The sequence below is a fragment of the Candoia aspera genome, chromosome 16, assembly GCF_035149785.1.
Source record: "Candoia aspera isolate rCanAsp1 chromosome 16, rCanAsp1.hap2, whole genome shotgun sequence".
Lineage (NCBI taxonomy): Eukaryota > Metazoa > Chordata > Lepidosauria > Squamata > Boidae > Candoia > Candoia aspera.
Window position 1 is genome coordinate 4,939,012 of NC_086168.1, and position 284,670 is coordinate 5,223,681.

General features: G+C 45.0%; 5 protein-coding genes across 8 annotated transcripts; 4 read left to right on the forward strand and 1 right to left on the reverse strand.

Moving 5' to 3' along the window:
- The first annotated feature begins 42,789 nt into the window (after positions 1–42,789).
- NTNG2 (netrin G2) lies at positions 42,790–114,470 on the forward strand. 2 transcript variants are annotated; one of them, XM_063315991.1, is made up of 8 exons: positions 42,790–43,471; positions 72,500–73,143; positions 89,891–90,063; positions 91,997–92,017; positions 110,683–110,757; positions 112,104–112,271; positions 113,462–113,599; positions 113,878–114,470. In XM_063315991.1, exons 1-8 carry the CDS (start codon positions 43,259–43,261, stop codon positions 114,099–114,101), a joined length of 1,656 nt encoding a protein of 551 aa, XP_063172061.1. In that variant the 5' UTR covers positions 42,790–43,258; the 3' UTR covers positions 114,102–114,470. The 2 variants fall into 2 exon arrangements, with proteins under 2 accessions (XP_063172061.1, XP_063172060.1); XM_063315990.1 differs by lacking the exon at positions 110,683–110,757.
- A 4,559-nt stretch (positions 114,471–119,029) lies between these two features.
- Positions 119,030–167,368, reverse strand: SETX (senataxin). The gene is made up of 25 exons (XM_063316327.1): positions 167,275–167,368; positions 156,907–157,087; positions 154,619–154,826; positions 152,050–152,159; positions 149,725–149,944; positions 149,315–149,431; positions 148,842–149,013; positions 148,191–148,281; positions 143,109–147,059; positions 141,649–141,751; positions 140,716–140,889; positions 139,711–139,937; positions 138,928–139,095; positions 138,138–138,288; positions 136,914–137,015; positions 135,638–135,753; positions 133,009–133,080; positions 131,469–131,618; positions 129,840–129,947; positions 128,790–128,977; positions 127,710–127,802; positions 125,962–126,126; positions 125,372–125,470; positions 121,561–121,648; positions 119,030–120,827 (listed from the first exon to the last, which is right to left on the reverse strand). Exons 2-25 carry the CDS (start codon positions 157,084–157,086, stop codon positions 120,096–120,098), a joined length of 7,785 nt encoding a protein of 2,594 aa, XP_063172397.1. The 5' UTR covers position 157,087; positions 167,275–167,368; the 3' UTR covers positions 119,030–120,095.
- Positions 167,369–169,989: 2,621 nt separating this feature from the next.
- On the forward strand, positions 169,990–183,728 carry TTF1 (transcription termination factor 1). 3 transcript variants are annotated; one of them, XR_010068785.1, is made up of 10 exons: positions 169,990–170,778; positions 172,451–172,701; positions 174,185–174,370; positions 174,937–175,015; positions 176,205–176,335; positions 178,160–178,382; positions 179,010–179,096; positions 180,299–180,715; positions 181,826–182,051; positions 183,385–183,445. XR_010068785.1 is itself a non-coding variant. In XM_063316328.1 (10 exons), the coding sequence occupies exons 1-10, from the start codon at positions 169,991–169,993 to the stop codon at positions 183,591–183,593; spliced, it is 2,106 nt and encodes a 701-aa protein (XP_063172398.1). In that variant the 5' UTR covers position 169,990; the 3' UTR covers positions 183,594–183,728. The 3 variants fall into 3 exon arrangements, 1 of the variants encoding a protein (XP_063172398.1); XM_063316328.1 differs by having other exon boundaries at positions 180,299–180,364; positions 181,966–182,051; positions 183,385–183,728; XR_010068786.1 differs by lacking the exon at positions 183,385–183,445 and having other exon boundaries at positions 180,299–180,546; positions 181,966–182,041.
- A 5,162-nt stretch (positions 183,729–188,890) lies between these two features.
- Positions 188,891–248,661, forward strand: CFAP77 (cilia and flagella associated protein 77). Its single transcript, XM_063316444.1, has 6 exons — positions 188,891–189,070; positions 224,700–224,799; positions 225,416–225,644; positions 238,458–238,563; positions 240,227–240,328; positions 248,528–248,661. The coding sequence occupies exons 1-6, from the start codon at positions 188,891–188,893 to the stop codon at positions 248,651–248,653; spliced, it is 843 nt and encodes a 280-aa protein (XP_063172514.1). The 3' UTR covers positions 248,654–248,661.
- An 8,207-nt stretch (positions 248,662–256,868) lies between these two features.
- On the forward strand, positions 256,869–273,428 carry BARHL1 (BarH like homeobox 1). The gene is made up of 3 exons (XM_063316320.1): positions 256,869–257,328; positions 265,608–265,830; positions 273,134–273,428. The coding sequence occupies exons 1-3, from the start codon at positions 256,869–256,871 to the stop codon at positions 273,426–273,428; spliced, it is 978 nt and encodes a 325-aa protein (XP_063172390.1).
- Positions 273,429–284,670: the final 11,242 nt, after the last annotated feature.

Consider the following 284,670-nt stretch of genomic DNA (forward strand, 5'->3'; position numbering starts at 1 on the left):
GGGTTGGTGCTCTCATTTGTTTTTCACAGGCTGCCTTTGTTATTGGCCTGATTTATTGCTGGAGTGCCACATTTGCTTTTAACTGGTGCCTCCCCTTAGCAAGGGCCAGTACTGGATCAACTTTGACCTTGGAAACTAAGCAGGATTAAGCCTGCTTAGGCTGGGGAATTGAAAAATTATCCCACGAGACAGGAATAACGCTCCTTCTGAAAGGCTGATGAGAAAGCTGCATTGACTTAATGCCTGTATTTGCTTTTTATTTTACAGCTTGCTTTCCTACCTCTGATTTTATTTTCTTATTTGGCTTAATGCATTTGCACTTTGGCATTTGCTATTTCATTTGCTGTGCCTGCATTGGCCCCTTTAGTTGCATTTCTCCATTTTGTTTTCTTGGTGCGTTGACTTTTTTTTTTAACCCATCATAGCATTTACTGCTTCATCTTATTTTTATCACTTCCAGTAATTATTTTACCTCTTGGGCATTCTGTTTGATTACTTCCAAATAAAGCAGCGCGTTGATCTTTATTTAGGTTTAACTTGTCACATTTGTATTTGCTATTTTATTTTTCAGTTTGCTACTTCATTTGCTTCTGCTCGGTGCATTTGTGCTTGGCATTTTATTTAGATAACCAGCCCTTCTTTGTTACAGCAGCTCCCAAAAGAAGATGCAGATGAATTCAGCTGACTTTCAACAAACACAAATAAAACCATCTTAATCACACCCATTTTTTCAAAACGCCCAGAGCAGCTTAAAAATCCACAGTAGAGAATGGAACCACCATAAAAAGAAAGGGCAGCAGAGTTAAGCTAGGTATTTGTTGGGCACTAAAGGTTTGGAGAGGATTAAAACGAGGGGGGAATTACACAATTTGTGGTACTTCTATTGTAAACTGCCCAGAGTCCCTTTTGGGAGATGGGCGGTGATCAATTTGATTGATTTTTGATTAATAAATAAATAAATACCCTCTTTTGGAGCCATTCAGAGCAAAGCTGACACTTTCAAGAGAGCGTAACTCTCATTCAGAAGCTCCAAATAGGCTATAATACTACCATCTCATCCATAAATCTATGAGGCATTACACGGAGATGCATGAGGACTGGGCTGACACAAGGCACTTATCCTAGCTTTGAATTAGCCTCTTTTCTTGATTGACCCAATCTGTTGAACCAGATACTAACCCAGTGGGTGGTGCTTGCATAGCTTCTGAGTCCCAAAGAAAACTACACCAAGCCAGGGAGGCTGCAGATGGCTGGAGAAAAGATTATTGCCCCCCCCATCTCCCCTTCTCCATTTGAAAAAGCCCCCTGGGAGGGGTTCATCCTTGGAATAGAAGGGAAGGTGGGAAGCAAGGAAGTTTGCAAGCAGCTGAAAAGAGGACCATTTCTTCCCTACTGCTCTATCCCTCTGCAGCCTCCCTGGCTGCTCCCATTTCTCCATCTGTAAAATTCCCAAAGAAAGATGCTTCCTCTGGAGGTCTCCCTTGGGATTGACGGAAGAGTGGGAAGCCAGGGAGGATGGTCAGTTCCCCATCAATCCCTCCGCAGCCTTCCTGGCCACCCCCGCCTCTCCATCTGAAAAATCTCACTGGCAAGTTCTCTTTAGAGGCCATTACAGCAACTCCAATTTGTAGGATTTTAGGCTTTTCACAGAAGGTGTACAAGTTATTTGGTGTTTTAGCCAAAAAAAAACCCACCCACAAACGTTTTGCCAGCATTCTGCAGATACACAAGGTCTTCTGTTAAAGCTTTTACCCTTAGATTAATTTTGTCCCCCTAATATTCACACCCTATTTATTTTTAGACCTTTTCCCCAGAGAATCGCGCGCTCCTCTGTGTTCCTTGGCAGAAAACATAACATGCCGTGTGGGTATACCACAATGAGTCCTCTCATCTGCTCTGCATAATACTCCCGGGAACCTTTATTCCATCTGTTGTCATTCAACGCAAGACTTCTTACTCTTAAAACTCAGTGCGTTCAGATGTGCCTCTGTGGCAGCTTTATTAAGATGCAGGAATCAGTTGACATCAATCCTAGGTTTTCCTAGAGCTTGGAAATTAGACATTTTCATGGAAGTCAGAAATCAGATTGCTTAATTACTTGATCTTGCTTATATAATACTCTTGCAGGCTCATGAATTCCCTACTCAAGTTCCAATATGCAGCTGTTAATCTGTTTTGGAGCGTTCCTATAAAAAGTATTCCACACTTCCAACTCCCAGTCTGAATTCTTCATATCCAGAGGACATAAAATGAACATAAACGTCTCCAAAATCAAAATATACTCATTCTACCGCACAGAATCGAAGATGCTTATAGAACTGAAGTGTCACAAAACTTGAAGGGTTATTTTATTTGTATAAAATTTGCTGCAGCAGCCAGTCACAAAAGAACCATTAGCCCAAAGGTAACCTTTGCGATATTCCCCTACTTCAAACATTTCTTTTGAAATCTCAACTCAGTTTTCATCCCAAGCTGATATGGGCACTTTTTTTCCAAGTCTGTTGTTAGCCCCAATAAACATTACTCATGAATTGCATTGCAAAAACTAGCCATGCAAATTTCAATTCAGTTTGGCTCCCGTGTGAAATGGGTGGCATTTCTGTCCAGTTTCCAAGCAGGCAATCTCTACCACATAAAATTCTTGGAGGTATGATGGACCCCTCTGAATTGGATATGGATAGCCATTGGAGACTGAAAACTGGCAGGATTAGAACCGGGAAGGTAGAGGATCTCAGCCCACTTTCTAATGTTGCTATGATTTAATCAAATCTGTATGCTGCTCAACTCCTAGTGACTCTGGGTGGCTTTACACTGAAAGGACACCACTCCTTTTTCCTTCCAGAATAGCCTTAAAGGTGAAATCTCTTTTCCTTGACCGCAGCAAGAAATGGAAGCATTAAATAGTATATAAATGGAAGTTTATACTTACATCCATACAATCATTGCCATTTTCATTGGATTTCATTTACACACTTGCTGTTCACATGTATCAGCATTAATTCCTATGTACTGCAATCCCTGTATCACAAAGAACGCTCCACAGATTGGTTATGTACAAGAAATAAAGTCGTTCTCCAGTTCAGCTCAACGTCCAGCAAGTTTCATTTTATTTTCATGAATACAGAATTGTTTCCATTCTTTCCTTTAAAAAATACAACTTCCCAGTCTATATGTCACCCTCGGATTGTCTAGCGCAGGTAGTCCTCGCTTAACCACAATTGGACTGGAATTTTGGTTGCTAAGTAAAATGGCCATTAAGCAAATCTGACCCAATTTTACCACCTTTTTGTGGTGGTCTGAGCGAATCACTGCATCCGCTAAGCAAACCATGTGGCTGTTAAGCAAATCACACAGGTCATTGATTTCTTTTACCAGAAACCGGCCAGGAAAGTAAAAACATGGTGATCATGTGACCACAGGATGTTGGGGTGGTGATAAATGTGAACTGGTTGCCAAACACCCGAATCGTGATCACATGACTGCGGGGACACTGTGATGGTCATAAGTGTGAGAATCAGTCATTAGTTTTTTTCAACACCGTTGTAAGTCTGAACCATCACTAATCAAATCGTTGTTAAGTGAGGACCACCTATGGTCTCCCATCCATGTACTAGCTGTCTCTGTCCCTGCTTAGCTTCCCCCCCACAATGTCAGCCAAGGTTGCAGCTCTCTATACTTCAAAAACGGTAGATTAAACGCAAAGCCATGTTTAAGACTTTAACTGGCTTAGTCCTCTTTTGGCACTGTTTCCTTTCACAACCTCACACAGCATTTCAAAACATAAGCACTAGCCAGAAAATTGGGCTAAACCAAATGATTTGTGGGCATTTATTTCCAGGCAGCCCTCAACACAGGGAACCCAGACCCATCGAGGTCCTCCTTAAGTAAAAGCTTGGTCCTTTCAGGGGCTACACCTTGTAAACTTTGGAAACAGAAGATGGATGCTTGCCATCTGCAGTTGCTGCAAGAGCTTTGCACCTTTATCCACACAATCTGACACTCGCATGAGAGATGGGTGAGTTAAAAATAGCAAAACTTTCGAAGAAATTTGTCATGCTGTTTGGGTAGGCAACCCTCAGTCCCCAAATATTCATCCGTTTTTATCTGGAGAAATAATTGTCATCACACTCAGACTGCAGCGCAATACAAAATGCCCCAGGATTTGCAAAAAAAAAAGCAAATTGTTCCAGGATGGAACAAAGCTGTAGTGCCCCTCTGTAAGAGTGAACTATATTATTATTGAGGTGGAATAATTGCTTGAAAATAGAGCTGCGAAGACGTTCAGAGGAGGAGGGGAGGAAAACAAACAAACAGAACTCAGATGGTTTGGAAATAAATCCCAATTGCAGTCAATCCACTTAGCTTCCCCCTAAAAAGTGGAGGAATTTTGCTTCTCTGCCTGTCCCCCCAAAGGCAGCTTGCTCTGAAGCATATGCACTTTTCGTTCAACCAAGATGTGGCTTTGAGTCATCTTCTGCCCCTCTGCTGTTTGTGCACCGCTCGCCTTGAAAAATCTGCACTCGTGCATTTTATTTTTAAAATATATAAAAATACATATTTACATTTTGTAAAAAAAAGAGAAGGAGGTGGAAAGGGGTTCTTTTTGGAGCAGCTTCAGAAGCAGTTGCTGGGAGTAGGTTTGACCCATATCAGGGAGGGGGAAAATGAGAATGAGAACAAAGTTCTGTGTTTTCAAGAGCTACCACCCAGCAAAATAAAACCTCCAGTTTCAAAGGCAGTGTACCTTAAACGTGAGGTAGCGGCAACAAAAAGGGGCCTTCTTGCCCTTACAAGCCAGGCCAAGAATCAAGGCAAGTCTAATTTAAACCAGGGGTGCAGCTTCATTAAACTTAATTTTTAAAAAAGGTGCAATTTTTTTTTTATTTTTTTGCAAATTGAATCACATTGCTCACCTCACACCGAAAAGGTGGACCGCTCCAGAATCGGGAGATAATTGAGCTCCAACGCCCACATTTTCATCTGCTGAAAGGTTTCAGGGTTACAATTGGTATTCAAGCAGCAAATGTTTTAAAGCGCCGCCTTTGTAGCCGTAGCAATGGGAAAGACGGGCGCTCCAGATTTATTCGCCTTTCCATCAATTGCAAAACGGCAGCCCTGCCAAGAACAAATGAAATCCAAAAGGCAACATATTTGGGGAGAAGGGTAGGGAGAGAGAAGCAGCATCAGATAGAACTTTTTGGCACTCATGCTTTTCCAAATTCTCTGACATACTCAAGACTCCGCATGTTACAATAGCAATTTGTTTTTTCCCACTCCTTTGGCTTCCAAGAAGTTCTCAGCATACCAAGATTTCACAAATTACGATGACAAGTTATTTAGACACTGCTCTACCTCCAGAGGAGCCCAGAGAACTGAAGAAATAATAGGAAAAACATAGCTCTTAAATATTAACCAGTTCAGCAGATAACTGTTTTGATCTCTCTAGCCCAGTGTTTCTCAACCTTGGCAGCTTTAAGAAGTGTGGACTTCAACTCCCAGAATTCCCCAGCCAGCATGCCATCTTTTTTCATCCTCCTCCTCCCGTTTATTACAGCCCTAAGGCCAGCCACAATAAAACTATACAATGGCAACAATCTTACATTAATACATACATACATATAAACAAAAGCAATTTATATACTACAATCCAAAATTAAGAATGAAAATACTAAAATGAATTGAAATAAAACGCTATGTTAAGAAATTCAAAATCTAAGCGACGGTGTGGTGTATTGTGCAGATGGTAGGACAATACTGGGCAACCTGGGAGGATATTTTTGGGGCCTTGTCCGAAAGGAGTAACATGAGATAGAAGCCACGCTCCCTGCCTGGAAATTTCTTCAATAATGGATTTATAAGGATCTGTCTAGAATCCTTATATAGGGAACAATATAACAGCATATGGCTTAGGGTTTCTATTGAGCCATCACCGCATGCGCAGGAGCACCCTTGAAACGTCCAAAAAGGACTGCTGAGGGTGGTGCATCCAGCCTGGCTGAAGTGAAAGCTTTACAAAATTTCAGAATTGCGATAGATGATCGATAAGCTGGAATGAACCCTTCCGGAAGAAAATGACAGATATTGGGGTGTAGCACCTTAAATTTGTCTGGAGATCTACATCCCAGATTCGTTGTTTCAGGGCGGTTCTAGCATTATCAAATCCTAATGAGCACAGACTTTCCATAGAGAAGCCCAACGATTTAATTTTGTCTGAGGCTTTTTTCAGCCAAGATGACTTAAAACTATCTCTAAATATTCATGGGGCTAGACCCATAGGCAACTGAATTAACTTTAGCCAGAAGGTAAGAAGGACATTACTGTCTTTTTTCAATGCTTAGCTGACCAAGCCCACTGAGCAGTAGGCAGGGGGCTGTGATATTTTCCCAGAGGAAGAATTCTCTATCGGAGGAGCCACCACCAATACGGCCATGCTGCAGGTCAACCGCATGTGGCTAGACCCATTGATGGGACCACCAGTGGAAGCAGCTCAGCCATCTGCATTCCTGTAAGCTGATGAGATCAATATTAAAGGACATCTTCCAGCTGCCCAATCTGACAATCGATATTCTGAATCCCAAAGGTCTTAGCAGGCCAATTTCATGAGCTTTCAACTGGGAGCATTTCTGCAGCACTCACCTTGAAGCAGCAAGGATGGTTATATATAATTTCCACTTGTCCTTCTATGTTTTCTAGCTTTGCTCAACCTTCACTGGCAAGTTTTGCGGGAGAAAGAGGAAAGCTAAGAGCCACTTTAGCTGATTTGTTTAAACTTGCCTTTTGTCCTTCTGCAAAACTCTAAGCAGGTTGGACTTTGACGCTTGGATGGGACACCACCAGGAGATCCCAGGGCTGCAGCTGGAGGGGGAAAGCAGCAGTGGCCAACCACTTCCATATTTTTGCCAGGAAAAAAAAGAATTAGATTGATTTGTCCAAGAAGTCACATGAAGATCCATTTATCACACTGAGCCACTCACTGACTGTCCAGCAAGCTTTGGCTATTGGGCAGTTTAAAATTAATAAATTAAATAAACCTCCATTTGTATGTTTGCGTTCCCTAAAAGCAATCAGGGTTCAGCTTCATTCTCCAAACCAGAAGGCAATTCTCTGTATGTTAAGGAGGTAAGTTCAAAGGTTTTCCCCTTGATGGATTGAACTGGAAGTCACAAGCAAACAATAATAATTAGAATTGGAAAATAAAGCAGTCTGGGACTCTTGATTACTGCCTGGTGGCTGTGTTCACACAACATGCTTAAGACCCAGATGCATTCACACCTGTAAAGCTTGCTTGACTTTAATTTTGGTTAAGCATTTTTTAAAGCTAAGCTTGCATTTATTCAGGTCTGTGGCTCAACTTAACTGGGTGAACCCAGAAAGTATGTTAACTTGGTAATAGCTTATCCATATTGGATGGACACAACCATCCAGTAATAAACTTCAGGGGATATCCTGGAATACGATTTGAAAACTCTGTATCCATGCTACCATTGGCACTTACTTCTCTCCCTTTCATTTCCTACTGCTTCTTTCACTTCCCACTTCTCATTTCCTGCCTAGCCCCTCCAATTAGCATTTCTGTCCCCCCAGTTTTGGGGCTTTCTGTCAAAAAGAAAAAAAGCCTTTCATTGCTTGCACCCACCACCTCTGTTTTCCACTGTTGTCCTTTAAGAGGGTACCACCTTCTAAAATTAAAAAATACAGAACTATTTATTTTTCTTGGAAGGATGCCCTAATCAGATTAATTCCAAATTTAATAAAGTAGCATCTTCTCCTTTTGCAAGAATCCAGATTTTTATCTGCCAGGATGAGAACCAAGCTTCATTTGAATTTGGATGGAAAGAAAAGCTCATAACTATCCCTGGCATTCGGTATGTCTGATGTTTCACCATTTCCATTTCATAAGTACTTTCCTCGGTGAGCGCAGCATACACACACACAGAAATGCACCAGCTGAACAAGAACCTGGAAAATTGTTGAAAAAAAACAACAACAAAAGGACACAACAGCCTCTACAGATGGCTTGAAGGAAAGAAAATTATCAGATGGTGTGGAAAAAAAAAAGGGGAAAATAGGATGGAAGTTTTGCAGGAGGCAGGTGGAAGAGAAAGGCTACTTTGCAACGTTTTTCTAGAGTGTTCCAAAACAGGTTCCATTATTTCAGCACCAGGAATTGGACATGTTTTCACAGACTAGCATCAAGTCTGGGTCCCAGGCTGAAGGCTATACTTATAAAGCTAACCTCAAATCCAATTTAAACTCAGGCTAAACGAAATGAGAGCGCCAGCTTGGTGGAGTGGTTAAGGCACCGGGCTAGAAACTGGGAGGCTGTGAGTTCTAGTTCTGACTTGGACACAAAGCCAGCTGGGTGACCTTGGGCCAGTCACCCTCTCTCAGCCCTGGGAAGCAGGCAATGGCAAACCACTTCTGAAAAACCTTGCCAAGAAAACTGCAGGGACTTGTCCAGGCAGTCTCTGAGAACTGGACGCAATTGAACAGATAAAAAAAAGATAAATGAAATGAATATGTTAATCTGTTTGCCTTATAGTTCGTGGCTTCTCTCTCTCACGTTCCTAAAAATTTAGGGGCCAATTCTGGTGAATATTGTTTCTGGAACCATATAGAAACATTGCACAGGCAATCATAACATGAAGAAATTAAGATTGCATGCCTTCAAGAACTGCTTGAAGGACATGATATAACGCAAGTAACATTTAGAGCTTAATAAACAGCATTTACTGCTTAATAAGGTTTTTTTTTTATTAAAAAAGGAGTATCTTTCTTACAGAAAACATATGATTATGCAACCCAAAGGGATATTGCAGTATAACTGAGCGTTGAGCTACAAAATCATAGCTTCTAACATCACAGATCGAGACTTTGCTATCCAATAACATACTTGGCATGCTTGTGAACTGGGTTATATCATTTAAAGAAACAAAACTTTCCAAAGATTACAGAGAAATGGAAACAGATTATGAACACACCAGCAACAGTAAGAAAAGTTTGTGAAGCTGTAAAAAAGACTAAAACAGAGAGGTACCTGGACCAGATGGGTTACTGGCTTACTATAAATGTTTTAGGGATGAACTTTTAAAACCTTTGCAAAATATGATGAATTCTATTTCACAGAGGGAAAAGATGCCAGAGAACTGGAAAGAAGCTAATATAGCATTAATATCCAAGGAGGGACAAGATTTCACTTTAATAAGAAACTATTGGTCCATATCTTTATTGAATAATGACTAAGTTTTTTATAACATTTTGGCTGAGAGGTTGAAAATAATTTTGCAAGAATTCATTCACAAGGATCAATGTGGATTTTTATGTAAAAGACAGTTAAAGGATAATATAAGAAATGTGTTGGCCATTTTGGAATACTTAGAGCAACATAATGAAAAACAAGCTGCATTGATTTTCTAAGATGCAGAGAAGACCTTTGACAGTTTGACCTGGGCTTTCCTGTTTGAAATTTTGGAAGATATGAATCTCAGAATTTTATTCAATGGGTAAGATCGATTTACACTTCACAGAAAGCACAAATAATTGTTAATGGAGATTTAACAAAACCCTGAGAGATACAAAAAGGGACAAGACAAGGATGTCTGTGGTCCTGTTTATTTTAGTTCTTGAAATATTGAATAGCGATATAAAACAGGATGAGAAAATTGTGGGAGTAAAGATTAAAAAAGAAACGTAATACATTAGGGGCATTTGCTGATGACTTGGTGTTGGTTTTGGAGGATCCACTAAAGGGGATAGAAACAATTAAAAATTAATTGTTTTTAAAAATTAAACAAATTTGGTGCATTAGCAGGTTTAAGAACAAATAGAAGGCAAGGTGTTAAAAACATGAAAATAGAAGATCAAACAGAATTGATGAATGAAATGGGTTTTAAGATTCAGAGGAAAGTAAAATATTTGGGTATCACTGACAAATAAGAATTGCATGCTGTTTCAAAATAATTATGTTAAGAGATGGAATGAAGCTAAAAAATATATGTTAAGATGGGAGAAACTACAGCTGTCATCATTGGGGAGAATTCCTGTGATAAATGTCCTGCCTAGAATGATGTTTTTGTTTCAGACAACAGCTGTTTTGGCAACTGATGTACCACTTAAGCAGTGGCAAAAAGGTACACCTGAGTTTTTATGGCAAGGGAAAAGCCACCGCTTTTCTATTTTTCTGCTCCTATTTCTTTTTACTCCTATAGTTTTTCATTCATTTCCCCCCCCCTTTTTTTTCTCTATTTGTATTAGTCTTACTCCTGTGTTTAAAATTTTCAATAAAATTATATATGTGAAAAAAAGAAAACTGGGTTATATCAAGTGAGGCAGTCTTAAGTAGTCTTCGCCACAAATTGGTCCCCCCCCCCCCCCCCAGATGTATAGCCCAGGAAGGCCAGACTTGTTGAATATCTTGGTTTGAGCAAATGAAAACCTGGATTATGCAATTGGTCACAAAGAGATACCGCTGTCCAGGGTCCTGAAATGAGATTTTCTTCTGTGGTGCCCGAGGACCCAGGATTTGAACCCACAATTTCCCACATGCATACATATTGTCATTCCACTGAGCTATAACAAGATGGAGAAATTATCAGGAACCTGGAGAAAATCTCAGAATTCCTGCTGGTTGGAACAGGCAATGGATTAAATCCTAATGCAGATTACAAGGTGTGCTTGGTTTATGAAACCCTGCTACATCTTGCCCACAAGATTGTTCAAGAAACCAACATGGGGAAAACCAAGCCAACTAGAGTGGGCCAAGAATGATCCAGCTGGCTGGCAATTATAGGAGCTATTATACCCCCAGCAGACTAGAAAAACACCAGATTGGGATTAACTGCATAGCATGGCACTCAGATTAATTTGCTGGCCTAAAGAATTTTATCCCTTACTGGCAATCCCAGTAATGCCACTCCATTCCAACCAACCGAGCAGCATGCAACATAAATAGAAAGCTAAAAACAATTTAAAAAAAGACTGGAGTATCACATCCATGCCAACCTCCTCCAGGGATTAAGATAGAAGCAATCCCTCCTTCTGGGCCCTGCATTTTCTCTCAGTGCAAAAGGGTAAGGCCATGTTTAAAAGCCAAACTCTGCCTCCCTGGAGAAGTTCAGTTTTACAACTCTCCTACTGTCAATTTAAAAGAATAAATGGGATGTAGGCAACAGCCAGCAAACCGAACTCCATCTGTTAACATCTGTGTGTGAGGGAATGTTAAAGAGGTATACTTTGTTTTACTGGTTGCATTTCAACAAGGAAAACCAATCTTGTTTGCTTGGAAGATGAGCAGGATCAGGCCTACTTAGTTCTTGAATGGGAGACCAGAAAAAAAAAACCCACTCATAGCTGTGCTGTAGAGCAAAGACAACTGGGGCCTTGTGGGCACCAGGAGCTGGGTTTGACTCAAGGCAGACTTTGCCACTTCCTTTCATTTATTAAAAAAATCCATGTTACACAACGTGTTTTCAGAATAATTTAGCCTCAGGTTTCCATCACCCCTTTACAGTGAGAACAACCAACCCTTCTAAAACCATTAGCAATCCATTATTTACTGTAAAACAACAAAGCACTTTTTGCATTGAACTCTGAGCTTTTTCCATTGGGGTTGAGCGAGAAATACAATGTTCAAGTAACAGGAAAGACATGTTCTCCAGCTACAAATAGTCACTTCTTTAAGATCATATGTGAGCCTTTGAGTTTTCAGAGCCAATGTTATTGCAGTCTTCTGGCAGAAAAAAATGAAAATAAAAAAATAAGGACTTAAAAAAAAAAAAGCTTGAAGTACCTATATAAGTATCAGTTCCTCCCTTATCAAGATAGCTCTCCAATTAAAAAAAAGCCCACCCTTAATTTCCCTACACAAATAACTTCCTAAGAGGAGAAACTGGAACTCAGGATCTGAAGAGGTGAGTTTTCCTTTCCCTGAATGCGTTCAAGCATAGGTTGGACACCTGTCCACCAGAGAGATTTTAGTCTGGATTCCCACACAGCACAGCAGGGTGGATTCAATCACCTCAGCTGTCCCTTTCCAATTCTGCTTATATGCAAAAAGAAAATTCAGGAGCAAAGCAAGGGCAAATGGTGAAGTGGGGTGATGGCAGGAGAGAAATGGGAGTATCAAAAAAAAGAAAATCATGATTTTAATGGTTGTTTTCAGGCTGGTCTGTCTTGTTTTGTCTGTTTTTAGTATATCTTCGAAGCCACTCAGTCTGCTGAGTGGCTAGCTATATTAAATTTAATAAACAGAAAGATCCATTACTTGAGGTTCTACTTGGTTAAACCCAACCTTCACCAGACCATTTCCAAGGGAGGTTGCACATCTTTGTTCCCTTAGATGACAATCTGCATTTGGCCGAAACAAGGGAAGAAAGTAGCAGTTTGCTTTTACTAATTCATATGCATTGGTTTAAACTTAGATACAGTTGCTATGATTGAAACAAAAATATGAGGCACTCATCCTAGCTGCTCTTATAAACAACCAGTTAGGTAAGATGTGCAGCTGGCAGCTCTTAACCATTGATGCGATAACACCAAAGTCAGTTCCCCTCCTTCCAATTCTTTAGATTTTGAACAATGTTTTGAAGATGCCTTCATATAGCACCTCCAACTTCACTTGATGTATTTTTGTCTTTAGAACAGCACAGCTGTTATGAGGAATAAATGCATTCCTTTCCTAAATTATGGGGTTTCAGATGTGAACTAACTCCAGGAAGCTGGGTCAAAGGAGAGAAACATTCTGATAGGAAGTCAAGCCACAGGTCCCTCTTAACCTCAGCCGTTTCCAACATGATGTCCTCCAACAGTATTGTACTTCAGTTCCCAGAATCCTTGTGTTCCTTAGGGATTCTGGGAATTGAAATCCAGCACATACAGAAGACACCAGGTTGGTGGTTACTGATCTGCATCAACTAAAAATAACTTACCTGGGTTTGAAGCTGAAGTTCAAATGCTTGAGATTCAAACTCATATCTGCAGCATGCAAACTGGTTGCTCTTAGCTATGGACCTCTCGCTTTCTCATTTTTGAGTACAATGAATACCTATGACATTCTCAGAGATATATTAAAAAAATGACATTCTTGAGGGCCAGTTTGGTGTAGTGGTTCAGGCACCAGGCTAGAAACCAGGAGGCTGTGAGGTCTAGTCCCACCTTGGGCACAAAGCCAACTAGGTGACCTTGGGCCAGTCTCTCTCTCAGCCCTAGGAAGGAGGCAATGGCAGACCACTTCTGAAAACCTTACCAAGAAAACTTCCAGGCAGTCTCCAAGAATTGGACACAATGGAACAGATTAAAAAAAGATGTTCTTTGTCTGCAATAGCAGTCATTTGAATTTTTGCTACTGTGATGCTCTTTGACATCATTGGCAACACAACGGCATGCTTATCTGCAGAGAGTAAGGATGACCTTGACAGGAAGACCCAGGTGCGGTGGCCTAGCAAAAGGGGCTAAAGCATTTTTAAATCAGGAACATGTAGATAACTTTCAGAAGCAGTTCAGACACCTCCCTAATTTACTGAACTGTAAGGGAGGAGGAGAAACAGCATAATCAGATTTGCAGGATTCTGTTGTTACAGCCACAGGGGTTTTAGACTTCCTGTGGAATTTATTGGTCTGGTCTCCATGGTGCGGCTGAGATCATTACACTATTCTTTTGTCAGAGAAGCAAGACATAGGACAGAAGTACAAAATAGTAAGCTAATAAAAACAAAGACATGAGATTAAAAGAGCTAAAATTAGTTCACACGCATTATACTTCATCATACCTCCATCCCAGGTGAGGTAAGTGATGCTGTGACTGCCCTCTCGGTTCCTGGGGGCTGTAGGGGTCTGGATGGGGAACAGGCTTCGGCTGAACCCTGGTAAGACGGAGTAGCTGTGGGTTAAGGGTTCCTCCGTATCCGGGACTTTGTCATCTTCAGTTCTGGATGGGGTTGCACTGCCCCAGACAGACCCAGTGCATAACCTGGGGGTCCTCATGGACTCACGGCTCCTGCTCAAAGAGCAGGTGGCAGCCGTGGCCGGAAGGGCCTTTGCACAGCTTCATGTTGTGCACCAGTTGCACCCTTTCCTGGATCAGGAAGCCCTTTGGACGGTCACTCATGCCCTTGTTATCTCCCACATAGACTACTGCAATGCGCTCTACATGGGGCTACCCTTGAAGAGTATCCGGAAGCTTCAGCTGGTCCAGAATGCAGCCGCACAAGCTGTTTTTGGTGCCCCCAGAAGGGCGCACATAACACCTTTGCTACGTGAGCTGCATTGGATACCAGTTTGCTTCCGGGTCCAATTCAAGGTGTTGGTTATCACCTTTAAAGCCCTACATGGCATGGGATCGGGTTACCTGAGGGACCGCCTCTTCCCCGTATCATCAGCCTGTCCCACCTGTTCACACAGAGAGGGCATGCTACGGACCCCGTCCATAAGAGAATTCCATCTGGCGGGGTCCAGGAGGCGGGCCTCCTCAGCAGTAGCGCCCGCCCTTTGGAACATCTTGCCCCCAGAGGTAAGATTAGCCCCATTGCTTTTAGCCTTCCAGAGGAAGTTGAAGACCTGGCTCTGCCACCAGGCTTGGGGCAGGGAGGAGAATCGACATTCTTGGGGTTGGCTGGTGCCTTGAAGTGCCCCTCCTACATGATGGTTGAAGAGATCATAGCCATCTGGATTTTATGAGCTGGGGTAGTTAAGAGGTTGTTTTGGTTTTTAATGGGATTTTATTGGAATTTTACTGTGTTTTTATTTGAGTTTTTATTGTATATTTATTCTGTGTTGTAAACTGCCCAGAGTCCCTCCAGTCTGAGGAGATGGGAGGTGAAAAATTTGACAAATAAATAAATACCTTCCCATTCATAATATGTTCAATACGCTGCCACAGACCAGGCAAGCCGCCATTACATTCACAGGCCATCTGAGGTCCAGCACAAATCTATTTTGACTGGAAAAAAGCAGGACCACAGAGGTGTTTTGAGAAATGCAGCAGACTAAATCCCACTCAGGTTGAATCGTTTTCCTGTTAAGGGAAGAACAAGCCCCTTTTATTCCACTGAGCAGAAAACATTCATCTGCAATCAGCCAGGAAGCATTTCTCTGCAGGTTTACAATCCAAACTGCACAGCATAAAAGGAAAAAAATGGTGAGGGGAAAGGAAATCAACACACAGAGCAATTGGTGCCTAGTTGTTACATTATTCCTTTTGGGGTAAGCAGCAGCCTTCAGAGAGAAGGAATAACTGGTAGAAAGCCAAAGAAATTAAGGGCTTAAGATAAAAAGAGTTAAGATAAATATCGTTTGCATAAATGTTCCCCACTCTGAGAATGTCATGGGAAGCTAGAACACATTGGCTAGATTCACACAACATGCTTACTGAAACACCACTGCTGGTTCGGCTAGGCAGGGAATTAAAGTCCTACACAGCAGCCTGTTATGAACTTAGAGGTGGCATTCACACACCAGACCAAAGCTGGTTAAAGTTATCTCAGTCCACTTTTGGTTAATTGTCTATATCCAGCAGACTTTGGCTGTCCTGTTTGCTGATGATGCAATGTAGGGGGTGAATCCAGAAAAAGAGTCAATTAACTAGCTAGGTTAAGCAAGTGATATGAACACAAACATATGGAGGACATGAGATTTAGGAAAGATGGGTTATGATAGAACAATTTTTTTCTTCCTCAGCCAACCGAGCTTCTAATAGAAAAGAGAAGAAACCATAATAAATCAAATCCACTTACTGTCTTACTTGGTTGTGAAGTCACAGATGAGTGCTCCACCTTCCAGCAGAACCACAAGGCCTGAGGGACCAGCAATGGTCAAGTCCATCCAACAGTCAAGGATGAGACCGTTGAAACGGTTGGATTCAGTTCATAGATCAAGAAAGTCACATAGGCAGGAACAGGGCCCACAGCTTCAAGAGAAGGCTGTTCCCAGAAGTGCTCCAGGAAAGGATCAGTCTTCTGAGTCAGCCTTAAATACTCAACTCTTCTCCAGCCTCTACCCAGGGGCAGCTGAAACTAAGCAGCCTTGATTTGCTAGGTCTGATTCTGCAAAGCTTCAACTATCACCAGGGTCATACCTTGCCAGTGGCAACTCCTTCACCTGGCTAACTTCTGCCTTTCCATCAGTGGTCACCTGCATACCTGAGAAGAAGACCCTTGCTATCAGTTCCAGATCAGAACCCTCTCTATCGGGATCAAGAATGATAAGATCTCCTACTGGTCTTTCAGCAGGGCTACCAAATCTGAGTTGCAAACTCCAGATGATCACTGGATGGCAGCAGAGAGAGACAGAAGATTCCTTGTTGTTCTCTAGAGGTCGTCTGCATTTCTGCAGCCCAGATCTGTAGCCTTACTTTCAGCGCTGGTTCAAGGAGCTTTGTTCCTCAGCACTGGAATTGCCAAGTTCATCAACATGGTCTCTTTTGAAGAAGAGGACCTTATATTTCAGACAGAGCCCAGCTGGACTCTGTCTGTTTTATTCCAATGGTATATAAACCATGACCTAGTGCTTGTGTGAACTCAACCAGTAATGGATTATTCAACAAACAACTGGTGCAAAATGCAATCACCAGAAGAACCATCAGGGATCTGGGAACACCATCCTTGAGAAGCTGCACTGGTTATGTGTTTGTTACCGGGCCAAATCCTAGCTGCTATTTCAACCTTCAACACTCCCCCACCCCTAAGTCTTAGAATCTGGTTATCTGAAGAAATATTTATTGATGTGTAAGCCTGCCTGTGCACTTTACTAGAATTTAAATGTTCTATAATGTCACATTTTCAGGCCTTGGGGGACATTAAAATGGTATTTGGGCCCCACTCTGCCAGGAAAATAAAAACGTGGGGAGGAGGGGCCTGGACAGGGCTGGCAACTATCCACAAATGCCGGGTGCTGGCACCAAGCTTGTGTATATCCTCGAGGGCAGTGGACGCTGGAAAGTGATTATTTACCATAGAAGTTTCTTTCTGGGGGTTCTTGCAAACATAGCCAGTCAGAGAGACATTTGCATCAACATCTTCTGCCAACCCAGCAACAGAACAAAAATCGCCTCGTTTTGCCCCAAATGTCAGGGTTGCCCTTTGGCCTTCTGGATGGGCAAGGGACAGGGGGTGGCAATCTTCACTCCCCACAATTAACAGCCGGATCTCAAGAATTTGCCCGTTTGCAGTGCTATATTTTAAACTCTTGACGTTTCAGCGTTATGTCTGCTGAATATTAACAAGACTGCAAAGATCCCAGCGCTGTGGCTGGCGGGGGGGGGGGGCTCGTTTTCTTGCAGTGTTTTACTGTATTTTGTTGGAACGAAGCAGTCCTCGTTTCTGGCTGTTTTCAGCTGCAGGAGAACAAGGGATGAGTCAGGGAACTAGGCAAAGCCCCAAGGTCTTCTGGGAGGTGGAGAAGAAAGGGGCATCCTCAGCACAGCGGGGGACATCGCTTCGAGCAATGTTTGCTTAATGGTGGTTTGTTGAACAAACCATGACTAGGTGGCTTCACAGCCATAAATCCGTGCTGAGGGGCCATAATTTGCTACATGGAAGGTAGTTTGCTTCAGCAAGGGGTGCAGTAGAGCAGTGATCTCAGACTGTTTCTGGGTATAGGAGAAGTGGACACAGTTATGGCTTCCACAGTAGTCCTCACTTAACAACCATTCGTTTACCGATGGTTCAGACTTACAACAGTGCTGGAAAAATCGACTTGCGACTGGTCCTCGCACTTACGACTGTTGCAGTGTCCCCGCGGTCATGTGATCATGATTTGGGCTTGGCAACTAGTTCGCATTTATGACCATTGCAGCATCCCGTGGTTGCATGATTGCCATTTTCGACCTTCCTGGCTGGCAAGCAAAATCAATGGGGAACTGTGTGATTCTCCTAATGACCATGTGGTTCGCTTAACTCCCATGGTGATTCACTTAACAACTGCTGCAATAAAATCAGGTTGGATTCGCTTAATGACCACTTCACTTAGCAACTGAAATCACAGCCCCAATTATGGTCGTTAAGTGAGGACTACCTGTACAATGAAGCTGTTGCTCAATTAAGGGATATTTAGTCAATCAGCCTTCTCCAGCCTGGCCCTGGAGGTGGACTACAGCTTCCACCATTCCCCCCGAAATACTGATGGGACTTGTAGTTCATATCTGGGGCAGGGGAGGAACTAGAAAAAGTTGGCTTACATCTCCTGCTAATTTGGTTTAGAGTAACTGAAATGCTTCCTCCCTCTCTGTTTTGATGAAAGAATTGAGTACCGATCCAACGGGTGAGACCTCCCTCTTTTGAAAAATTCTTTTTTAAAAACGTTTTCGTTTTTAGCCCCTCTTCTTTTACATCAGGCCGGAAATAAACTAGCCATAAAACCTTGCATTCTTCTCTCTTGATTCACAGCAAATATTGCAGCATTAATCCAATTTCTGGGCTCTACCATAATTCCAGGAAGCTACAAAGAAATAACACAGGGTTATTTTTTTTTCTGGGGTTATCAGCTGAGCCACCAAATAATGAAGGAGCTCCTGGGTTAGCCGTATTCCTTACACATAGCCTTTATTACGTATGTCGTGATATGCATCATAACTGTGAAATAATTGGTACCCAAATCAACCACGTTTATGGTGGGTACCAATAATGGATGCCCAGATCAGCGGCTTTGACTGAACGCTCAACCACAATTCACAGAATGGGCAGCCCAAACAAAGGAGCTTCATTTCAACAAAACACACTGAAATGGCTGAGCATGGCACACCATGCTTTTAGATCATCATACCGCACAAATTGCTTTTAATTCAGCTAATACAGATGAAGAATGAAGGAACCCAGGAAAACAGGAACCAAGTCCTAGGCTGAACTGCATCTCTTTAGCTCCATTTCCCCCAATGTGATATTCCCCAGCTGTGGCTGGGCCAAGATGACATTAGCCAGGAATCCTGGCTCACAAGAAGTGCCCATTAACGAAGGCTGGTCTATGTATCAACTCACCTCCTAGGATTTTCTGTTGTTTTCCAGCTAAATGAACAGCTAGCAAATGCTTTGGATCAATGCCAGACTTTGGATTGGGGTTAATGAAAAACCAGACAGGCAATTGCATTCAGGTTATCAAGCAGCATCTTCCATATTTTGAAACTGGTGTGTTTATTTTATAAATCTGGCAACCTATAAAGTTTTTTTTTCTAGACTTCACATATGCCAAACTCATGTTTGTGTGTTAGCCTCATTTTTCCACCTAGTTGTGTTATTTTCCATGGCACTCAAAATGGGTCCAGTTATAGATTGAAAGTTTGGGGGAAGGTGACTCTCCAAACCTAATCATTCTTTCCAAAAAATTGGTCCTAATGGTGACATCTTGATTATCAACAATAGTAGCAGTAATGTTTATTCTTCCAATGACCAGCAAAAACAATGAGGTGAAGCAAATTGAAATCATAATGACAAAAAGGACAGGGAATGGAGGATGTCCACCCAGATTATGGATCCCAACCTAACCATGAGGAACTCATCCAAAACAGGATCTCATGGAGATGTCTAAGAAAAGAGGACTTACTGTTCACAGTAAAGCAGACTAGATGGTGCCGTTTCCTAGACATTGCAGCCAGATGTAACTTTAAAGCCTTTTGTGATCATGTCCCACCACAGATTGGATTCACACAACATGCTAAGCCAGAAACTAGGAGGCTGAATTCCACAGCCTGCGAAGCCTTAACCAAACAAATCATGATGTTGTGGCTTAGCGTGATGGGGGACTCTGCCCAGGATACTGTCTCCAAATTGGACCAGATGTAGGGTACAAACCTGGGTTCTCTCATCACACTTAACCCTACATTTGAGTTAAGAAAACACAACAGAGAACATGCCCCCCCAATAAACCATGGTAGTCTGGCTTACACAACATGCCAATGACATCATGGTGCCCAGGATGTCACTGTGGCTTGTCCCAGATGATTCTGTGTGTGCACAGCTTGTGCATCATAGGAAAAGCAACTCCTTTTCACAGCTGGTCTAACACATTTGAAACTTAAGAAGCCAAGAGGGAGGGGGAACTCCAGATGCAACCTGAGGCATCTTTGATCCAGCAGTTTGGATGCCCAGGACTGTCCTGGTTACCAGTCTGAGTTCCAGGTGGGTTCCAGAGTCAGGTCAAGGGTCTGGTTGTCCCCTTGAAAGCCCTCCATGGTTGATCTGGATATATTCAAGACTCCCTTCTGCCTTTAGTATCAGTCCACCCAGGATGATCTGGAAGGTGGAGCTCCTTCCGTGTCCCTAAGGAGTAGGGGCTTTTCCATCCCTGCTCCCCTCCTCTGGACAGCTTCCCCCCAGAGATCAGGTGACCCCCAACTCTATCAGGTTTTCAAAAATCAATGAAGACCTGGCTTGTTCAGAGGTCTTGGTGCGGGAGGGGGCTCTGATCTGAGTTGACTGTTTCCTGCAGTGGGAATGTCTGCTTTTTACTGGTTGTTATTCCTGGGTGCTTTGACATAATTGCTGTTATATATTTTTCATTGTTTTAATCTCGCTCCTGGATGGAGAGCGACACACAACTGGTGTGCTGCTCAATGCCTCACACAACTGGAACAGCAGAGAAGCCCTCATCCACAAACCAGCCACCAGCAAAAGATGGTCTAAGAAAAGGCAAGACCCAAGCTGAATCCCAACATTTTGCAAAACCGTAAGATGGTTTGCACGTTGACTGTGAACAGCTGCTGTGGCTTCTGAATCATATTCCATGACTTAGCATGATGCATGAACCTAGCCAGGAATGGTTTATTGAATAAATTATGGTCATACAAGCCAGCACAAGGTACTGCGTGACGTGGAATCTGATTTTGCCTGAGGACAATATATGAATGCAACCCCTAACCAGGATTTATGGCCTAATGTGTTTAACAAGCCATGGCTAAAGCAAACACTGGCTTAACCTGATGCATGAACCCAGCTCAAGCTAAGCAAGCCAAATTATGGTTTAATGCCATAAAGATGTGTTCACACAACAAGCTGTACCAGGTCACTAGTACTGGTGCATGTCCATAATGTTAAGCTCATTTATTTTCAGCCTTGGTTAGGTGGTATGTTTGTTTGTGGTTTAGCAGATTGGGTGAATGCAATCTGGTTGGGGCATCAGCCCATGTGCAACACCCCCTTCTCAACGTCTTAATTCAAGAATCAGATTAAATGTGTTGTGCAGAGACAGTATATATGATACCTGTTGACCTAGTCCAGCATCTGGCCCTTCTCTTTTCAAAAGAAATCACATAATTTGACTGAATTTCAGGCTGAATTTGCTTTATTCTTTACCCATTTATTCCCAATCTCAATCTTCTTTTCTCCTCCTCCATCATCCTTCCTCCATTATTCCTTCTCCTTCTCTTCCTTCATCATCATCTCTCCTCCTCCTCCTCCATCAACATCATCCCTTCTCCTTCTCCTTCTCCATCATCATCATCATCATCATCATCATCAACATCAACATCAACATCATCATCATCATCATCCCTTCTACTTCTTCTTTCTTTTTTCTTCTTCTCCTTCTCCATCATCATCATCATCATCATCATCATCATCATCCCTTCTCCTTCTTCTTTCTTCTTCTTCTTCTTCTTCTTCTCCTTCCCCATCATCATCATCATCATCATCCCTTCTCCTTCTCCATCAGGACCACCATCACCATCACACCTTCTTCTCTTCCTCTCTCCTCCTCCTCTTCCATCATCATCCCTTCTCCTTCTCCATCATCAACATCAACATCATCATCATCATCCCTTCCCCTTGCCCTTGCCCTTTTCCTTCATCATCATCCCTTCTCCTCCTCCTCCTCCTCCTCCTCCTCCTTCTCCTTCTCCCTGTTTTTCCTCAGTGCACAAAAATTGCAAATCAGTATGCCTTTTTGGTCAAAATACAGATTGCATTTTGGCATGTGTTTTCTCTCAAAATAAGCATTTTAAAATGTATCTCGGCCCTTTTCCTCCCCTTTGGGTGCCAAGAACTGCATCTGAACATATGGGAAGTGAGGAGGCTGGCCTCAAACTCGGCTTCAATTCACACTTTGCTCTGGGAGGGAAGGATTGGTTCAGCGTGTGGAAGAATTCACAGCAACTGAAGCTTAAGATACTCGAACATAAGCAGTTTCCAAATCAGATGAAGTCATAGACCATCTTCCCCCAACTGACTGGTGGTGTCTTCATAGCATCACCTGCCCATCACTGAAGTGATGGAAAGTCTGTCCTCATTACTGATCCAAGATGGTTGGATGACTCTAGAAGATGCTCTGAGTTAGAGACTTACAGAGTTTGCATAAATCACTCCATGGGGTAATTACCACCATTATTAGATTTTTATTCAAGTATGGGGTTCTGTCCTAGGCCCCACACTTTAGAAGGGTTCAGAGAAATTGGAATAGATTCAGAGATAATAAAAATGATCAGAGGATGGCCAATTCTTACAAAGAGAGAATGAAGAAACTTAGATGCTTAGCCAAGAGAAGAGAAAAGAAGTACCTGAAGGCTCCTTCACACTGAAGACCAAGACCTGTTCTCCATCATCCCAAAGTCCAGGACATGGAAAAGTTACAAGAAAGAAGATTTCAGCTAAAAGTTAGGAGAACTTTTATAACAGTAAGAGGAAACAATGATGGAAGGAGCCGCTGGGCTCCCCTTTGCTAGATGTTTTCATGCAGGGGTTGAGCAACCTAGGGATGCTTTGATTTGGATTAATTTGGGAGGATTGCAAGCAGACATCTGATTGGTGTCTCCAGCTGGAGCCCCAGTAATATTTTGTGTGGGTCTGTTATCCACAATCACATGGTATGATATGATGTAGTCACATGGTGTAATGGACCTTGGGAGACTGGGTCTTTCCACTTTCCACTTTATCTGACCATTCCCAAGAGTCACTGCCAAGGGAATGGTCAGATAAAAGGCAGCTTAGCCCACAGCTGGATAGTGGGTGAGGCAAGAGGCTCAGGAGGGACCCTCCCTAAGTTATAGGGCTGTAAAGGAGATGGGGGGGGGGAAGATTGTACTTTCAGATTTGCAAGATTCTCTTAATGTAGCCTTACAATAAAGTAGAATTAGCTCATATTTTGTCTGAAAGAATTTTATTATTTTTTCAAGATATAGTTAAGATAGAAACAAAAGAAAACATAGAGCAGATAGAAAACAGAACTAAAGAAAAAAGAACAAACTATAAAAGTGTCAGTAGAGAGAAAACAAAAAAGGAAAGCGACTTCTGACTTTCTCCAAAACAGATGTAGATAAGTTTACAAATCTAGTTTCTTACAATTAACTAACCTATCTTAACATTATTTCCATTAAAGCAGACCATTTAATCTCTAAAACCCAAAATCAAAACCTCATTTTGTTCTGTTACAAGCAAGTAGTCCAAAAGTGGTTGCCAAGTTAATATAAAGGCAGAAACAGGATGATCTCTTATGAAAGTGGTTAGTTTAGCCATTTGAGCCAAGAATCCAATCTTCAACCGTAGGTGTTTGTGGGTCTTTCCATCATTGTGCCTATAACAATCTTGCATCTCTGGTGGACTTGTGAGAAGGCTAAAAAGTTCTGGGATCAAATATGTATTATTATTCAAAAGATTCTTAAAGTAAATATACAAAGAAAACCAGGTTCTTTTCTTTTGGGATGGATGGAAAAGGAACTAGAGAAACAACATGGAGTGGTGCTGTTATATGTGATCATGAATTAGCTCATCTTTTCGTGATTCCGGTCTGGTTTAGCCGGCAAGAGGAACACATGGAGGTCCTTGGCGCAACAGAGCTGAACTAAAAGCAGGATTAGTTTGTGAGCAAGGAACTATTTGGTTACACAAACTGCATTTCCTTGGCTCGAGGTGAGAGATGGTTCTGAGTGCAAAGCATTCTCTTTATAGCTGCTATAACTATAGCTGATTGACTGTTTAGGTGCACCATCAGTTGTCTTTTATAGCAAATGCCAGGAAATCTTAGAGGTATCGCTTTTTTAAAGAGTTGAATTGCAGGGGGTGGGGGGGAGAGAATGTCTGGAAAATTCCATTGCTTGCTGGGAAATCGCTAGGCAACAGAAGGCCTTCTTTAAATGATCAAATTGAAAACTGGTCCCAGTCATTCCCCGGTAAAGGTCACTACTTAGGAAATGCTATGTGACTTCTTTGTTAATCCAGCCTCACGGCAGCGACAAGGCCCAGATCTCATCGCACATAAGAAGTGAAGAACCTGGTCTGGACACTGTGAGTCCCTTCCACTTCCTTGCCTAGGATCCAAGAAGGAGAAAACAGCCATCACCCACAGAACCTTTGCTTCGTAGGCAGAAGGAACACGCCAGGTTTAGTATGTGGTATCCCTGTTTAAGAAGGACCATGGTCAAGAGGAGCAGAAGGCTGATCTTTGCCTGAAACCATGAGAAAGCTAGAATCTCCTGGAGTTGAAAGTGGGTTAGGTTCATCTCACCTTTGTTGATGTGGGCAAAGAATTGAACATGGACCGCAATGAATGTTTTCCTAAGCACGTATCTTCGTGGGTGTGGGTGTGTGCGCACACACATGCGCCTTTGACGCCTGGTGACTGCCTGGACGAGTCCCTGCAGTTTTCTTGGCAAGATTTCAGAAGTGGTTTGCCATTGCCTCCTTCCTAGGGCTGAGAGAGAGGGACTGGCCCAAGGTCACCCAGCTGGCTTTGTGCCTAAGGCGGAACTAGAACTCACGGTCTCCCAGTTTCTAGCCTGATGCTGTAATAGTATGTACGAATGACCTTGGGAGATGAGGCAAAGAGATGCTGCCAAGAGAACAGTCAGATAAGAGGCAGCTGAGCCCACAGCTGCACAATGGGTGGAGAAAGAGGCTCAGAAGGGACCCTCCCTAGTTTCTCAGGCTGTAAAGGAGACAGCAGGAAATACATATTTTCAGACTTGCAGGATTCTGTTAACATAGCCTTACAATAAAGTAGAATTAGCTTATCTGGTCGTGTTTCCTGTCTGGTCCACCTGATAAAGCTGACAGATGCCTTAACCACTGGCTCTCAGTAAATACCTTCTTAGCCAACTAATTCAAATGTCGTTTGTAAAATCCCACGTAACCACCCAAGTAAGTGCAAAGGCCTCTCAGAATAACTTCACTGAGATTCTCTTGTCCTTTGCAAGAAATCCTGAAAGAAAATCCTTTTTTTCTAAATCAGCTCACCTGGGAATGAATAGGAATCAAACAGAGCTTTTTTCTACATTGCATTGGGTAATATTCCAGCAAGAGGTTTCCCCTCCTTCCCTAACTGGTTAAAGACATGGTAGTGTTTGCTGTCAGAAAGGAAAGGATGTCATTAGTATATTGGGTACAAAAGAGTAGATTTGATTGCAAGTCAAAACTAGTGTGATAGAAAGAGCTGAGCAGAGTGCCAGAGAATGTGCAAATTACATTGCTTTGCAATGCCCTCAGTTCATCTTCAATTTCCCTGCCACAGATGTGAGCAAACTCCCTTTGCCTCCAGACTTTTTCTTTTACCAGATCTTTACTCTACATTGTCTTCATTTAATTTCTGCAGCCATAAATGTGTTAATTCGGTTATTTCTTGCAAAACCAAAGGATATTCTCCAGAATGGCGCCTGGTAGAATGCCACCATCCTGGGAAGTTTTTGGGAAACGGCTGGCGCAAAATTAAAGATCCAGAAGGAAGAACGGGGGTGATGGTGTTGGATTCACAGATCTGAACTGAAAGAGTTTCGATCAAATTGAATCCAGCAAAGCAAACTGAATTGCTAAATCAAATCAATTTAGGCAACCTCTGTGTAGGTGCTGAAACACTCTCCAGATGGATTAGAAACAGATTTGACTCAACACGTTATTTAGGTATCCGAGTCAAGTTGTATCAATTTTCCAAACTGATTTGGAGGAACCAATACAGGTAGTTCTCAACTTACCACCATTCATTTAGCAACTGTTCAAAGTTACAACGGTGCTAGAAAAAGTGACTTATGACTGGTCCTCACACTTACAACTGTCGCAGAATCCCTACAGTCACATGATCAAACTTCAGCTTGGCAATTGATTTGTATTTATGATGGTTGCAGCATCCCAGGGCCATGTGATCTCCATTTGCCACCTTCCCAGCTGGCTTCCAACATGCAAAGTCAATGGGGGAAGCCAGATTCACTTAATGACCACGTGATTCATTAATGACAATTTATTTAATTTATTGTTGATCAAATTTAGCCATCACCCATCTCCCCCCAAAGGGCAAATGACTGTGGCAAAAAAACTGTGAAATTGGACATGACTCACTTAATGACTGCCTCACTTAGTGAAGGAAGTTCCAGTCCCAATTGTGGTTGTAAGTCGAGGACCACCTATATACAGTAGAGAATAGCTACTAAATATAAACACCCAATAAACACTGATGATGTCACCTAGCCTGATCATGAAACGTCTGCAGGAAAACAACCAAACTTAGAGAACACCAAGAACACAACCAAATAGAAGCAAGTCCAGCCTAGATTGGAATCCAAATCAAAGGAGGATTTGGATTAAATTCTGCATGAGTTGCCCACTGCTTGGAAATAATGCTTAGGAGGAGAATTAACGATGGAAAGGATTTGAATAATTCCGAAGACAGCGGGGGAAATGTATGATGCCAGGGAAGGTAGAAAGAAATCCAAGCACAAATAGGTGTTGAGGTTTCCAAGACCTGGTGTCCCTCCAGAAGTCCTCCCTTGGCATTGAATGGGACGGGGTTTCCTGGAAACCACTGAAGTCGCAGATCACTGGGGAAGGATTGTATAGAGAAAGAGAGGACATTTACCCATGATCCCATCCAGACATCGTTCCCACTCACGCGGGCGTCGCCAATGTTCTCCTTTCCTTTCAAATGATGCTTGGTGGACTCCATGAGCGTTCTTTCTGACACTGGAGTTTTGACTCGCTCCTTTCGGTTGGAAGTTGCAGCTAAACCACCCGCACTGGAGAGGCCCTTATTCTCCCCTTCTCCTACGTGGGGCTCCTCAAGGCACACAGGTCCAAAGGGGAATGGTCTGGTCCCTTTCCTGATGATTTGAAAGATCAAGTTCAGAAAGGACAATTGCAAGGCTGCTATCTTTGAGGTTGTATTGCCAGAAGCTTTCTCAAATGGATGCCTAGATGACTGGCGTGGCCACTGATCAACTGATCATCTCGGTGGACATGGCACTTATTTTCCAGAAGACAAATTTATGAGTTTGTTCCTGCCACTCTTTTGAGTTCCCCACTTTGACCTTCTTGCCACTTGACTTTCTCCTTCTTGCGTTGTCTGTGCAGGTGGGTGCCCTTTAAAACAAAGCTGTGAGTCGCAACCCCCCGTCGTTTTTTATTTCAGCAAAGGCCCACGGGGTCTAGACATGGCCTTGGGCTATTCTTGGGCATACAGATGATGCTAAAAGCTGATGTTTTGCTTTGCAGCAGAGCAGCTTTCCATGCATTATGTTCTTTAATTAAAATATTCCTTAAAAGAAATTAAAGAAAGTCAGCTGGGAGTGTGAATCTGTTGGGTGTAAAGAGAGAGATCTGTGGGGAACATTATCTGTTCCAAGCTTCAGAATTTGGGAACTCTAGATTACTAAACCCCCCACCCCCCTCCCTTTGCCTATCCTTAAAACTCAACCGTGTTGAGCTTACATCAGCCCTGCTCCATCTTGGCATGAATAATAATTATGCAAATATGGGGATAGACTTTAATAGTGGGCCCATCTGCTGCAGTCTTTTATTATAGAGAAGTGTGAACGCAGTTGCCATGCAATACGCTCTGGTACATGGAATGAAAGCAAGTTACAAGGGAAGAGGAAGACAGAGATTTTATTGGTGTTTTGCATTCAGCTTTTCCTTCCCTCCCCCCACCCCACCGCCCCAGTATTTCTGCTGGGAAAAAAAGTTTCAATCATCTCCTAAAAATAAAAATTGTGTAATTAAAGGACCCATCCACCAATAAGGGACAAATGTTTTTCCTTGTTTCCTCAGGAATACCAAACGAAGAAGCTGGATCCCTTCACTTTATAGGATTTTAAGATGATGTAGCATGAGGCATGGAGTGTCCCTTAAGAGCACATCTGTAGGAGGTGCCCTGAATATCTAGTTGACCACACCTGTATTCCAGATTCACAAGTACCTTGAACAAAGCACTCTGCAGAACGACTCTGAAAAGCCATAAAATGGTCCCAGACTAGCCAAAGCAAGTCAGGTTTCCATCCTCCACCTCTGCTCTATTGGCTCTTGAGTTGCACATCACCAAAAAGAGAGGGGGTAATTAGCTTTACCAACTAGGAGGAGAAAAGAGTGCACAGATCTACCCAGAATTGATAGGTGCATCCATTGCAATAATTAGAAATCATTATTTGCATTTCTTGAGCAACACCATCCATCAGAAGTTAGCATGGATGAGGTGGGATCCTGGTGGAATTGTGGGCCAGTTGCTCACCAGGCTTCAGGTGTGGTCATTCCATCACCCTGCCTCTGATGATGCTTCTATGAATTTTTCAGCCTACAAAAAGTGGACCCTGCACCTGCAGGAAAATGAGAAGAGGAAGAGGAAGAAGAAGAGGAAGAGGAAGAGGAAGAAAAAGAGGAAGAAGAAGAGGAAGAAAAAGAAGAATCTTTTGCCATTGTTCCCAGCTCTGTTTCAGGGATCTGTGATCCAGTACTGCCATTCTCATATTCCATGGGATTAGTTTCCACAAGAAATGGTGATGGCCGCTATCTTGGATGGCTTTCAAAATGAGTTGGATCAGTGCATGGAAGACTACCAAGGACTATCAGTCTTAAAGACTCCATGATACGTTTGGGTCAGGAGCAGCTGCCTCTAAATACGAGTTGCAAGTGGAAGAAGGGAACGTCTCCATCTCCTGCATTGTTTATTTATTTTATTCAGTTTGGTGCTGCCCAATTCCAAACCAATCTAGGTCTCTCCCAACACACCACACAATATGAAAAGAACATGGTAAGAAACAACAAAAATAACTAGAACAGAAGAAAAAGAAACAACAAGATGATGAACTCAGCAGACACCCCCAAACATCCCATAATTTCTCACCCAGTGGTGGGGGTTCCAGCTATCCTAACCCAAGGTCTGGGAGAACAGCTAGTTCTTTATGGCCCTCAGAAATGGCAACAGGGTGGGAACCATCTGGATCTCAGGAGGAACCTCATTGCTGGTGAACACCCCAGAGATACAGTATCCAGTTGACCAGTGAGAGTAACAAAATTTTGGACTAGGATGGACCTTGCTTTGATCCAGCAGGACTCTTCTTACATTCTTCTGGATTCCAAAAGAACTGGATTCTGAATCCCAAAATAACTTGTTGCTGAGTGGACTTTGAAGACTTCTCCTTCTCCTTCCACTTCTAAACTTCTCTTTTAAATGTGGCAAGAATCAGATCAGCACCAATACGCCATTCCATTGGGTTCCCCCAAATGAGAAGGTTCGCTCATTTAATTTATCCGCTTCTTGATTATCTTTTCCAAAGGGCTGGAATTGGATGGATATTCTCAATTGTGCCCATTATTTCAGAACTGGCGCATGCCTGAAAGGAAATTGTAAGTCCGTGCATCTGTTATGATCAGCACTTCCTCTAGATCATTTGCTCAATAAAGTTGAAGTGTTTATTCTGGTGTAAGAAAAGGGAGGGAAAGAAACAGGCAGGGAAAGAGAGAAGGGATGGGAAGATATACATCTTCCCCTTCTCAGGTGAGCTGATGATGCATTTTCCACATCAAATTGTCAGCATTTATTCATTTACTTCACCCTTTTCAAGCACGTTCTTCAATCACTAACCTGAAAAACCTTCTACAATCCTTTGTTGGAACAGATGCACACCTGGGTTCAGATACTGTCATTTTTAATAAGCATATATACGAAGGAGTATGTGAGGAGTACAGCACAGACATGTGCAGACACACATATCTATCTGTATACTACTAAAACTCCGTGTTTGCTTGTTTGTAACCTTTAACTGGGCAAAACGGTGCATCGTAGGGCAACCATTTTTGAACCAAGGTAGCTCAAATGGGCTAACTTACAGAATGCGCCCAAAATCCAGGACCCATGGCTCCTGTGGAATTGAAATTTGGCAGTTTTTATAAAACATTTTATGACATAAAGCAAAATGTCATAAAACATTTCCTGTGGTCAGCTCCTGATGTTCGACTGTGCCATATAGTTCGGTATGACTGAATGGGCTATTTTTGAGGCAGATCCATCCCTAAATATCTCTGAGTTTTTAAGAACTTGTCCAGTGAAGGCAGGACATTAGAAGTTCTGCCTCTTTTGAAGGCATTGAGGAACCTGGTAAGGAAATATCTCTGAAACGATGACCCAATGGGTCATGGGTTCTCTAGTATATACCCAAATAGGTACTATGCAAAAAAATTACCCCCTTTTTTTCCTATGCAGCCTGAGGAAAAGCAATTTGCTTACAAAATGTGTTTCCATGCAGGAGGTATCAGCCTTGTGAGGTAGTCCAGACAAGAAGCACACCCAGAAGTACTAGCTCTACTTTATTCTAAGGTTACTTTAACAGAATCTTGCAAGTCTGAAAGTACATCTCTCCCCCGTCTCCTTTACAGCCCAAGAAACTAGGGAGGGTCCCTTCTGAGATGCTTCCCACACCCCTTTTCCTTCTGTGGGCTCAGCTGACTGTTGCCTAATCTGTGGCTCTTCCTCCTGTCTCCCAAGGTCAGTCCCACCTATCATTACAGGAAGGATTTGAGAGAGCCTTTTCACATTTTGCACACTGAGTGGCACAGTGACCAAAGGGTGTGGGTTATAGGTGTGTCCTGCATTGCTTTTCATTGCACTATCTACTCTGGTGGTTTGCAGGTATCTCCCCACGCTTCCTTTCAGTCTCTAGAGAAGACATCTGAAGTGAGTGATCCTGATCTAAAAATTAGGGCTGGGCAGAAGTTCAGATTTGATCTCCAAAAGGTGATTTGGCAGGTGGGGAAGTAGAAATGGAGTACCATCTGCATTGCCTTAAAGCAGTTGCAACTTACTCAACTACATGGTCCTATGAAACATGAGGAGAAGAACACACCATCAGCAGTTGCTTCTGACTGCTCCTTGTAGCAATAAAACAGGTCCTGGTTCCAGCTAACATTTATGATCTTACCTGATTTTTATTCAGCATGTTTTCTTATCTTACTGTACTGGATCTGTGTTGGAACAAAATAAGCAAGAAGATTGGTTAGGCTAAGGTTGGCTGAAGAGGACAGCTAAAAAAGAAAATAGCTAGTAAATAAAAGAGTAAAAGAGATGTGTAACCAAAGAGATATGATTTTGGAACACTGAAGGACATGTGCTCAAAGATAATGGAAGGATACATATATTTAAGGAAAAGAGAGTCAACTACAATGTCCCAGTATCTTCCTCAGTTGGATGCACAGCCTGCTTTTTGGAACATTTATGGCTAGACGAATAGCTGGGCTGGAAGAATGGAAAGTGAACAGCTCACTGGCTAAATTTTAGAAGCAGTCCCCCCAAAATAAGCTTAGATGCAAAGAACATGAAATTGCGATGAAGAGACATCAGCAGTGGGCTTCAGAAGTAGAGATGAGGACTTCAAGGAGCATCTGGCAAACGCTGAGTTTAGAGCTACAATACGTCCCAGCAGGACAGAGCCCACACAGCTGGGGTCAGTGCAAGAAAAAAGGCTGGCCAGATATCTCAATTCCAGAGGGCACGGCATATTCGGGACCCAGCTGCAAACTCAGCCCAAGCAGAGTTGATTTCATCCTGCACCCAAGCTGCCCAGGTCACGCTGTTGTTCCTTCCTTTGAAAGAGGTGAGGGTCATGACTGATGCATTGCAGATCAAAGATCGTTGGCCAGTATATCCACCCTGGTTTACAGGGCAGGTCAGACATAAAAAATAGTGGAATAAGAATCACCAGCATTCCATCGGGAGGCCAGAAATTCCCCCACAGCAAGCAAACAACTCTACTCTCAAAGCAAATGCCTCCATTTTTGATAAGCAGGAAGATAAATTCCATAGCCCATAGCCTGCTAATTATTCAGCTTTTGAAATGCCCTCCTTCCTTGTTCATGAGTTATGTTTTTCCCACTGTTGGGAAAACTAAGCCTGGGTTCATCCCCCTCTTCTGTCCCTTTCCTTAACAATCAAATGGAAATTTAAAATATTCCATTGGCTTGGCTGCTCTTGAGGTAGGAATCTTCAGATGGTGGGGATGCAAGCATTGTACTTCCCAAGGTCGTGCCAAAAGAACTTCTGTCTGTGCCATCTTCAGTCTTCCTCAACAGCATGGAATTTCTACACAGACACGAAGGAGACTAAATTATGATTTGGTTTTCTTTTGTTGTCCTGCTGGCGCCCTTAATTTTTGCTTTGCTTCCCTTTGCTCCAGTTGCAGAGCTCCAGCAGAATGCTGACGGATGCCTCGTTTTCCATTTTCCTAGATAAATGCCCCTTCTCTATTTGAGCATGCTTTCCTTCCTGCACCATCTCCAAATTCAAAATTGCCACTGCCTCCGTTCTAGGCCAGGCATCTTTCACTGGGGCAGACCAATAGGAGGAACCGGCCATGCTGACACGTGCCGAGCCTAACCCACCTCTTAAAATTTCTTACAGCGCTTGTGATGTAGAGTTTGCCTTTCTTCATCCAAACTGCCACAGGAAAAGGTCTGAAAAAAGGTAAGGTAAAGGTAAAGGTTTCCCTTGACATTAAGTCCAGCCGTGTCCGACTCTAGGGGGCGGTGCTCATCTCCGTTTCAAAGCCGAAGAGCTGGCATTTGTCCGTAGACACTTCCTCCGTGGTCATGTGGCCAGCATGACTACACGGAACACCGTTACCTGCCCACTGAAGTGGTACCTATTAATCTGCTCACATTGGCATGTTTTCGAACTGCTAGGTTGGCAGGAGCTGGGACTAGCAGCGGGAGCTCACCCCGTCACGCGGATTCGAACTGCCGACCTTCCGATCGGCAAGCTCAGCAGCTCAGCGGTTTAACCCGCAGCGCCACCGGATCCCTTCCTCTGAAAAAAGGTACATGATTAGAAATTGCATGCAGACAGCATGTGTGTGTGTGTGTGTGTGTGTGAATGAACAGCTTACATTTATATTTATTTATTTATTTCAATTTACATGATTGCCCATCTCAGGTTCATGACTCTTGGAAGCCAGCAGTGTTAAAATAAAATTTAAAAGCTTTTTTTAAAAAAAAAAACAGGAAAACAACACACATAAAACAGCACCCAGGGTAAAAACAGACCCATCCCTCGTAACATAATCAATGCATGTGTTCAGCCTCAGCTCCTGACTCCCAGGCTTGGTTACACAATAAGAAGTTGTGTGTGTGTATTCTGTTCAATCATGTCCAGTTCCTGGAGACTGCCTGGACAAGTCCCTGCAGTTTTCTTGGCAAGGTTTTCAGAAGTGGTTTGCCATTGCCTGCTTCCTAGGGCTGAGGGAAAGTGACTGGCCCAAGGTCACCCAGCTGGCTTTGTGCCTAAGGTGGGACTAGAACTCACAGTCTCCCAGTGTCTAGCCCAGTGCCTTAACCACTGAAAATTGGGTAAAATAATTAAAGCAGAGTGATTTGCATTTTTTAAAAAGTTTGTGAGTAACTCAAGTTAACACCCAACTCAAGTTAACACTTTCCTTGATTGTGGAAAGTTTTATAATCTTGTAGGGGGGAAAGAGTCAAGCTAGAATCTTTCCCACCATGGGCTATAAAGTGAGAAGTATCAAACAATACATTCACATATTGCCTTATCAGGCAAACTCAGTTTGTCCTTCAAACATGGCTTGCTGCCAAGAGAAACAGGAGCTAGTTAGATGCCATGAAGTGGGCTGAACTTCACGTGACTACCATGGGCATCATATAGTCATAATGTGTCATCAGATGATGGCACATGCTTCAAAAAGTCATAGCTTACCTCCCACCACTTACACACTTGCTTCTGACATCATGATGCAATTTACATCAATGCTTCATTTGCCCAGTGATATAATGGAACACGTTATGATTTTTGACAGCATCGTGGCTTGTTACATATGCCACTAATGCATGGACAAGGGTTTGCCAACTGGCTTTGTAGGACTGTTTCACCAACACTGCAAGCCATGATGTGGCCGGCGCTTAGTTTATTGAATTAATACAGCTACCGCAGCTTGCAAACCAGGGTTTATGGTTCTGTAGTGTTACAAGAACTCAGCCAGTTGTGGTGTATTGGCTAAATTGTGGTTCTACCAACCAGAGATTAGCAGAGCTTTGCCTCATCACAAACCTCTTAGGGCCTCTTGTTCATCCCAGAGAGCAAAAAAGAACTCGGTGATTCTCACAATAGATCTCATTTAAGCATGAATAAATAATTTCCTGCAAAAAACACCAGAGAGAGATTTCCTGAGGTTGTGTTAGATGACTGGAGCTGGACTTTGCCTTTCCAAGAGTAAATTGTATCAACCACCTACTTAGCATTCAGCCTAGGTGCAAAGGAAGGTCACTCTTCATCATCCTGAGTTGGCACATCGACTGGGTCTCAATCTGTCCAGGAGCCACCTCCAAACAGTTGCTGGGTAAGCAATATTGGATACCTCTCCCCCAAGGAATTGCTAAGAATTCCATCTATTCCAGCACTTTGTGGAAAGGGGAGGAAAGAGGAGAAGGCAGTCTTCTTCAAAGCTCTCTTTAGATGTAGTCAAACCACACCTCTCATCAACTCCAGCCGTGACCCACAGACAAAGGTGGTAGAAACCACAGGAGGACACCAGATGGCAGAAGGTTGATTGGACCAGACTGGAAGCAGCTCTCCTGGTTCAATGGTAAGGGTCTCCTGGGTTTCAGAAATGAATCCTGCTCAGTCCAACCCAGAGAAGAGAAGGACCCCAGAGATGGAAGCCAGGGCTTTCCACATGCTGGACAGTTCCATTCACACCTCTGGCAGAAGTCATCTGAGAATAGGAATGGGGTTACCAGGAAGACGGTGAAAAAGAAGCTCCACCTGCCACTTTGCTCTTTGTCTCCACCCTGTTTGCTTCAGCCCATCCCACACATTTCTCCTGGGCAGAAAAAAGGATGCCCACCCCAGCTTTCAAAAATCTTGCAGTACAGTTAGAGGTATGTCAGCCTTCCCAGGTGGACCAGACAGGAAACACCACCGGATGAGCTAAGCCTAGTTTATTGTAAGGCTACATTAACAGAACCCTGCAAACCTGAAAGTACAATTCTCCCACTGTCTCCTTTACAGCCTGAAAAACTAGGGAGGGTCCCTTCTGAGTCTCCACCCATTATGCAACTGTTGGCTATGCCCTCCCTTGTCTGACCCTTCTTTTGGCAGCATCTCTTTGCCCCAATCTCCCAAGGTCTTTCCCACATACCATTATCTCACCCTCCCCTTCAGATTCATCCCCCTCGTCTCCTTTGCAGCCCGAGAAACTAGGGAGGGTCCCTCCTGAGCCTCTTTCTCCACCCATTATGCAGCTGTGGGCTCTGCCCTCTCTTATCTGACTGTTCCCTAGGCAGTGTCTCTGGCCCCAGTCTCCCAAGGTCTTTCCCACATACCATTACAATGTAAGAGCAGCTCATCAGATGCCCACTTTTAACATCCTAGTGGTATTGGGCAAAATCTTTTCACATCATTTCAAGCACTTGATATTTATGGTTGGTATTATTAGCTGGAGACCCATATTATTGTACTACAAATCCCAGCAGCCCCAAACAGGAGGGATGCTGGGAGTTGTAATTCAGCAGCTCTGCCTCTAATTTGACGCTCTTCTGTTATTTTATCAATTTTAGCCAAATGGTATTGGCTGCCGCTCTCAGTGGGTGATATGGCAATTTAATTGCAAAGTGATTGCATTTTATAGTCAGTGCTGGTGCTGGATTTTAATGTGAGAATACTTTATGGCATTATTTCATGGTTTTATTCCTCAGCCTTGTTTTAAATTGATGGACGTTGCCAAGAAGAATCTGTGGGGAGAATAAGAATGATAACAACCACTATACTATGACTGAATCATGTATGGGTCATAGCAGAGACATTAACAATAAAATTGTGCAGTTTAATCAATAAAACTGAATCCTGCCTCCCACCTTGACAAATATTTTCAGATTTAGTTGATCGGTAAGCAATTGATGCATCAGTTTCAGATTTCTTTTAAGTAGCCTATAGATGCCTTTGACTTACTTATTATATAGTTAAGCTACCTAGTCACTGAAATTCTTACTTGAGATATAGCCCACATAACATTAAAAAGATTCACAGGATGCACAATTATGTTGAGGAAATCCTTGCTACAAAGTACAGGTAGTCCTCACTTAATAACCATTCCTAGTGATGGTTCAGACTTACGACAGTGCTGAAAAAAACAACTTACAGCTGGTGCTCACACTTATGACCGTCGCAGCATCCCTGCGGTCATGTGACCACGATTTGGGCACTTGGCAACTGGTTCACATTTATGACCATCACAGCATCCTGTGGTCAAGCGATTGCCATTTTCAACCTTCTTGGCCAGTTTCCGGCAAGCAAAACCAACCAGAATCAATGGGGAACAGCATGATTCGCTTAGCAACCATGTGGTTTGCTTATCAGCTGCAGCGATTCGCTTAATGACCACTTTGTTTAGCAACCAAAATTTGAGTCTCAGTTGTGGTTATTAAGCAAGGACCACCTGTAAGGTGATTCAGATCTTCAGGAGGAAAAGCTGTTTTAATGAACAATTGAAGCATCCATGTGCAGGGGCAGTTCATCAGGAAGCATCAGTTGCACTGGAGGAGGGAATAAGCCTTTAATTTTTAAAAATTTAATATTACTGGATTATGCCCATCGAATTTAGAGCCAATTCACCGGAGTCACCATGACTTGTTCAATCAATTTCAAGCTGGGTGAAATCAGAGTAAACTACCGCATGATAGATTTTCTTTTTTCTACTATACTCCCGGATAGTATATAGTGCTTGGGGACCTTCACATGGACAAGCAAACAGGTATTTCCCATAACATGATAAACTAGCCAAGATCCCTTCGGGGGGGGGGTCTAGAACCACATAACCATCCAGAGTCCCCCCAAGTGGGGTCAAGAATGACAGAAAGAGTCCATCTGAAGAAACAAACCACAGATCTGCTTAAGCACAAAGGCCAGAAGTAGAAAGCACTGGAAGTCCAAAGGCCACAGATGTCCCAGGAGTGCAGCCATGCCAACCTTGGCATTTTGCTGTGGTGGCATCCCAATCTCACCGCCTCCGCGCTTCGCTCACCAAACATTACATTTGGAAGTCTGGGCTGACAGACCTCGCCCAGACTACCTGGGTGGGGGCGATGGGGAGTTGTCGTTTGCCTTTTGTGTGGGCATCCGGTGGAGGAAAACCAGTCCTCTAAGAAATCATCTAAAAAAAAAAAATTGGATGCTTCTCCTGGCTGGGCAACTGGAAGACGGTCTAGCAATAGTGGGCAACTCTGGCGAACCTCTCTGGCCGAACTAGCCCTAATTACACAGCAGCAGGAACCTGGAGCAGCAGCATTGTTTCCAGCCTGGAGATACACATGGGAAGTGGTGTTAAGGAAGGAAGGAAGGAAGGAAGGAAGGAAGGAAGGAAGGAAGGAAGGAAGGAAGGAAGGAAGGAAGGAAGGAAGGAAGGAAGGAAGGAAGGAAGGAAGGGGGAGAGAAATGGAGAGGGAGAAGGGGAGGGGAGGGAGGGAAGGAGGAAAGGAGGGAGAGAAAGAGAAAAAAAGAGAGAAAGGGAAGGAGGGAGGGAGGGAAGAAAGAAAGAAAAAAGGAGGTAAGGAAGGAGAGAAAGAAAGGGAGGGAGGGAGGGAGGGAGGGGAAGGAAAAGAAAGAGGCAGGGAAGGAAGGAAGGAGAGAAAAAGAGAGAAAAAGAGGGAGGGAGGGAAGGAGAGCCGGAGAAGGAGAGGGAGGGAGGGAGGGAGGGAGGGAAGGAAAGAAAGCGAGCAAGAGAGAAAGCAAGATCCCAAATGTATCCCAAATCCTGAGATCCCCCTTCCCGGGAATCCTGCCTCTCCTCCCATGCTCGGTTATTTCTCTCCCGCCCCAACCCCACCCCCACCCCACCCCACCTCACCCCACCTCACCTTCAGCCCCTCGCACCCCCCCCAAAGACTCCGGGCCCCTCCCGGCCTTGAAGCGGCTGCCTCGGACGCCCCGCCCGTCCGCTCCGCCTTGCGCGGCCGGCGCTGCCTCCGCGCTGCTCCTTTAAGAGCGCCCGGGCCGCGGGATGGCCGCTGCCGGGCTGCGCCTGAAGCCCGCGGAGGAACTTGCGCAGCCCGGGCCGGGCGCGGCGGCGGCGGCGGCGGCGGGGTGATGGCCGGCGGGCTCGGGGCGGCCGGGACCCGCGGCGGCGCCTGAACTTGGGGAGGACCGCCGGCCGTCGCCCCCGCGGCGCCGCCGCCCTTGAGCAGCCCGCCGCCCTGCCGGCCCGCAGGCAGAGCCACGCTCTGGGCAGGGGAGGGGGCGCCGGGCGGGGCGGGGCGGGGCGGGGCGGGGCGGGGCGGGGGGATGCGGACCGGCGGGATCCTCCCGCGGGGCGTTTCCTTCGAGGAGGAAAAGTTGCCCGCCGCGCTCCGCGCCTGCCCCGCTGCCCCCTCCCCGCAGACCTCTGCCCCCTCCCCTCCCCCCTTTTTATACTTTTGGAAGGCGGAGGGAAAGTAAGGAAGGAGGAGGAAGGGAGAGGGAGAAGGAGGAGTGGGAGGAAGAAGGGAGGGTAAGAAGGAAAGAAAGTAAGAAAGTAGGAAAGGAAGGAAGGAGAGAAGGAAGGAAGGAAAGGAGGGAAAGGAGGAAGGAAGGAGGAAAGAGAAGGAAGGAAGGGGAAGGGAGGGGAAGAAGAAAAGAAGGAGGAAGAAGGAATGAGAGAGAGGCGGCGGCGGAAGAGGAAAAGCCTTCTTTCCTTTCCAGTTCCCCACCGCTTCTTCTCTTCTCCCCTCCCCATCTTCCCCGGCGCTTTTCCTCCTTCCACGACTTCGCGGTGGGGCAGGAACGGGAAGGCCCACTGCCCGGAGGTGGCGGGCGGGCGGGCGCGCGAGGGGGGGACGTGCAGCCAGCTTCTGCGGCGCCCCCTCTCTTTCTGGCACCCGTCCCGCCGCCCGTCCGGCCCCCTCCCCGCGCGCTCCTCCGGGGCTCCTCCGGGGTCTCCCTCCCGTTCGCGAGGCGTCTGGACCGAGGACCTGCCCGCCGCCGGTGAGTAGCGCAGAGGTTCCCCGGGGCCCCCCTCTCTCCCCAGCGGCGGGCGGAAAAGTCCGCAGGCGCCCCCGCGCCGGGAGCCGGTCCTTCCAGCTGTGCCTGCGGCGGCTGGTTGGCGGGGAGGAGAAGGCTGGAAAAGTTGCAAACAACCCACTCTCTCGAATGGAGATGCCGGGGCGGGCGGGGGGGACGGTGAGTGTGTTGTCGGTGTGCGCGTGTGAGTATCTACACCTGCACCAATATATGTGTGTGGGGGGGGAAGGTTTTTAGGGCTGTCATTGCAACAAACGTTCCAGATGTTTACTGTTTATTTGTGCATCATCCACACCCTCCTCCTCTTTCTGAAGCTTGTCTTGTCCCCCTCCGGGCGAAACACTACAGCCCTCCAAAAAATGTGTATTAACCCCAGATTTCTTCCCCCCCCCCCCCGCCCGTTTCTTCCTCCTGCTCTGTCCTCCAAACCCTTTTAATGGCATCTTTCTCTTCCCAAACACGCTTCGGCTTCACTTTGCCCTTTAGAAGGAAGAAGAAGAGAAACCCAAACATTAATCTGATTTTAATATTATGATTATTAAGCGGGGGGGGGGGAATGAGAGATATCTCCTAACAGGAAATGAATAACAACCCCAGAGATTTCTTTCTGTGCACTTGGCATCCTGCATGTTTTTTTTTCCTCCCCTCTCTCTCTCTCTGTATGTGACTAAAATGTACTTGGCTGAATCACTTTCCCCCTTTTTTTGGTACTGATCTGCTAGCAGCGGATTAGATCATTCGCTCGTTGTATCCATTTGGATTCCTCTCCCCGCTGCCTAAAGTTAGAGGGCTGAAATGCCTCCTTTCTATGGCTATTTACTCGGGAGTAAACTCCATTGAATAGGTATTGGGTTGGGGAGTGATTTGCAAAATCACAAGGCCACCGAGAGAGAGCAGAGCGAGGTAAATCTGCTTGACAATGAAACAACAAGGAGGTCATATTAATCACGATTGCCTGGCACCCAACTTTCTGAAATTCCATGCCTGGGCATTTTGCAGTGCCTGCAGCTTCTTCCTCCCCTCCAAAACTTTCAAGGAGACATTCTCTCGCCCCCAGCCCCATTTCACCGCTCTCCTGCCTTGATTTTCAGATTACTTTTATATGCATATTTTCTCCTCTACAGCTTCGACCTTATTAAGATCCTTCTTAGGCACATCTCTCGCAATCCTCCACTCCCTTCTCCCAGCAAGTGCTTCACCCCATCTGATTCTGGGATTCACCCCGCCCCCCCCCCCGGAAAAATAATAAAGTTGGTGGGAAGCTAGAGTTTTGTTGCTTTGCATCCGGTCTTTCTTGTCTAGCCAGAAATACCTTTTCAAAAATGGGAATAGGACGGTGGATTTGAAAGGAGGATGCAGGTTAAACCAGACCTATCTCCGGTGTTTTGAGCCTGTGACTGGTTTTCTGGAGCATGCAGTTCCTTTTCTAAGCCGTTTAAGGTTTTCTTGCAGCTTGTGTGTTTTGTCCATGCAGAAAAATTTCTACTCTATCTCAACTTCAGCAACCAATAAAACAAAAGGGAAGAAAACAAGACCATTCATTTGGATGGTCAAACCTCCAGGAATGATCTTTTCCTTTCCAAACACCAAACCAATATTCCTGTACAATCCCTTTTCGGTCCAAATTTACTCTCCCCCTCTTTTTTTTTCTGTGTGTGTGTGTGTTTTTTTCTGGGAAAGATTGCATTTAATTGCCAAGTGCACAGTCAAGTTGACTTCTTAATTCCCCAGTAGGGCATTGTAACCACTGGCTTTCCCCTTTATTTCAAAGGCATGCTAATCCAATAAAAGAGAACATGAAAGCTCAGTCCAGATACCCAGATAAAATCTAATTTTGTGAGGCCAGCTACTAGTCTCAGATGACTGCGCTGGACTCTTAAAAGAAAATCAAGGCATTGATTCCACGTGTTCCTGGGAAGCGGAGTTTCTTAATAATAAAGATTTATCCTTGTGTGGTAAGAGAAGGGGTCTAACCGTTGCCGCACATTTGTTGCATAATAATAATAATAATAATATTTTGAGAACAGGGGCAAGTAATTTCTCTGAAATACCCATGAGGTTCAGATATTGAACGGGCAGATTTAAGGGGAATATTTTGTCCTGCGTATTTGCTTCCCTTAACAAATGCCACCAGCTCACAAATGACATGACAGATGTTTCCCCAAAGCCAGTGTGGGTTTACTATGGCAGAGCCTTTGCGTCTTTGTGCTTATTAACTTCAGAATTACCACCGGGTGACAAATCTGACGTGGTGAAGAAGGAACTGAAGGGGAGAACGTGTTATGGAAAATGTTGGATCTGATGTAGGAAGGGGCATAGAGTAATGTCTGCATCGCTGTGTTCCTCCACTTCTGGGCTTCCTCCCTGCCTCCCCCTGCTTAATCTTGACTTCAAAAATAGTAACCAGGTCTTGCCTTTCTTTGAAAGATTATTTTCAGCTGGAGGAGCAGGAAGAGAGTTCTCTAATGAGCTGGAACACAAAGGGCGCTGGCAGATCTTGACCAGGTTAGCCTTTCACCTTTTTATTTCCTTTAAAGAGCAGACACAGTTGAATCTCCTGGAGAGATGGGTCTTGGCAAGGTGGGGATGTTGAAGCAGCTGAAGAGCTGCTCGGCTCTCCTGAACACAGGGTGGCACTTTGCAGAATCGGGCGAGGAGATTCTTTCCAGCTCGGCCAAGGAAGTGGGTTGCCTTTGGGTCCCGTGCCTCCTGATTTGGGGTGGAGGGGCGTGTCGGGGTCCCCGTCGGTTTGATGACAGCAGAATTTGGAAATGGAGCAAACAGGACTGTCAGAATTGGGACCCCCGTCTCGGAAATGCCCAGAAAAAGTCACAGCATAAGTTTTGGGAACCGCCATGAATCTTTCAAGATGCTGCTCTTTCGTTGTCCAGATGGATCATCTTGGCAGAAGCTGGGCTGAATTTTCAGTTGTTGGATACATTCTTTATCTGGTTTGGCTTCCCCGGGCTTATGTTCAGCCCCTTCGTAGATCCCTGCTTATCCAAGCACTAGTCCTTTTTCTCCTTTTATTCTTAAGGCACCACCTCTGGTTCTGTCATAATTCTCTTGACCGCAGTGTGACCCGGATCTAACAGTAGGGAGAGAGAGAGAAAAATACGTTTTGTACACCGGTCCTTCAGTGTAACACTAGAAGGCTCTTTCTGAGAAGATGCTCTCCTTTAATGCATTCTCTGGGGATCTCTTTCTCTCTCTTTTGCTGATACAAAACTTTATTTTTTTCCCCCCACCCACCAGCTAATCTGGCTTCTTCTTTAAAAAAAAAAATTTATGTTGCAGGCTGCAGTGCCAAAGGGATGAGCTGCTTTCCCTTGATCATCCTGGAGAAGCTGGACACGTGGTCCTCGCTGGGAGCTTTAGATGCTGATGCGCCGAAGGCCGTGAGACCAGCAGCCGCTTCCTACCAGCATCTCCATTTCCTGCAAAGAAGGGGAAAAGGCACCAAATCCATTAATTATTTTTTTTAAATCATCATAGCCGAAATTGTCCCCTCGAACTTTATTGGCAAAGGAACTGTCTTCGTGAAGATTTGAGGCGTGCCTTCTATTTTTTTCCCCCTCTCTCTCTCTTTTAGCCTGAAGTCGTCTTTTCCTGAAACAAAGTGAAAGACCGTGTTTGGCAGCTTTGAAAGCCCTTTGCTGGGTAGCAGTTAGCCCAGGGCAGGACAGAAAACTTAATTATACTCAACCACATAACTTTTTAGCTCTTCTTCATACACACACACAGATGTCCTACCACCACTGCCCTCAACTGGTCAAATTTCATCACAAAATGAGAATTTGATAGCTCTGTTGATTGATCAAAGAGAGTCACCTCTAGCTATCTTCACATCCAGACTGCTTAGCCGACAGGAGAAGGGAATGAAGTCGAATAAGACTTGATTGCTGATCAGTTGGTGCCCATCGTAAAGCTCTTCCCCATGGCTAAAACAGGGAGATAAAGAACGGTCACCACCATCAGCTGGACCTCTTCAGGGGTTGTCTTCAAGGTGATGTTTCCATGCTGATCCGGAGAACCTCCCCAAAGCCGGTCTCTGACTTGCTCAAGATTCCAGGATCCCTTCTGCTTGGTTTCATCTGCCATGCTTCACCACACAGCATTCTTATTGCACTGTCTTCCCCTGGTCATGGGACAGTATGATATCTGCAAATCCTGGGTAACCACAGACAATGGGCCCATGTGGGAGTTTTACGCTTGCCAACCCAAAGCCGTGGCCATGAAGGACTTTGCCACCGTCAGGGTGGAACCATCCGGCATCACCTGTGGGAATCCGCCCGAGCGCTTTTGCACACATGTAAGTAGACACCTATGTCTGTTTAATTGCATCCTGTTTCACTCAGCCCGGGAGTACGATTTGCATTTCTCCCAAAGCCTTGGTTGCCCTTTTTGCATGCAACAGCAACCGTCCTTCATGAGACGGAAGCTAACAATATGTGACTTTTGTCAAGTTTTGACGTCAACCTAGTCCAGTTTTCGTTTTGATCCGGACCCCGCCTTTTCGTCAAATGCCAGGGGTGTCCTTTGGCCCAGGAAATACTGGTTGTCTGCAACTCTTAGAGATAGTGACGCCAGTGAAGGTGAGACCAATCAGAGAGATGAATGTTCAGAACAGAAGAGTCATATGTTGAGAATGTGGGGGTAAGGACAGTGGGAAGGAAGAGCAGCGATTCAGTCTGAGTTTGGTCCTTGCCATCTCTAGTTTTTTTTTTTTTATATTCTGTATGTAGAAAGCCCTGCTTTTATTCAAAGATTTGCAAATCAAGCTCTTTTCAGAACAAACTCTGAAGTATGAGGATCTGTCTTTGCTTCCTTGTCCTTGACAGAGAGCCTGGGTTAAATGTGAAAAGATACAGGTTGGATCCTGTATTAAACTGGGAGTGAATCTTCCTTATGAACCAAGAGAGTTGCAATCAGCAGGATGCTAGGGGACTTAACATGAAGAAACTTTACTTTGTGTCTGGGGGACTGGAATCTTGTTCTTTAGCTGAAGGTCAAGGATTCATTGCTCAAGAGATGGCTTTACAGGTGGAGCCGGGCTGGGGAGGGTTCCTAAGAGGTCAGTGAGCTGGCAATATTGACTGGGTAGACAATTGAGTTGAGTTGGCTTAAAGCAGGTTTACTGATGCTTTTCAAGGATCAATACCTGGGTTGGATTCCTGAATTTAAACATGGCCATGACAGGAATAGTCAGGGTCTCCTTGCTGCCTCATTAAAAATTATTGTCTAAACATGGAAATAAACCTGGAAATTTAAGTGGGGGGTGAGTATGTGTCTGCACATGGATTGTTTAATGGATGCATTAGATTAGGAGTTACTGTCTTGTGCAAACTCATATGGTTGGGGTCCATATTTCAAGTCCATTTAAGTGTGAAGTTGGGGATTGAGTGTGAAGTTGGAGAGCCTCAAAGCTCCCCAGATGTGTTGGACATCAATTCCCATCATCCCCACTGAGAACAGCCTGCTGGGAAGGATCTTGTAAGAATTGTCATCAGAAGACATTCTTCTTTCAGGGTTGCCCTTGAGCGGAATCATTGACTGTAATTTCCACCCGGCGAGGATTATTTTGAATTCCTGGGCTGAGTCAGCATAAAATTGCAAATTCAGGTGGCAAGGCAGGCCAAACTTGAGTTGGGATAGTTGTGATTCAGCATCTTGTGTGAACCTCACAGGTCACGAGCACGAAGGCTGGATGTGTTCCTTGGAGAAACCTATATTACATCAGTACGGCAATTGTGATTCCTTCCTTGGGTTTAAGATTTACTATATTGTGTGAATTTGGCTTCAAGGGTACAGTAATGGACGGAGAGTGCTGGTTCGCAGAACACGCTGAAATACAGGCTACCCCAGCTGGTCCGGTATGTTGTGTGAACCAGCCAAAATGTCCTCTGGCATTTGTGTGAGAAGTGCCCATTGAGAGGGGGGGGGGAGTAACAATCCTTGTGCGGTGCCAGTAATAATGATAATAATAGTGCTTTCATAAAGAATTAATAATAATGAGAAACTTTCAAAAGTGGCTGAAAACAATGCTTCCGTGTTGACCTCATTGTCTAGAATATAACTGTGGGAAGTTGTCCAAAAATCTGGTTTTCTTTGCATTCTTAATTTACTGGAATCATCCCTCATGACTTGCCCCATCACCATTGATTGAATGAAGGATAGTTGGTGAGATGTTGTTGGTTTTTTTATCTAAAGCATGGCTTTATTTTTAATCAGCTTTATTATTTTTGAACAAAACAATATTTAATCTTAAAGAAAAAAGAAATTTAAGAAAGCAATTAAAAGTACAAGCTAAAAATGCAAGCTAAGAAGAAAAAAAGGGAAAAATAAATATATGTTTTATACTAATCAGTGGTCACTGGTTTACCAGTTAATTTACTACTGGACAGTTGGTGAGTTTGCCCAACATGTAAAGCCAACAACCATGGTTTTATGAACTGCAAAAGCTGGTTTGCATGCTGTGCAAACCGGGTGAGTTTGCCCAACATGTAAAGCCAACAACCATGGTTTTATGAACTGCAAAAGCTGGTTTGCATGCTGTGCAAACCGGGTGAGTTTGCCCAACATGTAAAGCCAACAACCATGGTTTTATGAACTGCAAAAGCTGGTTTGCATGCTGTGCAAACCGGGTGAGTTTGCCCAACATGTAAAGCCAACAACCATGGTTTTATGAACTGCAAAAGCTGGTTTGCATGCTGTGCAAACCAGGTTTGTTGAGGGAGGTTCCACACGGTAACTGTAACTCACAACCAACATAGGATGAACAGTAAGAGAACATCTACAAATCCACAGAACTGAAGGGTGTGTGTGTACTTGAGCGTGAAAATGTTTCTTTTGCTTTACCTCCTCTTTGAAGTAGGAAAGCTAATCAGCTCAGATGGAACCTTTTTAATTAAAAATAATCCCGCTGTTTTGTCAACTACTTTATAAATCACTGCAGAACAGTCTTCATGGAGCTTTTGATTTCACTAGTGCCTTGCAAATAGATCTATAAAAGTTACAAGCTGGGGTGGGGGGGAAGGATCATTAACTGGATGGTCTGGACTTCCCCAACTGTGATGTAACAGTTAAGGGGTCCAAGTAAGAGCAGGGAAATCTTAAGTCCGTCCTCAGCCCCAGAAGCTCATAGGGTGAATTTTGGACCAATCATTCTCTCTTCCCAACCAACACTGCAGGGGCATTGTTGTGGAGAGGAAATGAGCCAAGGGAATTTAACGTATGCTGCCTTGAAATCCTGGAGGAGAGGCCACAAAGAGAAATCGAATACATAAAAATACTTATTTCTGATGAACTGGTCCAAATGACAGACTTCTCCAGTCATGTCCTAGGGAGTTGGTATGTACAGTAAGCCACAGGGATGTCAAAATGGTAAGTGTGCCCCAATGTCATTGTGCAAATGGTACACTTCTGAAATGGAATTGCGACATTCAAAGTTCAGGTTGCCACGTGGATGGATGCTTGATCCTGGGCGTGCCCGTACAATTTGGGGGTTAGCCCCTGAAGGAAAGAAAGAAGGAAAATGTGTTTTTCTTCTCTGTTACAAAATTTTCTCTGCCTAGAAGAAAACCTTTCTTGCTACACCCTTCTTAGTGACCTGTCTCTTTTTATAGATATAGATATAGATAAAGGTAAAGGTAAAGGTATAGATAGATATAGATACAGATATGTATGTATTAAAACTTTTAAAAAGGAAGGTAAAAACTAATACAAACTAATATACAGTGAGGAAGAAAAAAGAAGAAAGAAATCAAAGAGAAAGCTAAAAGTGCAAGAAGGGGGGGGGGAGGAAAAGAAAAATAGAAAAGAAAGAAAAAAGATACGAAGACGTGGCTCCTGATATCCTTCGCAGCGGTTATAAGCACAATTTATATTTGAACCTCTCTCTAAAGTTATATCATGACTCTCTTCTTTCTGTAATCTATCCTGTCTCATGGTCAAAGCCATAAATCACAAGGACTTTTTTTTTTTTTCATTTTTAGGCAAAAAGCCCATAAGGGGTTTCCAGTCACCAATAAATGTAGACAGTGTCTTTTCTCTAATCAAAGAAGGTAATTTATCCATCTCAGCAAGACTGGTCAGTTTCACTAACCAGTCCTCCATAGTAGATACTCTAGAGGTGAATCTTTCCCTCTTTGTGTATATCATAAGCTCATTGCAGTAACTCAGTGGCCCGTCTCGAAGGCTGATCTGTCAGGGCCTGCACTGTGGGTGGGGCTAAAGCAAGTTTTGGGTGGGGCTAGAGCAAAAAAAGAAAATGGTAGGGAGAAATTAGAGGTGGGATTGTTATGTATTCCTTCTTAAGTTCCTGGGAGCTTATAAATGCATGGAATGAACAAAGAGAGAAAGAGGAGACGAATCTGGATTTTCAAATTTGGATTTTCCTTGTCTCCCAGCGTCAAAATGTCACAAGTCAGCCTGGGCTCTCCCCCAAATGATACAGCCACAGCGAAGCAGAGCTGAGGGCAAGATATTGCCTTGCATAACAAGGCAGGGAGCTAATGATGTTTTTTAGATCAAAGGTAAAACTCAGGAGGGGGAAAAAACCCTAAAGGTCGGTTTTAGATCTCATTATTGGTGTGGAGATGCTGAATAATGGATGGAAAGGAGCATTAAGGGCATATATTTTCTCTTCCTCGCTCTCTCTTTCCCCCTTTTTATTTTAAAAAAGGAAAAAAGTATCCATAAAAACTCCTAACTAGTTCCCTGTCTTTGTTTCTAAATTTTAAGAAGCAGGGATCCTTAAAATTTTAAGAAGCAAGGCATCAGCATATATTGGATATCATTAATGGGTGAAGGAAGAAATGAACAAAAGCAGAGATCCATTTTTTAGCCCCCCCAAAACATGTTTTAATGTTGTGTTCCAGCTCTGGAGGAGTGATGGCCATTGCAACATGTTTAGTTTTTATGGCTAGCAGGTTGTGCAAACCTTGACATTGTGAGTTGCAAACCATGGTCTCAACTGTTGAGGGAACCCAACTAAATGTGGATTGGTCAACCAAACCATGGTGAATCAAACTATGGCTTAGCACAAGGAGAGAATAAGGCTTTTGTAATGGTATCTGGGAAAGACCTTGGGAGGCAGGGTGGAGAGATGCTGCTAAGGGAATGGTCAGATAAGAGAGGACATAGCCCACAGCTGGATAGTGGGTGGGGCAAGAGACTCAGAAGGGACCCTCCCTAGTTTCTTGGATTGTAAAGGAGATGTGGGGGGGAGAGAGAATTGTACCTTCAGACTTGCAAGATTGATGTCAGCCTTGCGGGATAAACCAGATAGGAATCAGTTTGGTCTAGTGGTTAAGGTGCTGGGCTAGAAACCAGGAGTCTGTGAGTTCTAGTCCCACCTTAGGCATGAAAGCCAGCTGGGTGACCTTGGGCAAGTCCCTCTTTCTCAGCCCAACTCACCTCACAGGGTGGTGGTTGTGGGGAAAATAGGAGGAAGGAGTAATAGGTATGTTCACTGCCTTGAGTTATTTATAAAAATAATAAAGGTGGGATAAAAATTAAATAAATAATCACGACCAGATGAGCTAATTCTACTTTATTGTAAAGCTACATTGATAGCATCTTGTAAGTCTGAAAGTACAATCCTCCCCCGGCATCTCTTTTACAGCCTAAGAAACTAGGGAGGGTCCCTTCTGAGCCTCTTGCCCTGCCTGCTATCCAGCTGTGGGCTATGCTTCCTCTTATCTGACCATTCCCCAGGCAGCATCTCTTTGCCCAGTCTCCCAAGGTCTTTCCCACATACCATGACAACTGTTATTTCAACCTTGGTACAAGGATCATAAGCAGAGGCCAACCCATGTGCTTCTTGAATGGATTGGACAGAGTTAGAGCTTTATAAACCACGGTTCATTAGAAGGGCCAAACGTGTATGAATCAACTGAACCAAGAGCTGGGGAACCTCCATCAAGACCCATCAGAAGAAATGCTAATATGGAGTCATAACGTGAGTGGGCCACACTGAAAAGTGGAGAAGACCCTGCCCCAAATATCTAAAACACAAATATATGATGCACCCCTCCCCCTTCTTTTTCAATGATGCTTAATGCATTTCAAGCTTGAATAACTTTCACGATCTCTCTTCATGGCCTGAAAGACATAAGATGCCCCAAACTGGCCCTCTCTGTATCGGGCACTCAAAAGACATTGAAAGTGTCACTTCCACCCTCCCTACATTTTGTGTAACGGTTGATTTCCTCACCTATAAAGATCCAGAAGACTGTAATGTAAACAGCCAGTGGTAAACCTCCCTGTAATCATTGAAGAGACTCACTTCTCACCAGTTCATAGGAAATCAGATAGGAAATCAGAAGGTTTCCACCTTCAAATACATCAGTTCTAAATGGGAAATACTTCACTTGCTGAAGTTCTTGAAATTCCATCCCTTTCATCTCAGTAGATCTTGCTAATGAACACTCTGTGAGAGTCTGGCTGGAAAAGAATAATTTTATTTCATTTTCGGCAGCTGCCAGAGAACCTGACATTTCCCTTTCTTTCTTTCTTTCTCTTTTGCAACTGACCATGAACATTCTGTGCTTCCTTGGAGTTCTTGGGGAATGAATTACATTGGAGGAAAGTCCCTTTTTTGGTGGTGCAGCTCTAGTAGAGCTTTTGTGTAGTTTACACAGCTGAGGTTCCCTCAGTTTAGCTCACTTTCCATTGCCACACCTCACCTAAGTATATATCTGTGTAAAGATGTATCTGTCTGGTGTAGGGTTGGAGAGCTGAGCCAATTTAAATCACACAAAATTGTTGTTGTGGCTGCTATCTTTTGAAATACTGTCTGGAGTGCTGCAGAAATCCATTCTTCCAGTGGGAATCACTTTTGCCTCCTCTCTTCCCCCAGATGCTGAGCTACAGGTCCTTTAAGGGACAGGTGACTTGACGGTTTTGCAGTTCACCCTCGGTAGCTCAATAGGTGACTAGGGGTGAAATGAGCAGAAAAGGAAACAATATACAATGTACAAACATCAGGTAGTTTACTTTTATTTTATTTTCCTTCTTTTCTTTTGTATGGCACTGAGAAATTAGAGGCAGGGAGTGGAACCTTCTGCAGTTTGGGGTGCTTGGCATTTCTGAGTAAAGCTGATCACAGATTCCTTTTTTAGATTTTTAAATGTTTTATTATTGAGAACTTTTTCACCATATATAGTTACCATTTCCTTGCTGCTGTTGATGGTTGGGCAGTTTAGAAGGGATCTCAGTTTGCCGTTCACCGGAGGAATCAAACTCCAGTTTTCAAGGTGACTTTTCTCAGCAATGCGCAATTCACAGTGTTCAAGGTCACGTAGAATTGGGATCTCCTCCCCATTAAACACTGAGATTTAGAAAGTAGCTTGAGCTACAAGCCAATGCTTGAGAGAAAAAACAAAAATACTCCTTGGAGTACCAATGCTCCAAATTTGGAAGCCGGTTTCAGTTATACCTAGCTGTTTTTTTCCACTCTGTGGTGCGTAACGTTGCAAGTCTGGGAGAAAGGAGTTGTTTTGTTGGTTCTGTTTTTGTGGTTTGTTTGCCCAGTTCCTCAACCTCCAGTTGTTCCTGTCAATGCCCTTCACGAAGGAAATATCATAAAAATGAATTGCAAATTCCCCGTCAGGTTGAGAAGGAAGGAAAGAAGGAAGGAGGGAGGGAGGGGCAGCCAACAGGCCCAAATGCTTTTGTGATTGAAAAGGGAAGGGAAGCATTGAAAATGTCTTCTGTTGAGCCAGTCTCCTGCAGCTGAAAAGTGAGAAATTATGCAGAGGGGACTGAGCCAAGTTGTAGAACTGTAGGCTTTCCACAAAATTCTATTTTACATGGACCAAAATGCTAATTAATTTAATTTGGGGTGGAGGGGACCTATAGGGTGATTTTTTTTTCCTTGTCAGTGTCTGTCTGACTCTCTCTCCCTCCTTTGCCCCAAAGATGCTTTTTGCTTTTCAAACGCACTGGGGAGACAGAAAAACATTTTTGATGAAGATCTCCTGCTTTGCTTCAGCAGAAAACAGAGCTTGTTCATCCGGGCCCCAGCCTGAAAGAAGGACTGTAAATGAGAAAAAAAAAATGTTGCTTATTTATTTCTCGTTATGTCATGGGAAGGCAAAGTTTTCATAGCCCAAGGCCACCCTTTTGCAAAATATCTTTTTCAGATGGCAGGGAATGATGAAATACTTCACAGCAGAGACACGCTAACAGCTAACATTTCCCTCTGCATTACTTCAGTGGGTGGAAGGCTATTTTCTTTTTCTTCTTTTAATTAAAACCGTCTCTGTTTTGCCCGGCAGATTTCACAGCCTTAGAACTCTTGCCGGTCCAGTCCCAGGCTGATGTATGGGAAGGTACCGCTGCGGAAAACAGACTAGGAAGCCAATGACTATTTTATGAATGGGACAAGAAAGATTCAGCCCTTTGAGGCAGTTTAGACAAAAAGCTATGAGCACTAACACTCCCTTTATGGTAAGGTTACAATAACAGAATCTTGCAAGTCTGAAAATACTTCCCCCTTCCATTGCCTTCACTTTCCAGAGAACGAGGGAAGGTCCCTTCTGAGAGGCTTTCTCCACCACCATTCCTGCTGAGATGTCTCTTATCTGACCATTGTCCTCCAAAGTTATTCTCATAGCTCATTACAGAAATCATCCAGAGCAGGACTCCGAAATCCATAATTAAATCTATTCCAGTTCTATCCATCCAACTTCCCATCTAACCCTCCATGCCTCTGCAGTACACACCTTTTTTGTTTGTTTGTTTGTTTATTCGTTCAGTCGCTTCCGACTCTTCGTGACTTCGTGGACCAGCCCACGCCAGAGCTTCCTGTTGGTCATCAACACCCCCAGCTCCTCCAGGGATGAGTCCGTCACCTCTAGAATGTCATCCATCCACCTTGCCCTTGGTCGGCCCCTCTTCCTTTTGCCCTCCACTCTCCCTAGCATCAGCATCTTCTCCAGGGTGTCCTGTCTTCTCATTATGTGGCCAAAGTGTTTCAGTTTTGCCTTTAATATCGTTCCCTCAAGTGAGCAGTCTGGCTTAATTTCCTAGAGGATGGACTGGTTTGATCTTCTTGCAGTCCAAGGCACTCTCAGAATTTTCCTCCAACACCACAGTTCAAAAGCATCGATCTTCCTTCGCTCAGCCTTCCTTATGGTCCAGCTCTCGCAGCCATATGTTCCTACGGGGAACACCATTGCTTTAACTATGCGGGCCTTTGTTGTCAGTGCGATGTCTCTGCTCTTAACTATTTTATCGAGATTGGTCATTGCTCTTCTCCCAAGGATTAAGCGTCTTCTGATTTCCTGACTGCAGTCAGCACCTGCAGTAATCTTCGCACCTAGAAATACAAAGTCTTTCACTGCTTCTACATTTTCTCCCTCTATTTGCCAGTTATCAATCAAGGTACACACCTTAGGAAGGGTATATATTCTGCATGTCATACAGACAGTCCCTGGGTAGCACACACCCAAACTGACCACAGACAGACTTTTGGAATTCCTGAGAAATGGGGATGGACAATTTCTCCCAATTTCTTGATGGGGAAGGGAAATTCTTTGACAAGTTTCAAGAGCAGGAAATCCCCTTTGGGTTGCCAGTAACCTCATAACAAATATCTCCCATGCATTCATTCCATTCCAATAGACTGACTAATTTTGTTTTGATTGTGTATTGATGAGTCAAACAACCACATCAAGTAAAATAGGATAAAATAATCCAGCATATTGAAATATTCAAAAATATTAAATGAAGTAATCGGATAGGATCATCCCCTTGGCGGTTGTCCCCAGTCTGATCTCAGTAGGAAATTCTCCATTGGAACAGACTGAATAGAAGCACAGGGAAGCTGCAGGCTGCTGAAGAATGGATTGTGCAAGAGACAACTTACACACACCCACAAACACACACCCATCTCAGTCCTTCTGAGCCATTCGGAGTTTCTGATTTGAGAACCCTGAAACCTCTAAAACCAGGTGTAGATCTTAAATTAGCTCCTCCTTTGGACTATTTCATCTCCATTCATTGTGCACTGGCAACCCCTTATAGACTTTTTGCATGCAAAAGAAAAAAAACGAACTTGTGATTTATGGTTTTGATGATTAGACAGGATAGATTATGGGGGGGGAAATTGAGTTATGCTATAACCATGGAGCAAGAGGTAAATTTATAATTGTACTTAGAACTGCAGTAAAGAAAATTGGAAGCTACTGATTTGTATGTTGTTTCTTTTCTGCTTTTGCACCGTTAGCTTTCCTTCCTTCCTTCCTTCCTTCCTTCCCTCCTTCCTTCCTTCCTTCCTTCCCTCCCTCCTTCCTTCCTTCCTTCCTTCCTTCCCTCCCTCCCTCCTTCCCTCCTTCCTTCCTTCCTTCCTTCCCTTTCAGTCTTCCATATTTTCCCTTCCCTCCCTCCCTCCCTCCTTAATCTTTCAGTCTTCCATATTTTTCCTTCCTTCCTTCCTTCCTTCCTTCCCTCCCTCCCTCCCTCCCTCCTTCCTTCCTTCCTTCCTTCCTTCCTTCCTTCCTTCCTTCCTTCCTTCTGTTAGTTTCTATTAGTTTCTATTAGTTTCTTATCTTCTTTTTTAAAAGTTTCCATAAGATTAATTTTTTTTAAAAGGACTGTTTGATTTCCTGTAGCAGCTTTGCTTTAAAAGAGTTGGATGAACTATTTTGCAACTCTTCATAGAGAGAAGGGTAGTGAATAAAGAAATCTTCTAAAGCCGCAGTCTGCTCCCTCTTTGAGATCTCCGGCATGTCAAAGCTGTTGAAAACACTACTAGCAGTATATATTCTTCTGCGCAAAAATTCATGTTTGGGGCAGAAGTGGAGGTGAGCTAGGAAGACAGAACAAGCGACTGAGGGGCCCATGGACTGGATCTCAAAATTGCACCAGCTGATATCTGCAACTGATGTATTTACATTGATCAGAAAACTTCATCTGGAATGTTTAATTTCACTTAAGAACTTCAGGGAGGCTGGCACGTAAAACTCAGGACTATCCTAGCAAAAATTTTGTGTTTGATGGGACAAGAAATGGCTGCTGCAGAACTTGGTAAATCACTGTATTTTCAACGTGAAAACTGGGAGGAATTATATATTATTTTCAAGGGGGACCCCATAAACCAGCTCAGCAAATAATTGCCGTCTGATTTACTGGGAAGTAGCATTGCTATTTTTACCTGTGCAAAGGTATACCTGGCAGTTTACTCACTCTGTTGCTGAAAAGAAGCTTTTTAGACATTTGCTTGGGGTTCCTCTAAATGGGAATAAATGCTGCACATCTTTCCAGCATGTTAATCGGCTGTGAACAAATGTATGGAAGCACGGTGTTTTAATTGAGGCTGAATGCAGCTGTTGGATTACGAGGGGATAAGCTGAGATCACAAACAGAAGCTAGTAACACAAATAAAGGTGTTTTTTTTTATCTGTCTGTTTGGGAAAGGCAATCTGGTGCCCTGTGGATATTTGGAAGGCCAGCTCCCATCAGCATCAGCCACTGGGGCTCATGCCAAGGGATTGTGGGTGCTGTAGTCCCAAATGTTGAGAGGTTACTAGGTTGCCTTAATTGATTCTATTAGTACCCAAATCACAGGCCCAGATAAATAATATTTAACATTTGGACAGCATTTCTGAATATGTGTAAGGGTTTTCCAGTTCCAATCCTTACAACAATCCTGTTGGAGTATTATCCCCACGTTGAGGATTATGAGTCATCAAACCAGTGTCAACTGGACGGGCAAACTGGAGCTGAAAAATTAAATTCATGCATCATCCCTAAGCCATGTTGGATGGGATTTAGCATGTTGTATAAAGCTAGCCATTGTTGTTTGCCAACCATGATTTAGGGTTTTCCCCCAGATCAGCCATTGGTGGTTTGTCAACTAGCTACAATGTAGTGCAAGACAGTGAGAGAAACTTGCCTGAGTTCAGATCTCAGATCCTGAAGTTAAATTTGCTGCAGGGTAGTAACAGAACTGGGAACTTTGAGTTTTTGGCCAGTCTCTTAGTTCTTTAGAAAGAATTGAACTGGATCAATGTACCAGAGGGTGCTGTCTAGCTCAGCTTTGGCAAAAAGACCTTGACTGTCAGTTGAAAATGGAACTAATTGGCTAGAGAGGTGCTGGATTCTTCAAGGGTGGATGAGTAAATCCACAAGGACAAAGAAAAGGAGGTCAAGAGGTCCCTGGGTTATACTGAGTCTTGGGTAGGATGTCTTCACATCATCCCAACTCAGCGTGGGTTTTCAGAAGGTGATCAGAACAGCATTGGTGGTAGCCCAAAGGTAGGTTAGATGGCACTCAGATCATGTCAGGGAAATACATCACATTTGAACAATGTGCTAACCTTCATTTGTTTGCGGAGGTTTTCTGGGTGGCTTAGTATTTCTACAAGTATTCAAGCTAAGGCTTGGCTAGGCCTATAGCCTCCAATGGGGAGCCTTTGGGTCTGCCTTAAGAAGAGGGTCAGTGAGATGATCTTCAGGATACCACCACTAACAACAACTTACTATTTTTCCAATGCTAGGCGTTTCTGAATACAATCTTTTTTTCCTCCTGCATCATAATAAATTTGAGCCGTCTGCCCATTGGGATGTGGGGGTAAATGAAGCATCACCCAAACACTGTTGTGTATGCATGCATGAGTTCAGAAATCCAGGTCAAAGGAAAAACTTCATTTGCCAAAATCTCTCTAGCTGCACCTGGATTAATGTAAGTCTACCCCTTACATTCTTGTTCTCTTCCTCTCTTTCTATTTTTGGGAAGAAAAGGGTAGGTGGAAAGAAAAGGATGGGTGAAATCAAGGAGATTCCAGTCCACTTTGATGCTCCATTCATTGATCCAAATTTTTCCAATTTGCTATAGATGAATTGGTCTCAGGGCAGGATGCAGTCGCTAAAAACAGGAAAAATAGCAATGCACAATAAAGACAAAATTGTAAAGCAAGCTAATGTTGCTGAGATCAGTGTGAACACCCAGGTTTTCACTTGCACTGATAGGAAATCAATGTTGGTACATGCCTGCTGAGCCCATCCCATAATGGGAGTCCCATAATCGAAAAGTCTCTGTGTTGTATCTCTGTAAAATGTCCTGCTCCCAATTATGGGATGCAGAGGAAACCTTCTTCAGACACAGATGACAATATCCAATTCCTCACAAATGGATTACTTCCCACTGCCCCAAAGTTTGGCCCTCAACTCACCCAAGTTTTTCAAATACTGGCAAGTAGTTGTGGGCTGGAAGATCTAAATACAAATTCATTTGTTTTATAGGACAAATATGTTCCAATCTCTATGCCTTGATTTCCTCAATGGTAAGACTGAAACAGTAGCCAGCCTCTGCAGATTTCCTCCAGTGCAAACATCAGCTCAATCCAGACCATTGATTCAAGGTGACACTTCAAATCAAGCTGGGAAAACTGAGTCAATTTTAACAAGGTGGCACTGTGATCTAACATTTATGGGGAGGTCTGCAACCAAAATCTTGGGCGCTGTTTCTGGATCATGACCCCAAGGAAAAAAGATCAGGAGGTGGTTCAGATTTCTGTTACTAGAAGAGGAAAATCTTACTCCAAATTACTTTTCAAGTTGAGTCAAAAACCAGATTTGTGGGGGAAGGAAAATCCACATGGTAGTAAACTACCATGTAAGGGATCAGCAAGCAGATGCAATGTGGTGTGTATCAGTAGGACTTAGCCAATCTAGGTTGTGCCTGTAAATGTGGAAATTTGAAAAACTATATGGTTTACCTTGCTGTTCTTCCTTCACTATCCCTTCATCATGACTTGTTGTTTATTCATTTAGTCGCTTCCGACTCTTCGTGACTTCATGGACCAGCCCACGCCAGAGCTTCCTGTTGGTCGTCAACACCCCCAGCTCCCCCAGGGACGAGTCCATCACCTCTAGAATATCATCCATCCATCTTGCCCTTGGTCGGCCCCTCTTCCTTTTGCCTTCCACTCTCCCTCATCATGACTGGCTCCCCCAAAACATCCCATTACCCATATTTCCATCCCATGCAAAGCTTGGTTAGTTTTAACCAGGGTTACTTTTTGAGGCTTTGCACAATATTGGAACCGTCTCTATTCCGTTCAGTTGGGCAACCCCAGGAAATGGGTTTATTCAGTAACTAGCTTAACTGTGTTTAGAAAACCCAGCTAGTGATCCTATGAAAGCTAGGAAGCTAACAGACATCACAGGTAATGGGTAGAGGTGTTCATTCAGGCCAGACTTCTGAAATATATCTTTGTTTCTGTCATGGCAGATTCCAATTTGGTGGATTGATTTTCATTGGAAAATAAAATGCATGTAAAGATTGGGAATATTACACACACCAAAAAGCAGGTACAAGGAATAACTGCATATAAAAATGTGCATTTAACGGGAGCAATTCAGGAACGTTGCCCAAACATGCATATATAAGGGAAAATTAAATCTTGACAAGAAATGTAAGGTTTTTTGTGTGTGTGTTTAAAAGCAATGTCCAGAAGACCAGGGAGAATGCTGCTGATGCAGACTGATTTAGGCTAATTCAACCATAATGCCAAGCATAATGCTGATGCTGCAGTGAAATGAAGGAAGACATTGGCCCTGCCAATTAAAAAAGGTAAAGTCTCCTTCAGGTCAAGTCCAAGTGACTTCATGGACATGTCCATGTAGTTTTCTTGGCAACAATATGGAATCATTTGTCATTATCTTGGTCTAAGTTTTTTTTTTAATTTTTTGAGTCTACCCTCATGATGATTGGGTCAAGGGAATTGTCAGTCAAAGAACTTCAAACCAGGGTCCCTCCTCTCAGCTGGATTCTGAGTCTAGCCTCATGATGATTGGGCCAAGGGAACATCACTCAAAGAATTTAAAATCTGGTCCCTCCTTTCAGTTGCATTTCAAGTCTAGCCTCATGGTGACTGGGTCAACGGAATTGTCAGTCAAAGAGTTTTAAACCAGGGTCCCTCCTCTCAGCTGGATTCCTTAGGGAGGGGGCATGGAATAGAGAGGGACATGGGAGGGTTAGGTGAAAGGATGCGTCAGAGGGACCTCTGGTTCTTGAGCCTAATATAGCCATTTATTCATCACTTATGCTTCTATGCCACTTTAATCATATGTACATCTGAGTGGCTTCCAACTCCGTAACAGGATCAAAAAGTGAAAATGGACCAAAATAACCCCATCCCCATATTAAATATACCACCAAGGAACAACAGACTACCATCCAAAGAACAGATGCCTGCAGGCAGGATCTACGTTCCTATCAGCCTTCGAAGGTCTTCTGGAACAATCGGGTCTGAATGGCCTTCCAAAACTCTAGCCAGGTCAGGGACAATCTGGTAGCTTCCAGTGGTCTGAAGGACAGGGTAAAATAACAAACTTCATCTAAAGAAGTCAAAAGCAAGAAGGTTAAGGTTAAAAGCAAGGGGTTAGCTTGGCTAGGGGAATAACTTCCACAAATGAACTTAAACTGTCACCATGAACAAATCTGATCTCAGAGATTTTCCCCAATCCAGGTCTGAGGATCTTCTGTTAGATGATCTGGTTAAGACCCTTCTAAAGAGTAAAAGTCTCTACCGAGTTGACAGATGGTTTTTATCAACAGCCAGCTTGTTATTTTATTCCATCTGGAGAAATGCAAACTCCAGATGACCTTTTTAAGTTGAGCCATAAACATGACAGTGTCCTTCTTTCTGAACATTAAACCACCGGTGAAGCCTATTGCTATTCTCCCCACGTCCCCCTGAGTCACGTGACTAAAATAAACAGAAGAGTCCCAAACCAGGAAAAGATTTAGTTCTCCAGAAGGAAACCTTACATAACTCCTGAGAGGAACGTAATTCTCATTATTTTGTAAGGAAACCCAATCAACCTATCAGTTAATGACAAATGTCCAGGACTAGGAGTTCCTTCCATCCAAGAAGATCACCCAATGTTGTTTATGGATGTCATAGAGAGGTGGTCTCCTCTACTGCAAGGTGGCACAGTCTGGTGTTGGCATGCCTCAACCAACTTGCCTTTCCAGATTGGCTAGTGTCCTCTCCCTGCAAGAGACCGAAGAAGGCTGGTATGATCCACACAACCCTTGCTTCAGTTGGATTGCGAGCCTGTCTGGAAGTGAGCGTAAATTCCCCCTAATTCTTGTGCCAGTCAAGCGCCCGATCGTTGCTAATTCAAATCAAGTAGCTGCAGCCTCAGGGGAAATGTAGACTAATTTACTATCTCTAAGGCAGGCATAAGCTCCAATTTGTACTTACGATAAAGACTTGGGGACCATGAAGACTTGAGGACCCCATTCTGAACCTCAGAAATGTCTGCTCCAAGAATGTCTCTCAGGGTGTGCATGCCCACATGTATTTGTGCACACAAATATACCAAGCATGACCTTTGATTTCCCCTTTCCTTTCAAGGGCTCAAGTTAATACTAGCTAAGTTTAGTATGTTGTGAGAATTCAGCTACTCTAACTTGGCTAAAAGTGATGTGTGAACACAGCCAATTGCTGTATCCATCTGGCAGGCAATACTCAAACAAATATAAACCATCTTCTGGCTTAATATCATGCCCTAATTCACAAAACTTGCAAAGAGAAGAGCTGAGTTTTCACCCCACATTGAGCAAAGACTCAACTCTATTTTAGCCTACCTGATCTCCAGATTCTTATAGGGAGTCCTTGACTTACGACCATTCATTCAGCAGCTGTTTGAAGTTACGACAGCACTGAAAGAAGTGACTTTTGACCAGTCTTTACACTTATGACCGTTGCAGCATCCCTGCGGTCACGTGATCAAATTTCAGACACTTGGTGACTGGCTCACACTTATGATGGTTGCAGTGTTCCAGGGTCACCTGATTGTCATTTGCAACCTTCCCAGCCAGCTTCCAATGAGCAAAGTCAATGGAGGAAGCCAGATTCGCTTAACGACCACGGTGACTTGCTTATCGACTGCAGTGATTAACTTAATGTCTGCGACAAAAAAGGTCATAAAATTGGGTGTGACTTACTTAACAACTGCCTTGCTTAGCAACAGAAGTTCCAGTCCCAACTGTGGTCGTAAGTCAAGGACTACCTGTACTTAGATGTTCCTCATGATGGAGAATCTTGCCTTTTAGCGTTTTGGGGGAAAGGTGGTTGGGAGGCCCCTCTCAGTGGCCAGATGGGGCCTGAACCTCAAGTGGTGGGGCTAGAAAAGACGTGCCTCCATCTCCTCTCTTCGCACACACCAATACACCCACGTTAACGCACAACAAAACTGTCCCACAGTCCCTCTTCCCCCTGCTTTGATTGTGTGTTTGCAAATATGTCCTCAGCCGTCAAGAGGCAGGCAGGCCTTGGCTCAGGGCAAACGCTGGCGTCAGAGGCCACGTGAGCCCAACCTCCCAATGTCCCATGAAGACTTCCGCTGGTCGTCGTCTTGGCTGGAATCCTCAACCTGCTTTTCAGAAAGTTGCTGCATGTTCTTGGTTGGCCTCCTATGCCCTGTTCTCGCTCTCTCCCTCCGCCCCACCCCATCCTCTGCTGTTTCTCAATCCTGCCCTGTGCTTGAATTAGCCAGACCCCCCCACCCTTAAAAACGTTAATAAAATATTTATGGTTCTGCAAAGGCTGCAACTCAGCCGGCACAACGGCTTTTAAAGAGCAGGGCTCTTTTCCAGTGTCCTAAGCATTTTTTTCCCTTTTCTTCTCCCGCCTGAATCGATAATGCACTTTGCTCTGTCATAGCTAGAAGCTGCGGCGTTTCTGCTTTTTTCTTGGATGCGGTGCTTGCTTGGGACAGATGCAGGCCTTTTCTGGATGCCTTCCTTGTTCAGGGAAGCGATGGGAATCAATCTGGGAAAGATGGCTTAGAAAAGAAGGGAAACACGGGCCCCCGAGTTCCTATCATCATGGCAGTGCTCGAAGTTGATATTTACCCCTTTAGGCCTTTTAACTTCCTCTGTCCTCCACATTGCTTTTTCCCTGTATGCCATGCTTATGCAATGTGGAGCTCATCTCTTCTAATGTCTGGACCATGGTCAGACAATATTAGATGTGTTTAATAATAGCACATTTTCTGGGCCTGTTAAAACATTTGGTTGGCCAAGAGGCTAAGGGAAGGAAGGAAGGAAGGAAGGAAGGAAGGAAGGAAGGAAGGAAGGAAGGAAGGAAGGGGAAGGAAAATACAGGAGACTGAAAGAGAAAGATTATGAAAGTGAATGAGAGAAAGAAGAAGGAAGGAAGGAAATACAGGAGACTGAAAGAGAAAGATTATGAAAGTGAATGAGAGAAAGAAGAAGGAAGGAAGGAAATACAGGAGACTGAAAGAGAAAGATTATGAAAGTGAATGAGGAAGGAAGGAAGGAAGGAAGGAAGGAAGGAAGGAGAAAGATTATGAAAGTGAATGAGAGAAAGAATGATGAAGGAAGGAAGGAAGGAAGGAAGGAAGGAAGGAAGGAAATACAGGAGACTGAAAGAGAAAGATTATGAAAGTGAATGAGAGAAAGAATGATGAAGGAAGGAAGGAAGGAAGGAAGGAAATACAGGAGACTGAAAGAGAAAGATTATGAAAGTGAATGAGAGAAGGAAGGAAGGAAGGAAAAATTGGAGGGAGGGAGTAAGATGGAAGGAAGGAAGGCCAACACTTTCAGCCTACTTGGAGTGCCATAGTCATAGAAAACCTGAACGTTTTCCTCCCCAAAATTCCCCCTAAGTCTTCACCGTTCTGTTCCATCTGCTGGGTGACCCCTCCTGCATAATTACCCAGGTCTTGATTCACATCTGTGGATTTCATAATCAGGATTCCTTCGATTGGCAGCGTTGAGGGCTGCATGTCGTCTCTTCCGTAGCTAAAATGGCACCTCCTTCAAACCTGTGGCTTGAGGGAAGCCAAGGGTTGGCAGAAGGTCAGCAAATCTTTAGGGAAACCCAGCCCCTTAAAAGTTAACTCCACATTTTAAGCATTACCTGCTTAATAGTAAATCCAGTAAGACAGGCCAGTAAAGGTGTGCTTTGGGGAGAAGAATCTAAAAATACGTTCCCCAACCTAGGGAAATGTGGACCAACTCCCAGAATTCTCAGAAAGGGCCATGCTGACTAAGGAATTCTGGGAGTTGAAGTCCACACATTTGGAAGCTGTCAAAGTTGGAGTAACTCTGGTCTAAGACCAACCAATGATTTTGTAACGGCTGTAGGATATTTGAACCACACACTTGCCATCTTTTAGCATTTTCATCCGCACGGCCAACCTTGCGCTTGGATTGCCCCATATCAAATTGGGGATGAGGCCCCAACACAAACTTCTTTTCAGTTGTTCCACATTAAAATGGTTTGATGTATTGTGAGGAGCCAGAAAATGGTTTAATTCACTACCTAAGAGATCTGTGTTGTGATTGCAGCCAAAAAGTTGTGTTTTTTTTTTTGAGGGGTGGCTGGGCAATACTTTGGTGTTAATTTGGAAGACAGTTGCATGATGCTAGGAGGTGGGATTGCTTTAATGAATGAACAGGTTTAATGAACAGCTTCTGTACTCTCACTTCTGTGTATTTTGTTGTGGCTCAGACTTGGCTCCCCTAAAGCACCCAAATCATTGAAGATTCAACATAATTTTATTTGCAGGCATACAAGCAATAATACTGGACCTCCAGCAAAGCTTTGATGCTTTGCTGAGCGGCCATGAGCAAAGGATTTATGTACCTTTGGCAAATATACATTGCAAAGCAAGGCAAGGCAGTGTCAAAATGAAGAAAAAGGCAGACATGGTGGAAATGACAGCATGATGTCGGAAAATTTGGATAAACCCATTCGTAGGACCTTACTGTCATTTATCCCTTCCTACTAGGTCAATATGCTAGCTATATTAGCTCTGAGGTATGGTTGGTGCATAGAAATAATTTGCTTTGCTAACTGTGTCTTTTTCCTGTTGCCACTCAGGGTCAATTCCCCTTTACTGTGAATATTTTCTTACAAGGGCACTTTCAGCAGTTCATATGTATGGGGGTGGGGAATCTCATAGGTTGGGTATTGGGTGTGTTTACATGCGTATGGGGGGTGCCTTTTATCACCACAATTTTAAAAAAATTGGAAGCATCCCTGTGCATCAGATCTTTCACTGGAAATCTATTTTCCAACGTTGAGGAAGAGTTTTGCAAAATAAGGCTGTTCCCACCCACCCGTCCGCCCCCAGTCTGGGCATCCTAACACGGACCTAATTTTGCTTTCCTCGGGTGCCAACCTTGATCATTTGCCTGCGGATTTGGAAGTGAGCCTCCTGATATTCAGAAGCAGTTGCTTCAGAATAAGCGTGGCTAGCTTAGGCCTTCCTCATCATATTCAATATCAGCAGATTGGGGGCAGTTCTTTATTTGAAATTCTCATCCCTCCTAAGAGGATCAACTCTTTCAAAGGCAGGTAAGAGGTGAAGTGAGGTTATCACCAGGGACTCAGGAACACAACTGAAACCTACATCAGCTGCTCATGCAATTACAACGTTGGTATGAAGGAGCTTCTAAAATAATGAGTCTCTGGAAGCTGGTCCCTGAGCAAATCAAGCTTAGATGTGTCCAGCCCTGTATAAAGAGAGAGATAATCTTCTTAGGGGCACAATTCCAGCTTAGAAATATTAACCCCTCCAAGTCTGTCCTATAATCTGCGTCCATGCGGGGAATTTGGATGCCAGGGAAGAAAGGCAGCCCCAATATTTCCCTTTTTCTTTTTCATTGCAGACACGCACATTTACAATGTAAATTTCCTGGTAAAGTGGTGCATTGATCACCCTGACGCTTCACCTTTCCCCTAAATCACCATTTCTGGTCACAAGGAAAAGAGAAATGCGTGAGTTCCTAATTGTTTTGCCTCTTTGCCCTTTGTTCCAGGAGAAAGTCTTGGAAGTAATTTTAAAATTAAAAATCTGATGCCCAAATTCATACAACACGCCTAAGAGGGAAACACTTCCACGGTGTCAGATTGCTTAGAATTAACCTTGGTTGGGATTTTTAAAAAAATCTTAACGTGTTCTGGGAATCCAGATCCCTCAATTAGTTTATAGGTCATTTTCTGTGGACCTAAAAAATGAGGTGATGACCTGCAAACCCAGCTGCTTAAAAAAAAAAATGCTATCAAACTTTTTGCCATAAATAAGCAAAATGTAATGTGGTTTCAACATTTAGAAGAGAGATCTTTGTAAAATGATGGATTTTAATTTAGGTTTAGCCAGCTGGCCTTATTGTCTGGTATAAGTACCTACAGAATGCATTTTCCCAGATCAATATGTAGATCATTCATTCTTCAGAAAGTGTACATTTTGGACTTTTGAACAACTTCTACAAAAATCCATAATGAAGTATACATACTTATAAGCAAAATGCCCATCTCTGTGAACAACACGTACAGACAAATGGTGCAGAATTTTAGAAAACGGCTTGCGAAATGTGGATCTGAAGCAAGATTGCGTATGAATGAATGAACACTCTTTAATCAACCAGACAGATGAAAAACTGCATCCGAAAAGCTTGTTTACTGGGGGAAAGATGTATAAAAACGCACAGCGATTTTTATGGGGATTTTATTTCTATTTAAAATAGCTACACATTCATGCAGAAAGAAGCTAATATGAACTTAAAAGGGGGGGGCAGGGAGTGAGAGAGAGAAGCTAAAATTAATAGACTTGTGTAAACTCCTTGCTAGTTTCCAATGTGTCACTGTGGTGTCTAAAAAAGTGTGTTTGGGAAAGGGTCCGGTAGAATAGCCTGATACTCAATTACTGCTTCTTACCAAATAAAAACCTCTTTGAAAACCACCAGAAAGTCTAACATATGGTGGATGAGAACATATTACTGAGTGTTAAAACCTCTGATCAACAGTTGGTTTGCCATAGATCCATTGTTAACAACACAGCGCACAAGGGTCAAGAGACCAACGCATTGTCCTCCCTGTGGCTTTGCCAGATCGCGTCTTGCCACATAAACTTCTCCTCCTTATTGCCCCGGCCCCCTCCCCCTGCTGGGCTTGGCAACCAGAGTGGGAAGGAGACAGATGGCTCTGAGGATCCGCCAGCTGCTGGCTCCTGTGCGAAGCCCTTCCCGTTTTTCCTTTCTTTTTTTCCTTTTTTGCTTCGGTTGCTTCCCTTGGCTCTTAATGCAATAATCTCATAATAACAAGAATTCCAGAACTGCTGCTCGGTTAAGAATCCAGAAGATCAAGGAAGGAGAGAGAGAGGGGGGAAAGGAAAGGATGGAGGGGGGGGGGAGGAAAGGAAAGGAAAGGAAATGGAGAAGGTGAGGGAGGAAAGGGGGGGCAGGGAAGGAGGAAAGGAGAGGAAAGGAAGAGAGAGGAAGGAAGGAAGGAAGGAAGGCAAGGAGTAAGTTAACAAATAAATAAGACTCTAAGGCCCAACCAAAATCCATCCATCCTTCCTTCCTTCCCATGCAAGCACTCAAACCAGCTCACCAAAGTTTCAAGTGTGAACTGAATGCACAGCTTAAAATGAACGAGGAGGTGAAGGCTGACCATCATCTTGCATCCAATTACCCAAAATACGACCAATCTTGGACAGCCATAACCCTCCCTCCCTCCCTCCCTGTTAAGGGAGGCCCCCAGGAAAAGGGTGAGCTTAAGTGATGCTCCAGAACGTCAGCCTGCTTCCCTCTGAGCCAGAGAAAAACGAACCAGGCGGAAGCGGGATGGAAGAAGATGCCCCGGTCTCCAGCGACTGGTCGGGCCCTCTGGCTGGCTCAGGTTTCAGCATCTCTTTCTGCTGATTCATGGCAACCCAAGCAATCCATCGCTTGCCAGCAAGTTGCCACAGATGATTTTGGACTCAAGCAGCCTTTCTGTTGGGAAGCAATCAAGAGGGAAAGAAAAAACCAGAATTGAGGTCTGCTAAAGAGCAGCCGATCGATAGCCTCTAGCCAGGAGGTACAGAGAGAGGCAGAAATTCAGAAAATTGAAACCTCCCTCGATTAGGGCTCCGGTTTCTTAATTTATCTCGGCGGGGTCTTTGCAGCGCCACCTCTATTTCCTTTTGCGTCCTCCAAGGGGACGGGTGCAATCAGGCGAAGGGCACCAGAGAAGGAACGCCTGTTCCATGCAGGACATTGGAGTGAGGACAAAATCCCCGAGAATCAGCTGAGTGAGTTGAAGACCCCAACATCTGCGGACATGACCAGGAAATCAACTCCACAGGGAGGCTAACGTTATTTTTACTGAAATTGGCTCTAATAACCGAATCTTGCAAGTCTGTCTGTGCTGGACCTCCTCCCCCTTCTTATGCTCCAGTGGATTAGGGAGGTGTCTATCTGAGCCACTTCCGAATGTTATTGCATTTCTCAGGACTTAATAAAAGTTTTACCCTTTTTTGCCTAGGGAATGGTTCCTGCATATTTCTGTCAAGGTTATCTTCCTTACTCTCTACACCAGCTTAGCTGGCAGCCACAGACTGACCTTGGCTGATCATTCAAATATATGACTAAACTGTGAATTTTGGGGGACACTGTTGGTGCTGCAAGAGAACAGCCCATGTGACGTTTCAAATGCACTCAGGTCTAATACTAATAATTTGAGTCATACTGAGGTCCAGGAAGTCTTTGGTTCCTCATTCTCAGAGCTGAGACGTCAGCCCCACTGGGGCAGACCCAGACCAGGAAATCGGTTCCACAGGAAGGCTAAAACTAAAGGTGGGGGGGGGGGGAGAGAGGTACTTTCAGAATTGTGAGAGAGTGTTAATGTATTACAGTAAAGTTAGAGCTAGTACTTCTGGGTGTGCTTCTTGCCTGGACTACCTCGCAAGGCTGACATCAATCTTGCAAGGCTGAAAGTACATCTCTCCCCCCCCCCCCGCTTTACAGCCCAAGAAACTAGGGAGGGTCCCTTCTAAGATGCTTCCCACCCCTTTTCTTTCTGTGGGCTCAGCTGCCTCTTATCTGACTGTTGCCTAGTCTTCAACTCTTCCTCCTGTCTCCCCAGGTCATTCCCACATACCATTACAGATGCATACAAAGATTGCTCCCTATGAATAATTTCCCCCTTCTCTTCCATAAAAGATTGTGGGGTGGGGGGAGGAGCTTTGAAGAGAAGGGTGGGCTTGCCCATAACTTTCAGTGTCTTAACTGAGCAGCCTTCATAAGACTGAATTTTGGAAAGTGCTATTGGTGCTGCAAGAGAGCAGCCCATGTGATGTTTCAAATGCACTCAGGTCTAATATTGATAATTTGGGTCATACTGAGGTCCAAGAAATCTTTGATTCCTCATTCTCAGAGGTGAGGCATCATCCCCACTGGGTAGACCAGACCATGAATTCAACCTTACAGGAAGGCTAAAATCACTTTGATTGAGGTAGGCTCTAATAATCGAATCTTGCAAGTATGATCGTGCTGGAGTTCTGCCCTTCTTATCCTCATGTGAATTGGGGGGGTGTCTATCTGAGCCACTTCTGAATGTCATCTTGTAGATCTGGACTTAAAAAATGTTTCATCCCCTTTTGCTTAGTGAACGGTTCCTGCGTCACTCCACCAAGGTCACAACTTCGCAGTGTTCCATCCTGGATTTTCTTGCTGAAGTGCGATCCGTTGGGTTTTTCACAGCGCCCCGTCCAGGAACTGCCTTGTTCAAGGGGAAGTCAACCCACCTCTTTATGGTTGGATCTCAATCTATCTCTTTAACCACTATACCACACCGTTTCTTACATTTTTCAGCCATTTTTGCAGCTTGTTCTGGGCAAGGTTATTTCTGAAATCTATTTAAAAACTATCACTAGCAAAAAAAAAAAGGGGGGGGGGCTGTTGCTTATAGGGACAGGAGAAGGAACCCATTTGGTAAACCTCCACCCCGTTCCTTTTTTAACCCTGGAAATGCTGGTGCATATTTATCCACTTTTCTCATTCTCCTCTTGCCCTGCTATTTGATAGCCTCTGTGCTCATGTTTTACCACTTACTAGCTATTAGTGATAATCACTCTAAATTAATTAAGGCATCTCCCATCCTCTAAATCTGTGAATGGAATTGAAATTAATTGTCGGCAAATATCTTCGGTTCAGTAGGAATTCTGGCCTGATCTTTTGTCGCGTTATCAATTTATGCCCCAGAGCAAGACATTTAATTATCTTCAAATGTTATATATATATTTTTGGTGCTGGGTGTCAGCCTGCTTTTACTCAAATTCAACTGAATAGAAAGATTCAGGAAGTGGGGGGATATCCCTTCTGCTTCCTTTAATCCCATTTTCCCCCTTTTACATTAAAAATTAGGATTATGAAACATGCACCCTGCGAGAAGCAGGTCTTCAGAGATAAAATTCTGGGGCTGCAAGCAAAATGTGGTTGTGCCAAAGCTGAAAATACGTTCCTTATTTTTACCCATTGCCATTCTACTCTTCTTCCCTTTCTTCAGCTTACAGGTAGTCCTCGCTTAATGGCCACAATTGGGACTGGAATTTTGGTTGCTAAGCAAAGCGGTCATTAATCTGACCCAATTTTATGACCTTTTTTGTGGCAGTTGTTAAGTGAATCACTGTGGGCGTTAAGCGAGTCACATGGTTCCCCGTTGATTTTGCTTGCCAGAAGCCAGCTGGGAAGGTGGAATATGGCAATCACGTGACCATGAGATGCTGTGACGGTCATAAATGTGAACCAGTTGCCAAGCACCCAAATTGTGGTCATGTGACTGCGGGGATGCTGTGACGGTCATAAGTGTGTGGACCGGTTGTAAGTCTTTTTTTCAGCACTGTCGTAAGTCCGAACCATCACTAAATGAATGGTTGTTAAGTGAGGACTACCTGTAGTGTCCAGCTGGGCAGGTCAGTTGAACCTGGTCAACCATGGAAAGACCCACAGCATCACTGAGCTGGCTAGAGCCTTTGTTGATTATCGCTGCTGTTTATGAGAAATAAAATCTTTCCCCAGGTGAGTAAGACAGGATAAATACACAGGCTGGTTCATTAATGCTCCCAGCCATCTGCTCCGGGGAGTGGGGCTCAGCTTTTGATCCACAGGTTGGAAGAGAAACCTTGCAGGAGATAGACAGGGGAGGATGGCGTGCAGGTTAGCTGCAACAAGGTTCCAGATTGGCACAAGGTTCCAGATTGGCACATCAGTTGGATGTTGGAGGCTGCTATGTGGAGATGTATCAGAGCACTGGAAGGCAGGGGGAACAGGGTGAAGCAGCTGTGCCATTCTCAACCAGCTCTGGATTCATTCTGCCCATTGGCTCTTCTTGTTCTGAGGGCCACCATGGGAAGTGGAAGAATATGATCAACCCAGACGCTAGTGAAAATTCACTTCTGCTCAGCCATGGTTGGCAGGACACTGGATGAGCTTCTGTCCAACATTTATGCACTTGCTGTTGCTCTTGCGCAACTAATTGGGTAATGAAGCCAGAAGATAATTGTAGGATCTTAGAATACCTGGGATTGTGCAATGGTATGTGGGAATGACCTTGGGAGACGGGGAAGATCCATAGCCAGAAGACTGGTCAGATAAGAGGCAGCTGAGCCCACAGAAGGAATGTGGCATGGCAAGCACCTCAGAAGGGACCCTCCCTAGTTTCTTGGGCTGTAAAGGTGTTTTTTTTTAATCGTATGGCATAGCAGTTGGGTGTTCGTGCTGCTTTTTCTTGCTGGGAAATCCTTGTGAGGTCCAGCAGCCAGATGTGTAGGCTATTTAGCCGTGACAAGTCATGTTGCCCAGGGTGCACCACAAGGAGGCTAGCCTGCATTGCACTGAGCTGGGCTGAGAGAGAGTGACTGGCCCAAGGTCACCCAGCCAGTTTTCAGGCCTAAGGCGGGACTAGAACTCTCCTACCATGCCTGATTGGCCTTTGGGCTGAGAGAGAGGGACTGGCCCACGGTCACCCAGCCAGCTTTCAGGCCTAAGGCGGGACTAAAACTCTCCTACCACACCTGATTGGCCCTTGGGCTGAGAGAGAGGGACTGGCCCACGGTCACCCAGCCGGCTTTCAGGCCTAAGGCGGGACTAGAACTCTCAGACTCCTGGTTTCTAGCCCAGCACCTTAACTGCTAGACCAAACTGGCTCTCAGCTGTAAAGGTGACAGGGGAGAAACGTACGTTCAGACTTGCAAGATTCTGTCAATGTAACCTTACAATAAAGTAGAATTAGTTCATCTGGGCATGCTTCCTGTCTGGATTATCCTGCAAGGCTGACAGATTGCTAAAATGTTGCTGTCAAGGCCAGGGCAGATTTCTTGAAGTTTCCATGCAAAGAATCAAAGCAAGGCAAGGCAACTTCATAGCTGATGGGGGGCTGTGGGGGAGGGATAACAGCTTGAGTTGACCTTGGGTTAACTGGCAGGATTTGGCAAGGTGGCTGGGGTGCTTCCTTATGGACCCCCGCTTCCAAGAGAGAGCACAACCCTGTGACATTCTCCCTCTGAGACATGATTTGGTGGGCATGACCTGATGAAGATTTCCCCAAAAATCTCTCTCTAAAGGCAAAACAGGCACATTGCTTTACCTGGGACACAGGTGTACTTAAAATAAGGAATTGACCCTGCTAAACAGAACACGGGCTGGGGGGGTCACACAGGTGCTAAACTAGGTTTATTTTAAGTTGGGCATTGTAGCTTGTGGGAACATGTGTTGTGTGAACCAGGCCAGTGCATTAAGCTGTAATATGGCACATCTGTTTTGCTTACTGCACACTCTGTGACTCTTACTGTTGTGTTTGGCAAAGCCACATCTAATATTTACTATGTTGTGTTAATCCAGCCTTGAAATAAGGCAGTTTTTAGAGGAATAGGTAAAACTAGTAAAAAGGCAACAGCTGAGTCACGTTGGAGGCCCCAAGGATTATGGCGCACATGTGCGTATCCCTTATTTTGTTGTTGTTGCTTTTTTAAACGTGGTTTCAGTTGCTTGTTGGTTAAATCAAGGACAATAAGTTAATGACTGTGGTTTTGGTTTCTTTTAATACACAGCTACTTCATCGCTTTTGCGTTCTGAGCAGATGTCTGCTTTTTAAAACGTGCTCAACGGCTTAGCTATTAATAACATTTTCACTTAAGATATATAAGGGGGAGGGGAGTTTGAGCTGGCAACCCCCCCACCACCACCACCTTTCATTATGGGGAAAGTGTTTTGCCTTTTATTTATGGGGAAAGTATTTCTCCATAAAAGGGGAAAGAATTTCCCCTTTTAGCAGACCAGTCTAGGTGGCCGATTAAAGGAATTCCTTTGAACAGAAGTTTGCAAGAGAGTGTGGAAGGAGACCAGGTTTCCAAAAGCGATAACCTATCAGCCCTTCAAGGTAGACCAGACTAGGAAGCCAAAGTCATACAGGCTAGTACTACTTTCATTATAGATGATAGACCTATTGCAACAGAATCTTGCAGGTTCTGATTCAGAACAAAATTAGTCTGAATGCGCTTCCCCCCTCCCTCCCTTTCTCTTCGTGAGAACTGGGGAGGGTCTTGTCTGAGACGCTTCCTCGGATTACAGTTCTGGGCCAGACTCGGGTTTCTTTTATCTGATTGTTGTCTTAGTAGCAGTTCTTTCTCCTGTTCCTCAAGGTTATTCCTTCTGCCCTTTACACAACCTGCTTTTCTTTTGCACGCAGGTCACATTTACGCCACACACTTAACCCGGTTTCTGAATTAACTCATTTGTCAGGGTTCATACAGTACATTGAATCATTACCTACCTGAGCAGGTTGGGTTTGCTACACACCTGAAGTCACAAAGACCAAGGTCCTAGAAGCTAACCTTGGACAGCTCTAAGCTGACTTCAGATGAGCTCCAGAGCCAACAGTGTGCTTGTGTCCCCTTCAGCCAATGGGCTGCCCATCAGGCTCTATCCTCAAGCTTCAGATCCAGTTCCCAAAAATGGCCTTTAGATCATGTGGAAGCATGAACTTGTCCACCCCTCAAAAACCATGTCTTTTCTCTGTCTGCAAGCACTTGGCTGTATCTGCTTTAATGAGTCGTATGTTGTGCCCTCTCCAAGCACCTTCTCAATCAAAACCTCAAGCATTACAGAGTTCTTTACAGCAGTGTTTCTCAGCTTCAGCAACTTTAAGATGTGTGGACTTCAACTCCCAGAATTAAGATGTGTGGACTTCGACTCCCAGAATTCCCCAGATGGCTGGGGAATTCTGGGGGTTGAAGTCCACGCATTTTAAAGTGGCTGGAGCTGAGAAACACTGCTTTACAGCAACAGATGTCTGCCCAAGACCGTAGCACTCCCGTTATTTCTTCATCAGCTGTTTTATATCTTTGGAACACTTTAGATGGTTTCACACCCAGCCATCTGTATTGTTTAATTTCCCATGGTGGGAAACTACTGTTTTTCTTAGGAGTTCCTGCAGTTCAACCTCTACTGGTACACCCCTTCTCCTTTCCCGCTTAGCTCTTCAGATCTCCCATTCTTCTCTTCTCATTCTTGTCCTTCTTCCAGGAAAACCCATATCTGTGCAGCGACGAGTGCGATGCTTCGAACCCAGACCTGGCCCACCCCCCCAAGCTCATGTTCGATAAAGAAGACGAAGGCCTGGCGACTTACTGGCAGAGCGTGACATGGAGCCGCTATCCCAAGCCTTTGCTGGCCAACGTTACGTTGTCTTGGAACAAAAGCATCGAGTTGACCAACGACATCGTGTTGACTTTTGAGTACGGCCGGCCCACCAAAATGATTCTGGAGAAGTCGTTGGACAACGGGAGGACGTGGCACCCGTACCAGTACTACGCGGATGAATGCAATGAAGCTTTTGGCATGCCGGCACGGAAGGTGAGGGAGCTTTCCGCCAGCAGTGTCAACAGGGTGATCTGCACGGAGGAATACTCGCGCTGGGCGGGGTCCAAGAAGGAGAAGGACGTCCGCTTCGAGGTGAGGGACCGCTTTGCCATTTTTGCTGGGCCAGAGCTTAAAAACATGGACAACCTTTACACCAGGCTGGAGAGTGCCAAAGGCCTGAAGGATTTCTTCACCGTGACAGACTTGAGGATACGGCTTTTGAAACCGGCTCTCGGGGGGACCTATGTCCAAAGGGAGAACTTGTACAAATACTTCTACGCGGTCTCCAATATTGAAGTCACAGGCAGGTAATCGGAGCTTCTGTTTTTATTGGTTTCGTTGGCGTCTTTTCCGTCTCCAAAGAGCGGGAAGACGGTCGGGATGCAACTCCCAAGCAGGTTCTGCGTGGTTCTGTTTGTTCAGGAAATGGTGTCAGGTTTTAAGACTTGTAGTGTATTTCTTCGGCATTCTTTTTTTAAACAAACAAACAAACAAAAAAAACAACCTTCCTTTTATGTGATGGAAAAGAAATTGCTTTTGGGCTTTTTTCTCTAAAGAAAAAGAACATTTGGATGAAATTCGCCAGGGTGGAATTTAGTGTTCTGGTACTTACTTAGTGACAAGAAAGTCAGGAGGTGTATATGAATAACCGCTCTTTCATTGCACAGTCCTCTCCTTTGAGTTCCCCCACTTCAGTGCAGTCCCCTCCCTCCCTCCCTCCCTCCCTCCCTTCCTTCCTTCCTTCCTTCCTTCCTTCCTTCCCATTCACTCTCATAATCCCTTCCTTCCTTCCTTCTCATTCACTCTCATAATCCCTTCCTCCCTCCCTCCCTCCCTTCCTTCTCACTCACTCTCATAATTCCTTCCTTCCTTCCTTCCTTCCTTCCTTCCTTCCTTCCTTCCTTCCTCCCTCCCTCCCTCCCTCCCTCCCTCCTCTTTCACTCTCATAATCCCTTCCTCCCTCCCTCTCTCCCTCCCTTCTCATTCACTCTCATAATCCCTTCCTTCCTTCCTTCCTTCCTTCCTTCCTTCCTTCCTTCCTTCCTTCCTTCCTTCCTTCCTTCCTTCCCAGTCTTTCTCTCATCCACTCTCATAATCATTCCCTCCCTCCCTCCTCCCCATTTGTGTGAGGTCATAATGCTACATACATTAGAGAACAGAAAAGTGGAATCGTAACACTAGGAATTGGGAAGACACATAGAAAAGTCAGAAATCCCCCCTCAATCTGCTTGAACCCAGGGAGGTCCAAGGGGCAGCCGTAGTTTTCCAAGATGACAGAAGCTGTGCAAATCACACTTGCCATTTAACAAATTAGATTCTCAAAAAAAAAGGGGGGGGGAGGCATTAGAAAGCCAGGCTCCTGGATAGGTATACCACACCTGGCCAGCTGGTTCTAAGAGAAAATATCTTCATTCTCTTCTTGGGCTTCAGGGCTGGTCTGCTACTTAGCAGAGTGAAGCCCCCAGCTAAGGCAGATGGCTGAGGGCCAATAAGCTGAGGCTGAACTGGGACAAGATAAAGACATTTGTTGAGGTTCTCCTGTCTGGGAATCAAGCTGACGATTTATGGTCTCTGATGGACCATACATCTAACGCAGGGTGGTTCCAAAACAAGGATCCCCACTGCTAAGCTGTCTGTGACTGGACAATTGTATTTTTACAGTGCCTTTGATGTTGATCTAGAAGCTGTAGCAAGTCTATAATGCCCCACGTGATTCCATTTTGCAGATGTCAGGAGGTGATATCTGCCTGGTTTTGTGGTTAGCACAGATGATGGAAACTTGCTAAAAAAATCGAAACTTAACCTGCAGACTGTTTTCTTTTATTTCTCTCAATCAGGGGAAGCATTTTCAATGTAGGGCTCCCTAGGGAGCAGAGTGCCCCTGTAAGATTAGAGGGTCTGGTCCAAGACATGGAGAAGCATATTGTTCTATCTTAGGACTGTTCAGAGAAAAAGCTTTCAGAATAGGAAGGTGGAGGCTGGACCCATCTATTGTTTGGGCTTTTCAAATCAGACGCTTCTACTTCTGTTTTGCAATCTGTATGCAAGCTACCTCTGCCCTGATCTGTAACTTCTGGACTGACCCTTAAGAAGGCTGACTGCAATGCCGTGCCAAAATCTGCCTGGCCATTTCTCAAAAGGGTTCCTTCCCCTTTGAAGGAGGCTTCTGTTTTTCTGCCTCATTCTCAGGATGCTTGAGAATTTCTTTCCAATTTCTCTTGAGGGTTTTTTTGTTTGTTTCCCAGTTTTCTTGATTGTCAGAACAGGACAGAGGGGGCAGTTTGGGAAGCTGGGAAGCATCTTTCCGTCACTCTGAACCCTCCCTTGCTGTTCATCCTTCCCAGTTGGAACAAGCCCCTTGGGGAAAGTTTCTTTTTGATTTCCTGCTTGGGATTTAACATTCTAGGAAGTCAGGAGAATGGAGAGATTATTGCATGACAAAGGAGCATTTGCATGCAGATAGTTCAGGCAGCCAGACCACCAAAGAAATGCAAAGCTGGCCCTCTCCACTCCAGAGAATTTGGGGAAAAAATCCCCCCTTCCGAGAAATGTCAAAATTCTCTTTCTCCAGACCATGTGGGAATGGCAGAAAATGATGCAAGAGAATAATCATTCTGCTCGGCACAAGCAAAAAGTTAGCAGCCAGGTGGATCGCTGTAAGATTGTAAGTCTCTTGTTTAAAGGACATGTTATTTTTATTCATCCTTCCACCTCCCCTTCTGTGCTGTTCCTTCCATCCTGCCCCTATTGATCTAATGAGTAACTGGAGGAGGTGCCACTCCTGGGACAGAAATAGAAATAAGAAAGTCCTTTTTTGGTGAGCGAGAGCTGGCACGTCACAGCAGAATGGAGGAACCCAAGAGCGTGGAAAAGGAAAATTCTTTTTATAGGAATTGTTCCAGGTATGGGAGGCATGACCCTGGATGGGAAGGAACACACGCATCCAAACCAGGAAAGATCAGAACACGTCCTCCCTGGCCAACATTATTTTCTCCTTTATTTAACAGCTGGTAGATCTTCAAGTCGCCTGGGTGGGCAGAGCGAAATTGAAGTTAATGGCATAGGCATGAGCTGAAGGCTCCCATTATAAGCAATCCAATTAAGGAGACACAAATAAATTACGGACTAATTATTAAGCTTCCTCATCTCGCTGTGCCTAAAACTATTTGCCCGTCCCCCGTAGCCTTGAATGTTTCCTTTCTTAATTTCACTTCCTTCCTTCCATAAAGATACGCCTCTCCACAATTAACCAACTTCATTGTAAGCCTCAAACTAATTCAGAAATGGAGCAAATGACCTGTAAGTCGAGCTTGTTTCCTCATGTTGCATTTTTCGGCAACACTATTGAGGTTGTTTGCCATTGTCTTCTGCTGGGATGTTTTTTCAACTTCACATTTCTTGGTGTCCTGCCATCCAAGGACTAAGGGCGCTGTTTAGCTTTTTCAAGGGGTTTGGATGCCACCGCTAAACTAGGGGGGAAATCAGGAAAAAGAAACAATTGGAAGAAAGTGAACCTGAAAGATGTGTTGACTCCATTTCTAGACTACAGGCATCCTTCTCCAAAGACGTTCTTGGTTGGGGCATCTCTGGTCCTCCAGGTGTTGGAGGAGTCTAACTTCTAACATCTGCAGCTGGTACAGCCCAAGCTGTGGGACGGTGAGAGCTGTATCCAGCAACATCTGGATATACAGAGATTCCATACAACCAAGACTTCAGATATCTGCCAGCAGTCCTGCCTAGAAGATTCTGGTATGAAGACATCTCCCCATCCAAAATGCCAATGACCATTTCTAAAACATCAGGAAACACAGAAAGAGAGAAAGGGGAGAAAACAGGAAAAAAGAGAAAGAGAAAAGAAAGGTAAAAAAATATAGTAAAAAAAAAGAAATATATTAAGAAGTGACTTCCCACCTTCATCACAGCAAGTGTAAACCTTCTGCACCTTCTATTCTTTTTATTTTTCCATCTTTCTTTTAGGTTTTTTACTATTGTAATTATCATCATTAATAAAATTATATTAAAAAAATAAAAAGGAAACACAACAGACAGGGCACAAACACAAACTAAGCCTGCCTGTCTCTCCTCTCTGGGTTTTATTTTCATTTTTTTTTTCCACTAGCCTTTTCTCTCCCCCGTTATTGACTGAATCCAGCCTTTGAATGCATAAAACAATTTTCCAGAGCTGATATATGTTAAAGCACCTAATAAAAAGAGAGCTCTGTCTACGCCAAGATTGAAAATGGCCAACTGATCCCATTAAGTTGCAGGAGAAAGGCCAGGGTAGAACTCTGAGCAATGCTTGGAAAATATTTGTGCTCTCTGTTATTTCCTCCCAAGAATCTGTGTTATCTTTGCATTGCAATGTTTGGGGGATTTAGTTGGAAAGTTTATTTAAAAGAGAATTTAAATAATCAGGTCAAATGATGATCTATGTATCTATCGATTTAGGTGTAATGGCATGTGGGAAAGACCTTGGGAGACTGGCTGAAGAGATGCTGCCAAGGGAACAGTCAGTTAAGAGACAGCTTAGCCGGCAGCTGTATAATGGGTGGGGCAAGAGGCTCAGAAGGGACCCTCCCTAGTTTCTCTGGCTGTAAAGGAGATGGGGGGGAATGTACTTTCAGACTTGCAACATTGATGTCAGCCTTACCAGGTAGACCAGACAGGAAACATGACCAGAGAAGCTAATAGCTAATTCTACAATCCTCCCCCACCCCCTGGTCTCCTTTGCAGCCCAGGAAACTAGGGAGGGTCCCTTCTGAGCCTCTTGCCCCCCCTGCTATCCAACTGTGGGCTATGCTGTCCCTTATCTAACCATTCCCTTGGCAACATCTCTTCACCCAGTCTCCCAAGGTCTTTCCCACATGCCATTACACCAGGTCAGTGTTTCCCAACCAGCCTCCATATATGTGGACTTCAGTACCCAGAATTCTTCAGCCAGCATGGCCATTGCTGAGAATTGTGGGAAGTCCAGGGTACTCTCCAGTTGAATGGACTTCAACTACCAGAATTCCCCAGCCAACATGGCCACTGAAGTCCACATAGTTGCCAACGTTAGGAAACACAAGTGTAGATCTTTCGTTCCCATGTCTTATCTAGCTACTACCTGGGACTTAGAATTGACTGAAGTAAAAACAAGCATCTCCCAACTGTTCTAGCCACTGCTGTAGCTCCAGATGAAACCCAGACTCCACCGACCTTGTCAGCAAGCCAGGTTCAAAAACATTCTTGTGATGGCCCAACCAAGCAGGACTGCATGCGATCTTTCTCTGCTTTCCCATCATCTTCCAGTTTTCCCTACCCAGATGCTCACTTTTCCACAGTTCCCTCACACTTCGCTCTGTGGACACCCCACCACCAGCCACCCCACCACCCTCTGCTAAAAAAGCCCCCCCCCAGCCAAATTAAAAAGGGCTATGATTTAATTCAGTGCAGATTGTATGTATGTGTGTGTGTGTTTAAGGGGAATGTGTAATGATTTGAAGAGGGCTCTACGGGGCAGCTCATTTGCTTGGAGAAGGTCTCTGGGTCAATTTCCAGCATGTCAAGGTCCAACAGGGGAAAAAGCCAGCCCAAGTCTTCTTTCAAACCTAGCTGAGCAGCTAGACTAATGCAGCAGTCTGTTCCTTTTTAAAAGTCACTCATTTATTCAGGACTTGACATCTTGGCATGCAAGGGTTCCAGGACAGACCATTTTCTGCCAACCAACCAACCCAAGATCCAACCAACTAGGCAGATCCATCTCCACCCAACTAGACATGACTTGTTCTTATTTGGGTCCACTCATCCAGTTCCTACCATCCTGTCCTTGAATTGATAACATTAGCCAAGGATCTTTGGAACTGCAGAGAGGGGCAGGGTGTGTAATGATTCAGATGTTGGACTAGGAATGGGGAGACCCAGGTTCAAGTCAACCCTCAGTCTTAGAAGCTCCCTAGGGGACTTTGGGCCACTCCCTCCCTCAGCCCAGGCTTTCTCCTAAGCATTATTGTAGGAAAAATAAAGTGGAGGAAGGCATGTGGTTTGTTTCAAACTGAGCTCCTGAATGCATAGTCCCAAGATAACACCTTTGTGGATGAAGGCCATGTGCAGGGTTGGGGAAATGCAAAGTAACGCACAATTCTGCATTAAGATGCACAAGAACAGGATTCATCTCAACCGCACCTAAAAGCCATGCAAAGATCTTTATCCACCATGCGTGTCCAGTTCAGAGAAAGATCCGGTTCAGGGAAGGCAGATATTTATACCACCCCTCCAAGCTCCAGCATTCCCCAGCATTTCTCTTTTCAAAGAAACTCCCCAGAAATACCTCAGCAGACTTTGCTTGCGAGGCAAGGGAAATGTTTGGCTTCATGCGTTGCCAATTTTGTCAAAATCTTTACAAGGAAATCATGTCAGGACGCAGTTAATCAGGAACAAAAGCTGACAAGCAGTGGCCCAGGTGGTGACCAGCCCAGTGGTGGGAATATTGATGTGCCTTGCCCTGAGAGCGCAGACAAGATGAAAAATGAGACTTTTCCCAGGGAAAGGGAGGAAAAAGCTTCTTTCAAACCCTTTGTCCTGCAGGACTCATTACAGTCTGTCCGTTAGAAGACGAATAAGCTCCTCTGAGGTGCTATCACCAGCAACCTGCCATTTGGTCCCAAGCAATTAGGAACTTCCCTGTTTTTGGAAAAGCTTTCCCAAGGCAGGATGAATAGGAAAAGAAGCTTAAGTCCTTGTGAGCAATAAACAGGCTTAGAAACATCCTGAATTTGCAAATTAACGCAAGGTGGAAGTTTTCTCTTGCATGTTTTTATCGCAGGCTGGTCAAAGGCCACCATAAAGTCTACCTACCTACCATGTTTTCTTTCCACTATGTTCATTCCTTTGGTCAGAAGCACAAACAGAGACGCTTCTACTTTCTTTCAAAGGAGAAGAGAGTTTCTTGGAGTCATTGCAAGGTGGCCGAGAGGTGGGTGTGAATGTCCCGCCTTGCACTGCCCCATCTTCTCTCTGGTCAGACTTGCAAGACTGATGTCGGCCTCGCAGGGTAAACCAGACAGGAATCACAGCCAGATGAGCCAATTCTATTTTATTGTAAAGCTACATTGGCAGAATCTTGCATGTCTGAAAATACAGTTCTCCCCCCGTCTCCTTTACAGCCCAAAAAACTAGGGAAGGTCTCTTCCAAGCCTCTTGCCCACCTAGTATCTAGCTGCAGGCTAAGCTGTCTCTTCTCTGACTGTTCCCTTGGCAGCATCTCTTCAGCCAGTCTCCCAAGGTCATTCCCACATATCATTACACTGACAAAATCTTGCAAAGTCTGAATGTGCTTCCCCCCTCCCTCCCTTTACCTTTGTGAGATCTAGGGAGGGTCTTGTCTGAGACGCTTTCTCAAGTTACAGTTCTGCCCTGGACTCAGATTTCTCTTATCTGACTCTTGTCTTGGTTGCAGATATTCCTCCTGTTCCTCAAGGTTATTCATTTTGCTCATGACAGATAGATAGATTCTGTTACTGTAACTTTATAATGAAAGTAGTATTAGCATTCATAACTCTGGCATCCTAGTCTGGTCTACCTTGAAGGTCTGACTCGATAGATAGATGGATAGATGGATAGATGGATAGATAGATAGATAGATAGATAGATAGATAGAGTCAGACCTTCAAGGTAGACAAAACTAGGATGCCAGAGTTATGAATGCTAATGCTACTTTTATTATAAAGTTACAGTAACAGCGTCTTGAAAGTCTGGATGTGCTTCCCTCCTCCCTCCCTTTATCTTCTTGAGAACTGGGGAGGGTCTTGTCTGAGACGCTTCCTCAGATTACAGTTCTGGGCCAGACTCGGGTTTCTTTTATCTGATTGTTGTCTTAGTAGCAGTTCTTTCTCCTGTTCCTCAAGGTTATTCCTACTCCCATTACAAGAAAATTTTCCCTTCTTTGCGAACTAGAGGAGAACATGGTTTAGACAGAGAGGCCAAAGAGGACCAAAAGTTTATCTCCCATCAAAGCATCCCTCTTAACTCTTCCGTGAGTGAATTATGTCCCTATGGCAGCCCACCTCGACAGTCTATGAAATCTCTTTCTATTCCTTGTTTCTCCTTTGTAGAGTCAGCTAGGCTTTCAAGAAAACAAAAGAGCATCTTTCCCCAGGATGAAGCTGATCAGAAGCCTTAGAGGAGTTTAGGAGTTATCACAGCAATCCATCAGTGACTTCTATTATAGTTACTGGCCAGAATTTTGTACAGTTTCATATCTAAAGTTACAAGACACAAAGAAAAAAATAAGAAATAATAACATGAGCTAAAATACAGTATGGGTGCAAATATTAAAATGCTAAGAGGATGTTTAAAAGCTACATGACTGAATAGGTAGATAATCATAATATTACTCAATATCACTACCATTCTTACCTCCTAGTTTGCTAACTACCCAAATATGACAATACCACAGCATTCTAGTCCCTAATGCTTTGCCACCAAATTTCAGCAACCAAAGTGTTGAAATCCACCACAAGGATCAAAGGGCACATTTTGATGCGTGATAAATGCTAAGGGAGGGGGGGGGAAAAACCTTGCTGAAGGCTTTTTCAGTCTTGGCCCTGCATCTTCGCTTGGGCAGATGTCCTGCCCTTGAGGAATTGTGGATGAATTTTTCCTTCTGCCGGAGAAATTCAGAGAAATCGTCTGTCCGGATTCTCTGCCGGCAAATGCTATTTCTGCTCCAAACGATCCAAGGCTTGATTAAGGAGATAATTTAGGTAGGAATTAAAAATTCAGTGGCGGTGGAAATGTTTACCCCAGGGAACATCCTTGGCAACCTCACAAGGAATCCTGAATCTTGGGCATTTGAAACTTCTCCGCCATTCCATATTAAATAATGTATCACGATCGGTCTGCAAAATCCTGTTTTGCTGATTCAGGTTGCACCACCGATGAGATGGATGATTCTCAAAGGTTGGATTCAGAAAGCCGCTCTCGGTCCAGACTGATCAGCTCTGCCTGCCTGCCTCTGTTCTGCAGATGGTACCCAACAAAGAAGGAAGTCTGACCTGAAATTGCAGGGACTGGGGGGCATTTTGGCCAAAGGACACAGAAATTAAAAACCTATCTGTAGACTTGCATGGCAGCTAATGCAGTAGCCCTTTCATGATCTCCTTTGCAGAACCTGAGCTGCGGCTCAGTGCAGAGAGGAACGGAAAGACAACAGGCATCAAATGAAACCTGCACCTTTGCAAAGCTGTTTCCTGAACATTTCTGATGCAGGTAGTCCTCACTTAATGACCACAATTGGGACTGGAATTTCAGTTGCTAAGTGAAGCAGTCATTAAGTGAATCTGGCCTGACTTTGCGACCTTTTTTGTGGCAGTCGTTAAGCAAATCGTGCGCTTCCCCATTGATTTGGTTGCCAGAAGCTGGTCAGGAAGGTCGAAAATGGCGATCACGTGACCATGCAATGGTGATAAATGCAAACCACCGGAGTCGTGATCATGTGACCGTGTGGACACTGTGACAGTTTTAAGTGTGAGGACTGGTTGTAACTCAGTTTTTCCAGCCTCATTGTAAGTCCAAATGGTTATTAAGTGAGGACTACTTTAAGGAATATGATCCCCAGGATTTCTAAGCCTGTATTTAGAGATAATATTCCAATGATCTACCATTTTAAAACATGATATTTTAAATCAGTGTTTTTCAAACTTGGCAACTTTAAGATGTGTGGACTTCAACTCCCAGAATCCCCCAGCCAGCAGAACAACACATCTTAAAGTTGCCAAGTTTGAAAAACCCTGTTTGAAATCTTCCCTTTAAATGGCCTCACTATTGAATTTTGTGAACAAACAAGTGCATTTGAACAAAAAGGATTTGCTTAGCTTCATTCAACATCTACTGTAACCAGATCAGATACAGACCAAATAGAAGTGTTCGTGCAACAGATTAAAATGTTGACATGCTTGGGAGAACGTCAACCTGCTTAAGACAACTCAAATTTGCAGTAGCACGAAGTGTTTAGAAGTTAAAGAAGTTTGAAACTTTTTTTAACCTCTGGGATGCACTTATTTCAATAACCCAGTGAGGATTGTTTAATTTATCTACCACGTTGACTCAAGAGGGAATGAAATATGGATGAAACAAAATAGACATGGAACAGAGATTCTAGAAAGGATCAGGGCTGGCTAGAACTCTGAACAGATGGGCTTCATTGTCTGCAATACTGTTCTGATCCCACTTCAACCTCAACTCATTTTTAAAAACTACCTGAAGGAGGTGGGGATGTGCAGTCCAGAAAAATTCAAATCCTCTTCTAACCTTTTGCCTTTTTTCCCCCTAACATGTGAAAAATGTCCAAGGTCCTTTGTTCTCTCCTTTCTGGCTCTGTAGTTCATTATTCAGGATCTTGTGTAAAAGAAGGAAAAAGGCTGAATCCAGCAATTTTAGGTTAAGCATGTTAAGCAAACAAAACTGCTAATTCTGGGCCGTTTTCCTATCAGTTCTGGACCTCATGCACTACCGTCTCCTACCACCCCATCTTCTTTTAGGAAGTTTGTTTTCTGAATTCCACAACCAGGAGATGAGATGGGGAAGTGCCAGGACTTAAGCTTGCCTGTTTTAAAAAATGAAGAAGGGAAGTGCAAGCCAGAAAGGAAGAGGGGCATTGAATAAGTGAAAGAATGGAGTGATACAACCCCCAAGCACTGAATGTGGCCTATTCAAAGGATGCTTGTGCAGAAAATTCACTCTAGCATGGGAGAGGGAAGCTGAGAACCAGGAGAAGCTTTGTTTGAATGATCAGGCAGATAGAAACCATCAAGAGATGCTTGATGTACCTCCATCTACCGGCTGTCACAGCCCACTCCCCAAATCTTTGAGTGTGATTTTAAAAAATCATTCTTCATTCAGATCCATCTTTGGCAGCTCTTTCCATAACCGATGACCCAAAACATTGTGTGCAGCATTTTAAGGAAGGAAAGCCAGATCTTTGCTGGAGAAATCAAACCTGCTGTCTTGAAACCCTTGAGAGTGGAAGTTAATATCGTGCGTATGGATTCAAAGAATGAATGAAATCTTCCTCTTTTCACCTCGATATCAATTTTGGAGCAGAGCAGAATGTCTGTAGAACATTTTAGGGGGTGTGGAAGAAGGAAATGTCACCCCAGTGGTTTCCTAGCCTGCAAGGGAGCAGTGGGTTGGGACGGTGTTTCTCAACCTTATCAACTTTAAGATGGGTGGACTTCAACTCACAGAATTCCCCAGCCAGCATGCTGTCTGGGGAATTCTAGGAGTTGAGGTCCACCCATCTTAAAGTTGCTGAGATTGAGAAACACTAGGTCGGAAGATCTGTGAAAAGCCACAAGGACGTCAAATGCATCATGATGTCATTTGTGCAATAACCATCTTATGCATGTGGCATCATTTGCTACCAGGCAGAGTAACCTTCCAGAATTGATTTCCAACAACCCATGACTTCCCATAAGTACGTTTATTGTAGGGCATCTTTGAAACCCTTCCTGTGGCTGCTGTGAATCAGATGCAAGCCCTATTTATAGTGAAACCTTGAAATCAAGGTTCAGATTTTCACACTGCTTTCTCCTACCCGGGTGATGGAATGGGCTAGAAGCCAATCTCTTTCGGGTGGGCGCAACAGTTTCCATCTGCTCTTGCTTTGATAATGGACCAACTTGGTATTGTGTTTTTTTACTTTTGACCGTGTGAAAACAAGCTCTCACACTTCCCCCTCCCACTTGCAGACGCCCACCATAAACATATAGATCCAAAGGATTTCACCTAGTAAGAAGAATAAGGGAAGAAAGAAATGGCGGAGAAAAGGAAATCCACCAGAAAAAAAAAGAAATTGAAAATGTGCAAAGGAATGAGTCCATTTTGTCATGTAGGGAATTCTCCTTCTTCCTAAATTTCTGGATGAGAAGCAGTTCATCCAAGTAACAAGTCCCTTGGAGCTCTGATTGGGAATATTTATTAGGAAAAAAGTTAAAGTGATAACCCAAGAATTTGAGCAAATCCTTTACTTTCAAATAAGGCACAAGCTTGCCACTTTTTGTGAAGGTGGGGAAATATTAATCTGTTGATTATTTTGGGATGTCTCACTAGAATTCTTATTAGCAGGAGAAATAATCCTCATGGGTTGTTTTGGTCACCCCATCTGGCTTTACATTTTCTCCAGTATTCATGGCCTCATTTCTGAGCCTGCGTTTCTCCACTGCTACGGTGCAATCTCCGATAAGCTAAATAATATGGGTCTTGAAAATCACAAGAAGTTGTGTAAAAGACCTTTGCCTCTATGGGCATCTTTTACAGGTAGTCCTCGCTTAACAACCATTCGTACAGTGATGGTTGGAACTTACGACGGTGCTGGAAAAAACGACTTACGACCGATCTTCACACTTATGACTGTCACAGTGTCCCCACAGTCACATGATCATGACCTGGGCACTTAGCAACCAGTTTGCATTTAGGACTGTCACAACATCTCATGGTCATGCGACTGACATTTTTTACTTTCCTGGCAAGCAAAATCAATGGGGAACCACGTGATTTGCTTAACGGCCACGTGATCCGCTTAACACCTGCAGTGATTAGCTTAACAAAAAGGGTTGTAAGATTGGGTCGGATTCACTTCATGACCGCTTCACTTAGCAATTGAAATTCCGGTCCTAATTGTGGTTGTTAAACGAGGACTACCGGTATACCTTTTCGAATCTGCTTTAGATAGGCTTGTGAAATGGTTTGGGGTATGGATCTGTGTCTTAATGTGTGTCTTCTTCAAATGTGGTCCTTTGAAAAGAGAAATTGTTTCCTATCCTTCGATCCAAAATTCAAGGAATGTTACCTATTCCAGGGCCATTTTCCAGCACTTTTTGCCCTTTGAATGATGTGAGTGGAGATAGAATTGCATCTTTCAACAACTGACTTTCATAAGTAACCCCATTCAGACCTTAAAAACTGAAAGACAGATGCGTAACACCTATTTAACTAACCGTCTATTTTAGCCTTCAGCCTCTTTTTCCCTAGCTAAGCAGTCCCAGACCTCAGATTTGTCCTGTCCATCTTGGTTGCCCTGTTTTGAACTGGCTCTAAACGGCCAACAATCTTCCTTAAAGTGTAACACCCAGAACGTGACCTGTTTCTCCAGATATGACTTGATGAGAAAAAAGAAAGGATGCTCAGGTGTTAGGCAACAAGTCCCAAATCTTCTTAAGATTCTGAAATGAGTCTTAGTTGGAACAGAGATGGGGGGAGAAACAGGAAGAAGAAAAATGAGTTAATATTTTATCTCTTATGTAACCTGGAGACACAGGGTGGTTTTGCTTCATCTCATCTCCTGGGTATGTGTGAGCTTTTTCTTGTAATCTTTGCTACTGATCTATTGGGAACATTAGGCTAGCCTGCTGAAAAGCAAAATACGGATATGCTGTGAGGGGGTTGGGTTTGATTGTTTACGCACCCCGTTCAACCAATTGCAAGTGGTTACAAGAGGAATTACCTGATTGTTACTTAAATATGCATTGATTATATGATTTGGAACAGCAATTATCTGGGTAAGAGACTGTGACCCCAAAGGAATCTGTCAAGTGCGGGGAAATCATGGAACAGCCAAGCAAGGAGGCTGCTCAGTGAGATGGAACGAAGTTGGTTAAGGGAGGGGGGGAATGCAGACTAACTTTCTCCGATTTTGCACTGTTCAGGCAACCCCCAGATCAGGGATGCTTGAGCTGTAATCAAGGAGGCCAGGCTGAAGGCAGAGAAGGAATTAGAACTTCATTTAGGAGTGGAAGGTTGATGGGTCCAGCTGGGGATGGCCAACTGAGATAGATCAATGGCGGCATGCAACAAAATTGCCACTGGATTTGGGTGGTGCAGTACTTGTTGGCTATGATGTTGTCCCCAAATTCCAAGGTATGAGGTGGCCAATGCAATATGATCAACTCAAACTTGGTTGTCTAAGGCAAGATCTCATGAGGTTTTAGACCTCGCACTTGATTGTCACCCCAGAGAAGTCCTCCAATTTAGAGTTGCCTCCTATCTATCTATCTATCTATCCCTCCCTCCCTCCCTCCCTCCCTCCCTCCCTCCCTCCCTCCAAGAAGTTCTCTTCCAACATCATGCCTGTTTTTTTGGCAGTTTTCAGTGTTCCATGGCTGTTTATGGGATTGTGTTGACTCAACAAAGTTATCAAGGTCAGCAAAAGACCTTGAGACTGTATCTCAACAGCATACAAAGCTTACTTCTTCATCATCTTGCTTGGTTTTCTTGTGGCTCACCATGCTGTGTGTTTAAACAGTCCAAACAAAGTTGGAGGGGTGGGTGTGACCCTTTACACTGTTACTTTGAAATACAGTAAAATTTAGATTCTCCAGACCCCCATTCAGTGGGTTTTGGGTGTAATGGATAAAATTTTAGTTTGGATTTAAATCCCAAACAGGCAAAGTCCCCTGTCTCCAAAATCGACATAGTTGTTCTCATTTACATAAATGGACATCATTTTTGCATAACTTCGTGATGACACAACGACATGTTTTGTGTAATTACAAAACAGACATGAAAACATCAATCATGTAATTACGAAATGTGGTGGGATTATGCAAATGATATGTGTTGTTTATTCGTTTAGTCGCTTCCGACTCTTCATGACTTCATGGACCAGCCCACGCCAGAGCTTCCTGTCGGTCGTCAACACCCCCAGCTCCCCCAGGGACGAGTCCGTCACCTCTAGAATATCAACCATCCATCTTACCCTTGGTCGGCCCCTCTTCCTTTTGCCTTCCACTCTCCCCAGCATCAGCATCTTCTCCAGGCTGTCCTGTCTTCTCATGATGTGGCCAAAGTATTTCAGTTTTGCCTTTAATATCATTCCCTCAAGTGAGCAGTCTGGCTTTATTTCCTGGAGGATGGACTGGTTGGATCTTCTTGCAGTCCAAGGCACTCTCAGAATTTTCCTCCAACACCACAGTTCAAAAGCATCGATCTTCCTTCTCTCAGCCTTCCTTATGGTCCAGCTCTCGCAGCCATATGTTACTACGGGGAACACCATTGCTTTAACTATGCGGGCCTTTGTTGTCAGCGTGATGTCTCTGCTCTTAACTATTTTATCGAGATTTGTCATTGCTCTTCTCCCAAGGATTAAGCGTCTTCTGATTTCCTGACTGCAGTCAGCATCTGCAGTAATCTTTGCACCTAGAAATACAAAGTCTTTCACTGCTTCTACATTTTCTCCCTCTATTTGCAAATGATATGAACTATGCCAATTCTCCTGTGAATGATCCTTCCACCCAAATAGCGTGTTAAAAGAAGATTTCACTGAATTTCCATACATTTCCTCTTCTGTGGATAGCATACTTCTCCCTTGCCCTGAGCATTTCTCAGGATTTTGACCCAAAATTTATTTATCGGCTGTTTGTATAATTTGCTGTTAATTGATTATTTGCTTGCCTGCCTGCATTTTTAAAGATCTGCTACTTGCGGCCTTCCATTCTTCGGTTTAGAGTTTACACCCAGCTGTCTAGGAAGGCATGAAATAATGACCTCTGTCTCCAAAAATACAATTTCAAAGATACATGTAGTTATTTCAAACATGGCTGCTCTCCTCTTCCTTAGAGAAGCTCAGGGAGATGTTTCTAATATTGCATCAGTTCCACAAAGCTGGTGGGGTCTAGAGAGAGAATCGCCCCCGAGGCATTCTGCCAAATAAGAAAAGTTTTTAACTTGGTTTCCCAGATGCATCCCTAAACTGCAAACTCTTGAAGCTTGCTCACTCTTTCCGTAGCTTCTAGCTGGACCACTGCAAGCCTGATTGGGATTACTATGTAATTGCAATTGTGCAATCCAAGCATGTGGATGATTTTTTTGTTGCTTGGGAATAATATGAGGAAGAAGAGCAGGGTGGATATCACAGAGAAGTAGATTTCAGTTAAACATTAGGAGAACATTCCTCTTGGTAAGAAGGAGTTGGCATTGAACTCCAAGTTCATTGAACTTGAACACACAGGAGTGGTGTATGTGTGTGTTCACAACTGCAGGTATTTGAAACTGTGAAACTGTGGGTGTATTTGGTCCTCTGCATTATTGCACAACAATTCCCAGCTTCCTCACAGTTGGCTGTATTGTCTGGAGCTTATGGGAGATGTTCAGCATTTGGAGAACTTGAGTTGACCAGCTCTGGAAGAAATAATCTACCAGATATGCTACAGTTACCTGCTGCGTTGAAGATCCTACTTTGAGCAGGAGATGGGCAATCCATGATCAGGGTATTATCTCAGTTAGGGACTAACTGCTTCCTGAGCAGGTAAGGATGGGGCAAACTGAGCAATGGGAGGTGGATCTGGCAGGACCAACACATTCAGACATGGCTTCTTCCAGTGGTGGGGTTGCCCTCTTCCTTCTTGGCTTAGTCTCCGCGCTTCTGGATGGACATCACCATGGACCTTCAGCGGGGCTGTCTTACTTCCCTTTCATACTTTTAAGAAGCCAGGAGGAGAAGTTCTCTGTCCCTTGTACCCTATCTGGACCCAGCCCGTTCTACTTGTGGGCCATGAAATGCCAGTTCCAAATGTCAGCACAAAACACAGCAACCAGTTTAGAGAAAATAGGCCAAACCAACTCAGTAACACTTCTGCCAGTGGTCCTCCAAAGTCTGAAGAACTTCAACCCCCAGCAGCTCTAGGAAGCAAGGCCAACAGCGGAGAGCTGTAGTGCTTCCTAGTCTAAATGTTCTCCAAGGTTGCTTCCAAGCTAAAACTTGACCAGCTGGTTCTAGGAGAAAATAATATGTCAAGTCTGCTCAACTGATCTTCATAGGAGGGCCATTAAAGGCATAGCTTTCCGTCAAGCTCTGGCTGAAGCTCCTCAGGGGTTGTGGCTTTATTCAGATGCTGGCACCTGGTTTGGATTTTGTGGTATGTAATGACTTCCGAATGCTTTTCTGTTCTAATATTTCTATGATGCCAGTGCAGGCTGCTTTGAGGATTCAGTTCAAAACAGTATTGCATGCTTGTTTAAATACAGCTGCAGATAACCCAGAGGATCACACCTCGGCGCTCTCTTCTGTTTCCCCTGCAGGTGTAAATGTAATCTCCATGCCAACCAGTGCATTTTCAAGGAGGGAAGTCTCCAGTGTGAGTGTGAACATAACACGACGGGACAGGACTGTGGCAGGTGCAAGAAGAATTTCCGCAGCAAGTCCTGGAGAGCTGGCTCCTACCTTCCCCGTCCCAACGGTTCTCCTAATGTGTGTAAGTATGGCAGTAAAGGTGGAGCTGAAGTCCATCTCCAGAAAGGATGACTCTACAGCATCATTTCAGGCATTCTGTAGCATCATCTCAACCCATCCAGTTCTATGGGAAACCTGCAAAGATGGGGACAAGGATGTAGCACCATGGATAGATCAGACTAGAGAAGCACAAAGGAGGAGGTGGTCTGGAGGTGGTCTGAAGCCAGTTGAAAGCATCAGCAGAAAGAATGGAGACAGCAATGGTTTGTCAATTTCCCAATTCCATGCCCCCAAATTTCCATTAATCTTCAAAACAGGCAGTGTTCAGAATTTTGTGATGCACCCCTCCCACTAGAAAAAGGAAGCAAAATTCCAAGACAGATCTATTCCTAAGTTATTTCTCTGCCCGTACTCAGTGAACTGGCTAGTAGGGCCACTCAAGAACGAGGACTTACTCCTCAGTAGATCCAATGTTCCTGAGATGCTTTCTCTACAACTGTGTGCACTCACATTTCTTTCCCTCCTGGATCTTGATCCTTTTCAATTCTCAGGATCCACAAAAATGACACTTCTTTTTCTGGCTGCTAGGACATGGCAAGGCTTTCCTTGTGGATCTAAGTCTTGTTTGTCCATAAAGTTCTGCCTCATTCCCAGATGGGGACTTCTCCAGAGGATTCATGGCATGATGAGTTTCTTCCTCTGAGGGAGTTTTAGCAAGACGAGGCCCCTCTTGCTCTGAGAAAGATCCTCAAGAGCTTTGCTTCTCCAGCTTTGATGTCTTCCAATTCCTCTCTTGAGGATGGAGTTATGCACCAGAGTGTTGACACAAGTCTGCACACAATGCTCATATTTTTGAAACACCCCACCCTACTGACAATTGATGCATTGGCTTCGCAATGGAGTTGTAACTAGCATAACACACTCAGGAATTTGTTGCACTGTGGATTATGGGACCAGGGGCTCTTGTTGAATGCTAATGGTAAAAAAAAAGAGCACTGGGATGGTTAAATAAGGGGATCTGCTCTAGGAGCAGTGAAGTCAGCTTCTCACTCCAGCAGAATATTTTAGAAGAAGGAAACCATTATGAAGCATCATGCTAAGCCATAGTTAGTTGTAACCACACTTGGTTGAATAATCCATGGTAACTATGTTCATACGTAAGGCTAAGCTGTAACCCTTGGTTTAAAAGCTGCAATGGCTGGGCCAGAATCAAGCAAACCAGAATAAGGGTTAGCACGTGTGAACTTGCTCATTCAGGCAGGGATTCCAAGCCAAACAGCCTGGCTCCTGAACACCAGAGGAAGTTTTAAGATGAGTTTTAAGAACCAGAATGAGTTTGCTGCCCTCCTAATATTGATTTTGCACATTGGGAGCTCTCAGATTGCTGCTTGGGAGACCACTGCTGTTCTCCTCTGCCTCTGATGGCCCAGCTTTGAAACGAAAGCAAAAAGGGAGGGAGGGAGGGTGATCAAAGTTACCATCTGGGCTCAGATGACCATGACAGGAAGAGTCGTGTGTGTGGGAGCCAGGGACAGCAAAGGACAGCTCCTTTGAACAGGGACAAGCTTGTCAATTCCTGTCAGACCCTTGGAACCTGTCAAAGGAGTCATGGGGAGACTTTGGGGCTGATGGTACTAAATCTTTCCAAGACACTAAATTTCCTTTTCACGCTCCCAGGCCGGATAAAGCTGATTTTATTCAGCACTAATACATTCCCGCATGAAAGATATAATCCATTAAGAGCCAACTCGCTCCTAAAGAAGGACCCTGAATGAACAGAAATAAAAATAGAAATGTTAAGAAGTCAGGTCATTAGTTGGTGAATCTCTTGAAGGCGCTATCAATGGTTGGCCATTTTTTCCTCCCCTGTTCCCAATTTGGGAAGCAACCATCGGTTTAATCAGCAACATGTCTTTCTCAGTATCGCTGACCTCCTCTCCATTCTTCCCTTCCAGGTGCAGCTCCCAACTTTGGCAGTAAGTAAAAAAATACAAAATCAAAACCACCAACCAAACTTGAAATGCTGACGTTTGAGATGCTTGCTCCCACGGTCCCGGCGGACTCCATCTGATGGCAAAAAGATTTTCTTTTCTTTCTTGCTCTCCGTTAGCATCTGTCCAAGCATAAGCCTGCTTCTCTAATTGCGCCTCATTTCCCTCCCTGTCAAACATCTCTCTTTGACTTCCGTCAGAAACCTCATTCCCTCTGCCATGCCGGTGTGTTTTTTCCCCCACGAGGTTTGTTAGCAAGGCGGCGGGGAAGGAAATAAAGTGTTTTTCCAAGAATGCTATCGAGGGCCGTGCGTTTTCCCCGTCTCCAGGCTGAGTCTCGCAGGCAGTAAATTAAACTCTTAAAAGTAAGCGAGATGGTTTTAGATCGCTCAGCTGCAGTCATCGGCCACTTTGTCAGGCTGGGGTGCGTGACACTTGGCGGGTAGGGATGGGGTGGGGGAACGCAGAGTGCAGCAAGCTATTTCTGCTGAGCGCTGGCTCGTGAAACGTCAGCCTTTTAAAATAAGAGCAGTAAAATAATAAAACTCAGGAGGGGATGTCCTCCTTCCTCGATGACACAGGTATGCGCAGGATCTTGTTCAGGTTAGCTACAAGTTTGGAAATGACCCAGATTCATCCTCATCCTCACTGAAGCCATCTAGCTCTGGGTGGGACCCACAAGGACATTCTGCAGGATATAATTGTTCCCCCATCCCGGGGGTTGACAGTGCAGTGGCTTGCAGGTGTCTTCCCTCTCCTCACACAGAGGACATGATTTCCACCCCCAATTTGCCAAAATGTCATAAGTTCTTACGAGAACTCAGCGAAATCTTATGAGGTTTTGGCAGTCTAATGCAAGATCTCGTGAGGTTTTGGACCTTATACAGGTAGTTCTTGACTTACGACCACAATAGGGACCAGAAAATTCATTGTTAAGCAGTGTGGTCATTAAACAAGGCATCACATGACTGCACCCGATTTTACGACATTTTTGTGGTGGTCGTTAAGCAAATCACATGGTTGTTAAGCAACCCATGCAGTAGTTAAGTGAATCACGCAGTTCATACCATCGACTCTGCTTGTCGGAAGCTGGCTGGGAAGGTCTCAAACAGCAGTCACATGATTGAGGGATGCTGAAACTGTCATAAATACGTGCCAGTTTCCAAGCCCCCAAATCATGATCACAGGATTGGGGGGGGGGGGACACGCTGTGATGGTCGTAAATGCGAGGACCGGTTGCAAGTCACTTTTTTCGGTGCCATCGTAACTTCAAACAGTCACTAAATGAATGGTCGTAAGTCGAGGACCACTTGTACTTGATTGTCAGTTCTATTCTAAGAGAAGTCCTCCAGTTTAGAGTTGCAGAGCCTTACAGCTGAAGAGCTAGGGTGAAAGGCAAATAATCAGTGCCTTCTGAAGCCCAAGGAATGGTTCGAAGTGAGCAATGGTCCTGTTTTGGGAAGTTCTTCTCTCCCACATCCCTGGGGCAGTGATTTTATCCCGCTGTGTGCCTGAGAATTCCATGTTGGTTAGCAAGGCAAGGATGGTCCGGTTCAGATTTTCTTTCCCAAGTGCTCAGCTATTGAGATCCCTTCTTAGGTAGATGTACGTCATTTATATATTAATATAATAATCATATAATAATCAAAGGACTATTACAGAATTCATTGCACACCTTTGCCTTCTGGGAGAATTAAACCTTGCATGAATACATGAGCACAGAGTGCTATTTAGTGTGTCTGTGTGTGTGAAATATTTCGTGGGAGTTCCACACGCTTTTACAGGAGATATTATTTTGCCTTGTGCTAAGGAAGTATTTTCGGAAGACTTGGTTAAAAACGGCCAGGATACGGTATGGTTTCCAAGGGGGCCAACAGGCTTATAAACCCCACAAATCAGTAGAGTAAGAAGTTAGAAACCAAATAGCTTTTTTAAAAAACCTTTTCTTGTCATTGCTGTTTATTTTGTCGCTGTTTTCTTTTCTTCTTTTAAACGCAGCGGCGACAGTCACCGTTCAGCGGAGACCTTAATATTAAGTATTCAGCTTAAGGCAGAAAGCTTTATTATATAACAAACAATGGAATGTATTTTGCAGTTGCTTATTCATGCCGCATTTAGCTTTAGATGTGAAATTTAAACCACTTTATGCGTGTTAATGGTTTAGAAATGTTCATATTGATACACAGTTCACATTAATAGAAACTACTTCTTCATCTTTGAAGGTTTAAGTTACCCAAATATTCAAGTGCCAATAATCTCAGGCAATACTGTATAAATTCCATTGGACCCAAATCATCATAATCATCATTATGATAATAGACAGGAACTCAGATACTGGCTACCATTACTTGATACCATTAATGGATGTAACACAGTGCAGGTCACCAAAGATACAAAGCTGAAAATGCAGGAAAGGGGTTGGAAAGGAAACAATGCTGCTTTCTTTATAGATCCTAAGGAATTTCACCAGAATACTCAATGGCTGATTTGTCAGAAACAGGGTTGATTTTGTCTACCCTTGAAGCAGTTGAAAAGTATGGAGCGACGTTTTTGGAGAAGGACAGAGAATAAGTTTGAAGAGCATGGAGTAAAACTTTCACCTAACCTTTGACTTGGATCTGACATTACAGGTAGTCCTTGCTTAACAACCACAACTGGGACTGGAATTTCAGTCACTAAGCAATGTGGTCACTAAGCAAATCCAACCTTTTTGTTGTCATTAAGTAAATCACCACAGTCGTTAAGCGAATCACATGGTCGTTAAGCAAACCATGTAGTTTCCTCATTGATTTTGCTTGCTGGAAGCCAGCTGGGAAGTTGAAAATGGTGATCATGTGACCGCGGGATGCTGTGATGGTTGTAAATGTGAACCAGTTGCCAAGCACCCAATCAGGTGACCATGGGGACCGCTGCATCGATTGTAAGTGCAAGAACTGGTCGTAAGTCTTTTTTTAGCGCCGTCGTAAGTCTGAACCACCACTAAATGAATGGTTGTTAAGCAAGGACTACCTATACTGAATTAAATGATTCTCAGATATGCACAGAGATCAAACTTCTAAATTTGTGCCATATCTTGTGAAGAATTTGGCGTGAACATAACCACTGTCATTCTTTTTCATGCATTTCTCTCAGCCCCCTTTAATCTCTTACAAACAACAGCAAAGTTTAGCAAAGTTGACTTTAGAATGTGTTTCCACTAACAACTCTTTTTAATTGGCTGCAGAAAATATTTTAATTGCTGGGGGAAAGGCAGTGAAATGAAAGTAAAGCCACACTAACTAGATTTCCCATATCAGCCTAAGCTTTGTTTTGTTTCAAATATGGCTTGTTGAATGAGCCCCGACTGACTAAGAGGAGGAGATACATTAAATCCTTAGTAGTAAAGGTAAAGGCTTCCCTTGACATTAAGTCCAGTCGTGTCTGACTCTAGGGGGCGGTGCTCATCTCTGTTTCAAAGCCAAAGAGCCGGCGTTTGTCCATAGACACTTCCGTGGTCATGTGGCTGGCATGACTACACGGAACGCCGTTACCTGTCCGCCGAAGCGGTACTGATTAATCTACTCACATTTGCATGTTTTCGAACTGCTAGGTTGGCAGGAGCTGGGACTAGCAACAGGAGCTCACCCCGTCACGCGGATTTGAACCACCAACCTTCCGATCAGCAAGCTCAGCAGCTCAGCGGTTTAACCCGCAGCGCCACATTAATTTGCAAATTATGGTAGTTGGGATTACACTTCTTAAGCCCTAGAGAAACAAACATAGAGCTTGATGCGCTATGTGAAACAGGGCTGTGTGAATATTTGAACGTTCAGATTGATTCAGTGAAACTTTAATCTATTTGAGCTTTCAAGCTAATTTGACAAATCAGAACAAAGGAGCAATTCAATTTATTTCATCTAATGAAAGGCACCCAAATTGCTTCGGACCAACTTGGATTGGTTCCAGTGTTTTTGTAGATGCACGCAAACATTTTAAGACTCAGAACCAGACTAAATTGAATCACATCCAATCTGGCGTATTCATCTGATTTAGTCTGAATTGGATCCAATCAATTATCCAAATCAATCTGAAACTGTTCAGGTGGAATCGGGCCCAATTTGCACACCCCTAGTAAGAGCCCAGATATGGAGCTCCAAAGGGTGCTCTTCACTCATGGGCCCAGTGTTTGCTAAAAGGGATCTCATGGTGAATGCAGATTACTTAAAGAAGCAATCCAAAGATGTGAAAGAACTAAATTGTCTAACCAGCATTCTTTGTCTGGACAGACTTCACATTATACAACTAAAAAGTGCTGTTTACAGTTCTGCAAAGGAATATGTGTTTGCTAATTTTGCAAGAACCTCATTGTGTCTTTCAAGAAGCCTGTCTCCTCCAACCGGACCCTTCCAGATATGCAAAGGAAGAACGGACTATTTTATCAGATTAGTTGTCTAATTTCCAAAGGCCACAGTACAGGTAGTCCGTTCTTAACAACCACAACTGGGACTGGAATTTCGGTTGCTAAGAGAAGTGGTCATTAAGTGAATCCAACCCGATTTTACAACCTTTTTTGCAGTGATCATTAAGCAAATCACCATGGTCATTAAGCAAACCTCATGGTCATTAAGCAAATCACACGGTTCCCCATTGTTTTCACTTGCCAGAAGCTGGTCAGGAAGGTTGAAAATGGTGATCGCGTGACCACAAGATGCTGCTATGGTCATAAATGCGAATGGGTTGCCAAGTGGCCGAATTGTGATCACATGAGCCGGGCGGAGGACACTGCAACAGTCTTAAGTGTGAGGACTGGCCGTAGGTCGGTTTTCCACCACCGTCGTGAGTCCGAACGGTCCCTAAACAAATGGTCATTAAGCAAGGACTGCCTGTGCCTACTTACACCTCAGAAGTCACTCTCTAGTAATTAGCGTCTGATTTCTTTCTTTTTTCCTCCCCCCACCTTTATGTTTCTCTTGCTAGCAAATGAGCAACCCAGCCAAGTAACTGACAGTCAAATTATCATCCTTACAACTAACATTGCCAAAAACATGATTAGCACCACCCCTGCGATGAAATCTTCTTGGGTTGCCACCACTCCACTCATTACAACACAGCGGCCAGGTGGGTGCTGAGATATAGTTTGGAAGTCCCACCCCTCCCAACTTGCTCAGATAGCTCCAGTAGAGCTACTTATGCCCTTCTCTTGCCAGCTTTTGCTTCCCGTTGCCATGACTGAAGGGTGCTGGTGCCCAGTAAGGCTGGAAGATCCTCACCTCCCTTGCTTGCTTGCTTGCTTGCTTGCCTCTTCACTCCTCATAGCGAATGGGTTGGGAAGCGGGATAAAAAATCACACTGTTCATTGGCACAAGACTTCCCATTTGTCAGCAGGAGCGCCGGGGTGCTTGCCCATCTAATTAATGAAGGGAAGATCATCAGTGGGACAGCTCCCATTAATAACGGCCCACACCTTTTCTTGCCGAGCAGCAGGTGCACGGCTTTTCAAGAAGGTCTTTATAAGCAGTGGAAGAAAGGGAACACAGCATATTTTGTTTGTACGAAATGGGCGGTGAAGAAATGCGATAAATAAGCCTGCAAGTGTGTATCGTACTTGTTCCTACTTTACTTGCACAGGTCATCAATTTTATTCATTGGGGGCAAATGTCTTATTTAAGGGGTCTTGGTATCAACACATTGAGAACCCCTATGTGAGAGTGTCAAGTTTCATTATGGATGCCTACTTATTCGTAAAATGACTTGGAAGGGATGACTATGTGCTGGCAGTTTGAAAGCTGTGTTAGGGCTTCACCAGAGTAGATCTGATGTGTGAACAGCCTGAATATCTACCCATTAAGCTCCTTTAAACTCATTCCTTATCAACAAGATAGGCTGAGTTGTGTGTTTAAGTCCAGTTTAGCAAATGTAATGCCTTTGATGTCAATGCGTCCGAGGAAGCCTGTTTGAAAGCCATTGGGCTTTCTCTCCACAAGTTCTTTATTGCTGTGGTTGTTTCCTAAAAATATGGGAAGTTGGCACGCTGCAAAGCAACGTAAGACCCCACAAAGCAACCCAAGACATTGGAAATGGGCCCATTTTTCCAGCCGAGTTGAGCTTGTGGGTGGAGGTAGTGAATGAATCATAATCAGTTTGCCTTCTAGTAAATGGGACCCTTCTGACTGGCCATGATCAAAAATGGTAGGTATTCTGAGAGCGTGCCTACCACCTGCTTACTAAATTCCAAAGGTGGGTCATCCGAAATGGGTGGGACAAGTCTTCCCTACCTTAGTTCTGAGTGGTTGGAAGGAAAGTGTCCGTCCAAGTTAAGCAAAGATTTCATTATAGCCAAATGGTTTCCAATCAGTATGTAGTGTTCAGATTATTCAAAAAGGAGAGACAAAGAGGAGGAGGAGGAAGAAAAGAAATATAAACTTAGGCCAAAAATGGTAGCTACACATTCTCTTTCCCCTGTAGATACCTTTTTCTAAAATATTGTAATGGTTGCCTATTCTAAAACACCATCAGACTCATGAGCAGGAATGCAAAGATATCTGATTTATTAAAGAATAGTGTGCAGGATCACAGAGAAAGCTGAGAATGATAAAAGCACGCCAAATGCAAACGAAAAACCCTCGGTGCAAATGAGATCCCTCCCCCTGTAGAACCTTCCCAAGCTCACAATCCCAGGCGCTCCTAACAGCTTCTGATGGCCTGCAGGAAAAGTCCGTGAACAGAGAACATAACCCAAACACATTCCATTGTGCTGATTTCACATACAGAGCTTGGTACAAGGTCTCACAGCAGCTCCCTGCCAAACAGAAACGCGGGTCAGCGCCATGCCATGTGAAACGTTACGATGTCTAAACTACATTGAATTGGTGAACATGACAAATATACACACTAGATCAGAGTATCACCTGTTTTCCAAAGCCCCAGAAGGAAGGCAAAATATAAGAATAAATACATAAATTATAGGTCAATCATTAAAATTAATCCTTAACTCTGTTTTCAACCAATCACACCTCAACGCCACTGGTTAAAAAATGGTCCCTGTACATTAATCAGCTGAACTGGAATTGATTTATCTACCAGCTAAAGCAGTCACATCTTGCAGACCCATTAGCTGCAGGAATTGGCTTCCATTTTTTTTTTTTTTTTTTTTTTTCCATATTGCATGCAAATTATTTTTGATAAATTATATGCTGTCAAGTTAATATTGAGTCTTAGGAACCACATAGATAGATTTCTCCAGGATGATCTGTCCCTAACTGGTCCTTCACGTCTTTCACTGGTGCAGCCATCACTGCTGCAGCTGAGTCCCTCCCTGCTGAGTCCCTCCCTACTGCTGGTTGTCCTCTTCTCTTTCCTTCCATCTTTCTCAGCATTAGATCCTTCTCCACAGAGTTGAGCCTTCACATCATGTGTCCAAAATTGGATAATTTGAGCCTGATCATTTGTGCCTTGGGTGAGAACTCTGGGTTGATTTGTTTGATGATCCACTGGTTTGTTTTCTTGGCTGTCCATGGTCTTCTCAGGAGTCTTCTCCAACCCGAGTTCAAAAGCATCTAGACTCTTCTTCAAAGCTTCCACTCCTATAGAGTGTCACAGAATTGCTTGCAGTATGCTGATATTTATGCAGGTTATAATTGGACCTTAAATCAGTTCTGATTTTTGTAAGGTAGGTTCTATCTAAGAAGGTGTTTTCAGCTCCATTGAGGACCTCTGCGATTCCTCATTCTTTTTCCCTTTTGACACACATTTGTTTATTTACTTATTTATCAAATTTGTCACTGCCCATCTCCTCCCACCAGAGGGACTCTGGGTGGTTTACAACAATACTCAATAAAACAATAAATATACAATAAAATTACAATATATAAAAATACAATATATCCTTTTGTAAAAACATTTTTGCCGTTGCAGTTGTCCTCTGAGCAGCTCTGTCAAACGGTCTGCTGATCTTCCTGTCCGTCCAAGAGACACAGATAAAAACAGGAATTTTTGCAGCCAGACTTTTGTTTGTATCCTTTGAGTTTTCCCTTCCTTTTGTGCAGATGATAGGACACCAAAAAGCGCTAAACCTTGATGAATGGAGGAGGAGGAGAAGTCTAGTCCTTGGTTTGGGTCTGATTTTTTAAAAAACAAGCCCAAATTCCTTCTGAAGTTGTGATTCTATGCTTTAAAAAGAGGTGACACCACCCTTTCTCAGATACTTCTTCTCAGCTCCCTCATCACGACTGTGGGCAAGAAATCTCTGTCATGGTTCCCCATGGGCAAAGAAACTGCTGGAGTATCTTTTTTTTTTTTTTTAATTTTGGAGCAGGCAAAAATGGGGTGGACAGTTAATCAGGTGAGCTGTGAGCCCTCTGCTCAGCTGACTGCCCAGGTGTGCTCACCTGTTGAGGGACATCGCCCCAGCTTCTTTTCCATTCCCTCTTTAAAAACAGGTGTGGACTGGACAGCCCTTTGAGCAGATTTTTTTTTTAATCGTATGGCATAGCAGTTGGGTGTTCATGCTGCTTTTTCTTGCTGGGAAATTCTTGTGAGGTCCAGCAGCCAGATGTGTAGACTATTTAGCCATGAGAAGTCACGTTGTCCAGGGTGCACCACAAGGAGGCTGGTCTACATTGGTCTACAAGGTGGGCTGAGAGAGGGGGACTGGCCCAAGGTCACCCAGCCGGCTTTCATGCCTAAGGCGGGACTAGAACTCTCCTACCACACTTGATTGGCTCTTGGGCTGAGAGAGCGCGACTGGCCCAAGGTCACCCAGCTGGCTTTCATGCCTCAGGCAGGACTAGAACTCACAGGCTCCTGGTTTCTCTTTCTTTAAAAAGAGAAGGGGTGGGTATTCTTATTTGGATAAAAATGTGGCATCTTTCCATCCCAGATCTTTCCATCTTTCATTTCCCAATCTCTGTGGCTCCCCAGAAGCAGCTGATCCTTTCCCCTCCTGTTCCTCTGGATACGATGAAAAGCCATCCACAAACGTCCATGAGAGCCAAAGCTTGGCAGCTCAGGGCAAAGGGAATTATTAATGCTTTTTGCTCTATACAAGCTGAACCAGGGAAGGTGTGTATGCAAAAAAGCAAAATGCCTTCAGGGCAGTTTTTTTTTTTTTAAGTTGTGACTCTAATTAAGCCCTTGCCAATTTGCACTAGGGTATCTCCCTATTCTAGTTGAAAGCCCTATTAATATCAGGGTGTTGCCATTTCCACTTATCCATTCTTTAAAGTATGGCTTTAAAGGAGGAGGAGGAAAGTGAACAAAAAAAGAAAAAAAAATTACAATGCTCTAAATTGTTTACTATGATCTATCCATGGGATCCAGGGAAATGGCATTCCTATTACTCTATGTCTCCCGGCTGAACTTGCTCCCACTCTGCAATCCTAAATTCCCCCCTAGATTAGTCAAATAGTGTTTTTCCAATTAATTTCCTCTCTGTCCCTGCTTTTGACATCCCTGCATTTCAGCAGGAGAGATTGGCAATGCTTGACGGAGGAAAGGTGAAGAAGAACCGATATAAAGTGGATTTTTTTTATTTGTCAATAGATGAGGACTGTAGAATCAGAGAGGGCTTCTTGGACATTTACCGCTGGATATGGACAGTATAGGGGTAGGTTGTTCTCAAGGAAGAAGGATTAGTTTCCTACTTGAAGACTTCTCATGCACTTTTGCAGAATAAGGCTGTGCCCATCCCAGTGGCCTGATTCAAATTGGTGACTTGATAAGTCAAATCGATCCGATTCCAAATTTGATTTTATTTGGGATTCTACCCCAGACCCACTTTGATCAGGACTCTGCATATGCTTCATTCACATCATTCCCTGTGTGGTCCACATCATCTCAGGTGATTAGCGCTAGGTACATCATGAGACCAACCAGGTCAAAAAACCCTACATCTGCTACCATCCTTGGAAGTGATGGGTGTCTTGGGATTTGCTGAAACTGAAAGCCATTCCTTTCTAAAGCCAGTTCTCACTGAACCTCTTTAGGAAGATCCGTTGAGAAGAAATGGGTGGAATGCTAAGAAACATTTCCTAGTTCTGTAGGGCAAAGATTTCTTGATCATCTTCCTAACCATCTTTCTTTCTAAAGTGACAGGCCTCTTCACTAATAACACTGGGTCTTGCAGTTGCTTATTTATATAACTGCCTCCCTTAAAAGTACATCTTTTCTGGATGTTTGTTGGAAACTACATTTAAAAGGGCACACCACAATTCTCTTTCTGGCCACTTTTTAGTATGAACAGACATTGGACAAGAATGGATGTTATCCTTACGGGTGGAAAGATGCTGCTACAGTGAAGTCATGAAGAGATTTTGTTGCTGAAAAAACGGGGGCTATAGATGTTCTGGACTAACACTAAGAACATGGTTCTTGGGCACAGTCATCTGTACCATAATAGGATTTTTGTATTGTTTTTGCAAGAAATGGCCAGCTTTTCTGGGGTGACCTTCTTGGAAGACACCTCCCCAACCAAGGCTGACATGGACACAGAAGGTAAGAAACACCTGCTATGGCCAACTTTAGCTTCCAACAGTAACTGTATCCGCTAGCAAAATATTCACTCCCCTTCCTATTTGCATTGTCCATCCTCCTTGTCTTCCCCCCAAGCTTTGTGCTCTACACTGAGTTGATGGGAGCTGACATGGCCAGACTAAGCTTCAGGAATAGTGGTAGATCCTGAAGATGGTGCTAATAAGTGGTGAGATGGTTCTTGACTCACTGCTGGGATGCTTTGAGAAGATCACAAAGAACAATGGTTTCCCTACGCCAGTGAAAATTCGCCCAGTGTTTGCACAAAGGAAAGCAATGTGATATGTAGATTAGGGGCTGTTTAGCATGTGAATTAAGTGCCTTTGTGCAATGGGTAGTCAGTGTTGGGTTTGTCCATGTTGTGTTGATAGACATGTCTTCGGGGATCTTAAATGTCTTGGGAAGTGTCAAATTGTCTTTATGCATTTAGAACACAGATGGTGGTCAGTACTGCTCCAGTATAAGTGGAGCTGCACAGTGGTGCTGAGGTGCATGTTGACCACTGCAACAGCACACCTCCTCATCAAGGTTCATGTACTCTTCCAGAATGCTTTTAGTTCAAGAAGAGCCAATCTGGTGTCCACCAGAAGCTTTGAACTTCCATCATCTCTGGTGGTTACGGCCAATGGCAAAGGATTGTGGGAGATGAAGTCCAAAACATCTGGAGGGAGCCAGCTTCCTAACTTATTATGAGTAGCAAAGTATACATGTGACAGATTGAGCTATTGTGTTTTTTTGACCATTTATGGGTATATGAACCTCAGTGCCTATTTTTAAAGTATTTTATGGTTGACCCATCCAGCTACAGTTCTCAGGATGTACACACCGAAACAGGCTTTGTTTTAACCATAAACGAGTTGAGTGAGCCATACCTTTATGGATTTGCATTGTGCCATAAACCAGGATGGGACGGCTTTTCTGCTTGTCGTTTTTTAAATAGGGGCTGAAATAAATGGGTTGAGCTCCACTTACTGTAATTTAATAGGTCTATTTTGCCTTTCAACATCTCACCCCTTCCCCCAGGGCTGATAGATCCATCCACCACACCTCTGTTAACAGTGGTGCTTGCTTGCTTTCTACAGCCTGTAGTGAACCCTTCTTTAAGTGGTCTGTTCTTGACATGAACTTCCTGAGAACATCTGAGGGCCTAGTTTTTTAGATTGCTGCAATGATCTTACAATTTTTGTAGACAACTATACTTTCTCTCCCACCTTAAATTTCCACTCGCTAGCAGCATGGTTGCTGTGGAAGGTAGAGATGTCTCCCCAAGTGTCGAGTGGGTGGCTTCCAGGCCGGATGTCCTGATGAATTGCTACCTGCTCCTTGAGGTAGATGTGGCTTATTCCCAGCACCAAACTTAGGACTGACTTTGTTATTTGCCCAAATTGCTATTTTAAGTGAACCGTTTGATCTTTAAAACCCCCTTTAGTTAAAAGTTGGTTCTTTAGTTAAGAGTTGGTTTTATACTTATCCTTTATCTCTTTAATTCTTTTAATTTTGTCTTCGGGCTTGCTGTTATATTTGCTTTGTGCTGGTTAATGACCACAAGTAAGACTGATTTGTCTTGTTTCTGCTCCTTAAAAGAAATATTCAGCTCTGTGGATATATAATATTCAATTATATATCCACAGAGAAATATAAAAAGATGCCCTCTAGTGGTTGTTAGGAGTTGTGCAGGCTAGATCAGACCCTCTTCATTAAACTGAAGGCAACTGTATTTAGCCTTGCTCTAACCTATCTCTTTTCCTTCCCATGTCTTGAACTCATCAGTGATAGAGAAGAAGTGGGAAGAAGTAGGAAGGGGGAACGTAGCTGCAGCTAAGCCCAGGTGCTCAGACTCCAGACAAATATGCTTTATTTAGAAGCAATTTCACATGGAGACATCTCGGAGATTGCTCCTTCTCCAAGCTATCCAGGGGCAACTGTAATTGAGCACCTTGGCATCCTGGTTTGACACACTTCAACCTAATTAGATGAGCCTTTGAATTTTTAACTTGCTTTCTCTTCTGCATGGAGCTCTTTTCTGAATCCCCTGTGAGAGGTGGGCGGGCGGTTAAGATAACGCCAATCACCCAACACCACTATCCCTGAGTTGTGAAAAACTGATCATCTTCAAAGAGCATCTGCAGACCAGCACTACCCCCCTGCCTGTAATGGTATGTGGGAAAGACCTTGGAAGACGGGTGGCAGGGAAGAGATGCTGCCTAGGGAACGATCAGATAAGAGAGGGCCTAGCCCACAACTGCCTAATGGGTGGAGAAAGAGGCTCAGAAGGGACCCTCCCTAACTTCTCAGACTGTAAAAGAGACAGTGGGAGATTTGCAAGATTCCTTCCCAGGCAGACCAAACAGGAAACACAACCAGATGAGCTAATTCTACTTTATTGTAAGGCTACATTAACAGAATCTTGCAAGTCTGAAAGTACAAATCTCCCACATTCTTTTGGCAGCGTCTTTGCCCCAGTCTCCCAAGGTCTTTCCCGCATACCATTATCTCACCCTCCCCTTCAGATTCACCCCCCCCCATCTCCTTTGCAGCCCAAAAAACTAGGAAGGGTCCCTTGTGAGCCTCCTTCTCTGCCCATTTTGCAGCTGTGGGCTCTGCTTCCTCTTATCTGACCATCCCTAGTTAGCATCTCTTCACCCAGTCTCCCAAGGTCATTCCCACATACCATTACACCACCCCACCTTTAAATAAAATGCTAAATAAATGGAAATCTTTAAAATGGATGAGATTTTAGCCATTGCAACTGAGAGGACCAAAACTTCTTGTGCGGAAACCCTGCAGGGTGGTAAGATGGCTGATCTTGAAGATGGAGAATCAGGTTAGCAGCTAAATTTATCGCATTTCTTCACCACCCAGAGTCAGTTGTAACGAGATGGGTGGTGAAGAAACGTGATAATAAATAAATAAATAAGCGAGTGAGCCTCAAAATGCTGGGAGAGGAAACATGTCATTGGGAATGATCAGGTTGCTCATATCTAAAATTAAAGGGTTGTGATTTGCAGTGGGGGCAGCTAGAATCTGTGTGTGTGTGTGTGTGTGTGTGTGTATAATTAAAACTTTTAAAAAGAAAGATAAAAACTGATTCAAACTGATATAAAGTACAGAAGAAAAAGGAAAAGGAAAGAAGGCAAAGGGAAAGGAAAAAGTGCAAGAGAAAGAAAGAAAAAGAAAGAAAGAAAGAAAGAAAGAAAGAAAGAGAAAGAAAGAAAGAAAGAAAAAAGATACAAAGAAGTGGCTTGCGATATTCTTCACAGCAGTCATAAGGACCCGTGAGAACTTCTGGCACAGAAGCTAAACTTCTGGAAAACTGCAGGACCAGCCCCGCCCCCCCTGCCCATGACTGAAATGCTGTGGTCTGGAGGAGAAATGGGATGTTCCACAGCTCCCCAGAGCCCTCCATCTCCAGAATGGCAGATCCCACCCATATCTGCTATTTGGATTTTCCAGGGCTCCTCCAATCCACTCGACCCATCTGTGTTGGCTCGGAAGCCTAGCCAGATCCTCCTGGAGAAACATCAACTTGCTTTCCTGAACTTGGGAGACCAGGCAGGGAGTCCCTGTCTTTCTGAGCTGCCAGGAGATTCACAATTTTCAGGACATGATTCCATTTTCAACCCACACTCTTTGGCTCAGCAGGCAATCACTTCTGCTGACACTTGGCTGGGGCGTGTGGTTTATGTGCTGTCTCATTCTGAGGTTTCAGAACAGGACTGTTGGCAGTGAGTCTCAGCAAAGAACTGTCAGCCTCTGATCACTGGGTGATCAAAAAGAATGCCGGGGCAGAAAATGGCAGGGATGGTACTACAGCGAAGCCCAGGTAGTCAACCTGCTTTCCCCCCTGCCCCTATGAATTGTATCTCACAGCACACCTGTTCTAAGGTTGCCAGGCACCAGAGGGCTATCAAATCCAGCTCCCAGCTGTCTGATATTTCCATTTCTTCTGATCTAGGAGGCAACTTGAAATGAGGACTCGCTTTCCAAGCGTTTGATGTGCAAACTAGAAGCCGATGCACCTGGAAGGGCCCTCTGGTGACTCCAGATAACTTTGTGTTCTTTCTGAAGGGTGAAGGGAGGGCACAGGAGCCAGCAAGCTTGCCCTGCCAACTTCTCCATCTGCTCAAATGTCTCCTGGTCTTTAGAGGATGGTCAGGAAGAAAGAGACCTCAAGGAGATTCAGACTGCGTTGTGCAAATGTCACACTTCCCTTCTACCTTGCTGGGAAACCTTGACTCCCATTTCCAGCTGGTCCAAGTCACACAGATTTATTTACACATTTCTGGCCTGCTTGGTACCAGTAAAACTGCTTAAAACAGATGAGGAAGGAAGGAAGGAAGGAAGGACACAAAACTGAAACAAGGCAATATTGACACTCTTCAGCATTCTGATGGGCCAATACAGTTTTCACTGTTCAAAAATTCTGTCGGGAAGCTCCTTCAGCAGATGGTTTCTTAAGTTTGGTGGCACTTTGAGACATAAAACAAAATCCACCATGAATTTCTGAGGAGGAAGAATGGCAAAGCCAACTTTTGATAAGACCCAGATGTGCTGAAAGAATTCCACTAGGATCTCTTTTCCTAGGTTTAAAGATCTGTATCCAAACCACTATGTTTGGGAGGCATGCGTCATACTCCTGCTTCTGATTGAAGACGCAAAAAGGTCACGGTGGGTGAAATAGGCATTAAAACATCGTAGGAATTTATATAGCAAAGTACGTCGTGGCGAAAATTGCATTTCAGAAAAGGAATTGATGCGAGCAACCAGGGCGCTGCAGACAACTGATGGGGCCTTTGCAGCGGCTACAAATAAAACCTGATTGGCTGTTGGGACAGATGGCTTTTTTGAAGGTTGGTCCAAAGCTTGAAGGTGCATCATTGAGAATCTGCTTGCAGAGCTATTATTTGCATACATGATTGATTGATTCTTCCCTTCCACTGCATACACCTGCAGGAGGCCTGGGTTGCTTGCTTACTCCAGAAGGCCTGAGCCAAAGAACTGTGTGTTCACATGTTTTCCAGCTTTGTTTGACTCCTTCTGGGTTTGGGAGTTCTTTTTTTTTTATTTCAGCCCTCCACTTTTTGCTCGACTGACCGGGCTGTTCAGAGGAGAGAATTCACAACTGGAGCTGGGATGGCAAACTTGCAGTGCACCTGCTGAGCGAAGGTGGCCTGGGGGATGGGAAACTGGCAGTGGATGTGAGATGCTTGGATCTGCAGCTGCTGAGCAATGGACATTGGGCTGCTAAAAAAGAGAGAGAGAGAGAAAAACTTGAGACATAGAGATAAACCACATTTACACCCCATTCAAAAGAGACAATAAAAAAAACCCAGGAAGGAAACAAAGATTATTTCCCATTTTTGCAGCTTAGGATTCCAGCTGAAAAGGCCCCCAAGAGGTCTACGTGTAGGTGAAGGGTGTCTCTCTCTCTCCATCAAGAGCACTTTTCAGTTCTCTTCCAGCTCTTTGGAGAAATGGCTCACGTTCTGCTGCCCTCCTTCTCCACCTCCCAGGGTGCATGAATGTGGAGCAGATGTTCTCAGGCCAAGGGTTGGGGCCACCATCAAGGAGCACTTGGGGATCGGCAGAATCCTGTGTTCTTGGGGCAGGTAGGGACCGGGCGGTCTCTTTGGCAGCTTCTTAAGCGGCTGACCCTGCCCATAAGATACTAAATTTGGCACCTTGGGAGCTTAATTTGCAAGAAAGCACTCTAATGGAATTACTGCAGTAATAAAAAGTGTGGCTTCAGGTGGTGGGTGTGTGGAAGATGATGCCAGGAGAAGAGGACATCTAGGGTCACCAGCTCTTGGATGGGTCCTCTTTCCTCACCCCTTGCCAGCAGCGTATCTTACACGTTCTTTTTCTGCATAAATCCCTGTTTTCTTAACACCTCCAAAATCAAGCTCAGCCCATGTAGGAAAAACTCAGCATTCTTGTGGTTTAGCAGCTCCTTACCTAGACAGTCTCAATATGCATGACTAAGTATCAGGAAGCAGGCTAAATAAAGGGTAATAAAAAATCAACAGCTTTGAGGAATTAAGAAATGAAAAATAATCATCATCATGATCTGGGAGGGAGGGAGGGAAATGAACTCACAAGATCAGGGTTTTGGCTGTCATTCCAAAGCAAGAGTAACTGATGACTGATGTTGGAGATGAAGACGGTGATGGAATTAAGTAGGAGGCTGGCCCTGATGCACTGCAAAACACCAGCTCTTGTAGCATTTATTTCCAAAACTGGATCTTAGAGGCAGAAGTAAAACATAAGAATTGAAGGTAGTTGCAGCTCTGGGCCTGGCTTTGAAGGATGGTCCTTCACCCATAGAAAAAGGCAAAGGTCATCTGGAAATCATCAGGAGTGGGATGAAGCTAGCAAAATACATCCACATCAGCTTATCATCTCTCCACCTTCTTATATCGCCTTGAATGGCCACCGTTTTGCGAGAAAACCTACAATACCTCACAATACTGGGCCCAAAGCAACAGACCACACTGGTGTCCATCATGGATGCTTGAGACATCCCAAGTCAGTGTCCAGCACATTTAGAGAGAGAGTAAGAAGCTGGGGAAGATCACCTTACATGAAAACACCCAACCAGCCATGGTGTCCTGTGCTGGAAGCTGAGAAAAAACCCCAAGAATTGCACCTAGGTCACCCAGCCCTGCTTATTATACATAACTTTCTTTTCAAAAGGGCCCTTCCAAAACAAACCAGCTTACAATGCCAGCCAAAGCAGGGTGAGAAACCCAGTCACTGTTGGTCTTCCTCCCTGCCAAATCCCTTGGTTGAGCAATGTGTTTTCAGAGCTCCACACGTTTGGTGGCACTGTGCATTACTTCTGTGCCTTGTAATGGGGGGATTCTGCTAGTCTGGTTGAATTGGTCCTGCCCACAATCTTCTGCTGTTCAGTTTGATTCAGGCACTGTTTCTCTACATCAAGGTCATTGTAACTCTTATGCTCTTCCTTCCTAAAGACCTCTGCACGGCATGCTTTTGATTAGTTATGCAATTATAGTTTGTTTGATTGGAGAATGCACGGCCTGGAGAACAATCTTGATCTATTCATTTAATCCAACGATTTCTACCCAGCCCATTCCAGAGATTCCCAGGGGTGTGTACCAAGAGCAGATAAAAGAGGTGTCCCAAAAAATTTAAGAAAACCTCCCTTAAGAATACCACCAACTAGATGGTCTCCAAAACACCGTACTGGGCATCAAATACTTGGTTCCCCAAAAGGAGTTTTGAGCATCTTCTTGAATGCAAGAAGAGAGGAGGCCAGATGCTACTTTAGAAGGAATGCGTTCCGTAAGATGGGGGTCACCACCAATAAGGCCTGCCTTGTGCTCCATGTTTGTTCTTCTCCAAATTGAAATTTTGGTCCGGTTAATGCTAAGGGACGCGGTGGCGCTGCGGGTTAAACCGCTGAGCTGTCGATCGGAAGGTCGGCGGTTCGAAACCGCGCGGCGGGGTGAGCTCCTGTTGCTAGTCCCAGCTCCTGCTCACCTAGCAGTTCGAAAACATGCAAATGTGAGAAGATCAATAGGTACCGCTTCGGCAGGAAGGTAACGGCGTTCCGTGTAGTCATGCCGGCCACATGACCACGGAGGAAGTGTCTATGGACAAACGTCGGCTCTTCGGCTTTGAAACGGAGATGAGCACCACCCCCTAGAGTCGGACACGACTGGACTTTACGTCAAGGGAAACCTTTACCTTTTTTAATGCTATCTTGGTGCCAAATGTACGACAAAGGGGTTTTGAGAATTGAGAATTAAGGGGAGGGGAGGGAAGGCAGGTAGAAGACAAATGGCTTTGCTGTGCCTCATAGAAATTCAATAGTGCTCTTGCGATGTCTTAGCTGTAGTACTGGACAGCTGCATTCACCCAAGATGGTTCATCTGGGAACTTAATCACCTTTCTCAGTTCACATTGAAATGTAAACTCAGCAGACAGGCTGGGTTTGCCTAGACACCACAAAACCCCAACCGAGATGAAAACTAAGCACCACATCTTGTGTGAATGCCACCGCTAGCTCTTTATCTGCCATAATTTTTTTGTCATGGGAACGTATTTGAAAATAGCTTGTGTTTGTGGACAAGTGAAGGGGAAGAGAGAAAAAAAGAGGTGTGTTTTTTTTAATTCTCAAGTTTTGTCCAAGGCCTCCAGACTCATCCAGCTCAAATCTGGCTCTGTTCCACTGATCTCTATTGAAACATTTCAAGGTAAGACGAGGAAGGGCAGCCTATTTGTGGAAATGGGAAACCTCAGAAGTGTCCAGATAAGCTGGAAATGTACAGCCTCCTTCATTGATGCTTTGATGTCTTTGATGTAATAAAGTCTGACATTGGTGGTGGTGGTGGGGTTTACATGGGTGCTCTTGTATGTATTACACCAGCATGTCCTGCCTTAACATGTTACTTGTTACATGAAAGTCTGGGTGAAGAACTTGGGGATTTATCATCTCAACCCATCTGAAGGTGCCAAGGTTGGGGAACTTGGTTTAATTCTTGTTTGGTCGTTCCCCCCTTCCCCAACTAAGGAACTCTTGGGAGAACTCAGCCTAAATCTTAGAATTATTTCAGGATTATTTTGTATTTGGAAGTCACATCAAGAAGACCGTAACTTTCTTTAAAACAGCAAGCATCTACAGTTGAAGCTACCTTCTCCTGTGAATGTTTAAATTGCAAATCTGCTGTTCTAAAGTAGACCACCTCTTAACGTTGGCAAGAAGGCCACCCTGTCTAACATTGGTAACACAACCACCCTGGGAAGGGGGATGAAGCTGCAAAGATGACATGATACAGGTGGAATGAGAATAGTCTAGCAGTCCTTCAAGGAGATTTTCAGGTTATTGACCATCTTAAGGCTTTCTGGCTGTGTGGACCTTCAAGGGGACATCTCTCAAATCACCATCGCAAAACGTTGCATTGCTTTAAACTGGCAGTGTGCAGAGGACCCCTTACCTTACCTGCTGACACCAGCCTTTGCACCTGGGCAGGATAATGCACCAACGTCACTGTGAGTGAGATGGTCCACCTACTCAAGCCAGATTGGCCCTATTTGGTCTTTCTGTTGATGAGGAAAAGCGGTCTTCTACAAAAATCATTGCCACGTTGCAATCTGACCACCTCTCTAATTTTAGGCCGCTTTCCCATCTCAAAAAGGTAGTGATTTGGCAGGGAGGGGGGAATGCCTTGTTTCAACATAGTCTTCCTCAAGTCAAAGAAGGAATTCAAAGCTTTTCAGGCTGATAAGACCCGTCTTTCAGAGAAGGTGCAAACCGTGGGGAGAAAAAAAAAGCACATGCATGAACCTCTGGCTGCATGTTCCATCAAACGTATCCCAGATGTGTCTTCTCCTCCCTGCCTGGCTTCTGCATCTTTCCTTACTTTCACAGCAAAGTTAAGGGTGGAAAAAACCTCCGCCACCCCGCTGAATGTGAAGCTGGGTGTTTCTACAGCTCAGCTGTCAAAGCCTTTGGGTTGTGTTTTCCCAACTCGTTCTCATGCCACCCGATGAACAAGACCGTCTTCTTTCTCTTTCTCCTCCCTGCTGCCTGGTCCCGCAGACTGCGAATGTTATGGACATTCCAACCGGTGCAGCTTTATTGACTTCCTGAACTTAGTGACCTGCATTAGTTGCAAACACAACACTCGGGGACAGCACTGCCAATATTGTCGGCTCGGCTACTACCGAAATAGCTCTGCGGAGCTAGACGATGAGAGTGTGTGTGTGGGTGAGTAGCCGTGGAGGGCGCGAGGGCACCAGGGCAGCTTCGGGTCTGTTTGGCAATGTTCCAGAGCAATGGTTTACTCCTGGTTGTGTGATGTGCTGTTACTCTGCCTGTGTCAGCCCTTCGAGGTCGTCCAGGCAGGAGGCACAAACCATGAGTACTAACACTACCTTTATTGTCAGGTTACGGTAACAGAACCTTGCACGTCAGAAAGCCCTTCTCCCCTCCTTTGCTTTTACTTTCCAGAAAACTAGTTCTGAGATGCTCCCCACACCCTTTTTCCTTCTGTGGGCTCAGCTGCCTCTTATCTGTCTGTTGTCTAGTCTGCAGCTCTCCCTCCTGTCTCCCAAGGTCATTCCCACAGACCATTACATCCTGGTAGGATTACTCATCCTCATCAGCAGTTTGAGGGCCTCTGCCAAAATTCCTGCCTACTCCTTTTTGGCCAGTGTGGGACTTGCTCATAACTTACATTATGTGCATGCTTTTCTCTTCCCCCTATTTTGCTGACCCACTTTTTTTCATCCTTCACCTGCTCTGAATCAGTACCGTACCAAGCAATGCAGTTGTCCCCAAAGAATGGTACTCCTCCAGAAGGAGCAGATCCCCAACTTGGGAGTCCTCCTGGACTCAAGAGTCCTTCTGGATTTACACCTGGATGCTGCAACCAGGGGCACCTTGGCTCCGCTTCGACTGGCACACCCATTGTAGCCCTTCCTGGTGTGGAAAGACCTGCCAATAGTAATGTGTGACCTCATCACCATTTGATTAGACTACTGCCATATGCTTTACAGGGGACTGCCCTTGAACACTACTCCACAATTTGTAATTTGCACCCAAGACAGCCGCATATAACACCAAATACAATTCAGAGTGCTAGTTTTGACTTCCAGGTCCCCATGGCTTGGTTCCTGAGTATCTTCAAGACTGCCTCTCCCAAACAGAACTCACCCTATCTGTGCGTTGTCCCCAGGAGGGGATGCTAGACCATAGTCTATCTATGCCCCCCAACACCTTAAGGGAGGTCCAGAATCCGTGCTAGACATTATCCAGAAGTTAGGAAGAGGTCCACAGATCCAGGGTCTCCAGAGATGCTCCCCATCTCATCACCATAATAACTGAAACTGGCCTGAGATGACTTCCTGGTTTCCCCCACCACAGATTTGCCTTTACCAGTCTGTTGTTCCCCCCAGATTGCAACTGCAACCGAGTTGGCTCGCTGGCCAACCGTTGTAATGAGACAGGCCACTGCGAGTGCAAAGGCGGTGGTGTGACAGGGCCGAAATGCGATGACTGCTTGCCCGGGTACTACTGGAGACAGGGATGCTTCCGTAAGTATCGCCCTCTTTCCGAGGGAATGTGTCGGAGTGCCCACGCATTGGATTTACAGCCCTGAATCCAGTCCGATTGGAGAGGCATCCATAAGGGCCCTTCTTTCCTGACCCAGCTTGGCTCAGTTTTGCAAATCAAACACTCCCTTCAGATCCCACCCCTTGACCAACTTTATTGCAACCCCTTTGAGTTTTGTTTCGGGGGTCCAACCCTCAACTCCCCGACCCCCCTTGGGCTCCTGAATCCTAGCATCAACAAAGCCTCTCTCTTTCTACAGCAAATGTCTGTGACGACGAGCTCCTGATTTGCCAAAACGGAGGCACTTGTTACGAGAACCAGCGGTGCCTCTGCCCCCCGGATACCAAGGGCGTCCTGTGTGAACAAACTAAGTGTGAGGGTGAAAACACAGAGTGCGACTCGGCCTCTGGGACATACCTCAGCCTTTCAGCGTTTGTGGCCGGCGCTCTGGGCCTGCACATGCAGCAGCTGTTGGGCCTCTGAAGGGCAAGGACGGAGGTGGCCTGCCAAAATCACGTGAAGAGCCTCAAGCGAAAGCGAGAAAGGATGGGACAGCGTGAAAATGTTGCAAGCTAGGAAGCAAAGGCCCTTCCCAGCCGCTGGTGTTTCTTGGTCCTCGTTGGCCTATCGCTGAAGGATTCAAAGGGGGTTCCTGTGCCTCACGGAGGTCACTGGTTGGACGTGGCTAAAGGAACAGGGACATCTTCTGTTGCGTCACCAAGACGGGATAGAACAGCTTGACGGGACTTTGGGGAAATGCAAAGCGTTTGCATCCTTCCAACTATCTTCTCAAGGGGCGAATTGTCCAGGGCTCCTCTCTGCACAGGGGCAACTGCCAAAAAGGGGACAGGGAGTGGGGGGACTGCCATCAATTAGCTTGCATTTTGGTTGCACTGCATTTTTCCTCCTGAATCTTCTTCCTTCCAGCCCCATTTTTATGCCTGTTGTTTGGGAGATCGTTCCTCTAAACGGAGGCTGGTAGGCACAAAGGTGGGGAAGAAGAAATTTCACGGGGCCGTATTCCCTTTGTGCCGTTGGCTGGCTGCAGCTGAGGCCTCGAACGATAGTGTGGCCTAAAAATCAAGTTGCTGAATTTATTAAGGTGTTTTTTTTTTTTTTTTTGGTACCGTTCCATTTTTTAAAACTCTTCAGTTAAGAGTCTTTGGCTTTGTTTTACCAGCTCTTGAGGCCGCAGCTGAACAACGCTGGTTTCTATTTTACCAAAGTATCACGTGCTCATCCAGGCTTTGCCGAATTGTTCAAATCCCCCTCTTTTTTGGGGGGAGGGGGTAGATAATTATTTTTGCTGGAATTACGTTCTAAAGGAGAGTGGGGAAGGAGAGAGAAAAACTAATACAGTCTCTACAAAAACATTTTACCATAAGTATTATGGTGTTATAACCCATTATATAAAGCAACTTATTAATTGCTGTTAGCTCTGGATTAATTTCCCTCCCAGCTTTGCAAATTTAACTACTTTGCTGGTGAGACCTCTAAAAAGATTTTTAAAAAAGGAATAGTAATAACCACCTTGCATTTCCTGATACCAAAGATGCAGTTCGGGGGTTGTTGAGAGTTTGCATAGTCCTTTCCTTTAAACAGGCTACCCTTATCTATGATGGTTATGTGTTCCTAGTTTTTAAACCCATGACCAACCCTCTTTTAGCATGGCTCGTTATTTGCAAGAGGAGAAACCCTTCATCCTGGTATCTTTCAATAGGACGACGACGAATCGTTGAATGCACAAAAGGAAGATCAGCACAGACAGGATTAGAACAAAGGTGGGCCACCTTTTCAGGACTCAGTGGGGCAAGAGCCAAATAAAAAAGAACGGTGGAGAAAATGGCTTAACTCTGGCAAGACCGCAGCCTGCTCACATGGGAAGAATGGTTTGGGGCTTTTCCGTGAGATTTTGGCCATTTTTGAGATGCCATGGATGCAATCAGGGGAGAGTGTTGCAATCACTGAAACTGGAGACCCACTCATGTCCTTCTGCAGTGTGGCTGGTTTTAGGAATTATTCCAGTGTTTGCTGGGGGGAAAAGCCACCACCAAGCAAATTATTGTTGGCCCTCTATTTTAGGAAATATAAGCACTCCAACAGTAAAAGTCAACATAGTCATTGTCTTTGGCTAGAAACACGGGTGGAAAACACAAGGGTGGTCTTCTGATAGACTGCGGCATTAGGCGAAAAAGAATTTTAAAATCCCCCAAAGGGTAGCATTAGCATTAGCATTACCCCCTTTGCAGTCTCTCTCTCAGCTCTGTGAAAAGTCACGGTGGCCACCACCGAAGGATGTCAAGCTGGAGCGACGTGAAGAACAGCCATTGAGTTTGGTGGGTTGTCTGCTCCAGACACTGCAGGAACCAGTTGCCAAATTCCTGCAAAAAAAATCACAGGGCTGGCTGGGCACCCAGGAATTTGCTGTGTTGGTCCTTGAGGGGGAAAAAACCACAACCCCCAACATTTAACGCTTTTAGTTCTGCGGCCTCAGTGAGATATGCAAACCGGTTCTATGGCTGAGTTCTGGAACATTAAGTGTGTTCATTTGGGAGAACTTGCGACAAATCTGAGTCTTGAGAGAATTTATTATATGTAAATAAATTGCCTTAGAAGAGGGTTCAGCGTTTGTTTCTCGGTGAATCTCAGTGTGTGGACATCTGGAGCAGCGAGGGATGGTTTGCAACCGTTGGCAGGTGTGAACGCAGTTAAACACCATTTTGGAAAAAACACACACTGGGGCTCTAACAGGAAATCCACTGTGGAACATTGAATAGTAATTCTCATTATTCCATAATATGGCCTCAAATGGAACAAACAAGGTCTACAAATGTGCCCCAAATGATGAGCTTTTTTGAAAAGCTATCAAGGCACTGCACCTCAAAAAACAATGTACAGGTAGTTCTTGCTTAACAACCATTCATTTAATGATGGTTCAGACTTAGGACGGTGCTGGAAAAAAACGAGTTATGACCGGTCCTCACATGACCATCACAGCATCCCCGCGGTCCCGCAATCACAATTTGGACGCTTGGCAACCGGTTCACATTTATGACCGTTGCAGTGTCCTGCGGGCATGCGATCGCCATTTTCGACCTTTCCGGGCAGCTTCTGGCAAGCAAAATCAATGGGGAAGTGCATGATTTGCTTAACTATCACATGGCTTGCTTAATGCCCATGGTGATTTGCTTAACGACCACAGAAAGGTCGTAAAACTGGGTTGGACTCGCTTAACGACCACTTCGCTTAGCAACCGAAATTCCAGTCCCAATTGTGGTGGTTAAGGGAGGAGTACCTGTAGGATTAATACTAATAGGGATGGGAAACATCGGAGTTGGCAAACAGACCTAATCGTACAGGCTTGGGTTAAGCTGAACTAGCCCAGTCTTGGGATTCACACAATACCCAGAATTGTGAAATATCCAAAGGAGCTTGATTGGAACAACACAGAAAGCCCCCCTCCTGTAACCAAAGTTAACACCAAGCTTCACATGTTGGTAAGAGTGCCACCTGGAGGGGTTTCGTTGACCTGGTTGAGAGTCTTGTGGGAACAGAGACACAAAGCTTAGGGTCTGAAACAAGAGTCAGCCAGGGCTTTGTGAGATGACAAAACACCGACAGGAGACAAGTGGCAAATTCCATAAAGGATGCAATTGCCAGGAGAGTGGAATTCCACTCACTGGGGCTACCTAAAGGGGGCTTCCCATAAAAACAGTAACAACAACTGCAAGTTGTGCTTGTTGAACTAATGTCAAACGCAGCTCCCTTGACAGCAACATGGAAGTGGTTTCCGGCGGGTGGGGTGGCCTTTCCAGTCCAGGAGCACGCAAAGGTTTTCCTTGGAGAATGCTCCCAGCCGTTCTATCAAGCCTCTCAATCTAATCAGCTTCATTAAACCAATCAGTCAAATCGATTGGGAGCATCCAAGCTGATAGCTCCAGATCGCTTGGATTCTGCGTGCCTGCCGAAGCAGTTCTCATCGTGTTGAGGATCCAAATCTGAGGGCCAAGATCTAGCACCCAACTGTGGCAAAGGTGGCCCATTTCCCAGGATCACCCAACTGAGATGAAAAGAGCCGCGAGGCCCTTCCCGTGGAAAATTCCATCCATGTGCAGAAAATAGAGAACCGTCAATTTGGCAATGCGTTATAGCTGGTCTTCTGGCAGATTTTGGAGGAGACAAGCATCCGTTGCTTCTCTATCAAATTCTTGGTGCGCAAGGTGTCAATTAAGCTAAGTCCCTGAGGCATGAGAAAAAGCCAAGTGACAGGCATTCACATGGGTCTATCTCAAATTTGGGATCCTCCAGATACAGAGAGAACGACATCTCCATTTGCTGTGCAGATGACAGGGATCTAGGTGTAATCCCAGGACAACTGTGAGGGTCTTCATTTGGAAAGACTGACACCCAGAAGCTAATTAATTGGCTTCTGTGCAATAGGGCCCTGATTCAAGACCCTGGCAAATCTCACCTAATTCACTCTCCTTCCCCTGGCAGAGAAAGGCATCCTGATTATGAAGGATGCTCTCAAACAGAAAGGGACGTGTTGTCTTTCAACAAGGGCTGTGCTGAGAACTTGCATGGTGCTGAACATATATTAAGAGGAAGATGAGGGGAGACGGTGGCAGTCACATCCTTATCTACGTGGCTGAAAGGGCGAGGAGGGGACCAAACAAACCAAACAAATAAAATCTGCAGCTCTGAGCTCAGTCGAGACACTGCACAGAAATGGCTTCAAGTTAACTCCCCTTGGTCTAATTCTAGCTGCAGGAAAGGTGACCGGCCGGTTGCAACTTTGCAACTGAATTCTCTTTGCGAAACGGCACTGGTCTAGCAACAGGGCAGGACTTCCATCTTCAGGCAAAAATGGTGGGTTTAGGTTGGATTATCATGTTCTCATCATGTTGAGGATCTAAAGTCTTGGGGCAAATCAGTTATCCCTCCAAATGAGGGGTGGGTAACCCTCAGGCCGTAAGTGTTCCTCCTACCTGCCCCTGGCACTCTGAAATCACACTAAGGCCAAATTTCAACATTTTGGGCAATTCAAGAGGTGGGCTTCATGCGTGCTTGGAACCACACGGGTCCATCAGCAGAAGAACAAGATAGAAATCAAGACTTCTTCGAGAGTGGCAGTCCCGGTCTGCCAGCTTTTCAGAAGTCTCTGCTTCTGCTTCGCTGTGGATTTAAGGAACGGATAAATACGATTTTTCTCCAAGTTCAGCAAAAATGACCAAAACTCTAAGCAGATCCCAGTCTAGGTCCACCTCTGGTAAAGCAGCAGTAATTCTCATGAGTGAACAGCTTCTTGCATGCTAGAGAAAAGCACAACATTTCAAGAGCCGATCACACGGCCAAAGTTACGAGTCCTTAAATCGCCCTTCCGCCGCATGATTCAGAAAGAGCAAAATGGATTTGGAAAAAAACAACCTGTATTATTTATTTAGGGAAAGGGGGGGAACTCTTAAAAAAAGGCACATTTTAATGTAGTTACATTTAAGTTATTCATAGCAGAAGTGTGTGTGTGTGTGTGTGTGTGTGTGTATAAAAACACAAACATAAATAGCTTCTTTCAAACTGTATCCACCTACAATCCCAAGGGCTGAGTGGCAGTAAGAGATGCCTTTCTCTGTTCTGGTACTGTCCCCCCAAATTTTGGGAGCGAGGGGTGCCTTGCTGGGGAAAAGCAGATCACAAAATGCCAGTTGCCAAACGACAACAAGGCTACAATACAAGATCAGATTTACCACGGAGTGGGAGGGAGGCACAGAGAGCAACCCCGGCCCAGTTCAGGAGGTAACCCAAATCTTTCCATTTGCAGAAATCCCTTCAAAAACAGAGGCACTTCTATCAGAAAACGGGGGAGGGGAGGGGAGGGGGGCTGGGAGAATATTGCAGATCTCCCCATGAACGGAGAGAAAAAAAACATTTGCCATTTGTGCAAAAGTCTTTTCGGCTTAGCATCTCCTATGGCTACAGCTTTTTCCGCAAGGCACCTGTGGAGGCCCAGAATTAAGCAGGGTGAAGTGCCAAAAACATGTTGCGTTGGGCCTTGGGGGGTTCACAAAGGTATCCCAAAGAACCGGGGGGCGGGCAATGAAATAAGCAGGATAACGGGGAATCTCGGCGCCGGCTGAAGGAAGCGTCCCACGTGCGTCAGGACGGCGACTGACAACGGGTGAGTGAGCTGCTAGCTCACCAAGTGCTCAGAAGCATTTCTGTGGGCAAGCTCAACCTTCCTGGCTCTAAAAATTTAACCTTTGCTTACTATACAAATGTACATCGCACCTAAGATTGACAGAGTTGCGTGCTCTTTTAACGTATGGTTATTCTTCAAGGAGCATCTGCTTTGTGTCAGCGCACGCATGTGTACATACCCAGGTGTACACAGACACACACTCAAGTCCTTTCTCTTACAGGCAGAAGCTGGTTGGGAAGACCTGAATACCAGACCCCCAGCAAGGAATGAGGTCTTCGCAGTCAGCAGGTGGTGCGTCTCCGCTTGAGGTCCACAGGACCTTCTTTCTCCTGCGACACTTCTAATGTCCTCCTGCGAGAGTCCTGGTCTTTTTTCCACTCCAGGGGACTGGCAGCCTCCCCTTGGCCCCAAGTCTTTAACGGCTTGGCCAGGATGGGGGTTCTCGGGTGGGGGGCTTGGGGGTGGGGGGCTCTGCTCGGCAGAGGTGCGTTCTGCACGTCTCCAGCTGGGGCAAGGTGGCTCGACGATTCCCCCACGGTAGCCAGCTGGGGCACGGAATTGCTACGACTCCAAGCGGCCAGAAGCTCAGGGGGCATCTGTGTCGAGACTGGCCCCACACCGGGGCTTGGGCCCTCTTTGCAGTTGCTGGATTTTAACACCAGCTCAGCTCTTCGGAGCAGACGGGGATCCTGCGGCCTTTCCTGGACAGATTTCACCTGCACCGAAGGGGGTGGCCTGCTGGGGAGCGGCTCCTGAGGTGTCCTGCTGCTTGCTGCAGCGGGAGGATGGACGGGAGGGTGCTGGGCGTCTTGGCCGGGGACGCCCTGCTGCTTGGCTCCACTGGTGCCTGGGTGCTCTTGTGTTTCTCTTTCTGGCGCCGGAACTCCGGGGCGGGGAAACGGTCTGGACTTGAGGATCTTCGCGGCGCTGTTCTTGTAACTGTTACTGGACGTCTGGATGATGTTGCCCCTCCGCTGGGCGTCCTGGATCAACTCGTTCCAATCTCTGTTCTCCTGCAAAGGAGAAGTCAAGCTGGGCAAATGCAGGAATGTCGCATTAACCCTTCATTTCCGGTCCAAGCAAAGCCGATTCTTTGTATTTGGATCCTCTGGCCCTCAGAAGAGGGACGGCAACCCCCTGGCCCCATGGGGCGCTGAGCCCCCTTTTTGCAGAAGGCAGAACACCAGTCCCAGTCCATGAGAGTCTAAAACAGCCCTTCAGGAGGGGGGAATAATCCCCCTTCCATACCCACCATGCCAGGAGAGGGACGACCTTCAGGTCAGGTGCCTTCGAGAGGTAAAATATTTGCAGCAATCTCCTCTTGACAAAGTGGGTACTGGAAGAAACTTGGCTCAGTTACGCTCAAACTGACTGAGTTGACGTGATGCCCCGAACTGGGATTCCTGATTTCCGGTTCCCAAGCTTCTGGAAACTGCAAATCAGGAGCAAATTGTGGTTTGGGATCCTGGCTAGGATTGGAATCCTGGCTTGGGATCCTGGCTAGGATCCAGGATTCCTGGTTGAGGGGCAACCTGGAATCCTGTGGACTTCCTGATTGACAAAGCTTTCTGGATCTCGAGGCTTTTTTGAGGGTGGGGGGGGGATGTCTGAACCCTGCTCTCTCTTCAAGGAAGCACAAAATATCGCCCCCAAGACGCTGCGTCCAGTCCTCCGTGTTCCCTTGGAGGGGACAGACAGAGGAGGCCCCGGCCAGACAGGCTGTGCATCGTTCCCCCTTCCACCTACCATTAGCGTTTTCAGCTTTCCAAGGATGAAAAGGCTGCATTTGGCTCTGGTGATGGTGACGTTCAGGCGCTGGAGACTTCTCAAAAACCTGGAGGGGGTGGAGAAAGCACTGCTCGGTCAGGCTGGCTGGGCATGGGCGGAATTCAGCCTCTTCCCTATCGCTCGGATCCCTAGGTCCATCCGCACTGGGGAGAAACCTTCGCTCCCTAAAACCTCCCCGCCGTTCCGGGGGACCACAGTCGTGCAACGCGATGTGTTTGCAGACGGAACGTCAAGACTGAGAACAGAATCGGAAACGAAGGCCTTCCTCCCCAGAACGCCCAAACCCTGGCCAATGGCGTGGAGCGGTGGCCTCTCGGTCTGAAGCGCTCAGCCACCCGAAACTATTGAGCCAGCCCACTGCCATTTTAAAAGCCGCTTTTAGAAGACAATCGAGCGATGCGGCTGTAATAACCCCGGACGTTTCATCCCGGGCAAGTTTGACTCGAACAGACCTAGAGAAACATTTCTAGGGCACCCATGAACCAGCTGTATTATGGGATAAAGCAGCCCAGGAAGGACCCAAGTACAGGCTGTTTGATATTGACTGGCTCTCAGTCCAGGAGAGCCAGGTAGTCCTCGTTTAGCGACTGCCTTGTTTAGTGACCATTCGGTGATGAAAAAGTAACTTCAGAACCAATTCTCTCATTTACGACCTTTACAGGTCTGTGAAACAAAGAAAAGCTGAAGTCAGCTCAAACACAGTTGCGGTTTCACTTAGCGACCGCTTTGTCCAAGTTGCCGGTGCCAATTGTGGTTGCTAAACAAGGACTACCTGTAGCCCAAACTGCACGCCCCTTTATCCACAACAATATAAACTCTCCTGCTAGCCAAACCCAGTTCCATGTTCTTTCCTTAGCAATTGTACAGAAGGGGGTAGCCACAGTCTCTTCCAGAGAGCTTTTTTTTTTTTTTAATTATTTAAATTTTGTTACCACCCATCTCCCACAAGAGGGACTCTGGGCGGTTTACAATAAAATTCATACCACAACAATGAACATTAAAACCTGATAAAAATAAACAAATTACCAATATAAAATGCAATGTAAATAAATTTAAATAAAAATAAAAATAAAAATAAAATCCAAGTGTTTTTCACTCCCCAGCCTATTTCCTTATAGTCTCCCATCCCAGGACTAAGAAAGCTGCCCATCTCATCCTTGGCATGTTTAGCAAGGTGCTGCATTTTTCAAGAGAAACCTGCAAAAAAAAAAAAAAGGGGGGGGGTCTTTCAAGAACCATTTGGTTGAAAAGCAGAACCTCTGGCAGTTCCCCTCCGATCACAAAGCTTTTGCTGTTGTTAGTGTCAGATTTAGGGGGGCAGGATCTGCTTTTTACTACTGTAAACAGGGTTTTTTTCCCTTCCCACCAAGGGATAAATGGCCCTTTCCTACTGCTTTGTTGATCCGCCTGGACTGAATTGTCTGCCAGGCGTGTCCTTTCTTGACCATCGCTCTCATCACAGGAGGGGCACAAGACACCTTTTTCGGAAGCAGCAGCCCGACAGGGACTTAAAACTGAGACTAGCTTGCACCTAAACTCCCCGAGGAGTTGCGTAAGATTAAACTTTCAATTTAAGTCTGGTGGCAGCTTACCGGTGCCTCCGGTCCCTTCCTTAATTTCGATCCCATGTGGAGCCGTGCGGATCAGAGATGGCAGCGGAGGGGAGGCAGGCCTGGATTTGTTTCATGAGCCAAGACCTTGAAACGCCTCCCTGGCACGACCCATCTACAGACTGACACAGTTGTGACTCATGCACAAACACTTTATTAATATTTCACACCGGGGCCTGAATATTTCATTCATTTCAAAGGTGACTTGCGGAACAGGAATGCGCCAGTGACCTTTTTTTCCTTCTTGGGGAAAAGCTACGAAACCAGAGCTAATGTGCCAGAGTCTGGGGACACGGGGGCCCGTTCTGGCCGGTGGGCACGGGTTTCTAAGGCCACAGCTTAAAAAGCGCTGAATTTTAAGCAGGCGAGGATGATGGAACCTAGCTGATGGCAGAAGATGGGAGAGCCCAATGAGAATCTTCCTGAAGTTGCTTTCGTGAACTTTCTGAAATAGAAAGTTACCAGCAACTTCCAGTCATCTTTGGCTATGCTTTCTGGGTTGAGACACACAAAAAAGAAAACAGCAACGCAAATACACAACTAACAGGAGAGCGGCATAGATGTATGGAATTTTTTTTCCCCCTGTAAAACCACCTTGGCCCTCCCTAGAATCCAATTCCACTCCCCTGCATCAGTAATCTGGACCAGAGCTTGGTTTTTTTGTTTCTGCTTATCTTCACAAACATATCTAAGTTTAAGTTAAGGCTGTTTGGAGTGAAACACAAGTCCCAGATTTTGTCTCCAGTCCCGTCTTCTCTATCTAACATCTGAAAAGTGGATGCGTGGGTGAGGGAATTATTTCTATCTTCAGTAGAAAGAGCTTTCTTTCTTTCTTTATCCAGCAGCTTCCAGGAAGGTGGCTGAAAAGAGCCGAAGATGGGGTAGTGGGGACAATAGGTTTAAGGCATCTCCCTCCTTTCCCCCCCCCCCATTTAAAACACTCCAGAAATGGGTTTTAAACAGGGAAACCTGTGAGCAGCGTAGTCCCTACACAGAGGCCGCCCAGCTATAAATTTCATTCATGGCTCTCGGCTGCCATCTGGTGACCACTGAGCTTGGTGCTCTCAAACGTTAAAGAAGGTGTGCAACTATTTCTGAATCTTGAAACATGGGGGGGGGGGGGCGCTCCCTGGAAGGTGGAAGGAAAGGCGCTCCCTGGAAGTGGAGGGGGCGAGGGCAGCACACTGACCTTGAAAAACCCAGGTAGAAACTATTGGCTCCCCCTAAGACCAGGATGGCCCCCACTCTGCTGTTGTTTAGAAGAGTCACGAAGACCTGGGGGTTCACCCAGTCCTCTGGGGAGGTAGGAGGAGACCCCTTGCTTCGTTTCTACCCAGTCAGTCGTTCCTCCCATCTTTTCTCTTTCTCTTCAATTGGTTTTATCGGAATTGTTTTGATTGTCGTGAGCCACCCAGAGCCTTAGGAAGTCAGGTGTCATACACAATCAGTGACTGATTTGAAAACCTTTGAAAACACCCACGCGCAGTGGACCAATGCACGTAGTCCTTGACTTATGATCACAGTTGGAACTGGAATTTCCATCTTAATTCATTGCAGTCATAAGTCAGGTCACCACATGTCCAGACCCAATTTTACGACCATTTTTACGGCGGCCATTAAGCGAATCACCATGGTCGTTAAGAGAATCCAGCTTCCCCAATAGGCGTTTTTTCCCGGAAAATGGCAAAAAGCGTTGCAAAACGTGATTGTGGGATGCTGCAACTGGTCATAAATTGAGTCAAATAAGTTGCCAAGCACCCAAAATGCATCCGTGTGACGGGGGGGGGCGGGTTTGTGACGTTTTGCGACACTCAGTAGTGCTTCACAGGCCATAAAGCACCCATTTCAAAGCTGCCGTAACTTCGGACTGTCGTTAAACGAACGGTCGTAAGTTGAGGACTACCTGTAAAAGGAAAATTTGAACTGAATGATGGCCTTCCAAGCTGTTTACAGAGGGCCTCTGTCTGGGTTTCGAAGGGACTGAACGAAGCTCTGGGGTTTGCCTGGCCTTGTAAAGTCAGGACATACAAGGATAGGACAGTTTTGCTTCTTTCTATTCCAGAATGGGGGCTAATTAAGCGGTAAGGCATAACATGAAAAGCTTCTAAACCACACAGTGTAAGAGCACCAAGTTATGGCGCTAAATGCCGGGGGCCTACCCAATTGATCCTTGTGAGCTGTTTGCCCGGACGCAGGTGACAATGATGCAGTCTTTCTCGCGGCCCTGAAATCCATCCACGGTGTCAACTTCCCCAGCACTGGGGAAAAAAGGACAGGAAGGAAGACAAGTCAGGGTGATGTTTCCAACCCACCCCCCCTTCTTTTCTTAAAAAAAACCTACACCCTCTTGGAAAAAAAAAGGGGGGGGAATGCAGAAAAGATGAGGAATAATAATATTTTAGGAGATTTCACAACCACAATGGGGGGGGGGAGGGCAGGGAAGCAGAAGGCCGGCTGGAAAAATTACAGATGTCTTCCTCCCAAAGCGAACGGCAGAATCCCTGGGGGAGTTGCTAGCTCTCCGCCTCTACTTCCCCATCTCTAAAACGGGAACAATATGCAAGTGGCCGTAAGCAATCTCTGCTGTAGGAAATCAAGTTAGTTATAGCTAACTTGCCGCGCTGGCTTGAGTCAGCAAAGTACAGCAAAGCTGGAACCGGGTTTTACGCTGTCGTGAAAAAACTCAGGGCGTAGGAAAATCAGACTGAGGGGTGGCCCAGCAGTCCCTGCTCCCTCATTCGGGTCTTACCTATTTTCTTCAAACTCTTTATCCAGCTGTTTACATATCCTCCTTTTCTGCGCATTATACGGAGTGATGATTCCAATTTGATGACAATGAATATCCTTTTTTGTCCCCTTAATCACCTTCATTAATTCTATCAACAGCTTCACCTCTTGGGGATTAGAATAGGAGCTGAACAAAGAGAAGCAGGAAGAAAAAATGACTGGGGGGTTGGGGGGTCTGCGGAAGCGGGAGGGACAAATTCAGACAAATTGGACCCACGCCTCCGATTAAAAACTTAGCACAAACATTGGATTTGTTTGGGGACCCGCACCAGAAAAGATCACTCCTGAAGCCCTCGAGGTTAATAAATACTCCATCAGTCATGGAAGTGGCACCCCAGTTCTCATCTTAGGAGGGCAAAATAAACCCTCCAGTATCCAATGAAGCATCCTAAGAGAAACATGCTGGGGAGAGGGGAAACGCTACCTCCATGTCGTAGGTAAGCAGGCTGAACGGAGCCGCTGGACATGAAATTTACTTTACTGACTTATTTTATTTACTTAATTTTCTAGCCCGCCTTCATTATTTTTTTTCTAAATAACTCAAGGCGGCGAACATCCCTAATACTCCTTCCGCCTCCTATTTTCCCCAGAACCACCACCCTGTGGGGTGGGCTGGGCTGGGCTGAGAGTTCCATCACCTACTCCAAGATGTCTGATTTTATTTAAAAGATACCCAACTCTGGCTTGACCAAATCCAGCGAAAAGTCAGCACATTATTCCTCTGACTTGTCTCTTTCCCAAGTACGCAGACACAGGACTATCCTGTAGGAATCTTGGCCCTGAACTATGGTAAATACACGGCCATTTGCCGAAAGGAAGTTCCTGAAGATGGGATTGATGTATTTCCTTGACATTCCATCTGCAATTGGGTGAGTTGTCTTAACCACCCAGGAGGCAGACCACAAATTTAATCTATCTATCTATCTATCTATCTATCTATCTATCTCTCTCTCTCTCTCTCTCTCTCTCTCTACAGGCGGTCCTCACTTAATGACCATTCGTTTAGTGATGGTTCAGACTCATGATGGTGCTGGAGGACCAACTTATGAATGGTCCTCACACTTACAACCGTCACAGTGATCATGATTTGGGCACTTGACAACCAGTTCACATTTATGACCATCGCAGCATCCTGTGGTCACGTGATCACCATTTTCAACCTTCCCAGCGGCTTCTGGCAAGCAAAATCAATGGGGGACCATTTGGTTTGCTTAATGACCATGTGGTTTACTTAACAGCCATGGTGATTCACTTAACGGCCACCACAAAAAAGGTCATAAAATTGAGTCGGATTTGCTTAATGACTGCTTTGCTTAGCAACCAAAATTCTGGTCCAAATTGTGGTCATTAAGCGAGGACTACCTGTATCTATCTATATATCTAGCTACTTACCTACCTAATCTTTTCACATCAATTCAAATAACTATTAAATTTTAAAGGAGAAACAGTAAAAACTAACAAAAACTAATATTAAAGGAAGAAAATAAGGGGGGGGAGGAAAATTAGAAAAAAAAGGACCAAGATCAAAATGGCAAAGTAACAAAGGAAGAGAAAGAAAAGAGAAGAAAAGCAACTGACTTTCAACCCTCCTCCCAACAGATATAAGTAACTGTATACATCAGTCCCTTGCTCTAAGTTTACAAAATAACTTTCCTTACTACTATAAACCCACATTATTTCTAATAGTCAAATCCAATCCGGACAACTCACTCATTTTCTCGTTCTTCACGGCTATCCAAGACATCAAAAACCAAATAGGGTTGGAAGGGCCATTTCAGCGAGAAGCGATCTTCTGCTATTTTCCTGTTACGTGAGAATTGTCACGGGATGGAAAGAAGCACGGCAGAATTAAAGAGCTTCAAAACACAGGGCCGCGTTTCAAAGCGCCAACAGAGAGGCAGAGTCTTACAGGACGGGCCAAGCCTTTCAGCTCGTCTAGCTGCAGAGAGCCGCAGGCGCAAGCTCGGAGAAACGACGTAGAAAGATTGCAACAAAAACAGGGTTTAAGCCGAGGAAACAGAGAAGACGTTAGGAAGAAGCTCAGATTAGTTCCACCCCAATTTCCTGGGATATAACAGGGAAGAAAGGGAGAACCCTGTCAGGCTTTTCAAATATATCAATTTTTTTTTTTTAATCTGTTCAACTGTGTCCAATTCTTGGAGACTGCCTGGACAAGTCCCCGCAGTTTTCTTGGCAAGGTTTTTCAGAAGTGGTTTGCCATTGCCTGCTTCCCGGGGCTGAGGGCAGGACTAGAACTCACGGCCTCCCAGTTTCTAGCCTGGTGCCTTAACCACTGCACCAAACTGGCCCTCTTATCAATAAATATTGTTCCAAACTTGTGAAGTCAGTTTCCTAGCCTAGCCTATCTCAAAAGGATGACACCAGCGTAGCTCAAAGTTTCTCCTTCTAGCTCAGCTAATTTTTTTCTATTGTGCAAGATTTTTAAAAAAGGGGGGAAGTTAAGACATTGCGGGGGGGGGGGGGAACCCTGAACTGCTGGGTGAAGGATAAAGATGGTGGCGATTTTATACACAAGGGCATTCCAAAATTAAAACGCAAGGTAAGTTACCAAGACAGAACATTGCAGACAGACAGAAATTAACGGGCCTTGGCACAGGACTCAGGGCTGCCCAAGCACAATTTAAAAAGAATGTTTAAGAATATGTCAGAGTTAGAAATACACCGCAGAAGTGGCATGGTGCAAGAAAAAAAAATTGAATAAAAGGGACATTATGCACAATGCAGCCACTTTTTACTGTTTGGGGAGATGCCGCAGAGCAAACTCCTTACCCGTCAGTGGTCAAGAGCCCTTCGTAGATATACTTGGAAGGAAAAAGGCAGATCTCTGGGTGCATCCGATACTGAATGGTCAGCTGAAGGACCGGACATTTTCCAACGGAATTTTCTTGACCTTGCTCTTTAAGGTGCTTGCAGAGACGGCTGAGCAGAGACTGGTCATATTTGTAATCCTGAGCTTTCTAACAACGTTGGAAAACAAGACATTCAGAAGGCAGCCCCGGCTGGGAAATCCACTGTGGCATTCACCAGCCCCCCACAATCTGCACCAGCAACGTGGAAGGTCAGTTTTACTGTGCCCATTTTACAGATGGGGAAAGTAGAGGAGGTAAATGACTTTGTTTGCAAGGTCCAATTATCAGCACCAAGCAAACACTCCTGATCTTAGTTTCCATCTTCTCCTCCCAAGAGAGAGGATTGGGGGCAGAACAGATTTGCAAAGGCTACTCAGGTCCAGATGCCATACGCACAGTGGCACGGAGACCAAGCAGCTTTGTTTCTTCCTCCCAAAAAGTTTTCCCCGAGGTGCTTCCCACCCCGGAAGAGTGGCCAACATGCTTTGGAAGGGTTTTCCATTTACTCAGATACAAGGGAAACAAATTCCTGTAATTATCTCATCTATCAAGTACCCCTGAATTCTAGACAGTGAATTCCCCTGGGTATTTAGCATATCGTTTATTTGATTAGAAAGGGGGCGGGCGGGCCAGCTCACCAGCATGGCAATAACTGAGGCGGTGACAGGGAACTAAGCAATTAATTTAATCCTGCAATTAACTTGATCGCAGCCACAAAGGCCGTTTGCAGACCGTTAGGAGCTGATTAAAAAAAACAATATTCCCACGAGTATAATAAGCAGACAAAAGCTGAGCTGGCCACCCTGGGAAATAATTTGGGGAATCAGAGTCCCAACGCATCTGGAGGTGGCTGGGCTGAGCAGCCTGCAGGAAAACAGCTGCTGGAAGCTTGGCAAGGATCTGCCAGTTTTCGGCTACGCAGGTTCGCCTTTTGTGCCCCTGGAGGCATCTTAGTGGGACAACTACGTACCACGGACTTTATGGTGGGAGGGAGCTGTTTGGGATCTCCGACCAGGACCAGCTTCTTACAGCCATGAATCAGTGGAATGAGAGTCTCAACTTCACATGTCTGCCCTGCCTTTTAATGAGAAAATACCAGCGTGGGGGGGAAAAAAAAATTAGGAACTTCCAGGAGGAGATAAGGAACAGCAGCAAAATGCAGACAGAAACATTGGAAAGGCCTGCAGAAATCCTTCCCACCTGAAGCTTATTCAGCTCTTATTTTCAGGGTTAAAGTTTCCCCAGTTTTTAAATCTGGCACGCAGCCTTTGAGATGATAGCCTATATGTTGCTTTTAAGGGTTTTTTAAATGGATTTCTTGAGCGATGCCAAACTCTTTCTATGAGGAAAGCAGGAGAATAAACCCACAGCCCTCTGGTTTTGCACTGCATTCAGAGCGCGTTTTAAAAACTCTTCCGCCCTGCAAAATGAAGTGGATCGGGAATGGGCGGCTGGATCTGAAATACGTGAAAAGTAATTTTGCAAATAAAAAAAATTAGAGAGCAGTAATTCCTGCTCTGAGAATGGAAGCATGTAATTGTCTGAATGAGGAAGAATTTATTCGCAGCACATGGTGGAAGTAATGTACTGTTAAATTGTTCTCGCCCCGCCAGAGGCCAGGAAATGTGTCGTGCTTTGCTAAATGGCGCAGTGGCGGGGTGGAGGCGGGGGGCTGCCGTCACGGGCCGTGATGGACCGCCTCCGAGTGATGGGTTATGTTTATCGCATGGGCAATTAGTCCAGGCAGCAAACGGTTAGGTGAGAAAGCTCTTTGAGGATATTCATGTAATTCTTTCCGTAAGATATTACGGGTATTTGGGGGCAAGGTGGGAAGGGGGACTTTGCAGAGCTTGGCACTTGGGAGAAACACCTTTTTAGCATCGTCCCAGCAGAGCTGGCTAAGCTGGGCCAGCCGATGGGGCATGGCGCACTTCAGCCTCAGCGCCAGAACATTTTCAGACGTAGCACCGGCCGCAGGAGACAGGTCCCGTCACACTAGCCCCCAGGGGCTCATGACTGCCCAATTAATATGAGAACCACCCACTCAATGCTAATATCGTTGAGTTCACGCAACTGTGCACCCTAACCCGGGTTAACAAGAAAAACTACAGATGCTGCCCTGAGTTCCTGTCTGCCAAAACCACATCAAAGGAGGCGTTCTGGTGTGTAGAAAGCAGAGCAGACTTTCTTTCTGGAAGCCTGTTTAGCCCCAAACCTTTCACTTTTCCTCCACAAAGGCTTGGCTTCACTGAGTGCTCCTGGGTTCGGTTCTCACACTTTCAATCGACTGAGATTTTAAACAGTATCGGCTGTATTTTTCAATTCTAACTTCCCGTGTTGGTTGCATTTTTAATTCTGAGGATCTTGGCCACTTGGACAGGAGGGCTGCGGCGTCCAGAATCCGCAGCCAGGCTAGCCTACCGACATGGGGCCGGGGAACTCCGGGAGACGGCCCGGCGTTTCTGGAAGGGGCCGGTCTGGGGAAAGGGGCCTCAGCAGACTACGAAGGAAACAGACCGAAGGGAAGACGTTTCTCCTAATGCACAGGAGGGGGCAGCCAAAGCCAACTTTTTCCAAATCCAGGCCACGTGCTTCTCACCTCATCCACAATCACGCAGCTCACGGGGTCCCCGCCCAGCCTCCGGAAAGCTGACTCCAGCAGCACCCCTCCGCTTGTGCTCAGGGTGCAGCAAATGATGTGGGACTCCAAGATGATGCTTGCTTTCAATTCCTGAGATCGCCCGCGGACCTAAAGTTAAAAAGAAGTCTTTTCAGGGCTGGGGGGTTGGGGCTAGGTCCCGCCCCTCTGTGGTGGCCACTTCTGATTTCATGGAAGGAACTTAAAGCCCAAACGAGTCTACTTTTTTCAGAGGAACAGCAGGCTCAAATGCCGAAAAAGACCTGTATCTTCAGATTCTACTAGGCCACTCGGACTGTATTCACACAACCTGGTTTAAGGGTGCTGCTCAATCAACTCATTTCCTGGGCACACATTGTCCTCACTTAACAACCATTTGTTTAGTGAGGGTTCAGACTTACAATGGTGTTGAAAAAAAACTACTTATGACCAGTTCTCACACTTACGACCATTGCCTGTGTTCCCACAGTCACGTAATCACAATTTGGGCGCTTGGCAACCGGTTCGCATTTATGACCATCGCAGCGTCCTGTGGTCATGCGATTGCCATTTTCGACCTTCCTGGCCAGCTTCTGGCACACAAAATCAATGGGGAACTGAGTGATTTGCTTAATAACCACGTGGCTTCCTCAGATGACTGAACCTGGTTACTCCAAGGCTCAACAAGCTGGCAAAGTTTCTCACTGTGCTGGCTTGAATCAACCGGGATCATTCAAACCTTGTTTTAGTGTGGTTGCAGAGTCATCTGAGGTGGCAGAACAGTGGCCTAAATTCCTCTCTGTCCATCACTGCCAGAAAGACAGATCTGGTCCATGGGGCTGAGGCACAACCAATCAGTAACCAGATTCAGTCATCTGAGGAAGCCACTGTCTTCCGAGACAGGATTGCAAGTGGTTGGTTTTAGGAACCTGCCATCATCTAGCAGGGAATAGCGGTAGGGATTCAGACGAGAGAAGAGTGTTCTCAAATTTTATGGACTGCTTGAAGTCCTAGAGGCCAAGTTAGCATGCTCTCTGCCTGTAATCTGCCTTCTCCATCATCATGTCCACTCCTTCCTTCCTTCCTTCCTTCCTTCCTTCCTTCCTTCCTTCCTTCCTTCCTTCCTTCCTTCCTTCCATCCATCCATCCATCCATCCATCCATCCATCCATCCATCCATCCAATAAATTCATATGGCCACCCAACTCACACTCAGTGACTTTTGTCTGCTTGTGCTGAAAGTAATCCTTTTCCAAGCACGAGCCTCATGCCATCTCTTTATGGCCAGATTTATGGAGAAGAAAGGAATGAGGGGACAAGAATTACAAGGCACTATTTTCCATCTGGGATCAATAAATCCCAAAGCACATTAGGACAGAAATAACTGCCTTCCCGTGATCAGTGCCAGTTACGAGTAAGAATCCAGCCCGAGGACTAATTTTTCCAAGGCAAAAAGAACTTGGATTTCCTGTTAGAATGACAAATGAAGAGATGCTAAGAACACTCTGGAAGCCATCGCCTACCTTTTTTAGTTGAGAAGCCAGACGCTGCCTCTCCTCAGAAACCTGGAGAATTTCCTTGTCCAACTGCTGTTTCTAAAAGGGAAAAAAATAAGCCTTATTTTTCAAAATCAAGAACAATTGTTGGAAACCAGGCACAGATGGGCCTTTCCCACTACCTGTCACTTGAGCCATCTCCCTTTTAACATCTGACCCTGAGAAACTGAGGCCTCAACTTTCTCTAACAAACCAAAATTCTGCACAGTTCAGTATGATCAAGGTTAAACCAGAGTTTCCTGGTTCTCGTACGAAAGGGAAACTGTGATTTAACAAATATTAGACAGAAGTACAAAAGATAAAACAAGCTACTATGGGTACAACTCACTCTCATCCAAGAAACCTTAAATAGTAGATGACAGAAAGAAAGAAATGTAACCCTATTTGAACAATGCATAGGTCAGGGTTAAGGAGAGATATCAAACAGATTAAAGAGGTTTATTAAGGATACTGTTGTTTGTTGTTGTTTATTCGTTCAGTCGCTTCCGACTCTTCGTGGCTTCATGGACCGGCCCACGCCAGAGCTTCCTGTTGGTCATCAACACCCCCAGCTCCCCCAGGGACGAGTCCGTCACCTCTAGAATATCATCCATCCATCTTGCCCTTGGTCGGCCCCTCTTCCTTTTGCCCTCCACTCTCCCCAGCATCAGCATCTTCTCCAGGGTGTCCTGTCTTCTCATTATGTGGCCAAAGTACTTCAGTTTTGCCTTTAATACCATTCCCTCAAGTGAGCAGTCTGGCTTTATTCCTGGAGGATGGACTGGTTGGATCTTCTTGCAGTCCAAGGCACTCTCAGAATTTTCCTCCAACACCACAGTTCCAAAGCATCCATCTTCCTTCTCTCAGCCTTCCTTATGGTCCAGCTCTCGCAGCCATATGTTACTACGGGGAACACCATTGCTTTACTATGCAGACCTTTGTTGCCAGTGTGATGTCTCTGCTCTTAACTATTTTATCGAGATTTGTCATTGCTCTTCTCCCAAGGATTAAACGTCTGCAAGAAAACAACAAGGCTCAGAGAGCACCAAGGACTCCACAAAGCAACTTGTTGTTTATTCATTTAGTCACTTCTGACTCTTCGTGACTTCATGGACCAGCCCACACCAGAGCTTCCTGTTGGTCGTCAACACCCCCAGCTCCCCCAGGGACGAATCCATCATCTCTAGAATGTCATCCATCCACCTTGCCCTTGGTCGGCCCCTCTTCCTTTTGCCCTCCACTCTCCCTAGCATCAGCATCTTCTCCAGGTTGTCCTGTCTTCTCATTATGTGGCCAAAGTATTTCAGTTTTGCCTTTAATATCATTCCCTCAAGTGAGCAGTCTGGCTTTATTCCTGGAGGATGGACTGGTTGGATCTTCTTGCAGTCCAAGGCACTCTCAGAATTTTCCTCCAACACCACAGTTCCAAAGCATCGATCTTCCTTCACTCAGCCTTCCTTATGGTCCAGCTCTCGCAGCCAAATGTTACTACGGGGAACACCATTGCTTTAACCATGCGGACCTTTGTCGTCAGTAAGGATACTGTATATCATAGAGATTTATACCTCCCCAAAGCCTTATTTTCTGTTCATTTGACATAACTTGTGATTTTTAGGGGTCATCAAAATTAAACTTATGATTCTTCAGAGGCATTGGAATAACAGCAGCTCCTTGAAATGAAAATAGTATGACTTGGCTGAGATGCAGTGACATAGGTTCAATAAACTAGAAAGATGCAGAGCTTGGTCCTGTGAAAACTTCTGACGGGTGGGCTAGAAACCTGGAGGTTGCCAAGGTGAAAAAGGATGGATTGACACATCATACTAACTCGTAGTATGGATGCTACAGGTTTGACATGGTATGCTGGGCAAACCCAGCCAACGGAGATTTATTCAATAAGCCATGGTTAAGTAGACTTTGGCTCACTATGATGCAGGACCAGGGGAACAATGAAGAAATGTTGATGTCCATCTGAAATTATCGGTAGTCCTCACTTAACACCATTCGTTTAGTGACAGTTCGGACTTAGGATGGAAAAACCGACTTGCAGCCAGTCCTCACACTTACAACCGCTGCAGTGTCCCCACGGTCACAGGATCACGATTTGGGCACTTGGCAACCAGTTCTCATTTAAGACGGTCGCAGCATCCCGTGGTCACGTGATCGCCATTTTCAACCTTCTGGCAAGCAAAATCAATGGGGAACCACGTGATTCGCTTAACAACCACATGGATCACTTAATGCCCACAGTGATTCGCTTAACGACTGCCGCAAAAAGGGTCATAAAATCGGGTCGGATTTGCCTAATGACCGCTTCACTTAGCAACCAAAATTCCAGTCCCAACTGTGACAGTTAAGTGAGGACTATCTGTAAAGCAGTAAGGTGGCTTTGCCCGGGAGACTATTTTCACCAGCCTGAAGGAGCCTGCAATATTTATAGGTGCGAATCTACTCCCCCGCTTAATTCTAACCAACATCTAACTTGGTTCAGTGTTTTTCTTCCCTCCTCCCAAGAGATTGTTGCTACCGTCAAACCAGATGAGATCAGAAGCCCCCTGCTGTTCTACTGCCAACCACCACAGCAGTAGCCCTTCAACCCCTGGGATCTGGCGGCTACCTTCTCTCCCTTCTCGCTTCTGTCCATGGCCCGCAGGCGAGAAAGAGTGTCCAGCCGTCGATCTAAATCTTCCTTCTTCCTTTGGAGATCTTGATCTTTGCCGAGCATTGCCTTATCTACGGAACCAAACAGAACGCTTCCATTCAGCCTTGGACGTCCAGCTTTCCAAGCCATCATTTGAAGCAGGCTGAAGTAAAGAGCAAACCAATGGATACACACACAAAGCTGGTTTCCAATTCATCTGGGGTAGGCACCTGCTTCATCCTCAAGTATCAGTTCCTCGTTCTCTTCCCTTCTACTCTCCTGTTAAGAGGTCTTTCCTTCTTGAAAGCAATCTCCTTTACAACCATGACTTGCTTTACGACCACTGCAAAAACGGTCGTAAAATCGGGTCTGGTCACACGGCGCCTCGCTTAATGACCGCACTGCTTATCGACCAAAGTTTTGGTCCCTATGGTGGTCGTTAAGTGAAGACTACCTGTAGCAGCTGATCGAAATTTTATTTCCTATCTTATAAACAGAAACTAAACCAGAATTTCTCACTTTGGATGAAACGGGATACAGTAGACTGACAAACCCCAGAAGGCCTGAATTTCAGTGCAAGAAAGAAAGCGCCTCAACGCAAGTCTTTTCTCTTGGTTGAATCAAGACTTTATTGGGCCAGTACTATTCCCAGGGGTGCCATCAGGGCTAGACTGTAGGAAATAATAAATAACCCAGCATCCCACTGTGCCAGAAAGTGATAAAAGTGAAGTCTCGCTCAAGACTCCTCGTGACATTTACCTACGTCAGTTTGGGGCAGAAATTCCGAAGTGGTTTGCTGCTCCATGGTTTTGGGGTACTTTTTTGACTCCACACCTGGTCTACAGCCCTGGGATTCCTCATGGCCTCCCATCCCATCCATCACAAAGCCTGACCCCGCTTATCTTTTTTCCAGAGCAATAACATTGCCAGTTAAAGCCCGGAGCGCCTACAATGGTTATCACAGCGAGGTAACAATTCTCGCCTTATTCCAACCAACGTTATCAGCACAGATTATGTTTCTCTCTCCAGGATGGGCTAGTTCTGACAGTATGAAGCACAGAAGAGGAATAAAGGCACGGGGGCCTGGTCCAGCATCTCTGCTAACATTTGCTCCTAAGCTGAGGGGACAGGTCCGTATGGGGGGAGGGAAATAAACAGGGCTGCTGAGGCACATTTAGACACCCAGCACCCTCCAAGCCCTACCCAAGGAAAGGTGCCTGAGAAAAAGACAACGCGATGAACTTTAACTCACTGATCTTGTGATCAATCTGATCATTCAGGCTGAATTTCCGGACTTTGCTGTTGATCGATTTCTGCTGTCCTAGTCTAACCAGGTTTATGTTGCCGCAGTTACCTGGATGTAAAGGGAGGAGACGCTTATTATTTCTCAGATGATAATTCAGCAGACACCAAATCTATGCCTGTTGTTTCCCGTGCCTGCTATCAGCACACCCCCACATTCTGCATCTTCGCTCAGCTCCCACCCCGATCTCCTTTTTGTTAGTGGCTGTTCTTCTTGGAATTGCAGGGATTCGAACGCTCCATTCTTCCGCCAGTGGAGGGACCACAGCCTTCTCCGTTAGGAGAGGGAGGGCCAGAGGAACTTTGAAAGTTGCTCAGCAGGTGCCTCCCATCCCACCAATGGCCGTATCAGAGACTGTGTTGTGTTTAAAAAGATTGGAGACCCCAGGGATTTATTTGTCGGATTTGCAGCTTCCCTAGGATGACTTTCAGCCATCGGTGTGAAAAAAGAACGATACTGCAACTGAGGAAACTTCCCCCTGCAGATACATACGTAATGTAACGAGCTATGGTTTGCAAAATACAGGTGGTCCTCGTTTAGCGACCACAATTGGGACCAGCAACTCAGTTGTTAAGTGAAGTGAAACTGCGATAGTGTTTTCTTTGGTTTTCAGACCTGCGAAGGCCATAAATGCGAGGACTGGCCACAAAGTTACTTTTTCATCACCGTCGTAACTGTGGATGGTCACTAAATGAGTCAGTTGCTAAACAAGGACTACCCATATGAAAACTGCAGAATATCTGCATTCTTCAGAAATGGGTTGCCACTCTCTCAGTGCATCAGGTCAGCAAGACCATCAAGAAATCTCTGCCTTAAATTGCAGACATAGGGTGTTAAAGTAAACATATTAAATTGCCAAGACTTCTGTAACCTAATCCTTCTTTGCTTTCAATAAATCTAGTTAAAGAAGACTTTGTGAGAATCGTGCTTTTTCCCTGTAGGCAGCGGTGAAGGGCATGACATAAACAACAAGCCAGTAGATAAGGGGTTCTTGAGTCCCTCTTCTGAAAGAACAAATGCCACTGAATATTACAACTGGCACAACATACATGGTTGTTTTAATGACTTAACACTTTTACAATTTCTCCTGTTGGGTCCAGTGACTGCTATCCTCCAAAGTACAACTACCACAAATTAAAATAGGGAAGGAAGGGAGGAGAGATCCAAGCATACCTAAAGGATTTTTCTCATTGAGTTTTTTGAATTCCTCAATTATTTTTTTCATGAGGTGATCCACGGCAGCGTTGGAGGGCGCACAAACCAACACGCGGTTCGTCTTGATCTTGGCGTTCAGCCTCTGCACAGGATTCTCCTTTCCCGTTCTCTGGAGATTAAAAATTACACACTGCAGTCTGGGATTCTGGGTATGAATCTAGGAAATGGTGAAATCCTTGAGATTTGCCTTTTTGTCTTTGGAGGAAGGCAGCAGTGTTGAGCTCTGTTGCCAAGAAATCTACAGGATCCATATTGATAACAGGGATATTGGCCTGGCTTCCACACCCCACTTTAATGCATTTGTTTCTATTTGAAGACATCCATTTTTTAAAAAACGGGAAATGGACAAGTTGAAAATCAAAGTGCCAATCCATAAAAGCAATCCTTATTAACGAGAATGCCTCTCTGCCCCACAGAGCCACCCATCCATGATCCAGGAGATGTTCCTCAGAAAGAACCACAGCAGTTGATGGCAATCCGTGACTTTGAAAAGACAGGGACCACTCAGAAACGAAATTGTGGAAACTGGGGTGATAAGGAAGCATTTTTGGCCACTACAGGGACTGGGATGGAACAAACGCTATGGGTCAGGTTTCTAGGAGCATACAGAAGGCAGCAGCCGTTGTGTGAGTGAGTGGGCTCACAACACGCTCTCAAAATCCACATTGGTCCCAAAAGACTAAATTCCCCACCCTTAGCTCCCCTCGTGCTAACGATCAGAATATGGAAAGGGATCGATGTAGCCTACCTGGCCGAGGATGCGATGGAGAAGCCCAACAATCACCTTTGATTTCCCTGTCCCAGGCGGTCCATGGATTAAGCAGACCTTGGGTGCATTTGGGTGCTGTGTTATCATGGCGTAAGCGCTTTCAATTGCTCGCCTTTGACCTTCATTGAAGTTCTTCATGTAAGAAGCCTGGGGAAAGAGAGGAGGACAGAAGAGCACCAGTCATCAGAAGGTACCGTCCACCTCTATGACTTACTGTAGATGTCCTCTCCTCCCCCTGCAAACTCAGGTCTGAATCCCTCCTTTCTCCCAATGGCAGGAGAAGTCAAGACTGGGAAAGAGTGGCCTATTTCACACCAAACGCAGGTTACAGGTAGTCCTCACTTAACAACCATTCATTTAGTGACAGTTTGGACTTATGACAGTTCTGAAAAAACCGACTTACAACCGGTCCTCACACTTACGACTGTCACAGCATCCCCGTGGTCACGTGATCACGGTTTGGGAGCTTGGCAACTGGTTTGCATTTATGACCATCACAGCATCCCGTGGTCACCATTTTCAACCTTCCTGGCCAGCTTCTGGCAAGCAAAATCAGTGGGGAACTGCATGGTTCACTTAATACCCATGGTGATTCACTTAACAACTGCCACAAAAAAGTCGTAAGATCAGGTTGGGTCCACTTAATGACCGCTTTGCTTAGCAACCAAAATTCCAGTCCCAGTTGTGGTTGTTAAGCGAGGACTACCTGTATAAGAAGAGAAAAACCAGTGCTTAGCTTGAACGAACTATCAACATTCTTACAGGTTTTTCAGAGTCGGTGTTTAGGTCTCTTGGAGAGAAGTGGGGGAAGCTTGGACACAGGATAGGCACAACCAGTGGGCTTCGCTTCAGCATCAAGAGGGCCCGGAACCTTCGCTGGGTTGTTGCCAAGGAGCTGACCACAATGCATTTCACTTCTTTGTCAACGCGGGACAGATTTCCTTGAGTCTGGATGGAGAGGTGACAAATAATCTGTTGCTCTTTCTTTCCTGTTGTAAGAAACATATCAACAAAGAAGATGTTCGTGCATCATACTTCGTAGGAACTCATCAACGTTCAGGACACAAACCACGGTTTGATCTTCTAACTGGGCATTTTTTAAATCACCTATCTGCTCAGCAGCCCTTCAAAGGAAGCCAAAAATCTCAGGTCAATTTTAATGTATCTTCCATGCTTTTAGCTGACTGCACCCCACCCTCCTTATGCTGGTCTTTGACCATAATATTTATTTGTTCAGGTCAATTTTGACATCATACCAAACCACGGCTTGCAAAGTGCGTTTTAATCCTGATTTCTGACTTGCCAAGCACAGTTGGTTGATACAGACGTCACGCCAAATGATCACTAAACTTCCTTCACCAAACAGAGCCAAAATGTTGCACTTAAGACGGGAGAAGCTGTACAGTAGTCTGCTCTGACGCAAAGCTTGAACTCATCATTTATCAATGATTTCTTGATTACAGCTACGGCTTAGTGGCTTGCGTGAAGTTTCCTTGCTTGTTCCTGGTTTTATGCCTGTCCAAACGTTTAGTCAATCCAAAATTGCAAGGCAAGAACAGGTATTCAAAATAAGGGAAAACAAACTAGGAACTTGCTCAAAAAACTGATTTATTTGCTGATTTGTAAAACCAACCTGGATTATTTATCCACGTAAAGGAAGCCCAGATTTCTAACCCAGAAAACTAATTACAGTTCTTTGGGCAAGCAGCTAGGACAGTCTTTTGATGTGGTATTTAAGCAAAACGCAAAACAAACAGGAATATTTACTAGTATCATGGACAGAAGGATGAGAAAAGCGGGTTACAAAGCCAACATGGCGAATGGCACGATTCTTTCCCTCTTGCTCGTCATAATAGGACCGTTTGTCAGACACTATAAGGAAGACTAAGTCATCATCCTTGGGATGGTGCTGATTGTCCAGATCATGCTGTGAAATGTTAGCTGGGAAAAAACAAACAAACAAACAAACACAGGATGATCAATGAGGTCTCCTCAGAAGGCCACACGTTATGAATCTCTGAACATTAAAAAAAAAAACACCTTCATGTATCAAATGCATCAAAAGATTCAAAAGAAGTACAAAGGCAAGTTTCTCCAGAAGGCATGGGAACCACCTGAGATCATTTTCAGCCTCCAAGTTGCGACGGTACAACGGTTTTTATTATAATGTTACTACATAAAATATTTTATTTTATCTATTTGTTTTAAAATGTTATTATATAAAATACATATTTATAATTTTGTTATAGTTCAGCCTCCAAAACACAACCGCACAATGTTTTTTTTTAATTATTATAATTAGTCCCCTTGCTTCTACATCTTTTATTAAATGAGGTTTGAATCCCAGACCAGACCAGGAAAGATTCAGGAGACTGTTTTGCCTACAAAGAAAACTATCTGATCGTCAGTTGACAGAAAAGCAGGAGAAAAGAAAATGAGTTAGACCACGCCCTAACGTACCACTTTGTGATATTTATTTATAAAATTTGTATACGGCTTCAACCCCAAGAGACTTGGAGTGGTCTACTGGGGTTTAAATACTTAGCAATATTAAATAATACAGTAATGGTACTGTAGCATCAGCAGTACTTACAATTAAAACTGGTCTGCGATGTTGTTATGCAACAACTTTATTGTATTTACCTATATGTATATCTATATTTATCTTTAGTTCTTGGCTTCATACTGCTATATTCTCACCTGTGAAATCTGCTTTGTTCAAGTCCATGTTGAAGTTCAGCAAATTCAAGCAGAAGGGCTTTTGTTCTTTCAACTTCTGATTCTCCAGCCATTCATACGCCACCTAGGAATGGGGGGAAGCAAATTCTGGTTTAACATACCAGCTGGATCAGACACCGCCACATCTGTGACACGATATTCTGCTCTGACATGGAAATGCTTTTCATCCCCTCCACCATCTCACACCTCCAAAGACCCCTGGTGGGAGACTTCCAGAAGGGCAATCATGCTGATACTAAAATACGGCCTCTGGCCTGAAGTCTAGTGCCCGAAACATTGAGTAATCACACTCAGACTGAATTCACACACAGTTTGCTTCATCATGGAAGAACCATCTCATCTGTCCAGCATCTGTTTGAAGATGGCTGCAGAGAGCTCCCACCCCTAGTTGCTAATTGGTTTCACTGAACATTTAAAAAAAAAGAAAACCCTTCACGTATCAAATGCATCAGAAGATTCAAAAGAAGAATGAAGGCGTGTTTCTCCAGAAGGCATGGGAACCATCTGAGATCATTTTCAGCCTCCAAAATACGACTGCGCAGTGCTTAGTCCCCCTTGCTTCTACATCTTTTATTAAATAATGTTTAAATCCCAGACCAGACCAGGAAAGATTCAGGAGACTGTTTTGCAAACAGCCACCCGCAAGCAGCCACTCTTTCCATTCATAACTTTCAACCCAAGTCTAATTTAAGGTGACTTAAACTCAGCGTCACGAGAAGAGCAGAGAGCACGTTGTCTTTTTCTACACAGCAGCCCTTGAGCTCTTTGAAGAGTCCCCTGTCTCCTCTTAGTTTTTCCAGGATAAACATACCCACATTCATTTCACTACTTGTTTTCCCTACTAGTGATGAACTTGGTTGCCCTTGTCTAAAAGGCTGTTGATCTACAGCACCTGGAAACGCAATGGAAAAGACAGTGAGGGTCACTCCACCCCAACATACATCAGGAATATATTTGGCTGGGGATGAATAATGGTTCAGTGGCTGAAATTCTTGCAACCCCAAGAGAAGGGAGGTTTGTTCATTAGCTATGGATACACAGCTGTTCTACCAGCCTTAATAGCATTGAAGATGCTACCTAGGCAGATAAGGAAATGTTGCAGAGGAAAAACTAAGCTCATAGAACTTTTACAGCCCAACATTCCTCTTTTCAATAGACTGACATCCTTTTTTTTTCAACTCAAAGCAACTCTCGGCTTCCGTAAAACACAATAAAGTCATGCAAAGTTATATTTTAAAAAAAAATCATGTGAGGTAGAGCTGAAACAGGTATTGTGCTCTTCCTCTGCCTCATGCAGAACAACTGACAGAGGTCTGTTCTTGTTTCCACTCATGCAACCCAGCTTCCCTAAGATGCTGGGAGCAACCTTGACCTGGGTGAGTTAGACACCCAAATGGCCTTTGAGCAAGAAAACCGCCTACCTCTTCAAAGGCGTTGAGGCTCATCAAAGGGAAGATAATGTTAAAATAGTCATCGTAGTCCTGAAATTTGACCGGAACAGGGTTCACAACTGCCTGCAAGAGATGATTCGGTGGCCCGAGCTCTCTGGAGTTGGCAAACATGTCGTAACTCCACTTCAGGATGCATTTGATGAAAGTGCCATAGTCTATATGCTGGCTGTGAGCACTGCTGGCTCGGGCAAAGGAAGGGCGTGCTTCCTGTCCAGCGCCAGAGCGTGAAACGGGCATCCGACTGGCATTACCGACAACATGGCTGTTTGGAACGTTGGGTGGGTGGGAGGCGTTATTCAAATTCTGAGTCCAAGGGATATTGGCAAGAGTCCTCAAGCCATCCGCCTTCACCGCAGGAGGTAGGGCCAGATTTGACTTGGTCTTTGCTGTGGCTAAAGGGGAGGAGCTGGCTTCCAGGTCTTTGGAGAGGCTGGCGATCCGCGAAGAAGCCCTGGAGCTGAAAATTTTCTTTGTGGAAGGCTTGGAAAGCATGCAGGGCCTGGCAAAGATGTGCTTGGGCGGACCAGGCACAGAATGACTTGGGCAGAAGAGCCCTGCTTCACCCACCTGCTTCATACATCCTGTATGCCCGCATTTCTCAGCACCTTGGGGTTGCTCCTGCAAGGTTGGGGGAACATCTAATTCTACGTCTCCGGGGTGACGACTACTCTCCATTTGCGAGCAAAGCTCCATGTCCACCAGATCTCTTTGAGTTAGGAACAAGTCGTCCTCCTCTTCCATGTTGATGTCCTCCTTTAACGTAGACCCACTCTTACTCAAGTCCGTGTTACACCAAGTGGAAGAGGGACCTTCCAACATGCTAGGGTTGGCCCTACTGCCTTCACTTACCGACGAGCAGACATTGCCTGGGGCAGAGCTGGTACTTCTCTGAACATTTGGGCCAGACTTGATAGGGTCTTGCCTTGACGAGAAAAGACTCTCTCTCTCCAGAGACAGAGGTCTAGAATGGGGCCTGCCTTCCTCTTGCGTATGCTGTCGTAGCAATTTCTTCACATGGTTCAAAGAACTGCTGACCTGGCCGGGCTTTTCTTTCAGATTTTCAACCGCCACCTTGCTCGTAGGCTGCACAAGCGACTTGGGAACGGCCCTCTTGGCTCCTTCTCCAACTCGAGGCCCAGGATGTTCTCTGCAAACACCCTGGCCTTTCCCTCTTTTCTCAGGCCTCAACTGCCTGAAGAACTGACGATCCTGGCTGGCTAGCAGTGCTTTGCTCCGAATAACCATCCTGCGAGGTTCAATCAGCTTGGCCTTCCTTTTCTGGGGAAGCTCCCCAGCCGTCTTCCCATAGCTGCGCAACTGGGCAAGGCTGTCTTGGGTCCGCTGGGAGAGGTCAGCCGCTCTGCGGGCTCTCTTCTTCAGGCCCAGCTTTTCTACCGTTGATGTTGGCTCGGGAAAACGGTGGACTTTCTTGGGAGGCACCACGAAGGGATGAACGGATCTAGACAGCATGGCACGCGGCGATTTCTTTTCTGCCTTGACACTTCTCTTCTCGGGACTCCGCTGAGCTGTGTTGAGCCACCTGGATTTTGCCAAGCTCTTCCTTGGGCTGGGAGCGGATTCTCTGGTGACCACTAACGGTGCTGAGGGTCCAGCTGATGGTGCTGAGGGCGGCGCACTGGGTGTAACTGCTTCACTCTGTCTGGAAGACTCCCTACCATCAGCGTGCGTGGCTGTGCTTCCCTTGCTGACACCTTCTTCATCAGCCTGGACAGGAAGCTTTGGTTTGGCTTCATGATCTTTCACCTGCTGTTCCAGTTCCTGCTCAGCTTTTTCAATACTATCATCCCCAACATAGTCTGTATCATAACCCCACTCGTTAAGCTGCCTTGCAACCTCCCAGTCACATGATGTGGAATTGCCAGCGGTCTTCTCCAGAGACACATCGGCCTCCAACGTCTTGTCTAGCTGGCTATCTTGCCAAGCGGAGTAGATATCCTCGTTGGTTTCAAACTCAAAATACTGCGATTCACATTCCCCGTACAGCAACGGAGAACTGGAGACTGCTACAAGATCTTGTTCTTCGGCATCAACATCCTCCTGAAGGGAGCCATTCCCATTCTCTTCTTTGCTTTTTCGACCAAGGTTCACTTTGTTCTCTTCTTCGTCTGAAGAGGTATCTGAAATGATGATGACCTGGTTTGAGGATTCTCCTGCGGCAGAAGACAACTTGCCACTGTCACTCTCAGACAAAGATCTAAGTGCTCCTTGGACCTTCCTCTGAATACGGTTCTGGTAACTTGAGGTGCTTTCTTGACAGGCAACGGAGGACAATTTGCTATCTCTATCTATTTCAGGCTTCATCACTCGGCTGGCGGGGACTATAGATTTCTTTTTCACTAGCTCTTCTCTAATCTCCATCAAGGGAACATTAAGCTCATCATCTGTGCTGCTTTCTTCTGAATCTTCTCCACCTTTCAAAGAACTCTTAAATTCTCCCAAATCATCTTTGGGTTCCTTTTTTATGGAAAGAATTTCAACCTGAAAGCCACCGTCTGAACTCAGTACCGGTTTACAGTTCACCCAATCTGACGTACTACTGCCATCCCTCGCAATTCTCCTCTTCGCCCCTTCCTGACTCTGATTCTCCTCCTTAATAGACTGCTGCTGTTCACTCTCTGGCCCCAGCCAAGTATTTCCTCTCTTCCGGTTCTCAACAAACTGTTTTAATTTCAAAGTAAATTCAGCTTTGCTTGACTTAATTTTTTCCGTGATCGTTTTTGGAATCGTCCTTCCTTCTAAAGCAGGACTGCTGTCCCGGTGGTTGGGACTAGTTTTGACAGTTCTTGGCAACACCTCTTCCTTCCCGCTGGTGTCTTCAGCCCCTTTCTTCTGAAAGCCTTTGTCAAAACCATTCTGGTCCACCGGTGCATGGGGAACGCTTCCCCTGTTCTGGGCATCCATGCATCCCCTTGCTAATGTAGAGGGCAACTTACTGTCTTCGTGTATTAAAATCTCTTGAGTTTCTTGTTTAATGTTGGCTAAGCGGAACTCCAAATTTCTCTGATGGCTTAGTTCTCGACAAATGGCTCCCTCTGGTTCCTCATCTAAGCTACGTTTTTTCTCAGACAATGATCCTTCTCGGAAAACTTCATCCTGCCTTCTTGGTGGCTGATAGGAGGAGTGTTCTTGGTGAGGATGGACTGGACTGCTACCATCTTGATTTCTGAAGAGGCTGGATGGCGTAACGCAACTTGCAGGATTCTCTCCGTGGGAGGAAATATTTAATGATTTACTCCGGAGGCTTCTTATGATCTCGATCAAACATGCCTGTAATTCCTGCACCTGCTGGGGGCTCAGTTTCCAGTCCTCATGGCTACGCCGAAGCAAGTTTAGCTCATCGAGGAACGGGGATGCCTTCTGCCCGATCTGGCAGCCCTCCTTCAGGAGGACCCGGATCAGATTCATGCAAGCAGACTGTACGGAATCCGGTTCCCAAGATGGTACCTTGGCAATGCTTCTGGGCTCGTTCCTGGCCAACCCCCTCTCAGCACCACAGGCGAATGCCACACTCGGAAGTCTGGCGCACTTCACCACCACCTCCACCCACTGCTCCGAGCTGACCCACAGAGTGTTGAAGCATTTTTTCTTCAAGCTTTGCTCCACAATCGCCACAAGGATCCAGATGAAAAACTTGGACACTTTGTCACGAGGCTGGACGGCGCTGTCGAGGACCTCCTTGATCTCTGAATACAGGTAGTGGATGACAACCAAGCTGAAGGCCACTCCCAGGTCCTTGAGATCCATGAGGGAATGGACAAAAGGAATGAACCAGAGGAAAGTGCTGTAGTGCAAATGCATGTCTTGACCGACATCGTACTGGAGCATGACGGTCAGGGTCTGCATATCTTCGTAAAAGCTGGGGCAGTAGTCCAGGCAAGCAGTAGTCCTCGCTCTTGACTCCTGAAATAAAATCCAGACAGCCAATGAACGCTTCCACTCACTCCTGAACTTCTGATCATCTAAGAGGTGGCACTTCTTGCCTGACCAGGCCTTACCCACCTCTCGCAAATCCGGTTTTGCAACCAGAAGAGAAGCACCTGCTGCATACCTCTCCTGTCTGACCTGGTGGGATGGGCAGATGTAATCCAGAAGAAGCAGTCCCTCAAATATAGTAGCCTGGTCCCGTGCCACATAGGGCTCTAACGGTCAAAGCCAGCACCTTGAATTGCGCCTGGAAGCAAACTGGTAACCAATGCAGCCTGTGGAACAGAGGCGTAACGTGTACCCTCCTGGAGGCACCCAGAACTGCCCACGCAGCTGCATCCTGCACCAGCTGAAGCTTCTGGAGGCTTTTCAAGGGCAGCCCCACGTAGAGCACTGATCAAATACAGTTGACAAAAACACACAATACAGGTAGTCCTCGCTTAAAAACCATTAGCGTCACCATTAGCGACAGTCTGGACTTGTGACGGTGCTGAAAAACTGACTTGCAACCGGTCCTCACACTTACGACCGCCGCTGCATCCCCGAGGTCACATGATCACGACTCGGGCTCTTGGCAACCAGTTTCCATTTACTACTGTCACAGTGTCCCACAGTCACGTGATTGCTATTTTCAACCTTCCTAGCCGGTTTCCAGCAAGCAAAACCAATAGGGAACCATGTAATTTGCTTAACAACCATGTGGTTTGCTTATCGACCATCGCAAAAGATTGTAAAATTGGGTCAGATTTGCTTCATGACTGCTTCAGTTAGCAACTGAAATGCTGGTCCCAATTGTGGTCATTAAGCAAGGACTACCTGTACAATCAACAATTTAAAATGTTCAGGATAAAAATTTAAAAAATAGAATAAACGCATAAAACAGCTGGGGCAATCTGAACTAATTAACAATAAAAACATGCACAACAATAAATGAGTAATAATAGTGAATGAATGGAAGACAGGTGCAGCTTCAATTCTTTCGCTTTTTCGTCCCAGAATTGTGATCATCATGTTTAATTTAATTGGATACCTTTTTCACAGAATGGTTTAGTGAACTAATACCAAAACACTGAACCAAATAGTATCATTCTGATGTTCAGAAATTACCTTGTGGGGTTTTTCAGGGCTGTAGTTATATACAAGCTGGCTGCAGGTAATTGTTACATCCCCGTAGTCTGACAGCGGTTCAGATTTTGTCCTGCAAAAGGATGAAGAGAATCAAAGGAAGTCAAAAGGGAGCACGTTGTTCGTGGGCTCTACACTCCAGGTTACAACCATGGACAGTATAAAACTACACTTACCTTCCTGAAACTTGGAACAGGGAACAAGAGAACGAAGTGGACTCAAATACACCCATATTTATCTTTGGTTAGTCAATACCCAAGGAATAAAAATTAGGGGTGTGTGTGAAATGGTTCACGCGCAAACCATCCTGTGGGCAGAACAGATGCCTTCTGGCAACGTGCATTTGGCCAAAACCCAGTTTAGTTTGGGACTCAGAACAAAATGATATTGTTTGGGCAGGACTGAGACAACCAGTGCGGTGAAAGGTGAAAGAAATGCCACCAACTGGAGAGGATCTTTCCGAAGCTAGCAGGTTAAGGTGAATTACTGGTCTCTTGCATCCAGAGAGAACTGCTTTGCAAGTAAAAAAAGATAACTCTGAGGGAGATATGGGTATCTTCCTTAAATCTGAGTCCCTCTTTTTCCATTCACATACTGATTTGCAGTCATTCAGCAAAAGTGAGAGAGAGAGACCTGTGGCAGCTCTGGCGAATGCTCTCTATTTCCTTCTTATAGCTGGCATTGTTGATGATGGTGTGAAACGCCTGGACTGGATCCACCAGCTGGCCCCACACCTTGGACCCCAACTTATCCAAGATCACCATGAAACAGTGGAGGACGGGCCAAAACGGGTCATTGACTCCACCTGGAACAATAAAAAACAAACCTAATTGTCTCCACTTCTTCGTTAAACTTCTACCCCGTGTTCCTTCTAGGAGCTGAAGGGGGCATGCTCAGCGTTCCCACCCTGTACAGCAAGCAGCTCCAGGGAGGCTCAACTTCTTGAGGGTGGTGTAGGACCTAACTCGGCCAGCAACTCTACACAGCCGGTGCCTTTGCGTTGCATTACCCGTTATTAAACAATTAAATGAACCACTGAGCACAGGGGCATAACCCCAGCCTCGGTGTCATTTCATCACTGCCTCCAGAGCTCATTAATCGATTACCATCCGTTTGTTTCTTCATGATGTTCATGATGGACTGCATGAAATTTTGTTTGTCTGGTCCAAGCAGCAGAGAATCCATTGCCTGTTCTTCAAGCACCGACAGCAACATACAGAGGCCTGCGTGAAAATCATCCAAAATCATAGCTGACTTGCCATTTCGTTCCTCGTTTGGCATACCACAAGCGTCTTCCTTAAAACCAAACTCGAGAAGGGGAGCCACAGAAAGAGCTTGGCCACCGCTCAAAAGGTCAACAAGTGACCATGGTGGAGGAAAGGGTTTTACTTCCCTCCCTTCCAATGGATGGAGGCAACTGATCCTTCAAGCTTTGCAAAGCTTCAAGGAGAAGCTGGCTCCCCCTTAGGAACAGGCGAAATCCCAATTCTCATATACTTGCCGTTTCTCTACTTACCAAGCCAGTAGTTTTTGTAATTGGTGATATCGTACAGATGTGAAGGCAACAGGACAAGTTTTGTCTTCTCAATCCCTGATGAGCTATAGATATCCAGATTTTCAAAGAGATCCAGTTCTATAACGTTGAACAAACACATCAGCACTTCTTGGATATCGTAATAATCGTCTCTGTCTACTTTCCCCAGGTTTCTTGCTGTCAGGATGGCCCATCGGCGGATCTATGGATTCGAAGCACCACTTCGTGTTACCCTTACAAGGATGCATTGATTGGCTGCACACCCACAGAATGGCACACCCAAATTCTCACCTTCTGCATGCAAGAGTGAATGTAGGTCGAGGCCTCGAGGCTGCCCACTTCCTTTCTGGCTCAAGTGCAACCAGTGAAAGGAAGGCCCCCTCTTTAGAAGTTCACCGTAGTGCCAGAATCTTTGAATCTGTTATTCCCAAGGAAGCCAGGCTTACAAACCAAGATTTGCCATTGGCCTAGGAACCCCAGTTGATTCAGGGGCAAAAGTCAACCTCTTAGGTTCAAACACCACTGTGAGTTTTCCGATTCTGGAAAGGTCAAGGAAGAGCTGAGCAGGAATGTGCCCTAGCCCATAGTTGGTTTGCGATAAGCCAGGATGAAGAGGACTCTTAGGGTGACTTTCTAGAGTGAATGCTGCCAGAGTTAAGATACTAATGCATACTGCAACCAAGAAGGAAGTCATTGAAAATGAACACAGGAAGCCAAGAGAAATAGAGGAGTGTAATGATCGATTCCAAGGAATATTAATCTGAAGGCCACGCCAACTGAAAATCTTCTCTTTCCACCCAATTCTTTTTCCAGAAGAAACTTCTTGTTTCTTCTGAGACAGCTTATGGGTATCATTCCTCAACAGAAACCTGTAGGAAACAGCCTTGCGCAATCCATCTGCAGGGACAGTGGGAACCGCAGAGAAGTAGAAGACGTCTTTCCCCCTTTGACACCAACCCGAGTTGGACGAGCAATCCTGCTCCAGACGACAAGGTTGACCATGGGTGATAGCAAGAGTTGCACAACACAACCCTGTGGACCCGGGGAGGAGCCTGAACTGGCAAGGGCTGGGAAAAGGAAAGCTCAGGTTCAGATGGCAATGTCATCTGTGGGCAATATGAGGTTGCTTCGAAGTACTGAAGAGAGGAATTGAAAGCATGGCTGAGAGGAAAAACTTGGGGAGGACTGGAGGCAAGTCTCCCACTCTTCCACCTTTTGGAGAAGAGGAGGACAAAAGAAATGTAAATTGGTTTTCACATCTGGAATAGTCTCCCGACAGATGTCTCCGACCCTGTTGGCCTTTCGTAAGGCCGTGAAGACCTGGTTACATGCCTGGGTCTGGGGCCCCGAACGTGTGAATGGTCCCGTTGCTTAGTTACACTAACATCCATGCACTGCTTACTCGGTGGCCATGTATATTTATTCTGTAATTTAATTGTTTCAATAGAAATTGCTTTAATTGTTTTATAGTTTTTATTGTTGTAAGCCGCTCTGAGTCACTTGCTGAGAAGGGCGGCTACAGTAATTGAATAAATAAATAAATTTAAAATCTGGAAGGGCCAGCTTAACAGAGGACTACAGGTAGTCCTCACTTAACAGCCACAATTGGGACCAGAATTTTGGTTGCTAAGCAAAGTGGTAATTAAGCGAATCCAACCTGATCTTATGATTTTTTTTTGTGGCAGCTGTTAAGTGAATCACCGCAGGCGTTAAGCGAACCATGTTGTTGTTAAGTGAATCACACGGTTCCTCATTGATTTTGCTCGCCAGAAGCCAGCCAGGAAGGTCAAAAATGGTGATCATGTGACCATGGGACACCGCGATGGTCATAAATGCAAACCGGTTGCCAAGCATCCAAATTGTGATCATATGACTATGGGGACACTGCGAGGGTTGTAAGTGCGAGGACCAGTCATAAGTCAGATTTTCAGCACCATCGTAAGTCTGAACCATCACTAAACAAATGGTTGTTAAGCAAGGACTACCTGTATATTCAAAGGAAGTTTCTTCTTTAGAAAGAAGAGTGTATTCAGGGAAGTGATTCTGTGGACTGTGAATCACTTGAGCGTGATGTGTTGTTTTATACTTCCTGGTTGTTTGCTGCCTAGAGTCACACAATAACTTGGCAATGAAATGAACAAATGAATGACTAAATAAATAGGACAAGGGAGGAAGATGCTTAACCACACAGACGTTTTTCCGGGTACCAGGCCCACGGCCTGACCAAGGAGTGCTTGCTGCAGAAGAATTCAGCTAGGGAGATGACAAACCCCAGCAGAGCAAAGGGAAGTAACCAGAGCTACTCACAGTTTCATTGGGGTGCACCATGAGCAAATAGATACCGGGATGTTTGCCAACCACCTGATAGGGGTAGTTCATTTCCTCCATTTTACAAAGTGCATCAACGCAGAGCTCGCCTGCAAGTTGGAAAGGAAACCACAAGGTCAGGCAGACATTTCACAAAGCCATGAGATGTCATGCATCTTTCAGAGATCAAAACAACACAAGAAAAAAAATATCACACATTTATTTCTGTCGCATAAACCATTGCTTCTATTCATCTTCAATATCCAGGGTCAAAGCTGACTCCTGCTTCTATGTCTTTCTGTTCTCAAAACACAGAAAGCTCCTTTTACACCCTCCAAAGGTTTTTTTTTGAAGTTTGTTTCTCAATTGATAGAAGAGAAGTAGGGGGGGAAAAAGGCCATAGAGACAAATGGAGAAGGAATATTATCTGCCTTTTTCACTTTTCAGTCTACTTGACTGAAGGAAGTTGCATTAACCTATTCAGAGGCTTGTATTTTTACACCGGCTGTGAAGAAGCCGAAGTTGAACTCATCCAGAAAGCACCAAGGCAGCGATGACTAGAATGCCAGAGGAATGATCTGGAGGAGGAATGTTGAAAAGATTTATTTGAAGACCACAGATATAAGGGCAGAAGCTGGCAGAGGAGGACCCCACAGTGCTCAGGGGCAGATATCAATCTTCAGGGCTGGGGAAAGAAAGACCCTGAATCCATTGATTGGGAAAGCTAGGAAGAAAAGGCTTAGATAACTTGCCTCCTACGTCCTAACCCTTCTGCTTAGATGGACCTCTCTTGATGTCTACAGTAAAAAAACAAAAAAACAAAACAAAATAGAGCCGAGACACATTCTCAAAACTTGCGCCAGAGTGCCGGGGTCTGGAGGGAAGTATGACAACGGATACCAGGTTGCTGAGATATACACTGGACAGGTTCAAGGACGTAGACAACAATGCATAGGAAACGATACGCAGAATCTTTAGACCCTAAAGAGCTTTGGGGAAGGAAAAAAAAAAAAGATTTGCCATCCCCTGGTCTCATTCCACAAGGCTGCATTATAGTATCTTGCCTGTGCTGGATACCAACAAAATACTGGGGAAAAATAACTAATAAAACAGTTCGGCCTAACAAAAATAGCTTCAGAAAGGCTTCAGTACTTAGCCCAGCCTTTCTCAACCTTTTGTCCTGGGAGGCCTAGGGGAACCCCTGGCTCAAATATGGGCCAGAAGTTACAAAATTATTATATTCGTTTCATGGGTAGGCCTGTATAGATGCATTAACAGTGTCTTTAAACTAAAAGTAAAGAATGGAACTTACCTCTTTTAATGTCAAGTTGCCTGAATTCAAAATAATTTTTTAAATAAATTGTGATCTCCCAGGGAACCCCTAGCGGCCTCTCGTGGAACCCTGGTTGAGAAGCCCCGACTTAGCCTAATGCTCGAGGATATAAAACACATGCAGATGATACCACTTTGATGGCTGAAAGTGAAGAGGAACTGAGCAGCATTATGATGGAGGTGAAAGAAGAAAGTGCAAAAGCTGGCTTGCAACTAAACCTCAAAAAAACCAAGATTATGGCAACCAGCTTGATTGGTAACTGGCAAATAGAGGGAGAAAACGTAGAGGCAGTGAAAGACTTTGTATTTCTAGGTGCGAAGATTACTGCAGATGCTGACTGCAGTCAGGAAATCAGAAGACGCTTAATCCTTGGGAGAAGAGCAATGACAAATCTCGATAAAATAGTTAAGAGCAGAGACATCACACTGACAACAAAGGCCCGCATAGTAAAGCAATGGTGTTCCCCGTAGTTACATATGGCTGCGAGAGCTGGACCATAAGGAAGGCTGAGAGAAGGAAGATCGATGCTTTTGAACTGTGGTGTTGGAGGAAAATCCTGAGAGTGCCTTGGACTGCAAGAAGGTCAAACCAGTCCATCCTCCAGGAAATAAAGCCAGACTGCTCACTTGAGGGAGTGATATTAAAGGCAAAACTGAAATACTTTGGCCACATAATGAGAAGACAGGACACCCTGCAGAAGATGCTGATGCTGGGGAGAGTGGAGGGCAAAAGGAAGAGGGGCCGACCAAGGGCAAGGTGGACGGATGATATTCTAGAGGTGACGGACTCGTCCCTGGGGGAGCTGGGTGTGTTGACGACCGACAGGAAGCTCTGGCGTGGGCTGGTCCACGAAGCCACGAAGAGTTGGAAGCGACTGAACAAATAAACAACATAAAACACAAATGCTTACTAAGGGGATGAAACTGCAAACAGAGGTCCTATGTATCAGAGAAGAAGTTGACCCCTTGTTGACCCAACTGTTACTCAAGGCTTGCTGACTAAGCAAATCAGAAGCTGAAAATGCTAGGCTGCTAGAGATGGGCTCTGTCACTAAGGAGTCATGCCATCCTTCTTCCTGTCAACAAGACCATTGCAGAAGCTTTCTGCCTCCATAGTCTCAGTGGACAGAACGCTGTATTCTGTCCCCTGCGCAGCTCAACAAACTTGGCTCCAACAGATCCTGTGGTCTCCGTTCATCAGTGGGGTCATGGGGAGGTCTTCCCCTCCAAAACTCACTCAGATGTTTATGAAGTAGCAGGTAGGGATACTTCAGAACTTCCAGCAGTGGCACCCGGAGACGTTTCTCAAAATTAGGACCGGTGTAGCAGGAGGTCAACGGGGTAACTCTGTCGTCTTCCACCAGGTAGAGGTCATCTTCATCCTCCTCCTCCACGGATCTCTCAAAGTGGTTAATAAGACGGGTAACTTCCTTATCCCACAGAACCTGCAGTTGAAAACAAAAAGAACAAATTCTAGAAGAGCCCCTTATATGGAGTTCTTGCTGAAAGAAGAAAGAAAAAAATTAACTGATGACCTATGGATCTGAAGATTCAGAAAGATGTGGATTAAATGAGGGGGTGGAGGGATTTGTAAAAAGAGTGAGGAGGGACAATAACAACATAATCATCCGTTGAAAAGAAGGGCATCAATATATATTCTCAATGAATATTAGGGAAAAAAAATAGAATAGCACTGTGGTCAAGTTGTCTGTCCTTGGAACCAGGCTAAACTTCTGCTGGGAAACTGGGAATAACTTCTTAGGATCAAGGTAAGCTAAAACATTTTTTAAAAACACGAAGCAGTTTAGCACCACGGTTTAGCATTTGATGGGAATGCGGTGGACCATATTGTGCGTCTTGATGCCTTCATCCACTCCAACCTTGCACGTAAAGGGGAAAGTTAGCCAAAGAATTAGCTTGGCCTAGCAAAATGGCCTTGGATAAAATCAGTGCTTTGATTCTTAAAAAAAAAAAAAAGCTTAAGAGCACAAAACACAAGTAGCTCACACAGAAATTGACTCCTAACTATTACCCAAAGCTTGCTAAATAATAGAATCAAAGTGAGAATAAAGGAGTTGTTAGGAAGGTGGGTTCTGTTGTAAACAAGATTGCCATATCACCTTTCGCTTGGCCCATTATTAGTGGGCAGAACCTTGTATTCTGTCCCCCATGATGTGGTGCAAGATAGGGATAAAAGATCCTGGCATCACCCCTTGAACAGAGAACCGGGTGCTGTGTGAATTGGCCGGCTTGGGGTCTCTCCGCTGTTGTTCCTCCGAGGCTCCTGACAGCTGAACGGAGATTGGCTATCATCCCGCTTAGTATATTATGCTACTGTGAGATATACCAAATCCTAAAGAGATTTTAAGCTTTATTGTTAACTTTAGCAGGCAAATTAAAGTTAACGATAAAGCTTAAAACCTCTTTTTTAAAACTGAAATGTTTATTGTCTCTGGATCCTAAAAGAACCAATTGCCTGGCACTTGGCCATATGATGACGCATTTCTCTCTCTATGACACTCAGTTTTGCATCGTGTTGCTAAATAAGTACAATTATTGTTTATTATCTTTCACAATACCATTTACTACGTAACTAAGCCACCCAGTGATTGAGGTTTGCTATAAAAGCTTGTCTATATCACTTTGGCAGAGAGATTAAAGAAGCAAAACAAACAAAAAAAGACTTCGGAGATGTTTTTGGAAATGTACTACTTGAAGTTGACACAATGTTAAAAAATCCCCTCAAAATTTAAACCAAGGCTAAACAAATAAACTGAAGTTTAAAAGTGAAAGCAATCAATGTCTGAGCCCTGCCAAGGTGGAATGTAGCAAGATTAAGTTCCGTTCATTAAAACAACAACACAGTAAGTTAAAAAAATACCCTACTGACTTGTTTCTGAGTTGAACTCCTGAAAAGGAACGTAACACAACAACTATAAAAATCAGCAAAATAACGCACAAGTGTCCTCTGAAATCAAGAAATCCCTTTTTGGTCAAAGTTAGGATCAGTCCAAGCCAACCTAACACCTTAACCACGGCGTATAACTCATCCATAAACCAAGATGAAGCTACTGTCAGGAAACTTTTTATTGAATGTAAATAAAAACTCACAATCCCATGTGCTCCTAACGAGTTCTGCTGATCAACGGGGAAAGGACCTTGAACAGAGAAGATAACCCAAACACATTCCATCTTAACGAGCACAGATAGCGAGCTTGGTACAAGGTCCCTCAGCAGCTCCTTCCCAACCAGAAACGCGCATCAGCGCCCTGGCATGCAAACCGTTAGGATGTACAATGCACATTGAAACGATGAACGTGACAGTTAGGAACCAAAAGGCACTAAGATGTAAAAAGGAGAGAGAAATAAAATGCAAAAAAAACCAAAACAAAAGGAAAGCCCACCACCACCACCTGTCTCTTCTTGTCTGGCTAAGCCTCATACTCACCCTTGAACCCACCTCTGATATCTTTTGCCCACTCTGCCAACCTCTCCCAAGTGGACTGTCCGCCAGAATCAAATTACCTTGTGCAAGGATGGGACCTCATCTCTCGCTTTGTGGTACTCATCCACACATTCCAGACAGTAACAGAGGTCATCGTTGGCCGCAGTGACGTCCTTCAGAGGCAAGGCATCAGAAGCGTAGCTCTTTAATAGCTTCACGGTGGCAGGACCACCGGGGGTACACCAGCAACACGTACTCATTCTACAGGCAGGGCAGAGAAGAAAAAGATGATTACTGGATGGCACGGAAACACTTAGCTCTGATCTGGCACGTGAGCTTGGGGAAAGCGGCCATAGGCCATATTACATGCAGATGTGGTGAGGCTGGGTGGGAAATCAAGAGAACCTACTTCTTCCCCTCTGTCCAGGCAGCGATCAGGTGCCCAGACAACTGGTTATTTTAGACCCAGAGACAATAAGCAGAGAGAGAGATTAAGCTTTACTATAAACTTAAACAATTTATAGCATAAAGGAAGGAGAATCATTACATACCAACATTTATATTACCATACTTACCATACCCATATTTTACCATATTTACTTTATTCTTATTTGTTTATTTATTGTAATTTATATTTTATGACTTTAACTCTGATTCTACGGCCAACCGCCCAAAGTCCCACTCTTTGGAGGGAGATGGGGGGTAACGGAAGTTTGAAAAACAAACAAATAAATAAATAAATACCAAGCCAATTGAAACCCCATCTCCCATAGGCTGTCAGGAGCCCCTTCATAAGGACAGCAGAGATACCCCAGGTCGGCTCCATTTCCACAGCCCAGTGCCCAGGTCTGTGCAGAAGCTCCCAAACTCAAAAGACAATCCTCAGGTTTTTATCAAAGTCTGGCCCTAAAGCCTCGTGGCCCTGTTTCCATGCTACCGAGACTGCAGGACCTGACTTTGATTGGATAGTTCCCAGGATCTGGAGCACCTGTTTACGACATAATCCAAGAACTTGGGAAGCTATACACATAAGCTAGTGTTAACCTAAACGATCTTGGGGTTTTATTTATCTTTTTTTTTTATTACTGCCCATCTCCCCCAAAAGGGAGTTTTCTCCCCCACATTTCAAACAGAAATAAAAAACAAGCCAGCTAAACATTAGTATAACTCAAAATAAACGCTAAGCTTCTTCGTGTGAAGGAGAAAAATCAAAATATGTCACTTAAACCCCGCCAAACGCAAGGGTCTTCCGCGTTGCCGCTACACCCTCCCGCAGTAGGCACAATCACCAAGATAACAGCATGCAAGTACAACCACTGTAGAGATTGACTGACTCAAAGCTTCAAAACAGTTGTCCCTTTCATAGATTTCTCAGTTGTCCCTTTCATAGATTTCTAATTAGAGGCACGCCTTGCTGATCAACAAGATGCTCCCTATAAGCAGAGAGGCTACCTAAAGCAGCAACCAAACGTGGTTACCAAAACTTGCCTTCTAGCATTTTCGTTCTGCGAAGACTTGCCAGTGTGAAAAAAGGGGGGAAAGAAATAGCCACAGAAATTCACCAGCCCTTGCAAGCTATAACTAAAAGCCGGGCTCTCAGCCACTAAGCACCCATGCCGAGATGCACATCACAGACAGAGTTCCTCTTTTCTCTATTTTTATAACCCAAAGGCACTCAAAGACTCTGACCAGCTGATTCCCACCAGTCTTGTCATGGAATATCGTAACAATTGAGGCGGCGGCCCAGGGAGGGCGCTGAAGGACTTCGTTGTTTTAATCTGATAACTCACACACCACTGAAAACCAAATTTCTGGCCTACGCACCATTGTGGCTGGAATACAAGAAAGCACAGGGTTTGATTCTTCTTGGCTCACCTCACAGTTGCCCCCTTTTGATGGCTCCGTCAACTGTCTATAGGAATCATTTTACTGATTATCTTTATAATTTTGACTTGCATAATAATTCAGTGTTTACCGTTGTGTTCTAAAGGCTGCGCCCAACTCTGTGAAGTTCTTCGGCCCTCCCAAATCTGGTATCAGACCACCGTTAAGCTACCTGTGGTCCCGTACGGTTCTGTGACTCGTGAAATCGTCCAGAACCAGAAAGGGGGGACTTGGGGGCTGGAGCAACTTCCAGGGAATTTTTCATTGTTATTGTGAATGTTCCGATGAATGTCCACATTGTTGTTGCGATCATTAGTGACTGATCGTATAGCGGCATGTAATGTAATTGCAAAAAAGATAAAAGAATGTTCAGCACCTTTGTAGTTACATACACGGTTACTCAAATTTAGCAAGGTCAGCTTGGGAGCAGGCCACTAGGAGGGTAATTGTTTTAGGAACAGGTCGCTAGGAGGGTAATTGGTGTTTTTGGCTTAACAAATAACTGAGTTTATAGATCTATTGACACTGATTAAATATGTAAACGGCAGTGATATAACATGCTTTGTGTAGAAATAGTATAAAAGAGGAAGTCTGCTCGTGTTCGGGGCTTTCCCCCTTTAGCTGAGAGTCTCCATGTTATTCAGAGCTCTGAAATAAAGTGGAAAAAAACCTGATCTCCATCCTGGTGTTTTATTGGGCTGCACCAAGTCCTGAACCTAATTAAGGGGTGCTAAAATTGACACCCATCAGTGCCAGCTGTCCTTGGGCAGTTCTTGATCCTGGAAGTTCACGTCCTGATTCTTAGTACCTTGATCCATCAGTCATAAGTTGATCTCTTCCTCCTTATACAAGGCCTTCAGTATATATTGTTTTCGATCATTCTAGCATGGTACGGTGTCTTCCCCCTTTTATCCATGCTCCCAGATGGGCCTGCAAGTATTCCATTAAACTGATTGTCCATCATGTAGGACATTAAGCTGGTCGTCCATCTTGATCCCTGGAGGAGGTCATTCACTGGACAAGCCTACGAAGTGGTTAAGTTTTGTTCAAATGTGGGTTCTCCTTGGTTCAACCAATCTTTGGCTTCTGCATCTCCAAACACCAACAGAAACAACAACATACATTAATTACAAAGAACATTGTGATTAATAATAGCTGATATGAAGGCAAGGTCTTCTTGCCCACAACTACATGTCAGGATGAAAAAAATAACTCTTTAAACCTCTAGAAATGTCTCATCCATCACACCAGAAACTATGTCCTCATCTGCATGTCCGAATGAGGTCCAACAGAAAGCTAGATTACTGCGCAAAAATGTCCTAAAGCATGCTGTGGGAAACCCAGCTACTGTCTTGGTACAAGGGATTTTAGCAAAATATAAATAGGAAAGTGTTTGCTACCAAGAAAATCCAGCCTTCTTCTTCCTATTTCTCTGCCTTTGGGGGCTGAGAGACATTCCAGAAGGATGTTAGAGGGTCCTTGAGAAAATAGGAAACATTCTGATAAACGGGTGCTACCTCATGCTTTCAAAATTAGAAATGCACCCCCACCCCACAAAGATACCTAACACTGTCTAGGTTGTGAGAATCTAGCCACGGCTCTAAATCACAGTATGATTTGCTTGGGCCCAGCCCATTGTGCCGATGCACCGCCGTTGTATTTCGTTAACTAATTTTTTTTTTTCATGCTGTACACACCCAACCTCAGAAAATAAAAGCCACCAAGGAGGAAAATGCTTTTGGGTGAGGCCATAGTACAGCCCATGTAGCAGGAACCAGGTAGGAAAAGGCTGATAGAAACTACGGATGACCATCCAGACGCATTCAGACATCAAGTCAAAGCATTGTTGACCCCAGCACAGACATGCCACAACAACAGAAAATCAAAATTTCAGGCAGAGGGGAATCCCAGCACAAGATAAACGTACATGTTGACTATGAGGCTTGTGAATCAGTTGCTCTGTGTATAGGCAGTATAAACCAGGAAGCCTAGATATTGTACCAGCAGTTAAATCTCAAGGCCGGGGTTTCAAAACCAATTCCCTGTAGGTTCAACAGTGCAGACAAAAGACGACCAGGCAGAGAAAAGGCATTTATCCCAAAATTATAAATCATCACACTGGATCTAAAAAAGCAACATGTTTCAGCTTAAGTAGCCTTCTACCACAGATCTCTGAAGTGCCACAAAATACTGGAGTCCCTGTGGCAAATGAACAATGGAGGGATTCTCCATTGTTTCACATAAGTGATAACTGCAAGGTTGCCGTGTCACCATCAATTAGCCTAAAGAAAAACAGGAGTGGGTTTTTGCATGAAAAGCTGCAGTGGAAATTTTGGAAGACCATTGTATTTCGAGGAGTTTAAGCAACATATTTGAATTTCTCCTTCACATGAAGAAGCTTAGAGTTCATTCTGAGCCGTAGCAATGTTTAGCTGGCTAGTTTTTCACTCTCACTTGGAAAGGTCGGGGGGGAGAAGAGAAATCCCCAAATTGTTAGCACTAGCTTATCTGTATAGCTTCCCAGGCTCTTAGATTATGCCATAAACAGGTACCCCAGACCCTGGGAACCCCACTCAAGGTGAGACCCTGCAGTCTCAGTGCCATGGAAACAGGAACATGGGGTTTTAGGGCCAGACTTTGATAAAAACCTGAGGATTTCCTTGAGTTGGGAGCTTCTGCACAGACCTGAGCACTGGATACTGTGGAAATCAAGCTGCCCTGGGGTATCTCCGCTGCCTTTATTAAGGGGTTCCTGACAGCCAAAGGGAGATTGGGCATCATCTTGCATGGTATGTTATCCTTTTCATGTTATGTTTTCTTGTGTTTCTGTTTAAATCTCTCTGCTTGAGTTAATAATAAAGCTTCAAATCTCTTCACTCACTGATGTGCTTATTGTCCCTGGATCTAAAAGGACCAATTGTCTGGGCACCTGATCACCGCCTGGACACTTGGCAGATCAGCAGCATGGAGCTTGTCTCTAGGATGGCACCGTTTTAAGAAAATACCTTCTCAGTGGTGACAAAACCCAAACTTTGGAACTTCCTGCCTTCTTAATACTTCTCTGAGACAAAATTCCAGACTTTAAGTATGAGTTATGAATACCTATTAATCAGGTAATGCTGCAGCAAGGGTGCAATACAGAAAAATGTGCTTCTTGGCATTTTGGCTGGCATTACCTGCTTAATATAGATTTGTAAGTCATATAAAATTCTAGTTAGAAACAGACTAAGTAAAGCAGACTTCCCCTTCTGTGCTACCACCTACAAATTATTTCCTGTCAGAAGTTGAGAACCGCATTCCCCCAAACACCACCAAACCTATCTTCTGCTTCTTCTTCCCTTTTAATTTATCCGTCCCTTTCTCTTTAAAGATGCCTTGATTTTAACTCAATGGTGTTTTGATCTTTAGCAGTTAGATGCTGCTAAATTTGAGGCATTTTGAAATAGAGGGCACCATACCTTGGCATGTGATTTTTGCAGAATGCACAAAACACCTCTGTGGCTTTCCCCAGATGCCAGCTCATAAAAACACTGCAGCTAGAATAAGCAAGTCTTTGGGGTACCCAATGCATTACAGCTCGTTTCAGTTCACACCAGCACATGACCCAGAAGTCCCCTGGATTCTGATGCCTGCAGAGAATCAATCACTACCAGTCCAGACTCGCCTGAAATGATGGAATATCTGCCCTGATGACCCAGAATCCTTCATTAATGTTGACAAGGCTTGCAGGCAGCATACATTCAATTCAGCGCTCTCACAGAAAAAAGGAGATTCCCTAAGGGAGTCTCAGTTTCTGTTCCTTGAAAGGTACAGCACAGAGAAAAACAGAATTGATGACAATCCATCACATGGCCACACCCTGACTGGAAATGTTCTGGGGAAAGGATTGGTTACAAGGACAAACAGAAATTCCTACGGCTAAGCTCCCAGAGAGACTTCTGCTGCTGGCTACAGGACAGAAGAGCTTTGCCCCCAATTCAATCTGTTCTATAGAATTTCATGGGTGAAATTCACAGTATATAATGAAAATCAAACAGAGCTGAACTGAGTATCAGAGGAAGCGGAATGAGAAAGCTAGTTTAAAAACAGCAACTCAGTGAACAGTTTTGAGAATAAAATTTCAAGATTTGAGAATGGAAGTTCTGTTTGGGAGCAAAATGGATTTCCAGATTATAGATTTCAAATGCTCCAGAAGTTCCCCAACATGACCATGCTGTGTCTCCTTCACTTGCAGAGGAAGAACCAGAGAGGGCAAAGGCCCTTTCTATTTTTCCCCCCCTCCAGGCAAATTGGCAGAGAACTCTGTACAAACCCATTCCTGCTATTTTGAAACCCATTACAGCTGCTGGACAGCTGCCTTATTTTACCGGCAGTGTATTTCACCTACAATATTCCTTTCAGATTTGTTTCTTAAACAAGCCACAATGACTGAGTTCATATATCACACTAAGCCAGGAACTAATTCACAAACTATGACCTCCCATGCTAAGCTCAAGTTAAACAAATCACATTTTCAATTTGTATTTAAAAATCCAGTCCTTACATTTGTTACTTAGCCCCTCCAGTTCATTCTTGTTGTACGTTGTGGCTTTTAGGTCAATGGACATAGTAAAAATGACACACCCAAATCAAAATTTAAGTTTCATTCTCAGTCATCCAAGAGACATCCTTTTCTGTTTCGTTTTCTTCGTTGTACAAATATAACTGCCCTTTACATCATCTCTGTTCTTTTTGTTCTCTTTGCCCTCTCTGACAGAAGGGGGTGGGAGAGAGGGAGTTTAGTGCATGCTTTTCTCCACAAGAGAGACTGGGCATATACAGGTAAGAGAGCATTTAATTTTATGAATGCAACTTGTTACCAAAAGCAAATAGTAATCAATTACTGCAACCTTTTTTCTCCTACCTCTGCTCTGTTTCGGCACAATATTGGGGGAAAATTCAGCTCTATGAGGGACATGCTCTGCCTCTGAGGATTTTCGATTCTATGAGGTCAAGGCAGGGGGGAGCTCTACTAATATGGAGGTTTTCTGGCACATCTGAAAGAGGGAAGAAATTTAATTCTACAGGGTCAATGGTGCCTTCAGGGACTATTTTCCACGCACTTGAGTCCCTCCTCCCTTTGTTGCAAAGGGGGAGGAGGTAGAATGAACTCTATGGGGTGCGATGCTCCCCCTGTGCACATGATCACAATGTCCAACTCTTAGGCCAGTCCTGGGAGGAGCGGGGGTGGACTTTACTATAAAGGCAATGCTGCCTTTAGGAGCTGTTTCCCATGCCTTTGATCCCCACCTCCCCTTCCCTCAAAGGAGACAAACCCAGATTCAATCCTATGGGGTCCAGTGGCTTGTAGGAGCTGTTTCCCATGCCTTTGATCCCCACCTCCCCTTCCCTCAAAGGAGACAAACCCAGATTCAATCCTATGGGGTCCAGTGGCTTGTAGGAGCTGTTTCCCATGCCTTTGATCCCCACCTCCCCTTCCCTCAAAGGAGACAAACCCAGATTCAATTCTATGGGGTCCAGTGGCTTGTAGGAGCTGTTTCCCATGCCTTTGATCCCCACCTCCCTTTCCCTCAAAGGAGACAAACCCAGATTCAATTCTATGGGGTCCAGTGGCTTGTAGGAGCTGTTTCCCATGCCTTTGATCCCCACCTCCCCTTCCCTCAAAGGAGACAAACCCAGATTCAATCCTATGGGGTCCAGTGGCTTGTAGGAGCTGTTTCCCATGCCTTTGATCCCCGCCTCCCCTTCCCTCAAAGGAGACAAACCCAGATTCAATTCTATGGGGTCCAGTGGCTTGTAGGAGCTGTTTCCCATGCCTTTGATCCCCGCCTCCCCTTCCCTCAAAGGAGACAAACCCAGATTCAATCCTATGGGGTCCAGTGGCTTGTAGGAGCTGTTTCCCATGCCTTTGATCCCCGCCTCCCTTTCCCTCAAAGGAGACAAACCCAGATTCAATCCTATGGGGTCCAGTGGCTTGTAGGAGCTGTTTCCCATGCCTTTGATCCCCGCCTCCCTTTCCCTCAAAGGAGACAAACCCAGATTCAATCCTATGGGGTCCAGTGGCTTGTAGGAGCTGTTTCCCATGCCTTTGATCCCCACCTCCCTTTCCCTCAAAGGAGACAAACCCAGATTCAATTCTATGGGGTCCAGTGGCTTGTAGGAGCTGTTTCCCATGCCTTTGATCCCCACCTCCCCTTCCCTCAAAGGAGACAAACCCAGATTCAATCCTATGGGGTCCAGTGGCTTGCAGGAGCTGTTTCCCATGCCTTTGATCCCCGCCTCCCCTTCCCTCAAAGGAGACAAACCCAGATTCAATCCTATGGGGTCCAGTGGCTTGCAGGAGCTGTTTCCCATGCCTTTGATCCCCGCCTCCCCTTCCCTCAAAGGAGACAAACCCAGATTCAATCCTATGGGGTCCAGTGGCTTGTAGGAGCTGTTTCCCATGCCTTTGATCCCCGCCTCCCCTTCTCTCAAAGGAGACAAACCCAGATTCAATCCTATGGGGTCCAGTGGCTTGTAGGAGCTGTTTCCCATGCCTTTGATCCCCGCCTCCCCTTCCCTCAAAGGAGACAAACCCAGATTCAATCCTATGGGGTCCAGTGGCTTGTAGGAGCTGTTTTCCATGCCTTTGATCCCCGCCTCCCCTTCCCTCAAAGGAGACAAACCCAGATTCAATCCTATGGGGTCCAGTGGCTTGTAGGAGCTGTTTCCCATGCCTTTGATCCCCGCCTCCCCTTCCCTCAAAGGAGACAAACCCAGATTCAATCCTATGGGGTCCAGTGGCTTGTAGGAGCTGTTTCCCATGCCTTTGATCCCCGCCTCCCTTTCCCTCAAAGGAGACAAACCCAGATTCAATCCTATGGGGTCCAGTGGCTTGTAGGAGCTGTTTCCCATGCCTTTGATCCCCACCTCCCTTTCCCTCAAAGGAGACAAACCCAGATTCAATTCTATGGGGTCCAGTGGCTTGTAGGAGCTGTTTCCCATGCCTTTGATCCCCACCTCCCCTTCCCTCAAAGGAGACAAACCCAGATTCAATCCTATGGGGTCCAGTGGCTTGTAGGAGCTGTTTCCCATGCCTTTGATCCCCGCCTCCCCTTCCCTCAAAGGAGACAAACCCAGATTCAATCCTATGGGGTCCAGTGGCTTGTAGGAGCTGTTTTCCATGCCTTTGATCCCCGCCTCCCCTTCCCTCAAAGGAGACAAACCCAGATTCAATCCTATGGGGTCCAGTGGCTTGCAGGAGCTGTTTCCCATGCCTTTGATCCCCGCCTCCCCTTCCCTCAAAGGAGACAAACCCAGATTCAATCCTATGGGGTCCAGTGGCTTGTAGGAGCTGTTTCCCATGCCTTTGATCCCCACCTCCCTTTCCCTCAAAGGAGACAAACCCAGATTCAATCCTATGGGGTCCAGTGGCTTGTAGGAGCTGTTTCCCATGCCTTTGATCCCCACCTCCCTTTCCCTCAAAGGAGACAAACCCAGATTCAATTCTATGGGGTCCAGTGGCTTGTAGGAGCTGTTTCCCATGCCTTTGATCCCCACCTCCCCTTCCCTCAAAGGAGACAAACCCAGATTCAATCCTATGGGGTCCAGTGGCTTGCAGGAGCTGTTTCCCATGCCTTTGATCCCCGCCTCCCCTTCCCTCAAAGGAGACAAACCCAGATTCAATCCTATGGGGTCCAGTGGCTTGCAGGAGCTGTTTCCCATGCCTTTGATCCCCGCCTCCCCTTCCCTCAAAGGAGACAAACCCAGATTCAATCCTATGGGGTCCAGTGGCTTGTAGGAGCTGTTTCCCATGCCTTTGATCCCCGCCTCCCCTTCCCTCAAAGGAGACAAACCCAGATTCAATCCTATGGGGTCCAGTGGCTTGCAGGAGCTGTTTCCCATGCCTTTGATCCCCGCCTCCCCTTCCCTCAAAGGAGACAAACCCAGATTCAATCCTATGGGGTCCAGTGGCTTGTAGGAGCTGTTTCCCATGCCTTTGATCCCCGCCTCCCCTTCCCTCAAAGGAGACAAACCCAGATTCAATCCTATGGGGTCCAGTGGCTTGTAGGAGCTGTTTCCCATGCCTTTGATCCCCACCTCCCTGTCCTGCAAAGGGGACAAAGCCAGATTCAGCTCTATGGGTCAACGTGGCCTTTCAGGGCTAGCGTCCATGCATTCGAGCCCCCCTCCCTTTCCGGCAAAGGGAGAGGAGGGAGACTGAACTCCACGGGGTGCAACGCTCCCCCCGAGCGCGAGATCCACCTCGCGGGGCCAGTCCTGGGGCGGGGGCTGCGCTCCCCCATCACGGGCCCTTCCCGGTGCACCTGGGGGGGTCCTGGCTGTCTTCCCCGGCATTTGCACCCCGCTCCCCGCCCTGTCAAGGCGGAAGGCGCAGCAGCCCGACTCTGCGTCTACACGTGAACCGACCGCCGTGCGAAGGGGGGCCCCGGGCAGGTGGGGGGAGGTGGCCTCGAGGGGGCCCAGACGCCGCCCCTGTGGGGAAAGCGGAGGCGGCGCCCCATTTCCGCAGCCCGCGCGGGGCCGAGCGGGGGAAGAAGCAGCGCCCTTCGGCGGCCCCTCACCTCTCCCTCCGGGTCTCCGGGTGGGCAGCCGCCGGGACTCCACCGCTGCCATGGGCCGGCCCGCAACCTCCACCCCTTCCCGCCGCCGGCGCGCGGCCCCGGTCCCTTCTTCAACCCTCCTCCTTCCGGTGCGGCAGGCCGCGCCCACGGCACCTTCCGCCGCGGCAGGCCCCGCCCCGGCATGGGCCGCCGCGCGCTGGCCCCGCCCCCGCGGCACCATAGAGACGGCCAAGAGAGAAAGAACGCCTTCGTCCCCCGCAGGTCCTTTTTATCCGCTTGGGAGAGTCGCGCGAAAAGGAGAGGGAGTTAGGAAAAGGAAGAGGTGGCAAACGCTCCCTTCCGGGATTCTTAATACCACAACGTTCATAGAGTTAGAAGAAGTGTAGAGCTGCCCTCTTCATATTTGAGGTCTATAGACAAGCTGGGCTCCGTGCCCATCCTTCGGACGGCGGTTCCCGAAGGGTCGTCTCGCCCCACCCACCCCTGTGGGGAGAGCCGTTGGAAAGGGCTGAGCCAAAAATGCAGGAGCCCTTTATATGAGGAGGGAAAAGCAGGAGCGGACGCTCTTGCCTTCCCGCTCTATGCTTTCTCAGCTGGGAGGAGGAGGTGACATAAAAGGTCCGGAAGTTCAGGGAGCAGCATGTTTGTGCTGGAGGGGAAAGCGGTGAGTCTTCTGGTGCTGAGCTGGGTGGGGGGATTTTGAATGAGGGGGCGCTCATTAGGACCGAGGTCGTGTAAATCTCAGTAGTTATAATTGTTTAATATTTGCAAATTGAGCATCGCAATTCGTGTTTGCAAATTGAGCATCGCAGTTAATATTTGCAAGTTGAGCATTGCAATTTATGCTTGCCAATCGAGGATTGCAGTTAATATGTGCAAGTCGAGAGTTGCAACTGCGTGCTTGTAATGGGGAGCTGCAACGAGTATTTCACCTGGGAGCCGTGCTTTCGGGCTTGGAAAGCCAAGAGAAGGCCTCTTTGGGGCTTAAATATTTTGGGCTGCAGCCCTTCTGCTCGTACAGCTGATGGGCGTTGTAGTCGGAGGCAACCCAGCATCCGGTGGCTTTCCAGGATTGTTGTGAGAACAGGTTGGGAATATTCCCTGTTTTGCTGTAAACTTATTTTTCTTCGTGTGCTTTAAATTGTGGAGGTGTTCTTTTTTTTACTGTTTAAAGTGTGTCTGTTACCGTTTTTGTATCATTTTAGTTACATTTGGGTTCTTAACGTGTTGATGTTTATTTACCTTGTGTTTCAGTTCAAACCTGGCTTTGACAATGCTTGCAACAGTTTAAGTGTTTTGTCTGTTTATATTTACATTGAGTGGCCACAATCAAACAATTCGTATTTAATATAAACATCTCTTCGGCCTCTGCGTGCATGTAAGCATTCAGAGTTTTCAGCTGCATTCAAACCAGGAAGCGATGGCTTTCTGCTTAAGGATGATCCAAGGGGTTAAATGATGATTTGAAGTTGATTTAATAACCTGGCCCCACTTCTCACAAAAGATGGAATGAAAAGCTGCAAATATAAAATTCATTATTTGCCTTGTTAAACTAAAATGCTTGTTTGATCCATGATGATGATGATGAAGACATTATTACAGTACACTATATAAGCCTAATAATAACCCAAGGTGGTGAATAAACTTAATATTCCTGCATCCTATTTTCACAACAGCCTGTGAGGTGGGTTGAGCTGAGAGAGAGGGACTGGCCCAAGGTCACCCAGCTGACTTCCGCGCCTAAGGCGGGACTAGAACTCTCCTACCACGCCTGATTGGCCCCTGGGCTGAGAGAGAGCGATTGGCCCACGGTCGCCCAGCCGGCTTTCAAGCCTAAGGTGGGACTAGAACTCTCCTACCACGCCTGATTGGCCCTTGGGCTGAGAGAGAGGGACTGGCCCACGGTCGCCCAGCCGACTTCCGCGCCTAAGGCGGGACTAGAACTCTCCTACCACGCCTGATTGGCCCCTGGGCTGAGAGAGAGCGACTGGCCCACGGTCGCCCAGCCGGCTTTCAGGCCTAAGGCAGGACTAGAACTCTCCTACCACGCCTGATTGGCCCTTGGGCTGAGAGAGAGGGACTGGCCCACGGTCGCCCAGCCGGCTTTCAGGCCTAAGGCGGGACTAGAACTCTCCTACCACGCCTGATTGGCCCCTGGGCTGAGAGAGAGCGACTGGCCCACGGTCGCCCAGCCGGCTTTCAGGCCTAAGGCAGGACTAGAACTCTCCTACCACGCCTGATTGGCCCTTGGGCTGAGAGAGAGGGACTGGCCCACTGTCGCCCAGCCGGCTTTCAGGCCTAAGGCGGGACTAGAACTCTCCTACCACGCCTGATTGGCCCCTGGGCTGAGAGAGAGGGACTGGCCCAAGGTCGCCCAGCCGGCTTTTATGCCTAAGGGAAGCCTAGAACACTCAGTCTCCTGGTTTCTAGGCCAGCACCTTAACCCAAATGTTTTTCAAACTCGGCAACTCTAAGATGTGTGGACCTCAACTCCCAGAATTCCCCAGCCAGCATCCTTAAGGTTGCCAAGGTTTAACCATTATACCAGACTCGCTCTCTAGATATTATATCGGTAGTATGCTAGCCCAGCAGTGGTTCCAAATCAGTCCAACTCCAACTGATGATAGTCTTAATGCAGTTCCTTGATGCTACTTTTTCTGCACTCAAACTTGTCTGAGTTTTAACCCACACCTTCCCTTGCTTTTTAAAGAGAATGATGAACAGAAAGAGTGCATTGCTTGCAGAGGATGCTCAGCAGTCTGGCTTTGCAAAGAAAAAGAAGTCAAGGAAGCGAAGTCGAGAGCAACTCGAGCAGCCAGCTGTGCTTTGGGAACCTTCCGACCAGCCACCCCTTTCTTGCCAGGATACAGAAGACAGTGAGGCTGGCCGAAAAAAATCTAAGAAGAAGAAGAAAACCAGGACAGAAACATCTGACTCCCAAGTGGCTTATTCCTGGGCCACAGCGGAGAGTGAGCTGAATTGTGAGACTGAAATTAGTAATTCTGTGCCCAAGAAGAAGAAAAAGAAGAAACACAGACTTAATAAACACGGTAGTGATGATGAGCTCTGCAGCCAACCCACTCCAAAAAAGCCCAGTAAAGTATGCCAGAAAGAGGACGTGGAAAATGGGGGTGGTGTTTACGATAATATGTCATCTCATAAGAAGAAGAAAAAGAAAAAGAAACGAATGGAGGATGTCTGTGTCCCTGTTGGGCCCGTGGAAGAGACGACCGAGGCCACAAGTTCAAACAGAGAAGATCAGATGGAGCTCAGCGATACAGTAGACTCACAGATGGGTCTCTTTGCATCTTCCCCTCTGTCCTTGTCAGAGATGCTACAAGTGCAGGAGGAAGAAGATGCTCAAGAGGGGAACCGCTCTCCCACTTTTGATGATTCAGATGTCACCGATGTGGACCTGGTGATGGAAGGAACATCAGCTGGAGACCATGAAGAGATGCAACCTGGATCACCACCAGAATTGCCCACCTTGGAAGTTAACACCAGGTGAGCTCTTCTAATACGTCTTGCCTTGCCTGTCCTCGTCTAGATTAGGTGAGGACCGTCAAGAGATGCTGGAACTTTGGGATTTGAAATGCTGTGTTTTGGGAGTTTCTGGTACAATAAAGAAAGCTGGTGCACTCAACCTCATCTGCCCCAGTCATGTTCAAGATGGTGGTGTGGAGGTTTTGTTCTTTCACCTATCTCTAGTCCTTGTCGACCTAACCTTGTATTGCAGATGGGTGGAGGAGGCTGAAGCTGGGAGCATCATGGCTTGCTGAAGATTGGTTTGACCACGAGTGGTTGTTTACTTCAAAACTCTGATTAGCTCTGAAAGACTGCTGATATTGGAGATGCTTGCTCTCTGAACTCAACAGGAGGTTATCTTAGGCTGAAGTAGTAGGATGAAGGGATGGGTTGTATTGTTCATTGATGAACTTCAGGTGAAGAGTGCTCTGAGATCTCCCTATCCTGATTTTTGGGACTCATAACTTCAACTGTGAAGTTGTAGTTTTGCCTCTTAAAGTTCAGGCTTCCTTCAAATCACACTTCAGTCCTGGTGTTATTTGCCTTGGTGGTAGTTCAAAGCTGTAGCCTTCTGGATTTTTTGTGTTTAACTTCCTGATCTTACCAACCAGCCTAGAATTTCTAAGTGGGCTCCATCCAAGCATTAGGACCAGTTCCAACCCTGCTTAGCTTTCCAAGATCAGCCTTGTTTCTCAAATCAAATCAAGCCTTTATTACGGCCTTTAGGCCAGAGAACACTACAATAAAAACACGTAAACCTATAACTATTAATAAAGCTAAGAAGTAGACACAAAAGGCAATAAAATAACATAAAAATTTAACATAGCAACAATAATTCAATAGTGAAGTCTGTCTAAATGTGCCCAGCTAGCTGGGCATACCACTTGGTTTATCGTGCTAACATTTTGTCCTTTCCCCCCCCCCCCTTCTCTGTTTAAGGAATGCTTTATTTGCCCTTTTTGAGTTGTGTTTCTTTCAATCACATTTTGGTAGCAGGAATGTAAACCTTACAGTTCTTGTATAACACTCAGCTAGTTTGGTCTAGTGGTGAAGGCACCAGGCTAGAAACCAGGAGACTGGGAGTTCTAGTCCCGTCTTAGGCATGAAAGCCGGCTGGGTGACCGTGGGCCAGTCCCTCTCAGCCCAAGGGCCAATCAGGTGTGGTAGGAGAGTTCTAGTCCCGTCTTAGGCCTGAAAGCCGGCTGGGTGACCGTGGGCCAGTCCCTCTCAGCCCAAGGGCCAATCAGGTGTGGTAGGAGAGTTCTAGTCCCGTCTTAGGCCTGAAAGCCGGCTGGGTGACCGTGGGCCAGTCCCTCCCTCTCAGCCCAAGAGCCAATCAGGCATGGTAGGAGAGTTCTAGTCCTGCCTTAGGCACGAAAGCCAGCTGGGTGACCTTGGCCCAGGCACTCCTTCTCAGCCTAACTCACCTCACAGGGTTGTTGTGGGGAAAATAGGAGGAGGAAGGAGTATTAGCTATGTTCCCCAGCTTGAGTTATTTATAAAAATAATAAAGGCAGGATGAAAACGATCTATAACCAAAAAAAAATTAGAGACAAAGAAAAGGTGGTGTTTGCCTGTGCTACTGGTGTCCTGGAGTTGGGCAGCTATAATAAGTTTAAATAAATAATGCTCCATTTTGATCTCCCGACAGACTGGATCAGTCCCCAACATCTGCCCCTGCGGGTTCGAGACACCCATCTTCCAGTGAGCATTCCCCTTCGGAAGCACATTCCCCAGATGAAGATGAGTCCCTGGAATTGTCTCTCATGGATACAGAACAACTGGAGGCTGTCACCAAGGAATTAGAGGAATTCATCCCTCACGTGAGGACTCTGTCGGATTTAGCGATCAAGCGGCTGGCTAAACGAGATCTGGCCAGGTTTAGGGATTTTAAGAGAAAAGGTGCGCATTGTGGTTGTGAATGCAACAATAAGCATATCCAGGTTAGGTAAGGTAGGAGGCAGACTTAATAAGAGAAGAGGGGAAACAGGATGTTCCGTCTCCAAAACACTACATAAAGTGTTGTGACAGTGAAACTCTGATTTAACAGACTCCCATTTAACAGACTTTGGATGTAAAGGACCTGATATCTGTCTGGATATCCCTCTGAAACAACGGACAGTCCATTGCATTCGAAGTAGTCTGGATGGAGCAGTTAAATTAATTTTAACTTTATGTCATTTGCAGAATGACATAATGATGCTAGTGATGCAATTACATTGTGTCATAAAAAGGATGACTTCATTACCCAGATGGTGCAAATTGTCACAGATGACATCGTTTCATACAGACAGTTGGGAATAATGGACTCCCCCTTCTCAGCTAATCAAGAATTTATTTGTACTGTCGTCATAAATGAGCTGAAGAGCTAGCTCATTCCTTGTTAACAAAAACTAAGATACAAAAAGTTTGTATGTGTGTGGGACTTTGTAGATAGAAAAACAGAACAACAGAAGAACCTAATTGTAACGTAACGAAGAAAACAGTAACTGGTAGTTTGTCAGTCCAATTTTTTCTCTGTCCATAAAGTTTCCCTTCCCTGTTCTAACAACCTCTAACAAAATCACTTAATTTTCCCAGCTGTGCCAAATTTTCCTCCATTATTTTAAGCACCTCTGCTGCTTTCTGGTTCTCTACCATATTTATTTTAGCCAGTGTCAAAGCACAATGCTATTCAACGGCAGACATCTATATAGATACAGTAGACAGCAGAACTAAGCCTGCAAGATGTTAATGCTGAATGGAAAAAATAGCCTCTGAGTAACCACGGGTGAATTTTGCCTTGCATAATTGACAATTAGGTATGTTGATCTTTGAGGCAGAGAACCCCATATGCAGCACGACATATATATACAGTTTTGGCCTCTAAGGGAATGTAAATGTTTATAAACACCATAAATTAGACACACAAAAAGTTAGAAAGCAAATGACTTCCCCCCCCCTGTGTTTTAATATTTCATTTTGTTTGGTCTATTTTTTCCTTCACTGCACCAACAACAGAGACCTTAGTATAAGGTTAAGCTTAAGACAGAAAACTTGATTGTACAAAGAATATTTTGAGGTAATTTGCAGTTGTTTATTAATGCTATATTTAGCGGAGGATGTAAAATTAAAACAACCTTATACTTAACATCGACATTTCAAACCATAGTTTGAACACTGGTATAAGCCTCTTCTTTTCCTCTAGCTTTAAAAGTTGAAGTAATCTCAACATTAGGGTGTATCTCCAGACGAGACTGTGAATACACGCCACCACGTCGAAATAATATAACGTATTACTTACGTCTTATAATAAAACAGTTAAAAAAAACAGTGATAGCAAATGTCAAAGCTAGCCTAAAACGTTCCCTTCTGGCATTGTTTCATTCATCTTGCTGTCTTGTAGGTGTTCCTGTGAAGTTCGGTGTGTTCTCCAAAGCAGAAAATGACTTATTAAAAAAAAACGTTGAGGCTTTCTTAGAAGAAAGCGGGATTGAGACGGCTGAACAGCTCCTGTTCACCCACAGATTTCCAGAAGACCAAGCCGAAATCAAGAAACTGAAATGCCAATACTTATTTTGTGAAAGCATTGGTGAGTGTTTGCCAGCTTTGTTCTCAATAGCCAGAATGACGCCCCACCAAAGATGTGCCCATTCATATTAATAATTGTGGAGACGTATAGGTGGTCCTCACTTAACCACAATTGGAGCTGGAATATTGGTTGCTAAGCGAAGTGGTCATTAAGCAAATCTGACCCAGTTTTATGACCCTTTTTGCAGTGGTCATTAAGTGAATCACCACAGGTATTAAACAAACCACGTGGTCATTAAGTGAACCGTGTGGTTCCCCATTGGTTTTGCTTTCCAGAAGCCAACCAGGAAGGTCAAAAATAGTGATCATGGGACACTGCGATGGTCATAAGTGCAAACTGGTTGCCAAGCACCCTAATTGTGATCATGGGGAACGCTGCAGTGGTCCTAAGTGTGAGGACCAGCGGTAAGTCAGTTTTTTCGGCACCTTTGTAAGTCCAAACCGTCACTAAAGGAATGGTTGTTAAGTGAGGACTCCCTGTAATTGTAAGTCTTGTTTGCTTTGTTTTTTCATGTCATTTGCATTAGTTCTAAAATGGTTTTAATACTTTCATCATCTTGTCCACAGCTCAGGGTATTCCCCGGCCCTGGAGACTTGTATATTATCGGGCTAGGAAAATGTTTGATCCTCAGAATTACAATGGACGGTAAGAAAAACCACTTTATGCTTTAGCAGAAGCCACCGTGGACATTTCCTGTAGGACCTTCATCTTCAGATGTATTACATGAATGATGAAACAGTCTAGCTTTACTCAAGGTGATGGGTACAAACCTAAAGATTTCTAACTATACGCAAAGGATTTTTGAGTAAACATTAGGAGTACTTTCCTAAAGATATATACTGTTTGTGGGAAAAGCACCATTAAATGATTGTAGATTCTCCTGCATATGTGGCATTTAAGCAGAAGCTGAACTACCACTAATGAAAAATGTGTTATCCGTAGGTTTCCCTATTATCAGCTGTGAGTTTGAATGCACGAACTTTAGGATGTCTCCCCTGAGTCTGTGAGCGGGGAGATCCAAGTTCATCTTCCCATTTCGCTGTGTCTACAGGTAGTCCTCGCTTAACAACCACAATTGGGACTGGAATTTCAGTTGCTAAGTGAAGTGGTCATTAAGGAAATCCGACCCAATTTTACGATCTTTTCTGCAGCTGTCGTTAAGCGAATCACCATGGGCATTAAGCCATGAACTGGTTGCCAAGTGCCCAGATCGTGACCACAGGGACACTGCGACAGTCATGAGTGAGAGGACTGGTGGTAGCTTGGGTTTCCCAGGACCATTGTCAGTCTGAACTGTCACTAAACGAATGGTTGTTAAGCAAGGACTACCTGTATTCAACCTTGCATGGTATTTAGAAGCAAGATTGAGATGGAACAGCAGTGTTCATCACCTTAGCCTCTTTGGTGCAAAAGCTGTCTATTATTATCATCAACCAAGTTTTCAGCAAACGCATCACAAGACTGATGAGCAGTATGAAAGATGAAATGAGCCAAAAAAGAAATTGAAAAGAATGAAAGTCTATAGCTGTTGTCTCCTCTTTTTCAAAAAAGGTAATTTTTTTTAAAAGAGGTTTTACATAAGCTTAAACAACTACAGAAACATATAAGGAAAAGTAGAAAAGAAGGGGATGTAAAAAATCAAGGGGAAAAGAGAAAGATAACAAAAAGATAGCGAAAGAAGCAACTTCCGATCGTCTTCGCAGCGGTCACAAACTCTAGCCGTCGTCTTCTGAGTTGGGTCGTGTGGATCCCAAAATGAGGGACTTTTTTTTTCTTCAAATCAAGGCCAGCTCAAAGCGGCGCGGTTGGCTTAATGCCCCCAACCTCTTTTTAGGTATTCGAAGAAAGAAAAGAAACAGCTGCATAAGTATCACGCCATGTATGGAAACAACTGGAAAATAATTTCCGAAAATATGAATCGAAGCCCTCACTCAATCGCCTTGAAATATACGCAGATGATAGAGGGTAGGTCGAACTCTTGGCTCCTCCCCTTTTCCCACCCCCTCTTCTAAACCCCAGATTATCTTTATCAACAATTCTCCATCAGTTGAGCGGCTTGGCCACGCCCTGAAAGAAACCCCCTACACGGCAGCAGAACTGATTTCTTTGAAGTTGGCGAGGGAAGGTACCACGCTGGGTATTTCACCAGATTCCATCGGTCGGTCTGAATAGCAAACCAGGTTGCCCTTGTCTCTTTCCGATGGGTACCAGTTAGTTTGGTGGAACCTCGATAATTCCAGACCTTGATGCAACAGGCTACCTCCCATTGTGGTTTACCTTAGCAAATCAGTCGTGTTTTTGTTAGGTTCTTACGTATAAGCTCAGTATGACTTTTTCTGGCATCGTAACTTACACAGCTGGTGAAAATTCCATCGTTCGCATCACTTTGCATCGTTGCAAAAATTAGTGGGCTTTGAGGCACGCTGGACAGCGCCCCTCTGCCCAGTTAGTCTGTGGAGTCCCAATTATTTCCCAACTGAGAACGTTTCACTGTTTACGGTGGCCCAGTTTATGCTTCTGAATAGATATCCTTTATATTTGCTCTTTGGAAAAATTCAAGGAGAATTGGAGACCGGAATCCCTGTTCTTGGATCGGTCCAGAAACCCATGCTTAGCTTCTTAGTATGCGTAGGAAAGAAATTATCCTTATTGCACGTGCGTACCCAGATCCAGCTGTTCCAGGTGGATGGTTCTTATAGCAACATATTTTTTTGTAGGCTAGATTAGTGGCTTGGAGAAGCTGAAATGTTGTACACTAGTCAGGGTTCTAGACAGCCTTGACATACAGATTAGGCACCAATTGATTAGGCACAATTAGGCACTAACTGTGTCGTTAAAGAAATAGAACTAATCATCTGGGAAAATAGAACCTTTCTCCAAATTTCAACCAGTGCATTATTCTTTGAGGAAGAGGAAGAAAGAAATTACTTCTGTTAATCCATAATCAATAACTGGATAACCCATAGCCCATTCCAATCTTTTTCAGAGTTGGCATAAGTTGGATTTAGTTGCTGTTTTCTGCCATTGCCAACAGTTCCCCAGCTAATACAGTTGTTAAGTTTTGAGCAAAAGCCTCACGTGTGGTTCTTCCAATCGCCTGTTAGACTGAGCAAGAGAAATTGCTTTGTTTATGCTACACATAAAAAAAGAAATGGTTGGTATAATAAAATGCTTTCTTGAATAGCAGTGGTCCAAGGTCCGCTAAACTAGAAATTACAGTGTTAAATTCCTTCAGACTTGGTTAAAAAGGGAAGGGGAATGGAAGTTTTTCTTGTTGGGCCATCGCTTTTTGTTTTCACATTCCCACAATTATTTCCCAGTTTGGTTATAGTCAGCCAACATACAGAGCTAAAAACAAGCCAGCGTTATGATTTAGGGCGTTAAGCCCTGCCAGTATTGGCTAAACCGGGGAAAATGGTTGCTTCCCAGTTTAAAAAACATAATGTGGTTTGCTTGTTTTTTTTGTTTTTGGCTTAATGTGGAGTTTGGATCCTGATCATCTGGTAAACCCTGTTTTATGGTCTAACAAATTACTTCCAGCAAGCTGGGTGTATAGGATAAATGACAGTGGAAAAAGACTGCAGAAGAAAAAAGATTGATTTATTATTCACATTTCTATCACCGCCCATCTCCCCCTAAAGATCCTTTAGTTTAGCATGCCAGCTAGCACACTGTTCTGCTTCCACTGGTTTGAAGATCAGACTCATTCTGCAGAATGTCCAGGGCTAAATGTAGGCCATCTCTGTCTTGCTTTATTGTATTTATTTACATATACACACAAATGTGCAGACCCCAATTTTGGTCCTTGGAGTAAAGAAGAGACTCGGAGACTCGTTCAAACCCTCAAGGATATGCTGAGAACGAAAGTGACAGGGTTGGATTCTGCTTTGGAGAAGGGGAACGCTAATGAGGCAGTCATCCTTCTGCGAGAAAATCTCTACAAGGATATCAGCTGGATGAAGGTGGCGGCCAAAGTGGAGACCAGGAGCTGGAGACAGTGTAAAAGGAAGTGGTGAGGATCAAGGTGGGGGTACGGGCTCCATGCATTGTTGGCAGTGAACGTGGGGTAGTGAGGGAAAATTGTCTCTTTGTCCCCTAATGTGCATGAGCATTACTTGAGAACATGCCTCAAGGATGCTTGGCAGGAGGACAGCCATGTCAGTCTACAGTAGCCCAGAATCAGGAGTCTGGTAGCACCTTTATAACAAATTTTATTAAAGACGTAAGCTTTCATGATCTATATCAGTGTGTCTCAACGTTGGCAACTTGAAGAGGTGGGGGATTCTGGGAGCTGAAGTCCAAAACTCTTCAAGTTGCCAAGGTTGAGAAACACCGATACAGATCATCATCTGGCAGCTCCCCTCTTGCATTCTGCATACAGCAAATGGGCCAGACTTTCCACAACAGAAATATCGGACCCAAGTTTGAGATCAGGACTCAGAACAGATATAAAGTAATAGCAGTCACCAACTGTTAGGAATGTACAGATCCACTTGATTTCCAAACTCTGATTTGATTTGGATCATTGGATCAGTCCAATTCCAGTCTATTTCAAACTAGTCTGATTTTTGTTGTTGTTTCCTGAAGTGATTTGGACCCTTCTGTAATACTCCATCCACTTTTTCCTTTCTTTTTAAAGGACTTCAATCATAACAAAGAAAATGGTGGGAAAAGCGCGTTTCCACGGATTGAACAACTTGCAGTTTAAGGTTGACCTCATTGAAAGGTGCTAAGAGAGTCACTGCTGTATTCCTTTTTTCTTAGTATTTTTATTTAAAACAAAGCTGTCTTTTTTAAAAAGAAAAATAATGTACGTAAATGGACAGATAATGACTGAAATTCTACAATTAATGCTCAATAACATTAATAAAAGATAAACCAAAAGTCGTATTCACGAGATGGGCGGCTATATAAATCTGATAAATAAAGCGAAGTACATTGAGTTGTTCTCATGATACTAAAAAGAAGTATAACTCTTTGAGCTTATGCCCAAATCCCCGCTGTATTATTATTTATAAACGTTTAAAAAAATCAAAAACATCGCCTAAGAATAATATAAATGCTTAATTTCCCCCTTCTTTGTAGTGAAACCAATTTGCCGTTCCTGTTGGTGTGAACTTCAGAAACTTCAGAAAATGTTCATATTTCTTTTTTCGGGTTTTGGAATGTGCTACGCTGAGTGTAGCTGTTAAACAAAATTCCTGTTTATTCAGGTTCATAATTGGTAATGAATTTCAGCCTTAGGTGTGATTACCAAGGGCAAATCTGTAGTTGAGAACAAAGGTGTGCAAAATGTTTCACTTTTGAATGAGGCCAGTCTGAGCTCGGGGACACCCGTTTTTTGCCTGATATGGCTTAGCTGAGCATGAGATGGGCTTCGCTCAATTATCTTGGAAGTCCTTCCGTCTTAAAATAGAGTGTTTGGCACTGAGAACAGAAACATTTCAAGAGTGAGTCTCTTGTAGCTGATTGGCAGCTGTTGCTTCACACTCGTGAACGCACAATTGTTTCAAGTTCAGATGGTTCTAACTTTGCACGTTTTGTGCACCTAGTTAAGAAGGAAATGCTCTAGGGACAATTTCAGGCTCCATTTGAAGTTGAAACGGTCCTTTGACCCGTCTAACCCTCATCCCTTAATTTTGGGTTCAAACCCGTATTTCCAAGTGTCTATCGGACATCCAGATTTTTCTGGGTGATCAAGCCGCAGGTCGGCTTATCTGCGGGTGGTGTGCTTTTCATGGTATTTTGATTAAAAATTCAAGGGTCAGCCTGTCTGCGAGTGTGTGGGGTAATTTAGAAAATACAGAAAATGTAGTAAGAAAGCGGGGGGGACCCAGTATGAGCAACGAAATACAGGTGGAGAACCAATCAGTCTTGAAAAACCTGTTAGACTGAAGTATTGATGAAGATTTATTTTGGGCTTTTCAGATTGTACGAGCAGAACGTTGCGGACACCAATGAAATCGACTGGGAGCGCATTGCTAACGCTATCGGGTAAAAAGCGACTGTCGGTCTCGGGGAATCTGCAAGCTTAGTGCAGTTTTGCTGTAGCATCTAGAGCAGGGGTCTCAGCCTTCTGCGCAGGGACCAGAGGCCATGCGGCGCCACTTCCAAGGGACTTTTGCTCCGCCCAAGCTGATGAAGCTGTCGCTAAAGTGGCAATGCGTATGGGCCAGGTGAATATATTTCTTTTTGGGACCAAGGGCCGGATGATTTCAGGCTGCAGGCCACATCTGGCCCGAGGGCTGTAGGTTGCCGACCCCTGATCTAGAGAGAAGTGGCAGTGGCCTGCCTCAAAGGGCTGTGGAGATTCAGGGCTGAAATTAAGGGTGGGACAAGCACAGGGTCAACTTGCATTCCAGACATCTCCAAAGCCAGATCCCTGATTCCTGAAGGGTGAGCGGTTAGGAATTCTGAGCACGAGAACTTGAAGGAAACGGGAATGCTGCACACTGTTGTGCCTGTTGGTCGTGGTGATGGGGAATCTAATCAAAAGGACCTGTTCGGTTTGGTGGTAGGCTGGATGAGATGTGCGGCAGCCAAAATCGGAGGAAGAGGATGAAAACACAGCCCATCCTATATTTAACTTGGTAGCTGTATAACCTTCCCCCAACCTGGGGCCACTCTTAATCTGCTTTGGACTCCAGTGTCCATCATTCCCAGCTGATCTGGGCCCAGCTTGATTTTGGGCTAGCCGGGACTGTATTTTCCATCTACGGGCTGGTAACGCTGGAAGGTTCCTTCTCCAGACTGCATCAAGCCACCCATAATCTCCTCCGAAGGGAGGAGATGGGCGGGGACAAATTGGATAAATAAGTCTCTCAGCTGCCCCCTTCCCCGGTTCCCTCTCCATCTCGGCTACAAAATTCAGGCCCATGCAGTGATTGAGTTCGCAGCCTGAAAAAGCGGCTTAACCCAACTTAAAAATCAAGCAGGAGGAATAATCAATGACCCACCGCCACCAGCCTCCTGCCTTGTCAGCCTTGCAAGGTAGTCCAGACAAGAATCACACCCAGGAGTACTAGCTCAATCTTTATTGTAAGGTTACTTTAACAGAATCTTGTAAGTCTGAAAGTACATCTCTCCCCCATCATCTTTACAGCCCAAGAAACTAGGGAGGGTCCCTTCTGAGATGTTTGCCATGCCCCCGTTCCTTCTGCCGGCTCTGCTGCCTCTTACCTGACCGCTGCCTAGTCCGCAGCTCTTCCTCCTGTCTCCCAAGGTCATTCCCACATAGCGCTACATGCCTCTCCCCCGCAGAGCACATCTTCAAGTCAAGCTCAACTCTTGGTTCCTCCATGGACCTATCCGAGTATCTTCCATGGCAGCCATGCTAGACTGGTTGGCCCTTGTCTCCTTCCAGGGTTGTTTTGCAGCTTCTCAGTCTGACCTCCTGCCCTGGGGATCCTCGGGTGGTCTCCCATCCCAGCATTAACCATGCCTGCTTGGCTTCAGGGCCAGATGAACTCGGCCAAGGTGGTAATTGCTAACTGGGAATTCTGAAAAGGTAGCAGGTTGCTGGAAACTTTTCTTCCCCATCCGCCTGCTTGCAACACAGCCTCTTTTCCCTTGACTTTCTCATTCCGCCCCCCCAGAAACGCTCCTCCAGATTACGTCCAAGGCAGATATTACAGACTCAAGACAACGCACGTTCCTTTTTGGAATGAAAAAAGTTTTCCAGGTAAGTTTCTCTGCACCCTGCCCTTAATTGCTGGTGGCCTTGCAAAAAGCAAAAAGAAAGCCTTTTCCGTTAGTGAGCAACCATTTCCTCTGACTGTCTTCTCCCAGCTAGAGCATTTGCGCTGCCGGAGGGTTTGCACACACACGCGCACCAGGGTTAAAGGCCGATCGCTAAAAATGCGGCTGAGGTTTGAGGTGACACGTTTCAAATCCTCGTTTTGCTCTTTTGTGGAAACACCTTGGAAGTTACGATATTACAGGCGAAAAACGGGTGGTTTGGGGGAAGTGTACCACATACCTGACCTTGAAAAAGATAATAAACGGCGTCAGGTCTGGTGAATACGTGGATGGGAGACCACTAAGAAGTTCCACAGCTGAAAGTCAGATAGGGAAGTTGAAAAGAAAAATTCTGGAAAAAGGCAGTGATAGCCACTTCCGGTTTATCATCCAGGAAGCTACGAAGGTATTCACCAGGAATTGAGTTTGACTCCAGGAATTTTTAACTTCTTTCCACTTCAAGCTAGTTAAAGAATTGTCGTCATTGTTCAGGCAAATTACAGAATGCCTTTTAACGCAAAGGCTCCAGAAGGAGTTTGTGGCGCTCTCGTCAGCCATACCTTCTAAAACTAGACATTCTCGTCTCCTGCCCTTTTGAGGCAGAAAGCAAGTGAAAACTAGCCCGCCTTCAACTTGTATACACTGTTTTGTGTATTCTTCCAAAAGTATACAACAATCAAAAGAAAGAAAACAGAAGCACAAACTGGGAAATGTAGCCTCACGCTAAAATCTCAGGGGCGGTCAGTGTCCGCCTTACCAGACAAGAAACACGACCTGATGAGCTAATTCTACTTTATTGTAAGGCCACGTTAACAGAGCCTTGCAAGTCTGGAAGTACAATTCCACCCCCCCATGATCTCCTTTACAGCCCGAGAAACTAGGGAGGGTCCCTTCTGAGCCTCTTTCTCCACCCATTATACAGCTGGGGGCAGTCCCCCCTCTTATCTGGCCATTCCCTAGGCAGCATCTCTTCACCCCAAGGTCCTTCCCACATGCCATTACAAAGCTCTTCTCCCCTCCTCTCCTTTTACTCTCTGGAAACCTAGGGAGGGTCCCTTCTGAGCCTCTCTCTCCTCCCGTTATGCAGCTGTGGGCCCAGCTGCCTCTTATCTGACCATTCCCTTGGCAGCGTCTCTGGGCCCAGTCTCCCAAGGTCTTTCCCACACACCATTACAGTCAGGTCCCACGTGGTCCTCTTTCCAAAATTCACATCCTCCTTGTTGATCTTGCAGCCCCTTGCCAACGCCTTTGACCGAAATACTATTTTTTCCCCCTAGAGGTTATCGACTACCTTTTTGAAGTGACGCTGCCCTCGTTGAAGGAAACCGTGGAGCAACTGTCCAAAAAACAGAGAAGCAGGAACAAGGACAGGAACTGGAAAAAGTCCTTCCAGTTCAACGACATCTTCCGGGACGAGCTGGAGGATGAGGAATCCGAAGACGACAGCGACGAAGAGGTTGGAGAAGCCAGTCACGTTGATGGCTGAGATGCCACCCAACGTTGTGAATTCCTAACAAAAGCCGTCAGTAAGAAGCAGGAAGGGCAAATCCTGCATATCGTGAGGGGAAAAGATCATGGGTTGCTTCCATTCACTTCCCTGTTTTTATTTTTAGAGGAAAAAAATGTAAATATTTAACTTTTTTACCGATCCTCCTTCAGAAGTGTAGGAGAACATTGGGTTCTTCAGAAGGGAAAGCCTGGTTCGGCTCATGGATGGTTCTCTGCTGCTGGGAAATGGCTCTGCAAAGCTCTGGGCCACACGTGGCATATCCTAAGAAGGTGTGTTTTGAAACCCCAAAAGGATGTTGGAGCAGTTAAGATGGTGTTGACACTTTCAGCATCGACGGTCTCCAAATAGATTGGAAAGGGAAATATCTGGAACCTCAAAACGACGTGGGTGGCTTCTCCTGGTCCAGAAAGATGCCAATTGCCTGAAATTGCATTTCAAAGTTAAGTGACAAGGTACATCTTTTGCTATTTGTCTTAATTCTTACTCTCCCTTAGAAGAACTTCTTGAGATCTTGCCACCATCTTGTTTCTACTTCAAAAGGAGTCAGCCATTTCCCCCCCCCCCAGGTGCCAAACTTCCCAATCTTTTTCCAACAACCACATTTCCGACGGCCAAATAGGGGGGGGGGGTTTGACCCTTCCCTCCCCCCCCCATGTTTTTATGAGATTTGAGCCATTTTAATTATTAGATACAGTGGATATTAAAAAGTCTACACACCCCTGTTAAAATGCCAGGTTTCTGAGATGTAAAAAAATCAAACCAAGATAAATCACTTCAGAATTTTTTCCACCTTTAATATAACATACAAGCTGTATGTTCAGTTCAACTGAAAAACAAATGGAAATCTTTTAGGGTGAAAAAATGAAAAAAATGAAAAAACTAGAATAACCTGGCTGCATAAGTGTGCACCCCCTTAAACTAATACTTTGTTGAAGCACCTTTTGATTTTGGAAGATATTCAGTCTTTTGGGGTAGGCGTCTGTCAGCATGGCTCATCGTGCCTTGGAATCTTTGTATAGCCGGGCTTGGGTGTTTTTCTTTGAACTTTTTGTATTAGTTTAAGGGTGTGCACACTTACCTATAAAGCAACTGAAAGAAGCTGTAGAAGATCAGAAATCACGAAGAGAGCTGGCTTACGGAATCGCCAAGGGTCAGATACGACTAAATGGATAATTCGATTCAAATTGACACTTAGGCAACCACACTATTCTAGTTTTTTATTTTTATTTTTTTGCCCTAAAAGATTGCAGTTCGTTTTTCAATTGAATTGTACAGCCTGTAGGTTATATTAAAGGTGGAAAAAATACTGAAATGATTTATCTTGGTTTGATTTTTGATTTTTGATTTTTTTTTTTTTTTACATCTCAAAAACCTGGCATTTTAAGAGGGCTGTGTAGACTTTTTACATCCACTGTATATATTTTTGACTGAACGTTGGCTTTCCCTGGACAACCCTCAGGAGATTTCACAGCCGATTCCAAGGGCAGAAATCCTTGGCATGGGCAAAAAAGTTTTCAAGTCAGATGAGACTTTTTCCAACCAGCAGAGGACAGAAGAACAAGCCAAGAACTCAATCCTCTTGCTAGGCATACAAAATAAAAAAATAAGTTTTTTCAAGACCAAAGCGCACAACACATCCCATCTCTTGTCCATCCTGTCTTGCCTCACTTTAATTCTATTTCCAGGACCATTGTAATCCTTGCTAAGGAAAAGCAGCTGCTTTCTCCATCTGGAGATGTTTCAATAAGGTGGCAATGCTCTAAAAAAAGTCTCAGTATTCAAACAACGCTGCACTCATGGATGGAAAAGATCCTGAAGTTCACCTGGTTGAAAGCATAAGCTATCCTAGTTTCCAGGAAAGGCAAAATGAAATGATCTGTCCATCTTCCTTGTTTGGGGTTCAGTCTTGAAAGCAGCGGGATCTTGCTATGCTCTGATTATGCCTTCAAAAAAATGTTCCTCAACTTTCCAGATCCTCAGAGGGAGCTCTCAGCTGCATAACTGAGATGTGCCAAGGCATGTCCTTGGTCCAGTTGATGCTCAAGACAGTTATAGAGAAGAGTTGCTGAATTGCACAAGGCAATGGGGTCCCTCCAAACAGCAGAGTCCAGATAATTTCTGTCTTTTGGGTATATAAAGGGCATGGTCACGCAAGGATTTGACTTTATTTTTCCAAAAGGATTTTCTGGCAGGGTGGGTTCTATTGTATGCAATATTTGTACATTGATTTTCATTCAAATTCTTTTTAAAAAAAATTAAAAGGCATTGAGCAGAGTCTCATCTTTGACCCTTTCTGGCTTTCTTGATGGATGTTTCTGGAGCTCAGGCATCTGGTACCCTTTTGATAGCCCAAAACTGCTCTTGCAGGTCAAAGGAATGATGTGAAATGGACAGCCCTGAGATTTTCTGATTATTGCGAGGTGGTTGTTTTTTTTCATAATAGCTTCATTTTTCTTTTTCCTTTTTTTAAAAAACTTTGTTATGCCTCTTTTAAGCTTAAATTCCATTCTCTTAGGTTTTCCACCTTGAAAGAGAAGGGGACCTGCCCTGTTGAATTTTGCTCAGAAACCAAGTTGTGCCAGGATTGGGTTACACTTTCTAGATTTGACTCCAGAGGGCGGTTCCTGAGCTTGGACGAAACTGGCCTGGTGTATAAATTATACATTTGTTGTTGAGCCCACAAAGCAAATCAACGCTGAGCATGCTCATAACTCATTCATCCCTTCAGATACACCATCTGTCATGGCAAAGGGGTTCCATTTTGAGAGCCGGTCTAAATTCAGCCAAGGATGGGCCACAGATGCTACTGACTGGTCAGACCCAGATGTTAGAAGTTGGGGGCTTTCCTGCTCATCCTCCTCTGGTCCTTTCCCAAAAACTGAAAGCACTAAAGGTCCATCCGAAAATGAGTTTCTCTCTAATCCTCCAGGTGAACCCCACTTCCAGAAATCTGGGCTTTTCCTTCTCTGCAACCAGACGGTAATCCAAATTATTTCCCCACCACCCCAAAAAAAAGATACTTAAGTTGTGGGTCTCTTTTGGTCCCCTTAATGCCTTCCTGGGTCAATATTTCAGATTGAGTCTCCTTCTCAAGCAATCACTATCTGCCCATCCAAACTCTTCTCCATCATGTCCTCAATCATCTTTTCCCACATCCCTTCAGCTTTTTTGGTTTTCCCCCTGAAGCTTACACCCTCCTTGCTGCAACAAAAACAGAAAAATATCCGGTACCGATTCAAGTTACTCTTTTGGCACAAATTACACCAGCTTGGGGCCAAGCTTGGAGCGTGCAAAATATTTTGAGTTCAAAACGGGTTCGTATCTTACCCCAAATATTCCAACACCATTCCCACTCCTTGAGCTCCAAGGGGCCGTTTCAAACCTGGAGCCCGTGCACTGCAGTCGGAACAGCTGCTGGGGTGTTGAAATGGGACTTTGGCGTTCAAAGTGGGAAAGCATCTGAACATCTGGCTCATCTGCACAGAGGTTTAGAGACAGCTGGTTTGGGTGGGTGGGGGAGTTTGTGTGTTTGTTCGTAAAATGTCTTGAGAGTTTTTTCCCCTAAGAACATAGAATATTAGCAGGTCCCTCTCCATTTAGAGAAGGTGCAAGAACAACAACACTGATAGTAGAGATACTCATCATGCGAGGAAGGAAGTGTTGGCGAGAAACTCAGGCACCCCGAGTTTGGCGTGGAGCTGATAAAAACCTGGTCCCTGAATTTGGGGGAGAGACTCGCTTTGCAAAGTGGCTTTTTGCCTACCTGAAAACACGAATCGCACAGCGATTCAGGCAGAAGCAAAAGCGTTTATCAAGGGGGGGTCAAGTCCTTTTACAGGGTACAGAGACAAATTTGGGATACGTGATACGTCGTAAGGCCAGTAATCAAACAACAAAAGACGCTGAATACATGTGAGAATTGAGCAATAGAAAACAACCTAGGTAACATTCCACAAGTGGGGAATTTATGGGTTATGCCGCTCCCTTTCCCATCCTGTTTTGCATCATCTTAAAACTTGCAAGTGTATTCAAGGACTCTCAGAATACGCTGTCTATTGTTCAGTTGCTGAAAAGGCTGGTTTTTGTACGTAAAAGAGAGGGTTTTGGGTAAAAGGAAACCATGGTTTCTTGAACTGGAAAAGAAGGCATGGATGCCATGCTTAAATGCTAATATCACCTTTAAAAAAAAAATAATGAAGACCTAAAAATTCCAGGTAACACAGGCATGCCGATAGATTGATTCTGGATCTACCTTGCTTGCTTGCTTGCTTTGGGGCGAGAGGCAAGCTTGTCTATCTGGGTTCCCCCCTTTTTGGGGGGGGAGCATGACACCCATACACTGAATGTGCACCTTCTGTTACCTGGAATTTTTAGGCTTCATTATTAGCTTTTTTTTTTTAAAGGTGATATTAGCATTTAAGCATGGCATCCATGCCTTCTTTTCCAGTTCAAGAAACCATGGTTTCCTTTTACCCAAAACCCTCTCTTTTACGTACAAAAACCAGCCTTTTCAGCAACTGAACAATAGACAGCGTATTCTGAGAGTCCTTGAATACACTTGCAAGTTTTATGATGATGCAAAACAGGATGGGAAAGGGAGCGGCATAACCCATAAATTTCCCACTTGTGGTATGTTACCTAGGTTGTTTTCTATCGCTCAATTCTCACATGTATTCAGCGTCTTTTGTTGTTTGATTACTGGCCTTACGACGTATCACGTATCCCAAATTTGTCTCTGTACCCTGTAAAAGGACTTGACCCCCCCTTGATAAACGCTTTTGCTTCTGCCTGAATCGCTGTGCGATTCGTGTTTTCAGGTAGGCAAAAAGTCACTTTGCAAAGCGAGTCTCCCCCAAATTCAGGGACCAGGTTTTTATCAGCTCGCCAAACTCGGGGTGCCTGAGTTTCTCGCCAACACCTGCACGCTGGTAGCCGAGATGGCTCGGCCTGTTCAGTTGGATGTTGCCATCCAAACATTGTTAGCATTCTGGTTACCATAAGAACCGGCCTCTCCATTCTGGGCTGGGGGGAGCCTCGCTGCTGGATCGAAGGGACCCGATGCAACCAGATCTGTGGACCAGCTGGATTTCCACTCCGCTGGGCCCCAGGATCTGTGTTCCCCCGAAGGGTCCTGCGAGGCTCAGCGGTGGGGCCAGCCCCCGCTTCTCCCTCCCCCAGCCTTTTGCAGGGCCCCCCCTCTCCCCAATGGTGCATCCCTGAGGAGTTGGGACCCGGGGAGCATCTCCCTCTCGTGCAGAAGACACCTGGAGAGCATGGCGGCCCCAGCCGTTGCCAAGAACGCCCCTGTCCAAGTGCCCCGCCGGCGCAGCATCACCCAGATCTGCCCACCGCCCCGGCGCCCCATGACCCTGGCCGAGGTGTACCCGGGCTGTGAGAACGAGCGGCTCGGGGTGGCCCGGGAGACCATGCTGCAGAACCACCTCATTGCCAAGGTGGGTGGCCCGGAGAGAGGGAGGGAGGGGGGAAAAAAGGAAGGGATATTGGAAAAGGAAGGAAGGGAAGGAGGGAGGGAGGGATATTGGAAAAGGGGAGGGAGGGATATGGGAAAAGAAGGGAGGAAGGAATGGAGGGAAGGGTATGGGAAAAGGAGGAAGGGAGGAAGGAAGGCATGGGAAAAAAGGAAGGGATATTGGAAAAGAGGGAGGGAGGAAGGAAGGGTTGTGGGAAAACAGAAAAAGAAGGGAGGGAGGAAGGGAGGCAAATGGGAAAAGAAGGGAGGAAGGGGTATGGGAAAAGGAAAAAGGATGGAGGGTAGGAAGGAAGATAGGAAAAGGGAAAAAAGTGAAGGAAGGAAGATGGGAAAAGAGGAAAAAGGGAGGAAGGAAGGAGGGAGGGCCATGGGAAGAAGGGAAGGGAATGAAAGAAAGAAGGGCAGACCAGAGTAGACCAGCTGCTGTTCTCTGCATGGTCTGGATGCTCCCATATCACGTGGCCTCTGACCACCTTGGCTGAGGCCGATGGGGTTTCGAAACTGAAAGCCCATTTGGTCCAAACTATGCATTGTCCCAAGAAGTGGTGATTGTGTTTTCGGATGCCCCAGCATCGTGCTCTGAATCATAAAGCAGAGCTGGGGAACGGGGGCTTTCCAACAGGAGGGGTATCTGCCCTCCCATGACCCACAGCCAGCGTGGCCTCGGTTAAGGATGATGGGAGCCGTAGTCCCACATTTGTAAGGCTCGACCCGAGCAAATCCATCAAGCGATAAACGTTGCAACCTCCCGTAGCCCCGAAAAGTTGCTGTGAACTTGCAGGGCTGGGATACCTGGTCAACAAGTGCCCTGTGCTCTGACTCTTAAGCTTCAGGAATGCGGCAACTGCCGGAGAAGGACGATCTTAAGGAGCAGGTAAAATGCAAATTTTGCATGCTGAAGAAAAGGAATTGCTTACCTTTTCTGAACACTAGAGGGCAGCACGGAATGCTATAATTTCTTGGCTTCTGCTTGGAACAGCTGATGCCAAAGGGGAGCCTTCCAGGGCTGTTGGAACTACAATTCCCAGAATTCCCAGTAGCATGCTGTTTGGGAATTCTGGGAGCCCTGCTCCCCATATCTTTGAAAGGCAAAAGTGGGGGAAACGTGGAAACGGAGGAGGGAAGAGGGGTTTTTGGTTGTGGCAAGTACTGGGACGATTCTAGCCTTGAAGCACCTCTACCTGGCATCTTGTCCCAGAGACTGTGAGTTTTAAGGCTACCCTGCCTGGTTTATCATTGCTTTTTATTGCTATTAATAATTTTTAGGGAAGAATTTTATACAATAACGAAAGCAGTACAAATTTAAGAGGAAAAGCGTCAAGAAAAATAGTGAATAGGTAAAGAAAGGAAAAAGAAAAAAAAGTATAAAAAAGCGATTTCTGATGTTCTTGACAGCAGTTGCAAATAAATTTATCATCTGTCCTCCCTCTTTAAGGTTGCATCATAATTCCCTTCTTCCCATATTTTACTCCATTATATATATGTATACATTAAAAATATATAAATTATATATATATATATATATATATATGTATATATATATAATATAAAATAGAAATTATATATATCTGTATAAATATAAATATATATTTATGTTTATAATTATTAATATAATATATGTGCATGATTTACATGCAGTTACAGGAATCTGGTTCTTAAAGCACACTGCATTTCCCTTGAAAGCGAACCATGCAAGCAACTTTCCATTTAGGAAAAAGTACAGTTTCAGTGTACTTCACAATGAAGTACAGTGTACTTCACTTCAGCAAAGGATCGTTACCTTGCCGTGGTGCTGGAGCTTGAGCACCTCAGTGATGCCATGAGCTAAACCGTGAAGGGCCACCCAAGACGGGAAGGTCATGACAGAGAGGTCAGACTAAATGCGATCCCTGGGGAAGGTAATGGCAACCCACCCCAGTATTCTTGCCGTGAAAACTAAATGGATCAGTACAACCAGAGATATGTCGGTATACCATCGGAAGATGAGACCCCCAGGTCGGAAGATGGTCAAAATGCTACTGGGGAGGAACAGAGGATGAGTTCAACTAGCCCCAGACGTGATGACGCAGCTAGCTCAAAGCCGAAAGGACGGCTAGCGGCCGATGTTGCTGGTGGTGAACGGCGAATCCGATGTTCTAAGGATCAACACGCCATTGGAACCTGGAATGTAAGATCTATGAGCCAGGGCCAATTGGATGTGGTTATTGGTGAGATGTCAAGATTAAAGATAGACATTCTGGGCATCAGTGAACTGAAATGGACTGGAATGGGCCACTTCACATCAAATGACCACCAGATCTACTACTGTGGACAAGAGGACCACAGAAGAAATGGAGTAGCCTTCATAATTAATAGCAAAGTGGCTAAAGCAGTGCTTGGATACAATCCAAAAAATGATAGAATGATCTCAATTCGAATTCAGGGCAAGCCATCTAACATCACAGTGATCCAAATATACGCCCCAACCACAAATGCTGAAGAAGCTGAAGTAGAGCAGTTCTATGAGGATCTGCAGCACCTACTGGACAACACGCCTAAAAGAAATGTAATTTTCATCACGGGAGACTGGAATGCTAAGGTGGGCAGTCAAATGACACCTGGAATTACAGGTAAGCATGGCCTGGGAGAACAAAACAAAGCAGGACATAGGCTGATAGAATTTTGCCAAGACAACTCACTCTGCATAACAAACACTCTCTTCCAACAACCTAAGAGACAGCTTTATACATGGACTTCACCAGATGGACAACACCGAAATCAGACTGACTACATCCTTTGCAGCCAAAGGTGGCGGACATCTGTACAGTCGGTAAAAACAAGACCTGGAGCTGACTGTAGTTCCGATCACGAACTTCTTATTGCACAATTTAGGATCAGACTAAAGAGATTAGGGAAGACCCACAGATCAGCTAGATATGAGCTCACTAATATTGCTAAGGAATATGCAGTGGAGGTGAAGAATAGATTTAAGGGACTGGACTTAGTAGATGGGGTCCCGGAAGAACTATGGACAGAAGTTCGCAACATTGTTCAGGAGGCGGCAACAAAATACATCCCAAAGAAAGAGAAAACCAAGAAGGCAAAATGGCTGTCTGCTGAGACACTAGAAGTAGCCCAAGAAAGAAGGAAAGCAAAAGGCAACAGTGATAGGGGGAGATATGCCCAATTAAATGCAAAATTCCAGAGGTTAGCCAGAAGAGATAAGGAATTATTTTTAAACAAACAATGCGCGGAAGTGGAAGAAGACAATAGAATAGGAAGGACAAGAGACCTCTTCAAGAAAATTAGAAACATCGGAGGTAAATTCCAGGCCAAAATGGATATGATAAAAAACAAAGATGGCAAGGACCTAACAGAAGAAGAAGAGATCAAGAAAAGGTGGCAAGAATATACAGAAGACCTGTATAGGAAGGATAACAATATCGAGGATAGCTTTGACGGTGTGGTCAGTGAGCTAGAGCCAGACATCCTGAAGAGTGAGGTTGAATGGGCCTTAAGAAGCATTGCTAATAACAAGGCAGCAGGAGACAACGGCATCCCAGCTGAACTGTTCAAAATCTTGCAAGATGATGCTGTCAAGGTAATGCATGCTATATGCCAGCAAATTTGGAAAACACAAGAATGGCCATCAGACTGGAAAAAATCAACTTATATCCCCATACCAGAAAAGGGAAATACTAAAGAATGTTCAAACTATCAAACAGTGGCACTCATTCCACATGCCAGTAAGGTAATGATCAAGATCCTGCAAGGTAGACTTCAGCAATTCATGGAGCGAGAATTGCCAGATGTACAAGCTGGGTTTAGAAAAGGCAGAGGAACTAGGGACCAAATTGCCAATATCCGATGGATAATGGAAAAGGCCAGGGAGTTTCAGAAAAACATTATTTCTGTTTTATTGACTATTCTAAAGCCTTTGACTGTGTGGACCATAACAAATTGTGGCAAGTTCTTAGCGGTATGGGGATACCAAGTCATCTTGTCTGCCTCCTGAAGAATCTGTATAACGACCAAGTAGCAACAGTAAGAACAGACCACGGAACAACGGACTGGTTTAAGATTGGGAAAGGAGTACAGCAGGGCTGTATACTCTCACCCTACCTATTCAACTTGTACGCAGAACACATCATGCGACATGCTGGGCTTGAGGAATCCAAGGCTGGAGTTAAAATCTCTGGAAGAAACATTAACAATCTCAGATATGCAGATGATACCACTTTGATGGCTGAAAGCGAAGAGGAACTGAGGAGCCTTATGATGAAGGTGAAAGAAGAAAGTGCAAAAGCTGGCTTGCAGCTAAACCTCAAAAAAACCAAGATTATGGCAACCAGCTTGATTGATAACTGGCAAATAGAGGGAGAAAATGTAGAAGCAGTGAAAGACTTTGTATTCCTAGGTGCGAAGATTACTGCAGATGCTGACTGCAGTCAGGAAATCAGAAGACGCTTAATCCTTGGGAGAAGAGCAATGACCAATCTCGATAAAATAGTTAAGAGCAGAGACATCACACTGACAACAAAGGTCCGCATGGTTAAAGCAATGGTGTTCCCCGTAGTAACATATGGCTGCGAGAGCTGGACCATAAGGAAGGCTGAGCGAAGGAAGATCGATGCTTTTGAACTGTGGTGTTGGAGGAAAATTCTGAGAGTGCCTTGGACTGCAAGAAGATCCAACCAGTCCATCCTCCAGGAAATAACGCCAGACTGCTCACTTGAGGGAACGATATTAAAGGCAAAACTGAAACACTTTGGCCACGTAATGAGAAGACAGGACACCCTGGAGGAGACGCTGATGCTGGGGAGAGTGGAGGGCAAAAGGAAGAGGGGCCGACCAAGGGCAAGATGGATGGATGATATTCTAGAGGTGACGGACTCGTCCCTGGGGGAGCTGGGGGTGTTGACGACCGGCAGGAAGCTCTGGAGGGGGCTGGTCCATGAAGTCACGAAGAGTCGGAAGCGACTGAACGAATAAACAACAACAACAGTTTCATTTATGACGCCCTCCCTTCCAAAAAAAAAAAATGCAAAGAGCTTTGAGGGGGATTTCCCCCTGAGAAATGCCAGGCACAGAACGAAAATCTGCGGCACGCCTCAATCCCATTTGAGAATCTCTCAATGCGTGTACGATATTGTGCACCTTTCTTCTCTGGCCACGAGAGGGCAGCCTCTCCCCAGTTTCCTTTCTTTCTCAACCGTCTTCACTGGGGAATCTTTTAAAAGTTGCTTCAAAAGGGAGAGGGCGCCTTTTGGGGGGGGGGGCAATAGCCCCCCTTTGGCTGTTGATTGATGTGCAGGGGCTCCTCTTCCAAAAAGGGAATTGGTCCAAGAGAAGAAGGGGTTCAGGCCAGGAGGAGACTATGTTTTAATCAGCATTAACACGGATGTATGTTTGTATTCAACAATCCCATTTCTTTCTGAGAAGCTACAATGTAGAATATCACATTATCTACAGTCTTGGTGGGGGGGGGGGAATGTCCTGAGTGTTTTTCTTAGCAGGGTATCTAAAAGTGAAGTCTTCCTAAAATCAAGCTATTATGTGGACATCCATTTTGATCTCTTGACAATATTATAGAACGGGTTCTTGGCCAGGAGCCATATAGTCTTCTAGGGGCCCTTAGATATTTCAAGGGGGCCCCAGGCAAGAAACATATAACTGGGAGGGCCACGACAAGTACCGAGGGGGCCACGGAAAGCAAAACATATTATATTGCCGATACTGTCTTGTTGATGAGAGAAAATGTATGCGTTCCTGTTCCATGTCTGTGTCTGCTCATGGGGCCTGGTCAGGGATGGGGGGCCACTGGAGAAAAACAAGGTTGGAAGGGGCCATGGATGAAAAAAGGTTGAGAAACCTTGATATGGAAGACGTTTCTTACTGCCTCCTTCAAGAATTATTGTGAACTTTCTAGTCTAGTCTACAGTCGGGGAATTTGTTGCATTTGAGACTTTCTCTCTCCCTCTCTGTCTCTTTTTCTTTCTTTTCTTCCTTCCTTCCTTCCTTTCTTTCCTGCCCCTCCCCTCCCCTCCTCCCTCCCTCCCTTCCTTCCTCTCATTCCCATGTCCGACCTTCCTTCCTCCCTCCCTCCCTTCCTTCCTTCTTTCCAATTTAAATGTGTCCTTTGACATCCTTCCCCCAAGGGACACTTTTTAATTTACTCTTTTGCTTAATTACAATATTTCGTTTCCATTCGTCGAATGAAAACCAGGGGGGCCAAACTGGATCTCTGATACAATGAATTATCCTTGGCAGATGATTGTCATAAAGATCTGTGCCTATATTGTGCCCATGCAGAGATTTCAAAAGTGCGCATTTTGAAGGATAACAATGTTTTTGTGGATGGGCTGGCTTCAAAATGCAAATTAAATCAATTCCTTTCCCCCCTTACTAGACCCAGGAAAGTTCTTATGGCATATAGAAAATCCCATTTCAGTTCAGCCAGTAAAAAATTATTAGGTATTATGGACAGCGGCTGTATCAACAAAATTGGGATAGATGAAACAAGGGTCCAGTGCAAAATGGATTTCTGTTTTCCTACGATTTAGACAATTGATGCGTTTCTATTGCACAAAAAGGGTGATAAATCAGCAGCTGGTGCAAAAGTTGTGAAATCTGTGCATGGCAAATCTTTTTTTATACTCAGAGGCAGAGGAGATCCCCAGAAGCTCTTGGAATGGGTTCATGCAACAGGTTAAAATCCTAAACTTAATAGAACTTAATCTCTTCCCATCAAGTGCTATGCTAAAACATAAGATTCTGGGGCCACAGGCTTTGCCCCACATGTGACAATGAAGGCTACACTCACAGCTGTCTTGAACTGCCAGCAACTCAATGCCAGCTCAGCCCAGCTTAGCGTCTTCTGCACATCTGGATTTTAGGTGTGCATTGCACCTCTCCAATTTAAATGGGAATGGGTTGGGGGGTCTTCTTTCCTGCCATCTCCTCTTTTAGAGCCAAGTGTGGGTGGCAGCCTCTCTGATGACTCTACCCAAGGGGAAAATAAATAAATACATAAATACATGCAGCTCATCAGAGGCAAGAACAGAGAACCTTGTAGGGCCAGTAAACAGAGGAAGTTTGGTGGCTTCTTCTCAGCTGTCTTGCTGAAACCTCAGAATGGATTAGTCTGCAAAGGCAGACCAACCGATTCTACAAAAGCCAACAGCGTGCTTCATCTTCAGATTCACCCAGGCTTGACCAATCTGGATGGTGTTTAGCCAACTGAAAACCAGCCACTCAGTTGGCCAAGAAGTTGATCATCTGGAAGCCCACCTTGAAAAATCTGCAGTGGAGGTGCTGAGGACAGCCAAGAAGAGCTGAGCAGCAATTAGACATCCAAACCAGCCTGCCTTTGATCTGGTTGGCCCTGCTTTCCGCCTACTCGGTGCCCTACAGAGATGTTGGCTTTCAAGCCCCATCAGTTCTTTAATTGAAGACAGGGCATGGGCATACTCTTCACCGGTTCACTTCTCCCCCATCCCCGAGAATGTCATGGCATTTCTCTGCTGATTAGAAAGAAATTTCAAAAGCCATTTGTCTTTCATCCCATGGAATGAGTCCTGGGAGAGGACAAAAGAGGGAGAAACATTGCTCTGCCTGGTGGTGAATTACATGCTCAGGCCTGTCCTCGGTTCTATGATGTTGGTCTTTGGATTGTGGGTCTTAAATTTCTCCCAGGGAAGTTGAGGGGAGTTTTAGCTGTGCAGAAGACCCCAGGTTCACAGCTTCTCCAGAGACATTAGGGAAAGCCTATCTTCCCCGCAGCATTCCACCATCTCTTCACCTTTGGTCACCTGGAGACCTCCTTGATGCGCCCTAGGCAAGCAGGTCTTTCTGAACATGATCCAGCCAAGCGGTGTCCATCCCTTGGAACCACTGTCCCCAAAAGGCTAAAAGCTGGAGGAAAGAAAAAATGGGGACAGGTAGAAAGTGGAGGACCGGTGGGGGGAAAGGGAGAAGAAGATAGGTGCAGGTCCGTCTCTGGGAATCAGGGATCGTTGGGGCGTATGACCCGAAGGATAAAATAGTTATTATCAGATTAGCCTTTGCCATGAAAAGCACAGCCACTAACTGCATTCCTCGTTAGTTAGCATTTAGATAGGATGGAGCAGAGCTACAATAGGCATCAAAGCTGAACTCTGGGACTCTGTGAAGGGATTAATTTCTTTAAGCAACATGACTACCCGGGCCCTCTTCTCATTATTCACTCTTGTCATCCTCAATGTTAGATTTGATTGAAGATTATACCATTTAGGCCTTTCCCCCTCTGAAAAGCGAAAAAAAGCAACAAGGAGGATTGAAGGCGGCATCCTTCGCTCAGAGCCCCGTCAATACAGGGGATGTCGCCGAGCCTAATTCTGCTTCATTTAAACTTCATCAACTCTTCCAACCAAGTGGAAAGATCTTGAAATAGGTTTCCGTAAGCAGCGAGCCCCAAGCTCTTCCTTTTGTGAGTTAATTTATTCTGTTTTCTCTAGGCCCCCGCCCATTCCACCCTTTGCTCTTTTTTTCTTTTTTGTCCTTCGCTCCCTCCTGATTATCTTTCTAATTCGACCCCTTTTCGCTTTCTTTCCCTGATGTCGAAAATGAGATTACAGTATTTAAATGACTATGATAATCAATCCGGGGACCCGGAGCCGAGATTGAGGTTAATTTTTCTTAGCAGAACAAAGAAGCGTGATGCCGGTGGGAGATAGAAAGTGCAATTTGTATTTGGAAATCTTAGCTCGCTGCTAACTAGGAGATTGTCGGGAACTTGGTGTGTGTGTGTGTGTTTTCCACTGAGCTGGACACACCTCCTGAAAGAGCAGAAATGTAATTTGGAGCCGATAAGCAGCTAACAGCCTTCAATCGGCAATTTTAATAGGAAAAGGAGTCACTTACATGGAGCAGGTCTCACTCGGCTTCATTTTATTTAAGCACACCTTTGATTTGGTTCTCTTTCTTGGCGATGTTGTGAAGATTGGACAAGGAGCCCTTGGCTACGAAAACTCTTGCAAGGAGGAAAACTTGCCTGCACCTAAATGAGGGCGTGGAACAGAAGCTCCAGGAATTACATCCGAGAGAAATTCAGAAACAGAAATTATATCTGAAGCAAGTTCTTGAGGTGGACGGGACATGCAGATAAGGCTGGTATTGATGAACCAGGATGTCCACAGCAAAGTGGGGATAGCCATAGCAAGCTCTGCCTCACAGTGACATCACTGCCCCAGCTCCATCTTTACCTTCCTGTGTCCTGATGCTGTTGTGGGGCAGGTCCCCTCCCTTCCCCATCTGGAAAAGGCCTGTAGGCAGAGCTGCCCCTTGAAGCCTCCCCTTGGGGTTGAATGGGAAGGTGAGAAGCCAAGGAGGCTGGAGATGGCTGGAGAGAGGATGATGGGTTCCCATCTTTCTGTCTCTCTGCAGCCTCCCTGGCTGCCCTCACTTCCCCATCTGCCACAAAGATCTCCCTCTTAAGGTGCCCCCTTGAGACTGAATGGGAGAAGCCAAGGAGGCTGCAGAACAATGGAGAGAGGATGGCCTGTTCCCCATCTTTATATCCCTCTGCAGCCTCCCTGGCTGCTCACCCTTCCCTATCTAAAAATGCCTCTTGGGAAGAGCTCTCTCCTGAGGGCTCCCCGTGGTATTGAATGGAAGGGTGAGAAGCCAGGGAGGCTACAGAAAAATGGAGAAAGGAATGTTTGTCCCCAACTCTCTCTCTCTGCAGCCTCCTTGGCTGCTTGTCCTGACACTGTAATGGGCAGAAGGAATAACCTTGAGGAACAGGAGGAAGAGCCACTACTAAGACAAGGTCAAATGAAAGGAATCTGAGTCTGGGCTGGAACTGTAACCTGAGAAAGCATCTCAGACAAGACCCTCCCTGGTTCTCATGAAGATAGGAGGGAGGGAGGAAGTACATTCAGACTTGCAAGATTCTGTTACAAGAGCTCTATTATAAAAGTAGTATTGGCCTGCATGACTTTGGGTTCCTAGTGGGGTCTACTTTGAAAGGCTGACACCCCTTAGGTGGGAAGCCAAGGAGGCTGCAGATAGATGGAGAAAGGATTGTTTTTTTCCTCATTTCTCTCGCTGCAGCCCCCCTGGCTGCCTACCTTTCTGAACCTCAAGAAGTCCAGGAATTTCAACTCGAGGTTGAATGGAATCTTCATGGACTTCTTCACATGGTCCAAAATCCACAAAATCCTCCCAAAGTCCATTTGTTTGTAAAAGGGGGGGGGGACCTCCAAGTTTGATGCCAAGGGGGCGGGGAGGAGGAAGAAATAATAATAATAATAATAATAATAATAATAATAATAATAATAATGGTATTTCCACTGGAGAAATTTACACCCCCAAGACTTGCATCCTGCCACATTACCTAAATAAAGAACGTCATCTGACCAATTTGCATTAAAAATGGATTTCTGGGGAAGATGCACAGGGAATCTTCTAAGCTCGGGGAAAAGTTGCGTTTAAAAATTCAGCACATTGGGGAAATGGAGGTAGAAAGTGAGGTGTTTTGTCTTTTTTATGGAACTTTTTAACAGTTGGGGGGGGGACCTATAGACCCGAATTTAGCTCTACTAATTGAGATAGCAAGAACGCATCTGATGTTCCCTAGACGGCGGTCCCTATTTTAAAAAAAAAACAGCACCAGGGTGAATTATATAAAGGAACCCTTTGTGTTAAGAATTGTTTGTTTTATTACTGCAGCCTTTTGGTTAATCATGTTCTTTAGTGGCAGATTCGCTTTCGGCTAATATTGACTTGCCAAGGGGAAATTAAAACCCCATTAAGAGATGGGTACAGTAGCTGCTTATCAAAGTAAAGCTTGTCATTAATTGGTTTTGTCAGATATCGCTTAACACACACAAAGCAGTTTGGAGGAGGGCAGGAAACAAGACAGAAGACAAGACCCTCAGCTTTGAAAAAAGGTCATACACCCTCCTACACACACACCCCGCAAAAATAAATGAACGAGGCAATAAGACAGATTATTAGCCGAGTTGGAAAATATGTTCGGCGCTGCCTTTAAGAAGAAAAAAAATCAAAAGAGTTAATAGCCAAGATGGGTTTAAACATGCCAGACACCAGATCAGCATATGGCTACATGAAAAAAAAAAGGGGGGGGAGGTACTGTAACCGATCAATTATATTTTATGTAAACAGCTGCTCTTTCTAATGGCAAGTATTTTGCACGGTTTCCTGGTGCCACTGTCGCTTTTTTCATTGAAGGGGGCTATTTCCAAATTTGGGGGCGGGGGTTATTAAAAGGAGCAATGGGGGGGGGGAAATCATCATTTGAAAGTCAGCTGTTCCATTAGGTCAAATCAAGTCCTGGATGTCTTTACTTTTCTAAAACGGGGCTTACATCCAAAACATGGCACCAAACTCCCTTGGGCGCCACCCACCTGCCGTATTTGGGATATGACGTGTCTCCGGGGCTGAAGATAACATTTGATTTATTGCAGTGGGTAGGAAAAAGTGTGTGACATACATGGATTGTGTTGAGATTTTCCATTTTCTTCCTTTGCTTTGGATTTTTGTCTTTGGGGCTGCTTTGGCAGACTCCTCTGATTATTTCTTAGTTTTTGCATTCTGCAAATGTTCAGGTTCCTCCATAGCTAGATTATTCTCTTTCCATGGGCATTCAGTGTGTGAGATTTTTTTTTTTCACGTCTCACAGTATCCCTCCTTTCTATCCAAAATCCCTTGTAATTGGCGTAGGGTTGCAAGCTGCTAAGAAATACAAGTAGTCCTCACTACTTTAGTGATGGTTCAGATTTACGGCAGTGCTGAAAAAACTGACTTACAACTGGTCCTCACACTTATGACCGTCACAGCGTTCCCCACAGTTACATGATCGCGATTTGGGCACTTGGCAACCAGTTCGCATTTATGACAGTTGCAGCATCCCATGGTTATGTGATCACCATTTTCAACCTTCCCAGCCGGCTTCTGGCAAGCAAAATCAATGGGGAACCACATGATTTGCTTAACGACCACGTGGCTTGCTTAAATCCCACAGTGATTTGCTTAATGACCATTGCAAAAAAAGATCATAAATCCGGTTGGATTTGCTTAATGGCCGCTTTGCTTAGCAACCGAAATTCTGGTCCCAGTAGTGGTTGTTAAGCGAGGACAACCTGTAGGCAATAAAGAAGATTTCAAGAAGAAGATGAAAACTTCTGCACAAGTTGAAAAGAGGCATGAAAGTTCATCTTTGGTATTTTGTTTTGCTGGTGAACGAGCGGAATAATTTTTAAAAAAATGTTTATATTACAGCTCATCTTTGCCAACTCTTATCAACCAATCCTGTTTTGAAGGTTCCTGTGATTCACCGGTCCTTGTTCTCCTACCTTCTCCACTTCAGAAGATCTTAGAACTTTCCTGTCTGATGGAGAACATTCCATCTTGACCTTGTCTCGCCCACGATGCTGGCTTGGTGCATAGCAAATCACTGGACAGACGGGCCTTGGCCCGGTCCAGCAGGACTATTGCCATATTCATTCATAGGGCCCTCCTCACAAGTAGAAACATCTGCAGTGGCTTTTGCTTAACCTGGGTGTTAAGCTTGCAATGCTGTTTTCAGAATGGACTTTTGGTAGGATACATTGCGGAAACAACCTCGGTTCATCAGACTTCTGTTTGATGCCCTCCCCCAGCTGTTTGGGAACAAAGAGAAATGTTTTCCTGCCCCGTTTTGGGAAGTCTGCAGTTGACCATTAGCATCATGAAGACAGTAGCCTGGATGAGTCTCCTCACTTTCTTGACATCGCAGCATTCTTTGCGGATTCTGAGCAAGGACCAAGAGAACACAGGCTCGCAAAACCTTTATTTCTTACAGGGTCAGGGAGGTGGAAAATTAAGGGATGATTCCCGAATTCAACCCACTGATCTCAGCTTATTCCTGAATTTAACGGCTGTATGATTTTGCTCGACATTTTTAATTGATCACGAATGCCCAGTGACGAGAACCCTGCCTATTGCGGTTAGTAATTTATCCCCACATCCTATGGAACCACCTCCCCAGTGGCTCAGAGAAAGCCATGAAATTGTTTCAATAGATTGGGAGATAGTTATGATGTGTTTGCAGCAGATACCACACCATAATAAATTGTCAAATTAATAAGGATGTGGCAAATGCCTCTGCTACAACTCGACTTCTGAAAGTCTGTGTAGGGAGGAATAATTTATGGATATGATCCTGCAAATTTAGGAGAACAATGAATTGCTGGTTTCATGTGCTCATCCAATATGAGGCAGTGCAATTGTTTTGCAAGGGGCAAATGCTGTTTTGTGTGTTTCTCAGCTAAGCAATGGGAAAGTATTGTTATTAATTATTATTGTTGTTGCTACTTCTTAATCAGACCGCATAATTCTCTTCTACTCATTAACCTCAGCCTGCCTTTGAGAAATGGTGTTCTGTGTCTCAAGTGCTACTGAGCTTTACAAAATGGAAGTTGATCAATACAAATTGGTCAGAGAGGTTTCCATAATGTCCTTTTAAAGCACCCCTCACAAATTCACATCTGTCTTCCATGCTGCCTCCAGCAGTCGCCACCGAATTCCGGTTTTCAGTTGGACGGAAATAGAAAGCAATTCAATGCTAAGGCTGTGCATCTCAGCCAGGATTCAGTTCAAACCATCAGTTTGATTCAGCCAACTGGCTTTGATAAACGCATCGGCCATGCATGTCTCAAGAGGCCCCGGGTTAAATTCAGGGGCTGGGTGCAATCCAGAATGATTTGGAAGTTCAGTTCAAAGCTTCCGTGCAGGGAGTGTGGATCAAATCCTCCAGGGACTGAAGTGTCCAATAGAAACTTGGCACAGCTTTATTAAGTCGGTAGAGATGTTCACTCTTGAGTTATTTATTTAATCTGATTTGTTTTGTTCTGGCACCACCGGTGGGGTGGGGTGAATGTGGACTCCACGGGATAAAACTCATCTCTGTCTAAAAGCTTTGGGCCTATCATGACCCCGAATATTAAGATGGTGTGATTTTAAATCATAGATCTTTGCCAAAGTAAACCAGAATCTTCCTTTACTATCCTCAAGACCTCTTCAGGACCCTTGCTAAGAAAGATTCTAAAATATCTAAGAAAAATTAGAGGAAATGCTATGACGTATTGTGCAAACTATAGAACAGGACTTGGCTGCGATCGGACTCCTGCTGTTTGCACCCACATCGCCTTTTGCCCTGTCCTTGTTGCTGATTCGTTCAGTCGCTTCCGACTCTTCGTGGCTTCATGGACCAGCCCACGCCAGACCTTCCTGTCGGTTGTCACCACCCCCAGCTCCCCCAGGGACGAATCCGTCACCTCTAGAATATCATCCATCCACCTTGCCCTTGGTCGGCCCCTCTTCCTTTTGCCCTCCACTCTCCCCAGCATCAGCATCTTCTCCAGGGTGTCCTGTCTTCTCATTATGTGGCCAAAGTACTTCAGTTTTGCCTTTAATATCATTCCCTCAAGTGAGCAGTCTGGCTTATTTCCTGGAGGATGGACTGGTTGGATCTTCTTGCAGTCCAAGGCACTCTCAGGATTTTCCTCCACCACCACAGTTCAAAAGCATCGATCTTCCTTCTCTCAGCCTTCCTTATGGTCCAGCTCTCGCAGCCATATGTAACTACGGGGAACACCATTGCTTTAACTATGCGGACCTTTGTTGTCAGTGTGATGTCTCTGCCCTTAACTATTTTATCGAGATTTGTCATTGCTCTTCTCCCAAGGATTAAGCATCTTCTGATTTCCTGGCTGCAGTCAGCATCTGCAGCAATCTTTGCACCTAGAAATACAAAGTCTTTCACTGTTTCTACATTTTCTCCCTCTATTTGCCAGTTATCGATCAAGCTGGTTGCCATAATCTTGGTTTTTTTGAGGTTTAGCTGCAAGCCAGCTTTTGGACTTTCTTCTTTCACCTTCATCATAAGGCTCCTCAATTCCTCTTCACTTGTCACTCTTCACCCTGTCCTTAAAGCGTAATAATACAAATAATAAATAATACAAATACTGCACCTGTCCAGAAGACACAGGTGAACCAATATGCATCTGGGAAGGTGGTGAATCAACCGTCTAAACCAACAACTTACTCACTCAGTCTTTGAAAAGTCCTTCTTCAGTAATCAACTTTGTCAAGATTTCTCAGTGGGGATTTTCATCTCAGTATCTGGCTGGCTTTGCTTGTGCTTTTTAACTAGCCAGGATTGGATCTAGCAGGTTGGTACTGGATGGGAGACCACACCTTGGCTAAACCTGGAAGTCAAAAAAATATCCCAGAAGGGAGTAACAAACCACTTCCATATTGTGACAACGAACATGGCATGGGGATGTCCTTGGAATCACTAGGAGTCTAGCTTGATGCAAGAAGTCTTTTCCTTTTATATTTTTAGCGCTCGGAGGTAGGTCAAGTCAAGAAACGGACTCTACTAGTGTAATGGGATGTGGGAACAGCCTTGGAAGACAGGAGGGGGAGCTGCAGACTGGACAACTTGGGCGTACAAGGTATCTCAGCCCACAGAAGGAAACGGGGCATGGGAAGCATCTCAGAAGGGACCCTCCCTAGTTTTCTGGAGAGAAAAAGGAGTAAAAGGGGAGGAATACTTTCAGACTTGCAAGATTCTGTTAACGCAACCTGACAAAAAAGATGGAGCTAGTATTCCTGGTTGTGCATCTTGTCTGCACTCACAACTAGACCTCTACTGTATTGTTAAAGGGTGTGATAACAGAATCTTGAAAGTCTGAGAGGGATTTCCTCTTCCCCGTCTTATACCTAAGAGAATCAAGATGGGACCATCTTGAGTTTCTTTCTCAGCCTCTCCTGCTTATCCGCACTAAGCTGGTGCTTACGTAGCCAGCCTCGTACTCCTCTTTCAAGGCCATCTCTGTACTTTCCTACACGATCGCAGATTGAAACGCTGAGTAACTTATCGAGGGGGGTGGTGGAGGCTTTGTGGCAAGCAGGCCCTTGAACTGAATACGCGTTGACGCTCACAAGCCAGCCTTTGAACCCTCGGGACTTGCAGAATGTCACACTTCTCTGCCACCAAGGGGCTTGCTATCTGGCCAGCATCGTTCTCACGGCACACCTCCCCATCATCAATTCCAGGGGTTAGGCTGGGCTTCCAGTAATTACTGGGTGAAGTCAACTTCTTAATAGAATTATGTTAGAGCAGTACAGTGTATTAAATGTAAAATTGGCCGTAATTTACCACGAGGGGCTGGCGGTGGGAAAAAGGAAGGTACTTCAGCTCGGCGAGTTTTAAATGAAGGTAGGGAATGCCGGCCACATGCAAATGGCTTGTTTAAAGTGCACCGTAGATTTTGCATTATTGTTTTAGCATTTAATGACTGGGAGAGCAATAAATTAAACCACAGGGGAATCTGCAGTGATGTTTGTCACTGTTTTGCAGAGGGGGTTGTTCTGGCAAAAGAAATGCATTTACTGTGGTTCACTTTCTCCTCTTCCATTTCCTTGTTAAGGGGCACTGGATAGAAACTTGGGGTCTCTTCTGCCCCCAACTCACCAAGGTACATTCACCTGGAAGACTTGAGGCTCACACGTAGACCCTCCATCGAGGTCTGGATTTTTAAAAAATACCCTGCAAACAAAGTGCATTTTAGGACCCAGTTCAGAAATGCGGGTTTCGCAAAGTGACTCATTCCAAATTGCACATTTGCACCCAAACCTTTCTGCTGATTTGAAAATAATAACAATAATAGGATTGAGGGAAAGCAATTGGAAAAAACGGAAAAACATCAGGATTTGCAGATCGAAGTTGGACGCATATGAAAGAAGAAATCCGCTGTGATACCAATCGTGACTGGGGCCCTTGGAGCAATACTAAAGGTTTCCCTTAATATTTGGGAGTCCAATAAATTCTGAATTTATCGGACCTGAACACCCTAACTGTACAAAAAAAAAAATACCTTGGTTGGAGCTGCCTATATCCTACCTTAACAATTCTTAGGTCCTTGTTTTGGACTTGGATTATTAAGTTCCCACGAGTCATTGTGGAGGAAAATCCTGAGAGTGCCTTGGACTGCAAGAAGATCCAACCAGTCCATCCTCCAGGAAATAAAGCCAGACTGCTCACTGGAGGGAATGATATTAAAGGCAAAACTGAAATACTTTGGCCACATCATGAGAAGACAGGACACCCTGGAGGAGATGCTGATGCTGGGGAGAGTGGAGGGCCAAAGGAAGAGGGGCTGACCAAGGGCAAGATGGATGGATGGTATTCTAGAGGTGACGGACTCGTCCCTGGGGGAGCTGGGGGTGTTGACGACCGACAGGAAGCTCTGGCGTGGGCTGGTCCATGAAGTCACGGAGAGTCGGAAGCGACTGAACGAATCAACAACAACCAGTCGTTGACTGTGAATCTAATATTGTAGATTACTACTTTGAAGAAGGAGAAGAAGAAGAGGAAGGGAAAGGATTAACATGGAAACAGGATGGGAAGGGTTATAAAGGAATATATGTGGACAATTCAGCAGATAAGCTCCACTGGACCATCCCTTCTCAGCCCAATCAACCTCACAGGGTTGTTGTGGTGGGGATGAAATGAAGGGGGATCCCCTTGTAAGCCTGCTTACACCTGCTCCTGAAGGAAAAAATATACAGATGTCTAACAGAGACATTTTGAAGCTAACCTGTGAAACTGACCTGGCTTTGAAACAGACCAGCCTGTCCATCCCAGCCAGCTTCTTAATTTATTCAAGACCAAAAGAATAAAAAGAGGGACTCCTTTCTGTGGACCCTTTCATCAAGCTGGCGATGAAACCCAGGCTTTACTTGTGTGGTCCTTGTAGTAGTTGGAACAGGGAACTACAACTCCCATCATCCATAGACGGTGCGGAAGTTCTCTTGTGGTAGAAATTAGCTTGACTTCGATGGGAAATCCATCCATTCCTATCATTCGGACTGGAACTGATCCCAAATACCATGCCTTCTGCTAAATCTCTTCACCATAGAGCAGTTGTAAGGTGCCTAGATGGTCCTCTTTGGACCTCTTCCTTGGAGGTTTCTCTGTGAAAAGAACATTATGGCCGATAACACAGATCTTTCAGTGTTTCTGCAAGATAACAGATTCCTTCTGCAGTTGACAGGTGCAATCCACCTAAACGTTGCCAAATCTTCTACTTCTGATCTTGGGTTTTGGCCCAGTTTTGTTGTGCAGTCTGCCTCCTAGCTGATCTTTCAGTCCTGGTGTTTAGCTGGATCTTCATTCTACCTCTTAGCTCACCTGAGCTCTTAGTGTTTTCTCATATAGTCTCCCAAGTTATTGGTCCTTTAAAAAAGGTGTTGGATTGGTTGCCGCTGTTTTTAATAATTTTAATGTAATTCTTACTCTGGGAAGCTGGGGGTGCTGTTTTGAGTCCTGCACCATGCTGCCAAGCTCTGACATAGAAAATCTCAGGCCAAGGACATAATTTAGTGTTGTTATATTAATCTTTAATTTTGTAACTAGCAGCCCTATACTTCAAAAACTGGAAATGTTGAGCTGAAGGAGATCAACTTGTTATTACTATTATTACTATTATTATTATTATTATTATTATTATTATTAGATTGTGCACATTTTCTTTTACATAAACTTAACACAAAACAGAAAATCATGTAGGATTCATCCAAGTTCAGGCTGAGACATGTTTTGATTGCACTGGCCATCAGTGGCTATATTCATAGAGCAGCCTTTGTTGATTATTGAATTAATCCACCTTCTGATTTACTGAACCACAAAAGAACCATTGGTCCAAACAGGGTGGATATGTAAAGGGTAGGGGAAGGGGAAGGAGAAGGAGACGGAGAAGGAGAAGGAGGGATGATGATGGAGAGAGAAAGGATGATGATGATGGAGAAGAAGAAGGGATGATAATGATTGATGGTGGTGGTGGTGGTGGTGATGATGGAGAAGAAGGAGATGGGCTGATGATGAAGGAGATGGGATGATGATGATGATGGAGGAGGAAAAGGAGGAGGAAAAGGAGGAAGTAGTAGAACCAGAAGCCAATTAATTAGTTTCCTTATTTTTTACTCAAGCTTCCCTTAACCAAAGGAAGAAAAATGTTGCTCTACATTTCTCCAACGACCCACCGCCCATTAATTGCCACTGGCTCTCCTTTCTGTGCCATCACATCCCAGGTCCCCTTCCTCCACCAGCTGCCCCCGCCAGCTTTCCCTGCAAGCCAAGAGCCGTTTGCCTTTCGCTAGCAGAAAGGAAGCGTTGAAATATGACGAAGGGGTCCTGGGGACGCTCCCTCTGGCCTCGGCCCCAGCGGAGCACAGCCAGACATTAAAAAAAACACCCATAACCTGTCGCCAAGCCCCCACTCCCCACTGCTCCGGGAAGGGGGTTTCCCTCCTGGCTGAGGCTGTTAGCCGCAACGTATATCTCCCGACACTAAGCACCGTCTTTCCCGGGGGCGCATTAGAATGATTTATAAACCCCATTTCTGCAGAAAACTAATAGATCAAAGCAAGGGGGGCCAGCCGCTGAAGAAGGGCTGTGAAAATAGGAGAAGTGGAAAGGTCTTAAAAAGTAGCTGGCGACTGTGTTTTTACTGTGGGGGGAGAGGAGGAATAAATAGTAGGTCAGCTGTATTTTAAGGACCTCCGATTTCTTTGCTTTTATGCTAAATGGGGGATCTGTTTGTGCACTGACCCCTGAATGGTGGATACGGTTGTTCATCGGAAAACCAACACAGAGGCCTTATTAAACCAGGAGGCTGCTGGGGATATTTTTCAGGCTCCGAAGTGACTTCAGGAACTTCATCCACATGTGGGCAGCCATGGAGCAGACGCCCAATTGTTCACTGGTGGTCAGGCCTGATCTGGTTCATCAAATACGTTTGGTTGGGGAAATCGATGCAGTTCGTAGGCCTGAGGTGTCCCAATCCACTTGAGGGTCTGAACCGGTTCAATTTCAAACTGATCCAGTCTGGCCTTTTTAACCCTCCAGTTCGAATCAGTTCCTCCACTGGATTTGATGGCTTAATGCGGAGCACTGAATGTTTGAAGCTTCATTGAAATAAGCTGATATAACAAAGATCCATCCTACTGTTTACACTGGCCAAGGTCATTTCTGGGACTCCTAGATCGTACCTTGACAAGCCTTGAGAGAAATCTGTTTAGTTCCCACCTGAAAGTAAACCCATTCTATTTCCCATTAACCAGCTGCCCCTCGAACCAAAATTTGCTTTCCTTTCGCATTTGCACCGTCTCTGAATGTTGTAATGCAGGCTGCCTTGTTTTGAATTAAAGAACGATGACAATCCAGCCTATTTTAAGAAAAGGTCTGCACAAAACAGGGCATGTTTGTGAAAATGAAGTCACAAATGCAAGTATCCCTCAGCTTCCTATACATGTTCTTTTGATTTCTCTACCGGATGAATCTGTCATTGATCTCTCATCCATGCGCTCCTTCCAACCCCCTTTTCTAGTTTATCAAGATTATGAATCATTTGCAAAGGCATTATTAGCTCAGCCATGGTGAGGAAGAACTCCTAATAAAATGAGTTGAAACAAAATATTGGCCCATGCAAAAATGGCTCGCTTGGAGGATAACATTAGCAAAGCTCAGCAAAGATCAGGAGTCGTGTTCCCCAGATTTGCATGGAGACTCAAACAACCCCTGGTATCAGTCCTCTTTTGCCCATTTCTTGTCCTTCATAACTACCTTATTATTTTCAGTGCTGTGACCAGGGATGGCCCACTGCTTAAGAACACCCAAGGAAGTGTTGCTTCTCCGGTAATGCTCTCCTGGTTCCCACTTCGCTGGCTGGTTGAGTAAAAAGTATCTCCACCAGGGTTTGCTGAATGGAATAAAGGCAGAGCAGAAATGTCTAGTTGATGTCTTCCCTCAGTGCCTGTGGTTTTGTTTCTGCTTGCGATGGGTCCAAAATAATAGGAGGAAACTCAGGGCTGGAAAGGTTGAAGTAACTGGCCCATTGGGAGAATCTCCTATGGTGGAATTAGACATTTTACGTCTACATTTTTTCTTCTAAGAAGGAGCCAGAAAGAATGCTAGGGGTTGCATATGGTTTGCACTCTCCTGTTTATTACGGCCCTAAGGCCAGACACAATAAAACTATACAATAATAACAATCTTACATTAATACATATATATATAAAAACAAAAGCGATTAACATACTACAATCCGAAATTAAGAATGAAAATACTAAAACGAATTGAAATAAAACGCTATGTTAAGAAATTCAAAATCTAAGTGATGGTGTGGTGTATTGTGCAGATGGTAGCACAAAACTGGGCAACCTGGGAGGATATTTTTGGGTCCTTGTCCAAAAGAAGTAACATGAGATAGAAGCTACTCTCCCTGCCTCGAAATTTCTTCAATAATGGATATATAAGGGTCTGTCTAGAATCCTTATATAGGGAACAATAGAACAGCATATGGCTTAGGGTTTCTATTGAGCCATCACCGCATGCACAGGAGCACCCTCGAAATGTCCAAAAAGGACTGCTGAGGGTGGTGCGTCCAGCCTGGCTAAAGTGAAAGCTTTACAAAATTTCAAAATTGTGATATTTTGGTCTGTGGAACATCTATTCCCTTAGCTAATGGCCATTTTCACAAGACGTCAGGCCACAATCTACTTCTCCACATTCCTCCACACTAGGCTAGCATGTTGTGAGAAGCTGCAGAGAGTCAGGAAGATGACCCTGGAGGAGATATGCAGGGCCATTACTTAGGCAAAAGGGGCTGAAACATTTTTTAAGTCCAGAGCTACGAGATAACATTCAGAAGCAGCTCAGATAGACACCTTCCTAATTCACATGGGTATAAGGAGGGGGAGGTCCAGCACAATCAGACTTGCAAGATGCTGCTGTATGAGCCAATCTCAATATAGTTTTTGCCTTCCTGGGGAGTGGATTTCAGGGTCTGATTTACCTAGTGGGACTGACAGAGGCCTACCAGAATCCCCAATATTCAAGATAAAAATGGTCTCAGGGAACGAGGTAATTTTGCTCCCTATATATTTCTGATAAGAATCCTTTCTTTGCATGCTCATCTGAATAAACCAGTCTCCTCCAATGTGCCACCCCACGTTTCACTGTATTGTGTGAACCCAGAAAATTAGAAATTCAGACTTGAGGTTCAGTGTGCAGTATGAAAGCCGGCATCGAATCACAGCTAGCGAGAAGGACACACGCACACATCCATTAGGGAGGAAAATGAGAGATAAATATCTCTTCACCTTCCATTTTCCTGTCTTATTTTAGTTTTCTGGTGTTAGCCAGGCTTACGAGACACATGCTACCAATTAACTGCTTCTCTTAATTTAAATGCTTCATAAATTATCTCTTGCACTGGCGGATTATCACTTCATAATGTGAGTTAGCATTTAAATAAATAGTAGTGATGTCGGAAATTAAGAAGGTTTACAGTCTGAGACGCCGGTGTAATGAAGGGGAATGCTCTGCCAGCTGAACAGGGCCTTGCAAAGGCAGAGGAGAATATTTCCCATCCTCATAGGCAAGGGGGCTCTCTGATGCATTTAGCAAGAGAAGAAATTGCGAAGAGGAACAGGCTGGTCCCAAAGCAAACGTGAGCATCTTGCCAGATCCCTCCCTGGCCAACCAGCTTTGAAGGCCATCCAAGATGGGAGAGGGTCGCCCAGCTCCATCTAGTGGGGGTGAGTTCCATCATCTAGCTAGGAGTTATCATTAATAATTATAATGTATTAGCTGAAGAGCTGTAAACCAAAGAAGTAGAAAAATAGGGAATAGGAAAAACCTGTATAAACTATGCAGTCATTGAGAGAAAGAAAGACATGTGGATAGCTGAGTTTTATAGCCATAGCCAAGACCAAATTGGTCTGAGCCAAGCCTAACTGAGACTAGCAGAAGCATCCGTAGGTTGGAGGCCTAAAAAGTCAAAATGGGGGCCATGACTATGTGATCGAAGTCCCACCAATTTTTTAATCTCCTCTGTGGATGCCCATAGATCGTCAACATCTGCATGGAGATGACTAGAAGAAACAGAGACAACTTGGTCAAAGAATATATTAGTAAGAAAACAGAGTTCCAGATTTGGCCAATTAAAGGGCAAACCGACATCAAGACAGACATGTGAACATAGGTTTTGTCAACCCCGCTAGGTAAGGTAAATCAGACCCTGAAATCCACTCCCCAGGAAGGCAAAAACTATCTTTATTGAGATTGGCTCTGATAACAGCATCTTGCAAGTCTGATTATGCTGGACCTCCTTCCCCTTCTTATACTCCTGTGAATTAGGAAGGTGTCTGTCTAAGCTGCTTCCAAGCATCATCTGGATGTTCTGGACTTAAAACATGCTTCAGCCCCTTTCGCCTATGTAATGGTTCCTGCATATCTCCATTAATGTCAACCTTACCCTCTGCTGTTTCCACCAGATACCTATGGCCTGAACAATATTTATTGTTTGTGCAAATATCATCATCACCCAGTATTACCTGACCTGGGTTAATGTGTTGTATTAACACAGCCAACAGGTCACTTTTATCCCATCATTCCTTCTCAGCTTACATTACCACATTACTACTGTTGTAACAAGGGATTAGAGGATCTGAAGCGAAGTCACCTTGAGCTTCTGGAAGGATGATGAAGATGAAGATGAAGATGATGATGGCAACTTTTTAAAGTCCCAGCTGCCTTCTAAGCTTGGGGGGCAGTGTTGTTTTTTTTTAAGTGGCAGCTACTTGGTACCTTTCATATCAAATGTCTTTTTTCCTCCTTTTCCAGTTGATCTTTTTAATCAGGGTGCGTGTGTGTGTGTGTGTATAAAACTCCTGTTCTTATAAAAGGATTGGAAGCCAAGCGCATTTTAAGCTGCCTTTTAAGAAGTCAATAAGTCAGCTCAAAATCATTTAAAGCTTCTTAAATAGGATTATATTTGATTTCTTACGGGAATTGTGGGGTACATGGTGACAGAGACGGTCAGTCCTTCACAGAGTTATGATGATAGCAAAAGATGGCATCCTGGATCCAAAGCACTCTGGGGAAGGGTCCATGCCGCAGGCCGAGAGGATCGTATTGATTTTCCCTTTCAGGTGATCGCCTTGTTCTTTCCTTGCAAGAATAGGTATACAAACTTGATTGATTTAGTCATTTGACCATATCAAAAGTTAAAACCAATACAAGTATGCAGGTAAATACAAAGAAAATAATAGAACAAATTCATAATAATGAATTGTCACCCCTACAGTTAACCCCAACCTGTTCTAAATACTCTGTCCTCTTCGAAATGGCCTTTGATCAATCAATCAATCAAACCTATATTGGCATTATAAAAGCAATAAAATACAAAAGGCATTAACATATCAGGAGAGTAACAAAGAAAGAGCCACACTCATTGAAAAATTGGATTACATTTCCTTTTAGGTACTTCCTCTAGGAATTTGGCAACAATTCGGGTGGTTTCAGATACAGTGTTACTCAGTAGATACTCGCAAGATGTAAAAACTGGCTCACTGAGCAAGATGTACAAACACATTCCCAACCATGAGAGGCTCTGTCTCTGTGGCAGTCCGGATACAATTGGTCACATCATCTTTGACTGCCACTTACTTGTGTCTCTTTGGCATGAATTACTCTCAAAACCTTTACAGGGTAAATATCCATTAAATGCTGTAAATACTCTATCGCCTTGCCAATGGCCTTAGATATAAAGAGTGCAAGTCTTACTAGTGATAGGCAGGTCTGTTCCCCTTGCAAGAACAGGTTACCTTCTGCCCAAACTAGTCAAAAGTGGTGGAAATGTTTGAGTAGTTTTTTTAAAAAAATAATAATAAATTGAGAAAAGGTGCTTCCATAATTCCCTGTGATATGACATAAAAATAGCTCTACAGCCAGATCAGGCCAAGGCCCCATCTAGGCCAGTCCTGGAGTGGCCAACCAGAGGAATTCTCCAATGTTTTCTCAAGGGCAGGACTCCCGCTTAGCTGTAATAGCAGCATTGCTAGTGAAAAAGACCACTCCTGAGGTCTCCCCTTGGGATTGAATGGAAGGATGGGAAGCCAGAGAGGCTGCAGAAGGCTGGAGAGAAGATTTCTGCTCCCCATCTCTCTGTCCCTCTGCAGCCTCCCTGGCTGGTCTCAATTCCCCATCTCAAAAAGCTGCAGAAAGATCAACCTCCTGAGGTCTCTCCTTGGGATTGAATGGAAGAGTGGGAAGCCAGAGAGGCTGCAGAAGGCTGGAGAGAGGACTGTCTGTTCCCTGTGTCTTTATCCCTCTGCAGCCTCCCTGGCTGCTCTCACTTCCCCTTCCGAGAAGCCCCCTTGGCAGAGCTGCCCCTTGAAGTCTCCCCTTGGCATTGAATGGAAAGGTGGGAAGTCAAGGAGTCTGTAGATGTTGGAGAGAGGACTCTCTTCTCCATCTCTCTGTTGCTCTGTGGCCTCCCTGGCTCCTCCTCTTCTGAATCTCGAGAAGGTCCAACAAGAGGATTTCTGACCTGAGGTCTCCCCTTGGGATTGAATGGAAGAGTGGGATGCCAGAGAGGCTGCAGAGGGCTGGAGAGAGGATTGTCTGTTCCCCATCTCTCACTCTGCAGCCTCCCTGGCTGTCCATGCTTCCCCATCTGGGAAATTCCTGGGAGGGACTCCTTGTTGAGTTCTCCCCTTGGATTGAATGGGAATAGGGGAAGCCAGGGAGGCTGCAGATGGCTGGAGGGAGAATTGCCTGGTCCCCATCTCTCTGTCCTTCAGCCTCCTTGGCTGCTCTTCCCTATCTGAAAAAGCCCTCTTGAGGACCCATGTCTTTCTCTTGGGATTGAATGGAAGGGTGGGAAGCCAAGGAGGCTGCAGACAGATGAAGATGGTTTGTTCTTCATTTCTCCCTCTACAGCCTCCCTAACTAGCCACTCTTCTGAATCTCAAGAAGTCCAACAGGAGGATGTCCTACTTGACTTCTCCCCTTGGGATTGAATTGAAATATTGGAAATCAGGGAGGCTTCAAAAGGCAGGGGAGAAAATAGTGCAACAAAAGACCAGACATTCACCCATCACCAACCTTGAGAAGGTTTCCAAAAACTTATTCTTTGAATGAAACGGAACAGTTGATTTTAAAAATGTGAAATTTTTCAGCGGGGTGCTACCGTGCTTACGGTAGAACTTCAGATGTTTCAGGTGCCAACATTTTTGCGATACTTTGCATTCCCTCTTACTGTTGCTACAATCTTTAGGTCTGCTTTCCACCTTCCCAATGAGACTTCTCCTTGTGGAAGAAGCAGCTATGGGAAGACCATGTCAGTTGGCCACACAGACTCCCAATGAAATGCTATGCATGGGACATCTCCCCAAATGAGCTTAGAATCAACCCTTGTTCACAAGGTGAAAGCACCACCTGGGTCACTTTCCAAGGAATAACATGATCTGGGAAAGTTCTAAGTTTCAACAACAAGCTACGAATATCTCAAGGTGGTCCTCCTAAGTTCTCCTGGGTTCTCCTAGGTTCAAGTGTGACGTGAAACCAGGACGTTTCCTAACCAGCCAGTTAGAAAACTGACCCACAGCTGTTTTGCTCCCTCTCTCTCTTCCTTACACACACACACACACACACTTAAGCACTTTAAAAAAATCTTGCTCCAAAATCCTACACGTTCATTTGCATTTAGATCTCTTTGGCTCCTTCTCATCTGAAGACAAATCCTCACCGAGGCTGCTTAATTAGACCAAATTAAATTTCCACTCAGTAGCTTGTCATTCATTAGAAAACACTGCTGTTCTTTTTTTTCCCCCTCCCTCCCTTCCACCCCCTTCAATAACCACAGTCTGGCTCTTTCTCCCCCACCCCACCCCTTTGAAAAGCATCACTTCAGATTCAAGAGGCTGGCTGGGTCTGCTTGAATGTCGATAGACATCAGGCAAACTCCGGTTGTCTTCTCTCCTAAGAGTTGATAAAGTTGAGGATAAATGCAAGTATTTTCACCGTAATGGGCTTTTTTGTTTTCAGAAGCCATTTGCAATTATTCTCATCACCTTCTTCAAAGTAGGCCTGTTTAAGTAAATGCAACTTTTGAGCAAATTGGCTTCAGGATGATAGTGAATCTTGCAACATTTTGGCATTCTGGAAGCTGAACTCAAATGCGTTTCCTCTGACACCCATCCCACTGAGCTGGCGTCTCCTTGATCCCTTGCTGAGATTTCACTCAACTTCTCCCTGTTTATATTTAATCATTCTTGGCACTACCGTATCAGAAGACTTGGTTCAAAGGTGATCCAGGGCAAAGGGAAGAGGCGATCAATGGAAGATAATAATTCATAGAGCAGAAGAAACTGGAACAACTCAGCTTAGGAAAATTGAGGGTTCCAGCCACGTGACGTGACCAGATCTAGCCTACTGAATTAAAAAAAAAATAACGTGCAATTATGAGAAGGTTGTTTGTTTTCCCAGAATTAGAATTTTTTTAATGGTTGTGTATGTTGTAGGACCCCCTTGATCAATCCGATTGCTCTCTTCTGCACAGCTCAGTTATCTCCTTCTTCCAATGCGGTGACCAAATCTGTACGTGGGATTCTGGATGGGGGAGTTCACAGCTTTGCATCCCAGCATTGCAGTGTTGGTATTTTGATTTTCAGTCCCTTCCTAATGCTCCTTAGTGGGGAATTTGCCTTTTTTTTGCAGTTGCTGTCGAAATCTGTATTGTATCCTCCACTATCACCCCCAGATCTTTTTCCTGCTGATTAATAAACAGTCCGCTCCCTGCTCGGGGAGCAAAACATCTTAAATTTTGCCCCAGTGGGGGTCAGTTTTTGCTTATTTAAATTAAACTATTCCCTAAAGTGCTCACGCAGTTTGAAGTTCTCCCCAGTTTCTCTTTTTCCATTTCCCCACCCTTGGAAGAAAGATGGAAAGACAGCAGCAGCAGCAGCGAGAAGGACGGTAATATAGCAGTAAATGCTACAAGCTAGTAACTTTGGAGATTATTTATAAAATGGGATTAGGCAATGCTCTTACTGTCCCAGATCCTATGTCCCTTTGAAAGATATAACAGGATTGGCTCAGAGATGGGGGAGATGCCTCTCCCACCCTTTATTTCTCAACGCGTGACATCATTTACTTCATGCAGGAGGAAGTGCCAATAGAAGGCTGCTTTCCATGTGGATTTGGACCGTGATCGTGGCAGAGTTCCTCTTAAGATCTCTAAATGTGCCGTGACATCCTTGACATGTGCTCAGATCCAAGCTGACTTCCTCTTTTAAACCCACACAGCCAATCCAAAGACTGTCCCTTCTGAAAACACCCCTTTGAGCCTTGATCTATTGCACAGCTGATGGGTGGTGTGGCTGTCCCCCCTTCCGGGCCGCTCGGCAGAATGCAATTCGTATCCCCCTGTGTTTTGTAGCTGTCCGCCTCCCCCGAATGTAATCAAACATCACGCTAAGTAGCAAATAAATCTCTCCGTCTCGTAAGCTGCACAGCGAGATCATGTAAATGCAAATGAGAAGCTTGAGATCAAGCTGGGGGGGGGGGAGTTGCAGAAAAGGAGGAGGCCGTTGGAAGCGCTCTGCTCGCCCAAGTGCCCATAAATCAGGAATAATAATTGTAATGGGAGGGTGATGAGGAGTTTTACGGCATGGCGTGGGGAGGATTTCTTTTTTTAAGTGAAACAAACAAACAGGGTGCATGTCCAAGGCAGAGAAGAAAGGCAGAAAGCCAACAGGGTCCGTGAAAAGGAGAGAAAAGGGTGCGGTGGAATTTGCACAAACGCCGGTAGAACCGTGAAGGCAGACACTTTTAGTGGGGAGGAACGACGGGAGGTTTACAGCAAAGTTGTGGGTGCCTTTATGCCCACGCTGTGAATCCGACACCCTGGCTATTTATTTATTTGTTTGTTTGTTTGTTTGTTTCGTGCGGCATAGCAGAATACAGCATTATTGCATAAAAGTTCACAGAACGATATATAAAATGTATATAAAATATAAAACGGTGGGACAGTAGATTATTTTAAAAGCATGCAATACGAATGATGAGTAAAGTTATAAATAGAATTATGAGCAGTTACTAGAGTGGCGAAGCCTGTGGCCGGGTATCTAGATCGTTTAGCCACTGGACCGCAGTGCCCTCGAGGTGACGGAGTTCTTGCAGGGAGCCAGGAAACCCCTTCTGCGGGGACAGTCCATCGCGGTGCGATGTAAAGTTTGCAGGACATTGCACAGTCACAGTTAAGGTTATCAACCAGCCCCCATTTATGTTTCCAATATTGGCATCTGCCATGAGTAGTTCAAATCCGATTGAGCGCAGTCCAGTTTTTCCTTGGGAGATCAAAGCCATGAGGGCGTTGTGCTGGATCAGACACTAAGTTAAGCAGATCCGGATTAGAAGTTGCCCACTCCTGGCGCCATGCTGCCCCAATGTCAAAGTCTTCTCTGACTAATTGCTGTCCGAGTTTCCATGGCGGGTTCCGAGATTTAAGTCTAAATATTTGATCGTGGCAGTCTTCGTGCATAGGTAGCACACCCTGGTGATTTCACACCATGAATGGGCAAAACATATTGTACATAAACAGTAGCAGGTCAGAGAAATAAATGAGGAACAGTCAGTCTTATCTCCATTCAGTTTCTATTTGAATGGATGCTCTGAAGATGTGTTGGACTTCCACTCAACTTCCTTACTTCCCAGCTAGGATGAGCACACACCAACACACACCTACACCTATAATGGAAAACTCAGAGGTCAATGCCCTTACTTCCATGCAGATACACCCAAGTTTAGAGACATCTAGTGGCTAATCCACATAATGACATTATCCACACGTTGCCTTTGAGATTCTCTGTGGCACTGAGAGCCAGTTTAGTGTACTGGTTACAGGCACCAGGCTAGAAACCAGAAGGCTGTGAGTTCTGGTCTTGCTTTAGGCACAAAGCCAGCTGGGTGACTTTGGCCCAGTCCATCTCTCTCTCTCTCTCTCTCTCTCTCTCAGCCTTAGGAAGTAGGAGCCACCAAGCTACTAGAGAACCAGTTTGGTGTGGTGGTTAAAGGCACGGGATTAGAAGTTGGGAGAGCATGATTTCTAGTCCTGCCTTGGACATAAAGCCAACTGGGTGACTTTGAGCCAGTCCCCCTCTGTCAGTCCTAGGAAGAAGACGACAATGGCAAAACACTTCCCAAAAAGTTGCCAAGAAAACTGCATGGGCTTGTCCAGGCAGTCACCAAGAATCAAGGCTGGCTCAAAGAGATACACACACATGCACACAGCCCTGAAAATGTGAGTTCTCTACTTGCCTATCTTTACCTAGAAATTGCAGCTGTTGAAGTCCATCGTACCTAGAGGCAACCTGGTGAAGAAGGAGTGTTCATAAACTCTGCATTTGGCCTAGGAAGGTATCTGCAGTCCTTTGAAAGAATCAGAGCAGAATAGGTAGCAAGAAGGAAATATAATGTCCCCAGTTCTGAGGATCCTTAATAAAAATGTCTGTTTTCTATGTAAGTTGCTATTTTGCTGCCCACTTCTTCCTCTCCCCATTTTGATTCTGATCTAAACCATTAAAAACAGACATAAGCAAAACCTTTCGGGATGGTCTTTGCTCTTGATAGAATCCAACCCCTCTGGAAAATTGGGTGGGACTGTCAGGATCATTTAAAATCTTGACTGCACACACCCCCTTATATAAATCTACTTTATTCGTTGCTCTTCCTAGAACTAAAGATTTCTGAGGATCGGTGCTTTTCAAGAGGGGTGAATTCAGGCCATGTTTCATTCAGTTTGAGAAATCTCCCCCCATTCGTAAGGGCTTTGTACATCCTTCGGTTGATTTGGAACTAAAAAATCCTTTAAATACGTAGCAAATGGAGTGTGTTGGGTGAAAATAGATGCTAGCAGCAACGGAAAGGGTGCTTGAGTCAAGGAGGAAGCGGTCCATAGCCTGGTGTGGACCAACAACCACCACCTCATTTTTTTCTTGATTTTCTAACAGGAGACTAGAAGAAGGAAAAGGTTATTTACTGTCCCTTGCCCATCTTGTTTGAATTAAGTTTATTTCCCTTCTTTTTCTGTTACTTCCCAAAAGGACTGGTGATGGTGGTGACCCCTTCAAACAGAGCCCCTGAACCATGTTTAGATGGTTGAGTTCCTCCCTTCCAAAGCCAGAACGAGAGGGAATCTCGACAGGGACCCCAAGAAAACAAACGGGGGCATCCAGGAAGGACGTAAGAGTTGGTTTTAATTAGCCTGGAGAGGTGGGAAATAAGGCAGCGAAATAACATCTTAATGAGGTTTAATGAAGTTTAATGAAGTCATCCGCTGCGGAGGACAGCTGTGGGGGGCAGGAGGAACTTCATTTGTGCCAAGGCAAGTGAAAATTCTGCGTTGAATCAGTACAGCTTTGGATGCCATGTGCTTATATGGATTTTTTTTTTTAAAAAAAAAGCGGGGGGTAATTTGATAGGATTTGGTTGTCTTCTTCTAGCCTTTTGTGCTTTAGATTGTTATGGCTGGGAATATTTCCAGCTTGGCATTTGGCACATCAGAAATTAGAGCACCCCCAATTACATTTATTAATCTTGCAAAGAACCCCGCCCCCAGTGACAGGCACAGGAAGGCAAGGTACTGCCTTTTAGCTGATTTCAGAGCTGATTGTGAGTAACACATTGTCAATAAACCACTGTTCATCAGCCCTGGGGCGTGCTCAACCCCACCTTGTAATTTTTCCGTGACATTGCCAGGAGTTGAGTTCAACTTGAGGAAGACTGTGTCTTTTATGTCATGCCAACCCAGAAAATTGGACTAATTCTATGTCTAAAGGTCATCACAGATATGCCTGTGGCACAAAGGGGACATGTATTGAAATTTCAACCGATGCCAGTGGAGAGGTGATCATTTTCAACCTTCATCCGGGATGCAGATGTTTTTGGATCAAGACCTGCGCTGCGTTTGGTCTTGAGGGCTGCATGGGGGCAGGAAAGGTGGATAGGGCCAGAGTGTGTTTGGAACAAAAAAGAAAGCTTGATGTAATTGAACCATCATTAGGTGCCAGCCCTTTGAGGTATTTCAGACCAGGACACCAATGTTAAGAATGCCAATACTACTTTTATTATAAGGTTACAGTAAGACAATCTTGCAAGTCTGAATGCGCTTCCCCCTCCCTCCCTTCACCTTTGTGAGAACTAGGGAGGGACTTGTCTGAGATGCTTCCTCGGATTACCATTTTAGTCGAGACTCAGATTTCTTGTATCTGACTGTGGTCTTGGTTGCATCTCTTCCTCCTGTTCCTCAAGGTTATTCCTTCTGCCCATTATGGATGGATGGATGGAGGGAAGGATGGAGGGAAGGATGGAGGGAAGGAAGGAAGGAAGGATGGATAGATGGATGGATGGATGGATGGATGGATGGATGGATAGATAGATAGATAGATAGATAGAGTCAGCCCTTCACAGTAGACCAGACTAGGAAACCAAAATCATGGAGGACAATACTACTTTTATTATAAGGTTATAGTAAGACAATCTTGAAAGTCTGAATGCGCTTCCCACTCCCTCCCTTCACCTTCATGAGAGATAGGAAGGGGCTTGTCTGAGTCGCTTCCTCGGATTACCATTTTAGTCAAGACTCAGATTTCTTGTATCTGACTGTGGTCTTGGTTGCATCTCTTCCTCCTGTTCCTCAAGGTTATTCCTTCTGCCCATTATGGATGGGGGGAGGGAGGGAAGGATGGAGGGAAGGAAGGAAGGAAGGAAGGAAGGAAGGATGGATAGATGGATGGATGGATGGATGGATGGATGGATAGATAGAGTCAGCCCTTCACAGTAGACCAGACTAGGAAACCAAAATCATGGAGGACAATACTACTTTTATTATAAGGTTATAGTAAGACAATCTTGAAAGTCTGAATGTGCTTCCCACTCCCTCCATTCACCTTCATGAGAGATAGGGAGGGGCTTGTCTGAGTCGCTTCCTCGGATTACCATTCCAGTCCAGACTCAGATTGCTCATATCTGACTGTGGTCTTGGTTGCATCTCTTCCTCCTGTTCCTCAAGGTTACTCCTTCTGCCCATTATGGATGGATGGATGGAGACAGATAGATAAATAGATAGATAGATAGAGTCAACCCTTCACGTAGACCAGACTAGGAAACCAAAATCATGGAGGCCAATACTACTTTTATTATAAGGTTATAGTAACAGAATCTTGCAAGTCTGAATGCTCTTCCTTCTCCCTCCCTTTATCTTCATGAAAACTAGGCAGGGTCTTGTCTGAGATGCTTCCTCGGATTACCAATCTGCCCCAGACTCAGATTTCTCTTATCTCACCATTGTTTCAGTTGCTGCTCTTCTTCCTGCTCCTCAAGGTCATTCTCACAGCTGATTAATTCAGATAAAATGAAATAAATTGAATACAGTTTTTGCAACAGGTTCCCTAGGAACTCTGGGCTGTGTTCGTACAACCCAGTCATCCATGCTGACCAAATCATGGCTCGTTGAAGTAACTCAGTTGCCTGAGTTCACACAACCCACTGAGCTGCTAATGAGCTACTCACAGCTTCGCATAGTAAGTGCTGTGACCCTGCCCAGAAGACTTCTTTAAACTTTGATTATCTGTGGTCTAAAAATGGTTTGATCTGAAGGTGTTACACCAGCCTCCAGGGCATTTGCAACCTGTGGGTTTTTTAAGTTATGTCTATGTTGAACTGCCAAGAGATTTTAGTCCCATTTGACACTGGGTTTTCTGAGTGTGCTTCTTAATGTCCTGTGGGTGGGCCCCTTAGGAGGGCTTGTCTTGAAATGTGGCAGAGAAGACCTGGACATACATTTTAAGCATTTTGCTGAACAGATTTGCCACCTCCTTGAACCAACCAGGGTGGGAAGAGAAAAAACGAAACAGCTTCTCCATTGTCCATTGACAAAACACGAGCTGGGAGAGAAACCAGCGTTTTTTATTCCCACCCACCCTGCCAGTGTCCCAAACTCACTTCTTCTCCCCACTTTGCTTAGGAAGATTGAAGTTTCAAAGCAAGCTAATCTCTGACTGGCTTCACCATGGAGACATCAGTCAGGACAAAAAGGACAATCAGGGGTCAATTAATCCCACAGACGCCACAAAGCACAGGGGACACCAAGGGAAAGAAAGGGAGTTAATTTGAAAACTAAATAAAATGGTTCCTTGGTTACTGGCTGTTGTGCCTCCTCAATCCTCATTGAAGACTTTCGTTCAGCTCCGCCATATTGTCTTGGCCCAACCAACTTTCTCCTTGTCCACAATTGATCTTTTCCTGACCTGGCCTGTTCTTAAGTGAAAGACAGGCTGCTCTAAGGAGCATAGGAGATTTGTCAAACCACAATTACCATGCCCCATCCCAGCATATTTCTACACTTCTAGATGGATCTGTCCTACATTGGGGTAATGTTTGGATGTCAATGCCCAATTTTTCAGCAGAAACCAAGTCCTCTTGGGGAATTCTGGGATCAGATACCTGCATATCTAGGCCTTCCAATTCCAGATTTTTGACAAATAAAGCATTCTTTTTGTGCTTAAAAACCCTCCTGTTAGTGTTGTTTCCACAGTGGCTGACTGGTCACACCATTAGTTAGAGGTTTTTAATCTTTGCACTGGCCCAAAGTTACAAGATTTGTAGGCTTACCCCCATGAATAAAACAAAATGAATGATTTCATCGGGATTAGGTAGGGCTGGGCGGGAAATGAATACAAAGCAGCACTTCTTTTTTAATCCTTAAATTTTAATTCATACACCCCATAAAGCAATGGTAAAACCTTGCAACTTTGTGGTCTAAACGTTTTTCACAATCAAACCATCAGATATGAATCTATTTTTAAATGGGAAAGAAGAGCTGGTTTAGTTCAGCACCATTTCCAAAAACTGGGTTTTATTTTCAAGAGGGACACTCTCCTTTTTTTCCATTTAGGAAAGAGGTTTGCTCTTTGGAGCAAAATTTGCAAAAGTGCCCCCCCCCCACCAAAATTTGCTTGTGGTCCCCAGCTTTTTGCAACACAAGAAGTGTTTCTCAGCAGAGGGTGTTCAGCGCTATCCCACTTCTGCCACCAATAATCTACTAGAACAATCAGGAGACCATCCAATTAAAGACAAGTGGGCTAGCATACAAATAAAAACACACCTTATCGGGTTCTCACAATGCTCTTAACCAGATGACTGAATTAATCCATCCTCTGGATTGGTACTACACATGGCATCATAAATTAGCCAAATGGTCTGTATTCACACGCCAGTTGTGATCTGGGAAGTGTAGAAATTCTGTACTTAGAAATGTTGTCAATAAATAAACAACACACATACATACAAACAGCCATGGCTAGACTTCGAATGGGATGGGTTTTCTAATCCGAAACAAAGTCCAGGTCAGTCCTGAGATGTCTGAAGCCCAGTTGTGTCTCTTTACAATATGGAAGACTTACGTAGTGGTAAATAACATGGACTATGCGCCTGGCACCGGTTCAGAGCTATTTCCTTTTAAATTTCAGACATTAACAGTTAACCCTTGAAAACGCATGCTGGAACAAAGCACCGGCACGCCCAGGCACGCCCACCAAAGTAAAGCGTGCTTGCAAGCTAGGCATCCTTGTTTGTTACAATTAGAGGATTGGGGCTTGCAAAGATTTTTACATTGGTGGATATCTGTCTAATGGGTTTGTATTTCTTCTTGCAGCCGGAAATTGGGAAACCTCGTAGAAATAACTACACTCTTCCAGGTTATGGTTTTAACTATGGATTGTATTTACATGGAAACGATGGAGGTGTCCCTGAAGGTAGGCTGATTGATGTGTTGATAACATCTACAGGTAGTCCTCACTTAACAACTATTCGCTTAGCGACGGTTCAGACGGTGCTGAAAAAAAGGACTTACAACCGGTACTCACGCTTACGACCGTCACAGCATCCCCACAGTCATGTGATCACAATTTGGATGCTTGGCAATCAGCTTGCCTTTATGACCGTCTCAGGGTCCCATGGTCACGTGATCACCATTTTCGACCTTCCCGGCTGGCTTCTGGCAAGCAAAATCAATGGGGAACCACGTGATTCATTTAACAACCACGTGGTTCACTTAACCCCTGCGGTGATTCGCTTAACGACCACCACAAAAAAGGTCATGAAATCAGGTTGGATTCACCTAATGACCGCTTTGCTTAGCAACCCAAATTCTGGTCCAATTGTGGTCATTAAGTGAGGACTACCTGTAGTGCTGTGCAGGCTAGAGAAGTCCCTTCCACCACCACCAACTGGGAAGCTTGGGCTACGTGTTTTTCACCCAGCTTCAGCTCCACAAACCTCCCACCACTTGATTTCTTTCCTTGGTTTCTGAATTAGGGGTGCCTTCTTTCAATGTCCTTGGCCTCTCCTTAACTCCTCCTCTTTTCCCAGCCATTTGCCACTGGCATGCCATGAAGCCCAGGATTATTTTGGAGAAGGAGAAACCCCGTGATTACCAGGCCACCAACTGCCACGCTGTCAAGGACGGCTACACCACGGCCCACGAGCAGAACCTTTACCGCAAGATAAAGGACTTCCGCATCAACGTAGAGGACGAACGTCGATTCAAGAAGACGCCGCCCAAAGTCCCGGCAGACATGACTTATGGAAGGCCACCACGGTGAGAGGCAGAAGGTTTCCCACCAAGGGGGTTGGGCTGGAGGGCTGAATCGAATCATTCGTTTGCAGGGGTCTTCATTTATGGAACCTTCCCCCGTCTTCCCATGACACTGCACTCCCTGGGAGACCCAGGGAACATCTGGCGCGTGTGCGTTCAGGTCGGGGTGGAGCCCCACGTTTCCTGGGGGTCCAGAAGGAAAGCATAAAAATGGCACGAGGCAGGACCACCTTATATATACAGTATTTTCCCACCATTTTTTATCTCCAGAATGGATGATAACCTCTTCTAGAGTAGAAGATGGTGAACACATACCCAGTAAAACCACAAATCATTCTCCGTTCCTGAGGACTTCTTGGATGCACTTGCATAGGTTTCTCCCCTACTCCCATGTAAGCTTAAAAGTCACCTGTAGCCATGATGGTGATGATGGTGATAATGAGCTGGATGTGGGCTACCGGTAGTCCTCGCTTAACGTCCATTCATTTAGTGATGGTTTGGGCTTACGGTGCTGAAAAAACCAACTTACAACGGGTCCTCACACTTAAGACTCTTGCAGCATCCCCACGGTCAAATGATCACAATTTGGGCACTTGGCAACCGGTTCACATTTGTGACTCGTGGCATCCCATGATCATGCGATAGCCATTTTTTACCTTCCTGGCCAGCTTCTGGCAAGCAAAATCAATGGGGAACCACATGATTCGCTTAACAACCATGTTCCCTTAACACCTGGGGTGCTTCACTTAACAACTGCCGCAAAAAATGTCATAAGATGGGTTGGATTCACTTAATGACCACTATTCCAGTCCCAATTGTGGTCGTTCAGCGAGGACTACTTGTACATATTTTTACATTGGTTGTTTTACCAAGCAGACATTCTGAAACACTGCTCTCTTCCACCTTGTAAAATTCCTTGTTCCTTCTATGCCCTGCTCCAGATTAGAGCGTTAGGTTATAGATTTCATTTTAAAAAGCTAATTGCTACTAAAGATTTTATTTTAAGAAAAATAACAAAAGGGAGGAGGGAAGAATTATTTGCGTGGGGAGGTTGTGATGAACAGCAGCCTGCCTTGTGCCCGCTAGCAAATGGGGCAGATTTGCATATGCAAATGGAATGGATTTTAAAATGGTATTTAATGACAATTTTCATCACAGGCACTAACATTAATTGCAGCCATATGAAAATGCAGCGTTTGGTTGCTGTTAGCAGCAAAAGCCCCGGCCATAAAGCTTTATCTTGATTAGAACTAGCCATCATGGGTATGACAAGGATTGTCCGTTAAATGGCAAACAAAGAGCTTTTAAGCTGCAAAAAATAATTCCCCCTCCCACCACACCGGGCGGAATCTGCATCAATTTTGCTTTATTTCTTCATAAACGGAGGTTAAGTGGCTGCCCGGGAGAAATCCTGGCATGGCCTCATATCCGCCCCCCCTGCCCCTGTTTTCACATTAATAAATAACAAGGGACATCCATCCCAACCCAGAGAAATTGCCAGGATTTTGCCCAACAGCTGGGAGAGATGAGCTATTCATTTCCAGTTATTACAATCCATCTCCAATCTTCTTTAATCGCTTCCTTTTAGGCCGGCCGGCCAACTGTATTTATTCCCCCACTTTAAAAACACGGTGTAGATCACACCCAATTATTGGATCATTACAGCCACTTTGGGTTTAAAAAGAAAACGAGGAGGAGGAGGGAGGGGTGGGGTTTAACCCATTCCTCTGGATTGGTAAATTTAGGGGCTGGTCCCCAAACGATGGAGGGGCTGCTATAAATCTCAGCTAACTTCCCTCTTACTTTCTACCGTGTATCTCCCTCTTCACCACTTCAGACTGAAATAACTCCTGCCAACAAAATCCTGTAAAGAGGGGTTGGCTTTCAAAAAGTTGTCCCCACCCCCCTATTTTCCTAAGGTGACAGAAAGGGGAAATGGCTATCTTGGAGAGGCGTCCTGTCGGCTGGCTAATTTTTACTGGCCATGGATCGTGCGGGGAGGCGTCAACGATGGTTCGCCCCGTTGTCGTTTTGCGTCAAGGGGATGACACTGATTGCCTATGGAATCAATGTCAGTTATTCCATATACTGATGAACGTCAGTTGGTTATTGAAGGTCGCCCTTCGTTTGATGGCCAGAACAACAGCCTTGTGGGGTAGGTTAGGCAGAGAGGAAGGGACTGGCCCTGCATCTTTCAGTTGGCTTCTATAGGTGACGTTGGACTTACAGGTCAGCGTTCCTATTCTGAGCCCAACACATTAACCACTGCACTGTGCTGCCCTTTTTCCTGGCCCCACCCACTTCTTTTTCCTGGCTCCACTCCCTTTCTAGCATGCCTCCCTCCCGCCCCGGGAAGCCACCCCAAGGCCTGAAAACGTTTGCACGCCCTTATTCTGCAACATTCTGTTCCTTGGACAGCTCCCATCCATTCTGGCACATCATTTGTCCCTCTGTGATCTGTGTTCACTGGGATCTAAGCCCCACTAACATCTAGTCTCTGCAGAGAGGAAAGCGGTGTGCATTCAGAGCCACTCCCCCCCAAGAGATCCTCTTTTTCTTTAGGAGAGAGGAAACGCCTTTCTTTGCTCATCAAGGGCATTTTAGAAGCCCAGACAAGGCTCCAGTGTCTGGATGTCTCCATCCATCGTCCATCTGCAAGATTTTTGCTGTGCCTGCTTGCAGTTAACGTGCCCCAAATGTGGCAAAGCTGTTTGCCTTGGAATAACCAGGTTATTCTGAGACAGTGTTTTGGGCCAGCTCTGATTGTATGCATTTTGCTCCATTCACCCCTGCCTTGGTGTCTCCCTCAACCCCAACCTGCAGCCCCCTTTGCTTTCCTTCCTATTTTGTTCCCTACACGGCTGGCTTTTGTCGTCAGGACTCGTAAAAAGGACATTTTTCACATCCTTTCCCCCCCCCCCTTCTTTTCCTCTTAAGTTTTGGACAGAGATTTATGGGTAGGGATTGGCACCGGGAGGGGCGAGGGAGGCACAGATGGGGCGATAACAGATAATATGGCGGTTCCCAGGAGTCTGATTGAGGATCGTAGCCTATTCATCAGCAGCCAATGGCTCATGCCAAGGTCAGCGCTAACGAGGAAGAGGTAGCTTTTCCGGGGCTCCCATGGGGCTCCCTCCGATAAGGTTGCTCAGCGCTGCACTCCAGCTTCTGATCTTTACAAGGGCTGCCTCGTGCAAACCAGAATTTGCAGCATGAGGCCCTTTCTTCCAGCTGCCCGTGTCTGCAAACAGGCTGCCATGTGCTCATAAAGCACCTGCCAGGCGTATATGGGATGTACAGCGTCCCTGTTTAGTGCTTGGCTTGGATTCATTTGCTTTAAACTGAAGTTGCCTGCGCACGCTCACACACACGAGCGCGCACACACACACTCCAGCCCCTCTTTTCCTCTTGAAGAAGGAGCACGCCTCTTCCTGCTCTTACCAACCCCACCTCCCCAAGCAGGGAGCGCAAAGGCACAATTGCGCAACTTACAGCCTTTGCATCAGACCTGATGATGCGATTTACACCATTGAGTCATGGGACACATGTTATTGTTCTGGCGCCATCGTGGTTTGTTCTAGACCCAGACCCAGCTGCCCCACAGGGGGATTATGTTTTCTTTTCTTGTCAAGACCTGACAAATTGCTTCACCAGAAGTCACCAAGGCTGCCTATTTTGGCTGTTAGCCCTTGAGGAGTGACAAAAACGGTTCTGGGGGGTGTTGTGTGGGTCTCAGGGCATGGTTTTCCCAACCCTGTGCTAGAAAATGCAGGCTTTGCTTTGTAGTTGGCTCCTCCTTGGCTTGTTTTAAATTCCCAGTAAAATAATCTGCAGGAGGAGGAAGAAGAGGAAGAGGGAAGAAGAACAGAGACAGGAGGAGGAGAAAGAGGAGGTCCGGTGAGCAAGGAAGCTCGCAGATGCCAAGGGATGTATCTCTGGACTCATGGATGGGAGAACATAAGACCCAAAGACCTTCTTGGAGCACAGCTCCATTCCTAGGGGTCTTTTTTTCCCCAGATGGTTCCTGCCTGGACTTCTCCTGAAGCTCCCAGCCAGAAAATAGGATTGGTGTCAAGTTCCCCCCAGATACAAGGATGGTCAATTCAACAAGGAATTATTTCGTCCCTCAATACAGGATACAACTGCTGTCGCCACTAATTTGTGCATCGACGCTTGATTTAGGAGCTGCAGGACAGATACCAAAGAATCAGAACACCAAGAGAGACACCGTAAAGTTTATTAAGGATTTGTCCTCACTGAGCCAGGGGGTCTGTCCAGCCTTCCCCAGAGGTGGCTTCCGTAGGGCATGTTTTACAGCCCTACAATTTCTTTTGCCCCCTCGACCTGCAGAGGTGCTTGGTGTAGGCATCAGCAAAAAAGGTTAGATATTAATGAGGATTAAGCATCTGGCAGCGACTGGGTGCCTGCTACAACAACAGAGGAATCTAATTATCTCATTGGGGCTGGAGCAAAATGTTTGTCATCTCACTTCTCACAAGAGTAGATAGGAAGAGCTAGCTTGTCTAAGCCACCCCTCTTCCAGGTGTTACTTGAAAAATGCAGGTCAATGCCAGGACAACTGCCATATCAGACCATTGACAGCCTCGCAGAGGACAGAGGGGGGGGGTACAAAAAATATTCCCTGTCATCCTTCAAAACTCTTTTATAGCACCACTCCCTATGAAGAAAAGTCTTCTCTTCCTTGTTTCATTCCCATCCATTGAAAAGAGTTGCCATGTCTACATTCTTGGCATTCTTTCAGTCTTGTCTGAGTTTTTCCTGCCACTAGCAAAGGACTGATGCCTGGTCATTTCTTTGCTTAGCTCCATACCCATCAGGGTGATCTACATAACCAAATCCTATCCCCAGACTTCTTGGGTCATCTTACATCAAATGCTGTAGGTCAGCACAAAAGACCACTTTATGCTTCAAATAAGACTGGATTGAATCTCCAAATCAGATGGATTCTCCAAATCTGATGACTGAACTCATTTAGAACATCAAATCAGATGGATCCTCTCCAGGCCTTCAGTCGACTTTTCTTGTTCTGAAGGGAATGGACTTTCTGCATCAATTGGATCCATTTAGACAATTCTGTTTAGAAATCTAAACCAGATCTTAAACTCAAGTACGATTTTGGCCCATTCACACATCTCTAAGATTCATTACCTTCCCTCCCTGCCCCTCATTCAACTCTGTAAAATTGATGTTAGCCTGATGCACCCAAAAGATGCATCAGCTTAAGATGGCAGTGATGAATCCCTGATACATCTTTTTAAGCTGTTTAACTGCAGAATTTATTCTTTCAATGGTATCCACACATGTGAATCCTCCCAGCCAAATAACAGATCTGCTCTCGACAGGAGACGGGGGCTGCCCGTGGTGAAATCATTTATATTATCACTCTCAATTGCATAAGGAAGCGTGTTCAAGCTAATGGAAATGAGGGCCATCTGTAGAATCACCCAACTAGCGTAATAACATTCCACCGTCCTTATATCTCTGGCCAAGCGAGACGGCCACTATTAAAAATTTAACTCTCCCCTCCATGCTCGCCAACACAAACACCACATATACCCCAGGTTTGCTGCTGAGTTTTGCTTGCATTCCTACCTGCCAAAGTCCCAGGAGTTGTGGGTCTCCCTGTCTCCATCTTTGAAAGGGAAAATGAGAACGAATGCCCCTCATTTTTGAAACACTGGCTTTCTCCACACGGTTTTACAGCCTGGGCCAATTCCGATGGTGATCTGTGAAACAGGGTGAGGCTTCTAACATGGCGTCCTGCTTGGGAGGTGTCGGGAGAAAAGGATGGGTCGTTTATACCCAGTTTACCCTCCTCACTCACTCTTTCTTCTGCCGGGGCTAAAGGCTGCCTTGTGGGGCTGATATTATAATAATAACAACAACAGCAGCAATAATAATAATAATAGCAACAACAAAGCCATTGCAAACGGTCATTAATACCTGGGCATTAGAACTATGGCCTGCTTTCCTCTTCTGCTATTCCTCTTTTATTTCATTTTTTTAACGTTGACCAGGCCACCAACAATTTAAAAAGAAAACAAGGCCCAGTGGCCCTCTTTCCTAATTAAGGGTGAGAACGAGGGGCTTTGGGGGGTAAATAAGTGCTTCGGTATCTTGTCCATCCTGCGTTCAGCACCGTCCTTGTTAAATAAGACAGGTCCGTTATCCAAAGGGGAACAATTATAGCTACAGAGGAGAGAAGGACTGAAGGATGCTTTGGCCCAGTCTCTGGCTGCCCCAGCCTCGGCCCGTAGGCAACGCTCTCCTTGCTGCCCAGCAAAAAACAGACCAAATCTATAATGGGAAGTTTCTCAGCATCTTTTGATCCCTTGCATTTTGTTTTTCCTTATACGTGATTTTTACTGAAACTTTTAAAAAAGAAGATAAAAACTAATAGGGAGGGAGGGAGGGAGGGAGGAGTGCAAGAAAAATTAAAAAGACAAAGAATAGAAAAGGAAGAAAAAAGATAGAAAGAAGTGGCTTCCGATCTTTACGGCGGTTATAAGTATAGTGACATTTTAACCTCTCTCTCTTAAGTTACATCATAATTCTTTCTATAATCTGTCTATAATCTGATCATCAAAGCCATAAATCACAAGTTCTTTTTTTTTATGCATTCTTTAATGTTTACTTTTCCTCTTGGGACTAATGGATAGTTGGAAAAAAGCCATGGAAGATTGTTTCAATATATGATTAATGCATTGAGAGTGTTATATGTGCAGAGATGGAAAGATTTTACATTACCCCCTCCAGAGGGATGGTTGGTGAAAACCTCTTACGGATCCCTTGCATTTTGGAACTAAGATGCAGAAGTGAGGATAAGAGGGCATTACTTGGTCACTGGATTGTCGTGCAAGGTGGCAACAGAGCCTAGCTGGCTTTGGCTGATCTCAAGCAGCTAACCAGGGCCATCCCTGGTTAGGGCTTGGATAGGAGACCACTGGGAACTCCATGATCATAGGCAAGACTGGGAAGTGGAAAAAATAATCTGGAAGAAGGCGATGGTAAACTACATATGGTTGCTTAGGAATTATGATGGATAGTCCAAGAAAGCATCTGCTATTGAGTTCAACCTGAAGAAGGCTTTTACTGGGGTCTTCCCATTGCAGTACTTAACAAAGAAACAGTGTGGTGTAGTGGTTGAATGTTCACCCATGTCCTCCTTTGACCGCCCACACAGGCCTTGTCACATATTCTGAAACACCCACAGAAAGCCCTTGATCTTCTGGATCTAAACTTCTGGTGCTGTTTCTGGCATATCTATGAAGTGTAGAGGGACGCGGTGGCGCTGCGCGTTAAACCGCTGAGCTGCTGAGCTTGCCGATCGGAAGGTCGGCGGTTCGAATCCGCCTGACAGGGTGAGCTCCCGTTGCTAGTCCCAGCTCCTGCCAACCTAGCAGTTCAAAAACATGCAAATGTGAGTAGATCAATAGGTACTGCTTCGGCGGGCAGGTAACGGCGTTCCGTGTAGTCATGCCGGCCACATGACCACGGAGGAAGTGTCTACGGACAAACGCCGGCTCTTCAGCTTTGAAACGGAGATGAGCACCGCCCCCTAGAGTCGGACACAACTGGACTTAATGTCAAGGGAAACCTTTACCTTTACCTTATGAAGTGTAGGGTAATTGTGTGATGTAAGTAGGTGATCAGAAGTTATGGGGTGGGTTTTTTGGAAGTGTGTGTGTTTTTGGAGGGGACTCTGTTTAAAGATCAAACAAAGTTTAGAAGGCCATAAAGTTTAAATCTGTTTGAAGATCAAACGAAGTTTAGAAAGCCATAAAGACTCTGCCCCATGGTGATCTCTTGGGAGATCGGTGATATCCATCCTTGTCTTGGAAATATCAGATAGGGACTGGACAGCCTAAATCCCGGTTTAGACATATATCTCTGACTTAATGCCAAGTATCTTCTCAGTCTTTCCTGCCTCACAAGGTAGTTCTGAGAATCACAGATATCAGGAGAAAGAACCATGTCTGTTATTTTGAACCACTTGGAATAGAGGTGGGGTCTAAAGACTGAAAATATCACTTGGGCCAGAATGCTCAGAGACGAAACAGATCAGACAAAATTAACATCGTATGGAGGAAACTTACACGCGATGTACGTAAAGAAGAGACGGGGCTTTGATTGAATCGTTGCGGCTACCATCTTGACTTCTTTGACCACACCCTGTGGGACACCCCTGCTCCAGCAGTGCAAATTCAGAAGCAAGATGAAAGAAATTGAGCATCAGGAAGTGAGGAAGAGAGAAACTGAAAACGTATCCCACCTCACAGGGAGTTGGGGGGGGAACTGTCCTTGGTGCTGGACTGCTCTGTGACGCCCCCCCCCCCCAAGGGCAGTGTTTCTCAACCTTGGCAACTTGCAGATGTGTGGACTTCAACTCCCAGAATCCCCCAGCCATGCTGGGTGGGGATTTCTGGGAGTTGAAGTCCACACATCTGCAAATTGCCAAGGTTGAGAAACATAGCTCAAGGGGGTAGTTTGGGCATGTCCTGGGGGTACAGAGCAATTGGTTTGTGAGTCAAGGATCCAGTTTGGGACTGCCTCTGATGAGATGCTTGTGCAAAACAGCAAGAGTCTGGGATTTTTTGTGGGGGTCATGAAATGTTTCAAGACCAGGAAAGGGGGGTCATTGGGCTAAACTGTTTAAGAGCCCCTGCGTTACAGTCTGGGTTTGTTCCTGAATTAAGTTCCTAAGCAACTACTTTGCTCTAAGACCCAGAATCACCCACTTCTTCCCCACTCCTGTTTGCTGAGATCTGTCCTCCAAGTCCACTCTGGCCACACTTGATTTCCCATCGCTGCCAGCTCTTGATTCCTCTTCGCTGGGATTCATCTGCTCAGTTATTTCTGCGCTGGGTCTGAACTGTCGGGTCTGAAAAGATGTGTTTTGTAAGTTTTGCAGCTGCAAAAGTTTTCAGAGGAAATTGACATGCTGCTCCAGAGGACTGCGATGCTACCGTTGTTCCAAGCCCACCTCGCTCATCAGTTGGTCCTCATGCATAGATTTTAATTTTAACAAAACTGCTGTCTCTTGTGAAAGCAGCGTCAACATAGGAAGAGGCAAACCCTCCTCTGGAGTTGAACACTTCCTCTGCTGTCACTGATTTTCCAGGGATTTTTTTAAAAACAGCCTCTGGCTACTCTTCCAAATTAGTACCCACTGATGACCAATTATTTTGCCCAACTGTGAATTGGAAGGTGTAACTAAAATCCAGTTTGTCACACCCAAGGCTTTCCCCTTGAAACACCTTTCAACCACCGTGTTCTGAAATCCCCTTAGAAGGTTCTGATGTTCCCTGGGAAATTTCACCTTCCATTCAAGAAAATAAAATTAAAATTGAAAAAGTTTTAATGAGCTGTGAGGATGTGATGGACCGTCAGTGGAAAACTCTGTTCTAATCCCAGTAGAGAACTATTTCGCCAAAAAAGCGAATCACACCTGTCAGGATTTTACATGTGTACACCCCCAAAAAGTGTCAGACTTCTATTTGCAAATTATAATGATTGTTTCTTTTCATCTCTGATTCCATTTTTAGAGAGAAAGGGGGAGGGGAGAGAGAAAAAGAGAGGAACTGGCTTCCTCATATCTACAAAAAAAATAAGGGAGAGTTTGTCATTCATTTCAAGCTTCTGCAATTTTGATTTTAAAATACTGTTAATAGTTCATTACATTTTTTTAAACAACTTATTTGGCAGCAAAAGGGAGCTCATTAAAAAAAAATAGCAGGTAGGTTTCCAGAAAGATCAGCTCAATGTCTTTGCTATAACCAGGTGGAATAGGGACGTATCTTCCCCAGTTAAGTACTTCCTAGCTCTTGAAAATAATTTAGCAGAGGAGTTTATTAAAAATACAAAAGGAGGGAGGAATAGATGGCTGGTGAAAGGGAATAGTTTTGAAAGCATGCATAAATACATTTTAGAGCATCTAATGAGTAGTAGCACTGCAAGCATTCCTTCCCTTCCAAACATCTCCCAAACAAGACAGACAGACAGACAGAATAAGATTAGAGAGAGAGAGAGATACAACAGATGGATGGATGGATGGATGGATGATAGATGATGGGTAGATGACAGAATGGATGGTAGGGAGGTAGACAGACAGCCAGGCATCCAGAAGGTCTGAAACATAACACCAAGGCATAGACCATGATTGGATGAAGGTCTGGAATCTGCAAATAGAGCAGATTTGGCTAGGATCTGGAACACAACCCAGAACAGAAGAACCCAAGGAGATACTGTCTTGGTCATCTGGCATTCTGTGTCCCACACTGGTTGACTGAGCTACAACTTACTTCATCAAATGCATAGAGTAGCTAAAGGTGCTACTGGACTACCATAGACTAGCATGACTGTCTTCCTACAATGTCCACCATGGTTGGCCAGATTCTTCTGTGAAGCTCACAAACCTGGACAGACGAAGGCCACCCTCTTCCACCAATGCTGCCCAACAGCTGATATTTCAGAGGTGCTACTAATCATTTAGGAGTTAACAAACATCAATCAGGATTTAAGAATTAATATCAAATTATCTACTCTCCTTTTAAAGTCTTCCTGGACTTAAGCTCTACCTCTGGTGACTCCAGATCCATGACCATGTTGGGTTTTCTAAAAAACATAATAGAAGTGGTTCGCCATTGCCTTTTTCCAGGACCCTTTTTTTTTCAACTTTCCAATCCAGACTACATTCCTGAAATTTCTTGGTCTCCCATCCAACTCAGTTAACTTCTTGAAGATCACCCACAGTAGGCTAAATGCTGCCATCTGCTGGGATTCGGTCCCCTTTAAAGAAAAAACTATCTAAATTGGTGGCTCTTTGTCAACAGTCCCCCAGACCAATACTCATCCAGGGAAGGAAAGTTGGATGAGGAAGCAACATACAGCTGTCACCAGATACGTCATACCGGACTAAGTCCTCAGTTCCTTCCATCTCTTTGGAATTGCATCTCAGATCGAAGTCCCTGAAGATCTTTTACTACTCTTAAGCCCACCAGAATGGTATTCTCAGTAGGTGGTGGAACAATGCCTAGTATGACAGAGTTTTTAATTTCCCTATTATTTTCATGCATTAAAAAATGGGTGCCTTGTTTGGAAGCACGTCCACAAGTCTGGAACGAGGAATAAATGGACCTCATGAACAGGCTTGCGCACCCTGGCAGCCATCATGTGCATAAGCGACACCTTCTTCTATAATCTTCTTCTAGCCATTTTCTGAGGACTCCTGTAGAAGATCTCAAAATTCCAAAGGCACCTTCTGTTTCCCCTTTAAGGACTACCAGCCTCTGTGCTTAAGGACCATCAATTTGCCGTTCTTAACTAAACTCCCTTCCGCTACCAATCCACTCTTTGCAGTGGGCTAAATTGACATACCACATGGTGGGCCAGAACCGTGGTCAGGCTCCAAGCATTTTCTGTGCGTGGAAAAGAGGCAGACCTCAGCCATGGTGTGATCTACGGCATCTCTCCCCTTATCCACACCAGCCCCCAACTTATGAAAAAGCTGTTCCTTTCTATTAGAACAGCCTCTTGAGATGTATAGCACTTGATCAAGCTCGTAACATCATTAGCCAACACTAGCAGAGATTAAGCCTCTCTGAAGCATGTGGCAAGACATAATTAGTAATAAAAGTCACGGCAGGAGCAAAATAAGCTGTGGGAGAAGAGAAGAGGCGCAGCCGTTGACACGCATGCAGGAAGACAACAAATACTGGCCAGCGCCCCTGACATTTTTGTCTTTTAAGGCTGGTGAGGAGGAGGAATTCCAGAATTTGTATTCAAGTAGATGCCTTATTAGGCCAAGCATTATTCTGCCAAGGGGCATGCAAGCTTTTGAGGTCTCCACAACTCTTCTTCAGCTGAGCAACAGTGAAGAGTTGAACACCACGAAAAAGGTGGTTGCTTTTAATGCCATCGTTGGGCACTTTTCTTTACAACCTTATAGTCCAACAAGTTGGGCACACAAGTTCTACTCCAGTTGTTGTGAAGGTTTCAGTCTTCTCCTAGAAGCAAGTGACAGTGGTCAGCTTCTGCTAGAGGAGGACAATGGTGGTGGGCTTCTCCTAGAAGCAAGCAATGGTGGTCAAAGGGTGTCTATTACCCTTGACAAAACTTGTGGTTTCTTTGATGGATGAAGAATGGTTGTAGAGAGCAAATTGTCAGTATCTTCAGGGTTGTTGTAGATTTTCTCAATGTAAAGAACACTGCTAGGAAGTCTAAAATGGGGGACGCTGGTGCAAAAGACATCTCAGGTCGTGTGGAATAGTTCACATTTTGGATGTGGCCTCTTGGGGTTTGGAAATCAACAACCCTCAGAGGGGCATGGGAACATCTGAAGCTTAGCAACAACAAGTCAGTAGCGTAAGAGTCTTGTGGAAGGAGAAGCGTGTTCGTTTGTGGTGGCAAAAAATCAGGAGGAATCTGTTCCCATGTTTTCCAGCTAAGTAAACAAACAACTGGATCCATATCAAATGCCCCTTTTCAGTGTTATTGACAAACTGCAACATTTGAGATAACGGTAGAAATGGCTGTATGTCAAATGAAATTAAAACCGAAAAAAGGCGAGGAGGAGAAAGAACAATGACTTGGCTGATGGATTCAAAGTTCTTTGAAGTCCATGGCAGTGGCCAAGAAGATTTTCTGATTAAGATGCAGGGAGGGAAAACAGAGGTTGGATTCCAAAATCAAGCCCACTCAATCATGGCTTAGTGTGATGTATTGTTTCTGTAAGGTCATTGTTGCTCTTATCATGGTCACTGATCACAATTCTCTTCCCTTCTAAAATCTTCCCAGACCTGCCACTCCTCTCTTTGATCTGCTGCAGCACAAGTACAAAGAGATTTGGATGGCTGAGCAGAGGGCTGTCATCAGAGCTGAAAAGGCTGAGAAGAAGCAGAAGGTTAGATGACTTTTACAGGGCATCTTGGTTTGCTGGTCCTCTCCTCAAGGCCCTACTCTTGTAGACACACGTTGGACAACTCCTGGACTGGGATCAATGAGCCAGTTTAACTCAATGTTAGGAGACAAGTCTAGATCAGTGTTTCTCGACCTTAGCCATTTTAAGATTTAAGAGATGTTTGCCGATCTTCTGCAGAAAGTGGTTCCATCAAAGGAGAGGTCAGACTATCTAGAACAGTGCTTCTCAACCTTGGTCCACATGTGTGGACTTCAACTCCCAGCAAGCATGGCTGGCTGGGGAATTCTGGGAGTTGAAGTCCTCACATCTTAAAGTGGCCAAGGTTGAGAAACACTGTTCTAGATAGTCTGACCTCTCCTTTGATGGAACCACTTTCTGCAGAAGATCAGCAAACATCTGTCGGGTCTTTTGCAGTGGTAAGGAGAAGTTGCTTTTGAAGTTAATGGAGTTAATTTCCTTTATTCTTCATTTATGACTTACATCGTGTTAGATGTCCCTTGAAAGTAAAGTTAGATCTTTAAATGACCTGGTTGTCACATATGTTATGTGACCCCAGCATTCTGTGGCATGCTAACTGTAGCATAAATAGAAACGATCAAATAGCCTGTTCAAGGGGGATCTCATTCATCATCATGAGAAACCATCAAGCAGATGTAAGCATCTGCCATGCTTTGGAGGTAAGATTTCTTAGTTTCCACATATTCTCATTCAGCATGGGAACCAACTTGCCCTGTCCCCAGTTAAGTCTCCTAAGCTGCTTCTTTCCAGCTGTCAGCCTGCCCAGGTAGACCAGACAGGAAACACGACCAGGTAAGCTAATTCTACTTTATTGTAAGGCTACCCCAGCCTGATAACTTAGGGAGGGTCCCCCCTGAGCCTCTTTCTCTGCCCATTATGCAGTTGTGGGCTCCCCACTCTCTTATCTGATCATTCCCTAGGCAGCAGCTCATCCCTTCATCCCGCAAGGTCATTCCCACATACCATTACATCAGCTTTGGAAATGTCTGCCTTCCTGCCTACGTCTCAACAATTTTCCATATCCTTCCCAATCAAGGCTGTAGAACATATGATAAGTTGGTACCCACCAGTCACCGAGGTCCTTTGTAGGAGCTTCCAATAGCGAACGCAAGCCATTTAGCAGATGGCCAAGACATCTCACCACATGTAATGGTACGCGGCAGAGCTTTCCAGTTGGTGACACACTTTTTAGACATGCGTCATTTCATGACACGGTAATTCAGTTTTACTAGCAAACCAGAGGTTAAACTAACCCCTTATAAGAGATACGGACACATACATAAATTAGCGATTAGAAGCCAATCGGGCCTCCCGTTGTTCGGCCCTCCTTCCTGCTCATTGATCTCTCATGCTGATTGGTGGTGGTGATGGCAGCTCAAGCCCCTGACCAATCAGCTGCTTTTCTTCTTCCTGTGCTAGGCTCTTCTCAATTGTCACGCCTTCCCCATCATTTCCCGCCAGCTGATCTAATGGTCCTAAGGGACCTTCTTCTGCCCATTAACAAGCAACCAAACTTGGTTTCTTTGGTGAAGCGTGGTCCCCTCAACCAAACACCGGTGCATTGATATACATGATACACTCTCCATTGTGACCTCCTCCCCCTAAGTCTTGTTTCGTTTTGCTTCAGAAACGTCGGGGGAAGTTCTACGAAACCCGGACATCTTTGTTGAGAAAATTCCAACCGCCGATGAAGAAGGAGCAACTTTGGCACATGCCCCATTTTCAGAAGGTAGAGCTGAACCCCAAAAGGTTTTGTTCCGAACGGCCATGCCAAGGCTGACCGCCCAGTAGCCACCACCTCTGCCCCAATTAAACTTAAATTCAAATCAATCGATCAGTCTTGCTCCTGCCCGAACACTTTTGCTGACTTCCATTAGTGATGGGGCTGATTTATTTCTTTAAAGCCCACCTCCCGGTCCATCAGACAAGATGGCAGATCTTGACAGTGTGGCTAAAATGTGAAGATGGTCCTTGCAGGGGATTTTTTTGCTGATACCCAACATTTTTGCAGGAAACACTTGCACTTATTAAACATCAGTCATTCCTAAATTTTGGCAATGGAAAACAATCCCTCCGTAAGTAGTTTAAAGATGCAAGCTCCATTGTGGAGCCACCATCGGGAAGAACTAGATGGGTGAATATTTTAAATCAGGACTTTGTATTGGTAGGCAAGTATGCCTTGAATTCTCTTCCTAGACAAGTTTTTTTTTTAAATCCATTTGATCGTGTCCAATTTTTGGAGACTGCCTGGACAAGTCCCTGCAGTTTTCTTGGCAAGGTTTTTCAGAAGTGGTTTGCCATTGCCTCCTTCCCAGGGCTGAGAGAAAGTGGCTGGCCCAAGATCACCAGCTTGCTTTGTACCTCAGGCGGGACTAGAACTCACGGCCTCCCGGTTTCTAGCCTGGTGCCTTAACTTGCTGGATTTCAAGCATTGTACCCAGCCAGGTTGGGTATGGCTGGCATAGGCCACTTTAAATCGATGGGATTCCATGGCATTAAGAACATCAGGCCTATTGCAATTAATTAATTAATTAGGGGGCAATCAAATAGCTTTATACCACCCAATGGATAATTGCCAGAGCACTGCACCATGCTGGCAATCGAATTGTGCTTGCAAATATTATGCCACTCTTTTTGAATGTAGCTTGGACTCCTGTTTGATCTCTCTCTCTCTGTAATTACTATTTTGACTCTTCTCTGCTGTCTTCAGATTATTTCTTTTTGTGCCTTTGAGTCAATGTTGACTCCTGGCGACTGCCTGGACAAGTCCCTGCAGTTTTCTTGGCAAGGTTTTTCGGAAGTGGTTGGCCATTGCCTCCTTCCCAGGGCTGAGAGAGAGCGACTGGCCCAAGATCACCCAGCTGGCTTTGTGCCTAAGGCAGGACTAGAATTTACGGTCTCCCGGTTTCTAGCCTGATGCCTTACCCACTACACCAGACTGGTTCTCCAGACACATATAAATAATTGCCATTGATAGATTGATTGATTATGTGCCATCGAGTCATTGTTGCCTCTTAGCAACCACATAGATAGATTTTCTCCATGAAAACAGTTGCAAATGTGTGCATTCCAAACAGCTTCTAACCAATATTAGACTTTGCTCTTTAATTGTTCCTTCTGCTGATGGTAATGTTTAGAAAGGCATTCTTTCATTCACTTGGTTTTATACATATCAGGGTTGTGTAAATATTCCCAAAGATGTCTATATTGGGCAGGACATGCCCAAGATATGTGTGAAGGTTTGGTTAAAAAAACCAGAAAATATATAACTCAAAATAGCACGGGAATAGGGTGATGCAGGTGCCCCCCCCGGGGTGGGGGGGACTTGAAAGTGTGATTTTGCAAAAAAAAGAAGGAATTGAGATAATCTGAATTTGACAGTCACACATTTGTTACCACCATGGTTTGCCTCCGAGTAAAGCAAAGACAAATTTTCCAGCCTTGAAAAAATTTCAGTGTAAAGGTTGGCATAGAAAGAAAAGAAACAAAGAACGGGTTAGTGACTCTTAACAAAGAAGGCAAAGATTTTGGGATGGGATACCAAGAGGTGATAACAGCTACCAACAACCAATATTTTGGTAGCTCAGACTTAAAAGCTGGTATGGTTGAAAATTTCTCCCTTAATACTGTTCATGTTCCTAGAGAGAAATCCTCAGGCAGATTCTTTTTTAAAGAAAGCTAAGGACAAAAAGAAATCCAGGGGGAGTCATTCAGGAATAATCCACTGTATCAAATTTTGAAAGACAGTTCTGGGCTTCGTAATTTGATACCCACTTGGGGAGCGATGACAGATATGAGCTCACCGCCTGATCTTTCCTGTAAAAAAAAAAACATACACAGAAAACAAACACCTCCAAACAACCAAAACTGAATATTCCTGAATATACATTCAGGAAAACGTTTTGCACTTCCCTCTGTTCCTTAGAAGGAGTGTTCCATGCAATACCTCCAAGATGATTTTTTGCCATGGTTGCTAATGCCACATTCAAAAAGTTGGCATGTTTACTGAACTGATCAGGCATCGTCCTTCCCACTAGACAAGTGTTGCTCAACCTTAGCAACTGTTGCATACGTGGGCTTCAACTCCCAGAATTCCCCAGCCAGCATGAACAAGCATGCTGTCTGGGGAATTCTGGGAGCTGAAGTCCACATATCTTCAAGTTGCTAAGGTTGAGAAACATTGTGTTAGACAATCAGTCATCGTGTGTTCACTTGCTGCTTTTTAAATAATCGTAATTTATTAAACTGATATGCCACCCAACCCCCAGTGACTCTGGGCAGCTAACAAATGGTTAAAAGCATTAAAAACAAGGAAACGTTAAATATTAAAGGGTTGAGCTTTACACTGCCTCTATTTTTCTCTCTCTTTGCGTGCAACCACACATTCTGGTCAGTAATGAATCGCCAACTAATTCTGCACATGTAATACCAAAAGTTTTCAGAGGAGACGAGGAATAGAGGTGCCATAGTCTAAAAGGGGGAGCGGGAGGGAGAGGAAAAAAATGTAGAAAAGAGAATCTCCTCCTTTAAAAACAACCTAATGAATGGCTCCGTGGAATCTGCAGGACAAGAGGGGGGCATGATGTCACATCATTTGAGGAATGATGTCATGATGCGTATGACATCACTGTGGCTTCTACAAGAATGTTGTTGGGGGTTTGATCGAGTTGGGTATTAATGGAGAAGACAAGGTGTCTTGGCGGTTGCCAATGTTGCTTACCTCCCTTGTCTGTTCTGCGATGAGATTCCCATCAGCAGTTCAGCTGGAGCCCAACAGCCAAAATTGGGGTGTAAATCAAGTAAGAGAATACAGCTAAGCGAGGGATGAGGGAGTGTGAATGGTTTTGATCATCAGCATGGAGTTGCTTTGAAGGTGGAGAAAGGAAAATTGGCATCAGAAAGATATTTGGATTTGGGCTTTTTCAATTGCTTCGTTCCCTGGCCGGCTCGATTGGTGGAAGATGGGAACTGTCACCCTGCCCAATTAATTCCTAGGTATCCTTCTACCTTTCTGTGTTTGGTATACAACCATCCCAGTTTTACTCCTGGAAAATTGGAAAGGGAGATTTCATTCGCTTTCCCTGTTTTACACCCAGTGCCTTTAATCTCAGAAATTAACCGAAATCTTGATTCTAATCAACGCTGCTTCTCATGAGCCATTGCCCTCTCTCCTTGCGCTTGGAAAGCTACCTTTTTCATTATCTTCCAAGCCTCCTTTTAAAAATGAACAGACGAGCAGCTTGAGACAAACAACAACTTCTAAAAATAAACAGATCGAAGTCAAACCATGCAGGAAAGGGCTGAAGTTCCTTTCTTTCTTTCTTTCTTTCTTTCTTTCTTTCTTTCTTTCTTTCTTTTTTTCATTTCTCTTTCATTTAGGCTTTTTTCCCCTCTCTTTAATTAACTCCCCCCTCCCCTCCATATCTGGATTTTCTTCTTGGTGATCTGCTTTGCTTGTGCATGGTGTGTATAAAGGATCATCTTTTCTACATCCAGTCAAGTTGGGAAGTTTGCTTAGTTAGGAACCGGCCAAGACGCAGAGCATATTGTTGGGGAACACTTCAGTGCCGTTGTGCTTCTGTGTTGTGGGAAGACAGCCACAATGGCCTGTGCTTGCTTGTTTTTTCCTGGAAAAAGAACCATGTCTGTGGTTGAGTGTGTTTTCCAAACTACCTGTTCATCCGTCACAGGCTTGGTTGACAAGCCTATTGGAAGCAGCTGTCCACACAGGTCAGAGTTGATCTTTCACTCACAGGGCAGTTTATGAAAGGAAGAGAGTCTGAAGTGAAGTCTGGCAAAGAGGGGGGGAGACAGACAGAGCAAAAAAAAGGGGGAGGGAGGGGGAAGCAACCATCATTGGAAAAAAGTGGAAAATTAAGAAAAAGCCTCGGCTGATGAGCTGCCTCACCTGGGCCCCTCGCGCACGCCCTCCAATTAAATCAAAACGGTTTGTTTTTAATGGTCTTTTACATTGACAAGTGGACTATCATTTTGGGCCCTGATAGCTGTCAGGGAGCGGAGGCAAATTCTCTGTTGATAATGCCCAACGGTTCCAATTAGGCACCGAGGCCGTTCCTGGTGCGTTAATGATTCCCCAGCTACCTCTCTGGCCCTTTGGCACTCGCTGAATCGTCTTACCCCCCTTCCCTGCCACCACAAATTACTGACACGAAAGGGAGATACCCCGGCGTCTCCTGGCCAGGCCAGGCCCGGGCCTGTAGGCTTAATGAGCGATGGAAGTTTTTGCCCTCCCCTCCATATTTTTTTTCCTTGGGAGGGGCAGCTTCTCCGTTAAATTCTTTTCTTGTCTGACAGCTGCTTGCATGTTGACCTTATAAAAGATTTAGCATCTCTCGTTATTTTTCTGCCAAGCGTCGCCAGTGATGGGCTGCGCAGCAGCGTTGGCCTGTAGAGACATCAGAATCGGTGAGGAGGCCGAACCTTGTACGCCTAATGGTGCACCTTGCCGGAGAGCCACTGAAAGGAGCCGCAGGACAGACTCGTTTCGGCCCTGGATTCCAAGCTTAGCTTCGTTTAAACGTCCCTCCGGGCTGTGCAAAATGCTGAACGGAGATGCCGGACGGGGGACTGCAGTTAGGAATCCTTAAAAAAAGCGGGAGAAGCTAATTGAGAAGCTCAGACCTGTGACATCATCCCCCCCCCCCAAAAAAAAGTTTTGTTGTATCTAAGAGTCTTCCCAGCCTTCCAAGGGTGTTCCCAGAATTCCTGGCCACCAAGGAATTCTAGAAATCATAGTCCAACTGAAGAGGATCACACCAAGGCCCACCTTGGTCCAGACGTTTGCTTCTCCCTGTGGTCCACCAGATGCCTCTGGGGTATTCACAAGCGGGAGATAAGAGGCATTAACTTCCCCTACTATTGTTCTTGTGCAACTGGTCTTTAGGCATCTGCCCCCACCCCAGAGGTAACAAGGAGGCTTCATGACCAATGGATTCACACAAGCCAATGTTTATGGGTCCTTTTGACCCACCAAACCAGGAAGGCAAGTTTAGGCTGGGTTGGCCCATCTCACTGAACTACATTCACCTTCTATCTATCTATCTATCTATCTATCTATCTATCTATCTATCTATCTATCTATCTATCCATCCATCCATCCATCCATCCATCCATCCATCCATCCATCTATCTATCTATCTATCTATCTATCTATCTATCTATCTATCTATCTATCTATCCCGCCTTTATGATGAATGACACAGCTCTTATTTGGGAGGGGGGGGGTTACAATGCATTCTGATATAAACAACGAAAACAATAGATCTATATTCTCCAAGACTGATGCTAGTAATTCCTATTCAGGGATGAAGAACAGGACTCCCATCAGTATCTTCTAAATTCCATGAAGGAGGGTTCTCTACGAACCTCTACAGAAAAAGGGTTCTGTAAATGGGATTGATACGTTGGTTGCTTCGTCAAACATGTTGACTCAAATGTCCCTTTCCAATCCATTCTGTGCATGCTTAGTGGTACTGCTCCCCCCCCCCCACATCAGAAAGGAAGGGGGCATTTGCTGCTGTCCAAAGGCCATGCTCTCAAGCACACCCCTACTTGGCAAAGTTTGGGAATCTCTGCTCTGCAAACAGCATTCATGTATGACTAACTGTGGCTGCTTGGTTCAGTAGGAGCCAAGGGAGATCCTGCCCCCACTTTGTCCTCCCCTCCCCCCACCAATAAAACAAGCCTACTTAGACAGGAGCCTAATTATGGATTTAGATGTCCAATTCGGAAAACGCCAACTGATCTGCGTTAATGAGATCTGAGGACTTAATACCTGCGTGTCCGCAATTATCTCTGCGGCTGGAGATTCTGTCTGCCAATCAGGAAATTACCTTTTGGTATCTGAATGGTTCATTAAGCCTCCTTGGGAAGGGCGGATGAGGTGTCCGAGGTGGACCAGGCAGAGAAGACTTAATCAACCATCCCCAAAGGTTGGAAGTCCTCTGAGATTGCTGAAATCTCAAGAGCAGAAAGCAGGATTGAAAGAAGAGGGAGGGAGGCATTCTTAACTCTTTCTGATAAGTCATAGCACTGTGAGAACCAGATTGGTGTAGTGCTGAAGGTGGAGATCCAGGTCCTAGTCCTCCTTTAGGGATGGAAGCTAGCTGGATGAGTTTGGGCCCTAGACTGAGATGTCGAAAAACATCCATCTCCCAATCCACATTGGTGCAGCAAGATAGATTGTGGTCCATAACCTTCAGTGAAGAGGCCTTCATCCTGCAGTGGACTGATTTGAGATGATGGTGATGGTGATGATACTCTTCACCAGGCTGCAGGCAGATGGATGAAGGACTGTTTGTTTCCCAATTTGCTATTTTATTTATTTATTAAACAGATTTATGTGGCCGCCCAACTCACACACAGTGACTTTGGGCAGCTTGCTATCCCTCCACTCCCTCCCTGGCTGCCCTCGTCTGAACAAGACCTCTAGGAAGAGCTTTCTCCTGAGATCTTCCCAGGACCAAGGGCTATGTGTCAACATCCTGCTTTTCTTTGCCCCATCCTCTCTCCAGCCATCTGCAGCCTCCCTGGCTTCCAACCCTTCCCTTCAGTCCCAAGGAAGGATCTCAGGATGGAGGTCCTCCCAGGGGGGCTTTTTCAGACAGGGAAGGGCAGCCAAGGGGGCTGCAGAAGGATAGAGAGATGGGGAACAACCTATCTTCTCTTCAACGACCACCCCCATCCTCCCTGACTTCTCATCCTTCACGTCCATTGCTGCCCTGCAAAGCATTTTCTTGGTCAAAGTTCCATGAAGGTTGAAGACTGGTGGTGTTCACACCCCAGATGGTTGCAGGCTATCAGGTGAGAAGGTGTGGGTTGGAAAGCGAGCTTGATGTAGCCATTAAATGGTTGGACTAAGACAGCAGAAGCCCAGGTTCAAGTCCATATTCTTCCATGGATTGTCACTCCTTCTCAGCCCAACCTCCCCTACAGGGTTGCCTTCATCCCCAGAATTAATTATTGGCCCTACCAAGATCTGAAGTCTTTTCCATGTTGATCTTTCAATTTTTTTTCTTCTCACAAATCAGTCCACCTGGTGTCAACCATGTTATTTTCAGGGCTTGGCAAATTTTCTCCCCTTTTCAAATTTCTTCTTGATCCATTTTGTCGCAGCTGATCATTTATCCTGATACTACTTTTATCCAGATGCTTATTTTTCTCTTTTGCCTGGCAATGTATGTTTGCAGGGAGGGTGTTTAAAAGAATGCACTGTATAGCACTCTCATACCTTGATTGGAGGGTGAGTTTTCGATCTGAAGAATAAATAAGTGACACATGAAGAAATATTAGTTTAACCTGTTGTGAGTTGGTGGAAGATACATGTATGATTTTTAAAATGACATTGAAAGAACATGAAGGATGGAATTCTCAAGATGACATGAATACAAAACACCTCTAAATCTATTGCTCTCAGGTGGTCCTCGACTTATGACCATTCATTTAGTGACCGTTTGAAGTTACGACGGTGCTGGGAAGAGTGACTCGTGACCCGTCCTCACACTTACAACTGTCACAGCATCCCTGCAGTCATGTGATCAAAATTCAGGCACTTGGCAACCAGCATGTATATTTACAATGGCTGCAGCATCCCAGGGTCACTTAATCGCCGTTTGTGACCTTCCCAGCCGGCTTCCAACAAGCAAAGTCAATGGGGAAAGCCAGATTCGCTTAACAACCACATGGTTCACTTAATGACCACAGTGATTTGCTTAACAACCACAGCCAAAAAGGTCATAAAATCAGGCGTGACTCACTTAAAGACCACCTTGCTTAGTGATGGAAGTTCCAATCCCAATTGTGGTTGTAAGTCAAGGACTACCTAGTATGTCCCTAGTAAAGGTAGCATCTCTCATCTTTCTGGACCCAAGAAATCATTTGATCTCTCTCTCTTTCTCATCTCCTGTAGGTTGATCCACACCTCTCAACCTTCCCAGATCACACCTCATACAAGCGGGCACTTGAGGTCTTCCAATCAGAAATCCCAGTGAGGATCGGACCCCTGGCACAAGGCATTTATACCACGGCCTGTTAGGGCATAGCCAGAGGAAAGAGAGTAGGGGCAACAGATGAAGCACTGAAATAAATAAAATGAAATAAACCAAGAAGGCTTAATGGCACATTTCCATTTTAGGCCTGGAGAATGTCTTTTTGCCTGGTGATTAAACTCATGTTTCACCCAATGCATTTATTTTGGTGTTAAATGTTTCTGGAATGAGTTCATCTGAATTCTTTGGGCTGGCCAAGCTGCTGGGACAGTTTATATCACCCTGGAAACCAGCAAATCGGTCCTCAGCCCTTCTGGCTTACAATCCAAAAACTAAGCAATGGATGGGTTAGGCCATCAATTCTTTATAAGGCTTCCAGCCTACCTCCATAAGACCCTCTAAACCTGGTTAGCAAATCAACCCAGTTTTCTGGGCTTGCAAATACCCCAAACCATAAACTCGGTTGGCCTGACAGACTCCTGGCCGCCAAGCAACAACTCGCCAAACACAGCAGGTGCGCAAACACAACTTGGCTGTGGGATGAATGCAACGTCAAGGTCAGGAGCTTCCCAACGCTGGGCCCTTCCGTGCTTTGTCCGAAAGCCTTCCTTGAAATCTCCTCATGCAGACTTGCCCCTTTCCAAATGCATTCCCTCACTTCTCCCTTTTGCAAGAATGCTTCTTATCTTATAGTGACACCCACTGGCAATGCTGAATTCTTTGTAACAACCAAGGCAGACAGATTCCTTCCCACCTCGGTCTTCTTGGGAGCGAGAGAGAGCAAGGTAGCTAACAAAACCAGGTCTCTGTCTTTCTCTCTCTTTGTCCTTCTTTCACCCGGATGGCTTTTGACCCTTCCTTCTCAGGTTAAAACTCAGTATGTCAAACTCTCTCTACTTGGCTACACAGACCAAAAAAATCAAGATGATCTCTGAAACTGGGGCAGATGCATCCAGAGATTTGGGGAGCATCTTCCTCATCTTTCTTGAAAATGAGGGCCAGAAAAAAAAGGACTTGGCAAGTCAAAATGACCAGGTGATCTGTGTACCTAGTTGGCTACACAAAAGGTACAGGTTCTGCTTTCCCAGATTTCCAGGAAGTTGGAGAAGTTGCTTGAAACCTGAAGTCCACTTGACCGTTGTAATCCACAGTATTAGTGTAAAGCCCTTTCCTATGTTCTTAAGCTTAAATCCAGAGACAGTGAAACACAGCGATCAAAATATCAGAATGCGGTTAAGGGAACTTGAGTCCAAATCCTATTCAGTTGTCAGATTAATTGTGTGACCTTGGGACTGTTTTTTGGATGAAGGGAGGGAGGGAAGGAAGGAAGGAAGGAGATGGAAGGATGGAAGGAGATGGAAGGAAGGGAGGGAGGAAGGAGATGAGAAAGAAGGAAATGGGGAGGGGGAAGGAAGGAAGGAAGGAAGGAAGGAAGGAGATGAGAAGGGAGGGAGGGAGGGAGGGAGGAGATGGGAAGGGAGGGAGGGGGGAAGGAAGGAAGGAAGGAAGGAAGGAAGGAAGGAAGGAGATGGAAGGGAGGAGATGGAAGGGAAGGAGGAAGGAGATGAGAAGGGAGGGAGGGAGGGAGGGAGGGGGGAAGGAAGGAAGGAAGGAGACGGAAGGGAGGAGATGGAAGGGAGGGAGGAAGGAGATGAGAAAGAAGGAGATGAGAAGGGAGAGGGAGGAGATGGGAAGAGAGGGAGGGAGGGAGGAAGGAAGGAAGGAAGGAGATGGAAGGGAGGGAGGAAGGAGATGAGAAAGAAGGAGATGAAAAGGGAGGAAGGGAGGGAGGGAGGAGATGGGAAGGGAGGGAGGGAGGGGGAAGGAAGGAAGGAAGGAGACAGAAGGGAGGAGATGGAAGGGAGGGAGGGAGGGAGGGAGGGAGGAAGGAAGGAATCTCAGCTTCTCAGCTGGCCTTGTTTTGGTTTCTTACAGCTAATTGCTTTGGTTCATGCAAAGCCTAACATACAAAAGTTATTTACAGGATATACATTTTAAAGCAACAGATATTAATCCCAAACTCTTCATGTTCAAACAGACTGCTCCTATTTAGAAAGCTAAATACCTCTCCACCCCTGTCCTGTCTGAATGTTTCTTAAATCTTACTGAAAGTATTATTTATCCCACTCTTTGGCCAAAAATGGTTCTAGAGCCACTTATCAAGTACTACTAGTAGTAATAACAGACATTGTAAAAATGCAGCTCTGGCTCTCAGGCTTACAATGTGAAAATTATGGCATAAAAGGAAAAAGAAAGAGGAGGGAAGAGGACTAATGCAAGCAGATACACCATTTTAAAAAATTAAATTGTGGTTATTGTATAATCTGCCCTTATTTTTCATTGAATGAAGTCATTCTTCTGTATTAGACTGAAGGAAGTGGGACAACAGGAAACAATATTATAATGGCCCTTGTCCTGGAAGCTGGTTTTTAATAAGCTTTCTTTGAAAAATGCACTTTATCCTTAACCTCTAGAAAGTCACAATGAAATTGTATTCAGTGATTAACTCCTCCATGTCAAAGAAACAAGGTTGTGCTAAGTAACTGAATTTAACCAAATTGCAATTTTAATTACAATCAATCTAGCATGGATTTCTCTAACCAGGTATTTGCCAAGAAGCTAGAACTCTACTTCCCAGAATTCTTGAACAGCCATGAGGAATCATGGGAATTGGAGTCCCAACACATTTGGAGGGCACCATATACAGGACTGAAATCAGGTTGTAAAATGTGCCCAGTTATTGTTCATAATTCTCATCTTTTAGCCTCATGGTAGTTCTGGAAGGCCATTCCCAATTTACAGATGAAGAAGCAAAAAAAAAAAAAAACCTTATCCAAGCCAGTGATTCAAGACAAGGAAACTCTGCAGACTTCCCCTGTGGCCAGTCCTGGTCATTCTAGTCTAGCAAGATGGATGTTACTGGAAACTTACAATTAAAGCACAGAAATTGTGCCTGTTCCTTTGTGCAGCTTCCGGTCCTCTAGGCCACTGTTGGACCCAAACCAAGTTTAAATATTTTCTTACCTTCTGTCTATCGCTGCATTGTGGGGCAGTGAAATCCACAGGCTAATTGTGCCATTGTCAGATCTAAACCATCATCATCAACATCATCATCATTAAGCAGCGGGGCACAACACAGTATGAAATCTGCTCACGAGTTACACAGAAGACTCGATTCGCCCCAGATCATGATTCCTAAAACGTTCTAAGTTACAGAGATTTCTGTAATGGCAGGCCATCACAATTTGGTTTCCATCAGTGTTGAGTCAGACAAAAACAAAATCCACTGCTGGAACACAGTTGCGGAAGGTTGTAGAATTAGATTTCAAAATTCTCAGAAGTCTGGCTTTGGGACTCCTGGCACATCCTGGATGCGTTCATCTATAAATAAAGCACTGAATCTTGAGGAATGTGAATTCAGGCAACCTCGATGGTTTGACTGCTTTCCCAATTTTTTACCAGTCATCGATTACGATCATTTCTACCCTCATTTTCTTCTTCCAGGCAAATGAGGTTGAGGGATCATCCGTGCTAAATTCAGATTAAGACTTGGTGGAATCAACAAATCAACGGGGACTTGGTTGAGTGTCGTTCTTCCACCACAAACACCGTCACCCCAGTTGGTCTGTCTTCTCTCTCGTTTCCCTCATTCTCTCTTTTTAAAAAATGTCTATTTAAACTCGGAGCAAGACTAAGCCAAGCCTTTTCTTCCTCCATGAGCAGGCTGTCATTCTGGGGCTGTATAAATTGGGTCAGCCACTAGAGGGCACCAAGAATGCCAATGTTCTGTGTCTCTCTGCTGCCCTCTGGTGGCCTGATTCTAGCTAGCTCTAAGTTGGTGTGATTCTCCCCCCCCCAAAAAAAAAGGATAATGGGAGAGAAAGAGACAGGGAGAGAGAAGGTGGGGCAGATTCCTCACGCCCCAGAGAGTTCAGTTAATTTGCCAAGTGTCAAGTCCTTCTCTTTTAGCCACATTTTGGTTCCTTAAGCACCTCTTATGCTTAAGCTGGCAATCCTGGGAGGGCACTTGTAAATGCACCTGGCCTTATAGCTTGCAATCCTGCCTGAAAAGCAGAAAAAGTGATTTCACCACACCACCATTACCACTAAACTTCACACGAGTTGCATTTGCACCACTCACCTAAGGGGGTGGCTGAATAGACCCATTTTCCACATTTGCACAATGCACAAAACCCTAAATTAAAGAGGATGGAGCATGTGCGAAGCTGCAGAACAGCCAACATCAGGCGAGCTAGCCTGTGGTGCCAATAAAGAAAATATAGAAACCCACACATTTCCGTTTATACCTTCCTGTTGAGCTAAAGTGTGGGAGGAAACTAAAGTGGATTAGAAACTTTACTTGATGTCTGGCTTTTTCCCCGCCCCTCTCCCCCCACCCCGCACAACTCCCCCCCCCCCCCACCGTCCCCCAGTTGTTCCTCTGACAGCTTGCAACCGGCCTTGACTTCAGATGGGAGCTGTGCAAACTCCTGCAGGGAAGGGCACCTTCCCGGCCCACCGTCGCCGCTTACAAGCTGCTGAGTCAAAGGGAAGTCTCGAGAAGGCGGCTGGGGAGACCGGTGGGGGGGGGAGGGAGGAAGGATTCTTTGCGAAGGGGAAGAGAGGAAGGGGGGAAGGGAGGAGAGAAGGGGAAGAGAGGGACTGGCAAAGGCAGAGAAGGAAGAAAGAGGAGAGGCAGGGAGGAAGGGGAGGAAAAAGGATAAGAAGGAAGGAGATGAGAAGGGGAGAGCGGGAGCGGGAGGGGGAGGGAAAAGGAAGGAAGGAAGGGAGGGAGGGAGGGGGGAAGGAAGGAGATGGGAAAGGAGGAAAAGGAAAAAGGAAGGGATAAAAAAGATGAGGGGGAAGAGGGGAAGAAGAAAGAAAGATAGAGAAAAGGAAGAGAAGAAAAAAAATGGGAAGGAAGGGAAGCAGGCAGGCAGGCAATGTGTAGGAAATAGAGCAGGTTTATGCAGAACTAACGTCCTTCCTTCCTTCCTTCCTTCCTTCCTTCCTTCCTTCCTTCCTTCTTCCTTCCTTCCTTCCTTCCTTCCTTCCCAGCTTTACCTCAGCCTCCCTCGGAAGAGAGGAGGGCTCCCAGCAGCCTGGAGCGCCTCGAGCATCAGCGCCAACAGATTCCCATGGGAGGGGAGAGGACCCCCATGACTTCCACGGGCAGCCTGGAGAGAGGCGTAGTTCTTCCTGGGGACACTCAAGGAGAAGATGTTTTCTAAGGAAACATGTGCAGCCGCAGACCTAGCTGGGGGTGGGGGAAATAAAAAACTCAACCCCCAGAAAGGAAGTGGTTGAGGGACTCCTCCCCTAAATATTAGTAATTTTTAGTAGGCGTCTTCTGTTGCCACTGTCATTTAATTCAAATTACTCTGTGCATTTAAAAAATATTAAGAGCAGCAACAACTAGTATTATTCTTGCAGAGCTGTGAATTGAACTGAAATCCTTGAAGGCTGCCTCTTTAGGGCGGTGGGCCTTTTCCCCTTGCATTCAAGGAGGCTCTCTTGATGCTCCTAAAAATCAGCCCTTTTCCTTTGATGCATATTTTGTGGGTGGGCATAAGGTTGGGTGGGCAGAGGGAGGCCTGGGTGAAAAAACGGTGATCTGCTGAGGTTCCTTTTGAAAAAGGGAATCGTTTGGGGGCTGAGGGCTGAAGAAAACCATACTAAATTCACTCTGCCCATCCAATATTTCCCATTATTATTATTATTATTATTATTATTATTATTATTATTTCAATTTTGTTTTGGCTGTCCAACTCCGGTGGAACCTCTTTTCACCAGGCCCAGAAGATACTGATTGTCCAGGATTGTAAGGTGATGGGTTTTCTTGAAATAATTAAATATATATATACATACACACATATACACATATTCCCACCCTTGTCCCTTCTGAAATATAAATGTAAAGCAGACTTTTCCCTTCTTCCCTTCCATTTTCTCCCAGGCAAAGCCTCCCTTAACGCACTGCACTCCGTTCTGGCTTGAGAACTTTGAAGAGCCCAGAACCAGATTTAGGCTTACAAATCACTCTGTTTATGGTGTCTTGGACTGGCTACGCCCTCCTTAATTAAGGGGGCTTTACATTTTTCACAGCTTTGGGGTGCTGGAGATGCAACCAATTGGTATCTACTACCAAAATTCAGGTTCAGGAATAGAATCTCTGGCTTGTTTACCTGGATTCTGCTGAAAGATGCCTTCAGACGTTCAGGATTTGGGTCAAACTGAGAGGCTTGATACTTGCAGAGATTCCTCTTGAAATATTATCTTCCTGGTGTCTCTGCCATGCGTCCCACTTGAATTCCTGAATTCAAGGGGAATTGTCTCAATCTAAGGAAGTGGAGGGCTGATGTGTAGTAGAAGAATCTTTATTGAGGTTCATGAGCGGTAGTTTTAACAATTTCACAGTAAACTCTGCCAAACTTACTTCCAAGTAAACAGGCAAGTGAAGAGCCTTTCCCTAAGCAAAGGAGAAGAACCTGAAAATCGGAGCCCTTCGGAGAAATCATGATTTCTGCTAAATAAAATAAATAAAGGGAAGAAGTGTGCGAGGATGGGAGGGGGGTGTTTGTGTATGGAGGGCAGAAACGAAAGAGAGGGTCGAGCTGTTCGCTAGAACAATTTCGAAGTTTATTTTCTTTCTTTTTTAACGTTCACAGCACTTTTCTCTCATTCATTTTTTCTTTTAAAAAAAGAACTTTAAAATCGTAAATATGTCTACCGTGCGGATGCTTTAAGGCTTTTTAAAAATCTATCTTTTGCCCGGCACCATTAATGGAGAAAATAATTCCACTCTTTGGGAACTAAACACGAGTGGCTTAAAACGCACCCATTTTCAAGCAGATCCCAAAGCAGTTTCTTCTCTTCTTTTTCTTCGTTTCCCTGTTCCCACCCCATATTGCTAATAACCCCATTTAGAACTTCATCAGCGATGTAATGATAGCAAACAGAGTGGAAATTGCCTGTTAACAGTTGGATCTGCGCTGTAATTAATTCAATGTCTGTTTTAATCAAACCGAGGAGCGATCAAGTTTTCTCAGTCGGTGTGGCACGCGTGACGTCACCCTAAAAGCCAGACGGCCAATCCAGAGGGGGCCTGCGGGGCACGTGGGCTCGGGATCACGGTTAAAAAAAAAAGAGATGGGGGGGAAGGTAGAGAAGGAGGGGAAGAAAAAGAAGAAATTCCAAGCGAAAGTCACGCAAGTTGGAGGGTTTCGCGCGAGGCTTGGAGGAGAAAGCGGAAAAACGAGTGGCTGCGTCTGGAGCTGTCCTTGGTGCTGAAACGGCACGCCGTGGTGGCCTTGCGCCCCCCGAAATCCTCCTCCGAGCGATATTTCCCAAAGGATCCCATAGATCATGGGAGAAGGCCAGGTTCAGATCCTCGCCCGCTGCTCTGAGCTTTTCCAAAGGTGCCGATAATTCTCACTGGCCTCCGGCATTAAGGGAAGTTTTGGCTTCGATGCCCTGCGCTGTTGGGAGGGGGGCGTAATTTGGATTGGGCACTGTCCATAGTCCTGAAAACCCCAAACTTCCTTCCAGAGTATCTACCTTTCCTCCCCCCCTACCCCCCTACCCCGCATCAGATCTCCTTATCCATCTTTCCATCCTTGGATGCTTGGTTCCTTTCTTGTGCTGTAGCAAAAGTGTACTCCTTTGTATTAGAACCGGGTGGTCGAAGGGTATTCAGGACCACAGACTGTGGTGGGACACTCAGGACCATAGATTGTGGCGGGCAATTGCGAGCAGATTAAGCCTTGTAAGCGTTCATGCCAGAGTAAGATCCGTCGAACTCAGCGCGGTCTATGAACAGCCGCTTGCCTGGTTTGGGGTTCAGTCCCTCAGCCTGTTTTCTTGGGAGAATAAGCCCCACTGAATCACAGTGGGCTTCCTTCGAGTAAGTCGATAGCTTACGCCTGCCCAGCTATGGCTCAAATGCGAGTTGCGAGTGAGCCTTCTCGAATCCAAAGGGCGTCTTAATTTTTTTTTTCCTTTAAAGCTTTCTTCGCGTTTCATTCCCGAGTCAATTTCGCCGTCAGCAAACTCCTTTCTCTGTTAACTTTTAAACATTTCTCCCTTCCTTTTTCCCTCTTCCCGCTGCAGCCAGTTTGGACCCTGATCGCCCCAGACGGTCGGCACCTTGGATGTTAAATGCGGGCCAGGAACTGGGTTTAAGGCGAATCTTGCCTCCTCCGCCTGTTTTCCCTCCCTCTCCCCAACTCGATCCGGCCGGCGGGCCGATGTCATCCTGAAAGCATGGAAAACGCCAACGGATTTGGGATCGACTCACTCCTGTCCCATCGATCCGGGAGCCCAGCTGTGCCCAAAGGGGACTCTCTCCTGGGGGAAAACAGGTCCCCCTTGGAACTTAGTCCTCGCTCGGAACTCAGCAGCGGCTGCCTGTCCCCGCCATCACCCCGGAGGGACTGCTTAGAGGCGGCCGCCCAGATACCCGGCGGGGTGGTGCGGCCGGAGTCTCACCTGCCGGGACCCCCGATTTCAGCCTCTGCTCAGTCCAGAACGGTGACCTCCTCCTTCCTCATCAGGGACATTTTGGCTGACTGCAAACCCTTGGCAGCGTGCGCCCCTTATTCTAGCAACAACGGACAGGGGGTGCAAGAAGCGCCCATGCCAATCCCGGCCAAGGCGGGCGAGGACTTCCGAGAGAAGATCGAAAAGGCTAGCAGTAACCCCTCCTTGGATTCGGAATACAAAGGTAGGGAACGAAAGGGAACACCAAACGATTCATTGCCTACAAGGGGGCAGCCGGGACGGGGCGGGGCGGGTGGGTGGCGAGCCTCAACTTCATAGCAGGACAGTCCAATTTGGCCTTTTTTAGAAATGTCACCAACTAGGGGCGTAAAGTTTTTTAGTTATCCGGATTTATTCTGTAAAGTCGCCCGGCAAAGAAAGCTGAAGTGAGGGACTGAAACCAAAATATCTGAGCTTCTAATCGCCTCTTCCCTTTGCTGGGGTGGGGTGGGGTGGGGTGAGGGGCAGACATTTCCCCCTCTGATCTTCCAGCCCATGTGTCTTGATTTCCTGACCGATATTAATAACGCGTATCCTAATAACAAGGAATGAGCCAGCCAAAGTCTCCCTTATAACCCTTGGAATATTAGGAGCGATCGCAATGGAATTATCAAAACAGCTGAGAGATTTTGCATGATTATATTAGCAACAACAAAATCATCATCATCTCCATTGTGCTGAAGAAAAACCAGCTAAGTATCTCTGCAAAGCCAGAAGCACACATCCAACTTCTGCTTAGGTGTCCCCAAGTCTTTCGAATTCAATAGATGCTGCCTCTAAGCGTGGAGATTCCAGAAGGAAAGTCCTCTCTTTCCAAATCGAAAGTTGGGCTGGATTAAACTCCCTTCACCTTCCCTGCTGCATTCGGTCCTAGACCCGCGGTTTTGCTCCAAAGCAGCCATTCGTGCAGATTTCGGTTTTCTTGATCGGGTTCTCAGGGTTCGAAACCGAAATGGGGATTTTCAGAATGAAATGTCGCGGTTAGAGAACAATTTGATGTCCCTGTGCGTGCCTGAGTACATGTCTGCGTGTTTTTCCAGCCAGGGGAAAACGAACAACTTGGAACAGGGTTTTTTTCTTCCTTTAATAAGCTAGTCAGTGTGTAACTTTTCCCTAGAATTCATCCTGTTCTTCGCAGATCTATTTTTGTTTTTTTATTACCGCCAGATTAATAGTGCCTCGCTTCCTGGATTTTAATTTACCCGAGGAAACTGGAGCAACGTTATTTGGCTCAGCCACACATAAACCAGGGTTTACCGGAAGAAGATAGAAACTCAAAATCCCCATTTCCTTCTTTGTCTTGCAAGAGTTTTTGACTTCGAGGCAAAGTTGCAAATGCCTCCTCGTTTTCATTTCTAGTTAATTCGCGTCGAATGATCGGTGGCTTTCCCTTCTGCCCCATAAAGGGTAAGGAATTAGACCCTCCCCGCATGGTGCACGCGGGGCTGGCAACTTGTGAACGTGCAAGTTGGGAATAAGGGCAGATAGAAGGGACGGTAGCTGTATTTCTGGGGGCCTGGGAGTTTTGCACAGATCTCAGCGCATTTCCAAATGGCCGTGTTTTTTTTTCTTTCCCAAACAGTTTTAAAAGATTGCTCTCCTTAAGGTTGTTGGATCCACTTTATATAATATTTAATTTTTTAAAAGAAAAATTCTCTGCCAACCTCTAGAAAACGAGAGAGGGAGGGAGGGAGGGAAGGAAGGAAGGAAATTTCGTTCTAGCTTGCTGCTAGTTTAATTCTTGAGCATTCTCATGGATTTCAGACCTGAGGTTGAATATGTTTACTGGGAAGTAACTCCTAGACAGAGCCTGTTTTCCATTCTTCCTCTTCCTCTTCCTCTTCCTCTTCAAGAGAACACGCTTTGCAAGAGAACTGATTGAAATCAAAAGAGGGTTGGGAATAATTACCAGACTGTAAAGCTCTCCTTGAGCTTCAAAATAAAGATGAGATGCAGGTTTGTGGCAGGATCCTAGGCAGGGAAGCAATTTTTGCTAATTCTGAAGCTATCTGTGGCAAGCTTCAGCACGCGGCTTTTACACATGACTGAGGAATTCACTATAATTGTATTTTCTTTAGGGGTTTTACTCCTTTTTCATGGGATCCTGGTGGCTTTTGATAGAAGCCACCGCTTCCCAAGATTTTAATCTTATTTATTTTGACCCCTGCATGTTTTTCCCTTAGACGTTGAACTGTAATTGGTTTCTTGTTACTCTGCCCGTGGTTACATTTACACAACATCCTAAACTCAGCTCCTCCGTTAAATCTGACCATTGGGGGTTTTCTCTAAAACAAGGCAAGCGCCCTAAAAGCCAAACTCATCCAAACTCAAAACTAAGCTTCGGCTGTTCTGAAAATGTAGCTGCCCGGTGTTTACTGGTCCTGGTTAAGCGCAGGGTGCCTGGAAAAAGAACATCTGAAGAGTCAGAAAGAAAGGGACTTCGAAACTTCCTATGTCATCTTTGCTTCCTCCGCGCCTCGCTTCCTCTTGGCTGCGCATCTCAAAATTCAAGCGGAGGTCTGGAGATAAAATAAAATAATACCCCCACCGCCAGAAACCTTTCGGTGATCAATGCACGCGGTCGCTCTGATCTTGATTAGCCACTTGCAGATAAAACAGAGCAACGGAGAGTCCATCAGAGGTTCTCCAAAGCCTCGGCAGATCTTTGGAAATGGAGGACGCTTGCTTGTGAGTAAACACGTCCCGAAGGAGGCTAAGAGCACAGCTTCTCCCCTTGAAAGTGGGGGAGAGCGGAAGCCTTCGTGTTCACCCTAAAGGGGGCAGATTTCTCCCTCCCCAGGAAAAAGAGTCCAGTCGAGAATCAGCTCATCCATCTGCTTTCCGATGGGTGAATTCTGGGGCGGGGGGACATCACCAGAAGCCAAATCCCCAGTGCACACTTTTTACACAGACTGATTTCCTGAATATGTCTCCCAGGGAGGGAGATATAGGATCGTGGCCCCCTGGACACTTTACCTCGGATGCAGCTTCCATCTATTAAGTTCAGTAGACTTTGGAATGGCTCTCAGCGTTGTAAGCTGCACAAAACCACCACCATCATCATCATCATCATCACCACCACCACCATCATCATCATCATCATCACCACCACCACCATCATCATCATCACCACCACCACCACCACCATTCTGCCTTTCCACCTTTTATCTGACAAGTCGTTCCGCCCCAACAGATGAGATCTTTCCTGGCTCCCTGAACCCGGATGGGAAATTTGGGTGTCGCGGCAGCTAAAGAATTAAACTTCATTGGGGAAAAAAAATCTCGGTCCCCCCGCCCCCCGTTCTCACTCGGTTGCCTTTTCCGCAGCTTCCTTGCGGTTCTGAACGAGGACAGCCCCTTTGGACCGCGGTCGTTTTCTATGTTACTCTGCAGCTGATTTCGTGTTCCGTTCTTTTTTCTCTTCTCTGCCATCCCTCTTCTCCTCTCCTCCTGCCTCTCTCTTTTTAAAAACTTCTTCTGTTTCCTTTTTAAAAATCTCCTTTATTCATTCCCCCTTAATCTCTTTCCTTTTTTTTTTAGCTGAGTTTCTTTCCATTTAATTTCTCCTATTTCTCTCCTTCCTTCCTATTTTACCAACTCTATCTCTTTTTCTATTCTTTTTTCTCTTCCTCCTTTTTTGCTTCCTTCCTCCTTCTTCTTTCTTTCTGTTTCTCCTTCCTTCCTTTTCCCATCCCTCTCCTTCCTCCCTCCTTCCCTCCCTCTTTCTTTTTTCCTTCTTTCTCTTTTCTTTCTCCGTTTCTCCTTCCTTCCTCCCCCATTTGCCTTTCAACTTTCAACATTCCACTGTCTTCCTCACTCCCTATCCAGCATCCCCCACCTCCCCCCAATCTGCATGATCTCATGACGACCCTCTGAAACTCAGATCCCAACTTTTCCAGCTTCGGCCCTTCACATCTTGCCTCCAAGAGTCGTGGACGCCGGCTGGCTTCGCTGATTCTTATGGTTGCCTTTTTCTATAAATCAGATTTTTTTTATTCCCTTCGTCTAAATTTCTGCAAGGATTTCGGGCTTCTAATTCTACCCCTTCACCACCCTAAGATAGATAGATAGGTAGGTAGGTAGATGAAAGGAGAGGAGCGTTTGCAAACACCTCCTTCCCCTTCTGCATCTCATGTTTAAGAGATATTCGGGCGCGTTTCTGCTTGAAGAGTTTTCCCACCTCCCTCGTGGCTCAATTAAGTGGATTATTGTCTTCCTATGGAGAGAAATCAACTCGCGTGTCGTCTTAAAACCTGCCACAAGGATGTTTGACCATAAAGCCTCTTGCCAACTGATGTAAAGCAACCCGGCTGCGTTCAAGAGAGTGTGCATTCGCACAAATAAACCTAGGGTCTTTTAAGACAGAAGATGGGTGAGAACACAACACACACACACACACACAAGAGAAAGAATATGGGCTCGAGTTAATTATCCTTGGCTTCGACCAGGACTTGCCGGTCGTCCTTGCGCCTCACTTGGTTGATGTACAGGGCCCAAACCAGATTAAAGGAAACCGGTTTCCATCTCCAGCTGGCGGAAGTGGAAATTGTTTATCCACACGGGGAAGGAAAGTTGGAGAAGACAAAGACAAGGAAGATTGAATCGCCTTTAGTCTTAACTTTAGAAAATCTGCCTCCCTAAAATGAAATGAGGAAAGCTGGTTTCCCGGTTAGGGAATAGGAATGCAGGAAAGTTCCAGGCGGAAAATTTGTTTTTCTTCCCTTGTTCCCTAGGGGTGGAAATATTTCGCCTTTTACCCAGAAGAATAAAACGTCTCCGTGCTATTCTCTCCTCGCTGATTGTTGCCGACTTTTTCTGGAATTGTCCTTCGTCTTTTTATTCCAGCGCAAAACGTGAGGGGCCCCTCCTTGGAAGAGCAAAGAATTGCCGTTTTGATCCTTTCCTTGGGGGAAAAAATTACACGAATTCAAAGAAGCGATCTTGTCGATGGTAATCCAAGGCTAATCTTAGCATAATCTAGCTTGCAGGATTTTTAGGAGGATAACATAAGTATCACACCCACCTCTTTGCAGAAATTCCAGGAAAAAATACTGTAATAATAATAACACCATTAATAATCTTGCTCTTTCTATAAGGAGGCAGAAACCAGATGTAACGTCATGCCAGTTTTATAGAAAATAATGATGAATTGTTAGGACCTATTATTGTTGGAAGTGGCAATAATTTTGATACAGATATAAATTAATAACCGTGCGTTATTGTTGGTAATAATTTGTGAAGAATGGCCCAATGTTCCTCTTTAAAACTGGTGTGGCTTCTGAACTCTGAGAGATTCCGGGGGTTGGGGGGGCGGGATAAAAATTGGACGAAGCAAAGGATTCTCACTTTGGTTGCAAGTCATCTCCAAGAATGCCCAGATCCAGACATCTCACCTTGGTCTCCTCCAGAAGTGGGTTCATGACCACAAGGGGCCTTTTTAAAAAAGACGAAAAAATACTTGTAAGAAATGCAGGGAGCCCAAAGTCTGGAGGAGGAGACCGAACAGCATTAAACAGGCTATTTCTGTGGCAATTTGAGTTCCTGCACGCCATGAGAAAGAGACTAGCTGCTTTCAGAATAAAGTGGTGCTGGATCAAGGCTGCGCAAAGACAGAACCATGAGTAACTGGGAAGTTCATCCCATTTCTTTCTCCCCTTCAAAGATTTTTTTTTTTCCTTCTCTGAACAGCATTATCCCACACGGCGCTCAGTTGGCTTCAGGAGTTGGGTAGCCATCAGCTCCCCTTTTCGTAACCTCATCCCCCTCACCCCAAAAAAGCTATCTCAGCTAATTCCTTTGTTACTAGTAGTTAAGTTACCACTGTAGTAAGTTACTACAGTCTAACTCAGCTATGTGGATTGTCCCCAGTTCATCTTGAATGTGACTAATTTAGCACAACAAATCAAGGTTTGTCGCTTTATGGCTATCCGGTGGGATGGCCCTCCCTTCTGTTGGCAAGCCCCTATTATTTTCATTGGCTGCATTCCCACATAAGTTTGTCTGTGGGTTCCTGAACCTAATTCCTTGAGTTCTGGGGCTTTACTTATGAGAAGGGAAAAGACCAAGTTCAAGTTTCTAAACATGTTTACATGTGAATAACACCTCTTTATTTTGTTTGACATATCCTGGTTATCTTCTCCCACTCCCCAACAGCATGCCTTTTCCTTGAGCTGATGGAAACCATTTGCTCATCTTTTCTTTTTATTTCCTTTATTTCTGAAGATTGCCTCCTATGGAGTTGCAAAAATCTGTGATAAGGCAATATTAAGAAAATAGGCAACAACTAGCTTGGAATGACATGCCAAGCCAGGCTTTGCTTAAGCCTCAGATACAGTCATAGTTGGGCAGTGTTTGAAAACACCCTGAATGTAAACCCCAGTTTAGAAACCAGAACAGGCAGCCACAGCAGTCCAGCTAAGATACCAAACTGCATTCGTCCAATGCTCTTGAACCTGGTAAATGAACACACCATTAACAAACCCAAGTTCACACAACATGCCAAGCCATTATAAAGATGAACCGAGGCTAACGCAAAGCAAACTTAGTTCTTGCCCACATTCATCTGTTTGCTCTTTACCTAAGTGAATTGTATGAAGACAACCACCAGGGTTTTGTGTGATTTGCTGGCTTGGCATGTTGAAGGAACCTAGCCTGTTTGACAATGTTAGGTTTAATGAATGATAGAAATCCGGGAAATGCATTAATTCAGTAACCAGGCTGAGGTCTCATATGAATGAGGCTACCAAGCTACAAACTAATCAACCATATTGTAACCTTGTATGTTATGTAAAGCTACCCTTCTGGGGGTTTTGGAATCCAGAAAGCTGGGTCAAATAAACCATGATTCAGTTAACCATAGTTCAATGTAATGTGTGAACACGGTCATAGTGTGCAAATGTGTTATATCCAAGGAAAGACCTCATGGTCCGTCAAACCATACTTGGTTTTATTCAATGCTAGACTGAAGAAAATAAATGACTTTCTTAAGACTTCCAGCAGAAGTTGGAAATTTGAAGAAGACTGACTGTATGTTTACTCAGAAATAAGTCCCACTGAATTCAATCGAAAGTTAGCAGTGATAGAATTGTGGATTAAATTGCTGGCACATGAGTAACGTACATAGGATTGAATAAACAAAGGATCATTGGGAATTCTTCTAAACATATTTTCCCTCACTCCCAAAATAAATATATTTATTTTGAAGAAGGGTAGAATATATACGTGGACTTTCAGTTTACATGCATGGAGAAACAAGTATTTCTATGCACCTCTCTTTTGAAATAGCACGTTTCTACGTTTTCTTGTTTGTCAAAATAAGGTCTATTATTTATGCCAATTTTACTTTAAGAACGTAGAATAAGCTTGAACAGCCCCAGAGGAACTGCAGAACGCTATTGACGCAACCATTCTTGCTCTGGTTGGGCTGATTACATCTATTAATCGTTTAATAATTGATAATTTGATTATTATTTAATGCAAAAGGTTGCCAATGAAAGGAAAGTCATATGTTTGGGCTGTGGTCGCGGTGTGTAAAACGTGGCACGCTGCAGCGATGTGGGTGCGCTCATGTCGCGTCTGGTTTTTTGTGACTTTACCGAGGAGACAGCAAAGTTCCTTTTGATCATACCTTTGAAACGGCACCGCTTAGCCTGCCCTCCCCCGCGTGCTTTGGTTCTATTGGACTACAATTCCCATCATCCTGTAGTCACACTTCTGGGTAAACCTACCTCCAGACTGGGGGGAAAGAAGCAAACGGTGCCAGTGCTGCGTGCAATTGTTTAGGCAAGAGTCCCATGGAACAGAAGTTACTCCTGAGTAAAAGCAGTGGGATTGTCGACACGGATAATTATGCAGGGCAGATATACAGGAGCTGGTGGGCATCGCCAACTGTCTTCTTTCTGTTCCTGTGAAAGACTCCTTCCTTCCTTCCTTCCTCTGTCCTTCCTCCCTCCCTCTCTCTCTTTCTCCTTCCTTCTCCTTCCTTCCTTCCCATTATCCTTTCCTCATTCTTCCCTTTCCCTTCCTCCCCTTCCCCTTCATTTCATTCCTTTTCCTTAATTTCTTTTCTCCCTCACCTTTTTATCTTCCCCTTCCTTTTATCCTTACCTTAGTTTTTCCCTTCCTTTCTTTTCTTTGTTATCTTTCCCATCTTCTTTCCATTCCTTTTTCTCCTTCCCGTCATTACTTCTCTCCCTTCCTGTTTTATCTTCCCCTCCATTTTTTCTTTATTTTATCCATTCAGTTCCTTTCCCTTCCTCTTTCTTTCTTTCTCTCTTTCTTCCCTTCCCCTTCTCCTTTTCCTTCCTCTGCTTATCCATTTACCACCTTCCCTTCCCCTTCCTTTCTTCATCCATTTACCAATTTCCCTCCCCTTCTCTCATCCATTTCCCAGCCAACCCTCTTCCCTTCGCCCCGCTGCCCAAAAGAGCCGAGACCCATTCTCGCCCTTTCTCCCTTGCGCAGTGAAGGAAGAAGGCGACCGGGAAATTTCCAGTTCGCGAGAAAGCCCGCCGGTGAGGCTCAAGAAACCCCGGAAGGCGCGCACCGCCTTCACCGATCACCAGCTGGCGCAGCTGGAGCGCAGCTTCGAGCGGCAGAAGTACCTGAGCGTCCAGGACAGGATGGAGCTGGCCGCCTCCCTCAACCTCACCGACACTCAAGTTAAAACCTGGTACCAGAACAGAAGGTAATCGGGGAAGAGACGGGGTGGAGGTGGGGAACAGGGCCGCGAATTTGGATTATGCGGTTTTATTTGGATCCAGCCCTTCATTCTGAGCCAATCTTGGCCGCTGCTCTCAAATAACCGGGCAGGTTCAGACCTGCTTCGCGCCTGGACTCGAGAAGCAGGAAATCCCACGATTGGCGAGTTGACCAAGCCTGTTCAAAGACTGCCATAGCAGTTGCAAACTGATGTTGTTGTCGTTGTTTGTTGCCGAGAAAGCCACATCAGTGTGGACATTTGCAAAGAAGCGAGCTCAGTTAGGGAGCGCCTTTAACTTAATCCCTGAATTTGGAGTTGGCTCTTCTTCACTTCATTCCTTCCACCTGTGTTAGGTCAAGCTGGCTACTAAACCAAATGCAGATGCTGGGTGGTTCTTGGCCTCCCCTGCTTGTTAAATGTGGTGTGTGAGCCTAGACAGAGGGTCAAGTGGGAAGCCTGCCTGGTTTTAGGGAGGAGAGAAAATGTATTATCTTCTGCAAAGCTTGGGGAAAATAGAGAGATCATTGTTGAGATGGTTGTGAGTGGATGTAAAAAAATAATTGACCTTTGGTTTCCCACAATGTACAATTATCATTGCTGTGGTGGCAAGAGACTGTTTTAAAATTATTTTAACACTCCCCCGTGTTTAGTTGCAATTGTAGATAGTCCCACCAAGGAATAACTTCCCTTGAATTCAATAAGGCTTACTTCTGTGTAGATATGTAGAGCTTCGTGCTGTGGGTGATTTCTCCCTGTTCAGGGATTTATTTATTTTTTTAAAAAAAGTGGTTCCAGGATGCTGAATTTGGCTACATTGCAAAAATCACTTAATATCCAGGTCCTGCTTAAAAGGCAAATGATATTAGGCAGCCTGAAAAACACACTGACCAGCCCAGACCATCCTGAAATATTTTCAAGAAGGCCAAATCCACCACAGGTATGAGGTTATTTTGCAAGCTTTTAAGTGACACTGAACTCTTGCAAGAGAAGCCAGTGTCTGGATTACACAGGGCTCCTGTTCAGGTTGGGGTATAAAGGCATTTGATCATCTAAAAGCCACGATCTAGCTGTAACAGATGTCTGCACAGAATGGACTTTGTGGTGATGACAAGGTTTCTGATCAACTAAATAAATTTGCCAGATCTATTTGTGGGGCCCACATCCCACAGGCATTTGCCACTTTACATTTCCCATTTTTAGGACCCGCATTTCCTGTGTCGTGTAAGAAACAGCCTCTTGGATGGCTGTTTGGGAAGACTGAGCCAAATTATTCAATGCAGGATGTCTAGGTCTGAATTCAGGAGAAATCCACAAACTGATCCTGAGGACATTAGGCTTCTAAAATGTAAAAGGCCACATTTGGAACAGGGATGAAGGCAGCATTTTCAACCAAAGGCAAAGCAGTTGTTAGTAAACCAGAAACACCATCTCTAATTCTTCTTAGATTTGAGCAAATTCCAGGGAACCAGGGAAGAGGACTAGAGGTTGTGTTTACTTACTTCATGGGGGGAAAGTCTCAGCACAAGGAGGAGATCCCTGCAATCTGTGCCTAAAAGTGCAAAGTTCAGGCCCATAGTCCTAGAAGGTGGGATTCACACAACTAGCTGACCCCATCGAAGCCTAGGGACTGTGTTGGGTGATCCACACTCATGGCGACCTGGATGTGAAATGGAGAGCAGCAAACAAGCTGGCTTTGTCCCAGTATTCAACATGGCCAGTGGGAAACCAAGCAGCTGTGCTTGAACCACAGGTTTGATCTTGATTAGTTTTGACCTTGGTTAGTTGGACCTTGATTGGTTTGATCTTGGTTAGTTTTGATCTAGAGAGCCAGTCTGGTGTAGTGGTTAAGGCATCAGGCTAGAAACCACGAGGCTGTGAGTTCTAGTTCTGCCTTAGGCACAAAGCCAGCTGGGTGACCTTGGGCCAGTCATTTTCTCTCAGGCCCAGGAAGGAGGCAACGGCAAACCACTTCCGAACAACCTTGCCAAGAAAACTGCAGGGGCTTGTCCAGGCAGTCTCCGAGAATCAGACATGGTTGAATGGATTAAAAAAAAAAGATTTGATCTTGGTGGTGGTTGTTAGGCCTGGCAGGAACCTAATGTGCGAATGCAGCCAGCACTTTGGTTAAGTTATACTTCAGTGTTTTGTGCCGATCTAGGATATAATGGGTCAGTAACCAAATTAAGCACACGATGAATCCAGCCAATCTCTTTCTCTGAGGCTGTGCTTTCCAGAAAAGCCATGAATTTGGATGGGATAGAATACTCTGTTGCTATTATTAATAAGCATAACAATATAATATGAATATGATGCCTTTCTACCTGACCTCTCCCCCACCACAGCTGTTAATTCCTTGGTGGTGTTATTCCACCTTGTTCTTTAAGCCATAATCACAGCAATCACTGCAAATCAGGAGAGGAAATTAAGTTGAAAATGCTGGCCCGGGCCAAGGGTTGAAAGAGCAAGCTGGGAGAAATTTGAGCAGCAAGGCAGGGAACGTTCAAAGGGCATCTTCTGTCTGGAAAAAGCAGCTGAGAAACCATTCAGTGAGAAGGAAGGAACTCTTTCAGTGTAGCTTCTCCACCAGAGTTTATGCTTTTAGTGTCTTGTGTGAACCCAGTCCACTGGGGCTGATTCAGTAGACCACCGTAGAGCATGCATGCTGTGTGAATGAGGGCATTTCCCCCAGGGTGAAGAAGTTAAGGAAAAAGTGAGCAATCTTGTGGGTGGAAAGACAGATGCTTGTAAACCTGGCTGTGAAAACTAAGCCATTTTTGCAAATCTGAGCCTTGTTTGGCTCATCCCCTTAAGCTCTCGTGTTCACACCATGCCTTGCCGGCTAACCGCAAAGCATGTCACCGTAGTGCAAAATCCGAATTTGCAAAACAGTTCTAACAGTCCATTCAACACGCCCTTTTCGACCTCATGAACCTCCTCCAGGGTTTTCCTTTTTCATTCTCAGCATTTGGGTGGCGGTTTTAGACTTTTAAAAAATGCCTTTTTTTAGAAGAACATCCTCTAACTCCCAAATTGGTATTATTTGCTGCTGCTTCTCTCTTTCTCAGATAGAGGAAATCTTTCAGACTTGATGGGGGAGGAAGGAAGAGAAGGACCAACTGTTTAATTTGGGCGGGCGGGCGGGCGGGCGGGTGGGAGGGGGGGAAAAAAAGGAAGGGGAAGAAGTCTGTTATTTTTCAGCTAAAGAGAGAACAGTACATCACTGGCCTATTAATAATATATCCCAATTATGCTCTGGGCATCAATAATTAAGGGCAGTTACAGTAATTACACAATTATGATGACAATGAATAATTTACTTGGGGAAAGAGAGATGGAAGCTCGCCTGTGCAGAAAAGGTGAAGGGAAAGGATTATGGGCTAGTTGATTCAAAGGCATCTATTCATATAATCCAAACCTTTCAGGGACTGACCGTGGTTTGTTTGAAATGGGGTGGTTGGGCCCCTGTGTTACCTGTTCGCTGCAGGTAGAATTGAGGGAGAAGGATTCAGAAAGGGATAGTCAATCCCATGGTCCCTCTAATGATCAATTTCAGATTGATTCTCAAAAATACATTTGAGTTGGCCCACCTATCTTCCTGTAAGATTGGTTGCTGTTACTGACATGTAAATATTGTAGGAGTTCAGCCTGGCATTCTCTTCCATTGTCCTCAACGGAAGTTTGAATCAATGGCTGCATATCTGGAGTAGTTATAAAACTCGGGTATGGGTTTATATTAATGCCATACTGGAAAGTATCTCTTGTTTTACTTCCCCTTATTCTGTTCATGGAGGGTGAATTTGCTTTTTGGATTTCTTTTAAGAAGAGGAAGACATCAGAGAGATTATCCTGAGGCTATGTGAGGAGGTGAGAATGTCCTCTCCAACTTTACCAGTCTTTTCTCAGAAATTAGCAGCTCCCTGACTTTCCGAATGTCCACTTAGTCCCAGATTAAAGTGGGACAAGCTGCCAAGGAGGTTTTTTTTTTCAGATTAAAATGGGCAAGCAGCCAAGGAGGTTTCAGAATACTGGAAACACATGAAAACAGCAACTTTTTTTAATATCCCCAAAACAAAGTCTGTTAAAGCACACACCAGGACAAAAATGGGAAAAAAATAATTTGTTTTCAAGCATGTTGAGACTAAAGTAGAAAAACAGACGCCTCTATCACCAGCGAAGGAAACTTCTGAGGAATAGCAAGACAAATGTTGGCATAGTAATAGATTATAGTCCTCTTTATCCAACTATATCAGCCCATAGCGCTAGGTATAAAAAACCCATTCCTTTCCTTGTTTGAATTTTCTGAAACTGAGATCATCAGGGCTAATGGGCAAGTTTAACCCTCTTTCCTGTTTTGCATTTTCTCAAAGATGGCTCCTACAAGAATCAGACTCTGGGGCAGAAATGCAAGTCCTATACAACAGAAACCCAGTTTTTAATTGCCCCATTGTTTTTTGGACATGTTTGCAGAGAAGGCCAACCTTGCCCAAGAGAACAGAGGTACTCTGTGTAGTCTTCCTCACTCAGTATAACTTGAGCATTGCAACTTAGCACGTGCTCTGTGTTGCCAAGCCTCTGTGGTAAATTCTGTGAGAGAGAAGTTCGCTTTTTCAGCCACTCTCTCTTTTCCTCTCTCTCTCTTGGAGGAAAGTAGGTGAAGTGGGTCAACCGACTGAGTTTTCCAACAACACTAACTGGGAGAAGCTTGGGGTTAAATGCAATTTTCTGGAAGTGGAGTGGCTCTGTTAAATCCTTTGTTGTGTTACCATGACACAATGCTTCTACAGGAATTAAGTCTCCTGTCGTGTTTCCTGGTAGAAGCACAAACTCATGGGATGCTACCTTGAGGAGCACATGTCAGAGGGTGCAAAAGAGTGCGCATGTAGAAGAAAACCTCTAAGTCAGTGTTGCTGAAACATTTTTCTCTCAGGCCCACTTCCCATGTTTAAAAATTACAGAGGACCCCCCAAAATTCTTTTGTTTGCAAGGGTTATATTTATCGATATGGACCATATTAAAATTTTAAATTGAAGCACTTGCTGCTTCTACAGCTTCTCACGATGGTTGGGTGGGATTTTACTATTGTATTATTTTTCAACATAGGCTGGCAAATGGTTTTGATTTTGAGGAGCCCTGAGAGGGTCTTGGGGGACCCCCAGGGGTCCTAAGACCACACTTTAAGAAACACTGCTCTAAGTAAGTCTCCCTGCAGCTCTGTGTCCCTTTGAATTCGGGACATTGGATCTATATTACTTGGCCTCCAGGATAAGCCATGGTCTAACTCAAGGAGTGATCAATCTGTCTCCCTCTGACTAATCTGCCAAGCTCATGATCACAGAAGCCCTTGGCTGTATCCCTTTCCTGCTGCTTTGGAAGGAAGAGGGACTGCCTGTCCCTGATTACGTCTACCCATCCCACCAGATCCAGCTTCATTTGGTGGGTCCTAGGTGGCAAGCCTTTTCTGGTGTGGCCCCTGCTTTATGGAACATCCTTCCCCCCAAAGTGAGGCTGCCTTCATCCCTTTTAACTTTCTGGAAGTCCCTCAAGACCTGTTATGTCATCAGGCCTGGAGATCCAGGGGACTGCTGAACTATTGAGATGGCTCCAGTTTAATAAACCCTGCGGTTTGCCTGTTTGAACCATCCATAGAGACATCGTTGATGTGGACATCAGTGGTTTTAAAACAACATGAAGTAGAAGAAGAGGCATTTGAGAGGAGGGGCAGAATCCATCAATTTGAAAGAGTGAATGGGATTTAAGACAAATATTGTTTTTGCTCTGGGCATGCCCACTTCCTGACTTGGCTGCACCCTTTCCCCTGGCTCCGCCCACAGGGGCTCTCAGTTTACTTAGCAAAGTCCACTTGAGGCCCTAGATTTTTTTTTAAAAAGTTGGGTCTTTATGAGCAATACTACCCATGTGGGTGGGCAGGCACCTTCAGTTTTCATATTTCTTCCCACTGAAAAGGAGACCCCAGCTTTCCTGTGGCACCCAGTTCCACCGTCAATCCCCTTGTCATAGTGTCAAGCCTCAGTTTGATTTTCCGCCCTACCCAGTCGGTGCCATCATGTTCCACAAGGCAACCTTTGAACGCTTTACAATCAGTGTTTGCATCTTCTCTCTTTGGGGCTAACTCTCCACAGCTCCTCATTAATTTTTGCAACCCCTATTTTGAGCAGCTGCTGACAGATCAAACTCTCTCCGGTTGAGCTAAAGGGACAGGATAACATTCTAGGTGGCTTTCTCAGTGTTTAAGCCATCTCGGGAAAAACCCCACTCCACGTTACAATAAATAAATAAAAAAGGAAGGCATTTTTCCTTCCTGGCATCCAGCTTTGGGGATTAACAAGTAATTAACGAAGATTACCAAGAGCATCCAGATACAATCCTGTAGTCTGGGGTTGTATTTCAGCTCCAATACAGCTTTTTTTTTTTTTTTGGTCTCTCTTGGGCAAGATTTTAGTCCTTCGCTTAAACATCCCGTTAAGAGCAAGAACGGGGAAAGTGAAAATGTTGCACGTGGAAACAGGGCCCTAGCATACCGAAGGTGTGAACTAGGTTTCCAGCTGTGGTTGTTCCCATGTAACATTCCCTGCCTAGAACAAGGACGGGATTGCTCAGTTTGGGTGCATTTGGGCCATACACAAGCAAGTTTAGCCCAAGCACGCTGTTCGGGATCTCGGATCTAGAGATCTTTGCAAGCCACCAAAGGGACTGGGGCGGGACCATGTTCAGACTTGCAATGAACGGGGCATTGCAGAAAAACTGTACTAAGGCATGAATAGGCTGGATCCACAACACATTTAATAGGGAAGAAAAACCTTTGGAGATTTGCTGGACTGGCAGCAGGAACAGCTGAAACAGGAACGGAGGAACCAACTGATATAAGGTGGGACTGGGAAGGGGGGGGAATTGGAAGGAAAAAAAGCAAGGGGCCCGGGCCCCCGAGTGTGAGAAGGGCCCCGTCTCCTGGCTGTGTTAGCGGCCGATTGCGGTACCTTCCTCGGCTGCTCTGTGTTTTAATTGCTCGTATTTGGGGCTGATGGTTTTTAATTTTATTTCAGTCTTGCTCGCTGCCCAGTCCCCGGCTGAGCGGGGCTGCTCTACAGAAGGGTTAAAGAAATACACAAATCAGGCAACATCTGGAGCGGAGGGAGCTGGAGGTGGGGAAGGCGTGGAGGACTTGCAGGGAGGGAAAGGGACCAGGACTGGGGCACAGGCTGGGCTCGACCTGTTGGCGTCCTCCCGTCCGAGTCCCGCCTGAACCCCGTTTCTCTCTCCCCCTCCCCAGGACCAAATGGAAGAGGCAAACGGCGGTGGGCCTGGAGCTGCTGGCCGAGGCGGGGAATTACTCGGCCCTGCAACGGATGTTCCCTTCGCCCTACTTCTACCCGCAAAGTTTGGTCTCTAACCTGGATCCCGGAGCCACGCTCTATCTTTACCGCGGACCCAGCGCGCCGCCCCCAGCGCTCCAGCGGCCCCTGGTGCCTCGGATCCTCATCCACGGACTGCAGGGGGGCAGCGAACCCCCACCCCCTTTGCCCCCGCTGGCCGGCGTCCTCCCCAGAGCTGCTCAGCCGCGGTGAGCAGCCCGACCCGGGCGTTGTTTCAGGAAGATACGTGGGAACGCGGCGCTCCCGCTTGCCTCGACCTCGCTGGCGCCGGATTGACTCTGAAAGGGGGGAAGGGAGGGGGGAAAGGAGGCGGGGAGGGCGCAGCAACCCTGCGCGCCTCTCGGGGCATTCCCACGACCGCCTCGCTCTCTTCCAGCCCTACCAACCAAGATGCTGCAAATTCATCCCCGGCACTTTCAGACGCTCCACATCTGCCTTTTTCCTTCGTTCGACCATGGACTTCCCCCCATTCCCAACCTTTAATTCCCTATCTGGGTTTCCTTCTTGAACTGAGTGGGCTTGGGGTGGGGGTGAACCCTGGGTTTGCAAGCTCTGTTTGGGGGTCCCAGTGCTGGGCCCTACCCAAGACCCCGCCAGCCGTCGATAAACCATGCTTTAGACATGCAAACCTGGCCACTCTGAGGACAAGTTCCTCCGGAGTTTAATAGGTTGTGGGAAACATGGCTCAGCCTAATGTGCAAACCCAGAATGTGAGTTAATTCAGCAATCCAAATTGCACTTGTTGGAACTCAGCTCCATGTTACGTGAAAGTTATAACTCATCCTTCCCCCACCCTGGTATGCTGCACTCCCACCCCCAGCATTCCCAGCCAGCATGGTTGAAAAATTAAGGTTCATTGTAATCCAATATTCCTAGAAAGTGCCCAGGTGGGAAATCCTCCTTTTGATGTTCCTGTACATAAATGGTTTATTTTGCAAGTAGCAGAATTCTCCCTCCTGGCCACCGGTTCTAGGGAGCCCCCCCTCCCTTCTTTGCCAACAGAGGAATATTTTTCCTTAGAAATCCGCATTGCGCATATCGGCAATCGATTTGAGTACTGATTTGTTGAGTTTACAGTCCCTCATGGACCTTTTTGCTCCCTTTTTGCTCCTTTCCCACCTTCTTACCACCCCCAAAATTGGCCTGGCCCCTTCCATTTTGCAGAAAAGGAGGCAGAACGCTGGCTCTGCTCCCCGTGGGCCACATCTAGCCGAGCTGCTGGACAAATGTCTTTCTTTTCTAATGATAGGGCCGGCCCCACTTCACATGAAATGGGGCCCAGTGCAGAAAAAAAGAGCATCCCAAAGACAGGCCAGATAGACTCAGAAGCCCCACAGTGTCATCACTGTGACGCTGTCCAAGGTGTCTCCAGGTTGTGATACTGTGCAGCCCCAATTCCTTGCTGCTGTCTTAAGGTTGGCTGGTTGTTTTAAATCCCCAGACAGAACAACAGCTGAACCGTGCACTGTTTGCAAGAAAGAGAAAGAAGAAAATAAATGCAAACAGTAAGCAAAGATAAACAGGGGAACAAAAAAACCCGCTTTAAATACTGGGTTGGAGTGAAGACATGACATGCTGATTCCATAAAGACCAAGTGATGACTCTCATTCCACTAAGATCAAGGGGCCTGTTTTGCAAGGCAAGCTTTGAAATCAGTTCTCTTCCTTTAAGAGCTGATTTTTCTGATTTCAGCCAGAAAGGGGGAAACCGGAGAAGGGAAATCAAGTTTGAAATGCTGGACCTAGGAACTTCCAGATCCTGTAGGAAGCTGGTTCTCAGTTGCTTCGATGGGCTTACCAGAACTGGCCTATGACCACTAGGGGGCACATCTGGTCTTTCCTGCCATCTGCTGGCCCTATGGATTTTTGCAGCTCAGATCTGGTCGCCCACCAGATCTGGTCCTGGGGAACAGGGGTCTATCAACATCTGCTGGAACTTAAGAGTCCATCCCTTCACTACGTTGGTATCCCCCCTCTAATGGCCTCCCAGTGTCGGAGCTACTACTTTCTTGAAGCCTCAGCTAGCATTTTTAACCAGAGGGCCACCAAGCTGGGAGAGCTGAGGCCCATTAAAGAAGTCCTCTGCCCATTTTATTTCATTAATCCTCCAATTCTTTGTCTAAACTTGTTCCAACGGGAAAACTGGGGCAGTTTCCCTATACATTTCATTTTAGTTCCAACAGCTCATGTATCTTTGAAGGCCACATCTACTGATGCTTTTGAATGTCAATTCTCTGGTCTGATTTCAGTGTGTCTTCTAACCAAGATTGAATGAGAAAAATTGAGCCTGGAAAGAGATCCTTTTTTTTTTTTCCTTTTGCAGTTGGGTGTATGCCTATAGAACAATTTCATCCTTCCTTAGCCAGGGCAACAAAACCACAACAAACCACGATATCCTAGTCTAGCGTGAAAGAAGTCCTTTTATGCTACACCAACAATTTTGAAAACTACGTACCTTCTTTTTAAAAAAGAGGTCGGTGGGTTTTTATTTTATTATTATTTGATTTCGGTTGCTGTTGTAAATAACTGTGTGCACAAAAGTATATTATTTATGGTGAACCCCAAGGGTGTATTTGTGTAAGTGAGTCTTGTAAGTCTGTACCATTGTGGAATTCTCTTTCCTGGATTTTATAATGGAAGAAGAAAAGAAGAATTCTGCTTTAGAAGAAATCAGATTAAACGGATCTCTCTCTTCCTCTTTTTTAAATGTGAAAATAAACTTCTTTACAAACAGATGGGGTCAATTCCAAGTCTTTTTAATTCCACCAGCCGCAACTCTTGTTGAAACATCAAAACAGGCTGGAAAACATGAAGGAATTTGTGCAAGGGAAGTGTCTACTCATGGAGGAAAGAAATATTTTGCTATAGTTCAGCCTGTTCAAAGATCTACCTCTTTTTACTAAAAAATAAGCAAACCAACCCAGTGGGTGGGAATCTGCATGTCCCCCCACCCCACCCCACCCCACCCCACCCCACCCGCACTTTACTTGCAAACTTATAGGAATTTTTTGCTTTTATTTTTTTAATCCATTCAGTCTTGTCTGGTTCTCAGAGACTGCCTGGACAAGTCCCTGCGGCTTTCCTGGCAAGATTTCAGAAGTGGTTTGCCATTGCCTCCTTCCTAGGGCTGAGAGAGAGTGACTGGCCCGAGGTCACCTAGCTGGCTTTGTGCCCAAGGCAGGACTAGAACTCACAGCCTCCCAGTTTCTAGCCCGGTGCCTTAACCACCCCACCAAGCTGGCTGTCATCTAATTTAATGGGATTAAGTCCCAGTAAACTCAACACTGCTGCTTTGACATTGACTGGACCCTGGCCATGGGGTGAGTGAATCTGTCCATTTCACTTCCCGACTTTTGCAAACCTGTCCATTCTGATTCCCCATTTTTCCAGGAATACGTTTTGTTCTTCCCATTCCCACCTTGGAAAGAACTTTTTAAAAAGTTTGTTCTAGACTTGCCTCCCTTTAGTACATCCATCTCCAAAATTTCTGCAATTTATTGGTCCCCTGCTTTACCTAGCAATTTCCCAATACATTGTGCATTTTTATCAAAGGGCGCATTTTGAACAGGCATTATTTATTATTTATTTTATTTATTTATTATTCAAATTTAATTACCACCCATCTCCCCCAAAAGAGGGACTCTGGGCGGTAATTATCCAGTATACATGGTGTTTTATTTTGCTTCCCTGGCACTATGCACTGTGAAAGGTGTACAAGGGTGCATTTTAAATGTTAATTGACCTCTTGGCTTGCGTAACCATTAGAAAATAAGAAATTAGATAGGTTCTCATCAAATTAATGTCTCTCCTTTGCTAATCTGCTAAATGCAGACATTTCCATTAACATCCTGGTGGGGAAATCCCATCTCCATCTTAAAAATCCTGACTTCCAAAAATCCGAGGCTTTGTTATTCTCTTTCATAACTTTGGAAGAGGTGCCTGAGTGTATATGTTTGATGCAGAGCAGATTTTCTTTCTCTTTCTCTCTTCTGGATTTCTCCAGACAAGCAAAGAACATTTGAACCCAAATTTGTGTAGGTACAAAATCTAGCTGAGGCGGAACAAATGCTCCACTTGGCCAGCCTTGTCTGAGTTGGAAGCTAAGCTGGCAAGGGGCTGGTTGGTCCTTGGATGGGAGACACCACAATATGCTGGAGTTGTAGGCTAAACTGAGATGTTAAACGTATCTTGAAAGAAGACAGTAGAGAATCACTTCTCTACCACGGCTGATAAAATGACATGGATGTATCCTGGAGTTCCCAGAAGTCTGCCTTTCCAAATTGAGCTGGAAGGAGAAGAAACGCAACACACAAGGAGGCCACGCCTCACATCACACACCTTGGACCAACAAAACACAGTGATTCTGCTCCTGTAATATGTAGGACCTAATCAAAACTCATTACAGTGAGCCATGATCATCTGGTCCATACATGTAAGACGTGCTATCACAAATGACCACTCGCCATTTTAGCTTTTAGGTTGCCTTCAACTTGAGTTTGACTCCCGCTGTCAACACAAACAGATCCATGGAGGTTTCGAGGCAGCAACAGAAGTGGGTTGCGGTTGTCGTCTTCCAGGAAATACTTCATCTGCTTCCAGGTCTATTCGCCTTAGGATTGGGTCTCCCATCTAAATTCTAACCAGGTCCATTCCTGCTTAGCTTGCCAGGAGCGAGGTGAGCTACAGGTTAGTCTAGAGAACAGAGACAATGACCTTGAAGAAGATAGGCAGGAACCGTTACCTAGGCAAAAGGGGCTGAAATATTTAAGTCCAGAACATCCAGATAACATTTGGAAGGAGCTCAGACAGACACCTCCCTAATTCACTGGAGTATAAGGGGGAGAAGGTCCAGCGCAATCAGATTGGCAAGATGCTGTTATGATAGCCAATCTCAATAAAAGTAGCTTTAGCCTTTGGAGTTGATTTCCTGGTTTGATCTGCCTAGGGGGCCTGAAAGCTCGGCAGCAAAGCATAGACCAGCCTCTTTAACAAAATATCTTCACAAGAAGAATCAATTAAGGACCCCATATCTATCTTAGTACCTATCTATCCAATCTATCTTAGTATCTATCCATCTATCTCAGTAGCTATCTATCTATGGCCGAATTTGATGCTGTTACATTATGAGATATTACAGTTTGACAATCCCTGGAATTTACCTACTCCGCTCACTTTCCCTCCCCGCACTTCCTTGGCTGACTTTGAAAAAACTAAGCCAGGTCAGACCTGGTTAGAAATTTGGATGGGAGACAAGAAATCCCTGGGCTGCAGAAACCGAAACATATGAAATATCCCAGAAGGCATCAGTGACAATGGTGCAATTAAGAAAACTTCAAAGGAGTTTCCATTTAATGACCAGGAGCACAGCTCCACTGGAGGGAGACTTAACTTTATTCATCTGTACAATAATCCTGTAAGGTAGGTCATATTGGAGGCACAGCTGAAGCCAAAAGAGAGTATTTTGTCTAAGCAGATCCAGTACAAAATTAATTTACAGATCAATATCATTAGCTAGCATAGTAGAGAAGCTGCATAGAATATTTGCCAACACAACAAAAAAGGCTTATGATTTTTTTTTTAAGTTTGTACTAATGGGTTGTGTGAATGTTGCGGTATTCTTCAGGTTCAGGGTCTCTGAATATCAGCTCCTGGAAATATATCCAAGGAAGGATGCTCCAGAGATAGGTATGGCTGTCGTAAGGTTGGTTTCTAACACACTTAACTTGGTTACTGGATAAATACTTTGCTGAAAAGTGACAACTCAAAAATGAATCAAACAGGTCATTCCCACAAACCACATTCCTCCCTTCTGAACCAAAACAAAACTTTACAATTTGTGAAATGCAACAATGCCATCTTTAATTGGACTAGTTCTGCATATTGTGGGAATGCCACCTAAAAGCTTGCACAAAATTAGGCAAAAATCTTCACACCAGCCATCTCATTTGGCCAATGGCAGGGAGTAACAGTGCGGTTGCCTTTTCCACCTGTTTTTTAGGAACCCCCTCATTTGGGGGTCTCTCCTCCCCATCCCTCAACTCATCCATCCCCCACCTCCTTGCAGCTTGGAGCAAAAAGCTCAGGGCAGGAGGGAGCCATCGGGAAGATGTTGCCCCCCGCCCCACCCTTTCCCAACCTTGCTGGGTGAATTATTAACGCTTGTCTTCAAAACAGGATAATGGCTGTAAATTATCACTTGGGCAAAACTAAATGGATGCCCCCCCCTAATAATCATGGAAACGGGGGGGGGGAGGGCAAGAGAGAAAGAACGGACAGGAATGTATTTCTCGTCTGCCTTTGGCCAGTTTCTCCCCACCAGCTGGTCTCCAGGACAGTTTGGAGATTTTTTTTCTCTCCCCCCCCCCCCCCGCATCTCGGGAAGGTGGCAGATGGATTGCGAGTCTTTTAAAAGAGCAGCAGGTCTTTGCCAGATCAGTGTGCCCCCCCACTTCCCTCCTTACATCATTTTCTTCCTCAAGTTGAAGGCCAAGCTATTCAGATTGAGGCACCAGGTTTCAGAAGCTGGAAAGAAAGGCCTCAGATTTAAGAAGAGATTCTTTTCCGTGGTCCACCCATCCAGGATTTACTCAATTCATCCAGTTGTGCAGGCGTGCACACCACCACAACATAAAGGAACACACACACACACACCAGGTTGGATTGGATGTACACCCTTAGCTAGTTTGGGGACTGCATTCACATCACCAACCTGGTTCCTGAACCATGTTCTGGATTCATGTAATACCCAGAACCCGTTTTTCTGAGTTTGCACGATGGATCAACTTCGACCAGTTGTTGCCCAACAAGGCACAATTAAAACTAAGTAAGCTGAGCATGTCCAAAGGTAGCAGCTTGGTCTGGCCAGCCTCAGTGTGTTGTGAGAACATAGCTAGGGGCCTTCAGGGGTGAAGGCAGAGGGGGCATCTAAACAAGTGCAGAGAAGTCCTAGAATGGATTGGGGCAGTCTTCTGAAATCAAGAGGTTATTTTATCATGAAACCAATAAACCACCATCAACCAAACCTCACCAAGATTTTTTACCAAGGTTATCATTCAAACCAACCAAACCACCCCCAACCAAACCTTACCAAGATTCAACCTAATCTAGCTTATTATATCATGCAAACTAACTCAACTACCATCAACCAAGTCTCACCATGATTCAGCCTAACCAAGCTTATTCCATCATGCAAACTTATCAGGTCAGATAAATTTGCATGATGGAATAAGCTTGGTTAGGTTGAATCAGCATTTGATTCTTGGGTAAATGTGAGTTCTCCTCCTGTCTCTCTTTGTAAAAACATCACACAACTGCCCAACACCCATGATATTCCAAACAGCCCTTGCAGTGAAACTCCTTTGAAAATCTGTGACTCTTCTCCAACCGTTGCAAATCTTTGTCCTAAAAGGTGTTTCTCAGAATTGAGATTTTGGGCCAGTTCACACATCAAGCTAAGCCAAACACAGGAATGGCTTAGTTCACATCGGGTGTATTACTTGAATGCAGGGACTCTGATTTATTTAATTTCTTCTTCAAGGAAAAAGGGGTTATGGCGAGGTGCCAGCCTGCCTCTAAAATCCATCAAAACGTCTTTGATTTCCCATTACATTCCACAGAGAGAAAGGCAAGAATGAACGGATGAATGAATAAATAAATAAAAATAAAAACTTTGAAAAGAGAGTTTGGGGGGAGATGATATTTGAAATGTACTGGGTTCCAAAGGCGGCTGTAATTCATTCAGCCCGCCTTTCCTTGGTATTGTGAAAGATGACCATTTTGCATAACAAAACAGCAACTGGGGAGGGGATAAGGATTTGGAAAATCCGGCTTCAGGGTGAGCATGAGTGAGCTTGTGTGCGTGCTTACAAAAAAGGTGTGGGTGTGCAAAGGCGGACAAGGCGAACAGGATTGTCCCCCGCTTAGGGTTAATGAAGTGGGAAAGCAGTTTCTTTTTACAGGCACTGCAAACAGAGGGACCCCCCCCCCCTTTTTCAGTACAAAGACTCCTCCTGTCCAAGGAAGGGCCTACATGGATTGACTTAAACCCAGGGGATAAGTGCTTTAAATTTAATCTTATTGCCTAAGAATGAGGCCAAACAAAACTCTCTTAAAATCATATTAAAAATCTATCAAAGGAACAACTTGGACTTTTATCATTTTGAAAAGGGGAGAGAAAAGTGGGGGGGGGGAATAATCTAGCCACCGTCTTACACACCTAGAAATGGAAATCCGGAGAGATTCTGGGCAATTTAATTATTCTTGCAACTGCGGCCGATGGCCCCGCGCGCACGTTAATGAAAGATGACTCTTTCACCGCCTGGAAAAGCTGCAGGATGACAACCTGCTTCCTTGAGACTTGTCTGGGGAGAAACTGAAAACTTTGCCTCCCACCTGTCCCCCCCAAAAGGTGGGGGGCTTAAGTTTAAAATCAATTTGAAATGACTTAGCGACAGGTTAGTTCGTGGTAAAAGGGAAAAGTGACTCTCTCCAGTTCTGGGTGAAACTGAAAATCTGTTCCCCAAAATCACTTCGTTGATTGGAAAGTAAGGCCCGGGAAAATCAACAGGGCTTAATGTTGGATGGAAGAGGAGGTGCTATGAAGACAACTGAGCTGCAAAATAATTTAGGCCCGTCATTCCCTGAAAAAAACAAGGAGAAAACAGCCCTCTCGGAGACTCCGTCTTGCATTTCGGTATGATTCACTGACCTGGTGAATCCACCTTTTCCTTCCTTTTTTCCTTCTCTTATTTTTTAATATCATTTTTATTAAAGAGATTTTTTTAAAGAGTAAAAACAATGCAAACTTTGAAAGGTAAGGAAAGTAAAGAAAAGTAGTAAGTAACTGGAAAAAAGTGCAAAGAAAGAAGAGGAGAGGAGAGGAGAGGGCTTCTGGTCTTCTTAACAGCAGTTACAAGTAAATTTATATTTTACCCTCTCACAGGTTACAACATAATTTTCTTCTTTCCATAGTCTACCTTTTCTAATCACCAAACCCATAAATCACAAGTTCATTTTTTACTTTTTTCAGCAAAAAGTCCATCAGGTGACTAAAAAATGTAGCTATCGTCTTTCCTTTTTTTCAGTCATTGTTTCTACAGGTAGTCCTTGCTTAATGACCATTCGTTTAGTGACAGTTTGGACTTACGACAGTGCTGGAAAAGCCAACTTAAACTCGGGCTTATGAGCGTTGCAGCGTCCTGCAGTCACGCGATTGCCATTTCCGACCTTCCAGGCAGCTTCCAGCAGGAAAACCAAAGGGGAACCACATGATTCACTTAATAACTACATGGTTTGCTTAATGACCGAGGTGGCTCGCTTAACAACTGCCACAAAAAAGGTTGTAAAATCAGGTCAGATTCACTTAATGACCGCTTTGCTTAGCAACCAAAATTCCAGTCCTAATTATGGTCCTTAAGCGAGGACTACCTGTATCTTACCTTTCAAGATCACAACCCTCTCATGGGGGCTTACAAGCATTTTATACAATCTGAAAAGATTAATTAAAAAATCTCAAAGGATTAATTAAACAAATCTTAATTATGATTTGCAGGGACAGAGTTAAGCAGCTTTGTTGTGTGGCTGGGTTCGCATCTCATACAAAACCCAGGCTTGTTTAAGTGTGGTTTGTCAGTAGGCCATGACCTGAGTTCTCACAACCCAAGAAGCAAAACCGTGTGACGGTTGAGCGAATCAAGTACAGGGGCTCAAACAAAATCACCTGCCCTCATAGGGGGCTTCCCGATGCATCTCTGAGTGAGTCCTTGTTCTGTGTACCAAACAAGAAAACTATCTGACGGCGCATTAAAACCATCTTTTAAGAGCCTTTTATCCCAAAAGGCAACCTCACAACTTCACAGCCAGCATCCCACCGCCTCGACTGCTGAGACAGAGCTGGTAAAACCAGGCTGCAAATGTCACTTAAAACCTGAACAAAGAGCCACATTAAAGGGAGGAAAGTGGTACATTTTCAAGGGGGATCTTTATAATGCACTTAGAAATGTTGATTGTCAAGCTCTAGATTAATACAGTCGAATGCTGAAGTGACATTTCTGTTCTGCAGAAAAGCTCCTTTTCTCCCCCCCCCCCCCCTCCTTCCCCAGACTGCCTGCATTTCATTCAGAAACAAACACTCCCTTAGATTCATTCTGAATTCTGACACAGGCTTTGCGTTACGCCGGCGCGCGGTATATTTTCAGCTGGAGAGGCTGCAAACTGGATGAAGTTCTACCTGGAATGCATCTCAGGCAGCCCCATGGATTAGCCCCCACAAAAGCAAGCTCTTTGGGGTGTGGTGTGTAGCTTTGGGATCTGGAGAGCAAGTTGTGCAAGCTCCCCAAATCTTTGGCGTGGAAAGGCTTCTCTGTCGACAAAGATTGCCCCCCAGATTTGAAAATGAACTTCCCTTCTAAAGCAGAGGAGCCAAATTCAGCGGGGCAACCCTCCTTGGCCAAATGGAATCGCCCGCACCACCCTTTTTCCAAATTTCCTTTTACATAGCAAGAAGCCAAGATTGGCTGCCAGAAGCTAAACGTTCCTCTTGTTTTAAAGAGGAGTTGGGTTCAGCAAGCAAGACTGTGTATTCATGAGGGCTGTGGGTATCTCTGGCAAGTCACACACTCAACAGCGAAACCCATTCGTGGCATCACGGCAACGTGGGCACGTTGAAGCAGATCGGGTAAGGACCTAGCCAATGTTTTCACAAAACACTAACCCCGGTTGGTGCTACTGTGGTTTTGATTTCCCCTTTAAGAGCTCAAGGGGGCATACCTGGCATTCCCAGCTTCCATTTCCTCCCACAACACCCCTGTGAGGTAGGCTGGGCTCAGAGCAGTTGGCCCACAGACACCCAGGGTGAATGAATTGAACCTTTCACTGGTCCAAGAAGCATAATGGCATGTGAATCAAGCCTGCTTGGATTATTTATGGTTATTGTTTATGGTTCAATGTATTGCATGGATCCAGAAAACAGGATTAATTCTGTCAGCAGATAAAATATTTGGGGTGAATAGCATTGAGGGACCAGCACATCACAAGATAGATAACAGAACATACTAGGATGAATGCACTGGGAGCTTTAAAGAATCTCGTAACAAACCATCCATCCATCCATCCATCCTATCTATCAACTATCTATCCATCCATCTATCCATCCATCCATCCATCCATCCATATCATCTATCCATCCATCCATCCATCCATCCTATCATCTATCCATCCAATCTATCATCCATCCATCCATCCTATCTATCATCCCTCCATCCCTCCATCCAATCTATCATCCCTCCATCCAATCATCCATCCATCCATCCAATCTACCTACCTACCTACCATCTATCAATCATCTATCTTATCTATCATCTATCTATATCTATATCAATCAATCATTATCTACCTACCTACCTACCTACCTACAATAAAGCTTTAGCTTACTTCTA

Coding starts and splice junctions, on each gene's coding strand:
- NTNG2 (XM_063315991.1), top strand. CDS start 43,259: ATGCTTCACCACACAGCATTCTTATTGCACTGTCTTCCCCTGGTCATG. Junction 73,144..89,890: donor AATATTGAAGTCACAGGCAG/GTAATCGGAGCT, acceptor TTTCCCCTGCAG/GTGTAAATGTAATCTCCATG. Junction 90,064..91,996: donor CAACGGTTCTCCTAATGTGT/GTAAGTATGGCA, acceptor CTTCCCTTCCAG/GTGCAGCTCCCAACTTTGGC.
- TTF1 (XM_063316328.1), top strand. CDS start 169,991: ATGAACAGAAAGAGTGCATTGCTTGCAGAGGATGCTCAGCAGTCTGGC. Junction 172,702..174,184: donor TAGGGATTTTAAGAGAAAAG/GTGCGCATTGTG, acceptor GCTGTCTTGTAG/GTGTTCCTGTGAAGTTCGGT. Junction 174,371..174,936: donor CTTATTTTGTGAAAGCATTG/GTGAGTGTTTGC, acceptor TCTTGTCCACAG/CTCAGGGTATTCCCCGGCCC.
- BARHL1 (XM_063316320.1), top strand. CDS start 256,869: ATGGAAAACGCCAACGGATTTGGGATCGACTCACTCCTGTCCCATCGA. Junction 257,329..265,607: donor CTTGGATTCGGAATACAAAG/GTAGGGAACGAA, acceptor TCCCTTGCGCAG/TGAAGGAAGAAGGCGACCGG. Junction 265,831..273,133: donor ACCTGGTACCAGAACAGAAG/GTAATCGGGGAA, acceptor CCCCCTCCCCAG/GACCAAATGGAAGAGGCAAA.
- CFAP77 (XM_063316444.1), top strand. CDS start 188,891: ATGGCGGCCCCAGCCGTTGCCAAGAACGCCCCTGTCCAAGTGCCCCGC. Junction 238,564..240,226: donor AGGCTGAGAAGAAGCAGAAG/GTTAGATGACTT, acceptor GTTTTGCTTCAG/AAACGTCGGGGGAAGTTCTA. Junction 240,329..248,527: donor ACATGCCCCATTTTCAGAAG/GTAGAGCTGAAC, acceptor CATCTCCTGTAG/GTTGATCCACACCTCTCAAC.
- SETX (XM_063316327.1), bottom strand. CDS start 157,086: ATGAGTACGTGTTGCTGGTGTACCCCCGGTGGTCCTGCCACCGTGAAG. Junction 154,827..156,906: donor AGGTCCCATCCTTGCACAAG/GTAATTTGATTC, acceptor TTTCAACTGCAG/GTTCTGTGGGATAAGGAAGT. Junction 148,282..148,841: donor ATTCGCCAGAGCTGCCACAG/GTCTCTCTCTCT, acceptor ATCCTTTTGCAG/GACAAAATCTGAACCGCTGT.